We start from the raw sequence: 242,992 nt of genomic DNA on the forward strand, positions 1-242,992 counted from the left end.
ATATAGAACACTCTCGATTTTTGCGGAACGTGTAAAAATATCTATGTTATTGTTCCTGTTCTATACGAAATAAAGTAAATAAATTCGTATAATACTTACCGTTACACTTAGATAAACACAAATGATTGTTTTTTTGTCTACAGCGCTGAAATTCAAACAAATCTTGATTTCTCACTGGAATAGCGAATCGCACGTTCGTTATTGTACGTAAGTGAATATTCACGTGGCACTGAGTCCCCTCTGCATAGCGGGGAAGGAGGGGTAGCGGTAACTATAAAGGCGTACATTTTTATCCAATGTTTCTTTGGTCTACACTAATGAATGAAAAAAATGATCGCGTATTTAAAAGGCAATGAAATAATATTTTTCCTCATAATTTTTAAAAACGATTGTTGTTGCTTAATTTTCGGTATATTAATGTATAAATTGAATTGAGCCATGAACTATTTCCTACGTCCATTTCTTTATAATATTGCCTTTGGTTGAAAATCTTGGAAAAATACTATTGCCACGAATGAAAAAAATTGAGTTTTTTTTTACTTTCTCGATTTTTAAACAAAGTAAAGTTGATTTTTTTACTGTACCACATAAAAGAATAATCTAAGAATCATATCAAATGAGAAGTCCATCAGTGTCAGTAGAATTAAAGAAGTTATTTTACGACACCAGTTTTTTGGCTATCATTGAAATTGATCCTTACGTATCTTAACCTGATACAAATGTAGGAATTTGTATAGATGATCGCAGCGAAATGAATTAATCACTGAATACATATATATTTATTATGATCAATAAATAGAACTGTATTCAGTGCAATAGCATAAAATCCATAACCAACGTGACGATCCACGCCTGCAGCGTCACATAGAGTAAGATTATCAAAGATAGCTAATTCGGTAATAGGTATTGACTATTTGTAGGTACCTTTTATTATAAATAATAGTAACTTGTTCGGTTTGATTGTGGTTACCATAAACATAAGAAATATGTACAATTATCTCTTTCATTATGTTTATTTGCCTAGGATAAAGCATTGTTCTTCAATCCTAACAAAAGAAACAAGACTTAATTTAAGATTCTAGTGTTTGTAAAAGGCACATATCAATGAGTAGAATATACTTATTTACAGTTTACACACATGCTACAGCCTACAGCTGCACTGCCTGCGTCACGTAATGATTGATTGCGTGTTCAGTGATACCAGATATACTATTTGTCGCCCACGGATTCGCTCGCGTTTTAGGGATTGCTCGTTAAGTAGTACGTATCAAAATTAAAATAGCCTATTTTCTTCCTATTTTGGGGTTTCAGCTTGCTTCCCACCAAATTTCATAAAATTATGTTTAGTGGTTTGGCCGTTAAAGCGTAATAGACAGACAGATACAGAGTTACTTTTGCATTTATATTTTTAGTATAGATACCAGACCGTATTATAATATTATAGACATTATATTATGGAATCCTGGGTCGTGTTAAATGATTCGTGGTCTCCACTCTGGCTCATCTACTACAAAGTATCAGTTCTTCGACATAACTGATATTACTAATTTCGCAAGGTGAGCTGGTAACTTTATCCTTCTACAGATAATCGCATTTTTGATTGTCCTTCAAAGCCACTCGCTCCTACTCGAATTTGGAGCTCGTCCCGCAATGATTGTTTTCACGTTTTGGCACCGTATGTCATAGCAGGTTGGAGGCGTCAGGTTAAATCTTTCGTCATAAAATATCAACAATAGTCCACCCCAAACGAATGATGCCATCGCGTTCCACCTTTAAGATGTTATTATTTAAGAAATATTTGAATATACATTCATCAACGAGTTCGAGAAGTTTCCCGCTGACGTGTATCGGTCCCGTCACGTCATGTCTCTTGAACATGACTTTGGTCTTGTCCTAGTTAAAACTGAGAACGACACGCAAGTAATACTTGCTTTGCAATTATGATAATGTCGTTCATTGTAAAATAAAAGGTGTGTAATGTACTCGCTGTACACATTTATTCCACTTCCAATCCAATTTAGCGTCTTGAAGAAATCTTCCACCTCAATGTCGAAATTTTCCGGGATATAACATCTCCACGACACACCATTGGCGCAGTTGACGCCTTCGTTTTCAGCCAATCGAACATTCGTACAGTATACGAATCGTACACACATATGAATACACCCGAGTTAAGCACTTCTGGTTTACGAAAGTCTTTGTTGTAATCCAAAAACTTATGCATAGTGGTTGATTGTACAGGGATACCTGCATTATGTATCAAATTAAATATTACTTATTGAACATATTATTGAATGAATTTATTTTATATTAAATCTCGATATAAGATCTACATAGTAGTGAAAACTACATGAAAATCCTTCTTGTAGCTTCGAAGAAGTAAGCGAAAACACTAAAAGACATGAAAAGAAATTTCTTTGCAATACCTACTATTTAAAGATAATTCAAGTAAATGGTAAAACATCTCTACGATAAATTATTCTGTGTCAGTGCCACGCTCGGCTACACGTGACTGAAATTCGCCGCTGCTGCCCGCACCCCTTCGCTTACTTCAAACCGCTGAACATAACACAACGCGTGCATTTACGTAAACTCATGTCTGTGATTTTCATTTAAAATTAATTCAGCGCGTCTGGTTGCTATTGTTAGATTAAATATAGCTGGAATATGTATCATTCATATACTCTGAACTTACGCAATGAGTACATTTTACTTAAAGGCTATTAACATAAGTACTATTACAATTAGCTGTCATGGATGTACCGATATAGAGTTTAGAGATAATTTCTTTGAGGAGGCAATTTTATGGCTTATTCCACACGCTGTTCAAATGTGGGTTGTGTATACATTTTGAATACACACGCGCTCATATTGGATTCTGCATGTTGAAACTGCGCTTGCGCACATGTGTGCGCATGTACGCAGGCACTCTCTATTCCCTCACACTCATAATCCGATGGGAAGTCGAATGCGACACGACCGGAAAGATTACAGGATAATGGACTACCAAGACCAACGGCTTTAAGTGCTTTTCGAGGCACGGGCTGTTACTGAGAATTTCCCGACTGAAAAATCCAATGCATAAATATTTAATAAGCTAGACCCGAGATTTGAATCCAGTAAACCAGTCAAATATGAAATATAACGAGCTATTCGTTACTATTCATGTAAAACAAAAGACGTAACGTAGTTAGTACATTGTAAAATTACATGTTAATTATAATATTTAAATTAGAAATTCAATTTTTTTTTTAACACGCAACATCAGCTCACTGTTTCTTTATACTTGTGCAATAAATAATTTCTAGCAAGATAATATAAAATTTTAACTTATATAATAATTAATAAATCAAGTCAAAAATCAAAATTTCATAGTAAGATTTATTTTATTTCCTACTTCATGTATGAAACGATGTAATAACCGAACTTTATAATCGAGGGAATTACTAAACGCAACCGGTGACTGTCAAATTGTTAAGACCACCGATTTTTCTAAAAGGCGTATTAAATTTTACTTTTTTCAGTCATAAATATAGTAGATTGTTTAATAAAATGTTAGCTTTAATCAATCGCATCCTTGATTGGATTAAAAGCTTGTTTTGGAAAGAAGAGATGGAACTGACATTGGTCGGCCTACAATATTCAGGGAAAACAACTTTTGTTAACGTCATTGCCGTATGTATTATCACAAAATATTTGTTGTGTACTTCAATTGTTTAAAGTTACCTTATAATGAGTATTTTTAATTATTTTTGATATTTGAAATGATTTTTTTTTTTTGAATAAGTAATAAATTACGTATCGAGTTTCATCAGTCATGTGATAATTACTTGAATGTTTTTAATTTTTTTTTATAAATCACAAAGGAAATGTGTGGGATATTTTATGAATAGCAAGCCGGACGTATTTTATTTTAAATGGAACTGCATTCATTAATGTAGATTTATTTCAAAAGCTTATGAATATGTTCTTAAAATCCAACTTTGATGTAACTATATTACATTTTAGAGCAATTGTTTCTATGACTCATGTCATATCACTGTGTGATATAACATACCTTTGTTCCTATGGTTTTAACATGAACAAATAATTTTACTTATATTATAAATATGAAAGTTTTGATGTATGGATGATTGTTACTTATTTGTACCAGAACAGCTGCACATATTTGAATGAAATATGGTACAGAGATAGGATTATGTTCTGGAATATAACATAATATACTTTTTATCCCAGATAATGTATCTAACAACTGTACCTCCTCTGCCTTACACATATGTACAGTGGGCGGAAACTATATTAATTACAATAATTTTTCTCATTTGCTCACAAAGAATTAAATTAGTATTAAACTTAACTTCCATGTTTACCATAAGGCTTATATAAAGCGCACTTATAAATGTTTTATGGCAATAATTGTTTATTTCAGTCTGGTCAATTTAGTGAAGACATGATTCCGACTGTTGGTTTCAACATGCGCAAAATTACAAAAGGCAATGTCACTATTAAAGTAAGTGGTATTTCTTTTATATTGAATTGTTTAGGTTTGATTAATGCTTGCAGTTAATATAGGTGATTAGTACAACAATGTCATATTGAAATATTTTTTCATGTATTTTGTACTAAATTGTAAATGTTCTAGCATTAATTGATCATATATTGCAACTGTAAAGTGTGAAATTACAGCTTATTTCACACTGCTAGTACAATACATATTGATATATACTTTTGCTAGAATTTCCTTCCATTTATAAAATGTAGACTCTTAGAGAGAAAGATTTGAATTATAAAGCTAAATTCATTATTTAAACTCATCATATTTTTTAAATCTTTTAAACTATGATTTTCAGTTAATAACCAAATGGTGTATCCAATAAACCATCCTGATAAATATAATGTGAACAATGATTATCATAATACACATCTCTTGTAATTCTATACTATATTTTGTATGCAGGTTAAAAAGTCATTATTAAATAAAGTTTTTTTTAAATAATGTGGGCAATATTTATAGCCTTCTTATGTATTATACTTATGATTTATATTGGGGATGGTTTTTGCCATCGACATAAAATGTAAAGTGGATGTATTCTGTCTCTTACTTTTCTGTAGAGTATTCTATTCGAAGAAAAAACAAAGATAAAAAACATTTGATTTACATAGGCCACACAACTAATATATCTTTATTTATAATAACACACTATTGTACTAAACTACTTATATCCACTTTAATTTTACTTCAATAGTTCAGAAAAGCTTAATAGATGTTCGGTACGACATTTTTTTGCAAATCCATAACAAATATAGTAGATTATTTAATCTCTCGTCCAATTATATTGAGTGAATTAGATGTCAAATATTGTTTATTTGGCTTTTGTTCTCTTGTGGTATGAATAGACTAAAGATTAAAATGATAATAGGATATTACATATGTACAGGTTTAAAATGAATTTTATAAGTATTTGATCGTGTTTACTTTCTGTAAAGTCATTTAATAAGGGAAATAAATGTACCAATTAGTTTGGAATGTATAGTCTATTAAAAACAACCAGTAACAAACTCCATTTTTTCTCTACTTCAAATATTAGATGACTTCATCAATTTAACACTAACAAATCTTTCATGGATATCAACCAACACTAACACTACTAACGAAATATTCTTGATTAAATGTTTTTTATTATAACTAATTATAAATTAATTATTGGACCAATGGTTAAAAGTATTTGGATGGTTAAATTTAAGAAATGAAACTATTCATAACATGAAGTTAAGTTGAAGAATAGTAAGTTTGTCTAATACCAATATCATGAAGATAAATAGACAATTTTGAGTTGGAATCGGCATGACATCATTGTGAATACTTTGATCAAAGTTAATATAAGAATTACAGTATTTGTATTGTATTATAAATAAAGATTAAGAATTGTTTATAGCATGCTATTAACAAATATTAAATCTGAAAAATTGAAATCTGAGATTTGTTTATCCCTCCTCTTTTTTCCATTGGATAGATGATTAGCTTATTTTATCTCCAAATCTATCATCAAACATGAATGCCTCTTCTGCCATGGGATCTAAGTCATGTTTCTTGCGGCAGTTATTACATTGACTCAAATAATTTGCTTTATAGGTCTGGGATATTGGTGGACAGCCTAGATTCCGTTCCATGTGGGAAAGGTATTGTAGGGGAGTCAACGCTATAGTGTAAGTGCATTTATAATTTTTTTTTTTATTAATTTTACTAACTACACAAGACAAGTGCTATGTAATTATACATTTTATGATTGTTAATTTTTTTTATTAATAACTTTTTAAATAGGTTTCCTAATGAAGAAGTAACTCGTGAAATATTTATTTGAAATTCATACGGTTCAATTCATGATTGTATCATATTTCAGAAATTCTTGTAAGACAAATAGATTTTCATATATAAACGCAAATAAGTGTACGATAAACAGATATTCTGGTATTTATGTTAAAATAAAATAAAAAACATGCCTAAAGTCTCCTTTGTCCATTGAACCTGATTATTTAAGTTATTATAATAATAATTGTATTGACATAATAATTTGCAGCTATATGGTTGACGCCGCGGACCCGGATAAGATCGAGGCGTCTCGCAACGAGCTGCACAGCCTGCTGGAGAAGCAGCAGCTCACCGGCATACCCGTGCTGGTGCTGGGCAACAAGCGGGACCTGCCGCACGCACTCGACGAGCACGGCCTCATCGAGCGCATGTACGGCCATCCTCCACCCCACTGTTTCCGCTACTACATACTACACCGCGCAACATATACTATATGACGATCATCTACGCTAGGTCATATACCATTTGCGCATTATGTATCTGTTACTGCATACATTAATGTCGTGGGAAAACGATAGAGTGGATATTTCTATTGTTGGTTTACACATTTTTCGAGGATGTGACGAATGTGTCTGTTCAAGCCAGCTTAACAGGAAAATGCGTACTTAGATTTCTTCAAAGCAGGCATTTCTAGTATATAACCCTTTTGTCTGTCTTTCCCCAGGAACCTCTCCGCCATCCAGGATCGCGAGATCTGCTGCTACTCGATCTCGTGCAAGGAGAAGGACAACATCGACATCACGCTGCAGTGGCTCATCTCGCATAGTAAGTCGGGCAGCGCGCGCTAGTCGCCGGCCAGTCGGTCCGCAGTCGGCACCGGTCGGCACCAGTCGGCACCAGTCGGCTCCAGTCGGGCTACCGTCGGGCGACAGTCGTTCCGCTCGTCTCCCGCTGGATGCGGACTCCTCGCCCGCGATCAACGACGATTTTTCAAATACGATTTCGAAACGGATTCCGCATTCCGCGCGAGATATTTCTTTGGTAGCTAGTTTAAAGATATAGTCCGTTGAATAGATTACTCGTTTTATAAATGAAATCTTAAAGTTGCATTCGCGTTCGACATCCATCAGACCGTGATCTAACGTCGCCTTATCGAGTGTGGGTGGGCTTCGGCTCCTTCTTGTAATGCGTAAACTGCTATTGTAAATGACATTAGTTCATCAAAATACGTATCAAAGTAGAAGTGCACGCTAACAAGGACCTTTCTCGACCACAGCTTTTAATCTTTGATATGTGTCTTGGCGTACATTTCTTCTCGTTGAATTACAATAAGACTATGGTTTAATGTCTGTCAACATTTTTGTTCAATGTATGCTCAAATTAATAATATAATATTATCTCGAATAGCGTAATCATTTTGTTTATTCGCATATTAGAACCGAAATTCGCCACTATTTCAAAATGGCGTCAGGACCTAAAACGTGTCTTAGTCTGTGTAATTCGATGAGAAAGAATTAAACTCTTAGGTCATAAATTTAATTAGCTTGAGTCGACGAACTCTCTGAATTATGTGACATTATTTTGTATTCATTGAAACTGGCAGTTTTTTTTGGTGCCAAGTTTGGTAAGCGCTTCATTCGACTTATATTAACGTTATGAGAACGCAAAGTATTGCCACATTCAAATAAAATACTATCCAAAGTATATAGCGGCTGTTAGTGAATAATTTTAGAGATAAATAGTCGATAACAAAGTCCACACAACTTTGTTTACAAGATTTTTTTATTTAATTATCGTAAAATTCAATGCAACCATCGGTATAATTTTATTATGAATTAATATTGTACTTATATTTTTATGTGGACTTGCAATATCAATTATATATCAGAACGTTTTATATCTATCAGTCGCAATATTAAGGATTTGTACGTATTGTAATAGATTGTTTAGATTCTCTGATAATATTAGCATATATACATTATAAATATACTTATCTCATATTGTTAGCTAAATAATAAGTTAATATAATATATAGTGTGAGACTAATTTTGCTCCATGATAGCTGTATATAAAGTTGAAAAAAAAAACAAAATTTTGTTAATATAGTTTATTTGATAGGTCGATGTATTCTTCTAAAAAATGTTATTTTTATTATAAAGCGACATTAGATTAGGGTTGCCATCAGCCAGTTATAAACCCCGTTAATAACTTAATAGTGCAACGGCTTACCCACAGCCGAGAGATTAGACAGTTGGTTCCATCCGGTACCTTAGGAACTCTTAAGAAATAAACTAGTCTAAATTAAAAATTATCCAATTTAAACTTACCTCCAGAACCTTAATTCTCCAAATATATTAAATTTTCGAATTAATCAGGTCGCCTTGTCGACAATCCACGGCTTGGGAAAACTGCTAGCTTGGCAACCCTGTATTAAGTTTACACAAAATTCTTTAGTCACCAGAATAATTTAATATTCTTAATCTGCACATTGTGTTATCTGATGTAAAATTTATAAATGTAGTTGCGTTTGTTCTATACTAAGAACGTCATCGAAGATGATCAGAAAAAATGTAAAACACTTATTATATATTTTGGTTTTAACCGCGTCCAGACATTTTTTTTTATTATTATGTCTGAAGTTTCGACTGAGGTGAGTTTGTATCGGGATGAGTCAGCTGAGGTAAAAAAAATATATAGGATAATCGCGGTTAACACCAAAGTAGGTACATAATATGATATAAATTTAAAATACATATATACCAAATTGATTCGTTTTCTTTATTAATAATTCTTTATATAAAAGAGAGTCGTAGATTTTTCAATACTGACGAAATAAAATAAAATACAAAATTTTCAAATATAAAGTTTCTGTTGGTATTGAAATATTTACAGAGTGTAATGTTGATTGTTATAATCGGAATGAGTTGAATTGTCTCCTGCACGTTTACCCGCCGCGCGGGTGTTGCTAGTGCTTCAAATTTGTTATAATTTAGTTATAATTTCAGAAAGATATAATTTATGATATGGAAATCTCAAGTAACAGAAATTGTATCAGGAAGACTAAAATAACATATGAAGGATTTAGAGATTTTACTACTGAATCTGATAAATCGTTTGATGTTCTAAGTCAATAAATTCTTATTTGAAGAAAAAAAAACATAATTGTAAAATTATACATGCACATATTTTTCTCTAATCTATATAACAAATATCCTAATAATGAAAACATTTTTTAGGAATTTGGGACAATACAAAAATTTAAATCAAAATATCTCGCATACATATTATTTGCAGTTTTAAAATTCAAAATTTCTAGAAAAAAAGAGGCTGTGAGATTCTATTACACAAAATGAATTTAATTTTATGTTATTTGAGATATCAATATTTATATTTGTAAAAGTATGTTAGTCACTTGGCTGTAATATATTCTTTTTTCTATGACGATGACACAAATCAATATAGCGGTGAGAAGATAATATTAAATTATGTTCAAACTTGTGTTTTATTATTCTACCAACATGATCTATACTAATATTATAAATTCGAAAGAAACTGCTATTGCCTGCAATTGCCTATTCTATGGAAGTAGGAAAAAAGATAAATAAGACTTAGATTTACGTATTTCATGCGATTTGCTAATGCATCAGCTATATTGTACACTATCAAGAGTTTGATTAATATATAATTATTTATAATACAACACTATTGCTCTTAACCACTTATTTCACTGTTCAAATGTTGTTTAATTGGCTTTTTTCCTGTTGTGGTTGGAATAGAGTATATGTCCGTCGGTCTCTTACGTTTTCACCGAATTTGGGGTGAAGTAAACTTGAACACCAGAAAGTATATTAGCTTTTTATACCTATCACCTGAAGACCAACCTCTAAAATGCAAACGAAGCTGCGGGCGATAACTAGTTAAAATATATATTTCGTTATTTATTATTAAGTAAAGATGAAAAATATTTGTTAAATGGCATTACCACTGCCACTTAACTTTTACTTTCTCGTTCTGATGTTTCGTCGTTATCAAAAACTCCATTATGACATTAATTTTAATAATCACGATCATCGAGTAATTTCAAGATCAGAATTGTTTATCTTTACTCCTACCATCGGAACTATATAGAGAACATTAGTAACTTATCTATTAATAATTCTAATAGTTTTATCATAATTCTAGTCTATGATACTTAATGCTTAGGTCGATACTTCATCTTGAAGGGAATTCAACTCAATGAAGCTTATAGTTATAAGTCTCGTGTCTGCCTTTTTAAATATTTTTTAGAGTTACAAATATGCTAAAAAATAAATGAAAAACATGTTCGAACTTTCATACTTTAATATATATTTACTTACAAAAATATATAACCTTAAATTGATTTGTCATTAGATACGTGAATTAATTATGTCATTTGTCATTTTATTTTTATTTTTATTGAATAACTATAAACAAATTACACGTATACAAATATACAGTATTGTCACTTAAAAATACATAATACTTCTAAAATAACCTTATCAGTCAAAGTACACTTAGAAAGTATGTTTATAAATATGATTAAATAAAAGACGATTGAGAGTTGAAAAAACCAGAAATTGAAGAGTAAATGCAAGATAAACAAAGACATAAAATTAAAAACGACTGGAAAAAAATAGAAACTTTCACCGTTAGTTATAAAATGCATTTATCTTAAAATCCGGTCATGTTAGACAAAAAATAGTTGTAGCTACCTAAATTTGCATTGAGCTAAAAATTGGTACGAATGCTCGGGACACCATTATAAATGAAATTTGAATCGCCCCTTATCTAATTGTATTTAGCATAATATGCATAAAACCGCTGCTTACGTACATCACTAGAGCTGGAATAGAAGTAAATTGAGGAATCCAACTTTTTGAATAGTTATATGTCAGACACAGAGAGTCAGACAGAGAGAGTCACTACTCTCGAAGCAAAATGCCCACTTTGACCTGATTAGAAATGTTTGAATATAATTTGGAAAAAAAATGAAGCACCATACATTTCTGGTATGGTAGTATAAAATTGAGAAATATAATTATATCACATTTTACCTAAAACTTTATATATTAAAAAACGTTTTTAAAACAGTCAAATATTCTGTATGTTTGTCGAATTATTCAGAATATGTAGAAATATATATCATAATATTTATTAAAAATTCAATTTAAATAATAGCACCCAATTGCCTATTTAGTATTTACTATACTTCTCAGAATAATATATAATTTGTATTTATCTTAGTATTATCACATTATACGTGAAAGCCAATTTATGTTATAGTAGATTTTTGGTTATTTATAAGATCAGTAAATCAGATACAACCGCCTCTTGCGAATCCTGACTTATATCATTAACACTTTCCTGAGTCAAATCCACACTCGACGGCTTAACTTCCGTGATTTTATCTTTAGCATGAACACAATCAGTATTATTCACTAGCCTCTCATTCTCCAGCCGAATCAACCTCGTTTCTTGTTCTTCTATTTTTAATGTCAAGCGGTCGATTTTTGTCATAAGATTTCTCACGAGATTTAACAGCTCGTTATCTTTTTCTTTCTTTTCGACAAGTTTCAGAGACTGAGTGTCATCAATTGCACTGCAAATTGAAGCTTGCCGAACAATATTGTTAACAGTATCACCCATAGTTTGATTCTTATAAAACTCAGAGTTTTTGAATTCCTCTTTTTCCTCAGTGCTAAGAAGGAAATACACTGCTTTTTCGACATCATTGGAATCTATGCTAACCAGCACTTCTTTTAATTTTTTTGCATATACTTGTAGAACTGTCGGTTTTACACCTTGTATTAAATTGTTGTCTTTATTCCAGAAATACGGTATATTTTTTTCGATAATGGCGTTGTAAAGATCTTCAACCATTTCACGGTAAATCACACTAATTTTTTGCTGCCAGTACTGCTTGTCGGTCGCTTCAACCTTCCACAGGAACAGGGTTTTAATGTAGTAGCTCGCGATTGCTTTCATACCAAGCTCATCGCGTAATTTCTTTACCTGATATTAATTTGGTATATTTACATAAAATTCATATTTAATAATTTAAATAAATAATTTTCAAATATTCAGAGTAACCATTATTTTCAACTTAAGAAACAGAATTAAAAAATAGAATTACTTTGGTAGCTTTTATACAAAAAAATCATTTTATTAAATTTTAAACGATACCAATCGTATAGTCGTCTTCAATCCTTGACAGGCCTTGATCATGTCCCGTTCGTAATAGTGGAAGGAAAGCCGCCAAAGACGGTTTTTCAGGTCCACATCTTGTACAGACTTGTTTGGCTTTGGCACCACTAACCATTCCTTTATCTGAGTGTTCTCCACGGTTCTGGAATATTTTAAATGTAAAAGTTTACTGCCCTAGCTACTGTAGTGGATCCTAGCGAGATGTAAGGCAGTAAATTTTAAAGGCGTTCTAAAATAAATATAATTTTAATCGTAATTCTTGTAACATCTCTGATCGCGAATGGCAAGGCATTGGTAGTGAAAGGTTTATAAATGTCTATGGGCAGAAGCACAACCCACAGGCTCATTGGGTAGGACAACTACGCGTTCAACGAAAAAAAATTTTACACCAACCCAAAAGTCATCATCTCCAAGACACATTAGATGTGAAGTAACTTACCTATAACCTTCAGGCCATCTTGGCAGCATGAATCTGATTACAGGCACAAGGTCAACGTCAAGAAGAAACTCCTCATCGCCTTCGATATTCCTTATATTCAACGTGTAAGCTGGCCCCATGGTTTTGTATGATAATAGGTATGTGACTCCAAGAACGGTGACCTTATCATTCAAATCGTTAACAGTTCTTTGAACTATTTTATGCAACCACTGTCGGAATTTATTCTGTAGCAAATACTTATCCGTATCCCGCCAGTCTCGTGTTACTTTATGACAGGTATCCCACTCCTAGACGGATATCAGAATTAACCATAGATTTATAGGAGTCAAGTATATAACATATATGTAAATATTTGTAAAGTTTTTAAGTTCGTTTGGACACAGGTGTGATATCACGTCTCGTAGTTTTTTTTATCGTCAGTAGTTTTGGTATAAAGGTAAATTTGACGAAAAGAAAATATTTACCAGATCACTCATCCATCGTACTCTGTATGGAATAGCCAAGATACGACCAAATAACATTTAGGTGACATGATCATTGAAATTATGAATTTTTCGTGCATATTTTATATTCAATTCAAATATTAAGGAAGAAGAATGGGATACTTAACTAAAAACTCACCTTCTGTTTATCTAAATTATCAAAAGCTTTAATAATTTTTAACTTCACAAAGCCGGGTTCGTCATTCTCTATAATGATGCCGTTTTCTCCAACATCAGCATAGTTGACAGGGAGGCGGATGACGATGTCCATATCAAATTCATCAAGCTTGCTCACTTTTATACCGTCACATACGCTACCGGCATACATGACCTGTGGAGTAATACTTTATTCAATCTCAGACTATTATATTCACTTTTCATTTGTCATTTTACAAATCTATCGCCAGTACAAGTGAAGCCACCCTCTGTTCGAGCTACCTATAGTCTATTCAAAAACGTAGAAGAAGTAAATACGAACAAACCCTAGATTTACCTCCTCCTATATATAAACTCCTTTTTTGTGTGGCAGTTAACGTGCTATAAGAATACAAAGTAACTAAGTTTTATAATTTTTGTTATATATCATATTTAGTATAAAATTGTGCACGCGCCACACAAGTGACTAGCAAGCGGCGTTGGCTTGGAGGACATGAGACAGCGTCGTACGACCAACGACTTTCCATGACGTCATACGTCATTCCATGAGTTCATCTCAAGGCGCGCCTAGGGACGGATTTTTTCGGCAGCAGCTCAAGGTCCTATGGATATAAAGGAGAGTAGGGGCTTTATATCTACATTTAAGAAACGGCGGCGTTAAACTGGCACATTACACCACTAGATCCATTCTCCGCCTAATTCTGATAAAAATGTCCTTCCCGGGAAGTAGTTTTTGGTACACAGTGGGACAGTGTCACAGTTCACAGCGAGTGGCACTCGGAAGTTTGAGGGTATATGATACAAGAAAAGACGTCCTTCTATTCAACGGTCCACGTCGGGATCATCTTGAGGGCGTATATCTTATACCTTAATTATCATGAACGGACGGACGGTAATTAAAGTGGAGGCCCAGAAGATATACGGTCAAATGCCTTTGAGCAGTACTTACTTCGGCTAGTTCCGAAGCTCATCAATGCCGCTACTGCCTTGGACCGCCTTCTACCCAATATGGCAAAACCGAAATCTCCATGGCGGTGTTTATAGTACGTTTGTGGAGCGTTTCATACAGTGCAAGCATTTGTATGAACGCTCTTAGTGATCAAATCAACGCTAAGTCTGCGGAGACTGCTGGGAGCGGAGTCACAGCATTGAGAGCGATACGAGGCACGCACTACGGTCGTAGAGTGTCGTGGCTGATGGCCACAATTCTCACGAGCGATCAACCCTGGAATTTCTAGTCAGAGATTCTCGTGGAGTTGTACGAGTCCGGATGGCTATGTCTAGCCCACTCCACTAAAGAATATCGGGGATAAGGAGTCGGCGCTATGTATACGATCTTCTCCCGTTGTAAGCGTCGCTGATTCTCTCGTCAAGATTCGAATTTCGGAATTCTAAGTTCCAATTTTAATATTGGAATATTGTCCTTAAGACCTTACTGTATATCCACTCTTGACATCGTCTTCCCTACCTACTAGTACTATCGACATTAGGATGGATTGGGTATACAATATTTTTTCTGTTTTCTTTCCGATTGCTGGGCCTCTTCTCCCTTTGAAAAAATTACAATTTTTCTACTACCTACAATTTTTATGGAGTACGTTTCTCTAACAGTAATATTTATTGCCTTAAACGCGAAAAACATTAAAACTAATCGTTTTTTTTTTTCAAATTAACCTTGAAAATAAAATTTGCGGGTATATTGATCATGTTCGTTATCAGCGAGTCAATATACAAACCAAAATTCAGACCTATCAGAGGTATTTGCAAAACGGAATCCCTGTTAACTCCAGACTCTTATGTGGTCTTGTCGTTCTTAGGCCTAGTGTTTTTTATGTAACAGGCGTTTCACAAATTTTCAAAAATAAAAACAATTAAAACCTGTCTCATAATAGATTTAACCTAGATAAATCACTTAAAACGTAACTCTGTACATATGGTAGTATTATATCAAATCACTAGAAATTTTCAGTTACCGTAAAATCATATCATATCACAAGGTATTTCTTGATATCCATCAGATATACCTACAACATATCTACATAATTTGACATTCCAACGATCGCCTACTTATATTCATAATGACAAGACAGTATGATAAACAGATAAATATTATAATTATAGTGATAATTAAACGGCCCTTATTATTATCCTCGTATCATAAATAATGTCCTAATTTATCGCTTGGTCCGAAACATACATATATCTATTATCATAAAATGTATGGACTTCCATAATAAATTCATAATATAAAAGAGGTATTAAAACTAGAGTAGTTAATACAAGAACACAAGAGATAAAGGTTGTTGGTGAATTAATTGATATTTGACATGCTAGATATATTTAACCAGGATAATATATCAGACAGTACTCGGTACATTGTGACTTGTGAGTGTGAGATAGTAAAAGGAATGGATACCTTGTTGTAATTGCTTGTGTATTACATATCAAGTATAAATATAAGTATACAATCAAAAAAACATTATACTAATCTTTGAAATAAATCAATAAATACTCATATATTGCTTCTATTTGTAAATAGAACACAAGTTTTTTTTTTTATTAATAATGTAACTAAAATTTATTATATACAAATTTTTCACTTACCGCCACAAGAAAATGTCAGAAAAAGCTATACTTTCCTTAAATGGGTAAAGGCTATTGTTCAGCAGTGGGAACATATATGCATTTGCACTTATATGCATATAATTTATTTAATATATAAGTGTAATAAAAACTAATGTACATTATTTAATACTAACCTGACTAGCATATTTCTTGAAATAGTTGCATTGCTCTCCCATTTTCTGTTTAAAAAGCTTAAAGACACTATTAAACACCTCCTGTGACTTTCTCAAATCATTTTCTTTTAAAGCAATGAACTGGTTAAAAACTTCACCCAGGTAGACATCTAAATTTTTCTTTTTAGCCGACATAATAAACTAAAATAAGAAAAAAAAGATTAATAAAACAGTAGAATACTGAATACTAAAAAATAATGCACTGAACCGCTGAATATGCAATGAATGTACATGTTTAGATTGAATCTGTTTACTATGCCGGTATACCAGAAGAACCAGAAGAAACTTCATCTTTGCCACCAGTTACAATACATTGATATTAATAAAATATAACTAATAATTATTATATATTGTTAGAGACTACGCCTAGCCTCCAATACAGTGTTACGTCATAGGATGTCATAATTAATTATACCACATTATTATATATAATGATTATAATCGAAGCTATTTATTTTACATTATTATGTACTTGTAATAATAATAATAATAATAACTCTTTATTGTACATATACGAGAAAAAAAAACTTACATTCATTAACACAATATTAAAAAAAAAAGAAATGTACAACAGGCGGTCTTATCGCTTAAGAGCGATTTCTTCCAGACAACCAGCATGGAGGAGTTAATGTGAAAAAGCAGAAAGCGGGTGTACAGCACAGAAGTTAAATACTATATGAAATTATATTAATACACAAATGATTACACTAAACAAGATAAATATACTACACAAATACATATATATCAAAACATATAAAACATACATACCTACACATACATATACAGATATACACGTACATACATAAAAAAAATAAACATACATACATACATATAGATATAGACAGCATGTCATAAACTTATGTACGAGTACAATCGAATACAAATATGAATAGCTAGTGATAATGTAATTGACAGCAAACTTAAAGTCTTAAATAGTATTCCTTAACTTTATTTTTAAAAGATTCAAGTGATTTCGCATGTCTAATACAACAATTATTGTTATAATTAATTGTTTAATAATTTGTACAACTTATTATTTTATATGGAATAACATTGAATACTGGCATATTACACTATTTCTTATTTTAAAAATGATTGAGCTGTCATAAGAAAAACAATTGGATGATTGTGAGGCGTTGTAAAGAAATATATAGAGATTGGAACATCCTTGTAAAACATAATTTTATTTTGCTGTCCCTAACTACTGAAATTACAATATACTTATATAATAACCCTGAATAAATAATCTATAAATGCTTCTTTTTATTATTATTATTATTATTGTCTTTGTGGAATCTTCATCTTTTTTTATATATCATAAGCTATTAAATTTAATAATTAGCAAAGTACTGTGTTTGTGTAGATAGGTAACTGGTATTACAAATTTGGTTTTATTTAATTAGCATGTTTGTAAAATGTTTGTCAATGTTTCTATCAAAATAATCAATACAAAATTTCTAGATAAACAGAATTGAACACTTTTATTTTAACACCATTTAACCATTATACTTTAATACAAGGTGTATTAAACATCACTTTAGTGATGATACATTTTTACTGGAAAAGATTTTTTCATATGTTATTATTTGTGTTCTAAATTGTAGAAAATAGATGGAGAAATCTACATAATGCAGGTAAATTAACTGATCTCATCCAGCAGTAGCAATTATAAGTGATTTTGATGGAATGATTTGTGTTTGGTTGATCCCCGAACAAATGTTACACACCAAATAAATATAACTATGAAACCCACACTATAAATGAAAAAAAAACTAAATATATTTTCACAATAACATATATAAATATATTTGTTTTTTATATGCCTTACAAAAATAAGTTATCTAATCTTTTAGTCAGTTTTTTTTTAAATAACACTTACTATTATAACACCTACTATATAGTATTACTTACCTAATAACTTATGATAACAGCTTATATTATAAAAAATACTAAAATAGTCTGTAAAAGTTTGGTTTACTTTATGTAAATAAAAATGTTTATTTTTTCATATACACGTCATTATTCAAAAGCTAAGATAGATCAGATAATGATAAAAGTGGTTATTGAACCAAAAAAATATATAGAAAAGCTGTTATTTTAACGGGTGCAGTTGCTAAGTTTGATGAAGATTCAAGTGATTTTTATGGAATAATAAAATATGACAATTCAATCTGAACAAATACTAACATTCCAAATTTAAAGTAATTCAAACATAATACATAAACCAAACAGATCAGAGTTAACATCCAAAGAGCATGTATAATCTGAGATTACTAATCAACACTTATAACATATAACCGGGTCATTGAAATTAGTGAAAATTAAAGGTTTGGTTTACCTATAAATTTATAAACTTAATAAACTTAATACTTACTATAGTCGCCAGACAACACTTACAGACTTTTTTTGCTATTCACTGCTTTAATTTATATGGTTTATATTAGATTTTTTTTCTATCCAATTAGATAAGATAATCTATCATCATTTTATGAATAGCTTTATGAAGTATACTTTAGTCATACACAAGGTGAGTAAATTATACAAATTTTATATCCAATTATACGATCGGACAGCCCTGTTCAATTTACAATCTTATGCCAGAAGTTATCGCTTTATACTCAAACTCAAAATTCCTTTATTCAACATATACTCTATTCCAATGGCAATAGGAAAGAACCCAAACAAACCATACTTTTCAATATCACAAGTGTTTTACTGATAAGTCAACTATATGATGTACTACAAACAGTTCTTGATTAATATATCTTCACTTGTAATACACCAATATTTCACTTAACTAAGTCAAATTAAACACTACTACCGGTTCGGAAAAAGGAACACCTGACCTGAGAAGAACCGGCGTAAGTAACTAAGTGGGTTTTTCTTTTTTGTCAAATTAAGTATACTCTATTCCAATGGGAATAGGAGAAAATATAAATAAACAACTTTGACCTTGAATTGACATGACATTTTAGTTACACTAGTGAGGAGAAAATTATTGAGTGAATGGGTAAAGAATGCTAAGGAACGATATATTTTATTTGTTTTACGTAATTTTTTAAATAAATTTTATGTAAATTGCAAGAAAGGTACATATTCAAATTTTTAGATAGCAGCATTTTTAGGCTTAAATAAAAATGTTCAATCAGCGTAGTCCGTGTTGAAGGCAAATCAAAAGTCAGTAGGCAAAAGCAAAAGGTAAATACTAAATCGGTTACAATTACAGTTCGCTTAAAAAAAGCCAGGTCGTAAGAAAAAAAATTTTGATAATTCCGAATAATATCTTCATATTCATATCCATATATATCATATCCATATTATAATAAATTAAATAAATATATATTTAAAAAAATATATAAACAGTATGTTAAAACTAAAATAATATATTTTTTATCCGTATAAATTTATTCATTCTCCATTCGTTTAGCTAACATCCTTAGTGAGGCCTCCATTTTAATTGTTCGTTCATCGAAAAATGGCGTTTTGAATGTTGGTAAAACTGTTTTCGTTAATTTGAAAGTCAAATTTAAGTGGATTTACGTAGTTAAGTAAAATATTATTATATTAAAAGTAAAGATATATTAATCAAGAACTGTTTGTAGTAAATCATAAAGCGGACTTATCATCAAAACACTCGTGATATTGAAAAGTACGTTTTGTTTTGGTTCTTTCCTATTCCCATTGGAATAGAATGGAAAAGATTGGATAGAAAATGGAGAGATTGTGTTTGTTGAGAGGCGTATTGAGCACACTCGGTGATTTACTCGAACCACTTGCAAATAATTCGACCAAGATGGAAGAGTGAGTTGAATAAAAATAATATTTATATAATGAGTTAATATCAAAAAGTTTCTATCAATACTTTGTGATTAAATTTAGAAATATTTACCGTACTATATTAGAAACTTGTGTGAATCATTATTGGAATGGTAAAATACGGATTAATTATAACTTTGTGAGCTTTTCTGTAATATTGTTACGAGCTTGTAGGTAATCAAGTACAATTGGTGGAAGTAAGAAGTGATTTACGTACACACTATGAAATTCAATAAATATTTTAATTAGTTTGAACTGTTTATGCATTGCCTGAAATATATATATGTATATATATTTACAAACTATGTATATTTTATTTTTGTTCAGTGCGATTTCCCGTTCTTCGGTACCTGTTTCGCCGAATATTACGAATCTAAATGCTCTGCTCGCCGATATTTACGTCAGATACATCGCACTCAAAAAGGAAGATTTTAAACTTCACTACCGTGTTTTTACTGAAATTTTTAGTCAAATTCACAATAATATGAAGGAAGTTGACAAATACTACAATTCATAATAATCTTTTCCTGGTATATGTATAAAATATATTATATTTGCACAATGGTGCATATTAGGATTGTTTTTTTAACCCTTTTCAGCTATATTTTTTTTATAGTTACATAAAATTATGTAACTATAAAATACTACTAGCTGTGTAATATTTTTTTAGGTTCAATTCGCTGGTAGTCACTATGATAGACTCCGAATTAAAAAGCCGGATGAATTTGATGTGGATATTGTAATCGACTTGCCAGTAAACTTACGCCGTGACAGCAACCTTAATGAAAGCGATATTATCATAGAACCAAATTTTCCTGGGCTTGTCCAACTACGAGCTGGTGTTCAATACCAAAAGCTATTGGTGAGAGACGGCTTAGATTGTCTAATATTAATAGAACAGCGCATGAATGGTTGGATGAAAAGAACTATATCCTTCGATCCAAATTTACTCATTGGTTCAAAAGTGTTGGTAACCGAGCGTTAAATCTATTTCCAAGAAGACGATATTTACCTGCTTGTTGCGTTGACGGCATATCTTACACTATTCGAACCTCCGAAAGTGGTCCAGCTTGGACTTTAATAATAGAAGCCACAAACTTTAAGTTGGATGTTGATCTCGTTCCCGCGCTAAGATTTCCGGAAGATCGTTGTTTAGAGGCGAATGTAATCCGCCCAATACTACCAGAATGTCGAAGAGAATATTGGATGGTGGTGCCCAAACCAAATAAAGGCGGTAACACAACCCACGACGAAAAACGTTCATGGCGCATAGCTTTACAGGATCAAGAGAAACAGTTCCTGAATAACACGTATCAGTTGCGCCAGGCGATTCGTTTTGTAAGTTCTTTCATTAACTTTATAAGTAATAATTCTATGATTTCAACCCGATATATGTTTTGTAATATATGTTTATTTATTTATATATCATTGTAATTAGAAAATGGTACAAGGGGTGGTCAAATATCGATGGGACGGACTAAGCGCTAATTACCACTTTTTCCAGATAATCCAACAGAAAAGGAGACTTTGATATAGTAACCGATATTGTTCATAATATTTATTTAAGCATGAGACATTTAATGTTGTAATTTTAATTTTAAATACTAACATCATGACGTTTAGATATAAAATATTTACTAGTTTAGCATTTATAATATATAAATCGTCATCATTTCACCCAAGATGTCCACCGCTGGACAAAGACTTCCCGTAAGGATTTTCACGATATCTGGTCTTGCGCTTTCCGCATCTAACGTCTTTTCGCGACCATTGACATTGTAGGGGTCTGTAACGCTTCGTCTTCCTGTTCGTGGTCGCCACATAAAAAAATATCGGCTCCAGGAATTTGTAGACTATGTTACTAGAGCTCTTACCAAGGCTGCCGGGGACGAGAGGGTATGGTTTTGTTTTGACATTCACTTAGGGATATTTGCCATAATAGCCATGTTTCTCGGTTGCAGTAATATGGTCATGGTCATGTTACTCGGAGAGACGCTATGGCCCGTTATCCCGAGGGAATGTCTAACAGATATTCACGTCACGACATACCAATAAATATATATATAATAATATTATTATTGGTTCCTTTTCTATGATATTAAAAGTGTACTTCATTTTTTTTGCAGTTGAAGAAATTTCGTGATTCGCAGAATATGAATGGAATAGCAAGTTATTATATAAAAACTCTTTTCTTATTGGAATGTGCCGAATTGCAAGCAAAAAAATCAATGTCATATGTGGCAGACCAGCGACATGGCAACACTATTTAAACGTATGTTACGGAAGTTTTACATGGCTCTCGAGAGAAAAGAAATACCATATTTTTGGAATAGACGTCACAATTTGATAGGAAGTCTCGATCAAAGTTTAATTAATGAGTATAAAACGAAAGTTCAGCAACTTTTGTCCATAATGGACAATTCTTATAATTATGAACAAGTAGCTAAATATCTATTGGACGACAAATACGACAATGAATATAAGGAATACAGATTGTTACTCTGAGTATTATATACTTGAAATATATTTTATGTGAATATAAACAAAATATTTTTTACATCGACAATATTGTGACAATGATTTATAAAATTACTAGTGGGTCGCACGCGAAACTTCTCGTTTCTTCAACAGATTTTTACAAATTTCGTAACCTATGACAATGTTTTTAATGGTTTTTTTATTTGTTAATATATTATAAAAAAAAAAATTTTATATATTTAATTTCATTATAAACTGACGTCTGTTGGCTCGATTTACATATGTTTTTTTTATACAGCCATTGCGCCGCTCTTTACGTGGCCAGTAACTTGTCCGCTCTCTAAAATTATTTATTTGTTAAATCATAACAATTTAATAAAATGCAATCAATAATCCTCTTTATTTATTTATATATATGTAGATAGATAAATATTTTAAGATTTAATCAATATAAATTATTCCAATTTTTTAATTCTTACGTAATAAATTTTTAAAACCTAACTGTGTTTTTTTTTCTCAAATCATTTTATTTACATCTATATTTCTCAGCTGGTTAAATAAGATAATACATTTTCCTTTCTAATTATTGACATCAACACAACGACAATAAAACCTGAAACGAATGATCTTTTTAGTATAATTTGGACGAATGTCTAAAATGTCAAATATTTTTGTATTCGTCACTTGGTCTTCGTTACTTTCATGTTTTAAAAAGTTATACAATATGAATAATGGTGTATACATGGTTATAGTAGTATATAAAACGTAAGTAGCTATATATATTATGGGAATATGATACAAAAGTATTGTTTTACATTTTAGTAAATAGTGTTTTACGTTCACAATACGATTTTACTCAACGTAACGAATTAGTAGTCTCTTGGGGACAAACAGTTAGCGATTATCGTAGATAACTTGTGGATCTGCAACGATAGAGGATTGTTTATCGCGTGTTCTTTTAAGTAGCTATTTAAACTTAGTTTTGTCCATACAAATCGAACTATATACTTTAAAAAATTTGAATACATATTGTATATACTTATTTAGCTTATTAATATAATCAGTAGTAAATATTGTACCCCTAACCTCTTTGTTACGGTTTGAAGGGTAAGTGAGCTTAGTATATTTACAGGCGTAAGACTAAAATGCCTAAACCTAGTTGCTTACTATATTTAAAAAAACGATTTGTTTACCTTATGAATAATAGAGGTAATAAATTGTCATTTAAATTTTTTTATTCTTTTTTAATTTTAGCAATGTTTTTAGGAATTACTCATATTCCTATTTACCCCTCCAATTAAGCTTAAAGCTTGTACTAGGAGTGAGGGCTACAATAACCCAAGTGTTCAGAATCGAACCTGCTATTACGCAATGTCAATGGCGGAGATCAACTTATCATCAGATGACCTATAATAATACATGTCTTCCCAGGTTCTTAGTAAAATTTGTGTAGGTAATGATGAGTGATCGTGATGCATGGGTACCGATTGCTGCGGGCTTAGTGCTCGGGGCCGGTGTCTTGGCGGTAATATATAAACTGTTCCTGACGAATAAATCCAGCTATGCCAAGGGAAGTAATCAGAACATTGGAGCTATACGATACGTATGTAGTTGTAAGAAAGACGGAGAGAGTTTAGTAAGTCGATTGTCTATAAAATATACCTATACATTATTATTGTGTTAGTAACATTGCCCATACGCACACATTATAATAAAAGCCTTATATAAAAGATTGCTATTATATAAGGCCACCTTTTGTACCATTTTTATCAATTGTATTCTAGTCATTTATTTTTTGCTATTGTAGATTTGAATAAATTTAGGTAGAATCAACATCTGACGAAAGTTTAATGTCGAAAGAAATAAAATATTAAATTAAGCTTATTTTACTTATTTTATAAATATTTATTGTAATAAAACCTGTATATACCTATTTATTTGGTTTGATAATTTTACCATTACATAAGTAATTGGTGTTTTTAATTTATATATTTTATTGATATTTCAGCAGATGTAGAAGATATTTCTCATAATGTATTAAACGATTATTTTTTATTTATTCATTAGTAACGGTCACTTTTGATCACGTGTAGTATGTAACTAGGTACATGTATATTTATGACGCATGATTATTTTCTTCTACGGTGTTGCAATGTAAGAAGTCACAAATAAAATAAGACAGTTTACATATTTTTCAACTTAACTTTAACGCAATCAGATACAGTTACATTAAGGCAACTATCAAAAAGCGAATATATCTTGTTGGACAGGTCAAAATGTAATAATATTCTATGGAAAATAAGAGTATGGTCTATGGCGATAGCATAGGTAGATAGTAAAAGCAACTGATTGATAGTTTCACTGATGGGCAAAAGCCTCCCCTCCATTTTGACAAGGTTTGCGGCTTACTTTACCACGCAGCTCCAATGCTATCCGCATCTAACATCGTAGAAACCGTTTCTACGATATTAGATGAATTATAAATAAAGATTAGGCCCATGAATTCAGTGGTTCTTGTTCCGGGCTTAAAACTCAAAATCATCGGTTAAAATTGGAACCAATGGACCGTCACGGCTCTTTGTATTAGTGTCTAGAGATAAACAGGATTAATGGCCAATAGTGATAATACGCACTTATATGTTGTATGCGTTATATTTGATGAAGACACTGAATGAGTTCTGAACATTTCGTGTAACTGGTGAGGGAGCCATCTGCCCAGCTGTGAGATACTAAAAGGCTGTATCTGTATTGTTTTGTTACGCATGGCTTGTTTCACACAAGAAAAATGTAGTGTATATTCAGTATCTCGAAAAATATTCAAATCCGTCAATAATCCTATGGATGGAGTCATTTAATATCAAAGCGAATCTGTGTGCTATGTCAGCTTTCATTAAGTAGGTACCTAAGTGTTCTTAATTGTAGTTCTATATTCCTAAGAAAGTAATAAATCGATATCAATAAAAAAGTAATTATGTCCAACTCTGTATTACCTAATATTACGCAGTTTTGAGTTAGCTAAATTTGTTGTTTTGATCATTTAGGAATATATCAAAATACATTATAAGCAATATTACATTTATATCGAGTAAAAACCGCTATCTTTCCGAATGATATGAAAAACTGTATGTTATCGTTCAAGAACAATACACTTTTTTGTCTCGTCATCATCCAGATAGGTCAAGTGGTTACTGGGAAATCGGTGAACATAAAAAAGTATACACGTCGAACATTATTGTACGAAGTTTATTGTAACGAGATACAACGTTCCGATAAAGCATGTATTACGATATCAACATCCTGTGTTCCTTTACATAACGAACAACAAAAACATTGTTTATTTGTTCGTAGAAATAAAAATTACTTTGTTATTCTACTAGTCTATAAATGTGTCCAAGAGTCGACTGTTAGGTATAATATCATATTAGTAAAAAGTGGTAAAATTACCTAAGTCTAAATCTCACTGTTTCTGATTAGACAAGAAGCCTAAAAACTCAATAGCGATAATTATAAATCGACTTGAATGGGAGAATTGTTTTCGCATTTATAAGCCAAAATGACTTAGATAAAGATATAAGCCACGCTGTAAACTATATATTTATTTATAGCTTACACCGCCCCAGGGCCGGATTTAAGGGAGGGCAACCGAGGCAACGGCCCTAGGGCCTCCCACAATTGAGATTCAAATATCGATCAAATATCAAGTTAACAAATATCTAGATATAGTCAAATTATAAAAATGTTACTAATTATTGTTTTAAAAGTTACCGATACACGTAAATAAAATATAGCTTACTGACAGAAATTACAATATTCAAATTAATCAATAGTATAATTATTTATTAGGGCCACGCATCTCTCTGATGTTTTTTAGTATATCGTTTTTTTTATAACGTTATTTAATTATTTATTTTTGTTATTTCTTTTATCATTTAATTATTGTCAAGAGGTGTTATATTTATTTAATTGTGTCTATTATTTAATACATAATATGTTGCGTACTTCGCTCCAACCGGATGTCCCGCTTCATTTTGTTTTCTTATGGCTATTGTTTTTTTCAATAAATACAAACATATATCCGAGTCATTTCATCGAAATTTAACTAGCGATATTTGAATTATTTTGTAAATGAATAATAATTTCAAAACTGTCTTGGAGTATATTTAAAATTGGAATATTTGGAGTTCTTATAATTTCGTTGATTATTATTTAGTAATTATAATACTCTTATTTTCAGTGCCAAATCCATCGAAAAAGGTAGAAAAAGAATGAAGAAGAATGAAGTTCCCACTTGTCTCAATATCTGTCACATAAAAATGTCAATAAACGTCGAAATTCTATTATACAATTTTAAATAACAAAATTTACAAAAATGTTTATTATATCCGAATCGTCGACGTGTTCTTTAATTTTTTTTAATAAAGGAACCTAAACGATCTAACAAACATGTGCGACTGGTGAGAAACAAATATTTTTTATAAGTAACAGCTTAAAAAGAACTCTAATTTATATCTGCAAATTGACACCAGAATCGTATGTCTTCCAAAATTACAGATTACAGATACAAGAAGACAGAGAAAATATAGATTTCCTTTATTCTTGATATTATTAATAAAGAATGAATTTATAGTAATAAATAAATACAATTCAAAAGTGAATAAAAGATGTAATGTGTATTTTTTTAGTGCTGAAGAACAAGAGAGCCAAGAAAGCGACCTTCGACAACGCCAAAGAATACCAGTAGTTGACTCATCACAGTCGAGTTGGTGGGTTTTACAGTGGTGGAGTAGTTCCGGTTCAGGACACGGCGATGATTCCACGGTCAAGGTGTGGTTTCCTATTCTCGGCAGTACAGCAGCACTCATGGGCTTGATGGCTTTACTGTATAAGCATTTTAATAAATTAAAAGCTTTGGTGTGGAAAACTAAACCAATTTGCGATACTAAGGTTAAACGCGTAAGTATAATCAAAACTTATCATCGTTGAACTCTGTGTTTATTTATACCTAGTTAAATATTTTGTGTGTATAAATATTAACTGTTTTTACTGCGATGGATTTATAATAGTATATGTTTCACTTGGTGGTAGGGCTTTGTGCCCGTCTGGGTAGGTACCACCCACTCATCCGGTATTCTACCATCAAACAGTAGTACCCGGTATTGTTGTGTTCCGGTTTGAAGGTGAGCCAGTGTAATTACAGGCACAAGGGACATAACATCTTAGTTACCAAGGTTGGTGGCACATTGGCGATGTAAGGAATGATTAACATTTCTTACAGCGCTATTTTATATGGGCAGTGGTTACCACTTACCATCAGGTGGCCTATTTGCTCGTCCGCCTACCTATATCATATAACTATAAAACTACTAATTGCGCTATATACTACAAAGTTTTCCGGCACAGACCATACTCATTTAGACGTAAACAATTTTACTATTATTTTAAATATTGATATAATATTACTAACAGTATGCAATAAAACATGATATCTACTAGGGATGTTACGAACCTCCGTAATCGTATCCGAAACCGATATTTTTTTATATAATTTTGTTTTTGCAAAGTTTTATACTTCAAGAAAATATCTCATTGCTTTTTAAGCCTATTTGTTAAATAAAAGCCTACAAAAAAAAGACAAATTTCAAAATAATCTAATTTGCGTAACATAAACTATTTAAGTACGTAAGTTTCATCGTTTTAAGATATTTTTCTTCAGCAACATATTATTTATTTATAAAGCATTTACAGTTAATTAGTTGAATATTTATTAGGACTAATTGAATGAACCTTTCAGAACGCGGCAGTAAGAGTGATAATAAAACAAATATTAGTCTGTACCTTTATTAATCCCGCTGTTAACTGTGTGTTGCCCTAGAAACGAACACATATTACATTGTAATACAAGACGCAAGCCGCTTTCCAGCTAATTTATATTTAACACGAATTAAAATAAAATGCATTGCTATTGTTGCAGAAATCTTCGCCAGAAAAAATCAAAATATGTGTTTGTAAGGATTAATTTAGACTTATCTTGTTGTCAGCAATTTGTTGTCAGGAATTGCAAAAAATATCGACGACTTATATTAAAATAAATAATGCTATGAATCTAAACCCTAATAAATATTGAAATAAAGGCTAATAAAAGTGAAAAAGGCTTGATTATTCCACCATGTTGTTCAAATTATTTCTTAGTTTATAGGGGGAAATAAAACAAGCTGCTTGTCTCATTGTCCCTCGTTTATACTTATCTGAAAACCAACATGCTAAAAGAGGACTACAATAGCAAAGTGCCTAAAAGGACCGAAATAAATATACCATCAATTGAAACAAAATATATTTATTAATACCACCTTCATTTACAAATTATTTTCTTTAACCGCCTCAATCGGCTAATAAAACTATTGCAAGTCCGGGTATGTAAAAAGACACAACCGATGTAACAAAATGTCCCTATTTTAACGTTAGTGCCCTAAAACGAGGAACATTAGGATCTATCGTACAGTCCGTCAATAATATGTACTCAAGTTAGGACCTAGTCATACTAATGATTTCGAAAAATACATTCGAGTTATTATATCACTTTCAATTTACTAAATTGACAAGGTACTAAGATGTATTACATATTATTAAATCGATGTACTACAACTTAATCGATATACGTTAAAAACTCGAGTAATTTCGAAGTGATCAAGTAGCCTCTTTTTATTTTAATATAAAGTTGATTTAATTTTTATCTGTGTTAAGTTTTGTAAAGGAATTGTTCTCTATAGTTATTCAACAGATAGAAAAACATTTTCGACGATCACAAAATTAGTTTCTGAAATTACTCGGGTCTTATTAATCTAGATTAATTATAAAAATAACTAGACCTAAATGTTTTGAAACTGATATGCTTAATGTGGTGTAACTTTGTCTGCACAAACAAAGTTAATTCGTTTTATTTAATTATATAATTCAGTGAATAATTGACAAAAGTTACACCGTTTCCTTTGCGGATGTGGTTTTATGAAGGTAAGGCGAGTGTAATTATATCAACACATATTTATACAGTCGTTTATACAAAATCAAGTAACCGAGTTATTTCATTATACATATGAGATGTTTTGATAACTTATCATTTTATTGATTTTGACATAATTCATTTGAATTTTATGGCGAACTCGTAGGTTTTTAATCCTGCTGTATCGTTATTGCGTAATCTTGAAACTCGTAATTATATATATAACTTCTTATTTATTATTATATAATTCACGGACACAAAAAAAAAAAATTAAATTGGCGACATTAGTATAACGTCTCATTTGAAAATGAATTCTAACAGTAAATATAAAATACGCGTTACAATCACAAAACCACACCAATCAGTCGAAATATTCACATGTTTATTGCACGATAACTAATCTGCTTACTGTGTATCGTTTAACAGGTACAACTGACAAATATTACTTCCTACACCATCGATGGTTGATATTAGTTGACGTTTTTTACTCAATTATAGTCCATTCCAATCAATTGTTCACAAATGAAATATATATTTACATGGAACAACAATAAACGGATCTAGGAATTGACTTGTATTATGTATTTAAATGAGCGGCCTTAGACGGATGCATTCGATTCCAGTCGAAATAATTTTTATATCTTTGATTGCACAATAAATATATTTTTTTTGCCTGATTTCAATTTTATATTTATTATTATATTTTATTCTTACATTCTAATAAGTGTATACTTACGATGTAGTAAAAGTTAATGAAACCACACATTTAGGGTATGCGTTGAGAAGGAAAATGTTAAGAAAACTTATGACCGCTTCCAAATTACTTTGCTAATACAACATAAATGAATCTTTTCATCGTTTGATATCTTTTGTTTTTATCTCTAATAAATTTTTTTAACAATCTATTGAAAAAGAATATATATCAACAATTATGTAATTATTTGGAATGGACTAAACATGGCAACACTATTCAGTATTACCATATGATTGTTACATTTTTTTACACTATATTACTGACGGCCACAGATATATTATAATTAGTACACAAATAAATTTAAAAATGTTTGGATGTTTCCTTTCGAGTTTTGTAAATACTATAAGCACAATAAATATAATATTAATGTAAGTTGGCAACAATTTTAGTTCTATGTATTACTTATATGATTTTGTTTTAAAAAAAAAAAAGACTACATAATCTGGAAGGTATTTTGATTTAAAAAAAATATGATATTTCTGAAATGTAAAAAATAATATTTTGAATTTGCAAAATAAAACTCCTACAACACATTGGACGGATACAAAATTGCTTTTTATCCGAATAAAGTTAAAGTGAGAAAAAATCTTATTAGACCTGACCGTGCACTTTCGTGACAGATTATCTAACGTCTCATTAATTTCACATTGTTTATTATTTCATTAATTTTTTAAATTATACTGAACTTAAATGAATCAAACAATAAACACACGAAAATCATGTCGAATCGTTCCATAAGTGTCGTGATTTATCGACTATTTGTAGATTTTTTTGCAGCAATCTTATTTTGTCTGTAAATCGGAACATAATATTTAATCGTTATCTTTATTTGGCACTGATTTTTTTTTCACTTTGTATCTGAATATATTATTTCAGGAAATATTAATTTAGAGATAATATATACTCTATATTAAATGATTTTTTATTTACAAATTGATACAAATACCCTGATGTAAACACGATTAGATGTTAGTCACGATGAATATATAGATAATAATTTTATTTACAAAAATATATGCATTTCGAATCGCCCTTCTCGATTATCTCGATAAAAGTTTACGACAGAAAATAAAATAAAATAAATCAACTTATCAAGATGTAAAATTTCACAATCGCTTTTAAAATTTTTATCGTAAACTTATCAAAATAATCGATTTTTTAATCTATTTTAGCTTGAAATCGATTTGACACATATTTGTACACAGTTTTATTGTAACTTGAATCGAACTCGACAGTATTAATACTTCGTTTACTTAGCATGCGAAGATGTTTTAAATGAAGACGAAATATGTCAGTTTATTGATACAATCGTATTGTAAAGAAATCGTAAGATCTGCTATCATAGGACTAAAGAAATCATAAGTAAGTCATTTCTGTATTATGGTACTGATTCTGTAGTAAAAAATCTCTAATTTAAATTAAATTGACATGATTAGTTATCCTTTTCAACTTCACACATAAGGAGATAGCAATATTTTTACTCAAAATTATTTTTAGAGATTCTATACAAGAGAATCGGTTTGAATAATTACAAACGTATATACGTCACTATTTAAATTTCGTTAATTTTTTAGTCGTTAAACCATATAATATTTATTTACGACAAGATGAAGAATATATTTATTTTAGACAAAATACTTCTAAATTTAGAATCCTACGATTCTATATTTAATGATAAATTAACCAAAGTTAAATAGTCTTTGTACAAACATAATTGTATTAGTTTAGTACCAATTCATTGTAATAACCGAAATATTCAAATTGGCAAAGCATAATTTGGTCCTTCTAGCCGGATGTGACACATAGTTTATCCAAACATAATCCTTTACGTTATTTGAAAGATTTTTAATATATTAAGCTGTAATAAATATATATTATATCGTGAGTTTTTTTATACATTAGATCACAAGTAAATCGACGGATTGCGACACGTTTAAAAGACTAGTAACATGTCAATTTATTAATATATTTTATAATTTAATTTTAGGACGAATTATGCCCGAAATAGTATACATGCGGCGGATTATTACACGCATGGAATATTTTAGGATACTAAGAAATAAAGAAGTCTCTTTAGACCAATACACAAACTTTTTATACATATCAAGCTTCAAATGATAAAGTTGTTTTAATACAAAATGTTATAACATATATCAGTATCCAAAATGTTGCCACTTCCGAAACTATAATTATTATGATGTTCTTCAACTATATTTACTCTGAATAATATTTACAAACTTATAAAAAACTGGCAAGTAATAATATAATACTGTATATAAATTATAAATATGTTAACAGAATTAACCTAAAATGTAACTATTTACAGGCATGCTTTATACCATTTTTAAGTATGAAAAAGTACATTTTCCGTTACACCTAATCGATCTCGGGTAATATTTTGGCTAAAAATCTACCTATAAAGGCCTCAAAAATGATAGGCCTCGATTCTCCTATCACTCGATACGCCGAACCCCTTATCGCCATTTAATATAACGTCTACATTCTTCTCTCTAATCTCATTATTACAACGAACGAAACGCTTATTTTACTCAGTCAAACGAACGCACGAGAGCCGTCCCGGTCCCGGTCCCGGTCCCGAAGCGAAAGCGACGGTTCTCCTCGATCTCGAGCCGTCGAGAGTCGCGAGATACGGACTCCGTCGTTCAATACTATATAGCTCTCACGATCTCTATAATCTGAATAAAAACAGTACTGTCGTAAACGACGCTAGCGGAAGCCGAGAGTGCGCGAGTGCGGTCAGCGGTACATGGAGCTGCGCCGCTCGAGCTCGCGCTCGCGCCGTTACGACTTCTTGTCGAACAGCGGCAGCTTGGAGCGCACCGCGCCCTCGCAGATCATCAGCCGCTGGGCCGCCCGGGCGCCGCCCGCCACGCCGCCGCGGTGCTTCACGTCCACGAAGTACTCCTTGCCGAGGAGCGGCGGACCGAACCCGCCCGAAACCTTCAGCCGCTGCGCCTTGAATGCGTCGCATCGGAAGTCGGCACCTTTCCTCTCGAAGTACTCGACGATCTTCGAGATCTGGGCGGAGCGCACGTGTCTCGGGATGCGATCGTCGTAGAGGCTGTCCGAGCCCAGCGAGGCCACGTCCTCGGAGCTATCCGTGTACACGCTGGACGTACGTTTGTAGGCAGCCAGGAGGTGCGCGGGGAAGGCCTGGAGGGCGCGGGGCAGCACGCGGCGCAGCTCGTCGGCGTGCAGCGCGCGCGCGCCGCAGCCCGCGCGCAGCCCCGCGGCGCAGCAGCAGCGCGCCAGCACGTGCGCCTCGCGCTCCTCCGCCGAGCCCTCGCACAGGAACGGCGACCAGTCTCCCACGTCGCCGATCTCGCACGCCGCCTCCGCCTCCGCCTCGTCGTCGAGACTGCGCAGCGAGCTGACCGTGGTCGAGAGCGCCGAGTCGTCGGGCGGCGCCGGACGGCGGCGCAGCAGGCGCTCGTACACGTGCAGGCAGTCGGAGCACACGCGGAGACGGGCGCGGTCTCCGTCCGGCTCGTCGTCGAGGGAGCGGTCGCCGACGTCTCGTCGCCACCACCAGCAGCGGTGGCAGCCCATTAGCGAGCACGGACACACGGCTCCGAAGCTCGGGGGCGCGCACAGGTCCTCGTTGGCGACTGAGAAGATTCCGCTCTCGCAGGAGGCGCGTCGACGAAGCTCGACACTCGAGTCACTCTTCGGGTAGTCGAGCTTCGGCGGTGGAGCTTCGTCGAAGGGCGTGCGACGCGCGAACGTCGGCGACGGCGGCAGCGACGAGCAGCGCGGCTCGTCAGGCAGGGTGCGCGGCGGGGAGGGCGGCGGGTCCCCGCTGGAGCAGCGCGCCGGCGTGCCGGCGGTCGGCGCCGGCTCGAGAATTTTGTGCACGCCGCGGAACGTGTGCAGTGCGCGTCGAGCGGGCGTGGGTGCAGCGTGCGAGTCGCGCAAAAGCATGATATGAGCGAGACGCTGGAGGCGCTGCAGTCGCGGCGGTGCGGGCGGCGGCGCCGCTAGAGCGCCGGCGGAGCGGTGCGGCGGCGCGCCACCCGCGGGCCCGGTGCCTCGCCACGCCCACTCCAGTTCCGAAAGGGAGCGGCGGTGTGCGGCTCCGCGGTCACGCGTGTGTGTGTGCACGTGGGCGTGCGGACTGCCCTCGGAGCGCATGCGCTGCGGGCGGCGCCAGGCAGATAGGCCGGGGCACGAGCGCGGTCCGGACGAGTCTGCCTCCTCGCTTTATATCATGACAAAAAGAAACAATTAATAGATCATCCTCGAACCACATGGTTATCAAAAATTTAAAGCTCACGAATGACAACGAATCTTCGTAACCGGGTCACGTACGCACCTGTCGTAGGAGTTGTTAGGCGTATGACACTCCCACGCGGCGTCGTCGAGGCCCTCCTTCACCTCGGCGAGTTTGCTCACTATCTCCGGGAATAGCGGCCGAGCTTTGGGCTCGTACTGTAAATAACGTAACTTTTAATTTAATTGTGATTTTTATTTATTTGTAATAAAATAATTTTATTAATTGCTTAAACTTGAATTTTATAGTTATATTTTGTAATATACTTACAATGCAGCAATTGAAAGCTAGACGAAGAAAATCTGGTACAGTATCTTCGTCACAAAGCTCCACGAATGCCATGTAGTTGAGACCGAAGTTATCTGTCCGCGGCAAAACGTCTGGATCCGCATCCACCTTTAAAAAGATATTAATCTCTTTTTAAAGATTTATAGTGACCAAGAAGCGCAATTATTTAGGACGTAGAAAGAGTACTTTTAAAGGATAAAATTCCTTTATCCTTGAAATTATTTACTCTAACAGGAATTTTGAAGTTTACAGTCATTTGGGGTTGGGGTCAGAATGATTCCAATCTAATTAAAATTTAACTTATATGTTTTTATTATTCTATTTATAATTTATACTATTATTTTCTGAATTGATATTTTCACGGTTATTCACTCACCCTCGCTATAAGTTGGCACAAAATTATCCCATACGAGAATATGTCTGAGCGATTATCGTACCACCGACCCCTCAGACACTCCGGTGACATCCACCACGGGGATCCGACGCTCGGTAAACGATGACCGTTGCTGAGAAATTCAAGAAAGATTCCAATTTTAATCATGAAGTTTTATTGCAAGTTTTAAAATAAAATGAATATAAAGTACAAAGTGCTTCATGTTCAAAGCATTTCTATCAGCTAACCTAAGGAATGACAAGAAACAGCTAACTTTTACAGGTTTATTCGAATATACTTTTTAATAAATAATATTGAAAACTTTTGTATACTAAGCAAACTTTTGACCTTTTGTGATGTACAATCACGACGTCAAAATATTTAATTTATTTGAGTTTCGTTTTTTATCATTTAGTGACCACCATATAGAAACGATCTCAGAGGATAGAAAAAATCTTAACCCAAAAGACTTTATGAGCTCAAATTATGTTTATGATTTATCCGCTGCCAACGGAGCTTCTTCTATGGACTCTGCCTTGCAGTGAGTTATACAGTCTGTCCTTTTTTGACTATTTTATAGTAATGTCTCGAATGTTTAAGAATTTAGAGACCTATAAAGATTTTTTGTATTTTTTACAATATTATTTCATTATAATATAGGTAGGCGGACAGGCACATGGCTCACCTGATGGTAAGTGGTCACAAATAGGTATGAGTGAACATGACGGGTTGACGTGTCATCATAGACAAAGCATGGTACATGATACGAGTTTCTTCGTAGCAATGTTCACGCATCATAAATAAAAGTGAAGGGTGGTTCTTACGAAATACCACCTTGATAAATTGGCTAAACTTGACAAATGACCCGTTCCGTCACACGATATCGGTTTTTGCACGCGAAATAGCGTGACGCTCCGTACAGACTGATGAGTGTACGTGCGTTTAATTATTATTAGCTATGCACAGAGTAGCTTCTTTATGATTCAACTTTTACTGTTATTCAAGTCGTTTCTTATGATAATTATATTGTAACTATACTTAAATAATACAGAACCTTTATTGATGAAACGACATCATTTGCGATTAACTTTACAATTGAAATTACTTACATTGGATGAGGTATCCTGGCAGCTAAGCCGAAGTCTGCTACAACGGCGGTATACTCGCCGTCGCCAACTTTTCTTAACAATACATTCTGAAAATAATAGGAAAAAATAAAAGTCAAAAATATATACGTTAATATTACGTTGGACTAAAACATCATAAATGATTTTAATGGTGAGAAAGTAATCAAGCAGAGAGAAGTGGATATATACTATCTCAAACTCTGGTTGTCTTAACCGGTAAGCGCTCTTAAATCTATGTGTCGAGGTGCTTAACGTCAACCATTAACCATATTATGGCGGAGAACTAATCTAGCAGTGAATTATTCTTATGGAGGATTGACATCTGTTTCGTGCGAGTAAGACATTGCGCTGACGCGAAAAATTATGATGATAAGGATGATCTTACCTTAGTAGTAAGATCTCTATGGAAGACACCTAATGAATGCAAGTACATCATGCCCTCAGCGACATCGGTAGCTAGCGATATCCTCAAGGACTGCGGCAGTGGCTGAAAAGGCCTTCCGAGAATTAGCTGCTCCAGAGACCCTCCCTCCATGTACTCCGTGAGAGCGTGGAGTTGACCTTCATGTACACAAACGCCCATGAATCTGAAATTGAATTTTGTAAATTATAAATCGGCAAACGGGTTAGCCTCGTAGTCGTCTATCAGCATTCGATTTGCTTAGAATATTTAACAAGCTCCTAATATTTAATTGGAATCAACATTTCCCTTCGGATATTAATGAATCAATTTGTTGTACAGTAGAACCTAATTCTATTACAGTATGAGCATTGGAACAGATCTCCCAGGCTGTTTTAATCATTGACAAATATAGAAGTATCAATATTATGAAGTTTTGTTTGTTCCTATGTTTCGTTTCTTTTTGTCAGGTCTCGGCAGTTCCGTATCAATCGGATATGTTATGTGATTTACATTACATATCCGACTGAAATGACCTTTTAATTTTTTTTTAGCTAACATTTTCAGGACGGTAATTAAAAAACATAGTTCCCGGTGCTTTCCAAACGAACGCTGGAAAACTAAAATATTATTTTTGTACCGTGCAAAGTCAGCACGGGCAACAAGCTATGACTAATTCTGCAAGGACAGGCGAGTGCGTATTAAACTTTGGTAACGCCTCGCTGAATCTTCTCAAGTTGTCAATGTAATTATAACGTTTTAATTATTTTAATTAAAATCGTAATTATATAAACCTGACTTGCTCATTCAAAGCAGATGAGTTACAAAATACTTAAGGTTGATTTTAGAAAATACATTTGATAGTAGAACAAAATTAAATTATTGCAAAATATATATTACATTGTTACACAGGCATCATTATTCAAAGTTAAAAAAAAAACGCAAGTAGTGTCAAAGTACTTGTAATACAAGCGGTGTAACAAATACAGGGAAGTCAAAAGCCAGAAACAACGGTCCACTTGAGACGACATTCAAAACACATTTTGAGGTTCAACCCTTTTGTATCATAAAATAGTGGGCATGAAATGCCTGGGGGACAAAACACGTTTCCTATATGAGAAAAAAAAAAACACAATAGTTCATTTGAATGTGTTAATAAAATCTTAAGCTTAATAAACTATCAAAATCAAAATATACTTTATTCAAGTAGGTTTTTCCAAGAGCTTTTGAATCGTCATTTTACAGAATTGTATTAAAAGTTAAGCCATCACCGGTTTGGAATGTAGATTATATGGAGAAGAAACGGCGAGAGAACTCAGTAGTTACTCTTTTCCAACATTTGAAATATTTACAAAGTTATGTCAGTTGAATACAAATTAATATAATATATCCTTTCTGAAATACACACGTATTGTACACCTTAAAAACGTCTACAAAAAATCCGGCATGGTACCTATATGTCTATCTCTTAGGGATAATCTACGATAACAATTTTTTATCCTTTACTATTTACGAGAAATAATTGCGAAGCGATTTTATACAATATACAATAAAGATAATATTATAATCCTTGTCCAATTAAGTACCTTAAACACATTGTGCATTAAATGTAGAACAATGTAACCCTTTACAAAAATGTAATTTAAATGAATATTTTCGGTAACATAGCGGTTTGCATTGTCTAATGACAAAAAGCTGTGATCGTTGTGTATAAAGACATTCTGTAGAATATATGTTATTAGCATTGAACCCATGCGAAGTCGGGCGGTTCGCTAGTAATAAATAAACAACGAAGTAGTTGCTTAAACACAAAACTATCACTTAAGGAATCTAGTAGAATGAGTTTGGTGTCGGGGCCCATCAATCTATCAAGCAATCAATACAAATTGCCAATTAAGAATTGGCGTGCTGCGGTTAGAGAGGGCTCAATTATAATGCAAGTGCCATGAAAAATAAAATAAATGCGTCAAATGATAGATGTACACGCAGAGATGATCACGCGGTGAAAGTTCAAATCCTTCCTAGGAAGTTAACGTGAGAAGTACGAGACAATATATATTCATATATTGTCTTCATAGGTTACTCTGTATATTTTTTTAGAAATAAGTATTACTTTTTTACGTTCTCATAGTTAGATATAGTCATAGTTTGTTGCATATGAGCAAATATAGATTATTGTTAATTTATTCCATAACTTTTGCTTGAATATATTATAATGATAGTTTAAAAATAGACTCGAGAAACTTGAGGCGTCTTATACAGGCCAACCGGATTTAACCCAAAGGCACTAAAGTCTAAGATTAAACATTTCATACTATTCTAAAGAAACGTTAAAACGGGAACTCGGTTTTTATCACGGACGGTCCACATTCATGCACCAGCGAGATGATATAATGGTTTGAATGACACTTTATATTGCTTTTCGTGTTGCATTGATTTAATCTGGTCCTGGTTTTATTCGAGAATTACTTCTTTAATAAAACTCTAATATATTTTTATTAAGTCCTAGTTTATTTAAATAATCACAAGTCGTTATTAATATTATATCAATTTAAACATTTAGATTTTAGCTGTAGATGGTGTTGTGGATTTTCGTTGAAATAGAACATCCAGTGTTGGTATAAATCTCAAATAAGTATATAAAATATAAACCACTTATTCGACATACTTTCCTATACTAAATTGCGAAACATTTAGTAGTATGTAATACCTAGAAATTACGTAATTTTATTATTCGAATATAAAAAAAGTCGTTAAAAATTGAAGAAGCGTCCTAGTTGCTGAGAAAAATATTATTCAACAATCGCATCAGAGGTGCATTGTTTTTATTTCATTTAAGATAAGCAAGCAGGAAATGAACTGAAACAGTGCGCGCTATTGTTCGGGATTTTGTTGTTATTTCGTAACGTGTTACGTGCATAGCGATTCTCGTTTAGAGAAGGCTTCGCTTTGTGACCCGGGGGCCAATTCTACTAACATAACGGTTATCATACCTTCCCGATTCTATTTCGATCCAACTTCGACTATACCTCGAAACTCAGATTGATCGTAGCCGAAAGTCAATTTTACTTATTTATATAAGTTAAAATACGATACCGATAATATTTCGAGCCAACTTCGACCGAATCGCAACGTTATCGTTGTGTTAGTAGAATAGGAAGAAGGGTGAACGGCAATGATGACGTTTCGATTTGGTTCCGATGAAGTGACAATTTGTTAGTAGAATTGGCATCCTGACTAGCGTAAGCGTAGGGACGTGGGGGTGTTATACTAGTTATTCCTTGTTTGTCAATTGATCACGGCTTTATTACGTTGATTGAAAAATAACAGGCTGTAAAAGCCATTTTCGGTTAGACACACGAAACAAAGGCACACTTGTATGATCAGGAGATGTTACGATTTTAAAAGTGAAAACAGTTTAAGCAAACAATACATATAGTGTGAAGGGAATTTCTAAGGTAAACTTCGCGGAGGAATGTTGTTTCCAATACATACAAATTTGTGTATGGATGTGTTACATAAATAGAACTTTAATTTAGTAAATTATCGCACATCTTTGGTTGAAACAGAACAAATATCACGTTGTTTTTATTAAAAATATTTATCATTGATTTATGATTTGAGAGTAATAATATTCTCAAAAATTTTAAATGGTATTTATCGACTTAGATAAACTTTACCGGGTCCACACGAATCCGATTTTATGTGTCTGAGCCGGTTTTCAATTTAATTTTTCAATAAATAGTTATTACGAAGATGGCAAAATGATTATCATACCTATTGGTAATTTAAAGAAACTCTTATTCAGATATATTATTAAGAGACTATTAACCATTAATGTCATAATAAGTTCCATAAGGACGGCGGATTAAAATAACAATTTTTGATTACATATTCCCATATGTTTAATACAAAACATACAATTTAATATTTACAGTGTGTATACTTGCCGTAAGACTTTATATTAAAACAGAAATGTAAATAAATTCAGCAGTAAATTGTTCAGAAGATGTTACTTCTACCCTTGTCATAACTTACGGACATTGATGAATCGCACGCTTTTCATTATTATAAAAATAATATAAAATTTAAACAAATAAGGTAACAATTTGTTAGTATAACGTATAGTAATAGTAGTTGACTGTCTCTAGTAGTGGCTGGCTGTAAAGCTGCAGATCTCGAGGACGGGATTAAGCCCCGGGTCGATAATTTAAAAAGATGTTTGGTTTTACCGTCGATAATTTTTCATTAGCAGTGGGAGTCTAGAACTTGTCGCTCCCGTGACTCGGAATTCCGTAAAGCCGTTTGTCCCGCGCCTGAACTATTTCCGGTTCTGTCGGATTTGCCTTTCCGTCGGATTACTTGTTTGAATGTACTAGTGTTTGCACTATAACATGTTCCTCGTAGTTGATTAGTCCCTATTGAGAACTATCGCTGTGGCCGAAATCGATTAGGACAACATCAACACATAGTACTTTTAATGTCTATTTGAATTAATCTCGAGTTTTGATCTGGTTTCGCCATATAATAGACAAATAACCTAAAGACTCAACCCCATACAGCTACACATTTTTTATAATAAGTTGTAACGAGTGTACGAGCTACCTGATGATAAGTGGTCACACCCATAGACATTTATATTTTAAGAAATATTATTCCTTACACCGTTAATGCGCCGCGGCCCGCGAGCCATGGGAACTAAGATGTTACGTCCATTGTGCCTATAAATTAACTAGTTCACTTACCTTTAACTGTTAAATTACTTTTAACTATTTGGTGTCAGAATAACTAATGAATAAAGAAAATTTACCATGCACGGGTATAACGAGGTTTTATTCTGAGCTTTTTGTGCTGAATGAGATATACACTTTTGCCAATGACCTACTCGCCTGTAGTGTGCAGTGTGCTATTGCATTCTAGTTCATTTCGTGCATATTCAAAATGAATTTACAATTCCAATTATAAAATTTTGTTGTGACAGCGATCATGATCCAAATAGAAAATAAGATTTATTCGAAAAGATTACCTACTGTTTTCGTTCGGGTTTAAGCCCACAACAGGAAACGTAAGCACTAACCGCCCACGACGTCCCGGCCCTCTTGATGGGATTGACATTTCTACGAGCTTTTTCACATAAGACCGGACCGACAGATTTATCTTACCGAACGTGTCATCTGTATATCGGCATACGAATTTCAATAGCATCATTCACATTAGGGGGATCCGATAAATATATCCCCGAACACGTATATCGACAATGCTATGACTTAATTGTCGATTCGGCTATTATAAGCAGACTCACAAACAGCTGACGGTGGTGATCGATAAAAGTACGCACGATACGTAATGTAAACAGCACGAGCCGATCTAATGATAACTACTAACTATCTAACTAACTAACGCCAACGCGTTACTGCACATATTGCATACGTTTAAGAAAAAAATATATAATTTAAGGTATTTTATTCAAACGTAGCTTCTACCCATTATGTGTTCCTGGTACTTGTTTAAATAAATTTGTTTTTATTACATTTTCAATCACAATTTTTTTATGCTGATAAAACTTCAATGTATCTCAGCCAGCCAGTTAGAATTTATATGACACGAATCCCACCCACAACAACTATAGACGCCTTTAAATTCGGTACTATGGGCGGTCTCAATAATGTAATCCGGCAACCAGTTTCCAGTGTTTGTTAGGATCAATTTCTCAAAACAAAGTCGTACGATGATGTATGGAACAGAGGCGCTGGCTGAGTTCGTTAAACGATAAATAAATAAAGGCACCGATATTGGCAGCTCGTAAATGTTCATGCAAACACCGGTTCTGTTATCTTTGCTTTGTTAATTTTACCGGTTTCGGTTATGAAATTTATTTCACCATGTATTTTGTTTTTTATTTGTAGCGTACACATCAAATTTATTTTTATTTCAAAAGTTTAAGAAACAATACGTTCTACTACGTTAAGATATAATTTGTTACAAAGATATAATTGGGTAAGGTTTACTTTATGTCGATTTTTCGGATCATTTTGGGAATTTAAAATGACTAGAAAGTATTATAATGAAACTAGATTTTGCTTTCGAAGAATTATCTGTGTTTACAATCAGTTCAAAATATTTCGGAAATTTAAAAATGTTAATATATGAATTGTTATTTTATATCTAAACAAACGAAAAGATACTCACCCTAAGATGTAGGGGTGTTTTAACTTGTTCATGAGCTGTACTTCTCGGAGCATATTGGGACGGTTCGCCCTCTGCTGGTTCATCTTTAGAACCATGACCTTGCCAGAGGTCTTGTGTGTCACCTGGAAAAAGTATGAAATTAATAACGTGTATATTTTGAGTTTATGTATTATTATTTATTTATTTATATATTATTATTATTATTATTTGAGTTATATGTATGTAATGTACACCTAGAATAAGCACTGAGTCTTTTTTATAATGAAAAATTTCCTGAATAATAGCTAATTTTTTCCGATACAAATTAAATAACACCAATTATAATAATTAATCGCTGAATTTTAAACAAAAACAATTACATTCGTACTATTCTTAGTTTCGATTCTTTGTTTACATACTTTGTGTAATGATGACAAAGGGTTAAAGTGTCATTCACTGTAGAGTAACAGAAAACTTTACGAACGATATTGTTTTAGAGTGAAAATTCGCTTGCTTATTATCTTGCAATGGGAGTATAACTTTTTGTAGCAGGATTTGCTCTAATAGCAATGTTTTGCCGTCTAAAAATGCTCAGATTGCTATTATATTTAGTTGCACAAACAACGTTTCTAGTTAGATGCTAATTTATAGTTGCATATTTGTACATATTTAACCTCAAAGTATGTTATTTGTTGACGTTTTTATGAATTGAGTAAGAATATACAAATCGATGTCACTTACGCCACAGTTTTTTGAGTACGTACTTCAATCAAATCAAATCAAATCAAAAATCTTTATTCAATATAGAAGTGTTTACACTTGCTTATTGATTGTCAAAAATCTACCACCGGTTCGGAATTTAGCACCTCGGACCTGAGAAGAACCGGCGAAAGAAACTCAGCGGGATATTTTTTTTTTTTTCCATTTTGCATGTACAATAATAATTATATTTTAGTTATTTGAAACAGCCTGGAGCCAATTTGCCTAACATCGCCTAACGTCAGCAGAGTTGATAATAATAACGAAAATTTATTGCGTAAAAAATAACCTAACTATAAATATCCTGTTATCATTACACATTTCCTGAATTTATTAATACGTTTTATTGCAAAGGAATTTATAGTTTTGATAAACATACATTGCGTGTTCGTGTCCAGTTCTCGATATTGATAGTACGTGAAGGTCAATGTCGAAATATCAAGCCGAGTCAACGGCATTACGAAATAAACACACGAGACGAATGTAGGTATAGTAATATACAAACGTAAACATTCAACGCACTAGCTGAAGACTTGCTGTAACGTTTGACATGCATTTTTTAATCACGATTAGGGGTGGTCGTCGTATCGTTTGGGGTCTTTGGTAATGCGGTTTAGCCACTTAATCCAGCATATCTAGCCGTTAGTAGTTATTACAATATGCCTCGTCGTACTTAGCCTTTTCAGATACAGATCATGAGACCTCAGAAAGCAATCGAACCAGTAAAAATTTATCGAATTTTTATGTCAACAAACTCTCAGTAACAGATCTAAGTTGGTAGTGACCCCTCGACACCCATACCTGATCCTCGAAAAGCAAGTAAAGATATTCCCTGTGCTTGATCTCCGTCTGAACATATTGGACTGCCGTCTTATTGGATTATGACAAACCTGACTCTGCGTGATATATTATTTATTTAAATACACCTTATGCATTGTATTATCAGTTAAGAATGGTCAGTGGCTGAAATAAGTTCGGAAGACATAATTATTTCAATAATTTCTAAGAACTCATCAACTTAAATAATTTTAAATCCGTGATTAAAGAAATTATCCAATGTCAGATTTTCAGTGCAATCACAACTGGTGCAAAACCAATGGTGACGTCATAGACTTTCGAGTATCCTTGTTACAGTATGCATTTGACAATTACCAAACAAAATATCTTGGATTACGGCTTGTCAAAATAGCATAAATCGTGTCGCATAGACGAGACGATAAAGCCGTTATACTGACTACACTGCATTATATCGTAGCCAATATCCCATTCGCTCATCAGATATTCAATTATTTTAGTTTTTATGGTTGAACAAATGAGCCATCTGATGGTAAGTGGTCACCATCGGCTAAATATTAACAATTTCTCGCCAAAGTGCCACCAACCTTGGGAATTAAGATATTATGTCCCTTGTGTCTGTAGAGACACTAGCCCAATCATCCTCAAACCAGAACACAGCAATATCGTATTACTACTTGGCGTTAGAATTTATGACATAAAAATAATTGTGATTCACACCTTTTAATTGTAAGGCGTTTAAGTATATATCTGATCATGAAGCAAGGCCAACAAAACGTTTAAATCGTATATCAGTGTTACGATAAATTGACGCGATACTACGAAAAGGAAAATTTGTAATGTTGGGTATGCAGTTACTTCAAAAAAGTTTCTATTCATTTTGATTTCAAATCGCCGATGCCTTCGAATATGGCTATATATACACCCATATAAATAATCTTTGAAATAATTAAATAGGATAATTATAACAAAGCAGAAAATTAATTTATTGGTCGATCTAAGGAAGGAAACTTCTCGAAAAATTACCACGTATCGGTAAGTAATCTTTAGATATGTAGATATGCATACAGTTATGGCAAAAGTCAAAAGTTATTTCATGAAATGTCACAAAGTTTCCTATCAGATATATCTTCATTACAATTATTATTATAAAAATTAAGAAAATTTGACGCCTAAACCTAACAAACAAAATCATTTTCGCATTTACAATGTCATTGAGGATATTTAGATTTGTTTATTAGTTGTACGGAACATGTATTCTTGTTTGATAAGACCTCAGCGAACAAAGGAGTTCGACTTCTGATTAAACGTTTGATCATGTTATAAGCGTCGAAGTTCTTCTTGAAAGGATTCCGGTTTAGATATCAAGTTAAAGTATGTTCACAAATTCTTTGAATATGGAAAACAATATCGTTCCTCTATTTTTTTTATACAAATGAGTTTTGTATATTAATTAAAGGAGGTAAAGGTATTTAATAGACAAAGATGTAACATGAATAACTGTCATATTTATACGATATATTAGATAGGTACATCTACAATACATTCAAATTTACTAATATTAGCGATATTATTTTTACTGTTAATTTTGAACTTTCTAAATACTTAGGTAAACACTTCTAATAATTTCAAGTGAAACAAACATTCATAACAGACTTACTGATAATCCAATAAGATTTCTGTTGACGCCTTATACACATGTTGTTGGAATGATGCTAAGTCTGCTAAAAAACTGCATAGTTTCTTGATATAAAAATAATTTAATATTGCCGAGTTTCAAATATAGCAAAATTGAAGTACCCAAAACGTCTAGAATTTTCTATCCATTATACATTTATTTGATTCGACAAATTGATAATAATCCACAGTAAAGTACAGTAAGTAATTACAGTGCTTATATCAATAACTATTGTTATACAATTTACCAATTATCAAGCCCAAAAATACTTGAAAGTGATTAATAGTGAACAGTACACGATAGCCAGATCTTACGAAATGGATCATTCACGCCGTGCTCCAAGTGGGACCGTAACAGTATTCCACGCCCACGAATATCACGACGTTGCATCAATACGTATATTGTTGCGTCGGATTTTAAAATATCCCCAAAAATTTGTCATCACCAGTAAGTAATTTTACGAGTATGACGTATTAACACATTTAATTTACCTTCGGTAATATGTGTTGGGTTGCAAATCAAATAACTTAAAAATCTAGGATAAATAATAAATCAACTGTTTATTTTAATTTTCTTAAACGTACACAGCGCTTGACGGACAAAATGGCTTGCGAGTGACCTGAACTGACCTGATTATTGCGAAATGGTAGTTTTATCTTTTTATGGAATCTTTCTTTCCAAGTATTTCTTTACGTACAGTGTGATTGTGGAACATTTTCTTAATTTTTTTTTTTATTGTCTTCTCTTATGAAATGTTGAATAAGGATACTCGAATTTGCCTATTAATAGATTTAAATCTTAAATGATTAAACTCAATACTCATACAGGAATATAAATAAAAATGTTATTTTATAAAGTTAATTACGTATTTCATTTGAGAAGAAATCTTTACAAACGAAAGAGAAACAAATCTTGCCAGTTTTTCTCGGTTGAATCTGTGAACCGGTAGCGTTACATCCAATTTAATATTGTAATATGACGATCCCAAGGTGCATACGTAAGCAATATTTTAATTTTGACTTTGTTAGTGATAATAGGTCATAAAAAATTTAAGTTAAATTCAAATAACAATAAGTTAGGCCAACTATTGGTATATTATTGTTGTGCCCCGTGGTATACTTTATCTGCTAAAATCGCTAAAAAGTCAACGACACGATAAGCAGGTTGTAAAATCGTTGTTTGAACTTACCTCCGAGTTCGAGTGACCACTTGACACGTTTTGAAATGATGACACGCTATTGTCTCAGACGCTGAGATCACTTGAACTTTAAAGCCAGTTAGATGACCGATATGGGTCACTGGGTTGTTATTGTAAACATTATATCTAAACGTCTTGTATTGTAAAGGTACAACAAGGCGATAACGGGATTGTGAAATATTTTGAGGACATGCAGTCTGACGTCTGTAATTGTTAATCTAACAATAAAAGTGTGAAACATTGTTAGTTCCTTATAATTATACCGCCAATATATACCGAATTATTCGGTGTTCTTGGATTTAAACAAAAATGTTACTTAAAAGTATTAATTTATTTTTTATCTTCGAAGCAAAAATAACATTTATCTATTTGTATACGAATAGAAATGTTTTCTTTTTTGAATTTATTAAATCCCTAAAGATGAAATGTTGAGATGTAAATGTACTTGAATTGAGAACTAATTTTAGTCTATTTACTGTAGCAAAATTGTTAAAGCCATAAATACTACATACTACAGGTGCAGGTAGGCTACTCGGTTCCAGCAATTTAATCTAGATAGTAAAGTACTAGATACAAAATTATTACCTAATGTTAGATTAAACAATATTTGTATGGATTATAAATGTGCATATGCGAATATATCGAAAACGATTACGCTGATTTTTTCGGACCTCCTTGAGATGGTCTTATATATATATACATATATATAAGACCATCTCAAGTAGCTCTCGGTAGCTAATAGTATGTATATATTTTTATATATGATATATAAAATTGTAAACGCCGTTTATTTCTTTGGGGTTAAATCTACAGGTTAAATTCGTCATAAGCTAAGTCTTATACAGTAATCAACGATCATCCATGCTTTTAATTTAAATTTGCAACGTGACTTGCATCAGCTTGCGCATAAAGAATTTAAATCCTGTATATCTATTTTTATAAGTTAAGAATGCGTGGAATCTTCTAAGTATTTGCAAACAAAGATTCAACGTTAGTTATAAGCAAAGTCAGCGCTCATGAGAGCGAGTGATAAGATAAGGATCCAGCGCACCTAGTGTCGGATTTCTATCTAGAGAAAAGTTTTATCTCTGCTCGCTACATGTTTTATTATGAAACGTTGAATAATATATGCAGCTATATTATTCTTGAACCATAAATATATATTTTATAATATTAATGAAAATATTACAAAGATTTTTTAGGGATTCGATCTAGACAATTCGCAAGACAGCTTAGGACGAAAATATAAAAAAAAATAACAAAATAAACACGAAGAATGTCATTCGAGTTTATGGACGACGTGAGTGATCATTTACTTATTCTCCCTGGAAGAGTAACGGATCGTTTTTTAACCTTAGTAGCTTATTGGTCTTCCTATTGTCGACAAAGATTGTTTCTTTCATCAAAAAAATATAATATATTATTTAAATAATTAATATTTTTTATGAACAATTCACTTCTAACTGTACGTTGGTCTATTGGCTCACATATAAGGCAGCAGAACTCGAAACGCTGGGTACAAATTTCAGGTTTTTGGGCAGTCATAGAGATTGGAGTCCGTGTAATAAAATCTGCCAGCAAGACTCTATTTTACATTCTACATCAGGAACTTTTAGTTTTGATAAGAACATACTTTTAACTTTTTTATTAAGTAAACAAAAATTTCATTCAATAAATAATTGCCTCTGCTGCAAATATTAATCACATAATATATTTAGAAGAGAAAATATAACCATGATGCTTTTGATGTTATTTTAGTTATGTAAGTATACCATGGCATATGTACGTTGGTTATCATCTCACTCGACATCATGGGGTCCGATACCTATGCGAACATTCGCTTCACTGAACCGTTTATAGGAACCTAACTATTACAAATATCTTCTTGATGAACCATTATTAACGCTTGACTTTGATTGAATCGTTTTCATTATTTACTTGTAGCTTGCGGCTGCATATGTTAAAAATCAGTTTACTATTATTGAAAACACATCGTTAAAGATATGTTAGGATTTATATGAAACTGCTAATGTCACTATCAAAGAAAGCAGTACTTTTTACCGTCTCATATCAAATTGTATCCGACTGGCAGTGCATTAACTTTGTTAATATTCTTATTAGAAATATGGTAACCACTTTTTATAAATAGCTTGCTTGCGTTGCAATGAAAATATATTATTTTAACATTCGGCTATTATTACTTATTTATTTATTTCAATGTGTGTGTTTGTGAGATGTTCAATCGTTCGAGTTGAGTTGTCGGAAGTTATGTGAAGGTTTCTGGATAGTTCCAGAAACCTTCACATAACGTGCACTAGGTGTTATAACCTGAGCATTGAATCGGTAAATTCAAAGACCCTCACTCACCCTTGCGAGCCAGGACGGATAGCTAGTTAGGTATAAAAATAGTTGTTTTTTTTATAGACACACGTAAGAAAAAAAATCAATTAATATTCTTCGAAGGTTACTTTTAATTAAAAATATTCAAGCTTTTATTTTTAATTTATTATTATTAATGAACAGAACATTTCGGCGCAAATTTTCTTACCTTGACATTTAAATATTTTGGCAACAGGCATATAGAATATATTATAAATATATATATGTTAATTCAGTATTACTAGGCAATTATTAATCTTAGTTAATAAACCAATAAATAATTTCATTTACGCCTTTATCTGATAAACTTTGATAAAGCACACATTCTACCGTGACCAATATGCACCGCCTTTACTGGAATTAACACCCAAAAGCAATTCCAAACGAGGCACGTTTCCAAGTAAATTTCCATAATTGAACTCTTTCAGCACTGTCGCTGCCGTAATAAGGATTCCTTTGACCTCAACTGCTAACTACCGTAATATGCCGTCCCGATACGGGAATTCTGATACAACCCCGATAGGATTGTTGCTGATAGATGATGGCAAGTTACTGCCTTTGAGCCGAGGTTTATTTTAAAATTTATTTCTTAGATTTAATCTAGTAAATTTTGAATTTTTTTATGGAAGTTTTAGTCTTTTTAATGTTTCGGGAAAATATCTTACACGTTATTAAAGACGCGGAAAAAGCACGAGCTGTTACTCAAGATAAAGTCCGTACGTAGAGAGAACGAAATTCATTCGACCAAATATCCAATTTAATTGGCGATTAAACGAAAAATATTTTGTGTTCATTCGCCGTGTATTTACAGATATTAAATTCGACTCTAGACTTTACACGGTACGAATTAAGGTTGTAAACAGTTTTTTTTTATAGGATACACATTAATTTAGTTACACTTAATCTATGTAGGTATATACTTATCATGTCCATACAGCCTTCTATCTAATGTTGTAACAGATATTACCGAACATCCTCCGCCTGTTCACACACTATATTACCTCCACGAGTTCGAACGAGTAACGGAACTATATTATTTAAACTTCAGTTCCAATTTCGACACAACTCTTTATTATACAACTTGATAAGAAATCACGACAACGTAATAATTTGAAAAACCCAAAAAATCGTTTAAAAGAATCGAAAAACAACTCTTTATGTATTTATGTATTTAAATACAGTAACAAAACGTGGGTTGCTTTCAAATAACATTTTTATAAGTCTTCGTTTGTCCTGACTGACTATCGAAGCCGAAATTCGGAACAGCTTTATACAACGTCAGCTAAGAACTTTATTTTGTATTAATTTTACCTGTATGGGAGTCGGGACGGGCCGTTAGTTTCTTAGGTACACGTTCTTTCAAACATATTTGAATATATTGGAAAGTATTGTTCAAATTTAGAAAGTTTCAACGGTAATTTTCCTTGTTATAAACTTTTGAATCTCAAAATTAATTAGCGTATAAATTGTAAATCAACACTCACACAATATAAATTATAGTAAATAATAATAATATGGTATTTAATGACTATTAAGTGTAGACAAATAAACTTTACAGCGTAGATTAAAATAGAATACAGTTATAAATAGAGATAAATTTACGATACGTGGTAAAGGTGTTTATCGCTACGAGAGCAATCTCTTCTTGACAACCTTTGGATAGAGGACATCACTACATCATTGTTACAAACTGCGTCTGAACGTAATAAATTAACCACGTGGAAAAGTATCATGGCAATTGGGAGCGATGTTCGTCCCGAAAACTGATAGTTATATTTACAAACGCTTTATGTAGACCTCTATTTTAACCGAGACTGGAATCTAGTCCATACAAACATTATAAAGCTGAAGGGTTTGTCTGTTTGATTGGGCTTATCTCAGTATTTCTCAGACCAATTTGCTTTTTTTTGCGTTAGATTGAACATTAATTTAAATAAAGGTTATCGACTATAATAAGCAATGACATTTACAGTTTGAAGCTGTTCCGAGTAGCTACTCGGAACATTTTTTAATTTTTTTTTTTAATTAAGCATTACAGTTGATAAAATAAATGAAATAATTATGCTTAAATTATGGTAAATTCGTTAGTATTTAAGTAATAAATATTACTTATTTAATATGTTTTAAGTTTGTGCCTTAAATGTATTGCTAAATTTTATGATATCAAATTCGAAAGTACCTTTATCAGTAATATCATTATTATTGATGACATATTTTTACCTTATCGTCTGTGTGGAGACAGTCTGAATCGTGCGAAAGTCTGAAGAACGATAAAATAAATACGTATATTAAATTTAGATTTAATATATACCTACCTATATTCGACTGAAAGGCTGACATTAGCATAAAACAATAACTACCAATATGATAACAATGAAATATATCAAATAATCTTAAAGGGATAAAGTTTAATTTTGATTCTTAGTTAATAAATATAAGTAAATGTCCTAATTCTGGGGTGTCCTCCCCTTTTAAAAAGATTTGGTGCCTTTTCTACCGCAGGTTCGTGACAAAGATTATATGTGACATTTTTGTAATACATGCAGGTTTCCCATGAATCGTCACATTGCAGGATTCAATTAATCATAAAGCAATCGTCGAAATGTAAATACTAGCGAATTGACAACAAAATATATATGTATTTTTACATTGTCAAACAGCGTTACAGTGACAATAAAGACAATAAATATAACGATCTTTATAGATTCAGTGGAACACTAACATACATTGTACTGTGATACTGCACCAGATACGATTTAACACTAAAAACATAGTAATCGTGACTCATAAGCTTAATAAGTTCATTGATATAGAGACAACACGTGCCACTAGTCATGCGAATACACGAAACACGTATAATGTACACCCAGATTTTATGCTAATTCAAACCATACTACCTACCTATACAACCGGCATAAGCAATTATGTAATAAACTATTTGTTGCATGCGGTTTCCTCCGCTTTGAATTAGAGTTGTACATGCTTGCTAAACATGACGAGTACATAAAATAATAAATAAATATTGGACAACATCACATACATTACTCTGATCCCAATGTAAGTAGCTAAAGCACTCGTGTTATGGAGAATCAGAAGTAACGACGGTACCACAAACACCCAGACCTGAGACAACATAGAAAACTAATGAACTTTTTCTACATCGACTCGGCCGGGAATCGAACCCGGGACGTAGGCGTACACACTACTCGACCTCGGAGGTCGTCAAAATAAAACAACGTAAATTTCCCACTGTTGGGCAAAGACTGTTCTGGAGTCTTTCCGTAAATGTACAATGCATATAACTTACGCAATTTATAATTGTAATTACAATTTCCGACTTTACAAAGTCAATGCATCCTTCCTGGGGCAAGGTAATCGTTTCTATAAAACAATTGCTTAAATATGTTTTTCAACTTTGCCAATTAATACATTATATCTTATATTAAAAACATTAATATTACTCAATACATGATTACATATATGGTAAAAAACCGTTTAGCTTGTATTTATTGATTTCCATATATAAAGGATATAGAAATTTAATTGTATATTTATAAATAGGTATTTTCATTTAATAAAAAGTAATTACCTACTAGTCTTTATGCTTCTTAGTATAATCTACAAGCGGAACCGGCGGTAGCTAACATTTACTTAATGGTAGGGCTAGCCCGGGTAGGTATTACCTGTTCATCAGATATTCTACCGCTAAACAGCAACAGTTAGTACAGTTGTGTTCCAGCTTGAAGGGCGAGTGAATCAGTGTAACTACAGGCGCAAGGGACATAACACCTTAGCTTCAAAGGTTGGTGGTGGCGCATTGGTGATGTAATGGTTAATATATTTTAAAACGCCAATATGTATGGGCGGTGATGGCCTCTTCTATGTATTACAAAGCAACATTCAAATCGTTTACATTTGGGGCAGATAAATAACAAATTATTTATATAAAGTATGTTTTAATGTAGATTTTCGATTTGTAGTTTACTTATTTTCCGTGTCGTATTCATATATTTTACATACATACCATTGCACAAATTATCACGAAGTCATTTAAATAAAAGAGCAGCCCATCGCAAGTTTGTGATTTTCAATTTAAGCCTAAAATTGCTTTCTGTAAATTTACATGACATCGAGGTCAAGATACAAACAGTAAAATAATAATATTTTGAGTTTATTCGCATGTTATTTGCACACTGAGGTCAATGACCGACTTATACATAGATCTATAAGATTTGTTACAAGCAACTAAACTCTTTTGACCATATATATTTTTTACACTTCAAGCCATTTAGTTAATGTTTCGCTAGATAAAAAAAAAAACTTATGTAAAAAAATATTAGTCTTATATTTTTTTGTTTGTTTGATGAGTAAAATAAAGTTAATATTATTCAAATGAATAATAATCAAATAAATTGAACAAAACACTATCTATTTCGTATCAAAGTTATAAGGAAATTTATTCGTATAAATCTAAGGAGGAAAATTATTACGATTGACAATAAGTATATCGTGCAAATCACCCAAAGAATTCATAATACCAGGGCTTTCACAAAAACCTTTATATATATAAGACAACACAAATAGAATCGCGTTTTTCTTTTTCTATGTCATCTTGACCGAAGATCACTAAATGCATAATTGAATTATCCAATTAATCTAATACGTACTGTATATCGATAACATATTCAATTAAATAATATACCCGTCGCGGGCGCCCGGCAGATTTTGATCTTAATTTATATAATTTTTAATTAAAGAGAATCAATAAATAAATATGGAGTAAAAAAGTAAGTATAGAGTAGAGAGCGGCGGCGGAAAGGGGGCTCGACGGCATAAGAGAGCATCATATTATGACATACGGGTCGTTTTACCCCTAATGCGTACCAATGCATGTATGTTTCAAATCAAATGGAATCACTAATAAAACATGACTACAAAACGATACCAACAATTTCATTCTCTTTGATAGTATCTTATAAATCTATCTAATAACTGATATAAAAAAATGAACACATATTAGATATTAGATACAAGGTTAAAAAGCTGATAAAAATCGTTGAATTAGTGTTCGTTGATTTTTGTAAAATAAATTCATTCACGACGTAACTACTCGACCGATCAGCATCAAATTTTGCGTACACGTTGTCTATGGTACAGATACAGCACCAAACGGCTTTCCGTTACGGGAATGTCCATAAATCCAGCATTCAGACTTCCTGCTACTTCTGAGAATTTTTCGACAGAAAAATCCAATATTGTTTTTTCACCACAACCTGGGGATTGAACCCAGGGTACAGAATCACAAAGAAACCAGAATCTTGGGAACTATGGCGAATTGTTTCGTCTCGTTCGAAAACGTAGTCGTATATTTGGCTTAAATAAGAATCGATATATGATTTCAGCTTAATGAGTAAGCAGTCAGACAAACGATTATTATCTTCGTAAAAATTAAAAACATTTCATACACAACCATTGTGCCTTTATAGACTTATGATACGTAAATGATATATAAATATACATCATTGACTCTCGTATTAATTCATCGCTATCAGTAAGATAGCCTTATCAATGTTTCGAACAATCTTTTTATAGCTTCGAGTAGATATTCTGTTTTATGAATACATATTTTCACTGTTACGAATGATCGTTTGACCTTTGCATACAGATTCATACATCGTTTGTGTTTACTTAATTAATTTCACTGACAAGTTCATGCCAAGAGCAAGACTGAGAATAAAATTATTGTAGGATATGAGACACAGGGGAAGAACACACTTATGCCAATAAATAAAAGCCGATCGTTAACGTATCTGTCAAAATACCAAATTAATTCTTGCGATTAAAGTTAATTGATTGAAAAATCTAGCGTTAATCTTGTTAATAACGACCGAATCTTACTTGTTAGAGCCTACTTGAATGAAGCACATTTTGACACTACGAATAGTTCAAACGAATAATCGTGAGAGTGAGCGACTTAAAACTGTATCAATTGTTCTCATATTTTATATAACAGATAATAAGGCAGATAGGCGTGTATGAGAAAGATTTATATAGTCGATGTCTAAATATTCCTTTTCATGCTTATGCAAGGTTCAATGCTGAGCTGTTATGCCATCATCAAACAGTCTTCTAGTTGTTCCGGTAAATACTTTAGATTAGATTACTGCTAATCTAATTGTGATGGTGATGGTGACTGTGCAAACTTGCCTTATTTATTGTATTGTAGTGTACATACATTATCCAATTGCCTCGTTGGTCTAGTGGCTAGATATAAGGTCGCAGATCCCCATGGCATCCTCCTGGTTTTAAGCCCCAGATCGGACCAATAAAAATTATTGTGTTTTTTGTAGAAGAGTTTTAGAATTACAACCCGAAGTTAAAGTTAGTACGCAATGAAGTTGGTCCTGTGCCTGAACTCTTTCTGGTCGTGTCGGACTTGCCGTCCCATCGAATTACGAGAGTAAGTGATTAGAGAGTTCATCTGTGTTTGTGCATATATACTTGAGCACTATAATATGTCCAGGGTTAGCTAGTCTCTCTTGATTGGACGCCGTGGCGGAAATCGGTTAAGACAACAACATTATCATCATTGTCATGCACTGACATGCACAATTAAAAAGAAAAAAAGATAATAACTTAGATATTATAATTTTTTTGTATATGTATTATAATATATTTACAATATAAACACAGTCTTAGTATTTTTCAAGTAATATGTGTATAATCATAACGATAATAATTGATAAGTGTTTGTGATTTCGCACGTTCGCTTCCTCATAGTCTTTGCTTTTATCAACAATCTAATTAAAAAGAGAAAACCACGAATTTAAAATCACAATAATATTACTTTTCAAGTGGTCACCACTGCCAATAGACATCGGCGCCGTAAGAAATTTTAAATATTCCTTCAATCGCCAATACCACCAATTTTGGGAACTAAGGTGTTATGTCAACAAAAAATATATATAATAAAAAATATATAATAAAAATATATATATATAAAACAAAACACAACACACTTATTATTATTATACGTTATTGCTGCTTGGTGGTAGATTAAATGATGAACGGGTACCTACCCAGACGGGTTTGCACAAAACTCTACTCATTAACAATTTTCAATACGCATCATTTCCAGTAGGTATTCATCATGTGCGAAAATTTTTCATTGGCATTGAATCATCGAAAGGTGACACTGGATTTAATAACAGAGATAACATTATTTCATCAAAATAAAACCTTTACAAACCTTAAACAAACTTCAGCAGTTCAAACATTGTTAAATTTATATTTAAATACGGTCGTCTTACAGGTATTCGAATAGCGGTTATCTGATCGCGTCGATGATAAGATGCCATTGAAAATAAAGTCGTTTAAACGGAAATGCCGCAATAAATAATAGCAATCCATTGTTTAAAATAAAAATATAGAAAATAGGAATACTATCGGGAAAGGTAACCTTGTTGCAAAGTTGATTATGTTTAATGGGAAATGCTGGTATTGTTTTCAGGTCCTCAAGTAACGGGTATCGAATCGTGCAGACGATAACGTGGAGTCAATGACGCTCCGCTCCGCCGTCGGGAAGGTGTTACCGGAATAAATTACCACAATCCACATTATTTAGTGAAACGATGAAATCAAAAACTTCGTGCAAAGCGAAAACCCCAAAATAATTATTTTCGTAACTAAAAACATACTAACGTAGCCAATCCTTATACTTTATATTTGAGCGAAATAGTTTATTAGAATTTTAAGCTCTGTTCACGATATAAGCTAAGATGGGTCGGCTAGTACACATGAATCTTAACGAAGGTTGTGGGTTCAAACCACTGAGTCTAATTTGTTTTTCTAAATCATTTGGTGGAGCTTAGCGTTGTGAGAAGACATGCCTTTGTCGAGTGCAATTCTTCCATATGTAACAAGCTCCAAAATTTCTCAAGAGGACAAAAGACATTAGTCGCCTAGCATTGAGACAGACTGTTACTTATACAATGGGAAGATATAAGATTGCTATACATGTAGGTCGATATGAATCACTATTATCATAACTGCTTTGTCACATTGGTAATGTACCACATTGCATTCCTAACACTGAAGATACTTCGAATTCTGCGTAGTACCAACATTCAAGGAATGTGTGAGATACTAGCTTTTGATTTTATTTGAATAGTAAATGAAAGTTAGGTGTCAAGTGCCAGGAATGTATATAAATTTGCATCTTTATGAAATCTTAGCCAGCTATCTAGAGAAACGAGTAAATTAATGAATATTATGGAAAACAAATGAACATAGAAATAGTTAAACATTAAAAACTACAGTAAAAAAACATAATTTATGAATGTATTACATACTTATTGTGTTTTTTATAAGTATGATATACCGTTAAGACTGTGTTGTCGTTAGGATGTTTTAAAGAATATTTGTGCAAAGGTGTTTTAGATTCACCGGCAGCGGTTCAGATCAGCTATTCTTGTCCAACTAAAAATACAGGCATCCAACATGGCGCCGTCTGTGATGCAGTTTTTATGCATGTCGCTAAATATTTTAGATGAGACATTCACCCGACGTAAGTAACACCAGAGGCACAAGGGTGAAATTGGCTTGCAGGTAATATCGCATTCCACCACGTCTGGCGCGGATTATCTTCACTCCAAGTAATTTTCGTTGCAAATTGATTAAGCGGAACTCTGATTCCATAGATATTTTTCTTTATTGGCGGGGTATACGAGGTTCTTTTAGGGTTAAATAACTTTCGATTACGAGTGAGAGCCAAGCAAGAAATTGCATTACTTTGCCGTTAAGCTTTCCTTTTAAATCCGGGATTATAAGCAATCGCAATCTTTACTTAAATTTATTATACTGCAAATATTTTCCTGCCTATATTTATTTGGATTTGCTTATTATATTGACAGTTCAATTTACTTATTCCAATAAAATGTACAGCATCATTTGAATTTGTTTCCTTGAAATGGCTTCTAAATAGTTTTTTGAAAGCAAATCGCGTCGTAAAAACAAATTGCACACGACAAAATCCCATACGTTTAGCATTTTAAAAAAAACGTAATCGAAAATTTCTATGCTGCTAAAGTCTGACCCAGAACCGATCAGCATTCCGATCAGCACATGTATATTTAAATTTAGATAGATCCGTGATTACGGGTTTAATTAAACGAATAATGGAATTTAGATTCATAGATAAAACATTTAATTGAGCTTAACACAATACAAAACATATTAATAAAATGACTGCAGAAACAAATAAAAAATACAGAAATGTTCTTAATATGTTGTGACGTAAAAAATTGATAGCTACTCAACTAAATTCGGATGACAAACTAACACTGATAAGTATTCGTATAGTTTCCAAGAGAAATGTCAACAAAAACAAAATGAACGATTTTATAGTACGAATTGACATGCCTAAACACATGATTCAAAGAGAACATGATCTGAATTGAAATTAACCTAAAAGTAATTCGTTGAAATAATTAATTACTTTTTTCATCCATTATAAATATTCATTTTTAGTCAATCTGTCATGGCCGTATTGATATTGAATTCTATGACAGTCGCATTCTAACATACCTTTATACGTTACAAAAGACAATACATTGTTTTAAACAGAAATAATAATTTCTAGAAAAAAATGTATTATATTATTAATTAAAATAAAAGTTAACTTCGAATATTGTAAAATATTTTATATTTTTACGACCAAATGACCTCTGTATGGTATCTGTCTGTCGATTGTTGTTCTCTCATACATTTTGAAATCAATTAAAGAATATATTTAAAAAAAAACCTTCAACTAAAATTACTTATATGTATATGTATGATGATCTTATATATCTTTTGATAATCTAGTTTGAATGATTCGTCCTAATGTACATATTGAAATCAAAGACGTACAATTTTATTGCATGGAATTTTTGAGTCAACCGACACATTTAATCTTAACGCAGAAATATGTTGCTTATACTTAAGTCCAATACTTTAGTGTAATCCTGTTGTCCGTTTTCCATTCTGACGGCATCTCCGCCACCTTACCGTAATAGACACGCATTCCGCTTTAAGAGGATATTCTGCGCGTACGCACGGAATTCATTTTATCCTAACCAAGCATACTTTTGGTCATAACGCAATTACATACTGTGTACCCTCGCTTTAAAGGCGAATATTGCAGTTGCTAAATTTTCACAGATCAAGAGATTAGACGCGATGTTTCTGCCTTAAATTCTGTTTATTGTCAAAGCAATTTGTACTCGTTTATTGGTTAAATTCCGTTTTATAGACGAAAGCTGTTATCTGGATCTCAGGGCCATTTTGATTTAAGCTCGGACTAAAGTCGGTAAGTGCAGAAATTTATTTGCTCATTAAAATTAAATTGGAGGCGTTGCCTCTGTACAAGTATATAACACTTTCACAATTTTAAGAACTATTGAAATATTTTGCGTAACGAATATGTACCTACTGCGGCGGTGCTTATTTTTAATGCACACATTATATAAATTGCAGTATCATAAACATTTTCTCGGTCTATTTAAGGCTAATTGATTTTGACGGTATTTAAAACGATTTCCAAAATTTATTTTACTACACTTTATCTATATAAGATTTCTATCCACGATAACCATATACATATACTATTGTATAACCTTCATTAAAAATAATTATTCCAAAAATTCAATTTGAAATATATAATTTTATATAGGTAACATTTTGCAGGTTGTTGTAATAGAAATAGCACAAAACGGTTCCGTTAAGCATAAAACGCCGACATATCTTAGGTTAATTTCAGCGGAAAGGCAAGGTAAGTCGTGCATTTCACTCAACGTAACGAGAACGAGACGACATCGAATTAGAAAAAAAAAATCGATTATATTGAATAATGAGATACATATTATTTTGATTTAAGAAATAGTTTAGCACGAGCCAGTAAAAGCTTAAAATAAAGATGCAAATATGGCAGCGCCCGGAACAGTATTTCCAATAGGTCGAATATAGATATCTTCTAGATAAAATAATAAAAGTACGTAGCAATTTCTATAAATAAAACTACATATTTCTAGTTGAATTAACTTCTTTGAATAATAAATATATTTAATTAAAAAACTTTTTAATCGGTCAGATTTTAAATAGATTAAGATACTAGTCTATTTATCTAGTCGCGTCGCGTCACTACCACGTCGGGTCAGTGGGAGCGCCACGACAGCTTAATAGAGATGGACCGGTAACAGTAAATGTCCCGGAATTCGTACCAAGGCCGACCGTTTCAATATCGATTGCTGTATTCCTTGCGGGTTGCGGTTAAATCGATAGGTATCGACGAGTATCGACTTGGTCATATCGATTAACATTGAATGGGTGCGGATCAGACGAAGCATTTCTAGATGAAGTCGAATCAGTTATCGTATTCGTTTTGCTTGATTTTATAACGGATTTAATCCATACGAAGAATCTGTATGAGAGTACATCCTTTACAAGTACTTTTTTATTAGTAAGTCCAAATATTTTACTAAATCTGAAAAATTCGGTATCAGTCATGAACATTATTTGTAATATCTGTTTTCGTAAAAAATGTTGTTCAAAACAAATGAACACACGAAATAATTGAATTGGAAAAAATAAAAAAAATCTATTCCGGTCTAATTGCAAATGCTTATATGGCATACAAATAACCCAGCAAATAAAAAAAACGTCACACGTGAACAGGAAGTTTCATTTGGATTAGATAAAGATTTACTTATTAAAATACACTCCTTTCTAATGTTATTTTCTCACGTATCGCTTTGAGTTAATAAAGTGATGGAAGTTGTTATTCATTGTAAAGGATATTATCTAAAGAAAATACTTATTAGCACGTTGTTTTAAAAATTACATAAACTGTGCTGTAATATTATGAGTTCCGCAGGCGTCATCTGTTAATGTCGACATAATTATTTAATCTAGTTCCAGTTATAGCGTTCACACAGTTTGAAAAAAAAGTTTGACGAGTGCATTGAACTTAACTTGGGTTCCGTAATAATTAGCCTTCTTACTAATAAACGTTATTTCCTGGGTATTACTTTAACAACTAATTTATCTCTTTCTGTCATATCTGATTTGAAAGAAGAAGACAGCATTATTAAACATTTATAAGTAATATATTTAGTTGATTTAAAGCTTGCTACTACTAAGGTAACTGGTGGTAGGGCTTTGTGCAGGCCGGCTGGGTAGGTGTCAGCTCATCAGATTTCCCAGGACCAAACAGGAATACTTAGTATTTTTGTGTTCCGGTTTGAAAAATGAGTAAGTCAGTATAACTACATTCACGAGAGATTTAACATCTTAGTTAATGCACGGCGACGCGATGTTTAACGAGGAATGGTTAACACTTCTTATAGCGCCAATGTCTATGGGCAGTCACCATATGCCCATCAGCTAACCTATTACACCTTATATTTTTCATTGTGAATTTAACATATGTATTTAAAACTTGAACAGCGGCTATGGCGACGTTTATAAACAAATATTATTATCAATTATTAGATAAATCTGCTCTCTTATCGTTGTTATCTTCCGAGTCATTGTTTTTAATCAAACAACCTTAACTGTGACTTTTAATCTACTCTATATAAAACGCAACTGCGAGTTACATTTCGACGAAATAAACTTATTTATTTGACAATAAGTTCTAAAAATAACGCCGGCGTTATATACATACCGAATATTAAAATTTCGAAATTGTTATTAATAATATTAACCGATCTCTGTTTGCATATTATGGAAACTGAAAAGTTTGAACTGTCAGTGCCTTCTTCTAATAAAAAATTCTCTAATTTTACAGTTCAATGAGTTCGGAAGAACGTAATCAAATCTTTAGTTACTTTAAATTATTTAAAAAAAATATTTTGATAGCGTTTTCTAAAGATCATATTTAGCAGGAATTTGTTACGATGTGTGGGCTGCGTATCGCACAGCAAGTAAGCTGCATTATCAACGCTCTAGAAATTTCGAAACTGAAAATATTTGGGCTCCGACTGCCGACCTACTTGTTGGTTTAATGCGAATTAAAACTACATTAACGTTCTCAATATTTGTTAAAAGTTAAATCCATTTTTATGATCCACTCATAAAAGTTAATAACAATAATGTTTTATTATAAAAAAACAGTTATAAAATATCTCAAAATATATCGTCGCGTAACGTATATTGCCGCGTCGGTAAATTAAACGAATTACGGGAAGAGAAAAGATTCGTTTTCTCTTCCTTTAATGTTCATTTGTTTTGTTTGAAACAAACCTCGCGATGGCAAAGTTCCATATTCTAATCATAAGAAAAATTGATAATACGAAATGAATAGAAAGGGAATGGATGTAAACTTTTGGTTACAGAAAGTTTGATCGACATTTAAAATCATTAAGTCCGCTTGTTGGTTAAACGAACAATTTCGAAAGTAGGTTAACAATGACAAATAGATTCTTTAAGCGGAGCATAATAGATTAAAGATTCTAAATAAAGAATGTTTTCATACATATAGCTTTGATGTTTCTAATGACATCGTTAATTTAACGCGACAATATTTTTATGAAACTTTGATTATACACATTAATATATTTATAATAATCGTACCTAAAATATAGACAAGTTGAATGATCTAAAATTATGCTGGTTCATTATAAGCGTTTACTTTATTAATTGTACATTTGTTAATTTCATACAATGAGGAAATATCCCTTACCAGTAATGACTGAGGGTCCTCTAAATAATGCCAACAATATATACCAAATCATACCAAGAACAAAAATTTCCAAGTAAATATAATATAGTAAATATCTTCGGTAAGCGTTTCGATGAGCTCAAGTAGACGACGTGATATGATATGTATTAAAGCTTGCGGCTGCTCAAGATATCTACACCTAGACCCAAGACAACATAGAAAACTAATGAACTTTTCTACATCGGCTGGGAATCGAATCCAGGATCTCGAAGTGGCGTACCTATGAAACCGAACACTTAAATCACTTCTAACAAACAACTACCGAGCACGAAATGAACCGATAACACAAATTAAGCACCGACTTAAAAAAATCATAGCGGCGTGTTCTGTGATCATTGGAATCCACACGTGCACTAGTGATAGGCTCGTGCTAAAGGAAAACACAAAAGTAAAAAGGAACAGCACTCTTTTCAGTGTGTGTATGTATCCTTTGATACAAAAGAAACAAAGTCTCTTCAGTCGATATTACGGCAAAAACAGCAGTTGAAGGAACTCTGCACATTACTGTCGAACATGATCACCTACAACAAGAAGCAAGCTATCACCAATATTAATGAAAATTATACATTTTGGGTACTCTAGAACAAATTCAAGGCGTCGTTATGTGTCAAATAAATATAAATGAAGTCGATCGTATGAAGTCACCGTCTTAACGATCAGTGTATTGTATCTCGAGTGATACCTTCGCATTGTAAATACGTTTTGTTTATTTTTGTATGATCGACGAATTGTAAGCAACGAAAATAAACAATACCTGCATTGATTGATTTAACGTTTTCAATTTCGTGTAGTTGATTGTTAAGATGAGTTGTGTAATCAATTGTTTAAATGTACTTTTTCAATTAAGGATTCGTATTTGAAACGCTTTAGTGTGAAAAATTTAAAGGATACAAATCCTTCGCGTCCATATCAATAATTAGTGATTTAAAAACGATGAAGATTTTTTTTATAATAATTTTTTTTATCTCACAATAGATTATATTTTGTCACTTTTGTGTTGCCATTTTTATATTATTTAAAGGAAGACAGAAATTTTTCATTAAAAAAAATTGGCAGATATAATGCACGGGTAGTATTATTGAACAATGAACTTCGTTAGACTAATAGCTCTTGGGTCTATTTGATTAGCAGACTTTTTGAGCCCGTCTGGAGCGCAGGAACTAAAACGCCAACTGTGTGGGAAAACAGAAGTAAAACTCATTGAATGCGACGACAAAGTTGATTAAGCTCAGCGCCGCCGTCTCATTTTGAATACTCTCTAACTTTTGCACTGCATTCTGCATATTTATAATCGAATTAAAAAACACATTTTTCTTTGAACTGATGTCAAATAAGTTTTTAAAATTGATTTAATTATGTTATAAGACATAATTATATAAATTTAAAATATTTGAGACTAATAAAGCGAACATCAGCCGAACTCAAAAAATATCACACCGTAAATTTAGTGATTAAACTAACTTAAAAATTTCATTAAATCAACTTTGCTAATGAAAATTAGAATTCAACTAGAAGCCCAAAAATATTTTTTTGTAGACGTAAAACCATGGCTGAAGCAATCCTGTCGAGAAGAGAAATAAAAAAGTTGGCGGCAGTTAAAACTCGAATATAACATATAAAGTGTACAAGTGTAGGGTACTAAAATGCTCAGTCCGAAAAGTCCGTTACGAAATACGTTAAGAACTTGAAGAATGGACATCCGACGTGCCGAAGGGCTTATGAGTGCTATAAATAACATTCCCGCTGATCCGTGGATGCCCGTTTAAGTCCCTCCACATCTTGAAGACTTACGCATAAATATTCAAACGACTGCTATTAATTTAACAGTGTTATGTGTACATTTAATTTAGCAGCCTTATATATATCCTTTATACTATTTACCTAAGAAGAAGAAAAGCTATTCGATAATTATTGATATATATGTATTTATATATAGATAGCGAAATAGCATCGTTCTCTAAACAATCTGAATTTGTAACACATGCAATTGTAGCATCGTATAGATAATACTTTTGATTTTATCTATGATTGTACTTAGAGTATTTGTAATAAAGGTCGTTGTTGTATTAACAGCCTTAGCTATCGTGTGAAGTGTAACGGTACTGAATCGTGTGCGTCAGTGCGGTGCATCCTGCGTCTTCGCTGTCCTTCGATGCTAAGGAGCACTTATAATTAGATCTTGTTATGCATTTCAGCGTTATGGTTAGACCCATTTGTTTCATTGCTTTACGAGCTCTCATGATGTATGATTTGTTTATTACAGATAAATACGAGACAACAGATAAATTTATTACCATATTTGTGTCTGAAGAAGTTTCCGAGACCAGCATGTAATTAACTTACCTGAAAAGAAAAACAAAATATAATTATACATTTTACAAGATTTAATATTAGCATATAAAATATGATTTCATAAGGATATCAATTCCTAAGCTTCATATTTCAAGGATAATAGCTCAAAAGATTTCTGTTATAGTATCCAGAGAACAAACAATGGCCTAATTTGAATACCATGCAAAAAGTAAGCGAATTTAATTGACAGACCACTTGATCCCATTTTAACGAACCGAACACAAAGGAGCAATTTGAAGCCCTTTGTTGACAAGTGGAGTGTATATAGGCACGCCTTAGACCAATTGAGAGGTAAGATTTAATCTCATAACACTGCTAAATAACCGTTTCTATATAATATGACGATTTCAAAATGAATAAAGTTTAAATATCAGTCTATTACCATTAGGAAACAATTGTTTTAAATAAGAGTTTAATTTGTACTTACAAACAAAATTTGTTTTATGGCAAGGAAAACTGTATTCTTTAACATATTTGTGTCTACCGAAACACTAATTTGATGAATATTCTCCTATATTATCCTATGTTACTAACATAAATTTAACATACAACATATAACAATTTTATTTCAATAAGCAAATCGTTGACATATTTTCTTCTTTCAAAAAAAAAAATGTCTAAAATATTCCCGATGACATGAGTTATATTGAAAGCACGTATCAACGAAAACTAGAAACTGAGGTATTTGGCCAGTCGCCCAGTAGGCTATGCTTGAAATCATCCATAGCGCATCCACCGCAAATAGTTAGTGTACTAACGGTAACTAGCGACTAGAGAATGTTCGGTTATAAATAATGGAAAATTAACTACTTGTTTAATCGTTAGTTATAAATTCTGCAGTTTACAGCTGTGTTTGATTTTCCTGTCAAAGCCTTATTGGCCTCGAGCGTGCAACGTAGGCGTAAATTATGAGACTCAACGGACAGTAAGAGAGTACCACCTGATGCAACTTCTCTCGCGCCCACGGTGCTGGCAAAAGAATAAACGAAGAAAACAAAATAATAGTCGCTGTTGCAATCTACCGCTGAATATGCATGACGAGCAAAAGTTTGCGATGCGTATATTTAGCAATTAAATTGTAATTATGTGCCGTCGTAAAATATCTGGTGTTAAAGGAAGCGAATTTACCTTCTTCCTCTTGTGTTTCCGTAAATGTACAATTTGTATTTAAACAGCGGATATGACATTAAATAATATACGAGTGATATTACAAGTGATGTTCGTAATTATTTTAGCTTACATATTTTCCATCTGAATTTTGGTATATTATAGTCAAAGCGATCATGTAAAGATTACCATACGTTATGCGTTCAATTGAAATGTTATAATGACATATTATGGAAATAATCGAATATTGGATTAAATTTTCCAATAAGCCTATGTAAACGAAGCCGCGGGCTCTTCTGGTGATAAATATAAATTGTTAGTGAGGCATTAAATTATTTAAATTAACATTGCTAATAAAAGGGCTTTAACCTTTATACGAGTTTGTTGTAATTGGTTTGTAATGTTACTGAGGGACAGATAAGGAACTGGTTCATATCCTGCCGACTTATCGTAAATATCTATAATAACTCTATCAAATTGCTCATCGTTCACAATAAATTATTATACAGAATACTTGTTCATCGATGACTGAAAATTTTATTTCAGGATTTTCCTATAAGCTTTTATCGATGACAGATTTTATTTTAATATTAATTCATTCGTATTCAGTGTAAACTTCACGTCTATTGCAGTATTAAAATAATAGTTAGAAACAGAAACAGAGTACACGAAATTAATATTTGTCAATGATTTAAGAAAATAGCTTGAAATTAGCATTAATTAATGTGAAAAATTGAGCATTCAAAATCAAAATATACTTTATTCAAGTAGGCTTACAAACAGTTTTGCATCGTCATTTAACAAACGATATTAAGTGACGCTACCACCGGTTCGGAATGTAGATTCTACCGAGAAGAACCAGCAAGAAACTCAGTAGTTTCAAATATAATGAATATTTCTCAAAAATTTGACGTACTACGTAGATGTGATCGATTACTGAATAGTTTTTGCGAAATCCTGCTTGCTCGATTGGTTGGTGTTCGTCTAGGATTTTTTCAATCCGTTTTAAGATGATCTTAGCAAAAATTTTATATATGTTGGACATAAAGCTGATAGGACGGTAGTTTCCGATATCATATTTATCCCCTTTCTTATAAAGTAGAATGATCTCAGACTCTGTCCATTGTTGGGGTATGATTTCGTTTTTTGTGATATAATTGAACATATCAGTGAGGATAGGTGTCAAGATCTCTTTACTATGTCTTAGAATTTCGTTGCTTATGCCGTCGGGTCCGGGTGCCTTATCATTCTTTTCAATAACTTTTTTGACTTCAGCATTAAGAATATTAGGAATGTTCGAGGTTTCTAACAATTCGATACCGCCTTGCCTAATATTGCTTCCGTTAAGGTTCTTGTAGTATGATGTAGCTGTTTCTAATATGTCTGTTCTGCGATGATTCCATTTTCCTCGATCATCCTTCATTTTTACAATCCAGTTTTAGTATTTGTCAGTTCCTTGAGCGCTTTCTTAGTTCCACCCGTTCTGAGTATGCAATTTTCTATTTTTTCCATCCTCAACTGTTTTCTATCCTTTCTCATGCTTTCTTTGATTTCTTTGCTAATCTTTGCTAGTTTCGTGCTTCTATTTTGCGTATTTCTTGTGCTGAGAAGGTGGTTTCTTTCATCTAGTAGTTTTCTAGTGGTTGTTGATAAATCTTTTTTTGTGTTATATTTGGTGTTTGCTAAGATTTTTATCTGGGTTTTGATTGTATTCTCTAATTGATTGTATTTTTCTTGGATTTCTAGTTTCTTAGTGTTGTTTTTGAAGTCTACAAGTTCGTCTCTTAGGCCGATTGTTATTTGTTCTATTTGTTGTTTATTAAGTTTTGTGTTTCCAGAGTCTTGTCTTGGTCTAGGCTTCTTTGGTTGCTTTGTTTCTAGTTCGGTTCTGATAAGCCTATGATTGGTATTAAAATTGAATCTTTTGATGACGCTAAAGTTGGTAAAGTAACGGGTTGTTGTTTGTTTGTTTGTTTTACACTAATTGAAGGAAATCACTCTGCATTTACAATTGATAACATAACGCAAATATTTCGAAAACTTTTAAACTTGTTGTCTAAAGTGAGTCCGACAATTAGTCTGCTGCCTTATTAATTTAAAGGTAGAACATTGAAAATGTGTCATGAGCAATAATTCTCATAAAGCAACCATACCCTAGACGTTTCAAGTTTCATAGGCCCGTTGACCAAGTTAGTTGACGCAATAGACGTGATCTGCGAGGGCGTAGATGGCGCCTCAGTCCTACGCAGCTCCGGACACAGGTAATATCCATTACGGAATCCCTAACACGTTTTACGAGTCAATACATAAACACCTGACTCGTTAGATCGTTGTTATCAGGTCTTTGACACAGACAATATTAAATATTAAAAAGTATATCTACAGTAACATATGAAGGTGAAGATTATGTTTTTTCAATGCGCTAATCTAAGGATCTACTTTACAATACTAGTCGGATTTGTAGAATAATGTCGCAATACCTTAAGGTAGGTTATGGAAACATAAACTCACGCTCGGTTCCATGACGTTAGAGCAGTGACGTTTAACGCTAGTAAAATTGCACATTAATAACAATAGGAGAATCAAATGAAAGCTTGAAATATTCCCTTTTTTTTTGGAAAATAACATCTGTAGTCTTCCAGCTGTATAAACAATGATAGATGCTTTTCCAGGTAGAAGCCCTCAATGTGCTAGACTATACACCCTTGACCGGATTTATTTCCTTTACCTACAAAACAGACCTACTTCATAGTCTTGATTAAGTTGCTTTTTCTAGTACCATCTTAGGGTGTCGGATATAAGTCGGAGAGCCAGTATCAATGTGATATACAAACAATATTATCATACTGATTATAATTTGTATTTTCTAATAATTAATACCGGCACTTAATGAAAACCATAATTAAGCATACACAGCTTTACAAAAACCGTATATGGCTTTATTTATTAAATAAATTCACTAAAGATTATCATCTTTTCTTCGTGTCTCAAGAATATTATGAACAGTTTCCTACGTTCATATGAATAGCAAGAATGTCGTATACGTGTAGCCATCGTACTAAATATCAATGCATAATGATATGACGCGATGTTTGAACAGCGGTTATTATAGAAAATCGTGCAGGAGCGAGAAGTGTATGAAGAAACAACGCAATCGTTAACGGAGAGTAAATTGAGATACGTAAAACTCGATAATGTAAAATGAGAACAAAGCGAGTGACTTGCACATAATAAACGATATATGGCTGATACGATTTATAACGATAAAAAAATAGTTAAAGTATTAATCAAACATTTAAAAAAATACAAATGTCTATGGACTAGATTAACTACAAACACGTGGATAGTAAAATCAGACAAATTGTATGAGTTTAGATAATATATATATGGGAAATAGACAATTTAGCTTAAGCATTAAACTAATTTCAAAATACTGAATCAAGGTCGGCATTCGACTTATTTAGAGCATCGACGTTTTCGCATTAAATTCTAGCCGAGATAACGCGGAACGGGCGTAAGCAGGTGCGCGTGTGTTTATTTACGTAGAACCTGCCTTATATCGACTCCGACCGGAATTTTCAACAACCCCTTTCGTTGTGTATTACCATATTGTAACGCTTTAGACATCAGTGATGTATTCATATTAAATTATTAAAAATTAAATTTTCCTAGTTGTCATAGTTGGCATACGCACACTTGTATTAAATTTCTGAAAAACCTAACCTTCAAGCCAGTTCCGACGGATCGAACAACCTAATGATTTATAGTCATGTTAATAAAAACTAGTAGAAAGCGCCAGGGAAGTCATCGCCACCTGGTATTGGGCCAAACGGTGGCAAGGTCACTAGCTATTCAATAATAGGCGAGACATCATGAAGTAACTATTTGTTTATTTATATTTTTTATGCAGGAGTCGTTGACACCGACTCTGTACAGCGCGAGATCGATCTGTATTAAGAAAAACAAGAACACATGGAGCGTGAGGCATGCGATTTCGAACAATTTATATATATCGTTCGTCAAATCAAATTGATATAAAATGTTTTTAATATTACAAGAGTTATTTCGTGGATTAACGAAGCGAATCGATTTGTTGATTGCCCGATGCAATGGAGCGTTGAAGGCCGCGATCACATAGGTAATGTTTATTTTGAGGAAATAAAAACAACAAGTTTAGTACTAATAACACATTATTTGTACCAGGATATGAAAGTCTGATTAGAATATCAGTTTCTTGTATAAGATTTAACAGAAATGTGGTTATTATGTTTTAATTATAAGTTACCTTGATAGAAAAGTTAGTATTTACGTAAATGTTTGAATTTTCCACGTTTAATATGCAATAGTCATTATTCTGTCTCTTTATTTCCGCCTTACATGTTTTGCTTACGAATCGACATAAGCAGAAACATTACAAACATAATTTATTTCTTGTTTACAGTAAAATTGTTATTAATTGCTTAACATGCTTTCAATAGTCGATAAACGATTGTCTAAAATATTCAGTAATGTTGAATACAATAAATTCGTAGGGTTTTAGTTTAGCCAAGAAATATATATAGTTACTAAGATATCATTCAAAGTATATTCTTTCTAATAGTAAGTGAAACTTTAATACTTACTGAATCACATTGTTTCGTAAAACAATTTTAATATTTGTCGTTACAATCGACCAAACACCTTTATTAAGTTTTATTGATTTCTGCAATAGAATGTAATGGCAACACCTCGATATTCAATAATGCAATTTCGACGTAAACTAAAATACTGGTGATGTCGTTTTGTTTTATGAATAGGAAAGTTAGACTTCTATGCATTTAACGTAATCATATTATAGTTAATTATTAACCTAATAACCTTCTTACTATTATGTTGTATAACAATTGTGTCGTGACAGAAGTTTTCGTTTTCTTCTTTTGATGATAGAAAGATGAAAGAAATCGATATATAATACAAGTTTAAATAATATTATTGTTAATTTTTTTAAATGTTTAAATAGTATTTAATAAAAAAACAATGTTTAATACCAATGAAACCATTGAGAACTCAACGCTAACAATCATCATAATTAGTTTATAAACAAAAAATTAAACGCGAACACACATTAAACAGTTTGGAAACGTTAAGTTAACTCAGATATTTAGATTTTACTTAAAAAAGTCTGATTAAAATTCGATACAATTAAATTATCCAATTAAGTACCTTAAATACATTTTGCATTAATATAGATCAATATGGCCCTTTACAGCATATAATTTAAATGAATATTTTCGAAGATATTACAGATTTAAAACGCAGGGACATAGCGGTTCGCATTGTCTAATGACTAAAAAACTGTGAACGTTGTAAGACATTCTGTAGTATATTTAGTATGAGCATTGCACCCGTACGAAACCCGGGCGGGTCGCTAGTATTAAATATAATTGAATTACCGACAGTACTGACGGTAATTCAATTTTCATATATGAATAGAATTATAGATTTTGAGATCGTTTTATGCATATGGTAGTTCTATTGTAAGAGTTTATTATATAGCAGCAAGGTTGTGTTCGTTACAGATTCCATTGAAGCAACGATTAGTTACAGACGGGCAGCTCGAGGCCACTCCATCCATGTGACTTTACATCGCCAGTTTTATTTATACTCTAGTCGCCACGCGCTGCTCCGTCTGCGCTCTAGATATTTGCGTATCTCACTAACTTGTTCATTATATGCGTTTCATATTTTTGACAGAGAACTAGAATTGTCAATTAAAAACAAAAACTTAGATAAATACAAATTAAGACATAATCATAAAATAATGTTCAACGTAACACCGTGTATTAAAATTGTAATGCTATAAGCTCATGCAAATGTATATTATACATTATTCTTGTTTTGGTTAGAGAGAGTAAAGGCACTGATTTCAGCCAGTAGATATCTCAAGAATCGACTAATTTGCCGACGAATCGGATATTTTTAGAGCTGGATAACCTGTCCAATCAATGAAAAACATTCGTAAGGAGGGTCAGCATGAAGCTGAGAAGCCGTGAAGCAACTTAAACTAAAGAATTAGGCAATGCTCTGTAACCACTTCAAAGAAATAGAATAAGAGTAAGTGATTGAAGACGATTAGCGACGGTGAAATGTTTTTAAGCAAGTATCGAAATATAACACAGTTTCGATATTCATAATCAATTCAATGATCAGAGATTTCCCGCGAAATACTCAATCGAAGATCGCGTGCGCTTTATAATTTGACCGGAGAATGTACGGTAAAGTGGACGGTTAGCACTTTTCACTGCGATCCATTTAGCGTTTTAACTACAAATTGCCAACTATTATACTTTGATATAATCTGCTCGACATGCAAACGTCGATTGTTCGACGTCAGAATGTTTTCGGGTAATATGAAATTTGTCATTGACCTAAAATTTTAAAATACTCGAGTATATATTATTTGTTTGGTTTGATTTTACCATATAAACAATATACGCGCTTAAAAAACGAGAATGTTTGGTGAGAGGATAAAAGGCATAAACTCGTAACATTTTGCCGTGATTCAAAAAAGTCAAGAGTGACATCGAAATAAAAGGTTCAACGTTGTTCGTTAAATTCACGTTGCATTTCAAACGTTCAAGATTTGCTCTTAGCGTCTGCTTGTTTTGCAAATTAAGGGCATTCTTGGAAGTGTTTTGCTTTTAAATATCTTCTCTCCTTACATAATAATTTCTATGTTATTTTTTGTTTATTTCCCAGATGGCATAATAAAAAAATAAGATCATATAATATTATTTATTTGAAAATAAGTAAATTGAAATCATGTATTACGCTTTAAAAATTATATAATGCACATTTATAACTTTTAATTATTAAATAAAACAAAGGCTAAAGATCTTATAATTTAAATTTTAAGTAATTACTGTAATAATTCTTCATTCAATTTTAACAAAGCGTTAAATATAAAATAAAAATTTAGCATCTTAAAATCTTAGCATAAAAAACAAATACATATAAATTGTTTAAACCTACTTTGAGATGAGTTAAATATCGAGTTAATCCTTATATAAGGAAAAGGTGATAACATCTTTGTAAGTTCATCACACGTTCATCTCGGCAATAAAAATGGCTTCCTTGATTTAAATTATTTTGCAAACAAACAACGACCGTGACCAAACAGAGTTCGCCATGTAGACCTCGACAATGGTGAACATTATAATAAACCTAAGGACATATATACGAGTAGGTACACTAAAATGCGGAACAATATTATTGAAATTATATTTAAGGAAACGTATTATTGAAAAGTGAGTAGATATTAAAGCCAATATAGAAGTTGTATACAATAGAAATTATTTTTTAGAATTGACTGTGGGTCTCGGGATTGAAAGGTTTTCTGATGTAATGTTTCCAAGTTTCGCCCATATGAGGCAAAGATTGTAATTGTTTTGTCTTAAATCTAAACGGTATTCTGATAGATTGGAGAAAATTCGTATCATAAGTTTATTGAGAAATCATTACATAATTATACAGCATTACCACGCAATATAAGATAAAACATATAAAATTTTACATAAATTATGCAAATTCGTATATAAATTTAAAGGCCGAAATATATTATAATAATCAATAAGCGAGCTGTGAAACAATTTCTGAGAACAACAAGCGAAATCTCTTTAAATCGGATCAAGAGGTACTTAATAGGTATTGTGAAGCCTTAAATATACACAAAGTAGAGTATTATGAACGAAAAAAACATCGAATTAAACTAGACGTAATCATTATTTATCGTAGTAGATAATATTATGATGCAATCTAAAAATTATATTAAATAAAAATTGTTTCGTAAAAGCAAAAGGAATTAAATCCAGCGAATAAAAAGACCAAAAACAACCGTAAAAATATCGAACAACTGATTATATTGAATTGGACAATGATGTATTAGATTGTGCCATCCGAGTCCTCATTTAAGTCGAGAGGGTTAAAGTATACGCTTACGCATTTAAATGGACACGTGAGAAGCGAACAATACGAGACAGTATAAATAGAAACATTAATCAATCAAGATTACTGTGAGGCCATGAAATATGTGTTTTCTAAGAGGTCACTACAGATCATTACTGCCAACTATGGGAACAGTCATGACAATGTTCAAGCTATTGGAAAAAAACTAATATGCATTGATAAAAATTTAGATGACAAATATATATTAGAAAGTTTTGCAATAATTAATGTACCGAACTTCAATAAATCTTTACAACGTCAATCCTTCATTTTCGGTTAATATTTCGATATTGTCTATTCTATATTTGAATTGGAACGTAAGATGATTTTAAAAGTAAAAGTAAAACGCGTTTACTTTTACTCCATTAAATCTGCAATTAATGTCACATTTGTGTAACTTCCATCAGTGCGATGTTAACCTTATGGCATAGTTGATCGAGAATACATTTATACAACAGTTAAGTATTCCAGCTTATCACTAAACTAAGAGGCTAGCTGGATAAATACATAATTTATAGTAATTTTATGCATCAAATTTTAAATGAAAACTAATTTACGTTAATCAAATGAAACTTCTTGACTCTCGAGTCAGGAGAGGTTTAAAGCTCTTATACAAAAGTGCAGCGTCGACGTCAGCGTAGTTAGTGTCTTCTTTAAACTGTAATTACTTTTAACAATCATACATTTGAAATTAAATTGCTGTCTGAAAGCCCATGATTAAAGCCAGACATAATAATAAAACATAAAACTTGAAAACGAAACAACTCTTACGTTCTGATGTTAGAAAAATACAATAGCATTGTCAAACTCGATTTATTTTCGGGAGTGGAGATGATCTCATTTTCTGAGAATGATATTTGCTTTGATTAGACATAAAATTTTGATTGACTGTAAAACCAGTCTAGCGAAAATCGTATTAAACGGAACAACAAATCTAAGTATTTGTATGCTAATAGATCTTCTATCAATTATAGTGATGTATAGTAATGTATTGCTACATTTCTTCAAAACTACGTTTAATTTTTCTACATCACAAAAAAATTTCAACAAAATGTCAAGTAAAGTGAGCATATATTCCATGTATGCTCACTTTAATTGACATTTTGTTATATTATAGAATGTAAGTAAAGTTGTCATGTTAACCAGTTTTTGTTATATTCCATTAAAAGCGATTTTATGTAAGAAAGAAAGTTGCCAGTGTTTTTATGTCATATAGCTCATGTTTTACCACATCTAGACTTCTAACTTAACTCATTATTTGTTACGTGAAATCAAGAAAATGTTTGATACGTAACTCTGCGTTTATATTTTGATGTTCAACCAGTTTTTGTTAGAGCCAAAACTGGTATTGAAAGACAAAGCTACCGCATATATTTTATTCAGAGAGGCCAATACCGACGAAGGATTCGACATTCTTAGCTGAAAAACTTGCACGACGGGTACGGCTGCGGAAGCCTGCTATGAAAAAAATAAAGCAAGCTAACCATAACACAAACTTTCGCTAGAGAATATCTGTAGGTAGAAACTTTGTCTGTCTCAGAAAAAACATCTAGGAGAACATATTATATAAAGATTATCGAGGTATCAAGCCGACAAATTTTAAAAGTTTAAAATTAAAAAAATTACTAGTTTCAATATACTAAATAAAAAATAACAAGAGAAGCAAAAATAAGTATATTATTCGTTATCTTAATTGATAGAAACTATGAGCAGGTATCGTACATTAATATCAAGTTTACGTGCAAAAGTTGGCTTGTCCGTTCAAAGAAACGATGTCGCGACAGATGGTTTTATCAATTGCAAATCTAGGTAAGCTACTGCGTCAATAGCGTGCCTTGCTATTTATTCTGCAGAAAACTCGAACATTCTAGAAAATGCACCGTACAACATGTTATCTGACATTGATAAAGATTCTTCGTCGCATCCCATTGCAAAACGATCTCGGGCTTATATCAACTGGTTTATTTTTATTCTTATCGTGAAACATGTCATAATTTATTACTTTTATATTGTCTATACGAAATATGACGTCATTGCTGCAAGCTGGGAAAGTTAATAACATGATGTTATCTAACATTATTTGATAACTTTTCTTTTTACTGAACTGTTTATCAAATTGATATATATTTTAAATAATACATATATAGAAGATAAAACGTACGCATATGTTAACGTAACAAACAATCAAGCGATTTTCGTAAGAAAATATTAGTTGTTTAATATTCTGTAGCAAATCTATAGTATATTTGATAATATAGACCGTTGATATTGAACAATAGCAGTCGCATAACACTGGATGATCAAGTATTCGACCTCCACGACGGTGCGTAAACGACCTACACGCGTGAAACCGACCCGTGTAAAAACTTGGCCTCGTTGTGGCGCCAGTGCAGGCGGATCAGATTATAAAACATGTATTGATAATCTTCGATTTGCAATTACTTAGTTAATTAAAAAAATACGATGAGAAGTTTAAAAATAGTTTCAATTGGAAGAAGAAGTTAAACTAATATGTAGATCTGAATGTTACACAAGTATAAGTTCATTAAGATGATGTAAAAGGTTAATTAAATCTACCACGAGTTTTATCGACTATATATATCTTCTACTAACTTGGCCTAATAGCGGCCACAGGAATATTTTTTACTAACTCACTCGCGTAATCAGAGGAGGATATTCAACCCACCAACTACCTAAAACTACCTAACGGAAAAACGCAATAATTTTGATTTGGACTCGGAAAAGCGAAACCTGCAACCGTATAACCAAGACACTACAACGCAGTCTCTCTGTTTTGTACCATTAGTACAACGAATGTACCAATTATCCGAAACATAGTGTAGGCGAACGAACCATCTGTCGCGTCGGTTAAGACTTATCGAATCTCCTATTAAACAACATTCCAATATATAATTATACATAATTCGATCACGTCTGTTTCTTTTACTACAACATTATCTACTTAAGTCTTACCTTTAGTATTTTTGGTAAGATTTACTTTTGATACAATCGTATTACATTGTTATGTAACGATATTGTAATTTTTACGTAAATTGTAATAACACTACAAATATTTAGTATCATTAACACTATAACGCACCGCTTAGTAACGGGTCGATTCATAAACGAAGTAGGCAATGGTGCTAGGTCAGGCATATGTTGCCTACTGTTATTTAATATTACGAGTTTGTTAATTTCACAATAAACTCAAGTCTTAGAAATCTTAAACTAAAAAACAGATTATTGCGAGACATTTTAAAGTTACGTGAATGTTTTAAATATGTTTATTACGATAATGATAGTATCGTTGCCGACTACTATTTAGATCGAATCGTTATTAATATTTACTTACCTGTTCGGACGGTCATTAGTTAAAGCGGTTACACATTTATCAAATTGAAACGTAAACGATTGTTTAAAAGGTAATATTACATCTGGCAATTCCTATTTTAATTGTGATTGCATGAAAAATGTCAGTATATAACTCATTCTATTTTATTATTAACGGTTAGAGAAACATCTTAGAATCCGTGGTTGGTGGCATTGAGGAAGTCGTTTATACTTCTCATAGTTTTTATGGTGTGGTGTAAATAGTCCACCAAGTGGATTTTTTAAATAAAACACTGATATGATTAATAAAGCGTGACGATTATTTATTACGTATTGATTACAAAGTCTTAATTTTGATGCGTAAATTATTTCCAAAACTGCAATTGGAAAAATGTTAAATATAGATGTAAATTGTCGCGACAAACGATCATTCGAATCCTCTGCAGATGGTTTAGTAAGTAGGTATTATTTATGTTTTCTTTTAAATGACTAGTGCTTTTCTCTTTAACAAACAACTTTTCACTTTAAATATGTATTATAATCATAGTTTAATACATAACAATTTTCTTGAGACAAGTCTTTTAAGTTTAGTAATTTGTCCACCGTGACATTGGCAAAATGCGGTCAAAACCGCAACTATTACTGGTTAAAACGTGTATTTTCCATAATCCATTGAAAGTGAAACTCGGTTTATTTGCCCGTTAAGTATTATTTTACATTTTAATATCGCCACGAGTAAGATACGAGATCGTCTTTAAGTATATTCTTAGCTAAACATGACCATCGGCGAGACAAAATCCAGTATAAATCTGAAATGTATTGTTAGTATAAAATTAGATTTAAAATTTGTCGTAATTAATATTTTTCACGATCACAAAACACGTGTAGATGGTATTGTAAACACAGCGACACGAGTAGATTCTAACATCAATCACTCTCTAAATAAAATGCAAGAATATTTAAGGCAGAACAAATAGTACTTTCGAGCGTAACTATCATGCAATACGTTGCACACTTAAAGTAAAACGTTGAACAACAATTATTACCGAAGTCACGACGGTGATGGTAAAAGACAGAACATTACCTTGACGTATGTTTTGTATAATGAGTATTTTCTCTTAGAATCTATACAATTGTCTTGGAACTCCGTTATTTATATCGGCTATGGCATTGAATCGATCGCTATTGATTATATGTTTTATGGAAAATAAGAGAAATTTCATATAATCATTGAGTTTCATTTCGTCTACGATGTAAACTTTATCATTAAGATTCGATTTTAATCCAATGCAGCAACAATGAATGAGTACATAGCATCTACTGCTTCTAACGTATTCTTATGTATATTTACAAATAACAACGGAAACAAATTGATAAGTTCCACTCATATATTATAAAACATCGTCTGCATATGCAAGTTCCCCTCTCTATAAACACCTGCTGCAACATAAGGCGATACGCTTGGCTGACTGAGGGTCGAAGGAGCTTAAACGTTTGACCTCCAAACGTCTTTTAAAACGCACTTTAATTATAATTCACCTTTTCTTTACGTGTAACGACTTTTATAACTTACAAAAATAGAACAACAGCATTGGCATACATACATCGCATATAATAGTAAAAAAAATTTCACAATAAACATTTTAAAGGAAAGTGATTTTTGACAAGTAATTGTAAATAATTTGAATTAAGTATTCAAAGTGAGATTTGGCATTGATTTTTATCTCTAATAATATTATAAATGCGAAAGCAATTCCGTCTATTACCTCATCACGCTAAAACCGCTGAACCACTTTTTACAAAATTTTGAGTGGATATGGTTTGAGTTCTGGGGTGGGGGTCCTCGAGGGAGTAAAAGAGGGGGGGGGGCGGTGAGTATGTGTGTTATAATTAAAGTTGTATAAATATCGCGCAGGTTCATCTAGTTATTATTTAAAACTATAATTGGTTTAATATTGTATACATAAAAGGCATTTTAATCGTCTATATAGAATTGTGAAAGACGCTTTACGAAGACATAACAAAGAGTCACGATTAAAATTCAATGAAAGCCTTACATTTTTGGAAGCATTGCAAAATACAGAGTTAACGCTTGATGAATACGGATCGTTTGATCTGCATAAGTTACTTTAATTGCTTAATGGGTTTAGAAAAAAATTATACTATTACTTTAATTGCAATTTGTGCTCAGATTATAAAACAAAAGAAGCAGAAGGAGTGCGCGGAACATGCGGAAAAATGAATACAAATTCCTAGTGCGAAATGACGCGTCTTCTTATTAATACGTCAATACAATTAATAATAATTAAAGTGACAGCACTTCTGTCTTTTGTTTTATAATCTAAGGGCTAATGTTTTCCATTATATACATCACATACATTGCCTCAACATTACTTATTATTATTATTGAATGAAATTTTGTAAATTATTTAATTTAATTGAAAAAAAAAACCAAGGGTTGTAATGTTTTATATACTTAAATTGTTAACAAATATGAAACATGTACATATGTTCACATTGGTTGAGATTGAGGTTATTTTGTTAAAGAAAATCAAATTCTCGTAGTAAAGTTTTTGTAAGAAGTATTCAGTTGTGTTCAGATTTTATATTAGGTTAGATTAGATAATTAATATATTAAATTAAATTCATATCATTGTATTCAAATTGCTCTAATTCTGTATTATTTGTAAGTGGAAACTTAATTGGTATCTGTATTACCTTTTTTAATCATATATTTGTGTATTATGTTACTGTTTGTTTCCCAAATAAAATAAATAAAGTATGTATAATTGCTTATACTAAATTGATAATCTGGTTATTATTGGTCTGTTTACTACACAATTCGGTTGTTAATGCTTATCTTTATATGGACTACGTATGAAAATGTAGTAGGTCTGAAACCATAAAACCCTAAAAGCAATGCGTGATGCAATGACATAAGTGGAATGTTTTAATTCATAGAAAATGCTTAAAGGCATGTCTCGCTGACACGCAAGGCATTAATCAGGATGACCCTTTCCGCTCTATTAGTGATTACAATGAGTACCGCACACACAGTCTCTAATAAAATTATATTGCTACTTGGGATTTTGCATAATTTATATAAAAAATTTACTCTTACTAGAAAAAATTATAGAAAATATAAGTTAAGCCGTTCATTAAAATTATCAGCCACAATCGGTAGAAGTCATTGCAGGCGACCAAAGACCGATTATATTCTATTACACGTTTTGTTGTGTTCCCGTATAATGAGTGCGTGAGCCAGTGTATTTTTATAGGATCAACTTCGAACCCATGGTATGTAGCGAAGCAAGCTATGAATATATGGGAAAGTTAATCTTTTCTCCGCCATGAAGGCTGCATTTTTAATTATGGAAAGAATGTTAATAAATTTTTAGATGAAACGAATTTCAGTTACAAAAAATAAAGCAATTTAAAAAATTATACTTACTACGACAAATAGACAAGTTTCAAACTTCGTTATAGACTTGCTAACATCATCTTATTTTATAGTATTATGAAGGCAGATAAATTTGGATGAAAGTCACCGAAGTCAACATTGAGTACTGTGAGAAATGGTAAATATTCTTTACATTTTCAACGGCGCACCACAACTTTGAGATCGAAGATGTCACGTCTGTTGTGTCTGTAATAACACCCATTCTTCAATTCTGAACATATCAATACAGAGTATTAATGTTTGACAGTGAAGTAAAGTGATGTTTAAGAACTAACTTTAAAGGTTTCACAAAGATCTACCACTATTATATAATAATAAACAAAATTGTTTTAGTTTGGTATTTAAAGCAATGCAAATCTTCTGTGATTTGAGCGGGAAAACGAAATAAAATCGCAATACTTCAAACATTCTAATATTCTCGAATAAAGTAGAGGACTATACTAAAGAAAATTTGGTGGCACTGAAGAAATTGTATTGAAACCGTACAAAATAGTTTTTATTGCTTTGTAAACTCTTTAAACTATACTACGTTAGTTAATTTATAAAAGAAACCTACTTTCTTTAAACATATAACACAATTGGACAAGAAATTGGTCCAATTTACTGAGCACAAACGTTTAAAAAAACAGCTAAGTTTTATAAATCTTATTTCCTCAATTTAATTGTAAATTTTCAGCTTAATAAACGTATATATAATGATAACATCGACCCACTTGCTGCAAATTTATTTCATAATAAAAAATAAGTTACATAAAAACAAGGAACCGCATAAAGGACGAAATTACGTGCAGAACTGGACAGTCATGTGCAATTGCATATTCGAAAACGAAAGTATTATGAAATGACTGTCGATATTTTTGGTCAGATCGATCGAACTGACCCGCGATACTAACGAGCTTTTAAACGACATGCCGTGCTGAAATAAACCATATTAATCATAAAGCTAAGATTAATATTCCAATTTTCAACGAAATTTTTGTAATTCAAAAGTTTACACATGTAAAATTATTCTTTGTACGCCGTTATACCTGATAGTTATTTTCATCAGCTGCATTTTATGTAACTCTCGTATAAACTTGACTCTACATTTCTTAATATTGTTAAGTAAAGTAAAAAAAAAAATGGATGCGACTTCCTGCTGATAAAACAATCGCGAGCTTAGTTACAAACTTCATTGCGCAAGAGTTTCCGCGCACGCCACTTCGACGACACCGGAAACATTTAATACACGGCCGTAAAACTCTGTGACCATTTTCTTTTTCTATTCGTGACTTGGAATTTTAAAGGGTATTCATTCACTATTCACTGAAATGATTTATTCATCTTGTATTTATCTTTTTAAGATGTTAGACCAACTTGTTATGAAACGCGATTATAAATCTTACTGGTTCTAAGATCAAAGATCAAATGACTCAAATGTTGCTTGAGCATTGTCTAAAAAATATCACAATTGTTTAATTTTATTTTCACTGTTGAAAAGTCAAGTTAATCTCAATATAAGCAAGACATAGCAAGCCTATTTAGATATCAATAATATATTATAATCTTTATTAATTGTTCATTAAGTTCATAGTCTAAGTGTAGGTACATGTAGGATATTTTTTAAGCTAGTTATTTATTTTTTATAAAATATAAACTATTATGTCGCCAGGCAACTTGGTAAGATACTTTATAAGTACTTTTCATAACAAAAAAAATATTAAAGCAAAATTTAAGACACATTTATAATTTTTATTGCAAAAAAATTGCAAAATTCTATCCATCACTATTACGTATGAAAAATATTATAATTTCCGTGTTTATGTACTTGCAGACCTTTAAAAATATTCTTAGCAAGTGGGACATCGCGAGCAGCCAAGTCGAACATTACGTTTTTACACTTGCAGCCCACTTATCGTGTACACCACACGCGCTTACGACATTCAACAAAGTGCAAACAGTGAAATGCACGATCGACATTTGGAGCGCACATTTTATTTTGCTTTTATTATTTTTCATTTCGGTTTATAGTTTTTTCCGGCCGGTTTGAAAGCGTTGCGCTTTCGCAATGTTATTGGCACGTATCTGGGCGACTTTTTTGATGAAAGGCCATTGAGAAAATATGTACGAAATTTAATATTTCAAAATGCTTATAAAACTTTTATTTAGTTTAAACATAACCCACCCACAACGACATAAAAACATTAATATATAGCTTATGTAGTTAAAGTAAATATCGAATTTAAGTGAAAATATTTTGAGTATATTCTTGTACATACATTTTACCGTTATTTTTTTTAAAGATGGCGCTGATATTCGCGTGACATGCATAAATAAAAATATAACTCATTATTGTTAAACGTTATCTCAATTTTAACTATGTGAAGGTACATTAACCGTAACCATATCGGAAGTATCGTTTTATTTGGAATTGTTATTTCTAGGTAACGTATAAACAAAACTGGTTTAGAGCACGAATTCTTATTAAGAACCTACGGTTTGGAGCCGCGAGCACGCACTTGCGTTTTTAAAAAGCATATCTACGTAATTAATACTTATTTTTTTATTAGACTGACAGGAGTCAATTACAAATGAAAAGCAATAGCGTCAAAGTGCGCCCACAATTACAGACTCCAATTAGAAATGAAAAAAAAACCAGATCCAACGCCATCATTTATTTAAAGAGGGCGAAATTGTATCCTTATTAAAAGGTAAAACTCTTTAAAACCGTTTATATCTGTGCACACAAAGAACACTGAGAATTTAAATGACGATGGCTTTTCTCACTAATTATACGATCAGACATTTCAACCAACTCACAATATCTATAGAATTACGGCAGTCGAAGTACTTTTGAAGAAATTTTAAAATTTGACTTATTTTAAATTGACCTTGAATATTGTAGCTTGGTCCTTTTAGCTTGGCCCGAATTGTAAAAACATGATTCATACGATTATACCAATTGATACATGGTGAGTCACTTTCAAAATAATCAAATACATTCGCGTGATACGTCGCTATTGTATAATCGTGTACAGAATTCGGATAAACAATTGTTAAGGGTTGGTATAATTTAAAACGCGAAATAAATTATTGAATAAATACTCCTTAAATATGTTTTGACAATGTAATCTAAAAGACGAATTCTATTTTCAAATAGAATGTTTTCAGATAAATAATTCTATCCGTTAGATTCACGCTAATACACGATAATTATCACAAATAAAGTTAAACTCGGCTAATTGATATGTAAGCGTCGCAGTAGCTGAAAGATATGATATGATATAATAACATACGAATGACTGATCGACACTACGGTAGCTCGCGAACACGAACAGCGCTAACAGTCCGAAACGTTGTGATAAACTCCAATTAAAATTAAAAATAACCACTGTAAAATATTCCGCAAACATTCTGTTATTGCGGATACGTTCTCAATAAATTGAAAAGTACATTTCGATGATGATATGTTTCATTACAATTCAACATTTTAATTGACAGTCGTAACATCGATTATTAACAAATTTTAAAGCGTTTCCAACACCTAATTGGATATAGAAGTCTCAATCAGCAGATGTCAATTATTAATTACGTACATAACGATCTCGAAACTCGTTGAAGTGAAAAATAATACGGGAGTAATTTCTTGTTAGTCTGCATATTCGCAGCGTCATCGTTCCGTATATAAAAAAAAAAAAACATCAAACGGATTTTAAACTCGATTTCACTACAAATGTGCGAGAAAGAAGCTTATGTATAAAACATACATTCGATTTAAGTGCAACAGGTGGGTGGTCTTTTAATTAAAGGTGTCGAGATACGCTGCAGGGGAAATTTCATTTGCTTTGAATATGAAAATATATGAGCAAGTAAAACTGTTGATCCTCGGCCAGGTTTCTCTACGGTCGTCTGAGAACATTGGACTATGTGATTAAACTTTGCTTTTACTTTGCCTTCGTTTTACTCAGATCATCATGCTTTGGTGCGCCATTGACATGTTCCAATTATGATAGTCGCCGTGAAGAGGACTTCACCATTAACAATACTGTAATTTCATAAAATTTTACATAATTACATTAAAAAGTAAAAAAACCTTTTGTACTACGTCAAATTCAATTGTGTCATTTGTGTATTTTTAATTATTAGCAGAGTATTTTACTACACTTAACATATATATCAAGTATTTATATTACGAATGACCACAATAACGAGATTCCGATTGAATGAAACCGATAAAACACTGCAAATATTACTTATTATTATTTAAACAATAAAGTATATTTTATATTATGAACATCAAACGTATGTAACATTAATTAACAAAATGTATTTTATTTCATAACATTATTTTTAAAACATAAATCTTATTTTTTACGTTATTCTTATACAATAAAACGCAATTGGTGCCTGCAATTTGTAAGGTGAGCGTAAACATTTTTTCGTTCACTCAATAAGTCTCTTTTAGGCAAGCGCACCTCATTTTAAGCTACCTTAAATTAACTCCTATGATTGTGGTAAAAAATAAGGCTGTAGTCAATTAAAAAAAACAAAATGCGTCCATAATAAGAGTAAAAGAGGTATCTGGCATCCTTACTCGAGCTGCGATTCCGCCCTTTCGAAGTCTCCCCTTTTCACGGCTAAATCTCAATCTCGACATCGTCCCCTCGGTATTGCTGTCAAATCCACAAGAACCAAGTGTAATAAGCGATTCGAAAAAGAAAAAATACCCGAGTAAAGAAAAGTTTTATATGTTGGCACATGATACGCAACTCTGCGTTATTACTTACCTGACACAGCATGATTTAGTTGTATTGCACCCCTCCACACTTTATTACATAGTCACGATAGTCTTCAAATTATATAATTATTGATAGCTGTTACAGTTGTTTAACCCACTAAAAATAGTACTAAGAAATATCTAGACGCTGAAACATATGAATATTGTACTGATCTGCAGATAATTTTGGATCGTAATCGACCAAGAATCTTAAGACGAACAATCATCAATTAGAGGGCGGAATTTTCCATTTCACTATGAAACGACGTTATATAAAGACGTAGCAACACCCATAAATTGACCGTAAATAATTGCAATGGCCGGTCCGAGTAGATTTTATCACGGAATTAAAGCAGTGTACGCATTTCCGGAACTCCGAAGCGAAACAACGAAAGTTGCACGATTGTTCGCTCTCTTTACCAAACAGATGCACATTCTCGAAGCGGATGATATAATTTACATACATGCAATAATGACTGTTAAAAAAGCTGTTACATTACGTTATCTGATGTCGAAACAATCATTTATTTTATTTACGACATTATAAGTATGATTATCGCAACAGTTGAGATATAATTATTTATAAAGAACTCGCTGAATCCGCGGCATCGCACTTGAGGTATACTGTTTGATGTGAAAATCCTTCAAGAACTTGCATACAACTCTTAATCTACAACTTTACTCCCTTGAAGGGTAAAATAAAGTAGCCATAGTCATCCTTGGGATTCAAGCTTCGTACCAAATTTTATCTATATTGGTTCAGTAGTTTATCCATATAAGCAACAATATAATAATATAGGTAAGTATTCCGGTTTGAAGGGCGAGTGAGCCAATGTAAAGCAAAAGGGACAAAACATCTGTTTCCATGGTTGGTGGTGGCGTATTGGCGTATTTAACGCCAATGTCTATAAACGCTGGTAACCACTTATCATCAAGTGGCAATTTTTTCATTTTGCCTACCTATTCAAAATAAAAACCAATACAGTCAATTTATATATTTAGTATGAATGTATTACATACATATGTCGTTTTGGACTAATTGTTTCAGAGGCTTAAGAATTTCGTATTGTTAAAATAGACTCTGACCAATATACCTAACGATAACTCACTATTTTAAGTTTAATAAATAGCCGTTTTATTTACTGAGAAAATAGATACGTTTATAAAGTCATTCTAAAAATGATCACTGGTTGTACCGGGCAAAGATAAAATTCACACAAATATATTTAAAATGTTTATTTATATGGGATAAGATAAATATATCAATAACAATATATGCATAAGAAATTGTAGCTGCAACGAAACGATTAACTAGTTTTACAAATTTTACTTTATCTCTTGTATAAACAAAGATGATACTTTAGCTTATGTAATTAAATAGTTTGTTCGTGTTAGTAATATAACTCTATCTTTATAGATGGCGTGAACACGACGAAAGTCAGCCCGGAGTACGAACACACTATTTTGCGGAAATGTTATTCGTTAACATTTGTTGGTCGCATGCGAAGCCTTACCTACAATTATATGTTGTGAGTTTCAAAATTAAACACTATTCATAAACTGACTGCCGTTTTTACGTAAGTTTTGTGTATCATCCATTGTGTTAATTGTATGTGAGAAATATTTTGATTTTTGGAACAAGTTATACAATTAAAATATTATATTGTTTTGCTTCCGTGATACAAGTTGAATGAAAAAATTGAACATTTTTTATTATTTTACTATTCGATAATATTCTTAAAAAAATACAATATATTAGAAATTCTATTTATTTCATCATTGAGAAAGACAGGTCGTGCGTGTCTTACAACCAACCATATTATATTAACCATATGCGACTATTTACACTGCCAAAGCGAAATCAACATTTAGATCTGAGTTGTTATGTGCCTGTATTTGCACGGGATCATTACGTCACACCATGCTACTAGCAGGCAGATTTTTATCACAACAAATCAACGAAGCCTTTTTTATCAATGTCAATGAACAGTGTTTGTTTTAAATGTCATTGGTTTAAAATGTAATAAAAACGACACCTAATATTTGCGTTTAGCGGTCGTTTTAGTGATGAATATATGTATAAACTATTTGTACTAAATATGTGCCTATATTGACCCACTGCGGATTACACTAGCTATGACAAATAGTCTGATGTGTCATCGAAAACCGCGCCTTGATAAGTCGGTACCTGTGTTCGTTGAATGACGATTTTTTTACTTTTACAACGATTACAAAATCTAAGTATATTGTTCAGTTTGAAACATATAATTAAGAAAATTAATTGTAGCTTTCGATTCTTAGAGACTATAATTTGAAACATGTGCATTTAGATAAGAATCACTAACGTGAACGTAATTCTAATCTCGATATTTCAGGGTGTGAATTTAATCATTAAATTATATAGTACCTACATGGAACGAAAGTGCAGTTTTGCTTTTTCTGTTGACAGTTTTGACATTTTTACTTGCCTTATTTAGAAGGCAGTAGATCCTGATGGTTTAAACACCTGGTTGAGCCAATAAACAGTTTAAGATCAGTAGTAGTCCAGAATTAAGAAGTTGGCATTGTTTGGACGCAAGTGCTTCGAAGAGTAATTATAGCCGTATAAACAATACATGCATATATGACCTGAGCAGGACGTCTTCCTTGATAATGTTTGGGTAGAATTACTATCTCACTTATCAAATCAATGATATGGCTCGATGTAAAAATTTAACAAGTGTATAATAAGACGAAAAGTATAATATGCCAATAGTTTATAGATCGCAAATCATTATTATTTTGGTAATATTGGGGATTGACAGTATGCGTTGTCTTGTCCTGAAAGTCGATTTTCCTTTTTCCATATATTTAATATTTTAATAAATAAATAATGATTGTACACATCTAGGTCATATGTCTCTACGTCAATGTAATCATATGTTGGACATTCAATGCCTAAGGGTTAAAAAAAATTATAAGCCCTAATTGGTTCGAACATGTTACCAGATACAGAACTCGTAATATTAAAATAATTGTACTCTCGAGGCTGTTTACGATGTTACGTTAATTACAGTCCACTAATAAAATTTATGAATCGATAATTTTATTATGTATTTCATTTGCAACATCTAAAACGTACCTAAATTAAGGTGGGACTAAGGGGTACTTACCAACCGGTAGTTAATGGATGTAATAACAATTTAAAATGACTAGACACGAAGGCTGACTTGACGTTAATTAACACATTTAGCACTTCAGTAATAATTTCGATCTGAAAGATAAAATTTTGCAATTTGTTTTGTGATTATCGTATTTCTCAGTATGTTGTCAGGTGACGTACAAATAGACCAGCAATCAATCAATATTTTTACTAATCATCTTTAAATTTGACCTTAATACTAATGACCGCTTAATTGACACATTTGAGATACTGCGAATATTTTAATGTGATTACGTTATTGGAATGTGGTTTAAGAATATTCTAGAAATAATTTTTAAAAAAATGTTAAGCATTTTATTCATTTTTATATACATAAATGAACCAATTTACCTAACATACATGTGATCGGTAGCGAGTTTACAGATCGATGTATATTGCAATAATATTATATATTAATAAAAAAAACAACTTACGTATATTTTAGATACTTCCAGTTTGATCAACCCAAATCAAAAAAGAATTATCAAACTCGATTCATAAACGACGGAGTTATTGAGGTAACCTAATATAATAAAAATATAACTGAATTGATAACCTCCTTATTTACAATTTAAAGAATTAAAGAAAAATAATATACATGTTTAGGTTTGTTGTTAGTTTAATTGGATATTTCTATTATTGAAATTGTTATAATTTCCTTTATCGAAAAATACGACATATACTTACAATAATAACTAACATCACGAAGTACAATTTTTAAAACATTTTACGCCTATTTATTGTGACACAAACTATCTCCTTTATAAAAAGGATTATAAATAAATTTAAATACAAGTTAGGTTAATAATAATCCATTGAGTAGTACATTATATAACATTTGTTGTACTTAGTGTTGATTCTTAACTTGATATTATTTTCAAGAACACGTGATTGTATATTATTTGCAGGTCGTTGAACTCTTCATCTGCGTTTAAGGGGCAGAGGTGACATTTTGAATAGGAGATAGAATAGCGCTGAGCATAGCATTGATTTAAGGGCGTCGACGCCTTATTCTATGCAGTTGTAATAAAATTTGATTTCCGGTTAAGAATCTAATTTTAAAATTTCGATCGTTGTTTCGGTTGATTCTTTTGAAATACTCTTTTAATTACACTTCTTTATAATAATATACCTGTTTTAAGTTATTACTCTAAGTATCAAATAGAAATAAAATATCGTTGTTTCTAACAATATAATTTAACAATCATTTCAAAGTAAGAAAAGTTCGCAAGGCATCGTTACAAAACAATGTGAACAGAGAAACTCTTCTATCAACGCGCCGCTAATGAAGATCCCATCATATCAAGTGAATTTGTAAAGTAAACATTTTAACATTCCTAAAATAGAATACGGTTACAAAACTCGCTCACTACTCAGCACACGATATAGAATACCTAATAAGCGGATCGGTTTAAGAAATCTCATGCGCTAACCCGCGAGGGGTCATCGACCCCTTGGTGCCGGCTAAGCAAGACGCTGCGCTGGCGCAGGCTTATTGTTGTCTATACTATGCTCTGACCAAACAGCTTTGCTAATAGTTCATTCCAAGGTCAAAGGCTTTAAATAAACCGACTGATTAGCGTCATACATCATATCAATTTTGGGCGATAGATAATCAAATTGTCATACGCCTTCTAAGTCACGTAGATACGTGACGTCACAGTCTAATTGTGATGTAAAAAATAAATTTTTGCTGTTACGAACCGTTAATTATTGTATATTTTAGAGCGTATATAAAAATAATGATTATTTTGAATAAACAATAGGCATTTAAAAAATAGTAAGTTGGTTAAGATACAAAAAGCCCGATTACTATTTAAATACAAAAATCCGCGGTAATTAGTCAGTTTTTGTCAGTGTTTTTGTAACTGAATTGACGTCAATCCAAGCAATTAAAAGACAAACGACGGATGAGATGTATGCAAAAAAATTAAATATATTTTATTTTTTCATTTTTACGTACATTCTTCAACATTTTTTTAAATTAAATACTATAATTGTCTTCATATTAATATTAACAGGTGAAAGTATAGATTTTCTATTCATTCTGTTCCTGAATTTAAAAATAGACTACAATTATAACCACGCTTACCAGGAAGACCAAAAGCTGACTGTTTAGTTATAAAGCACTTTCGAAAATATAAATTACAGAAATCGCATTTGTTTTGATGATCGAGAAAGTATCGATGATGTTATTCGTTTACGTTTTGTCTAATCTAAAATTGATTTATGAAAAATGTAATATCGTTCAATAGTCTTTTAATTCGCAATATAAAGTTTTTACACTAATGGTATATATATACTTTTATCTACACAAAATGTTCGATATCTTAATTTATAGTTTATAATTTCTTAATTTTATCAAAAAAATATTTCTGACTGTTAAATACTTTTTAATAATTTAAATTTAGAATATTTCGTAGCGTTCCATTTCTATAGTAGTTTGAATATGTTTTTAAATGGTCCAGATACAAACACAAACTACTTATTTCAGTAGCCTCATTTCTTAGATCTGATAAAAGCAACCTCTTTTTTATGCAGACATGGTCTGCTTATTTAAAGGTTGTGGGAAAGCGTACATAGTAATTACACTCGGTAGTTACATAGTCAGGTTGTAGGCTTTAACGACATATAACTTAAAAATATGTTTCAAAATTATAATATATGTAAAATCAAAATAATATTAATATTTTGTCCATATTATATTGAAGACACGAAACTACGTATTAAACAATGTCATGAAGATACTTTCTTAGTTTGGAATTTACATATGCAAAATAAAATAGATAATTATATAAAACCGTGTATCTGAACGAGACGAATATAACGAATATCTAACTATTCAAATAAGCGTAAAAAACCATCTCGATCGTAAACACTTTCTATTCGTTTATCTAAGAAATCTCATCAAATTCTTCGTACCATTGTAACCAACCCGTCTTTTTTTTTCGTTTAACCGTCACCTATGGCTTATTAAATAATTTGAAGTTCATTCGATATGTTATCATTGTAAATGATATAATATTCAGATATGTCATTATACGCATGTCAGCGGAAGTGAGTATCGAGTTAGTTCGCCGTGGTATCGTGGTAGAAAGCGTGGGTGATCGGCAATTAATGGCAACATCAGCTAGAGATCTGCTTCTTGCTATTGTTCTGTTGCCATGTTTAATTAGTGGCGAAAGTCGTGCGTGAAAGTCTCCACACATGTTCCCACATAAGACTTTTGTATTGTTATTTTTTTATTACGTTTATAGTGTTACGTCTCAAGGTCGGTACGATTATTTAACTTTAGGACTCTCGCATCATAAATAAGAAGAGAAACTTCTAATTGCTACTTACACTTTGAAATTAACTTGTTACAAGATATATAGAACTGGTAGAGTAGACGTTAGTGGTTCATGTTTTGTTTAGTCTACGAAATGAAGGCATTTAGAAATTACGTGTAATTTTATAACTGCCCGTAATTTCATATACTGGTTGGCAGTAGGTTATCAAGTATTTTACGAATGTTGTTATAAAAATCGCAAGACGTAACGCGCGATGGGAGACCGTAATCAGAGGTTATTGAAACTGAACTATTTATTGTGGTTATGTTGCGGTTTAACGCCTACTTGTAAATTAGATTACGAGCATACATTTAATCTTAATATATTTGAAAATGCATTTGTTTCTTTTTTAAATTTGATTTATTTTTTAATATTCCACTTGAGCTTGAATGCCGAAGCGGACGCAATTTGGCAACCTATTTACACAAACGAGGCGTCGTTAGATACTTACTTTATTTGCGAGAACTTTGGCTTTACGACGAGCCAGTATATTACGAAACGGACTCCGAACAATATATAGAAAATATTTTTAGTTCAACTTATTTCATATTTATTGAAGTTTCTTATCGCGATCTACTTACCCTATTAAATTAAATATTTTTTTTATTAATTTAGGAAGTAAAGCTGTGTGTAATACGTAATATTTTTAGGATTGAAAGTCAGTTTGGTGTGAACACTAAAGCGTAACAATATCAGATAATTAATATTTTAGTAACCACGAACCAAAACCACAGTATTCTTATTTCACTTCGGCTGATGGGAAATGAATGGGCTTCTTTCGTAACATTTCTCAGAGTATATTATCATGAAATTGATGCCTCTGCAGTTATTAATAATAAAACAGGGCTGACACAAAAAATATCAACTCGGAAGACCGTAATGTTGATTTTGATACATTACAAGATGTAAAAACTTGAAACTGGTTAATTTTAAATATTATGGGAATTTACACATAAGACGGCTTAAGAGACGACGTTTTATATGTATAATGTATATAATATCTAAATGTTTGCTATATTCCGCGACATTATAAAAATAATATGAAAAAGTTTATTTAGAACAAAACACTATTATAGACACAATGATATAATAGATATATACATACTAAACATAAAATTGTAAAGTTAAAAAAATATCTACTAGTTTCTTTACTTTTTATAAGATATTAAAATCAGTCAAATATTAAGTGTGCGTATTTAAAATGCGGTCATTACGTAACAAACATTTTAACACGAACTGTCGCATTCATAACAATAGTATCATCATCATCATCGAAGGTTATTTTTCTTAAGGAAACTCGGCAGAACAAACAACATGTTTGGGTACATAATAAAGTTATTTAAAAAAAAAAAAAATTATATCGTTAACAATGAACGGAGTTAGTCTAATTGCAGAATGATTTCTATTGTAAAACATTTCTCACGGATACAAGTGAGCCGAGGCTTTATAAGTTAAACGTACACGCACTTAGATTGCATCTTTATTTATATACCTAGCGACTATTACTTGTGGCTTCGTATCCGCAACCTATCTCTGCTCTGCTTTGATCTGAATAACTGTTACTGTATTGTTTATTAGGGTGTTACATTTTTTTTGTTAAATGTGAACGTTTTGATGCTTAGTACAAAAATCTACTTAACCAAAATACCTAAAACATACCAAAAGATGAAGCGCTTAATATTTAAAGCAGCGCTGCGCAGTTTCAACCGTTTTAAATTTTGATTTTAGGCTATTGTGTATGTAATAATTTTTTCTATTATAAATTTAACAAAATCGTACAATAATTTTCGACGTTGACATCGATATCATATTACGAGATTCTTATATATACATATTATATTACGGTATTTTTTAAATCGTTATATTTCGATTATCAAAGCTATATATGATTCAAGTGAAAGTGAATTTGTTTGTCCGGCTTTCAACCTCAGTCACTCCATTGGTCATCGTGAAATTTGGCACAACATTTATGTCAATACAAAAAACAAACATTCGTAATAGAATACCAATATTGTTTACGAGCCTACTTTAGAACATTTTTTTTTTTTATTTACGTAGGCACACATGCAGACTGTCCATGATAATGCCACTGCCGTAGACTTTAGAAATATAAATCATAATGTACACTGAAATCGTTGCTTACTTCGGTATACTCACCCTTCAAATTCACTTACCCTTCAAACGGGAACGCACTACCACAAGGTATATCAATATGGCGGTTAAAATAATAATTGACGAGTACCACTTCATGCTAGCCCGCCTGGAAAGGTCCCAGGGCTTTAAAGGCCTAAAGGATGTTCATTGGTTCCGTTTTAGAAATCTGCATATTTTATTAGTATTTCAAGCTATTTCAATTTACGGTAACGTAAACAGAATACACAATCGTTGCCTTAACTAAAAACAATAAAGATTTTTATTCCTCTCAGTTCATTTTCAAATTCCTAACATTCTTATTAAACATTCAAAAGCTAATATATATATATATATATATATATATATATGTGTGAATAATAAATAAGTGCTGAAGTAGTTAGTTACTTTCAGAATGATTTTGGCTTTTGAATATATATATATTCAGACATAGAAACATTATTTTACCGATCATAACGGTGCAGCCCAATATTTAATTAAGGAATTTCGAAACTTAATTAAGAGAAAAGAAGGGGGAACATTGGTTGAAGAGTTAATTGAGTTTCAACTTGAACAAATTTATTGTATACGAGATGTACCCGTTCACATGGCTTATGGATAGTGAGTTGTTGATTCTTAAATAGCCTCTGAGAACTATTTTATTAGAATTGGATATAGAGAATATATATTTTGAAAATTTATTCATCTATTTACATATATAAAATTGGATGTTATTATATAAGTAAATGGAATTCGACAGTTTGACCGATCATTAATTTTCTTGTTAGATTATATTAGATAGTACAGCAGTATTTCTATTTCTTAACAGTTCAACCAATAACCATAAAAGCACACATAAAAATTTGAGTATGAGAAATTATAAGTTATGTTTAACGCCCATAAAAGCCGTAGTAACGTTGGGTTTGCTTGCAGTAATATAAATATAAAATTACGAAAGATATGCAACAGTTGCAAATAGTAGAGGTGTTAAAGTTAAAACAGCTGTGAAAACGTAATACGATATGAATGGTTAGGGAGATGCGGGGCCAGGCATGAGCTGGCTGATTGAATTAAACCGGCAAAGGTCCCCTCTCTTGAATGACTGGATCTATGTGCAGCGCACACATCAATTTAGGTAATTGAACGCACCGCTACCGACGCGAACCAAATTGATGAATGAAGATTTTGATCAACGCGAGAGACGATACAACACGCATACGTAAAAACATTCATTCATATCTGATATTTATCGATTTATATAAATACTATCATACATTTTGGAGTGCTTATTGAAACATTATCTGAAGTAAATATATACAAGTACATTACCTACATAAATACAGTTGAATAAAAAACATTTTGAAATTGTTTGTACAAAAATAAAATAACGTTTTGAAACAAAATACGCTCGTTACGTTCAGTTCAAGTTATTAAAAGCTCTCGAGTGAACCTAGAGCGGGTTGATACTCGTTGTGTTTATAATTTTCTTTCATAAATATATAATTAAGCAATTAGCATTTCATATTATATAGTTAGTAGCGGAAGACCGTACATTACGCAGCCTAATAAATTGGCGATAATGTGGTTATAAAATTATCAATATGGAGCTATCAAGAGTTTCGCCAGCTCCCTGCCAAGCCGAGCGTTACATATCGCAATAAAACACAATGAGGGACGCGTTTAGTCGTAATACTACACATGTAACAGAGCAGGTGCGTAAGTGTATAGTTAAATAATTCCTCACTACCTGAATGTACAAGAAACGAAGATAAAATCGTCATGATAGACTCATTACGAATTTCCTTGATCAGATCTTACGCGGAAAACAGAAAATATCTACGAAATAGTTAATTATTTATAAATACGTTACGTTAGAGTATAGCTTTCACTGATTTTGATGTCTCCATCATTGCACCGACAACTTTCCAATATGTATTTGCAAATTCGAGTGATGACCACGTTACGAGATGAACTGATTCCGCGCCGTCATGCACAATCATGTTTTACACCGGGAAAGTTTCGGTTGTACCAGTACCGAAAGTTACGTCTTTATTTAAATGAGGAAATGATAAACAGTTAACTTTTATGACAAGTGAAACTGGATTCTTCGCATTGTAATTACGACAGAGCCAGTGAACGAGTGATTTAAGTTTATGTGTTCCATAATAATTTTTCCATTTCACTTTTAGTAGTAATTAATGCTTTGATGGATGTGATTACTAGTAATCGTGTTCGTCTTTACATAATGGTTTAAATAATATCACATTGAAATTACGATGATACGTAATTAGTGTACGGTTTATATGCACTTATGAATGAAATCAAAAAAATTTATATAGTTTCTTTTATCTGTGAAAATTTAAATATTTTATAAAAAACATATATTTATGTGAAACCAGTAATTCTAATTTTACATAAATTATGTATATAATAACATTGACGTAGATACATTACATTTTACATGGGCTGTAAATTTCCCACTGCTGGGCTAAGGCCTCCTCTACCTTTGAGGAGAAGATTTTGAAGCATATTCCACCATGCTGCTCCAATGCGGATTGGTGGAATACACACATGGCAGAATTTCGTTGAAATTAGACACATGCAGGTTTTCTCACGAAGTTTTTCTTCACCGCCGAGCACGAGATGAATTATAAATACAAATGAAGCACATGAAAATTCAGTGGTGCCTGCCTGGGTTTGAACTCGAAAACTACTAAGGGTTCTAACCACTGGACCATCTCGGCTCAGTGACGTAAATATTTCTAGAAAAAAATGATGAGTTAGGTATAGTTTTCTTAACATCGGTTAATTGCATTGTATTGTAATGTCTTTTTCTGCATGAAATAAAATGAAAGTTCGTATGCCACACCATCACAGTAAATCACTTGGATTTCTAATTAGACGAGATAAGACCGATTCTAAAATAGCGTACTCTCGTTCTATTAATTTAATTAAAAACCTTTTATTATGAAGGTTTAACCTACGTACAGCGAATCTGGCCGAAACTGGAAATAAATAGATAAAATGACTTCAGTTTTTAGTGTCACGTACTTATTGAGAATGGCCTACGTCAATATAATAAATTTCTTTGTGTGTCAATCACGTGAAAACTAAGGCCAATCAACGCAGAATCGTCAGTATATGATGATACGCTATATATTTTTCGAATTCTATTCTTCCCCATTTTTCTTAATTAATGCGAAGAAGCCGGATAACATCTAGTATTATTATAAAGCTGGTGAGTTTATGATGTCGAACGAGCTAATCTCAGGAGCCACTAATGGCTACGATTTGAAGAATTCTTGCTTTATATTGCGCGTTTATCGAGGAAGGTTATAGGCTATATAACTTCACATTACGACCCTTAGGCGCGCAGGAACCATAAACGTCAAGCAATCAGACAAACTACTGGTGCTTAGATGCACATACGGTTATATATTCATCGCGTGTATGAAACGGCTAAGTGTAATCAAAATTTAACGCGTCTCAAACCGCAGGGTACAGCCAGTTAAATATGAAATAAGAAGCGCAGCTGTCGTTAAATATGATGACGTCCAAATAGAAAGAAGCAAATATTACAATATTAATGGAGTAATATTAAGATTTTTCTTTGATAATAACAGGAAATTGAAAAATCTCGCTTGTCACGTTAATAATCTAAATTTAAAAAGCGTGAAACTACGAAACATAGGTAATCTGATAATATTAGTATATAAATAAATATTGGACAACATCACAAACATTACTCTGATCCAAATGTAAGTAGCTAAAGCACTTGTGTTATGGAAAATCAGAAGTAACGATGTTACCACAAACACCCAGACCCAAGACATTATAGAAAACCAATGAACTTTTACTACATCGACTCGACCGGGAATCGAACCCGGGACCTCGGAGTGGCGTACCCATGAGAACCGATGTACACACTACTCGACCACGGAGGTCGTATATAACTAAACGCTTCACTCAAACGCATCATGCATCTTCTGGTTTAGGTTTTATATTTATTAGTTAAATGAAAATAATGAAAAAAAAATATTCATTTATGTATTAGCATAGATCGATATTTACGGTTAAATAATTAAAATAACACGAGACATCTCGTTACTTCGAAGCAGGTGGGCAAGCTAGCTATGAATACAAAACATTTTTAGTCATTCTTATACAACAAATAAGGGTTTTAACGGAAATTTATTTACGTGAAATGATTTATAAGATACTTACCGTACGACGATACGCAATAATGAACTTACATAGATGACTTACCACGTATTATCGGAAAGATCAAAGCTCAATTTAAATTGTGTTTTTCCGTAGAAAAATCTACGAGCAGAAAGGAATAATTCAGTGTATATTTTTTTCTGTATTTTTCTTGTTATTGCAAAACATAAAAATAACTAATACAATACACACGATTGCCAAGTAGAGATACAAAAAGTTGAGAGAAACATATCGTTACGGTTTTATTCCACCAAACTTTGAGTCCAAATTAAATACTTGATGTTCACTATTATTTCGAATGTTTTTGTCATTTCCATTCATGAAGCTAAATTACATTATACCAATTTAAAAAACAATACTGTCTAAAAGTAAGTGTCTTATACGTCAGTTATTGTTAAACTTTATGCACTGGAAGAGAATGGTACCTATATAGAATTTCACAAGATGAGTGTGATTACAATCAAAAGGGACAAAGCATGTAGGATCCCATAATTTATACCAGGAATAACCATATACTAGTAACGAATGTTAACCAAAGATCTCAGAAAACGTTTCAAAAATGTTCTTACAAAGGCAATCAGCAAAAGAAATATCTGTCGAAGTAGCTCCCATAATCTATTACATTGTATATAAAAAATAATGCCGATATAATATATATTCGGGCAACACATCGCATCATCTATCAAGTGCGAAGATCATACAATTGTCAACATACAAATAAAAATACTTCATAACATATTAAAACAATTTGTTTCATGTAACATCAATCTGTAACACATTTTGATGCATACTTGTAATTTTATGATATTCTGCCAAATGGGATTGACGCCAGAGCTATAAATGAGGAATTTGTATTGCATCTCAGAATCAATGTAAACACAATAACCATGACTATTGTAATCAATAGGAAAGCCATTAAACGAGAGCCAGCGACGAATAAAAATAAGGGATAATAGTTTTTTTTTCGGAAAGACCTTTTTCCTTTCGTGGTCGCTCGAGGCAAATCCCAGGGATTTGGATTCACGACTTACACTTTTAAAATATTTTATTACGAGAATAAATCGAACAATGCTAAAATCAAAGTATATACCTACTTGTATATGTTCACAAGCTGTTATGATATATAACTAGTGATATTGTTTTGTGTTCGTCTGGATATGAAGCTTCCTTACGTTTTTTCATTCTACCGCCAAACAGAAGTAGGTACTTTCAACTGCCGTATTTCGGTATAAAACTTAAGCTATCCACTGTTTTATTGCTCGACGGACATTCTCAAGTGTCACTAACCAAGTGGGCAGGGAATAAGATGATAGTAGATACAAAAGTGTGCGCGAAAACACAAGTACATTCTCCGTTCCGTAACTTGTATAAACCGATAGGACGGCATCCGACACGACCCGATAAGACTTTCGATGCAGAAACTTCGATCTGCGACTGAATTTTTTTTGCCAGAAAGATCCAATATTTTTTACTAGCCAAACCCGAGGATTGTTTTGCCTTAAAAGTAAACTACTACATTAACAAGTCAGTTATAACACAATTACTTAACCCTTTTATCGCAAACCGCCTACCTTATTTTTATCGCTTAAATACAAAATTTATCGCATCTTAAAAAGCAATCCATACGAGCATATTGTTCAATCGATTGTTAAGTGCTGTCTCCGATTGATAAACTGCAACCTTCTGAACAAGGTTGCGAGTGATATGCAACCATTAACCTAAAAAACTAGCAACCAATTAAGGGTTAACACATTGTACTCGTAAAAGAGATATGTAACTTTGGCATTGACTGGGCGAAATGTTGTTTAATATTAATTTTTGACGTAAATGTAATTTATTAACATATTATTTTACATGAAAAAAATATAGCGGGGTCGAATTGATTGATCGTGGAGTATTTATTATAATATTATTGATAAATATAGAGACATAATGAATTGTAAGGGCATTAATATCTATCTATAGGCTATAAATATAGTTTTGAACTTGAAATTATTAATTGCATGATTGCATTTGGCGTTACATGAATTAATGGTAAAAAAGGGTCGCCTTGGATTTGCTAACATGTGGATTTATATATTTCGTTGTATACATAGTATATAAACTTTCCATCACCAAGTTTAGTGTATACTTCAGCGGAGCGTCCTAGGGTTATGGTGTCATGCTGTGGATTGAGATTCTAGCATTTATTTAGTTTCTAATGAAGTTATTCCTTCAAATTTATTTTCATCTGGCGATGGAAGTGATCTTCTGGATTCTCCTGTCCTGTGCCTTATGAATCCAGCGGTTTGACGCTGTCGCCACTAGTACCTGGCCTGCAGCAGTACATTCTGTACTAGACAAAGGCTCTTTCTTCCGAATCATGGTTGCCTTATCTTTGCCAGTTTTTATATCGTTATGATATTCTTCCATAAACGTGAATTTAACATGAATAGTAATTGGTAGGACATCATTGCTTCTCCTATATTTCATCATATAACGTTATACGTACTACATTACAATAAGGTCAAATTATCCGTTGACTACCAACGTAGCTCACCTAAAATATTAGATAAAATTAAAAAACGATTTATAATAATCGTTCGTCTAGTATCTAATAGCTTTTATTGTAATTTTCCACGAGGCCAGGAAATAATAATAATCACGAGTTTTTCGAATAATGGATTTTAAAAACTTGGATCTCCTAAAAATTAAACTCTCATTCTTTTAAACGTTGGCGCAGTTTCCTACTTGCGTCGCCAATTTTATAATTGGTAATTAGGAATCAAGATTGTCAATTTTATTTCTTAACAAATTCCATACCTAATGGAACAATTTCATACCTGCTGACGTCATTTATGATGATAGACACTTTAGAGTAACAGTATGTTCTACTGCTGCTGTGAAAAAACCTACTCTCTTGTTAAAAGAATTGGTGTGCAGTTTGTTTTTCGTTCTTAATTTAAAATTTCGAAATTTCATCAGACTCATGTAGATTATATATTTTTTGCAATATTTTATAAACAGCCTCGATAAGAAGCTTTATTAATTGGTCAAGAACTGTTTACCAATATTTACTTTTTAAAATATGAACAATTTAATAAGTGTTTTTTTTTACTACAATAGTTTTCATACTTTATGCGTTGTTAAGAAAATTGGTAAAAGGCATTATTATAACTCAACTTCATAACGGTTGTAATTTCTTATGATACATTGAGAACACGTTTGTCGGCCTTTTTAAAGGTCTTCTCGGCTAGACATTTGGATTACATCGGAAATGGACGAGTTTTTTTTAAATTAAAATTAAACGATAATGTGACGAAAAAAGTATTCATTAACAAAATATGGATCGTAATACATAATTAACAGTGATGAGTCAGTGGTAACGATATGTTGACCTTTATGCTAAGGTCGTTGGTTTTAAGCTGCGTTTTTAAAATTCATCTTGTGTTCGGCGGTGAAGGAAATCTGCACGTGTCCGAAAAAAATCCAATCCGGACACATGCATATGGTATATCCGCAAATCGGTTATGACTAATAAGAGATAAGACCTTCGTCCATAATTAACTTGTTAATACTTACTTAATAAAATACCACCTAAGAATGGTTTAGCTAGCTAGTTTTACCCGCGTTAAACGTTCCTCCTTAACTCCCTTAAGCCGTAACAAGAGATTATCTAGCTTGTGACCTTCCTCAAGAATTGGGTCTATCGAATGCAGAAGATATATTAAAATCAGACTATTAGTTACAGAGATAAGACCGTTAAGAAATATAACTAAGTTCCAATTATACATAAAATATTATTAAATTATATATATATATATATGTGTACATACATTTATAATAAAAATTTGCATAAATATATAGCATAAAGAAAGTATATCGATTTAATTATGATTTCGACGTCATGATATCAAGAGCTTGCAGTTATCCTACCTGACCTCTGTTAAGATTGCTCTACGTAACCGCTAATAATAGTATCGTAATTACAAACTATAAACAATCGCTGTGACGGCTTATCAAAAAGCGGCGCCTTTATCAATAAGGTTACGACAAAGGCCGTTTACAATAAAATAATAATAATGATATAATTATTGAACAGTAAAATACGAATAAAAAAAAAATACTTTTTTAAAACCAGTTTTGTTTTGGGTCAATGTGATTACGGTGACGATTTGCACGACGTAAGAACGTAAAAATCAACAAAATTATACACCTATAATAATTAATTTTAAGAAAACATTATGTATTATTTTGACAAAAGGAAATATTTATTACTAATCGTAACGTATTTGAAAGTATAAATGTGTAAATTAATAAATAATCGATGACACGAATGGGAATTCATTCAAATATCAGGCAGCCTCATCACAGACGGCAACTTCTTTCAGAAAAAACTTGTATGAACAATTTTTTTTTTTAAATAAAATGTATTTTTTTCATAGAGGACTAAATTATATTGTATATAAGAGTGATTTTTGCCCAAACATGCTTCTATATTTATGTCAAATATACTGATTTAATATATCGTTTTCTTTCTCCCTATGTTTACATATTATGTATGTTAGGTGTTAGTACCTAAACACAACCATATAAGTATGTAACGATTATAATATTAATACACACACCATAAACAAGCTTTTTTTTTAAATTATTAAATAGTATTGAATACATTATTAGGCAAAGGCTTGATAAGAAGGTTTGGAGCTGATGTTAATATACTATATAAGATGTTAGTAGCTAGATATAGGCATATATATACATGTAGCAAAAGTCTCACATATTATACAGATTCCCTCCCGATTAAAAATGAATGAACACAAATTCAGCAAGAAAAACTGTTTTGATCATGGATGTTAAACCGCGAAATTAAATGAAGGAAAAATATTAGACGTGAGTCGTGAGTGTATATTATTATTATTATTAAATATTCAAATGTTTAATAATAATCACACGCCGTTGACTCATTCGCAGTCTCAATTATGTTTCTATCTTGTTATTTGTTATTTGTTAGCGACAAATAAAGGTGTATTGCAGAATCCAAGCGGCTATTAACATCGTTATCTAAGCCAAATGTCGAAAACATCTGCTCGAACGACGCGACGGGTGGATTTCGTTCGAAAAGCGGTCGAGGTAAGACGCTTGGAATTCATATACTTGTATTCGTTTTTTGTTAGCAAGTCTGAGAGGCAGATATTCTATTTAAATACGTTGGCTAACTTATTTTACTATGAATAAATTAATATACGAGTGATTTAATATTACATAGTTCGTATTTAAACAACGTTAATTAATACTATAGTCTATTCCAAACACAAGAGGACATAAGCCAAATAAACAACATTTCACATCAAATTGACTCGATATCGAGAGCTTGAATAATCTATGATATTAATAATGGATTTGCAAAAAAATGGCTCTTGAACGTCAATGAAACTGTTATCGGAACTTTGGAAGTAAAATGAAAATGGATATAATTAGTTTATGTGGAAGTAGTTTTGTGTTATAAATAGAGATATTTTAATCAAGAACTGTTAGTAGTACACAATATAGCAGAGCTATTAGAAAATTGCGTGGTCGGGCTTTCTGCAGGCCAGCCTGGGTGATTACCTGAGAAAATTATTCCGCCGCCAAACAGTAATATTCTGTATTGCTGCATTTCAGTTTAAAGCAGTAGCTAATACATTTTTAAAATAGTATAGAAATAGTTTTTACCAATTACATTTACATCTGAAACCATTTCAGAAACTCTTTTACTGTAATTCTAATGGTAATAAGCAATCCGTTTTCGTTTTATGAATGAGCCAGTGTAAATTAAATTCTATAGTTAATCCTATCAATCTTGATATTTCATAATTCTAAATTTCAATACTTAAGTTTTAATTCTATATATTTTTAATTACCACTATTTACTATGATGTGGCCTATTTCTACCCAGATCGAAGAAATATATTTTTATATTACGACTCAATTTTGCCGGCGCTGAAACGATCTATAAATAGATTTTAATAAGCTCAACGCACATCACAAACAAAACGCACGTGGTCTTCTATAATTAAGCATTTCATATTGTGAACATTGGGAGTGATGGCAACATCCTGTATTACAAACCAACAGGATTCTTTATAAATAAAATTCGGTTGCGTCATTACTTCATTCTGTAACTGGTAGGTTTCTTATAATCAAATTAAGTATTTTCATGTTTTGGTTTTAATTTTTGAAACACTGATCAAATCCAGATTAACAATTTTTTTCATTAAAATGAATGGTCATTGGTCAAGCAGCGGATGACGTAATTGTCGACCAATGAGCTTTCAGTATTTTTCATATTCAAAAATGGAATGTAAAAAACGTTTTTATGAAGTATACAAGTACTAGTACTACTTAAAGTGCTCTTTTAGATTTTTTGCTCAAATTGTTTCCATTAAAACCTTCGTTGAAGGTAACATCCTGCATCAACAAATAAACTTCCTTAGACACATTTTCCTGCATTCAATCTCGGTAGGTCGTTTACAATGCCGAACAAAAACTTCTATTAATTTCTTCCGTGGAAGTCGAACTGTTACGATAAACAATTGTTTTATTAATATCATTAAAAGAGAAAATCTTGAGGAAAATTTATTTCAAAGGCTTTGTGTATTTTTATTTCATCATCAATTTTATTAATGTCGTGTTTAGAAAATACTCGTCAAATTGTTTGTGACAACATTGTATTTAAATTTGTAAGTTTTCAGTTCGTTCAAATCTTTTTTTGCGTTTCATTTTAAAAAAATATATCATTGTGTACACGATAACTAAATCACTTCGCCTGTTTCATAGTAAAGTGCAGTGAAGTTGACGGAAGTAAAGGGAGAATAAATATTTAATAAGCGACTTTGTAGTTCTATTTTCCGCAGTAAGTACAGTCAAAGACAATAGAAACTGAGCGAATGTAAAATAAACCATAAAAATATAATTGCCGATAAATTTCCCACATCTGATCAAAAGCTTTAACGAAAAGATCCTAAATCTTTTTATCGATTTTAATATATTAAGATGATTAATCACACGTATAATACATATTTGTTTTTGTTCCTATTCAAGGCGTACAATAGTACAATAGGTGGCGTACGAGTCGTACAAGGAGGTTTCAATTTTATTTATTTAAATTAGTTCTTATAAAAATTTTACAATACATAGGTATTACCCGATACCTTTACAAATAGATATTTTTTTTATTCACATTTTTTAGATTAATTCGACATAATCAGTACTTAATCGTAAAAAAAATTAATGAACTAAATTCTAATTTTATATTTTAAAATAATCCGATTCTTTTTTAATCGACTCATAATTATCGATGCGATGTTTTTTTTATGCAGTGCATGACGATCTCCTAAGTTCACTGATGTAGTGTCAACGGTAGCTTTTATTTTATTAAACAAATATAAACCTAGTATCGTGTGTGGTCAAACTTCGGACATTTGTTCAGACTCCGTTCACCTTAGTTGTACCATTTTTTATTTACACTTAAGTCACCATACCTTATAACACTACATGAAATTAAGTTAACTTTTATATAATAAATATAAAAAAAAACCGCTCGACAGTTTTCGGTGTTCACTTATATAGATAATAATAAAATTTACTCCATTCAATTTATAATTATTATTTGTTCAACACGCCACGCATTGCCGCGGTATAATAAAAAAAAAACTATATATGGTATAATAACTGATTGGTACTAACGCAGTACTTCATAAGTATTTGAAAAAAAAAAAAAGTACTGGAAACCCTAACATATCTGATATTTATAAATGTAGTTTCGGTAAGTGAAACGATGCTTTTCTTTCTTCTTTCTTATGGCGAATCAATGGTGACAAAAAGAGAGACATTTATGTTTAAATAAACGCCTGCTAATCAATGTTTAATTAATACTTTCAAACGTATTTATTAATTATGCTCCATGTACCTACTAGTTATTTCGTACCTACTAGTACCTACCACCTACCTACCTACTAGTATAGGTATCACATTGTGTTATGCACTGAACATATTTCCTTAATGTTTCTATTAAATTTCTCACCGTCAAAAGTACTTTTTTTATTTTCCGATCATGTATTTGAAACGCTGTATACGTAATTCGTATATTTCAGTATATGCACAATCACGCATCCGTACAGTTTTAATCGTCCATTAATAACACTTTGAGACCGGATCACCGGACCAGCTGAGTTTCAATACCGATTCCGTTCAGAATTCATTATAGAAAACACGTAATTGTTTGGATAAAGTTTAGGTAATTTAATTACCGCTCCGCATTCGCAGACATACGAGTTTGTACATTTGTGCAATATCATTTTTATTCATAAAAACTTATTTCTGATAGACCTTTTCCCGCCCTTTGTTAAAAGAAACAGAGGAAGTAATGATTCAGCTTTTTCGTATGATATGAAAAGGTTGTTTTTGTTGGAACGTTCGTGTTTAGATTTGTATAAATCGACTGTTTGTATTCAACTCCTATAATAACACAAAGTAACAATAATAAATGTCACACAAGTGGGCAATGACCTCTTGAGGATCTTTAGAGTTTATTCCAATATGCCGTTTCTATGTGCGATGATGGCTAGACACATCAGACAGATTTTTATGCGACAAATGAAAATTTGAGAGAAATGAAAGGCATGATCTTCGTTTAATACGTGTCCCGACTACTGGGTCACCTGGGCTCACCTGCATATCTATTTAAACATTTATCATTTTATATCTAACGTGTTGATAATTCGAAACCGATAAATTACCAACTAAATATTAGCTCATCACTTGGCAAATATTTAAAATGAGAATTCGTTTATTAATATAATATAATTAAGTGTATAAAAAACAATTAACGAATGATCTCAGTGTCGAGGCATGCCTTTCTTCGGCGTCACTTGAGTTAACAACGGCGTACTGAGGCAAACATCGTCACGGACACTGACGACACCTTAAATAATAACATTAATTTCAAACCATACTATGTTGACTCATATATATTATCCCCATTACTAATAGACGTTGTTGTTACACGATACTTTGTCTCCTACTTTTTATATCAAATTGTTAATGAGGGAAAGACATAACAAGAGTCCTATATTATTTTCGTTAAATTAATCCTGTAGCACTACTTTACGTGATTAATAAAATAAAATAAAATCGCGCTGAGTTTCTTTCGGCAGGTTCTTTTCAAATCATTGCCGAACCGGTGGTAGATTTTTGACTATCAATCAGCAAGTGTAACACTTCTGTATTGAATAAAGATTTTTGACTTTTAACTTAATTTCAAGGCACATTTTATTTAATCAAGTAGATTTTTTTAACTATCATGTGATAGTTTATAGACAGACATGATCTTTTTTCCTGTTACGGTTGGAATAGAGTTTAGAAAATCCCGTGCATTACGTCAGTCTAAAGCTTGTTCATCTTGATTTATCATCTATCCTATAATATATTCCAAGAGATAACTCTTGGAGTATATTATAGGATAGCAATACTCATCAATACAATGGGCTTAGTGACATTTGTCCAGGATTCAATGTCAGATTATTCATTCAAGGTAGTTAACAAACAATTCAAATTGTACTAAACGCTGAACTAAACAACCAAGGTCATTGGCAAGGTTAGGAAAACCATAACGAAGACCTTTCAGAATTTAAATCGGCAAATGAATATATTAAATTTGCATTCTGACATCAAGCGTGACCTTATTTTTACATCATGCAATACTAACCGGTAGGAAGTTTATGAAGAAAATATGAAATTTAAATACGTTTTATTAAAATGCAATTTCGTTTCTGTTAATAATATATTTGTATCTACATAATTCTATAAAAATGAATGCGTTTTTTCTTCGTGTTGTATGCGTTCATCATGCATGCATGTATCGGTTATCCGATTAGGATGAAAATTTGTACAGTTGTTTTTGGGAGTAGTGTGAAGGTTCAATGCTATCGATGTGCAATAGGTTTTTTGTTAGTCGCATCTGATAATTATAAAGAAAATAAAATTGAAAAGTCATTCCAGCCATTCGTTAGTAATCATATAAATCCATTTAGTCGATTAAAGAAAGGTATTCAAAAATGTTTTTCAGTAAAACAGCTAAGGGCCACCTGATTTGTTGAGTTACCACTGCCTTACATCGCCAACGCGCTCCTAACCTTGGGAACTAATGTTATGTCCCTTTTATTACGCCGACTCACTCACTGTTCGAACCAAAACACAACAGTACTGGGTATTGCAGATTGGCGGTAGAATATAAGGCGACTGGCGGTACCTACTCATATAGGTTTGCATAAAGCCCTACACCATCAAGAAATGCTTTTTTCTTCTTTTGTAGAAAGAAATAATTAAAAATAATCACTAGGTCACTATTACTTAGGTTTAGATAAACTTAAGTGTTAAAAAATTAAATGAGAAAAAAATGCTTCAATTTTATTTAAAAATACCTGTATAGGTTTCTTGTTTTATTTTGATAGTTTCTAATGAAATTAAAATTTGTAAATCTTTGGCAGTATCAACATTTTAGGTTCAACTAACAATTAATTAAAAATTAATTATTATATCTTTGTAGGTACCCTTTAAATTCGTTAAAGAAATTCCAAATTAAAATCACATTTGAATATAAATTTTATATAACATTAAATTTAAAAAAATTACCTTGTATTTGTGTATTTTTTCAATTATCCAATAAGTCTATATAATACAAATATTTCTTCCTGCACATAAAAAAACATGACATATGTATGACACGTACAAATTATATGATTGTCATGATATTGTTTATGCAATAACATAAGGATGTATTCCTATAATTCTTTAGTTTTATTTCTTATTTCTCCTGTACTGGTAACACTCGGTAAACTTGGATTACCCATACACACACATAATTGATAACAACAAGACACTATATGATTAAATTAGAGCCATTGCTCATCATCATTAACTATGAGAACTAAGATCTTATTTGCTTGAAATAAGACCAAATCATTGAGGTGATTGCCAAATCCTAACCAAATGTATTAATATTAACTAATCGGCTTTGGCGGTAAAATAATTGTCAAGGCGATTGGTTTTAAACTCAGCCAAGCCAAGACAAATCCCAACCATTTACCCATTTTTATACCTTACCTTGACCATTATGTAGACAGTTCAAATTATATTTAATTGCAATAAAAAATGATGATAAGATAAACTAGTATAATTAACATTTACATAATGAATAATAAGAAATGAATGGGAACAAGGATAATTCATAAATTAATATCACATCAATGGTATTAATTTTATTAATAATGAAAATATAAAATTTAAATAACGGGAAAGAAAATATGAATATTTAATCTAATTATTATGCATTTTTTTGCAAATTAACAGTTTTCTTTGAATTATACTTATTTAATAAGTAAGTCTTAATCTATTGGATTCGGCTCTTTTTTGAACCATTGTATTTATTCTTAGATGAGCTAGTTATAATATTTTAACTTGATGTAAAATTTAAACATTAATTTATGCCCTATTATAAGTGTAATTATATGTTATCTATATAAAAGTTGTAAAAAAGAAACAACAATGCATGTTAAGGTAAATACTTTAAATAATGTCTCTAAAAGCAATAAATTATTAATACTAAAAATTATTTAAGTATATTTTTGGTCATATTTGTTTCATTAAGTAACAAATCTCTAATGATTTATTGTGTCTGTATGTAAGGTACCTTTCTTTTATGTTTGATAGAGTGTATTTTTGATGTATCTGCATTCTTATGCAATCTATATGCAACATTATATAAATATACTAATCAATTTTAAAAAGATAATATATTATAATTTGATACATTTATGATGTATAACTCAGGTTTAAATAGAAATGTGAAAGCATAGTGAATAAAATCTAGTTCTTCAGAATAAGGTCGATATTAAAAAAAAAAACTAACACCAATTCTTCACAACTTATCTAGAACAGTAAATGTTGATATTAATTAACCAGTGATTAAACATTAAATAGTAATTATTTAAATAGATAATTGTATGTTTATTGGTATCTCTCGAGTATATTAATTAATGATTTGATTTAATTGAAAATAAATTAAACATTTTAGCTTTAAAGCTATATTAATAGAAATGCTTTAAAAAATAATTAAAAATTTTCAGAAAATATGTAACATTATGAAACAAAAAAAAAGTTGCCAATCATAGAAAATTAGTAACCTAGATTAATTGAGAAAATTGATTTAATACGAAATAAATTAACAACATTCTAGTACAAATATTCTAGTGTGGACATAGCTGAGGCAAGTTGCCAGCATCGGTGAGATTATGAACATAGCCAAAGATCTTGATATATCTTGCCAAAAGTTGATAACATAATTTATCACAATATTTATCAACAAATAAAAAGAGGGCATATTTTTTTCATCAGTAAAATACATTTACAGTCAATATTTCCATTATCATCGCAATACAAAATAAGAAGCTTATATATGATAAATTTCAAAACATAATTTATGTAATGAATTGTGAATCACATGTAATAGCTTATGCAATTTGAACAATAAACTCATTAGAAACTGTTTGTAAACTACCTCCACATACAAAAATAACAATATTTACATACATTTTTTATTTTAGAGTTAAAATTAATTTGTTAGGAAATTTTAATTAGAAATAGATTTTTAAATTTTACTTAAAATAATAACACAAAAATATGCTGTAGAAAAATAATTATTATGACTCAATTAATAATATTATGTAAAATATTTTGTTATTATTCTAGTATTCTTATAAGATTTTCATACTACTAATAAATCAAATTAGGTTTCAACAAGGTATTCATATAAATATTTCTAACAGGTTTCTAGGATATTTCGAATTACTATTATTAACAGTAATGTGTAAATTACGCACATAACCTATCATCATTATAAACAAAACATTCCAAGGTTGAAATAAAAGCAGAGGTACTCACTTTGAATACTTCAGAGAAGAAGCCAGTTCCGATTTTTTCTAAAATGAAATCGTCGAAAGGATAGAGGGCTGCCACTGCTGTCCTGAGCGCCGTGCACGAGGACCCGGTCACTCTTCGATCACCAAGTTTCTCACCATCACTTACACTCGACTCCGTACAACCATCATCACAACACTCGCGTCTACTTCGTCCCCCATTTTCCAGGAACCTCTTCCCAACCTTCGAGTTGGGACCACGCACAAATCGACCAGCCTTAGCAGTCTCGTCCAAGTTTGTGAAACTCTCCGCTATCTTCAGCACTTTCGTAGGCCTCCGCTGCTCGAAGTTCCTCTTCGTATTCGAACACTCGTCTTGCATTCTAACTGATAATCACGAACTTGTATTTATCATCCCACTTCGAACATAGTGCTTTCGAGTCGTACGGGTACACAGAGTTCCCATTATAATATTTATGTGGCGGTACTTGAAACTATGCGAAACAACATTGTAATTCTCACAAAAAAAAAGAATTCGATATTATAAGACTGTCACTTTCACATAATATCTTCGAAGCATCCCAGTTTTATTGGTGTTCACGGTTTGCACGTAACACAAATCGTACACTCTAGTTTATTTATCTTATTTGTATGTTATGTTTTGTATTCTTGTAACCGAAAAGTCCATTGACTAACGACGCGCGTACGAGTTAAGCAACGAAAGCAGAAAGTAAGCAAGCAAGCATTGCCACTTACAAACTACAGTTGACATAAAACTCTTAAAAGCTGGCAAGACTGTTGCGTTTTAAATTTATAATATTGGTAGCATTGTTATGGAAGCGTTCGAAATAGTTACCTTTAAGGCGCAGTGTATATGTAATATTATAAACAAATTAAAATAAAACGATAGTAATTATAATTTTGTATGTGATGTTGTCCAATATTTGTATTTAATATTTATTATATTTTTTGCATCTTATTTTTTATTAATAACTCACTTGAAGTGAGTTGGAAGTGAGAATTTATTCAATGATATACATTTGAAACTATATTTTAAAAAAAATCTCAAATTTAAATTTACTTCTCATTAAAATGTGCATAATAATTATATATTTTTTTTGACAATGTAGCAAAAATATTAATTAATTATTTAACTATCAGTTACCAAAACAGATGGCGTTGTATAGAGGATACATAGCATTTTCTATAAACCTTCCTAGTAATCATAAATTAACCTACCATTATTAAAATTTTTATTTGTTCTATACGGAAGGGATAATAAAAGCTTGAAAATTAATAACGAATACCGTTTGAAATCAGATTACATTAAAGTAATACAAATGAATATTTTGGGTTTACTAATTATGTAACATTAAATTTATAGTTTTTAAGTTATAAGGCCAAGCAGGATTGATACTGACAATTAGTTTGAAATTAATTATTTTTAATTTAAAATTTATTAAAAAGGGTTAAAATCAAAACAGTCTTTAGTGTCTTTGGGTAAGACGGAAGTTGAGTTGAGTATGCAAGCGCCATCTATCGAGCGCCATTCTATAATATATTATTGTCTGCTTCTTTGGTAGTAACTTGTAACTAGGCTGTAGAATCCAAAGTTCTGAGTTCAAAACTGGGTTATTAAAAATATATTAATATGATCGCAGATTTTAATTCGGTAGCGATAGACTTGTCTTCCCGTGCCTTTGATCCTGTGTTTCATATGACATAACTCCATTCGTTACAGATTGCCCTCCTAACGGATAATATTCATTGCAAAACAATTACGTTAACTGCATTCTTGGATACAGCACACGGCGGATAAGGAAGCTTCATTCTTCGAATTCGCCTCTCCCAGCTCCAGCAAGGATTTTCATCACGGTCCGGTGTAACGTATTGCCAGTTTGATGGTGTGATTCTAAGGATTTGTCATTAAACGGAATTGTCTCTCATCAATGGAAATCTTATTCGCGTTGGTTCACTATTATTCGCTTCATGTCTAAAAAATTAAAACTTTCGCTAGTTTCTGTTTAGAATCGATCGTTATGACCGATGTCATAACGATCGATTCGGTAAGGACTGCAAATTTTAATTTTAGTAGATTTTTGCAGTGTTCACGACCAGTTGATATATCATTTTCCTGTGGACTCGTAGAGAATGGAAATCTATATAATTAGACTGTGTAGTCATAGAACTGATATAAAAAAATATATTATTAATTTTATATGAAAAAAAAACTAAATCCAGTGAGCTTAGATGTGTTGTTAATCAATTCAGAGTCTGATTTAAAGGTCTGGAGGCTAGAGAAACAGCTAGAGAAACAGAAGCGTTGAGACTCTGATAAATATATTATGAATTAATTTTAATATTTTAATTTCAATCAGGGCAGATGCCCCGGTCCCTAAATCAATCTTGCCTGGAGACCTTACAGGGTTGTAATTAAATATAGAATAGTAACAGTCACGTCGTAGAATCAAACATAATTAGGGGAGAAGTGGCATGAAAGAGCCACTTGTAATATTTTGGTAGTTTATCAACGCATTCGGTTGTTGTTTTTCCGTCACCCACATACATTTGATAGTCCGCGGAAACCAATTGACGCCTGCACACCGAGTCAAAGTTTTTGGTACTAAAAATAAAGTATTTTACTTCATTTAATTTGTTTTTTGGCATTTTAATGTAAGCAACTATAGTTAAATGGATTGTAGATTGAGGTTCTGCATATATTTGACCTTGCAGATGCGAAGACTAAGCCGCAATAGTTTTTATATTGTTGTTATGTTAAGGGTTATATTTTTTTAAAGCATAAGTTATGAAAGAGCCGGGTGATTGTGCCTTGAAAGAGCTCGGCTCTTTAATAACCCTGCATTTTAATTATGTAAATAAAATAAAATAATAATAATTATGCTCTTTTCATACATATATTAAAGTATTTCCTTCAGATATTGCATTTTGGAAATGATAAGACCTTCTATTCATTGGACCGAATCTTGGATATCAACATTTAGTACAATGGAGAAGGATGTCTTTTCCTTGTTATATTTAAGTGTGCTATTTAATATATATATTTATGGTACAGGCTGGTGATCAGGTAAATGGGCCACCTGATGAGTAAGTGGTCACCACTGCTCTTAGACATTGGCACCATAAATAAACTTAATTATTCCTTACATCGCGAATGTGCCAAAAACCACGGAAATTAAGATTTTATCTCCTTTGTGCTTCACTATTCGAACCGAAACACAACAATACTAATTATTATAGTTGTTATGTGGGTACATACCCAGGCGGTCTTGCACAAAGCACATCCACCAAGTAAATATATATATTTATTTAAGGATTAATAAATAAAACTCCATAATACAATTTTGCAGTTTATTATAATCCATGCTGACGACTATATACTTAATTAAATGTATCTATATCACACGGTGTAAACCACGATGTCATTGTGTTTTGGAAATACCATCTCATATTTCAACGATGACTCCACGTCTTACTTCCAAAGAAATAATCTCTGTCACAATAAAAAATAACAACACCAGCTCAATTATTCACAACTGTCTACCTACTAACTATTAAAAATTTAACGCTCAATAGCTATAAATACAAATATATTATTGCTGTTGCGATTTTATATCTAACCTTAACTATCTAGATAACTATACATTTATCTCAAAATGAGTATTCGTTCTTTCACTTATCTTAATGTATATTCTATAAACTAATTTATCTTAGTATTGCTTGATGAAGGAAAACAATGCTCTCCTTAGATAAATTGTAACAAATACATTTTTATTAACTATAGCAACCATCAAATGGCGCGCTTGTAACAAATGTGTATGCTATACTAAAGGAGTTGGTGCCGTATTACAGTTGACCTAAGAGCTTTATTCATTTGTATGTAAAGAATTTAAAAAAATCAAACACAACTATACAATATAGATAAGTACTTCTCAAACAAGCAAAGTAATATATAAAAGTAATAATTGGGTATTTTTATCAAGTTATTCTATTAAAGTGTTAATACTTATATAATGGCAGATATAAAGGGGTTTTGTTGACCTACCAGTCAAGCTGCTTTAGACTCACACTGTAATACGACAGTAGGTACAGTGCAATAACGGTAATCATCTACATACAGAAAGAAGACTTAAAATTAACTTAAATATTTACGAGAATGTACGAGATATGGGTGATTAAGGACATTAAAAACAGAGACATGTTTTTATTTCTAACAAATTGAAATAATATTCGGTAATTATTTTAAACGTGGTGGTAGAAATAATTAAAATTTTAATTAAGATATACTTGACATAATAATAGTAAATCATAGTATTAGAATTCATGTATATCATTCTGGGTAAAATATAAAGCTAAATTATTCTAGCTACGGCAATAACACGTTAAAAATTACAATAACTTTGTACATATCATCTAAGCTTCGTGTTTGATCTCTATTAAATACTGTACCATGAAAACCTTTGCTGATGTAAAACATACTTTGTGTAATATAAGATTAATTTTAAGCGAAAAAGATTTTAAATGTTATAATATTTTTGAAAGATATAGTCTTCGATGCTGTGTATTTAAAGCTAACTCATGTTTGTATTATTATTTATAGATTTTTTAGAAATGCTAAAGTATTAACATTATATAAGAAATAAGGATGCATCCTTATTGTTATTTAAAAATTATATATTCAATCAAACATAGACAATACGGGTATCAGCAGCTATATGTCTTTAATTTTATTAGCTGTTTAAGGATTGTAGTCAGAAATTCATGAAAGAGATTTATCTTTAATACGTATATATAATGAATAATAAAAAAAAACATCCTATGAAATTATTTCCACTTTTCAGATTATTAAAAAGTCAATAGTTAAAAATCAATTACTTTTTAATAGTTATTATATTGGCAGCCCTGTTAAAAGTCGTTCGATGTCAAATGTATGCTCTTTTTAACGAGACAGGCATTTACGTCTGACGGTCAATTATGTAGAAGGCTCAAGTTCTGTTAAAAAACTATTCTTTGCTCATATTACTTATCAAAGCATTATAGTTTATGACCATATACAGTAAAACAACGACACAATTAAAGAAGTAATTAATTCTAAAGTTGACAAAAACAATTACGATAAAGTAAATTTTAAGTTAAAATTATAATTCGATTTCTTACTACTGCGTGAAGTTTCCATTATATTATTTTTAACTGATTTGGATTCTGTAACGTTATTATCGTATTTATCGAATCGTGCTCGACATATTTCGCAGTCTACGGTTCCCATCATCGAGAATGTCTGTAATCCTTGAATCCGTATCAGTTAATAATAATTATAAAACAATGCGTTTTTTCTATGTAAATGTAAAATTAAGTTATATAGGTACCTATATAAAATAAATGCAACTAAAATACTTACGTACCTAGCAGTCAATAGTCCAATGATTTAATTTTTACATTTAACTATTCATAAAATAAATATATATACGATACTTGAAACTTTTATAAAATGTTAAGCGTTACGTGATAAGTTTTTTTATAATTAATTTTGCTAGTCAAAGATAATTAAAAATTAAGACTATTTTTATAACGGACCTAGAGTTTTGTTGATAGTCAGAACTACAGAATTAAATGATTATGCTAAAAATAACTAATGTATACAAAGCTTAAAACACCAATATGAATTCCGCGGCTTAATATTTCATTTCAACTGCTCGACAGGTTACACCTTTTTGTAAAAAATCAAATCTCAGACAATACTTGCTGGTTGACATTTTCATTTAAACTTAATGTCTGACAATTATTGGCCTGCGGGTATCATTTATTGTAGAACAAACTATATGTAAAGAGAACGACAAACAAAAATGTTTGACAGAACTTATCGAAGTTTTAATTATCAGTGTCAGGCGTTACAATCGATGTAAAGCCATTTTCACACAACCGTACTAAAACACATTAACATTGTTTACAATTGATATATTAGTCCTAGCAATAAGTGATTGGTCAGCAACAGGATAATAAATTATAATAGTTCTTCGTCCGAGATTGTATAATAACGTACGACATCGTGTTACTAAAATTACAGATAGTTTAGTAGCATTGTGTGCGGATTTAATTCTGTAGTTATAACGTGTGAGTACTGCCCGGTATAAAGAAGAAAACGGATACATATTGTAATTGTGAATTAGACAGACTTCAATCTTTACAATGTATAACCCCTAATAATCCAGCTGTTGCTAACACTTAAATGAACGCAAAGTTTTGACTCATTCACTGTTAATTTAAACATTTAATTCACAACCATTTGCACCATATCTATCATTGAAAATAATGTGACAAACATCTGAATTATATTTCAACAATATTACTTAATTATATGTACTTTTATAATAAAATATTAAAGGTGCGTCTCAACTCTTTATTTAATGTCAAAATATGTTTCTAATACCACGCTTGTCATATAAATTTTATTATCTATGAGATTATTTGAAATCCTTAAAAATGTGGTAAAGCAGATACTAAAGTAGTATGAGTTTAGATTAAAAGTTATATTAAAATATTGTTATCATGATAAATGGGAGTATATAGGATAGAATGATTGTAGTTATTAAATTTTTCGGACGCATATTGTTCTGTAGCGTCCAGATTAAACATAACATTCTATGAAAAGCGCACGTGGTTTCCATACAATGTTACCATACACAATAAACGAAAATACATTGTTCGTTGTTGCTAGTTAATATTAATACGAATTAATATTACTCTGAATAACAGAATGATCTTGTTATTGAAGTGTAAAATTACATCTTATACATTGCATAATTTATACAATTTAAAACTAAATTTTAAATAAAAATAAATCTTATAATATAAATGTGATGAGCAAGTTCAAAGACTAATAATAAATAATTTTATAACAATGTAAGTGAAATGAAAGTTTTTATCTAAACATCGTATCAATATAATTACAACGGTAGGGGGTTCAAATTCCTATATTTTAACACTCGGTTGTGAATCACCTCGGTATGATGTAATGGATGATGATTGGCGCCACGCTGATTATGTATGGTGATGAAATTCTCTGGAGCGGTTGGCTGTTGGGTTCGTCTTGACACTTACCTAAAACAAGTGAGATTTAAAGAGTCGTATGCATAGAACTTGATAAAACTAGAACTTCGGTTACAAAAGCCATGAACCCATAAGTCAATAATTTCATGCAAAACAATATTATATTTGTGTGTACTTATGGGATTTACGATAACATTTACTCCATAGCTTGTAAGTATAATTACAAATCGGTCAAGATCAAGTTATTCATATCGAATAAGACAGGATCAAAGTAAAATATATAGAGTAGACTCATAAAAGTAGGGTATTAAACTTTTCAACATTAAAACATACATTTATGCAAGTATGCAGTGCACTGAAAAACGATCCATTGTTACTTTAGCAATAGTGCCACTTAAAATGCTTCTATACCGATAACAATATAGCTAACAGCAAAATCAAACCTGTGAAAGCTGCATCAAAGAGTAAGGCTTCAGGTTCCGAGACGGTCCGCTCGCAGTTGGCGGCCGAGCGCGCCACGGCCAGCGCGCCGTCCCGCGCGTCCCGCGCGTCGCGCGCGTCCCGCGACACGAAGCAGTAGCGCCGCGCCGCCGTGCTGTCCCGCGTCACCGGCGTCGTCACCACGAACGACGCGCCGTTCTCGTACCACCCGCCGTGACACGTATAAGCTACAAAATTTAATCCTAACTTTGCATCATTGGAATAATATGACTTATAACAAAAAGAGGGATGTCGGAGGGCGCTCGGTTGGAACGAGGCTTTTGAGTGTATTAAAGAACAGATACAATTAAAAAAAAATGTTTGACAATAATTAAATGTCAAGAAAAATAATCACGTCACTACTGTAAGCCGTATTTTTACTCATAATATTCTTCGATTTGGAAATACAAAGAAAAGTACCTGTTATTGCTTCCTTATTATTACACGTGGAATAAAACTCCATATTCTTTATCGAGTTGCATCCAACTTCTAGTCTATTATAAACGGCGCCTGCGCAACTTATTTCCCCTTCCGAATGTCTTCTACTTCGTAGAATCGGAGTATCCGACATATTCCTAACACTAAAATTGAACAGTCTAGTGTGATTAACTCTACGATTATGTTGAAGCATCGCTTTGTCTCGCTTAGTCCTATTTCTCTCTCGCTCATCCGGTCGGTAACTCCGCTTGTGTCTATGGTTTGAAATCACATATTTACCAGAATACGGACATTCTTTTGATTCGGGATTACTTGCTGAAATGTAAACAAAAAAAATATTAAAAACCATACACTTAAATATTTTTTATAATAAGTAAATATAAGAATATAGGTAATTTATGAGAACCCCAAATGGAAAAATACTATTATTACTCTAAAATTCAAATTTAATTTAAATAAAATGTAAGTCACTGAATTTAGTTTTGTAAATAATACAAATATCCACATATTGCATTCAAAGAAGGTAAGCTTACCAACTAATGTTACGTAAGGGGCAGTGACAGCATTGAAGTGATGTGGGGAGCAGGCTTCATCGGGTCTCGATGTTGGCGACCCGCGCTGCAACTCCGCTATAAAGGTGTCCCGTCTGTACAGGACCACGCAGACGTAGCGGGAAGCACTAGAAATATTGACCAATTCCATCTTAAATTCATTGAACTATTATTAAGGTTATGGTTTGTTAAGTAACTTATATTCAAAACTTTATGAGAGTGACGTCTAACCCGTTTATATTATGTAATCAAGTTCTCTTCTCTTTTGGCCAGTACTAGGGCGGGAAAAGTTCCAATTAATACAAAATAGATTGTAAAAATGACAATCCCATGGATCTTCTCTAAGAAGATGAAAACTTCTCTGCGATATGCAAGGAGTTCGATATAAATTATAGCTGTACTGTTAAGCAACAAATATATACATACAGTTGCGATAACAAGTGAAAAAATAATGCATAATAGAAAAAAAATCAAATAAAAATTAAAAACTTAAATCGTAGAAAAACACAAATTTAACATATTTTTCTTGGTTTAAAAGGTAAGTGAAATACACTGAATTTGGACAAGCTGTAACGATGAATATCAAGATCATTTTTATTCCTAGAAACTGTGTTGCCACTAAAAATATAAGAAAAAAAAACATTGTTCATACCAGTGATGTTGCCAATGCGCCACCAGCGCGACAGAGTTACCACTCGGCGAGCTGGCTTTCACATTAACACAGTACACCTTAATTTCTGCACCCGTCTGGTTCGTGATGCGTAATGTTGCGTTGCGCTGATAGAAGGTGTAGTTACTGCTAAAGTCAAGGGTGTGCCACGTGTGGGAGAACGTCATCCAGGAGGGGAACTGGCAATTAAATCGTACCGATACTGGAAAGTGAAAAGAATCTTCGTTAAAGCATTGTATGCTGTTAAATTTTATTTAGAATATCCATTATTTATATTTTTAATGGCATACTGTTTTGCACAGATTAAAAATATAATAATTCAAATATAAATAGAAACAAAAAATTAAATACTAAAGGCTGTATTGTCGATTATATTCTATTTAAACTTACACTGAAATATTGGATTAAGAGATGCTGGTTAAAAAACTACAATTTTAGAAACTAATTTGTATTGCAAAAGAACATATATACACAATCAGCTTGCCCGTATCAAAGATTTTGATAAAAAAAAAATTTAAATCATTAATAGCATATACCAATAATTGATATACATATATGTTAGTTGGAGGTTGGAAGTAGACATTGTTCTCTGTGCAGAACTATAATACCGGTACCAGAATCGCACAATGTTCTTTCAAAACCTTCTTTTGAGTTTTTCCGTTTTAAGTCTTAACACAGTAGTTTTGATATTTGAAAAAATCATGTACCTCTCTTTAAAGCCATAGTCCTAGATCCTTCAGTTGCACTAAATAAGCCGTTACACGTCGCGTCACCAGACTGCGCTACTCTGTACTCGACTCCACTGGCAGGACTAGGTCCCTCCTTCATGGCAGCTGATGCTGTAAGTAAATAATTTCCATATACAGAAATGTTCAACTAAATTACAAACTGTCAAAGTGTATTAACTCTTTAATTGATCGAATTACAAATAGCGTTAGAAATTGCGTACGCTTCGTTTTTATGATATTATTTGCATACAGACAATTTTTTTTTTTAAATTTAGGTGGAGTTTAAGATAGATATCTGATATACATGTTATCAGAAAATTGTAAGCAACATTAGAACAAATCTAGCGAAAGCTTAAACTGAGAAAAATTACTACTCAATTACAATTATAACTAAACTAACCTAACCTACGATATTATAAAACACCAAAGTTGAAAAAATGCATAAGGTTTAATTTTTTGTTCGTAAAAATAATTCCAACAGAAGAATATATAAAAGCGAGAAAAAAAAAATACAAACCAAAACGCAACTAAGTCTTACCAATACCATTTGCCTTCTCGTAGACGAAACATCTGTATCTGTCTTCGTTGCTGGTGGCGTGGTTGTGGTGTAACTTCCCCACTAGGAACCTGAGGCTTCCTTCCTTCCACGTGGCCAAGCATTCTAGTTCCTCCACTGAAATAAACATTTATTGCATTAATATCTTTAAATCGCAGAATACGTGTGTCACCAAAATCCAAGATTTTATTTAAACCGGTAAGAAATTTTGATGAGATTTAAACAATTGTCTAAAATTGGTTTGTTTCAAATCAATATGTACATGTTGTATATTTAGAACACTAGGTATAATAAATATTTAGTAAGAAGTATTAGCTACATACATATGCATATTAGTTTACTTTTATATGTATTTAATGCAGTAACGAACTAAATTGAATTAGAGATTTAAAAAAGTGATGCCAAAAAAATGTGAGGCAGCTATTATGAATTATTGAAGTATTGCTTAGTTTTAATTTGAATCGGCTTCGATTGTTTGTTTTGCTAACTAAATATATTAAGTGGATATTTGTGATGAATAAAAAGTAAATTTACATGAAATATAATCAAAATATACGTTATTCAAGTACGCTTTTACAAGCACTTTTGAATCGTCATTTAATAAACTATATTGAATAAAGCTACCACCGGTTCAGAGTTACTCAGTAGTTCTCTTTTTCAACATTTAAAAATACAGTAATGTTAAATACAATTATATATTTATGTAATATATCCTGCTTGGAAGTCAACAATCAACAAAACTGTGGTATTGTTGATCTAAGGGTTTAGCTACAATTGTCGCCAAAATAATTAATCGTTATTTATTAATTTTATAAGTTGCAAAAATGTTGCTTTTTAAGTTATTAGCCGCCTGGAAAATGATAAGCCCTTTTGTATCACTATCGACAAAAGACTGAGAAGTTGATAAATCGAAATTAAATCTTGTTAACTGTTTAATTTCCGAGACACCTTGATCATTCCTAAGGATGCGTTGTCGCGTAGATCAAATATGAACAATGTCAACTTAGCGCCGCGCCGGTTAGATTCTATTTCGGTCCAGACAACGAACAATAGGCGACTGGAAGATTGCCCGCTCCATTTGCGCCATGAGCAACTCGTAAAATTATATCGAGATGCAGTGGAATAATCTGTCTGGTATGCAAGAATTGTGTTTGGTCAGGTTTATTTTCTTATATTATGTTTATAATAAACAAATTATAATAATTTGAAAAGAGAAATTACACTAAAATAATTTAGTTCATTTGATATTTGTTATTTGCACTAATTCTGTATCAAATACACAATACATACTATCAAAGGGTATTGAACCCAGTCAACTTTGCAAATAATAAGAAAAAAACAATATTTATAATTTACACTAATTGCACAAACTTATATCACTGAAGTGAACACATATTTGTCTTATGAGAAAAACTTGCCAGAATAAATATTATATTCATATGGGATTTTTAAATTTCTTAAACGTTCTATTAATTATCTTAATAATCCACCAAATATGTCTTTATATTTTCATACAACTTTATATAAACGTTGCCGTTGATATTATAAAAATAGGACGCCCGACCAAATTTAATTAGACGGTCTACTTATTTGCTAACCAAGTTAGGATTTGTCTAATATGGTATGCGGCTTACTTACAGTCGAAAAACCAACGCTCATAATCGTAAAAACTTTTCTAAGTGTGTTAATACCGAATATATATGTATATATCCAATATTGGGAACTTATACTTTTTTCATGTTTAAAATGACTGGCTTAACTAGAAAAAGGTACAAGCTAGTATAATTACAGGTACAAGAGCATTTTAATTGTCCTAGATGGAGTAATAAACGATTAAAAAATATTATAATCAATATTTATAGTGGTCACTCATCAGTTGGTCTTTTGCCTTCCTATATTATGTATGAAAAAAAAATTACATTGTACCTGTGCTTTCAGAACCATACACATCAGGGCAAGCTTGGTAGTTGAGCAGTAACCTCGAGTCTTCCGTACAGCTCTCGATAGACGAGGCTGGAATTTTGCAGTTACCATGTCCCCTGCAAATTAACATTACAATTTAAAATCTATTCAATAATATTAATTGTTGCAAAAACGTCCACACTGAGCCGGCTCTAACGGATGGATCGCAACCATCGCTACTCATAAAAATATCTGTGTAGATGTTCCATTGGTGATAATTATTTTCGCTGTGTGCGTATATTGGTGAGCCTTATCTTTTGCATAGTCGTACAAGAAGCACTAGACAGATGAAAATAATTCAATTAAGGAGTAAAACCACAGATAATCACGATTTGAGGATCTTTCTTCAGGGCAATAAATATTAAGAGAAGGAGATAGATAATATTCACCAAAGAAAACCGTTTACAGCGACGCGCTTATTTAGGTATATGTGTTGAATTAATTTAAGTTTATAAAAATCCTGATTAGTAAGTTTATATTAAATCTTGTCACGCACTGTTTTCTTTAAAAATATTTCATTTTTATAATTTATAACGGCTTAAAAATGCAGTTACGAGGTACGTTATGTTATTAACTATGTATATTTATGACTGCAGAAACATACGCACGTATATTACAAAAGTTGATTTTTTAAACTTTGTTGATGTTATAATATTAATAAATATCTATTCGCATCTGATAGAATGACATGAAAATAAAGTTTTGAAGCGTTAGAAGAGTTTATATTTAGAATAGAGTGAGTATCGGAAAATTTGGAAGTGGGTGATGCTCTAACCTAAATTGGCTGTCCAGTTTTTTATTGTGATATTTTGAAATGCACTCCTATTCTATTTATTACTTTGTTACTAGATACATTCTATTTTAAACTTCTTCAAATTGGCAGCAATTCCAAAAAATCTAGCATCAGTCGGATTTAGTTCTAACTTCTAACAATTGGTATTGTATTGGATTTTGGACTATTTTAGAGGTTTTTATTAAAAAGTCTGATTGCTATCGCATTCGACACAAAGCGTCATAGTGTGAAAGTAATAAAGAAATGTGTTTCACATATTGGAATGTAATTATTGGCGATATACATCAAACATCACACATGACGTCCGCAGTAATGGCTTTTTAATTTGACCGACGTTAATCAGTCCATATGATCAGACCACAGATAATTAATAAAAGTTTTATCGCACTGCAATAATCGACATGCTCGATTATTGCATCCATTGATTGTTATGTTTTTTTTTTAATAAATAATAATTAATATTGGACTACATCACATACATTACTCTGATCCCAATGTAAGTAGCTAAAGCACTTGTGTTATGGAAAATCAGAAGCAACGACGGTACCACAAACACCCAGGCCCAAGACAACATAGAAAATTAATGAACTTTTTCTACATCGACTCGGAGTGGCGTACCCATGAAAACCGGTGTACACACTACTCGACCATGGAGGTCGTCATTTTTAATTTAAATAAAATTCAACTACACTTTCATGAAGACAAACTATGAATTATAATTTTACAAGATTCATAAAACGTAAACTAACTGCTGATCCTGAATGTATACCACGTAGCTCAAATCTCCTTAAATTAAATATGTGCTCCTTATATAGAAGAACACATCTTTCTTAACTAGTATAACGATGTCTAAAGTTTGCTTAAAATGATTTTAATAAGTTTAACTTAAGATCATCATGTCATTTACATGTAAGGACATTGATAAGATTAAAATGAAGAGTTATCCCAGAAATAAAATTATTATTACACAAGATATGCTCGTGATAAACTTAGAAAATAATAGTTTGTTAATTTCAACGTTAAGATTAAAGTTGTCACTGCGTGCACAGATACAAAAATCATAATATATAATTATACGCTATATTGTCAGCAGAAGTCATAATTCACTGCATCTGTTCATCTGCCTTCTTTTTCTAATTACTTTAGTAATTACAAAACCAATGATATTCAAAACATCAAGGAATATATTAACAGCGACGTAAATGAGGTCTCAAGTGTTGCTAAGATTAAATTTCAAGTAGATCATTATGAGAAATAGCGTGACATTGAATGAAACATTAATATTTCTTGAGTTTCTTAGCCAAAAGCCGTAGCTTCTGTAAGCATATAAAATTCATGGAGTGCACTTGACAGCCTCTTATCATGTCTTAGCAACTGTCGAGACTAAAAATGGACTAGACACCTACCTACTCATAGGTCTGTTTGGATGAACACTGGGCATCCGTGTTTTCTTGCATGACGCAATATTATTTAAAATATAAAGAAGTAAATGATATGATTTTTATGAAACAAGTTATTTTAGTTTAATTTACGCAAGTAATAAAATCTAATTTTAACAATATTTAAGTGATGTTACCAATGAAATTAAGCTGAAGTTATTATGTCTTCTATTTTCATATGTCAAGTTGTAGAGTTTATTTGTTTTTAATGGGCTAATTTAAAAATCTACCTACCAGTTTAAAATAAAAACTAGCCCATTGATTGATTAAGGTTACAAACTATATAACATCACGCTATGAGGCAACAGGCATAATCATTTAGTGAAGGAAAATGTCGTAAGGAAACACGCACGTAGCTGATGAGAATCTGCCACGTGTATCCAAAACCACATTGGAGCAGCGTATTAGAAACAAATTCAAAACCTTCTCTCGTGACTCAAGTATCAAAAGTTTAATCTGGTATTATGTTTGATTCCTTTTATCAAATAAAGTACTTACCTATTGTAAGTGAAAGAGAAAGGTCCTTTGAGTGGGCAATCGACGGGTTCCGCGTTCTCTCTGAACATGGAATATAACAGGGCATCTCCGTTGATAAGGGAACACAAGTGTGGTAGTGCATCTCGACGGTGACAGAAAGCTGGAACACAAAAGATATACATACATAAAAAAAAAACAGTGCCTCGTCTTCTATATATATGTCGTATAATCATCAATTCTAACTTACTCTCTTTATATTGCAGAACATTTATATGTTTCTCATGCATCACAACGCAGCGGTAGCACCCTTTTCTAAAACGAGAAATTAAATCCAATTAGTTTGATGAATACGATAAGAAATTTATTTTTAACGTACGTATTGTTTTCAGTTATGCAACAGATTCGAATGAATCCATTTAAGACAATTGCCAAACGGTAACCGAACGCGCAATACGAGTCTAATGTAAAATGACAAAAGTGATAAATGTCCCCGGCCCAGATTTTATCGAAAGACACTCGTAGAAATGTTCAGCAGCTCGACAATGACAATCTCGGATCGCATAATTCTAAGATTAAAATTATTGCCTCATTCTCCTCCGAATTTCATAGAATATCTTGAAACGAGACTGAAATGAGGTGAGCGAATGAAAACGTCTTTGATGCCAGTTGGGGTGATATTCGACGTAATATAGAAATTGCCATATTATCAAGTTGTGTCATTAAAACTTAGGGTTTCGTGGATTCAAATGATCTCGTGGCGGGAAGTTGTAAAATCATTTACTTATCTACGATAAAACTATTACGCGGTTTGGTTTGTTATTATGATATTTATCAGAGTGGCTCCCATTTTTAATGAGAATACATTTTTGGCAATTATTCCTACTACAATATGGATTATAATAAAATGGTCGGTAAAACTCATTTATAATTCAGACGAACAAATAGAATTTTATTCCGGGAAATAAAATATATTTAAAAAAAATACGTAATAAAAATTCGCAGTCACTAACCGTATAAATCGAAGTGTAATTTAGAATGAAAACGCAGATCTATATCTAGATCTATATCTAGAAACGCTAGGTTAGTTTTAGATCAAAATTAAAATAAATGTAATGCAAGAGTTTCGTTCAAAGCAGTTTTCTTGCAATAATTTGACATTATGTAAGTCTTTATGCTGTCTGTCAATGCTGAAATACCGAAAATAAATTATGAACAGTGATTTTGTTTCGAAAAATAAATGAGCCAGTGTACCTATGAGTACACTGGCACTAGGGTCAAAGGTCATACCTTGGTAGTGCATGGAATGATTAATATTTTACACCTTATCAGTACTGAAAATCACTCTTAAGGCCGCACAAGGAGTTAATTGCCCAAAAAACCATGCTACCTTATAACTTTAATTTTGAAAGATACTTACTCATCAACTATAAGAAATTTGTCGCCCTCAGATGAGAGGCACCGGCCCTTGTTAGAAAGCATGGCCCCGTCGATCATGATCGGCTGGATGACGCCTGATTGGAACCACTTGCCCTGCCATCGTGTCGGGAACGCGCAGCCTGCGAATAAAGTAACATTTTGTAGACAAACTGACTTATTCTGGTATATTAGTAAACTTAACTACATAGGAAAATTACATAATTAATTACATATTTAAACAGCGAACTTAATTTTAATATTTTATACCTTCTCTTCTCCTCAACGGGAGAGGAGGTCTTAGCCTAGCAGTGGGATATTACAGGCTGTTAATGCATTCCTTTCAAGCGAACCTTTAAGATAATGAGAGAAAAATTTACCAAAAGACAATAGCGCAGTGCAATCGTATCTTAGGTTATTAAAGAACTTCATATCATCACCTGACTCCGAGTTGAACAGTAACCTGAAGACTGAATGACTTGTTCAAGCCAAAATAGAGGCAATAAAAATACATATTTAATTCGTTAAGGTACTCCAGTTACTAATCAATATAAAATGAAGTAGATCCATAAAGTTTTATTTACAAATACATTAGTGAAATTAATTAAAATTAACGCGAACAAGCATTGGCTACGATAAGTTTAGAAATACACGACCTATATACGGGCAGAATTTCTAGGCTTTAAAATGGTTTTAATGTAATGAAATTATGAAAAAAACCTACTTTGGCTTCAGTTCTTAAGCACTGATTAGCAAGTTGCAACGTGAAATTTTATTCTATCAATCTTTTATTTCTCGGCTGATCCGAAATTAATGGGATATGTGGAAACAAGCGATAATATTATAAGAAGCTGCTATGCATTACATGCATATTGTACGGTTACATAAAGGAATCTAATAACCTTAACTAATTTAAGACACCTATATGGGTCGTCCCATATATTGGTTGACCAGAAGCATGACGGTGTAACATGGACCGAATCTGGTTATGCCTACTTTGATATACATACAATAACTATTTAAAATAAGTAACAGCTTCTAATTATTCTGCTGAGAAATAATCTTATTTTACATCGATGTGAAATGTCGTCTTGATAAAATTTGAAAACGGAAATTTATTTGATATATATTTGAACTCGTGATGAGTTTCGAAGTGTTTGAACAACTTTAATTGATTAGAATAAATAATCAAAAATTAATAAATAAACTCGCATACCACGACAATGAATAAATAGGTTAATTTGAATGTTAATAGGAATATTGTAAACCTATTGCCGTCAGACCGACGGTCCGTTTACCGCACAATGCGCGCCCGATTGCCCCTTACAGCCGGATGAATGGAAATGACTCCGACGATGCTAACTATCTAACTAGGACAATTGGGTATCAATTGCATGTTCCCGTTTCTTAAAAACTTATACAATTTTTTAATTAAAGACTTATGAATAATTGTGAAGCTGTTTATGTAAAAGGAAATCATAACACCCGTATTTGGAAACGTTCTATCGCGGTTTGATAGTTATAAAATGTTTTGTCTTCTTCTTTTGACTATTAAATTAAACATAGTAGAAAGAGACATTTTAGTATGGAACTATTTACAACTTTTATTAAGTTAGTCTTTATGATGTTGCGAAAAACATCCTTATTTTACTGGAAAATATCCTTAAAAGAAAATAATATGGTTTGATAATGAGTTGCATTTGGGGTATTAGATTAAAAAAACGTGGTCAGACTTTATTCAAGTAGATTACCACAATAGAATCCTTAATTACTGCATAATGCACTGGATTACTGAATGCAGATGCAGGTTTTATGGTCAAATTGTTAATTTTTATGGGCATACCATGCTTGACAAAAATATCTAGTACCTATATAAGTTTATAGTAGGTATGTGTGATTTTTTTGTTCACGAATTAAGTATTTATTGTATCTATTTTTAAACCAGGTCTATTTATTGGCTATTCAAGGATCGATAGTAACTATACGAAGATCAGAGCCGTCTCCAGCATAGCTTGAACACATTAATAGCATGTACACATAATTTGCCATAGTCAGACCTTAAGTATAATTTTAAAATAAACGGTGGGAAAATTCTTATGAATCTGATTTGTTGTACAATCTTTTGGCTATAGTATATATATTTCTATCATGAAGTGCACGTCTATAGCTTTCTACTTTTAATATCGGCTATCCTCACTAGCCTTTTGATAAATATATTAGTTATTTCTTACAAATATGGCAATTTCGAAGATATACATAACAGTCAACGTGAGCACAAACGTGTGAAAGAAATTGTTGGTTCATCGGGGCCCTTACAGGATGGGGGCCCTGGGCATGTGCCCCGTGTAATGGTACAGACAGACACGGTAAAGACGGTAATGATGAAGATACATTAGAACATTAAAAATGCTTTAAAGTTGTTTATTTAAAAACAAATACAGATGCCTACGATAGATATCTAATTAAAAAATATATAAATAAAATCGAAACAACTGAGTAAATAAAATGTGTATTTTAAAGAAGTTCAGACATTCCGACACAGGACGGTGGCGAGTGTTATTTGCGTTTGATATGTCAAAAATTCGTTATAATATGTGTAGCTTGATTGTGGTGATGTAAAACATTGTGAGGAAACCTTGCATGTTTTGGAAGAGTTATCTCTATAAAAAATGATTTTCAATAACGTGTGGTCGACATTGAGTAGAACCTTTTATATAATGTGGATGAATTGCGCCTGAAGTAATGTTTTTTTCATTAAGGAAGTAATTCGTGTAGTCTAATTTGAGAACTTTCTGGTGACAAAAAAATTGAATTTCCTCTAAAGTGGAGATATTAAGACTTGATGTTACAAAAATAATCAAATCTGTTGGATTTTATGTTTTAACGTGAAATATTTAAAAACCAAAAAGGGAAAATAGGTAACAAAAAATGTCCCATTAGTTTAGTCATAGTAGTGTGTTTTACTGTGGGGTACACCTAAACCCATCACAGTTCCTTATCATTTTTACACTGCATGTAAAGGATTTGGCAGACTTTTACGGAAGGCCTGGCTCACTATGATCCTTGCTGTTGTATATATTGGTGAGTTCCCACTAAAGGGGCTGTGTAATCGATTTATGATGCTTATCTATAAGCTAAACCAAGTTACTTGACTTGCGATAGATGGTGTGGTATTCTAATATGGCGCGGATCATCACTATTTTGATAGCTATGGGAACCATTGTTTAAATGTGCCATATTGTGATTTGTTAACATAGTACTATTATAGCAAGAAACATTTTTTTAAAAGCGGTAGTTCTTTTCGCAGTCACTGATTTTCATTTAGTTTCATACGTATACTGCAGAAGTTTTGCTGCATTTTATGTGAAACTATTTAAAGTTTAAATGGCTGTTGTATTCCTTATTTAATTAAATTAATTTTGTACGAACTAGAACAAGGAGTGCTATAATGATTTGGTTTCTATAATTAGGCTGAAAATTTCTAAAATTGTATTTTCAGCGTAAGATCTATTTTATTTTATCGTCTGAGATATATATGTATTTTTAATATACATTAAATATTGAAATGCGTCCTATTTTGTCTGAGACTTTGTCAAATATTATAGATTAGCGATTAGCCCTGGCTTCACACGGGTTCAATTTATTAATAAACATTATGATATGAAACACCCTATATATCCCCATAGTACTACGAATAATGTAGTTTTCTGTTGAGTTTTGTTTTTAGAATTGGGTCGTTAGTTCCGGAGATTATCACACAAACATACATTTGAACAAATTTTAAGTTTTTTTAATTTTATAAATGCGAAAGTAACTTCGAACCGAAATGATTATGTTTGGTTTGAAGCAAGCTTGAACTCCAAGGAAGCAGTATAGGGACATAGGACATTTTTTATGCCTAACACCTGACGAATAACTTTTAAAACGCGAGCGAAGCTGCGGGCGATAACTAGTAATCTATAATTATAGAATCGTCCGAATTCACTAAGAAGTTTTAAAAATTACAATTTTTTTATTTTTATTTTTATGGTATCGGTAGGCGGACGTGCAAATGGGCCACCCGATGGCGATGGCTCACTCACCCTTCAAACCGGAACACAACAATACTGAGTGCTGCTGTTTGGCGGTAGAATATCTGATGAGTGGGTGGTACCTACCCAGACGGGCTTGCACAAAGCCCTATCACCAAGTAAAATAAAATATAACAGTATAACAATAAAAGGGAACATTTAAGGGGCATCTTTGTGGGAATTAAGGACGAAGTCGGGACTCCATAGTGATATAGTTAACCAAGATCTATACCTTTAATAGCAACATTGTACAGTGATTACCGTCAGACCGACATGACGATTACCGCACAATGCATGTTCAATTCTCCCTGGCGACTGAATGGAATGCTGACGTGGCTATTGAATGGTTTAATATCAATTACTCGATACGGTATCTGTTTAGACATGTTAGAACTTTACACATTAGGTTAATACATATACATATGTATGCTATATTGATATTTTTCAAGTTTTTGATTAAATATTTTTTAATTTATATTGTTTTTGATTAGAGCCGAGATCGTCCAGTGGTTAGAACGCGAACCTTAACCGATGATTGTGGGTAATATTGTATATATTTAAATATCATAGGTGAAATAGAAATAACAAAAATATTTTATATACATATATGTAGTCTACTACATGTGTTGTTGGTTAATGTGTGCCCTACACGTACATACAGACGCAGTGCATTGTCTATGGAGGGGTTGTTTAAAGCCTTTTACTATTCCTATATTTTCTGTAAATCGTCTCTCCTACAATCGACAAGACCCGACCATAAACTCAGTATCTATTTTTTCAGACTGTTAAGTTATATACGTATGTTACTTAAACTTTCTTAAATAAAGAACCGAAGTACGACGCACCAATATTAATAGACTTCTGCGAATATTATTAAAATCGTCTACATTTAAACAAAAAGTAAGCTAAAAATCTGTATTAGATATGTATAACGCACAAAACGTCACTCCCCAAGTTACTCTCGAGGTGTAAATGGCCTTCTCCGGTTACGAAACTATCTCCATACTAAATTTCATCTAAATCGGTTCAGCTGTGTAAGCCTGATGAGTTAACCGACAGTTACTTTCGCATCCATATGTTTTTCGATGATAAAACAAAGCTCGTGAAAACGGCTGTGATCTATGATGGTTTAGTTAACTATGAAACTAAATTTAATGAGCTCAGACTATCGTAAACGTATTATACATAAGACTGGAAATAAAAATAGCATTTAAACTATAAATTTATCCTACTTAATTATAATTATTGACATTCAGAAATGTTGTTAATTGGTACAAAATAAATAATGACGTTGCATAAATAATTTATATGTAATTGTAGCAAGAATTATATACTATAACATAAAGTTGAATAAAGTATGATGATATAGGATTTCATAACAATATATTACAATAGTAATATATTATTTTCGATGCAATTGTAATTATTTTTCTATAATTATAAATAGTGCAAAAGTTAACTGTGTTTAAAAAATACGTTAAACGAAACATCCGTGACGTTATGTGCAAATAGATGCTGAAGGTATGTTTACATATACATTCAGACACATTTTTTTTTGGCGCGCCTTTGTTTTGTTTCGACTAGTATGCCGTGACGGCAAACGGCGTGACTCGTTTTTTATGATTCTGTATTACTATTAATATGCATATTTATTATTATAATGATATTCTATGTTATTTATCAAAATAAACATTTTATCATTTACGCCGAAGACAACATATTTCTCTATTAATAACATAATTATAGTTGTTTATTGCTAAGAAAAACATAGTATATTATTTGAGGTTGGAAATGATTTCGTGCAGTTTTCTGGCTACATATACTTCTCAAGAAAAACATTTTTAGATTAATATAAAAAGTGTATTTGTTTTACTTTTAAATAAGCCGCGACTATAAGTGACGGTGGTCAGTGTTCAGAACATTTGGAACACAATTTAGTAGGTTGCTTATCAAAAAAAAACAGCCAATAATTTTCAATATGTACGATGTATTCTACACAAAATGGTACCTATACGTATTGTACTTATAAACGAATTGTTAACTTTAAAGTTCAAACAGAAGCGGTTTTAAATTTAATAAAGTCAGACACGCCTCAAACCAAAAGCTCGTGAGTTAAAACTTACATTAGATTACTGATAACGACGTTATTGTGTTTACAAACGCGAACAGTAAAAACCGACTAAATTAAAAATGTAATGGTTACATACAGACATATATTATGTAGAAAATATTTAATTTGGTGGCGTAATGTTAATTACTTAATTTTTGTAGTCAGGTAAACTTGTTGATTTATTCGTACTAGTGTTGGCCCAGTCGTTGATATTCAACCATAATTATTATGGACAATTTGTGGAAACCATACGTGAATTTGCATGTTCATGTTTATTATTATATTATTTTTGAATTATTATATAATTTTTATCTTCAAAAGCTAGAGACAAAAAATTCTATTGATTACTATAGGAGAATAAGGTACTGAACTGTTTTGACTTCACTTGTACAGCCTGTAAATTTCCCACTGCTGGGCTAAGGCCTCCTCTACCTTTGAGGAGAAGGTTAGGAGCATATTCCATTACGCTGCTCCAATGCGGGTCGGGGGATTCACATGTGGCACTATTTCGTTGAAATTAGACACTTGCAGGTTTCCTCACGATGTTTTTCCTTAACCGCCGAGAACGAGATGAATTATAAAGACAAATTAAGTACGTGAAAAATTCAACGGTCCTTGCCTGGGTTTGAACCCGCAATCATCGGTACTCGGCTCTCGGTTTTGACAATGCTTACTTATATATACATTTGTTTTCGTCCGCGTGTTGGACATTCATAGGTTTTAGGTGTAAAGCCTGTGTCTTTCCTTGGGGTCAAGCTTGCTTCATATCAAATTTCAAGGTAATGATCTAATTCTTATATATTTATTTGATATATTTCTTACGGCTTAGTAAACGCAAGCGCTGTTAGCGCACTAAAGCTGCTTTTTACGGCTCGATATAGATTAACTACTTTACTAAAACAAAAATGTATTATAATCATAAATATTTCAAAGGAATAATAAACATTCTGTCTTTGAATATTTTTCGCTTTTTTTAGTAGGTAGTTAAGGTTGAAATGTCCATGCAGGCTTTATACTAAGTTTTTTTTTGTAAAACTATGTATGTTTATTGTTTGCCTTATTTTACAATCAGTACTGTATTATAGCAAATAAAAAACACTTGGAGCTTTCGAGATTGTGGTTTGACAGTGGTGTGATTGTAATTGTAGCGGTGTATGGTGGTTTCGAGAAATGTGAAAATAGTTAAATAGGTAGATATAAAAAATAAGCTACAGAGTGTAAACATTTTCTGCTAACCTATACACTTCCTATTTCACGACATTATTGACTTTATACTTTATTTTTATGAAATAGGTAGACAGACGAACAATGCCTGATGGTAAGGGGTCACTACCGCCCACAGACATTGGCGCTGTAAGAAATATTAACCATTCCTTACATCGCCAACAATGGGAATTAAAATGTTATGGCCAACAATACTAAGTATTACTGTTTAGCAGCAGAATATATGATCAGTTGGTGGCCAGCAAGTAGAGTACTCTTTCACTAGAATATGATCAGTTGTTCCAGAAAAACAGATATCTTTACTAAAACAAATAAATTCTACCGAACTTTAGACTTGTGCATACTTTTTCGCAGTAAAAGGTAACATGAAAGAATCGTACACAAGTTCTTATAAGAAAAGAATACGGAAATATTTTTCGTAGAAAACTCTAAGGGCTTTGTTACGTCAAAGAAATCCAATATGGAAGACGGTAGACGTAAATTTGTAAATCCAGTAATTTGTTTTATCTTTTTAATTTATTTTAAAAAATATTTGACTTAAATTCGGGCTAGGTGTGCTTTTCAAAATTACTCATTAAATATAAATTATTTTAAAATGCATGAAATATGTGTGAGGTATAGGGCGCGGGGGGGGGGGGGGTGTTGTTTTTCTTGTACAGGAGTTTAAATTTTTTCGGGATAAAAAGTAACTTGTGTGTATAAGAGATTATAATCTATCTCTGTGACAAATTTCATTCAAATCCGTTCAGCCGTTCTAGCGTGATTGAATTCCAAACATAAATCCCAAACATACGCTATAATTTATAATATTTGAAAGATTTGATTTTTTATGTGATAGCTGGCAAACGAGCAGGAGGCTCACCTAATGAAAAGTAACTACCACCACCCATGGACATCTGCAATACCGGGGGGTTTGCAGGTGCGTTGCCGACCTTTAAGAAAGGAGTACGCTCTTTTTTGAAGGTTCCCAAGTATCGGTTCGGAAAAAGCGCCGGCGAATGCTGGTTCCACAGAGTGGTTGTGCGAGGCAGAAAATGTCTTAAAAATCGCGATGTTGTGGATTTTCGGACACCTACTATTCACGAATTTTAAGTCAGAGCATGCACCGTCGACAACGACCTTGATGCTCCGATCAGCCAAAAAGCTGTTAATCCAATTACATAATTTCGCGGGAAGCCCATAGGGAGGAAAAAATTATAACAACGAAGATGATGATAACGATTACAAAACTATATTTCATCTCATTTTTAAATCGCTCTGCTTGTTGGACTTTTAAAAGAAATAATAAATTATTTACTTATCTATCTATTGTACGTATTGTATTGTAAGGATTTATAATGTTAAGTAATAAACAATACTGTGTTCGCTCAGTGTGTAAAAATGTGTGATGAGTTATACGTCATCGGCGTTGAATAAAAATATCATTGGAAATCCTGCACGAGTTGCCGGATATTATAACGCAAATGTTTTCCCACCAACCTGCATTGTAGTAGATACATGGATTGAGCTCCAAATCTTAAGAGAAAAGGAGGCCTTTGTCCATTATGAGAAAATTTATAAGCAACATAAATAACATCATAACTTTATTAATCACGGAAAAACACCCCCATAATATATCTTAAAGAGGTGAGTTAGCGTTTATTTTTTTTAAGCTTTAATTTATTACTAAAATTTAATTAAATAAAATATTACATTTAAGAAAACACATTCGAGTTTAAACAGAAAGCGGTTATAAAATATATCCCCGACATGATTATGTTTACTTCCATAAAAACTTTTCATTTTATATAATCCGGGTTTATTGTTTGGGTCTGTATTACTTCGGAAAGGCCGTTGGCGCTTGCAGTATATTTTATCTAGTTAACTTGGAACATCGCCAAGGCAAGTTGAATTTCGCTAACTAGAAAAGAATTAGATTTTTTAATAAAACATAAGTTTTTAATATAAATACTGATAAGGCGCTGCAAATTATATAATATAGCGAGGACTTGAATCTAATTATTATTCATGTATTTTTGAAACAAAAAAATGTTTATGGAAGTCCTACAGCCATTTTCATTAAATCATAAGAAATAAATTCTTTTAATTACTCATTATTTTACAATTAACTATTAGCTAGTTCTTCAATACATAATTATGCAAAAATTAAAATGATTTAATTTTTTTACTATTATTTAACGAATTATTTATATAAAGAAGTAAATAAAAGAAGCAGTCTGTTAATGTTCTCCCATTGTTGGACAACTTCTATACCTTTTGAGGATATGTTTGAAGCTTACCACCACGCTGCTCCAATGCGGATTTGTGGATACACGTCCATCCGCCACCTGCAGGTTACCTCACGATGTGTTCCTTCACCGCCGAGCACGAGATGAATTATAATACACCTTATTACATACCGAACGAAGCAAATGAATTAACTATATTAATGTTATTAACTGTAATTATATGTATGTATAATATAATCATAATTGAAAAAACTTATTTTACAACATTAATCAAACATTAAGCAACTGATTTTACTGAGGAGAACGTCACGTAACACGTATTATTATTATCTATTAGTTCTCTATTTATAAATTATCATTATGTAAAAATACAACTATGAGTAGCAGGACCTTTGTATCTTGGAGGTAACTAATGAACTGCAACCCAATTCAAATTATACCTTTATATATAATTTTTAATTTTAATGATCGATAAAAACTGTTAACGTTGCTCCGTGATTAGCATAGAATAGCAGCTGCTCGTATCAGCGTACTTTATTGATTTTTTGCATTTACTTTTAAACACCATTTCTTAGTGATCGACGGAGTTATGTAACAAACTTCGGAGCTAAGTCGAGGATAAGCCAACGAAAGGTTTATTAACCTACCTACAAATTTGTAGGTAGAGAATTGAGTCAAGTTGTATTCCATAATCATTGTGTCTTTTCATGTCTTTGTTTGCGTCGTGTTTGAATATTGATGTAGTGAAATGTCGAGACGGTATGAATGACGAAACAACTTGCTAAAGGCTTACTGTAATCAGCAGACAACAAAAAGTCATCTCGTTTTAAAAGTGTCCCAATTCAGCATTTTTTTTTTTATAATATCGGTACGTGAAATTTTAACCATTCGTTACATTGCAAATGTGATGCCTTGGAAACTAAGATGTTAATTCCCTTGTGCCTGTACAACCCTGCTAAGTATTATTTCTAGCCGGTAGAATGTATAGTAGTGGTTGGTACCCAAGCGGGTTTGCGCAAAGCGCTAACAGTAAGTAACAATTTATAACTACTCTTAATCAATTTATATCCTAATATAAAAAGTATTCAATTGTAGTTCTAATAAATCTGATAGAATAAATGATATCATTCGTCAAAATCACTAAGTTTATAAAGCATTTGAAGCATAGGTAAAGGTAGCTTTAACACAATTTTGACTATCTCCTGTGAACTTAATTTTCCTGAGGAAGTCTTGGTTCACCTTTTCAAGATGCGGTATTAATTCTCATAACGGTTGCGTTTTAATTCCTTATAATATAATTCTCCTAGGTATGTACGATGTACGTCAGAGACCGTTTCTATATATTTAATCTTTAGATATAAACGTATTAAAGTGATTTCGGGTGTGACAATAGTTTTTAATAATTTCCCAAGAAGTAAAGCGTATGTTAAGCCAGGATTTAAGTTCACCCATGCTGAGTTTTGTTTTACTTAAGTTTAAGTCCAATAAGCCAGTTCTGAAAGATACTTAAAGAGATGTCTTAATAGAAAATATATTCAAAATAGACTTTTTCAATCTTTATTTAATTTATTATTCGAGATAAAGATTGTCATAAAATTTCTTTCTCAGTATGACATATAAACGTTAATTCTATTTAGATAATTAAAAAAAAAATCATTCACTATGTTTTTGAATGCAAGCCAGCACTTGATAGGCTTTTAGAGATGTTACCGCATTGCCAACTGCATAGGTAAATTAGGTTAGAATACATACGTACCGTGTATCATAAAAGGTGGCCCATTTTTGAATTTATGTCGAGAACTCGCGCTGCAACTTATACGTCCTCCGAGAGATTAATTCATCTTGAATCCTTTCGGTTATGAAATATTTTAAGCGTGTACCGTAAACATTTTTTTTGTATATAATTAAGAATGCAGCCGAGCAATTGGGCCTGTTGGTCACCTCAAACATACCCTGGCACTGTAGGAAATATAAATCATTTTTTAAACCTCCAAAGTAACACCACAGGCTCTATAAAGTTATGTCCCTTGTGCCAGTAATTACACTGGCTCACTCACAATTCAATTCAGAACAAAGATACGATACGATGTCAAAGATGATAATGTGGTACCATCTATAAATACCTAATAATTATTTGTATATATAACTTATTTAAAAATATTTAATTTAAACAAGGGACTTATATATAAAGCAAAATTAAAAATAAATACTGTACAAATCTAGACCGCTCGGAATGGTGGCAATAATGCCAGCAGCATTTTCTCGTTGAATCGCAATTTCAATTTCTAGGCGAAAAATGAAGTTTTCCTGTCACCAGTTGAGACAATAAGACGGTCTGTTAAATCATTTAGATTTTCTTCCCTTCTTGAAGATAGTATTTCTATACATTATGAGTACATTGCTGTATCATTTGGAAAGATAATTTAAATTTTGGTCTTTATCTACTATTTAAATATATTGTGTAATATGGTTGACTTATATTCAACTCCTAGCAACATTTGGTTGGCATTCGATTTTTAAATTTTGAATTTAAAAATATACAAAAAAAATAATCGGATTAAAAAAAAAGAATAGCAAGGTGGTACGTCATGCCTCGATTTAGAGACATTTTATTTTTTAATGTTATTAAATCGAGAGATAAATTGAAAAAAATAATTAACAGATTGTATTTTTATTTTACAAAATTAAGTTTTGGTGACATCATACAAATATCTATACATCATACAAATTCTATAATAGAATCAGCTATTGTACTAAGGTGATAACAAAAACAAGTAATAAGACATACGCTTCGTCGTCATATTCAAAGGCTGCCTAAAAGGTCTATTAGAGTAATATAGTATGTTAAACTACAACGAGAAATAACCACTTAATAATTTTCACGATTAAGATCATTTGAATTTTTCAATGAGCTGGGTGTGGACCGTTTTACGCAAAAATGTTCTAAACCTTGGTAACACTAATAAAAATTAAAAGAGTAAATAATATAGACAGTGAAAATATCTGTCATGTGAACTTATGCAATATCTTTAAGCTAAAATTCACGACATTACCGAACTGGTTACTATCACAACAGCAAAAAAAAATAGTTTAGTGTCAGTTTATTTGTCACTGGTGTTTCTATGGTTCGCTTATGTAAGATCGCACAAAAGTTTAGCTGAGTTATAGATTCATTTCTTAAAACAGCACAAATCAGGCATCTATAAACGGACACATGAGTAATATTTAAATGATGATTAGTCACAATAATTTAGTATGATTCATTTAAAAATTGTATATGCAAATAACGCACATCTATTGAAGTGAATCAAAGACAATACAAAGATGAAAAAATCAACGGAAACAGGACGTAATATTATGTATATAGAATATATTCATCTATAAATTTATACACGTCAAGAGACGGTCAGTTTAGCGTGGAATTGTAAATAATACTGCTATAAAGGATACGTACGTGAAATCATTTTTAAACGTTCACAGAATAGGGGACACTATTAGCGACATAGGGGCCAATGTTTTTTATTTTTTTGTAATTCATTGTTCATTCGTCTATTTGTATGTGTACAAAACACGAAACCATTAAATCAAAATAAAGATATTCTTAATTATAGTAGGTTTATAAAAGCACTTTCGTCATATTATAGTGTTCAATTAAATTTGAAGCAACCAGCAGCGTTTCGAAAAGTAGATTCTACCGAGAAGAACCGACAAGAAACTCAGTAGTTACTCTTATCCACCATTTTAATTACATAGTATTATATGGGTTGCATTTAATTAAATTCTTTTTTCGCAATTACATGCCATTGTTGTGCTACGCGTGTTGATGGCCAACATAACATCCTCGTGATGATTTACTTCAGTCTTAAACACGAGATGAATTATTAAGATAAATTAAACACATGAGAATTTAGTTGTTTGATCTTCGGTTAAGAGTGTTTTAAGTACTGGGCCATCTCGTCTCTTAACCGTGTATTGGTTTCCCTATGGCGGGGTACGGACATTGGCAGCTATACTATTAAGACGCCTTATTCAATGTTTGTAACATTCAATTACAAAAAGTTAATAAATACCTTTTGTTCGTTTTAGAGAAATGATAAAAAGGAGGGTTTAAAATATGATTTTTGTAGAGAAAAAAAAAAACTATGTTGGAATTAAACAAAGTTGGAAACTGTACGGCCTACATAAACTTTGTATTTTTTTTGGAACGATGTTATTTTACGCGGTTTACAGTAGAGTTAATTGGCAGGAATCGTCATATTAAAAAAAGAATCGTAACGCTCCAGGGGCACTGTCCCTCTCTTTCTCTTTCTTTTATATACAATTTCACTTAAACTTATTTTTGGGTATTGTTTTCATTCAGACGGGATTTTTGATACAAACAATATTTCTTGTCATGTAAGTATTCTCAAACGTTGTAAATTTTTCATTGTGTCTTATTTATTACATAATAGAGCGAAAGCAGAGTCGGTCAACCAGGTGTCCCAGGATTCAGGGCGTCACGGTAGCATACGAAAGCGATCCCGTGGCGCCCGCCGAAAGACGGAGAGTGTACCGCTGGTTTTTTAGTGTACCGGGGCGCACTCGGCGTCCAGGGCACCGGCGGGTCCCACAAACCCCGCACTTCCACGTGGGAGAAACGCGTAACGCATTTTTCCACTGAGAAAAAAAAGTTGTCCCACGATACCTATCATTTTTATTATATTTCCAGACGATGTCGCGAGGGATCCTGGTAGCACAAACAATCCATTAATGAAAAATAAATCCATCGATGGCAAGGCACCATTATTTTGATTTATGACGGCTAATGACCTTCAGTAACGGCAATAGTATATTTTATTCATAATCATTTATTGTTCCGAACTTTTTAATAATCAAAAGAAATCTTTATATTTATTATATAACGTTCGTTACTATATTTTGTCGCCGAAAATTTTAATATTATCATCTTAATTTATTATTTGTCCTATTACACTTTTTTTTTTAATAAAATATTTTATTACTTGTAAAATAATCAATAAAGGTAATTTCTTTAAGTATTCTTGTAATTAATATTTTTTCTCATTTATTTGTAAGCTGTTAACTTGCAATTTTATCTAATTTAAAAACAGGTTTTCAATTAATATCATTAATTTCAAAGGATATGTGAATATACATAATGCTAAATGATATTGTCCCCCAGGCAAGCATAAGGGTGTTTACATACATAACTGCGTAATACAACAAACATGTGATAACTTGTAGGAGAGGCTTGTATGAAACAAAAAATAAATAAATAAGAATACATATATTGAGAGTTCTTCTAATAACAATAGAATTGTAGAAGTAGTAGAATATGAATTAAGAAATAAAGTCAAGTTGTTCGCGATTTTTTGATAATCTGATCCATAATGTTCCTCTTCGTTTCGTGACTAGTTCTTTTATACGTATTTATTTTATGGGACAAAATATAAATTGAACGGTGAGTCGTTTAATAGTTTGTATATAAAAAAAAAAGTATATTGATAGACATAGTTCGCTTCAGATTTCTTGATTCGTCATATCAAAATCGTGCTACAAGATTCTTTGTGGTGATTATTTTTTAGATGTATTTAAAAAAACAACCGTCGAGTGGTTAAATTACCGGAATCTTAACCAAATATTGCGAGTTCAAGTTTGAACAAGCATCGAATTTACCAGCATGTGTGAGACGCAGCAGTCGGAAATTTACAGTATTTTAAATTACTTTTTCGTCGAATTAAACATAACAATATTACTATATAAGGTATCTGATGTAAATACGAAATTAGACATAGCAAAGTTAATCCACGTTCAAATCCAAAGCGGGTTAAGTTATCAAAATTAATTACTAAATAAAGTATGATTTAACTCGTGTCGATACAATACAGGTACATAGACAAAATGAACGCAGAGCGCAGTAACTTCGCTAATTACTCGTCAAATTATACATGGGGAGCTGTATTTATTGCGAACGACATGTCCTACTCTGTAATTTAAGTAATTTTGTGGAAGTTATTTGTGACAATTGGACCACTATTATAATGAAATTACCATCGAAATTTACTTCTATATGTAAAATATGTGTATTTTTGAAGTTGTAACTTCTCGGATGATCTTGATGGGAGGGTAAATCGGTTCGTTACGTAACGCGTTACGGCGCTCGTCTGTCTGGCTTCCCTTTACGCATACGGCGGCATCCGTAGACAGACTCCTCCCACACTCTAACCCACAGCGCTAGCCGTATTTTGGACAGACATTTTTTTTAAGTTATAACTTCTGTCGGGCGTCCCGAGACGCACACATATTTATATTTTGTCCTACAGATTGGCAGACTGGCAAATGGGATGGGATTATCTGTTACAAGGACTGCAGAAAGCTGAAGAGTGTGGCACAAATACATTATATATATGTATATAATACTGTTTACGATCACACAGTCAAAGTAAAATACAATTTATTGACAGGTTTCACTGAGATAAATCTATTTGTCAAGTACAGGCACTGGCTCATTCAACCTTTCGTCTCGTGTAACTTGATAGTCTCCTGACTTATATTGGCCACGCTGACTATTTTTGAAGGATACCACATACGCGAGATATAGCACATAATTGTGAGCACATATGCGTTATCTGTACCTTACCATCGATATCGACTATACCTCGATTTCCTGTGGAATATTTCTTGGAAGAAAATCCGATAACTCTTGACTAGATTCAATCCGCCATTCAAGTTTGGAACCTCAGGAGTGATAAAATACTCGGTGGAAATAGCTTTTATTTTTTAATGTATTTGTTTCGAAATAAGATTTATATTGAACGATGAAAATATTTTATTTTTATCGTTTTCTGTTAATTAAAATTTACTTTTGAACTTATTAACTCTAGCAGATATTGTTACACGATATTTATCGGCATTACACAAGAGTGCACTCGAAGAACGACGCGATATTTCTGATAACAATTGTATATAAATAATAATGGAAGTCGGAATAAGCGTTAGGTATATTATAAATTATTTTCTATGAATTACTTCGCATCGGGAGATGTGGCGGATGTCATTTGGCAAGAGGGTAATTTGTTCAAATGAACATGTACACGAGTTACAAAGTCGCTTATTTGAAACCTTGCGCATTTCTACCTCGAAGGTTATCTTTTAAATTATACATAAATAAATAAATAAATATTGGACAACATCACATACATTACTCTGACCCCAATGTAAGTAGCTAAAGCACTTGTGTTATGGAAAATCAGAAGTAACGACGGTACCACAAACACCCAGACCCAAGACTTTTTCTACATCGACTCGGCCGGGAATCGAACCCGAGACCTCGGAGTGGCGTACCCATGAAAACCGGTGTACACACTACTCGACCACGGAGGTCGTCGACATATGTCTATACTGATATTACAAAGGTAATATATTTATTAATACCGTTATTTAAACTTGGTGGTAGAGCTTTGTGCTCGCCTGGGCAGGTACCACCTCATCAAGTATTCAACCGCCAAGCAGCAATAACCAATATTGCTGTGTTCCGATTTAAAGTGTGAGTGAGCAAGTGTAACTTCAGGCACAAAGGACATAATATGTATATTAATTCCCAAGGTTTGTGGAACATTTGCGATGTAAGGGAATGGTTAATAATATAGAGTAAATGTTTATGGAGAATGGGAACCACTTACCACCAAGTGGTTAGTGTAGACCGTTCTTGCTTAACTCTACATAGTATAAAATAAAGTCACTTCCCTGTTTTTTGGAATTACGCAACTGATTACAATGTTTTCATCAATAAACAGAGTGATTCAAGAGGAAGGTTTATATGTATAACACTTGCATATGATATGCAGTTGAGAAAAACCGAGAGCCTCAAATTTACTAGTCGGAAAAATAAAGAATTTTTATTTTTGTTCGACAATCTAAAAGTTACATAGAGACTCTTATTGTACCAGTGCGAAGCCGGGACGGGTTAGGTAAACTAGTTTTAAATATAAAAAATAAACGTAATATTTAGTTGAATGAAAACGAAAATCAGTGATTTCTTGAAATATAGTCCAATAAAGCATCCTAACGGTAAGCCCCGAAGTAAGTTTCAATATTTCCTTCTTGAATCGATCCAAACGATATATTCGAGAGATTGAGCCATGAATTGAAATTGATGGTGGCAGTTGTTACGAACACCTGACACGGTCGCCAGTCGCTTTAATTTTTATAGAAGGCATTCGTAACGTTTTGCGCGTTTAGATGTAACGAGTTTTGTAATTTCTCCAGTTTTTGCCAGTACTTAAGTTCAGTCTTAAAAAAAATTTAATCTAATTATTTAATAATAAAACTCTATTTCCTATGCGTGTTATTGTTATAGAAATTTATAATCGCCATTACAAACATACAGCGTCATTAGGGACAGCAGTTGAAGTGAACCTCGTTACATAATTACTAAAATAATTGATTACTTATATTACAAATAGAAAAGTAATAAATATATTTGCCACACCGTTGCGACATATTACGTCGTAATACGCGATAAAAGTATTTTGGACCCTTTTTAAGCATATTGCGCCCATGAAGGAGTATATGATTTGACATTTTTGAAATTGATCTGTTATAAGGAAGCTGGGGTGCAGGAAATGCTGTGTGCAGGAAGCTGGGGAGTGTGTCACAGTGTGGAGAGTAAAACACGTTTTTTGACAGTTCCTTGGATTATTTTTGACATACCGACATTGACATTAGGTTTCGATAAGATAAATCTGTTTGTTAAATTTAACGGCTAAACCACTGAATCGATTTTGATGAAATTTGGTTTGAAGCAAGCTTGAAACCCAAAGAACATAGGTCACTTTTGTCTAAGACCTACGGCCGCCTTAACCTAACATGCGGACGAGGCCGGGGTAAAAACCAGCTCAACTGTATATTAGCGACATTTCGCTAATTAAACACTTAGTAATACTAGCAAAAGAACCTTTATAGCGAAATTAAAAAAAAGGAACGGCAAAACCGATTTACAAAATAAAGGGGCATTTTACCACCGCGACCCTCGTCTTGATGTATTCGTCTCCTTCGCATAAAAAATCGTAAGCGTTACCCCTAAGTGACGCGATTTTCTGTTTACATTCGCTTTCAAGATTTCTGTTCAATTGTTTATATGTTAATACGTTCACTCCGTGAATGTGTCAGTATGAGGTACAGTTTTAAAAATGGAAAAAGTATATCATTCATACAAATAGCCACTTTACTGTGTGACTAAAATAGAGCTGAAAGTAGTTCTCAGGGTCGGCGTAAACTTGACGTAGCGCAGATTTGTGGCTCGCAAAACTTGCGCAAGTTTGCACGTGCGGGATTTCGGGAAATCTTACATGTGTATATACCTATTTATCCATAACTAGCTGCGTCGGGAATATTATTCAGAAATCCACCAATTTTTTTAACTTTGAGTTTTTTTGTTAACTTGCATTTCATCGAACATGGCACAGAATCTGTGTAATTACGAATATTCATAAAAACATTAATCCCCAATTTTGGTGGTCCATATCCAAACAAACCCTCTTTGTTCGTCAATTACCTAAAAAACTGTGAGGACTATCGTACCTCATAAACAGAAGCCGAAACAGTAATTTCCATAGAGGAATTATCAAAAGCTCTCGTTTAGTCACAAATGCAAGCTTTAATACCGATTTCCATATTTTAACTTAAAAAATGAAGAATCTCAAATTTCAGCCTCGTAAGGGATGATTTTTTATAATAGACAGGCTGTTTTTTATAAATAGACGCTGAAACTCAAATTTTCATAGTTCAAACGTTTTATAATGGGGAACTGTCATACAAAATTTCATTCCCAAATTCATCTTCTTAGGTGATGAATTTTCAAAAACGCTGTAACAGCTCAGTCTTTTCTCCCCCACTTGAACTCCTTAGGAGTTCAATATTTAAAAAAAATCCTTACTTAGCGCTAACTTTCGTTCCACGAATTCCTGTGTAAAATTTCCCATAAAACCCAGTGGTTGAGGTTGTGCGTTGTGTGTGCATTCAGTATCCTGTGTGCTACTTCGTGCGTCTGTCTGGTTTGAAACGCAAGCACCAGTCATTCATTCCGTCTAATTATTTCATTCCAATGTTTGTTAATTATTTACAGTTCGCCATATGTGTGCCTGTCCTTAGCCGTTTTATGTATTTAAGAAATAAGAAAGTCATCTACGAGTATGTTCATTAATTATGCAGTACAATATTGTATTTTATTTTAATTTCTTTATAATTATTTCCTTTTTTCCTCTCTTGTCATTGTCAACTGTCACTAAATAGAGGATACGATTGAAAATTAGTGTATATTTGAGTCCTTTTTTTAAAAACATTAAAATTAAATATTAATTAAATTTAAATTTTTAATTTAACCACTCGTTTTCGTTATTTATTTATTTATGTTTTCCTCAGTATGGTGGTTTCATTTGTATAATTTTAAAATATTTTATTCCGTGGTTTGTATCCAAATTTAACTATGTTACTGAAATGATTCTCTTCTCAGTACGGTGGGTCGTTTAGAACGTCTTGCGTGTTTATTTGCCTTCGTTTCTTTTCGCTTTAGGTTGACCGTCACCTTACGTACAATGAACGATGCGTCTTTAAAAACCTGTAACAGTAATATGGTTTAACGTACCTTAAAGCCTACAAGGAATATAGGCATTGTCGACAATTTCCTATTTTACAACTACATACAATTCATTAATATTAAAAATTGTAGATTTATAAACCAAACAAATGTAATTTCACGCGACAAGCAGATATTAAGTTAGGATGATCTCATTAGCTGATTAACGTTGATAAGCAAGATCTCTCAGACCTAAAGCGGAAAAAAAGTTTGGCAGATATATATTATTTTAAGTAAAGTTGTTGAAATAAAAAATTAAACTTATATTTAGGTATTTTTGATATTTACAATTCTAACAAAGTTGACTAAATTAAATATTCAATTATTAGCATACTACATGTATCGCAGTTCTAAGACTACGTGCATCAATGGGTTTTCCAGTTAAGAAGAATAATTTAGAGCTGCAACGGAGTAATGGCGTATTGAAACGACTACGAGAGGTGAAGAATTCCGATTCCGACATTAGGTAGCTATTCTGTAAGAATAAACTCGAAATTTATAGTAGAACTTTATCGTGAAATGTCAGAAAGTGATGTTATACATTGGTTCTAATATAATTTTACCAAATCATAATTATATAAATAGAGTATTAACACTTCTCAAATTCGTCATTAAATGATGATGTAAAAGCCTACTCGAATAAAGTATATTTTGATTTTGATCATTCATGGCATTTTATAAAATATATAGATTCTAAATTGTATTGATTCTTACGTGAAGAGTCGGCAATAAACTAAGTCTTTTCCGACGTTATACAGGTATGTTAATTGAAAATCGAACAGATACTCGCAAAATGACGTATAACTCGTGAAATGTTCAAAACTGCGTTTCACGAGTGAGACGCGAAATGTCCAACACAGTTCTGAGCACTTTCTTCACATTTTCTTAACGATAATGAGTTCATTAGCTGAACATTATGCTTGTCCAGACCGAACCTACAACTTTCGGCTAAAACCTTCTTTCATGTCATACTATTCACTCATGTTTCATGAAAATAGGTTTTAAATTTCATTAGCAATTTTACAACGAACATTCTTTAATAACGGTGAAAATAAATTAATATTATATTAAAAAGAATTTTATAAATAGTTTAATTTCCATTATTGAAACATGATTTAAAAGTAACGTAAGGCAAATATGAAATGAGAGATAAATTTTAATATAATAATTGTATTTCAATGTAGAATTAAATTTAATTGGCACAAGCTTATGAGGATTGTCAGCGGACTGGCATGAAAGCCTTTATTGCAAACGTCGGTATTCCCTAATTGACCAATTGCCATAAAGTACTTTATCTTATCTGACATAAAAATCTCAATAAATTCGATATACTATGTAAATTATCCTCCAATATCTCAACCACAAGACAAGTTAATAGTTTCAAAGTGGAATCTCTGTAGATAGATGATTGTAGTAATAAATAAATTGTATACCACCTACACAAGTAGGAGGTATAAATTTCAAGTAACCTATACTTAACCCTGTAATGGGCGCGTAAATAAATAGCATCCAGAGCATTGGTTAGGGCTGGTACAGACCCAATAATTCGTTAGCTAGCATCTTATTAATATTTTTTTATAGTTCTCTTTCTGTCGTATCACTGATTCGATTCGAAAGAAGAAGACACAGCTTCGTTTAACTAATTCATCATTTTTATAATTAACCCTATTCGTATTTTTTTGCATTGATTGAGTTTCTTCCGATATTTGTTTTCCTAAACTCTAAAAAGTCTTACCTAACATAAGTTTCTACATGGTTCGATCTTTAATTTTTCTTGCAATTGTGATTTATTTGCAAGTGGAAGATAGATTTGCCTTTTAATTTTAGATGGATGGCCTTTAGATACGTATGTTGAGTATGTCATCCTAATAGTAATTAACATTTAAATATTTTAATGTAATTTACATTTTACAAAACTTTAACTTTTTGTTTTTATTGCATAATAATAGCAATAAATGAAATGTTTTATATTTAATTAATATTAAGCAAATTTTAAAAGCATATATAATATTATAATACAATTTGTAATATAATCTGGTAGAATATTGCATAGATACTTACAATTATTTAAACTGGCAACCCTGGGGTTATAGATTATTAATATTTTCTGTTGGTAGCAATACGTGATTCAGAGGTCGAGGCTACGTAAGACGTGTCTGACTAATACTTTTAGCCGGTCCAACAGACCCGAATTGAAATTGATAGTGTTACATAATTTTGATTATAATGTAAATTTTATAAGTCGAGGAACTTGTCGGCTTTAAAAGCTAAGGGTCTACAAATAACAATTGTATGGCAACCCTTAATCGTAGGTTATTAGAATATACAACCCACATAGATAATAAGTTACATTATACACAGGAGTATATTCAATAAAGTATACGTGCGTGACAAATTATTATGATAACAGATACATTTATAATCGTATTTATAAATATAGGATTGCACTCAGTGTGCGTGTGGGTGTGAATCCGCATTTGTGCGTGTGACAACTTAACTTAATAAAACAATTGAAAGCACTAACAATGTATTAAAATTCATAATCGTTTATTTTATTTTTAATATTCTGACAGAAAACTGTATTTAGACTGTTTTCTGTTTGTTTTCTGTGTGTTTTCTCATTATTTTTATTAATTTTATATTGTTTTATTTTATCAATTAACTTTTTATAATTATAGTTCTTACAATGTTGACTTATACTTCAACTCACAAGTAATTTTAGAACACCCGTAAAAAAGTAGGCAATTACCCAATTACTTATGATGAATTTTTGGTCTATAGTGTATTTTTGTTGTACTGCTTGTTGGTGTTGTAAAATAATAAACTTAATATTTACAATGGTAGCAGAGTTTTGCGCAAGTCTGATTTGGTATCTCACTTATTATACTACCAAATTCAAGTACTTTGTTATTGGTATGCTCGGGTTTGAATCAGAGTACTTACAGACGTAAGACTTACTTAATAAGATTGACAGTTTATTGAAAGTGCATTCGATATTTGTTGAAGAGATTTCGAACCGCGCTTTCATCCAAATAATTATACACAATACGTTAATTATAAATCGAATAGATATGTCAAATGTGACTTTTGGTATTTTCAACAAACGAAAACGACAATCGCTATGTTAATTATCAAAGCTCAGTAGTTGTTTCTTCATAGCAAAAGTTTAGAATAAATGAAAAAAATAACGAAATATAAATTGAAAACATTTGATGTTTTTAATTGAAGTCTGCAAGTTTGTTAAACACAAAACTGATATAACTTAAACAAACAGAGTGAATTATTGTAAACTTTCTCGCCAGACTTGTATTATTAATATTTTCGGTCAATCGTTGTACGTGACGGTTGTGAAGTCAGGACGTGCTTGACCATTGCTTTTTGCCTAGTAATCGAATCGAAGGGAATATTTATAACGCTTTTTATCTAATGCTTTACGTGAACACATCAAAAATAGAAATAGATTTATGAATGATATAGATCGGTTACTGGAAAAAATTAAATACAGATTAAAAAAACATTTTTTTTTATAATATAGTAGGCGGGCGGGCACAGGGCCCGTCTAACGGAGTGGTCACCACTGTTCATAGACTAAATTGTAATATCACTGTTTAATTATTCTTTTCATCGCCAATGGACCGATAACTAAGGATACTATGATGTTATCTTGCTTGTGATTACACTGGCTCACTCACCTTTCAAACAGGAACACATATCACTGTTTGCCCTAGCACTAAGTTAATATATAGTTCGTAAAACAAAATCAAATGAATTCAAATTAATGGGTTGTAAATTCTCTATCATCGTAATTAAAGGCAATTTTAGTCTTTATTCTAAAAAATTATCATATTTTCAAAGTATCAAGTGTAAAATATATTAAGAAGAAGATTCTTACAAGTTATGAAAAGACACATTATATGGATTGATTATACAATCATTATCAGTTTACTTGGTGGTAGGGCTTTGTGCAAGCCCGCCTGGGTAGGTACCACCCACTCATCAGATATTCTACCGCCAAACAGCAGTACTCAGTATTGTTGTGTTCCGGTTTGAAGGATGAGTGAGCCAGTGTAACTACAGGCACAAGGGACGTAACATATTAGTTCCCAAGGTTGGTGGCGCATTGGTGATGTAAGGAATGGTTAATATTTCTTACAACGCCATTGTCTATGGGCGGTGGTGACCACTTACCATCAGGTGGCCCATTTGCTCGTCCGTCTACCGATATCATAAAAAAGTACGTCTTATTTCGCTTACTAGCATTTAATTAAAACTCAAATAAATTTAATTATCAATTTTACGTATTTCCAGATTTTTTTTTCAATACTGTTTTGCAATAATTTTATTCGAGGCGGTCATTGCCTGCATAAATATAAGCTGATATCATTAAAATCCGTATATTTTAATTTCCAAATAGTAACGTCACGAGAAAATTCTCGCAATGGAGCACCGTCGTCGAAAATGTATATTAGAAAAGGCGTTTGGCCAACTGAGAGACGTTTACTGATATTTAGTTCGTCTTCGTTAAGCAATCGTCATCCACTGCGGACCTATGTCCGCTTAGGCATAGGCCTCTCCCAATGTCCGCCTTCTGCATCCAGTCAAGTCTCGCCACCTTCATCAGGCCACCGGCTGAAGGACGCCCTACGCTGCTTTTGACGAACCGAATTAATGACTCTCTTATTATTAATAAATTTTTATTTATTATTGTGAAACGAAAAGTGAAACGTATTCATTGCGATGAGAAAAATTTGAAGGAAAAATGTCAATTATAATATGAATATAATAAAATTTTTTGGTAATTTATTCTAATATTGCAATAGTCACTGATTTCGTTTTAAATTGCTGTGTTCCTGATTTAATTTGCTTGACCGTTTGATGTGGAAATAGAGTTCGTTGTCCCTCCCATGGGATAGGTATACATTTCCCGGGATAACGAATATTCTATATGTTGACATATCGTATAATCTATTACAAAGCGGATTTATATTAAAATTAAATAATAGTTCTCTCGTGAGTCTAGTTATTTAAAAAAATGAGGCGAGTGTTACTTGACTAATCACCCCAAACATTCGATAGAATTTATGAAGCAATAACACAGAAATCATCATATATACATATTATTTCTTCGTGTGTGTGACTATTAGTATCGTACTTATGTGTGAGTGAATAAGAAATGCACAAATATGTATTTTTTATTATATACATTATAATTATTCTAGTATTACTACTATAACTAATATAATTTATAATATTATTATAATAAGGTAATTTCTCAGAATACACAATTCCAATTGGAGAATTTTTTCGAAATTTAAAATTGAGGCGGGGTGAGGTTCTTTGTATCAGCCAGGGTGAGAAATCATTAATATCCAAAATCTATGTAAATAAATACGATGGTTTTTTTTTATATTTCTTAACTGTAAAAAGTACTAAACGAATAGAAATAAAACTATTACACTAGACGACGGGCATTACGGAGCAGATTTAAGATTTCGCTTGTATTCGAATAAATATTTAAATAAATTATTAAATAATCTGTGCTAATTTTGTAAGGTTTCTAAAGTAATATTCGTCATCAATTAAAATACCAAGTTTTTATACTTATTTTAAAATGAAACAAATGTTTTAATAATTCAGTCTAATACTTTAAATCTAATATTATAATAGTTCCGATAAAGATATTTTCGCCTCGCCATCAACCCCTGACAGCCAATAAATAAAGCCATTATAAAACGGGCAATATCGAGGCATCGATGACTGTACACGAAAATCGTTTTAACCCAATGCTATCGTTGTGGTCGCCGAAGCGTCCACCTCGCTGACAACGTTTGCTCGTTGATGGCTAATTGTACGTACTTTCGACGATTCTACGTACTATGATTTAGTCTGAAAGGAATTTTGTGTCTATAATATAGAATAGAATAATATGGTTTTAATACTTATCATCGTTTGTTTGCAGTTACCTCATTTAATTGACGTCGGCGTTGTGTTTAAACTACGTAGAATTTTACGATAAACTGCCTGCCTGATGACAACACTCTTTGGTAAAACTTTTTCCGGTCTGTGCCTCCCCATCGCATGAGGTTGTGGCACTTGCTTGATTAAATTGATAAGCTACTCTAAGTCGGATTATTAATATTTGAGTGAACGCGTGCATCTTAAACGATGATTTCGGGCTCAAACCCAGGCAGGCACCACTGAATTTTCATGTGCTTAATTTGTGTTTATAATTCATTTCGTGCTCGGCGGTGAAGGAAAACACCGTGAGGAAACCTGAATGTGTCAAATTTCAACGTAATTCTGCCACACGTGTATCCACCAACCCGCATTGGAGCAGCGTGGTGGAATATGCTCCAAACCTTCTCCTCAAAGGGAGAGGAGGCCTTAGCCCAGCAGCGGGAAGTTTACAGGCTGTTAATGAGTTCTTTTTCTAATAGTCCACTAATTCTAGATGTTTGGTATGTTTTCTAGTAAACTTTAATTATATCTGATAGTTAAAATCCAGCTACCATAATTTTAGTAAGTTAGTAACGCAACGTTGATGCAAATACCCTCTATAACGAAAAAGTTATTTTAGTAATAATTACTTAAAACATATTGATCAAGTTTCAATTTAAATATCTGAGTCATAAGATTGAAAATACTTGGAGCTATGTCCAATACATGACAATAGCAGCTGTTTGTCAGCACTAATATCCAAAAGCCGAACAAATCGTTTGCCGCCTTCAAATAAACCGAAGTGACGAGGAAACGTTTATTTAGTTGTACTGATTTATGTTACCCTAGTAATCTCGCATTTGTTTATGATAAAACTTGAGATAATTATTTATATAATTCATCATGGACCAGGAAGTTCAAAAACTTCGTTGAGTGGATGAATAGTTACAAAGCGATTTATCTCATTCTATCATCAGTAATTTGACATATACAAGAAAGAGACAGCGTTATGTAACAATATAATATAGTAAGTAGTAAGATTTACGATTAAATTTTAGGTGTGACGTCACTTCTAAATTTTTTAAAAAGCAACAAAATTATTTTATAGTAATATTCTGCAAGTTATTTCCTCAGTACTACAATCAAACCGTTTCACTATAACTGATAAATATTTTAAATTATTTATTAAGTACTGGTTTTTCGTAAGTTTTGAGCATAAAAAAATATTAAAAACTAATTATTAGTAAGTCCTTCCTCGTGGTTTATACGAAATTTCATAAAATTAGGTTCAGTGGCTTCGTTTAGCTGTGAAAGCACAGACAGACAGACTAACTTTCTTATTTATGTATAGAATTAGTATAGATTAATTATAAACATTATTTATATCAATACTGTAGATAAGCACGCGTATGCAGATACATTGTATGAAAATAGTAAAATTTCTTGCAAAAAAAGGCGAAGGACACGCGATACTGTTATTATAAAAACTCAGGTTAGTTTTTAATCTCTAAAAATACTTAATAAGAACATTGATATAAGGCTACTAGTCTAAACGTACAATAGAGAATTGTAAAGATTTTATTGTGCATATGTGTGTGCGTAGACTACAAATACATGTTTACTATTTAATCGATCACTCTCATAATCAGATGTATCAGCGAGAGTTTTCAGGGGCAGAATACTATCAGCTCTCCGAGACACGTGGATTAATAACACTGGCAACTACCGAGCTCAACTAACCCAACTTGTTGGAACCAACGTTTGGAACTCGAGATCTGCAGCCACTAAACCAATGACACCCAAGTATAAATATAAACTAAATATACCCACGAGCATATGTTAGAGATATTTAAACGGTCTACCAGAGCTATTAACGGTAATCCTTTGTAAAAATCGTGAAACATTGTCACGGTCGTAACGACCTTATGCTGTTCGTTTACGGTTGAATTTAGTAATTAAAAACATCGCGACAAAGATTTCACAGCGGAATAATAATATAAACCCGCTATTAATCAGGGATGTTATAATAGTTAATGTACTACATAATGTTATTCTTTAAACTTGCATTTGGTTGTTTGAGTTTAAATGCAGCCATCGTTTGGCAAGTTAATCGATTGTGATGTATTAAGTCCCTTGTTACGTCCGCTTGCTTGTCCCTTTTGATTTACCGAGTGGTTTTAAGCCTAGCTTAGTGTACTCTGAGAACAACCAGTCTATCAGTAAACCTAAAGATTTAGCTTTAACAAGTACTTTTGAATATTCGTTTCACAGGATTCAATTAAATGTCAAACTACCACAGTATGGGATACAGATTATACCGAGAACAGTCAGATTTCAAATCAATAGTTACAATTTTTGTCATAAATTACATTTTATTATTAATTATGTAAAATTTAATTTTATACATTTCGTTTTGAAATCATTTACTTCACTTTTTTTTGAATTTTATCTATATATTATAAATTACTGATATTTATAAGTAATATATAATTCTAAGTCTTTTTTTATTTATCAATTATATTATATGCATTGAAATTAAATTTTAGACGACAACCACATAATAAATTGTTACCTAAACCGCCTAAAAGCTAATGAAATACCACCAAATACTGAGATCGAAAAGTTAAACTTTTTTATATTTTTTGAAAAGGTTTGAGTTGAATTTATTATTGTTTTAAACATCAATATTTAGTATTGTTGTGAGTGAGCCAGTGTAACTAGACACGACACATAACATCTTAGCTCCGAAGGTTGGTTGCGCATAGTTGTTATGTAAGGAACGATTAGTATTTCTTACAGCGCCAATGTCTATGGGAGGTGGTGAGCACTTACCATAAGGTGGCCGATATGCCCGTCATTTATATCAAAAATGCAATGAACAGCTGTTTGTTTATTTGACATGAAACTTACATATAATAATAGCTACAGTATGGATGTGTCTATTATAGGAAACAAAGAGCTAATTCATTTAAAGAATATTTTCAATCCGTAGGGCGAGCGCAGTTAAACAATGACAGATGGTGATTATTTGAATTTGTTTATCTATTTAAACTAACTAATTTATGTTTATAAGTCGTTTTGTGTTCGACGGTTAAGGTAAACATCGTGAGAAATTTTGTGGTCGTCCTATGTAAATCCAACAACCTGCACCAGGGTAGCGTGGTAGAATAAGCTCTTAGCTTTCTACTCGCTAGAACGAATACAGGCTATTTAATGGGTTTTTTTTATCCTGGTAGAACCGTGATGGTTTAGTAGTTAGTCGCGAATCTTAACCGATGATACCATGTTCGAGCCCGAGCTAGAACCACTCAACTATCACATAAATTATGTTTATGATTCATCTCGTGCTCGGCGGTGAAGGAAAACATCGTGATGAAACCTGCATGTGTCTAATTTCAACGAAATTCTGCCACTTGTGTATCCACCAACGCAGCGTGGTGGAATATGCCCCAAAACCGTCTCCTCAAAGGGTGAGGAGGCCTTAGCCTAGCAGTGGGAAATTTACAGGCTATTCATGTTGTTTATATATACCTAACATAATTTATGAATCGTATACAAGTTTGAATTCTCTATAAGTCTGTCTCTCGGATAGTATTTTCATATAAATTATAAAACAAATGTAATAGAAAACGACATTGTGTAATATTAAACATAATCCTAACAATACTTTCGCCGTTATGTTGATTTACACGCGTGCATTAAAACTAGGTACAATAAACATGCCAAGTGTCTTTGAAAGGTAGTCATTGAGGGTCCTGTGTTGTTGTAATTAATTTTATTTATAACATCTGATTCGGATCGAATTTTAGTTACAAATTGAAGTTATACTTAAGGATTTGTGCAAGACTATCTGATTGGGTACCATCGAGTATTCTATCGTCAAACGGCAATACTTTTTTGTGATAGTGTAGGTAGGAGGGGGAAGTGGGCTTATTGCTAGTGAGCGATCGTGAGACATTAGCGCTGTAATAATTATTAAACATAAGATGTTATTGTGCCTGTAGTTGCACTGCCTCTCATCCTTCAAATCGGAACACAGAAGTTAAGTTTGGCGTTAGAATATCTGACGAGTAGGTAGTGTGTACTTAAGTTTACAGTAACTTTCGAATTTAAAATTAAATACGATTCTTTCAGTCAAATATTATAAATAAAATGAATTATAAATATAGATGTTTACGGTATTGTTGTGCAGTGTGCTACCGTTTTAAGGGTAAATGAGGGACATAACGTCTTAGTTTCCAAGGTCGGTGGCCCTTTGTCCAACTGTTTGCTAATTATATATATAAAGCAAGCATTTCTCGATAAAATTAATGCACGTGAAATCGAAATATTGTAAACATTTTCCCGCAAGCCAAACATCGTTCAAGCTTTTATTCAAATAGCTTGTACTATCACTAAAATGACTAATTACAATGCGTTAAAAACATTTATTTTTAGAATTCAAACGTTTTTTATTTTGATGAGGATTAATAATCATTGTTAGCTTTATATTAATTCAATACGGATGTAACCTGATGACATAAAAAGGCTTTTATGAGTCTATTTGAATAAGAAATATTTTTATTTTGATTCAATAAATTGAACTAAAGTTATCATTTATTTTGCACCATTTTTAAAAATATAAACGCTTTTCCGGACTCACTTGTGAAAGGATTAATTGTAACTAGATGTCATTCCCGGTTTTCCTTGCGTTTTAAAAATAGCAAACCAAATTTCATCAAAGTCGATTCAGTGGTTTGGCCTTGAATGAGCAACAGACAGACTAACAGACATAATTACTTTCGCATTTGAGTATTAGTATAGATAAAAAAAGAAATAAATTTCTTCATAATATTAGCATGAGAGAATGATTCTACTACTTTTTACTGAACTATTATTATTTGTTATTTTAATGTGATTTTATTTAAATATGTTAACCCTTTTCCTGTTCTGTGTATCACATATTATTCACGATCATTATAACTGTCGTGTCGGCTATTCGGACAGGAAACCTGTTAAATAATTTTAGCTTAAAAGTACATGTGCTTTGCGTTTTCTTCTAAGATGTTATCGCGTTTCCATCACAATATGTTTAGGCATTTAATCTAGACGGAGTCGTAACATGCAGCTTTAGCATCGTTAAAGTTTACTAATCCGTAAGAAATACGTCAAATAAATATACTAGAACTATATAATATTATCTTTTATGTACGTGCATATGTAGGAAGAACATATTTAGAACGTAGGAACTCCAAGAAAGAACATAGGCCACTTCTTTGAGACCATCCCATGAAACGCGAGCAAAGCCGCGGACGAAAACCAGTCCCTTATAAGCTAAATATGATTGAAACGTGTATCAAAAAGGCAAATGAATTGGTTTAAACCTACTCGTAAAGGTATTGATCAACCTGTATAATGAAAGTTTAGAGATTAGACTTTAGCCCAGCAGTTAGACATTTATAAACTGTTAACGTAAAATATATATTCTGTATTATTATTAGGTCCAATTAAATTTTACATGATATTAAATAATTTTTATAAATTTTTGTAAAATGAAATCCTTTAAAAAACGTCGCGTGAGAAGGTCGAGCGCATGACGTTTTGCTTGACGTCGCGTGACAAAATTTGATTTTGTACAGCGCTAAGGGCGTCAATTTTCTTAACCTGCGCTTTTTAATAACATACTAATCTTAAAAAAATACTCATGAAAATATAAATACAATGTAAAAGATTATCACAGATTATCCTAGCTTCATTACATAGTATAAAACAAAGTCGCTTACCACTGTCTATCCCTATGTATGCTTAGATCTTTAAAATTACACAACGGATTTTGATGCGGTTTTTTTTAATACATAGGTTAGCTCAAGAGGAAGGTTTATATGTATAATACATGCACAATATAGTAGAGAAACACAGCTTATTTTAGAGGTTTCTAAAGTGATGTCGTAAATAAACACATTTTTTTGGCACATTAACCATTTTTTATCCTTTACTTTTTACGAGAAATAATGGCTTATTTTCGAAGCGATTTTAAGCAATACAGCATTAATCCAATTAAGTACCTTAAATACATTATGTATTTAATATTGATCAATATGGCCCTTAACAGATATTAAAGATTTAAAATGCAGGGTCATCGCGGTTTTTATTGTCTAACGGCAGAAAAACTGTGAACGTTGTAAGACATTCTGTAGTATATTTAGTATTAGCATTGCACCCGTGCGAAGCCGGGGCGGGTCGCTAGTAATATTATAAACGTGGAAGTAAGTTTGTTTGTCATGTGTTAACTATTCAACCAAACATCATTAAATTTTGCATACAGCCAAGTCATTGTTGTCAGGGGGTACAGAAGACAGGGGACACAGGGGCATCAAGCAAACGTGAGAAAATCGCGGGCGAAACTTACTGATGTATAAAATTACGCTTCGTTTTATAGCAGGACAATTACACACATTATCATAATAATATAGACATTTTTATAACGGTGACAATCATTGTATATGCACGATATGCACGTATTGCAACCACTCTGTGGAACCAGCTTTCGCCGACGGTTTTTCCGAACCGATACGACTTGGGAACCTTCAAGAAAAGAGCGTACTCTTTCCTGAAAGGCCGGCAAAGCACCTGCAAGCCCCCCGGTGTTGCAGATGTCCATGGGCGATGGAAGTCACTTTCCATCAGGTGAGCCTCCTGCTCGTTTGCCACCTATGACTAAAAAAAAAAAAAAGAGGAGGAAAGATAAACTAATAACACCTAATTTCCGACTTCGTAAAGTTAACACATCCTTCCTGGGGTCCGGTATTCGTTTCCATAATAAGATTCCACAGTTATTTTTAACTTGGCACAGATTAAAGCTCATATCAAAAGAACAGAATAAATAAGGCATATTACTGAATAAAAGATTATATTCATAGCGTTGACTTAGTACTTGTTGATTTCTAGGCAGGTAATAAATTGAATTGTACTTTATTGCCATATAGTGTAATTAAAATGGTGGACAAGAGTCACTACAGAGTTTGTTGTCGGCTATTCGCAGTAGAATCTACTTTCCGACCCGGTGGTAACGTTATATTTAATTCTAAGAATATTTTGATTTTCATCAGCACATTCCAGTTTAATACATATTGTACCTACTTTATTTTATCTGACTTCGAAGAGACAGCATATTTTATTCGGTTTAATTATTTTTCGCTGATTGTAAACACACTTTGATGATCCTTTTTTTACTGACTAAGGATATACCTCGCGGGTGGTATGTTTAATATAAGGGTCGAGAACTCCAGAATTCTTTACTTATTGTGTGTATATTGCTCAATATTTTTTGTCAATAATGAACTGATTTTAACAATCATTTCTTATTGAATAGGGATTGAGAAATTCACTCTAAGGGTAGATTCACTTTCAATTTAAAGGCACAAGTACCATCCTTATTCAAGTGGAACAAAAGCTTGGAGATTCGTTCCTTGTTGCGTATATGTTAATCAGTATATTTATTGTCGATTCTACCATTAAATAAATTGAAACAGTCAGACAATAGCAAGACAATCTTTAATATGAACCGACTCCAAAAGCAACTAATTCCTATGTACAAATTTAATTAATAATGTATATTTCCTTTATAAAATTTAATTTAAATTGATTAAAAATATCGAAAAACATCAACATATCGTAGCAACAAAACGAACATGAGAGTATTTATAATATTATAAGAGAATACTATGATTTATTAAATTTAATAAAATAAAATAATTTATGCTCTTTAACTGTGAACAAAACGAAAACTTAAGACGGTACTACACTTAAACATAAGAGTAATTAAGCGAGGATATTAGTATTACAAATTAAATAGTTTAATTATAGTAACAGTGTTAGTTTGAAAACATGTATCACGCAAGCGTAAAAACTTAGTGCGACTGAAAACCATTAAACGAAGACTTGGATTGAATTAAAATTCAATGTTAATTTGCATTTGAAAGTATGTGGCTTAAACAGGAATTAATTAACTTAGATTAAGACCTACGCCTGACCCGATAAGACTGCATATATTATGTATTTATAACAGGCTGTGACTTGAATAATATAATGTTGAACTGAACTTTTTTTTTAATTTACATTTTGAAGGGGTTTGGAATGTCAATCTTCGATTTAATTCAAACACCTGTAATTTATTTTTTGCTTATAAATAAAATGTGTAAGACTGGAAACGGACTAATATATGTATTTTTTATAGTATAGGTAGTAACCACCATCTTTAGAAATACTAATAATAAACTAATACCCCTAGTACACTGGGTCGCTTACCCTTCAAACCGACAATACTAAGTATTTATTTTATTTATTTAAATGCTTTATTGACCACCATAAAGTTAATGGGACAAAAGGCGAACTTAATGCCTGAAGGCATTCTCTGCCAGTCAACCTTTATGTCAAACAGAAAAACCATGAAGGCGGTAATTAAAAATAAATTAAAAATTAATTAACGATATATAACAATATATGCACATACTTATATAAAACTACATAAAAAAAACATATACATACATATCCATATAGTATCTACAAAATAAATATTTAACGGTAGAATATCTGATGAGTGGATACATACCAAGTCGGGTTTGAACAGAGTTCGACCACCAAGTAAATTTATGTATTAAGTTTTCACTTGCAACGCTGTGTTAAAAACATTGTACAAAAATAGTTAATATGTTCGAATTAAATATAATAGTAAATATGATAATGATTTCTTAACCTATATATGTAATAGGTTGTGATCAAGAGATTATTGCAATTTTAATTTTTATAAGAGCACGTCTCAAACTTCAAATTCGTCTGAGGGTCTTGTTTGATACGTCATTCTTCCCCTGGGCGAAGCTGGAACGAGTGATGTTAGTTAAGGATAGGTTTAGTTGCCTGTTTTACTTAAATTTATTTCACTAGTTTGACATGAATTTTCACATACAATGATAATATGTAAGTGGATTTCAATATTTATCGTACGTTGTTTTATGTTGTATGTTTTCATGTATACTCATGTAGTTTATAATGTCAAAATAGTAGGTATACATGTATTTTAATTGATTAATAAAATGTTTATGGAATAATTTATTATTTTAATACTTTATAAATAATATCACTTGAAACCATATTTGTTAAAGTTTTAAGAATTAGGAGAATTTTACTTATTAGCATCAAGAAGTATATTAAAAACAATAAATAAACTGTAAACTTCGAATATTTTTAGTTAAAAGAGCGTATAAAAGAAGCGTAAAGTAGAATGTAGTTATTAGGAATCCGAGCTGGGTAGGTACTTGCGAACGAGATTTAATTTATCAAATTATCTCTAAATAATATATTACAAAGGCACTTCCCGCCGTCTGTACGTTTAGATCTTTTAAATTACGCAACGGATTTTAATGCGGTTTCCATCGATACACAGGATGGTTCAAGAGAAAGGCTTATATGAATATTATAGAGGAGAAATGCCGAGACTTTCAACTTTCCCAGCTGAAGAAAAACAAGAATTTTTTTTTGTTCTTCTAAAAGTTGTATATAGATTGTAGCCGTGTGAAGACGGGGCGGGAGTCTAATATCTTTATAAATGACTAGCTGTTACCCGCGGCTTTGCTCGCGTAGAATATGAATAATTGAATATATTTACAAATTAACTTAAAATATTATGTTAATGTAAGACCTATAAAAATAATAAAATAAAAAGTAACCATGTCCATTCTCAGGCTCTAGACTGTATGTGTACCAAATTTCATTTAAATCGATCCAGTAGTTTTCGCGTGAAAGCAAGACAGACAGACAGACAGACAGAGTTATTTTCGCATTTATAATATTAAGTATTAGTATGGAAGTATGGATTTGCAAACATATTTTCTGAGGTGTGTTTTCTGAATAATTTTAACGAAATGCAGAGACACGATTTTATTCAACTTTAACCTGCAAACCTAATTACGAACTAAAAAGAAACCAACTAAAAATAAATGAAACCTAAAAGTAACTATTCAATTGAAACTAACCTACCTAATAAAGTGCGAGTCGGACTCGTGGACCGAGGGTTCCATATATATATTTATAGGTATGTAAATAGCTCATAGATCTACCAAAAGGGAACGATGCTTGAAGATATTTCCCTTTTTTCAAGCTTTTTAAATTTTCCAATGTAAGCAGAGCCCTGCTCCTAAGCAAAATGTACGCCGTGTGGGATCAATTTATATTGGTTAAACATATAAAAAAAAAAAACATGATTTTCCGTTTTTTTTAGTTTATTGTGCTATAATAACTATATTCATGCCAAATTTCAAGTTTCTAGGACTACGGACTTTCAAGAAAAAAATACAATTCCCGTTTATTCCCTATCCCTTGGGAATTCCGAAATATCCTAAAAATAGTTTTTAGTTGTTTTTATAACCTACTTGCATGGTAAATTTGAAACCCCTAATAATTATAGTTACGGAGATAGAGCTACTTTGGTTCGAAAATATAAATCCCATTTATTCCTTATCCCGTGGGTTTACGTGTGCCAAATTTCAAGTCTCTAGGTCCAGTGGTTTAGGCTGTGCGTTGTCTGTCAGTCACTCAGTCACTCAATCACTCAGTAACGGAAGAGTTTTATATATATTTATAACTATATAAAGTGGCTGTGATATATATTTTAGATAAGCATAAAATAACATCTTGCAATTACTCTATGAGGAATGTCTAAAAAAGGCGTTACAATATTTTTTTAAATATTTTATCATCTCATATTTCTAAGTGCCAAGGGTGCATATATCAATTACATGTTTCGAGTGTTAATAAAAATAATATCCATACTATTATGACGTAGAGGAATACGAAGCCACTAATTTTATTTATGGAGGAACGCCCCTAGCACATTTATTACCGCGAAACAGTCGAACCAATAAAACCACTGAATCAAAGAGAAAAAGTGCTCTTAGTTCTATAAATATTTTATTTCGGATAGTGAAAGGTAGGGTGAGTACGCGATAGGAATTATATGGGATATATTTTAAGTTATTGAAACAGTTTAGAATGATTTTCATGGTTTCGGCTGCTGATTTTTTTAAATATTTTAGGTTACATAATTTTATTATGTCCAAATTAATTGCATTTGGTGGTTCGGTCAAGTTTCGGACAATATTTTACAATGCCGTTGGTAGTTTGTTTGTAGCATATTATTCAAATTGCAAGCAACTATTACAAATAAAGAGTTTATCTTTCAAATGAATACTGAAAATAGATAGAAATATTTTTGAAGACCAATCCGATAAATATCGTATACATGGTAGCAATACATTTAGCCCGAGAACTTTACTAATGTGCGCTAGTCAAATGGACTCTTGAGAATAACCCATTCAATACAGAACTTTATTTCAATGGTGTAGAGTATAAATCGTAATATTATAACACTTACTATATGAGAGTATACTGGTTCGTAGCTCATGCATATGGAAATTTTGACTTAGAGGCATAGAAATGCCTATCGTGGGTGGTCGATGTTCAGAATGTTTGGTTCTAGCGTTCTAGATTGATAAATCTGATCTTATAGGAATAAATAATTAAACAGAATAAATAAAATGTATATAACCCCCAAATGAGAAAGGTATAGCAATATTTCCACCTGTTTGCACACACCGAGCACAATACCTTCTGCATAGTGGGCTGTACCCCTATGAATTTGGCGCCATCACCGAAATCCGCCAGGAGACATTAATGTCTGACCAAAACACGATTTTGAACCCAAATCGTAACCTTATATAGGTACACCCCCAATTCTAGTTTCGACCGCAACCATAAGTAGGTTAAGCAGTTAAGTTCAAATTTTGTTATAATTTCAGTCTACTCGGAAATCTAAAATATTTCTGGCTTGGTAACTTATAGATAATTCGACTAAATTAAGTGAACACTTCACCAGTCAATTTATTAAGAAATCACCAAATTTTTGGAACGATCCAATAGCAGCCGGTTAACTTTAAGTTCAGCAAACGACAACAAACATGCCCGACGGTATCAGTCAGGTCGACACGATACGAACGCCAGTTTCTACTGAACCGAAGTTTTGGCCAATTTTTATCCAAAGCCGAAACTGTTGCCAAAATCAGCTATTTTGGTCAAAACTGCCGAAAATTACAACTTTGGTCCGTTTTTAAATGTAACTTTTTGTCACGTTAAATTATTGCAGACACTACAACCGAATCGAGCCAAATTATCTGGTTTTAGGATACATTAGCCATACGATATATCACTAATGCGTTGCCGTGAGACTAGATTATTATTATTAGCTAGATATCTCTACTGCCTGTAATAATACTCGCTTATCATTTAATACAAAATATTGTTGTTGGGGTTTGAATAATCTAGATGACGAACTCGTATTTGAACTATATGCTTCGGTTGGAACTTTATTCGTTGTAGGTGGAATATGAATACATTTTTGTAATAAATCGTTTTAGTAAACATATGTATGTATTTTTTTTTTTTTTTTTTTTTTTTTTTTTTTTTTTTTTTTTTTTTTTGCGGGTAGGATTCAAGCAAGTTGCAACGTTTTTAGTGTGCTCTTGAATTTTATTTAATTAAAAATACATTATATATAATATATGCATGTCTAAATAACATTACCTACCAGCTTACAATCTCCTTTAGAATAAAACAATAAGTGAAATAACAATTAATCACTGCTAAAACCATGGAGTCAATCAAAGATTCATTGTCTGCCATGTCCGAACTATTTAATACAAAAATGAGTGAATTTCAACATGAGTTACAAAAGACATCTTCATCAGTTGCTGCACACACACCATCGCTTTCAACGGAGTTCACGCAGTTTAGAAGCTTCATTATAACTGCTCTCAACACTCTTCAGCGTCAGGTAGAATTTCTTGGTAGGGAGTTGGACCGCCAGGAAATGCAAAGTAGGCGCAAAATACTACTTCTTCATGGAGTCCCAGAAGAAAAAGCTGAGAACACCAGTGCTCGTGTGACTAGTCTCGTTGCAGACCATTTGGACTTGACAAACTTCTCAAGCTCCAGCATCAAAACTTCCTATCGGCTTGGTAAGTCTACAGCCAACCGGAACAGGCCAATTGTAGTTAAGTTCTGTGATGTTAGCGTGCGGGATAAGGTGTGGTTTGCCAAATCAAAATTTAAAGGTACTGGCATAACCCAATCGGAGTTCCTCACGAAGACACGGCACGATGTGTTCCTCTTAGCACGGCAGCGTTTCGGCATTGGTAAGTGTTGGACCCGGGATGGACGGATATTCTTCGTAGCCCCAGATGGATCGCGTCACCAAGTTGAATCACACGCTGAACTCGACGCTGTATCCTCTTCACTTTTAAAATCTCCAGAAGTAAAGGGCTCAAACGTGTCGAAGAATCCAGACAGCAAAGTTACAGTTTCTCGACCGAAACGAATTATTAAAAAGTAGTGATTATAGTTCTCGGTTTTACATAATATCTGCTTACTACAACAATTGGTGTGTACTTTAATTTACCTTCCTAATTACTTACTTACTTTTATGATTCGTGTAGTTATAACTTTATAAGTGAGTGTAGTTTAAAATTTGTTATTATTTGTCAGATGTCTAATACAGATTGTGATGACAACTTCTATTAATGACAGCTGTCACGATCTGGACTCTAGTGTTTTGCCTATTTTAATTACGTATACATGTGTTTCATTATTTTTTTAATTTAATTTTTTTTTTTTATTGTCTTTTTTTTTTTTTTTTGTAAAACTTAAATTTACTATTATAATTTTTCAGATAATGTAATTTTTGAAATAATGTCTGTTTTGATAACATTTTTTTGTTCCAGTTTTGTAACTGGAACACCATTTCCATCGTGAAATTAATTTTGTTACTTTTTACTATTAGTTTGTTTTGTGACTTATTCTTTTGATCGTTTATTTTTTTTTTTTTTGTGTTATTTTTGTTATGCTATTTTTATATATATATTTTTTTTTTCTGATTACCTTAGTACTTTAATGTAAACACATGGTTTCCATTTTTTTTTTTTTTTTTTTGTTTTGTCGGTAGTAAGCAGATTATGTATATAATTATTATTTAAAATTACTAGTTTTTAGTTTTATTAGTTATTAGTTTTATCAAATTCATAATCTCTCAACAGCTGGCGGGTAAGACGGAACTATTATATATTTGATATTTGTATATTTATATATTATTTTTATTAAATATATTTATATACTTATTTTATTTTAATTCACTATATTCTTATTTATTTATTATTATTTAATATATATGTATAATGATTGATAACAGCCATGTTCAAGACGACAATGATATTTATCTTTCTCTCTCTTCTGATTCAGCCAGTAGCGACGACAGCTTTCAAAGTGTTCCTTCTCTCAATGAATCCCTATTAACTCTTTTTACTGACGTAACTAAAAACTTTAACATTGTTCATATTAACGCTCAGAGTATTCCTGCTCACTATCCTGACCTTCTCACATCGTTTGATAACAAAAACCTCCATGCTATTCTTGTTTCTGAATCATGGCTTAAGCCATGTTTGTCTTCTGAGTCATATTCTTTACCGGGTTTTCATTTAATTCGAAATGACCGTGTCAATAGAACCGGTGGAGGTGTTGCCATGTATCTGCGATCCTACATTCCTTTTAAAATTATCAGCATGTCAGTACCTCAGACTGGTCCTTCCGCGGAACATCTTTTTATTGAATTAACTTTTTCCCATTGTAAACTTCTACTGTGTGTTTTTTATAATCCTTGCCTATCAATTGACTACTTTCCCTCACTAGAATACCTTCTTGAAAAATTTACTCCTCAATATAACCACACTATATTGATGGGTGACTTTAATACTTGTCTGATCAAGAATGATTATAGATCCTTGAGACTCAACTCCTTAATATCTGCATCTAACTTACACATTCTTCCTCTCTCTGCCACACACTTCTTTCCGAATTCCAATCCTTCACTTCTCGACTTAATTATCGTGTCCTCCACTGACCATGTTGAGAAATATGGTCAGTGCAATGCTACAGCATTATCTTATCATGATTTACTTTACCTATCCTATAAAGTTAAACCACCTAAAGCAAAGTCAAGAATCCTTCTGCTACGTAACTTTGGTGGTGTGGATATCAGTCGCCTGCATGAAGATGCGTCTAAAATCGACTGGTCAGTAGTACTGGCTGCGGATACAGTTGATGAACGGGTTGCAATTTTTAATTCCTTATTAACACAATTATTTGACACTCATGCTCCCATTCGTCCTGTACGTTTAAAACATCGACCTGCTCCCTGGCTTACCGATGAAATCAAAAGATTACAACATCGTAAGAACGTAGCCAAAGCAAAATATAAGTTGAACCCTACAGATCAAAATCGCGAGAAGTATAGAAATATTCGGAATCGCTGCAACATGCAATGTAGAGATCAACAACGACGCCATATCCATCGGTCTTTAACCGACAATGATCCTTCTAAAGTGTGGAAATTTCTTGAAACACTTGGAATTGGGAAAGCACGTCAAGAACTAAATTTAAATAATCTGGATGTAAATCATCTTAACAAGCATTTCTCGTCTTCGGATACCATAGATGGTACAACAAAAACAAGCACTATTAGAAATATTTCAGCGTCTTCTACTCCCAATATTCCTTCTTTCTCTTTTAGTCAGTTTACTGTATGTGATGTTAAGAAGAACATACTAGACATCAACTCTGATGCCGTGGGTTCAGATTGCATTAGCCGTAAAATGATTATTCCCATTATTGACCTTGTAGCTCCTATCATTACATCTATCTACAACTTGTCGATAGAATCCTGTACATTTCCTACGATCTGGAAAGATGCTCAAATAATCCCTGTACCTAAAAAGTCCAATCCGAATAGTTACTCCGAATTCCGTCCAATATCGATTCTTCCTTTCTTATCAAAAGTATTTGAGCGTCTTATATATCAACAAATGACTCCCTTTCTATCCAAAAATAACCTTATGAATCCTTTCCAATCCGGTTTTCGCTGTGGTCATAGTACGGCTACTGCCCTCGTTCAAATAACGGACGACATCAGACTTGGTTTGGACAACCAGCTGATTACAGTGTTATCACTGCTGGATTTCAGTAATGCATTTAACACTGTAGATTTTGACATTTTACTAGCTATACTACGTTCTCTTAACATATCTCCTAAGGTAACTGACTGGTTTCAGTGTTACTTGCGAGGGCGTCGACAGCGCGTATACACTAATGGTCGTAACTCAGACTGGTGTATGCTAAGCGCTGGCGTTCCGCAAGGTGGCGTGTTGTCTCCTTTATTATTTTCTATATTCATTTCCCCTATCACTAATCACATTTCTTCTCTCTACCACTTGTACGCAGATGATCTCCAAATATATTCGCAGACTCAATTTAGCGGGCTCTCGGACACCATTGATTTAATAAATAAAGATTTGATGCACATAAGTCAATGGAGTAAATCTTATGGTCTGAGAGTCAATCCCACAAAAACAAAGGTGATTATCATTGGTAGCCCGAGACTTATTTCACGGATTGACTGGAAACAATTACCACCTGTCCTTTTTGATGGCGTCTGCATACCAATCTGTGAAACAGCAAAAAATCTCGGTGTTATCTTTGATAGGCACCTTTCTTGGGCACCTCAAATAAATGAGGTTAGTAAAAAAATATTCTCTTCCATTGGCTCACTGAGAAGATTGAAAAACTTTCTACCCATTCCAACTAAAGTTACGCTAGCACAATCTCTCCTTCTACCGATTCTTGACTATGCTGACACTTGTTATACTAACTTAAGTGAGGAGCAATTAAATAAACTTGAGCGATTACAAAATCTATGTATACGGTTCATATTTGGTTTACGCAAATATGATCATGTTTCCGAATTTCGCCAAAAACTCAAGTGGCTCCCCATTCGCCTTCGCAGGAATACTCACATTTTATCTCTTCTCTATTCTATTCTTTTTAATCCAGCGACACCCTTCTATCTTAAAGAGCGTTTCACTCTCCTCAGGGAGACTCATAAGCGCGCTCTTCGCTCGAATGAAAATTTAATTCTCTCCATTCCTTCCCACTCTTCTTCTTATTATTCTAAGTCCTTCACTGTTGTAGCTTCTCGAATTTGGAATTCATTACCCTTAGCTATAAGACGCGCACAGTCGTTAGCCGTTTTTAAAAGTATGGTTAAGGACTTTTACTTGTCGCATTAAGCAGTCGTTGTCGTTGTTAATTTTTTGTTCTGTTATATCTCCTTTTTATTTATTTATTTATTTTTTTTTTTTTTTTTTTTTTTTTTCATATATATATTTTATGTATTTATTTATGTAAATATTTATTATAGTATATATTTATATTATATATATTTATTGTTATCTGTGTATTGTGTTAACATTTTTATATTATGTATGTATTTTATTTTGACTTAAATTAGTGTACCCTTCCCATATATGTAAATACTATGATCCTCTGCCCAAAGGTTGCCTGGAAGAGATCGCTGCTGAGCGATAAGGCCGCCTGTTGCACCTCATGCAACTTTTTGTTTCAATATTGTAATTTTTAGTTTTAAGTTTGGGTGCAATAAAGTATAAATAAATAAATAAATAAATATGTGCCGCAAGTACACGCTGTATTGTTATAATTTCCTTTGTGACGATAAAGTCAATAGTAAAACACAAATTTGAAATTGTAATGATTTCACGGAACTGAGTTCATCATATCAATATGATTTATTTCAATTAAATTTTGATTTTACTAGGGGCGGACATGTGGCAAAAAAATTCAATTTAATTTTGACGTGCTTAGTTTCAACCCGGAACACAACAATACACAGTATTGCTGCTTAGAGGTAGAATATATGATGATGGTACCTACCCAGACAAGCTTGACTAAAGTACAACCAAGTAGGTAGCACTATAATATCATTGCCGATATTTAAGCAAACCTAAAGTACTTTGCGCAGTCTATGTGAATAGACAGTGGATACATTTGGTAAAAAAAATGGATAAGCCACTGTTGGGTTTTTCTAGTTTAAAGGGGTTCATTAAAGTTTTTCTAAAACGGTTCTCGTATTCACATAATAAAAAGGATAACACCATCAACGTTTCTTCTCTTACTGAATCCTTTTGCGTTGACTCATTAGCCCAGAGCTGAGCAGACAGAGAAACAGTTTCAAGGGGGAGTATACACAAGAAAGACTGAACTTCCTACCAAAAATCTCAAACTAGGTTACCTAAAATTAAGTACAAAATCTTCGAAATTAATAATGTCAGAAGCTAATAATATTTGATTTTATGTACCAATTAATAACGCTAATTATGTTTATAAGAACAAGAGTCGCAATCATTCGTTGTTAATATTTTAAAAGAATTCTCAAGTTATACATTCTAGTTTTTCTTCCTCATCACTCGTTATAAAAAACGAAACGAGAACTGAAGTAATAAAACATTTATTTGAACAATGACTGTGCACTGTCAAGTCACGCCGACCTTTTATAATATAAAACAAAACAATGAAATGTTTCATATAAACAATCGTTATTGTATCATTCCAGTTTTTGCCTACAGCTACGCTAAAACTGTCTTGTACTGAATACAAATATCTCTTTTTTTAATTGAAGCTATCAATGAATATCTCTGACTTAGTGAATTACAATAAAAATGAGCGTACGATAGTGCGAGAAGACCAAGTTCAAACCAGAAATTCAGCCACTCGCACTTTAGGTACTTGAAATGTTTCGAGCTAATTTCAACCGATTCATATATAATAGTCACATATTATTCTGCGGTTCTACTCGAAAGTCAGTTTTTGTGTTTACAACTTATACAATTCTTCAGAAACTTTTGTCACCAACGCGACGCAAAAACACAACATTTTCTAATATGTATTTAGCAGATATTACAGCTTTGAATACGAAATAAAATAAAAAAATGCTCTTGTCTCAGCACAGAGTAAAAAATATCAAGACGGGATTGAGTCACAATGAATTGCTAATCAGAGCAAGTTGCTTACGAAACGTAAACATATCTTCTTAAATAGCGACCCATTTATTTACATGTATTGATATAACAATAAGCTCGCTTTACAATATAATTCGCTTCGGTAACAATCCGTAAATGTCCCGATTTTAAGCAAAGGGTTTCTCTCCAGTTAAGGCGAATGTTTTGAGATTATTCCGCTACACTGCTTCACTGCTTTGCAAGTGAAAGAATTTTGGTCAACACTTTCTTCTTCTTTCTTTTCTTTATAGTTCTTCACGATATGTATTAAAATATCAATAAATATAAATTATAGTTATAAAAGTTTCTTGAATGTGATTTTTTTATCGTTTATATTGTTTGTGGGTTAAGTGTTACAGTAATATTCTAAATGCGTAAGACTGTTCGTTCGTCTGTCTGTTGCTCATTCACGGCTGAACCAGTGTACCGAATTTGATGAAAATGAACTGATATTAAGCAAGTTTGAACTATAAGTAAGAGCAAAGGCTACTTTATGGCTAACAGCTGACGATCAACCCCTAAAACGCGACAAAAGACGCAGCCGACGACTATTTTTATAAATATTATTCTACTCAAGAACTTTAAATTCTTATTATTATCTAATCATTGTTAAAAATGCCAAAAGCCGAGATGACCCAGTGGTTAGAACGCGTGCATCTTAACCGATGATTTCAGGTTCAAACCCAGGCAGGCACCACTGAATTTTCATGTGTTTAATTTGTGTTTATAATTCATCTCGTGCTCGGCGGTGAAGGAAAACGTCGCGAGGAAACCTGCATGTATCTAATTTCAACGAAATTCTGCCACATGTGTATTCCACCAACCCGCATTGGAGCAGCTTGGTGGAATATGCTCCAAACCTTCTCCTCAAAGGGAGAGGAGGCCTTAGCCAAGCAGTGGGAAATTTACAGGCTGCTAAAGTAAATGTAAAATGTAATGTTAAAAATTGGTGGTTATATTACATAGAGTATGGATCAGTACCCTCATAATAAACCGTTTTATCCAAAACGTAGTTCAATTTAATAACGTATTAATTATGACGATATTTTAATTTGTATATTCTTTTACAATATAAAATTTCAAGCGTTTACGATTATTACCACACGCGTTTTAATTAATATAGTTAATGTATATACCGTTGATTATATGTATATACATTTCGTACCATTGTATTTACGTTGAGGCACGCATCCGTTTTCTGATAAATAGATTGGGAACTGAGTCCGCCCGATAATTAGTGGCGTGTGTGCAAATTTAATAACTCTTGTTCGGTTGGCTTAGCTTTTAAACAATACGACACGACACAACGTATAGTATTATTTAAATAATTAAATAATTATATGACTTTCTTTTATAATTGAATGTTTTATTTGTATAATCAAAAAGAACAATCAAGGTGCGTATAAAATATTAATAACATGGTTAAAGTTTCAATAAGATCGTGTGCTTAATTTGATTTAAGAACAGTAGTTTTTATTGTTTAATATTTAAAGAAACAGATTCATATATGTAACTGACAGTGATATAAAATATATCAAACAATTCTACTTAATGCGAAATCACAAAGTCAAACAAAAAATATACTTATCTTTATAAATATATACTTAGGTACATAAAAAGGATGATACACAATACGTAAGTGTTAGTTTTTTTTTAAATATAATTCGCAAGATCTACAGTTGCAGATATAATTCTTAAAAAAAAAGTCTTAATTTTTGACTTTTTGCGTAAGTTTCTTGTTTTTCATGTTCCACGCTTGATTGATGGGAAAAAGTTAATTCTATTTAGATGATTTAATTGCACTAATTACTTTTTAATATTAAGTCATGAAATTAATTAGACTAACACGAGTTTAATAATATTAAAAAGTTACCATAATCAGTGTTTTTTTTTTCGTAAAGCACTCTCTAATTCTTCGCATCATTAGTCGTGGAATATACTCGTAAACATGAATCATATTTCGAAAACGTAATAAAATAACAATTTTTTAACTTCTCATTCAATTACAATCGTATCGAACGTTGTAAACGTATGTACCCCGCAGTATTTGCTTACCACGGTCGCTCGTCAATCACGCTGGAAGGCTGACTGTGCATTTCAATATAAGGCCTTCGTTTCACATTTACAGTCCTTTTAAAGCTTACGTAAATAGTTTTGATACATGGTCCATATAAAATCGTTGCTTTTGAGCGAAAAATGCTTCGATTAATTCATTTAATTTGAAATTTCAGTTGTGTTATGTAAATAAATACTAATAATTTAGGCTGATTCGAAATGCTATTAATGTAAAATTAATTTACAGTACATTTGGGATATTTTATGCGTTCTAATAAGCTGTAGAGGAGTTTTTTTAATATATTAGTCAGTGGTCATTATGGCGGAATCAATTATGATTGTCAGTTACGAAATTAGATTTAATCTGACACGGCTTTTATACTTTATATAATTTGTATTAATCATTGATATAACTTAATGCAAATAAATAATCAAATTAATAAAATAAGTTCATTGAACTTTTGACAATTCAAAAAAATGGTTGGTTTACTCACAACTAGTCCTACAAGAATTTATTTAAATTATGAATTTAAATCATATACTTTAAGATACATAAATATAAACAAAGAGTTGATTTGACTATTCGGTTCATAGTTCCATTTTCATGATAAGCAATGAATATGTTTCATTAAGTTTCGTTAATTATTCGTTTTATTACGTAAAGTAGCTGTCATTTTTTTTTCGCTTCGCTCTGCTCTCCGACTGGCAACACCCTGAATCATCGGGCAACACAAATTAAGACTAACGATTCGTCGGGCCTTAATGCGGATGGTTTTAATTTTAATTTGAAAACAGATTTGAATTAACGACTGCTGTGTTACGATATTGCCGCGCCGATATTGAATATCAAGCTTATTCCACGGGGCTCTTTTCGTCGAAATATTCCTATAATTATTTACCGGAATCGAAATTCTACTAATTTCCGTCGTTCATTGCCGTTCGTAGCTGCTTTCTTACGTGAAACAGAACAAAAGAAATTTAATAGCTAGTACATAAAGCAATAATTGTCTAGTCATTTTGTGTATGATGAAAATTTATAGGTATTTATATACATATTTATTAGTGATTCATTATAATAGCAGAACACGATATTCGGTTTTCATATATCGGATGAGTCACTTGACGCTAGGCCCTAGGTCCCTCGTATGTATCGGAAACGTCAAAGGTATACCGTTTCTGGGTGGATATTCGGGTACTGTTATTTTATTTCATGCGACTGTTATTACACTGGCTCCAGTATCCTTCACATCCGAACTCACTGACACAAAGCATTGTTGCTTTATTGACATTATTAGGCAAAAGGTGAGGCAAGATATAGACCTGTCTAACGCATAGCTTCCTGTTCATAAGGACTCAAAAAAAGTATAAAACTATATGTTTGAAATTCTTATATTAAAGTAAATATTTAAAAAATGGCATATGAATAACCGACGTCCATTTTTTTTCTTAAATTTGGTCCCATTTACCAAAGGGTAAGTAGTACACTAACACTTCCAAACAAAAAATACTTTTCTAAATCGTTTCATAAACGAGTTCTGAGGCAACAAGCATATAAAAAAAGATTAAAACACAACCGAATTAATAACATTTTTCTTTTTTGAAATCCGACAAAAATGGTTTAAGGAAGAGACTAAACACGTATTCCTTAAAGGACGTTAAAATTATGTTATTTATTATAATTGTAAGCTTATTGAACAAATTTAGAATCATTATATAGATACGAGGAGAAAAGGTAAACTAATAACACTTTATTTCCGACTTTGCAAAGTTAATACATCCTTCCTGGGGCACGTTATTCGTTTCTATATTATATATTAATATTCCACAGTTATTTTTCATGTCAAAAAAACATTGATAAACAAGGCAATAATATCAGATTATATTTATGATGAAAACTAAACGGGACTTAGTATTTATTGATTTCTCGGGTAGGATATATAGGATTGTAATTTAACTTTACTGACATGCTCTGTAGTTAAAATGGTGGAAAAGAGTAACTACTGAATTTCTTGTCGATTCTTATCTACGTTCCACACCAGTAGGTTTACATTTAATTCGATATTGTATCATGACGATTCAAATGTTTTTTTTTATTTAATTATGACTAATTAGATTTCCCACATATATTAAAAACGTTAATTGCTGCTAGTGTAATGGTCGTATGTAAAATTTCCTAGTTTAAAATTAAAATAAGTCGTAAATATATATGTCACCTTAGGCTAAAGATGATTTAAAACTGTATCAAGTTACTAGTTAGTTACTATTTTGAAATTTCTATTATAGCTAAAAGGCGAAAACGTTAAAATTCTATTGGATGAAATTGTTTGATACTATAGTATAAAACACAGACCCGGATTCGTGTATAACATGTAAAATCAGGTTTACAAAAAGTACATTTTTTTTTTTCAGAAATGTAACGACATTCTACATAAATACTACAACGTACTTGGGTTTACTTTGTGCTTCGACATCTCCCCACGTTGGCAGCCTTGTCAATGCTAACATATCTTAACGTACATATGACTACCACTTTTTCTTTGTTTCATACATATATATATATATATATATATATACATACATATATAATATCGATTAAAGTATAGTATTGGTTAATATACCACATTTGTACCTAATTAAGAATATTCAGGGGCAGTTAAGTGAAAAAAAATATTATCTCACGTAAAATTTAATTGAAGGCGATATGGTCTAATGCTTCAGTAACGGTGCTTTACATTGGTTACATCAAGAGTTATAATTTTCCATCTTGGGATTAAAAACATACCTTTTATCTTCTAACACGTGGGAGAGAAAAGAGAGTGCACCTGTGTTTGTGCACACAGTTGAACATTGTAATGTAGTTGACTCGGACGTAGTGGCGAAATCGGTAAGGCCGCTAACATCATCATAATGTTAAATGTAATTTACGCGGGAATACCTAAAAGCAAACAAGCAATCTGTGTTTTGCCTTGTAAGTTTAGTTTAGTCGTGAAATGTTAACAGACAGAGTTACTTTCGCATTTATAATATTAGTATGGATTATGTATTTTCATATCATATTGTTGATGTTTAGGAATAATCCACCCCCTTAACTCTTCGATTTCATACAAAGACGATGCTCGCAAAAATGTAAAATGACAGACGAAAGCGGCCTGTCGGCATGTCAATCGAGTTTTACTTATAAAAACTCTTGAGGATTCGGTGATGGACGTACAGCGATAAATTAAAATAATAAAATAAGATATTAAGATACTCAAACAAAGCGGTATCTTTATTCATTGCAGAAACAGTCAAATGTGTCGTTTGATGGTAAGTGGTGACCGCTAGTAAATTTTTAGTCAATCCGCCACCAACCATGAGATATAAGATTTTATAACCCCGGTGCCTTTAATTAATATAGTATTCCGCTTTAGCGGTACCTATTTTTGTTTATAAAAATACAATATTGGATACAGTATTTATTTTATTCTTTTAAGTATATAGTTCAAATGTAAGCTTGTCAATGTTTTCAAATGACAATTGTCACTAAACTAATCTCTAATATCTATGTAGTATTGCGGTTAGTGTAAAATGTGGATTTGTATATATATTTAATGAATTCTTCAAAATAATATTTTTATATTATAACAGTTATTATTTATTTTCATTTAAATAATATATGTATAGATATCGTTTACAATATACAAGGTATTTGTTTTTTTTTTATTTATACAAAAAACGCTATCGCTCATGCTCTATGACATCGTTCAACTGGCTTTGATATGACGGCTTTTATCAGGTATTGTTTGGCTTTTACGATTGATGGAGAGGTTTTGGTGGGGTTGAAACGGCGGAAATCTTAGGGTGGAAATGTTTAACGAGTTTAACATTGATAGTACATACCGGTAGAAAATAATTTTTTACTCCGTTGGTAGGTCGTATTCATTAATGATAGAAATATTCATCGGGACATTTCGCAATTATAAGTTTGCTTTTTAATACAGTAATATGTTCCACCACCAAACAACAGTACCCAGTATTGTTATATTCCGGTTTGAAGGTCGATTGAGCCAGTGGAACTACAGGCACAAGGGACATAACATTTTAGTTACCAAGGTTTGTGGAACATTGGCGATGTAAGGAATGTTTAATATATCTTACAGCGCCATTGTCTATGGGCGGGGGTGACCTACTACTAGTGTAAGGATTGATAATATTTATTGACGAACTTCTTTGTGTATCGTCAGCTTCAAGTTCAAATAACACATTCTACTTTTAACATCGCTTGTACTTAGAAGAGTTAAATTTAGGGCAGCCCTAACAATAAAAAAATCGCCGTACAAAATCACTGAATAAATCTTTACGAAATTGATAAACAGCTCGTGTGAATATCAAAGAGACGGCGTTTTCCTATTTGTCAGATACGACGTGTGGTGTTACCTTTTAAATTGATTTTCACGTCGGAGCATCAAGATTTTGTATCGACATTGTTTTCCTTTAACAATATGAGCTTTGCATAGCATAATCTCCCATTTTTTCTGGCGTATATTAAACATTAGGTTCAATTGAAATATGTTGATTTGACTTGTTTATTGTTGTGTGGGTAAATTTATTTTAGCACTTGTAACACTTGTGATGGCATAGAAAACCACCTCGGTGTGCGTTTGTGTTTACTTATCTCGTGCTGAGCTGTAAAGGCTAACATCGTAGGGAAGCGTTTGTCAAATTCAACTCAAATTTACATTTGTTACAAGAGAAAAAGCCTCTAGTCCAGCAATGGGTAATATAGTCAGTTACATAAATTTTTACTATTGGCTTAAAATAATACTCGCTAACACAATTTTCAAACCGAAACCAAGTTTAACTATAAAACAACTTGATTCGAATTAGCGATCTTCAGTTAAGATCCAGTTCACTGGGAAATGTTGGCACTAAGTATTAGGTATATGTCTATACATATAATAAAATTGGAGTGTCTGTTTGTAACATTAAAATAACCGCTTTTTACTAAATGCATATGTATGTATACACGGTACATATACAAAAATTAACAAAATATACAATTTTTGTCGGTCGGTCTGTTTGTTTCGGCTTATATCTGGAACGGCTGGACCTATATTGACGGGACTTTCACTGGTAGATAGTTGATGTTATAAGAAATAACTCAGACTACAACAATAACTTTTTTGTTAAATTTAAACGCGCACTAAGTCGCGGGCATAGCTAGTTCTTAAATATAAATCTAAGAAATGTGTTTAATAGATACCCGGCATACAATTTATTTCTTGTTTAGATTTTCTGTAAGAATTCGCTCTAATATTAAAAATGCCTCTGTTAATGTTTGTCCGGTAGGTCCGCTTGCCGCCCGAACGCCCACCTTCACAACAAACATCTTTTTCGTAATCTTTCATACACAAAAAAGCATCTTTCCACATGAAGTATAAACAGAGGGGAAACTTTAGCGAGTATGATAAAGGCCGGTCCTTGGAAATAACTCTTGCTAATTTTCATATTACTCAAAATCAGAATTTACTTCATTGGAGTAGACTTCAGAATCGACATTTTACAAGATCATATAGAATTTCCCATCAATTCGGAAATTAAATTATATCAAAGAGAACCAGTAATATACTCAATAGTAACTCTTTCCTGGCGATTAAATTACATTCGTTTGTTAATTAAATCAAATTGAATTATTATGTATCCTGCGTGCATCATCCTACATACGGCAATGAATGTACCTACGCCTTTTTTGTCATATATATTCTTTATCGAGCAAATATTTATAGCTTTAATTTGGTGGTAGGGTTTTGTATAAGCCCGTCTAAACAGGTACCAATGCTTAGTATTATTGGTTCCAGTTTGAAGGATGAGTAAGCCAGTGTAACTACAGACACAAGGGACGGAACATCTTAGTTCCCAAGGTTGGTGGCGGATTAGCGATGTAAGGAATGGTTGACGTCTCTGTCAGCAACAATGTCTATGGGCGACTGTGATTACTTACCATCAGATTCCTCATTTGCCTTTCAAACTATGTACTTATATCATAAAAAAGCCTTATTTATATAAGATTGAATTGTATTCATGTAATCATTTAACGCTAAAACTAATTAAGAAAATAATTTTAAATATTTAATAGTGACGCCCGTAGGTTTTGGCTGATCTGTACCAACATGTTCAACTTAGTAGTTTATATTCTGGGTTTATAAAATAAGATCGGAATAAGAAGGATTCCCACGAGATAGCGTGAAACAGAATCTCCATAACTAACGTACACGCGCGAAGAGGCTGGCAAAAAAGTCGTTAAAAAAATGAAAATCTTCCATAGTTATTTAGGTCTTAAATATATATATATATATATATATATATATAATATAAAGAAATGCATCGCATTATGAACGCCGTTTGTTTGGGTTTTAATTAAAAACATTCCAGGCTTTACGAAATTTTTATGAATGCTCTTTAAATGAATTTAAACGAGTCTCAAGACGTCTTTATGTGAGTCTGGGATGAAATAAGTATTCGCTTACAAGCGGCCCTTTCACGGGCTTGTATTACTTTTGCGTTTAATCGCAGTACTTGTTAAAGATGGTCAGATAAGCCACATTGAATGTGTACGGTTTTGCATTTCATATTGTTTCGTATGGAACAATACCCATGTTGGTAATTGTTTTGTTGACGCTTAAACGTTTAGGGGTTCGTTATAGAATGTATTTTACAAGTACTGCAAATATAAAAATCGTAGCGACAGAAGAAAAAGTAGAAATCTTTGTTTGCGATTAAGTTTGTTATCAACTATCTTCGCGACTCGGTAAACCCGATTAGGTAACAGACAGATATATATTATAATTAGTATTCATATTAACCATGCTAAATTAATTAATTTCAAATCGAGAAGGATTGACGTTAGAGGTATATTCTATGTTTAATTTAAGCCATACGACTACTAATAAATTTTAGTATCTTTTTTGTGTGTTTGATCAGCACGAATGAGGTTTGCCGGCTCTGATTAGTTACATTTCGTAAATGCAGTTACTTGAACGTTTAAAAGGCGTATGTTCTAATGCCAATATATTGGATATTCACCTTCTACATATACTTATAATTATATACAGAACTTTTTTAATAAAAAAAAAAACGTAATATTGTTATTATTTATTAGTTACATTTACTAATTCTCATTTCAACGAAATTATCGTTGACATCGTAAATAACAGGCACGGTTTAACGGAAATTTTAATTAAGTTACGAACTGCGGTATCGGAATAATTGCTCAGTAGTAAATAATACATACATTTATAATCAACGAACTCCTTAAGTTTTGCAATGGGGTCACGTGACGTGATCAGCTTTAATTATTCATCTTAATACAAGAGTAACCCAGTAGTGGGATAGATTAGTAAAGTAACAGCTCCACTAGTACTAGTAAAACACTTTTAAAGACTTAAGTAAATTTATGTGAGCTTAGATAAACAGTATAAGTATTTTCATTGCTAAAACAAACTTTTTTACTATCTTTATTATCCGTTTTAAGTATATTTTTAGATTTAAAAAACTCAATAAACTTTACTGCGGTGTCCGTAAAAGATTTACGATAAGTTCCGATTTGTAAATTATTACTATAGTCAGCTTGGTGTAATGGTTGACGCGTGGTAGAAAGACGCATTCTACCGTCACTGCCGCGAGACTCGGCTGACGGTGACACTTGGGCACGGGACCAAAATAAAATGTCACTAAAAATGATCATGTGTTAAGAGACGTTTTAAATTTTCTTTCGTTTTTTAACGATAAGGACTCCAATACACGAGAAAATCAAGCCACCTGGTGTGAACGTGTTAACTTTTTCTTAGAATGGTGAGGCATATAGCCTTAAACACGCAATTTGTTGTCGAACAGAGGATTTAAAGGTTGGTTTTAACGTTAGAATAATCAGTAAGTTGGTGCAATACCTAGACGATACAACACTCTCATAAGCCGTAGTTCTGTTTAATTTCAGGTGCAGGACCAATGTATTTACGTGCTCACCGAGGCGAGAGAGTGGACACCAAATTCCAGACTCCGGACTGTTCCTGAGAATTTTTCGATAGAAAAACCCAATAACTTTTTATCGACCCGACTTGAGGTTCGAATTCAGGTCCTCGGGATCTGCAGGCAATGAAAATGCCCGGGCAAATGTCGACTAAAGTTAAAACTTAATAAAAGACATTTAAATTTAGAAGGCTTGAAATAATTTAGGTAGTCATAGTAAGATGACGACGATATGATTTTTTCTTATGCCGTTATGTGTTACATCTTTCTGTTGTGTGACGGTGATTTCTTAGTGGATATTATCTACCTAGACCAACTCTACAATCAAATAACAATTATTCGTATTCAGTGTGAAAGATATTTGATCTGGTGATATTACACAAAGGACGTAATCTGAAAATAGAAACTAAGGTCGTTATCTGTTTGTAATGTAAGGTGATTCAAGCCGCAACAGCTTAGCAATAGGGGTCGCCTGTCGACTGGATTGTTGCAGGTACGATCGCAAAATTGACGCCGGTCGCACTCTTGAATGCTTAGTCAGAAGATGTACGCGAATAATAGTGAAATGTTTGGTAAAATTGGTTCGTTGTCGAACGCGGCTTCGCTCGCGATTTAATTGGTTGTCAGTTGTTAGGCAATTAAAAGCGTATGTTCTTCCTTAGGTTAACCCTTGCTTGCTTGAGACCAAATTTCATCAAATTTGGTTTAGTGGCTGGCCGTAGAATATTAACAGGCAGTAAGAGTTACTTTTGCCTTTATAATATTAGTATAAATATTGACTTCCAAAAAAGTGGTTCCAATTATCAATGATAGTATCGAAATAGTTTTTTGAATATGATTTGTTAGAATCGCTGTCTGGTTAATTTCAGAAAATGTATGTATTTTCATGTCATTGATCTTTGTGGAAAGTTAAACGCGAAGGTCGAGGGCAACAACGGGGCAGACAACCTTCACTGTCCACGCAGTGAGTTAGGTAATTACGAGCGACACACCAAACACGGTTCAAAAAATGTAATCAGAATGATATTGTATATGTTAATGTAACTCAGTCTATCTGTTTGTTAACTCATGATGGCTTAGCTACTGAAACGATAGTAATGAAATTTGGCATAGCCTGGGACCTAGACTTAACCTGGCGGGATTAACGGGGAAAAATATAAGGTTCGTTGGGGCAAGATCGTACCGATCGAATTTCCATCTAATACGAGCATATTTTTATTAATTTTGTTCTCTAGGTACTAAAATATTTATTAATTTTGTTCTCTAGGTACTAAATTCCTTCGATTGACTGGAGAAGACGATACAAAAAGTTGTCGCTCATTGACGACCTTAGCCCAAGGCAGGCTATGCTGAAGTCGTACAGAACGGGTATAAAAATTAAACTTTAATCAAAGAGGCGCTTTTGAATTATCATTTTATAAGTTTAAATTTAATGTTAAATGTAAAGCTGTTTGGAATGGGGATTCTATCAAGAATAATTGATAAGGAGTAGTTACTATTTGTAATTATACATTTTAATCAAATCAAATATGATTTATTCAAGTACCTAATATGTACAATAAAGTTTCAATTTTACAATAAAAATTCACTTAGTGGCAGGGCTTTGTGCAAGCCCGTGCCGGTTTGAAGGGTGTGTGAGCCAGTGTAACTACAGGCACAAGGGACATAAGATCTTAGTTCCCAAGGTTGGTGGCGCATTGGTGTAATGTAAGGAATATTTGTTATTTCTTATGGGCGGTAGTGACCACTTATCAATACTTCTCATTACATTATTTTTGAATATCGAATAATCGTCAATATATTTTCGTAAGACGGAAGAAACAGTAAGAAACTCGCTCGCATACTCGCATAGTTGCTCATTTCAAAAAACCTGATTAGTGTTAGTATTAGTTTTGTTAATGTTCACCGTGAATCACTCATCAAATCCATTAATGTCTTTAAAACACGAAACTACAAGTAAGGTTATGTTATAATTTAATAGATCAGAGCATATGTTATCTTTATGGATCAAATAAAATACCGTTAGTTACTAATGGACGTATAAATTTCACATGAATACAAAAAAAGTATCCACTAAACATGCTAATTTAGGTCTTATGCGAAGGCTATAAGATATAAAATCGTTTTGTATTATCGAAAAAAGGCGAGTATAAAATTATTATCATATCAATTTGTTTTTGAATGTTTAAAGTTCAATTTATGTCTTATTAGTTTCTGAATAAGGTTCTAAAATACTTGTAGGTTGTTATTTTAATTAATAGTATATTTAAAGGGCTCGTTAGTGTGTGTTCTGTTTTATTGTTGGTTTTATATTTTTTATTAACTAATGATTGGATGTGTTTCGAACGTGTTCACGATTTTGACTTACAATTAGTTACATCAATGAAGACAGTTTTGATGGACATAAGCGGAAGTTTTTTTTTTTAAATTATATCTGACATATATTTTTTTATTATTAATATAAATGATCAAGTACATTTTAAATGTGTATATAATTTTTTCTTATTGTGTTGTGTGTGCAAATAAATGTTTAATCTATTCTTATCTATACTAATATTGTAAAGAAGTTTATTTTGTTTTTTGGGGTTGGGGTGAACCTTCAGTACTAATGATTTTTTTTTTTTTTCATTGGTAGAATGCTATATTATTACATGTATGTATGTATGTATGTATGTATGTATGTATGTATGTATGTATGTATGTATGTGTATTAGCAGTGCTATAGGGTACACTCGTAACGCATAAATTGTACTCACGCGGAGTCAGAAAATACAAAGCACTTCCGTACATTTTTCTTTTGAGTATGTTATTCTATTTTTTTTCTGTTTGTCGTTGATGAGCTTTATCAATTGAAAGTAAACATAGACAAAATATATGTTCGAAACTTGCGAATTGATATAAATTTTCCTCAAATATCCACTGAGCGAATTATTTATCTAAACGTATCATATAAAAGTAAGTGATTACCACTCATATACATTAACAGTGTAAGAAATATTAACATGACGCCGCTAGCCATAGGAACTTAACTGTTCACTCGCATTTTAAACCCAAACAAAACAAAACAAATTAGTAACTTTTAATGTTTGGTGGTACAATCTCTACATAGTATAAAACAAAGTCGCTTTCCGTATGTACGCTTTGATCTTTTAACCTGCACAACGGATTTAAATACGGTTTTCATCAATAAACAGAGTGATTCAAGATAAATGTCTAGATGTATAATATATGCATTTTAGTACATTATAGTAGATTAAAGCCAATAATTTCAATATTACTGGCCAAAAAGAATCCTTTTATGTATGTATGTTATGTAAGTATGTTCTTCAATCCCAAAGTTGTACATAGACCCTTATTGCACTCGCGTGAAGCCGGGACGGGTTGCTAGTAACATATATATAACTAACATAAGTAGGTGGCAACTATCCAGACATGTCTGCACAAAGCCCTCCCAGCGTTACTTTTTCTGTTTCAGCATAAATTAAACAAGCGATCCTTTCCAGCTTTGATATTCCTTTATTATGACAGACACACAGTAATAGAATCCGCTTTAATAATATAAAATATCGCAGCAGCATAAAGACAAATACAGATTATATGAAATTAATTCTATGAAATTCTGCTACGCGTGATATCTACCAACTATCATTGGAGAAGCTTGATCGAATCAGCTCCTGTAGAGAGAATTTTGTACAGTAGTGGGACATTTATGTTGCTGTACTTAATATGTGGTTACAATTAGTCTTTTGTAAAGGAAAACGTGTTTAGGAGATAACTATGTGTTGGTTGAAGAGCTGTAACATATGTACCCACCAATGCACATTGGAGCAGCGTAGTGAAGTAAGGTCTTAACCTTTTGCTCAAATGGAGAGGTCTTATCTTAGCCCAGTTGTGGGTAATTTCCAATTTGCTAGTTTATATGTCACAGTATAATGATATTAAATATATACATACAGCATGGATAAACTATGTCGTAATATCCATATATCAAAGTCTGATTTAACTTCAATTCGACTGTTAATTGCCACAAATTACGGAGTATGCAAAAGTTAAACTTCATATAGTAAAGTAGCAGGTAGAGCTTGTAGAGTCGTTGGAGTAGAGTCTATCAATTAGCGTTTGATAGTTGCACAATTAAAACAATTCGCCAAGTCATTTGGGAGAGTTGAAATGCATCTAGTTATATAGGAATACGTCTAGTTAACAAAATAACTAAATTTGCAGAGAAATCATTTATTTTGGCAGTACTCATTTGTTTTTTTTTTTGTGTAGGTACATAACACTTATTATTGTGTTCATGTTTGTAAAAATATACAGATGTATGTATTGCAAAATAAGACTTTCACAAATATTTAAACATATTTTATAACGTACAAAATTGTACCCATTTTTTGAAAAAAAAAAATTCATGACGAAATAATTTATAATTTTGAATTAAATTAATAATTTTATTTTTGACTCTATTTTCACAATATAATAATTTAACATTGTTGCCAAAAAAAAAAAATCAGAATTAAAATGACTGGCTGAATAAACTACAATACTTTTAAACTTAAAGAATAGCGGCCATTGTGAAAATGAGCCGCCGTGAGCAGACTTCTATAATGACGCAACGCGAGAAAGTCCTTATTTATATGAATAGCAATGTTTACAAACGTCATTATAGTTAAATTTGGAGTCTAGGTAGTCTAGACTTTCAATTGTTATATTTTATTTCAAGCAAGTTCCATTTTTATGAGCACTGTAACTATGAATATATTTATCGATGCGCTATAATAATGCAGTTAGTAAGCTCGCTTTAATAAATAAAAAATGTGAGGTCGATAACCTTAGAATTAGTTAGACAGTAATTACAAACATAATATCATGTAATGAATCTCTTTTGACAAACAATTTTTTTTTTTTTATTATATATAGGTAAGTGAATGTCCACATATTCACTAAACATAAAAAGCAATTCCATGACGTCACATTAACTTAAGTGTCTATGATTTCTTTGGGAGAGATCTCTGTATCGTATTATATAGTGTGATCATAAATTTTATTTCCAATTCTAGGCGTTTAGAACACGAAGGTAAATAAAATAGTCATAATTATATATTTGTTAGAGAAACGTATAGCATTTAATATTGAGATTTTTTATACCGCTATTTATATATCACTCGTTTGTGAAGGAAATATGTAGATCGTCATCATTACAATTAAATGGAAACGAAAAAAAAAAAACACTATGTAGTTACATATGACAGAATAACAATTATATATTTTTTATAATGTCTACTTTTTATACTGATATGCCGCGTGAGTATTTACAAAGCAAATAGTTTTAAAATGCAACATTTAAAATAAATAACAAACATAATGTCGCGTTTTACTCCACATATTGTCATGTTAGCGTTTTATAATAACGTAGAAATCTTTTTACATTATATTCCTAGTTAGAAATCTAGTTTTATACATATATAATTTATGGTATAGGTAGGCAGACGAGCAAATGGGTCACCTGATTTTAAGTGATCACCACCGCCCACAGATATTGGCGCTGTAAGAAATATTAGCCATTACGTCACCGATGCGCCACCAATCTTTGAAGCTGAGGTGTTATGTACCTTGTGCCTGTAGTAATACTGGCTCACACACCCTTCAATTACAACAATACTAAGTACTGTTTGGCGGTAGAATGTCTGCCCGTCTGAGTGCTACACAGGCGGGCTTGCATAGAGCTCTACTACCAATTACTAATATAAATGATTACTCATATTTTATTAGCTAAATCTGTACTAATACTATACAGAGAATAATTTCTCTGTCTCTCTGTCTATCTGTTGCTCTTTCGCGGCAAAAATATCCATAAAGAAAGCTCGAACTCCAAGGAAGACCATAGGCATAAGATTTTTATGCCTGACACGAGCGAAGCCGCAGGCGACCACTAGTTTTATATAAACATATGACTCATGTTTGTTTGGTTGTTTTACGAAAAAAAATTATTAATTTACTATCGAGTTATTACGTTAATAGGAGCAGAGTTGGTTGTTAGTACTTGTTAATACAATTACTAAAAGTGACTTCGCAGCTGAATCTGTTATATCTAGACTTGAGTAATAGCTACAGCAATAAGCAATTTTTATTTTGTTCTCATAAGTGACGTTAAACGAACAGCTGTTTATAATCCTAGGTTTATAATAGCAGTTAAGTGGACCTAGTTTTATAATAGATATATCGTTCATAGATGCATGTTTACGTCCACTTAAAGGTATATTTTGTTTTGTGTTAATAAGACAACGAATACCGAACACCTACTTATCATCATCCATAATCCTAGGTTTGTATATAAACAGGTCCAGGTTTATCAAGCACCTGTAAAAATTAAATCATTAACAGCTGCATGTTTAAAAAATTCCCAGATAGTATAGATATAATTTCTTGAATCAATAAAAAAGTCTGTTAATGATTCTATTTTAATATTCAGTAAGTAGGTGAAATACAGAGAATACAATAATTCTATAATTTCCTGTTATCTGTTACCCGAAGCCCGTGGGTATTCACACTAACTTCTAACTTCCATTTTGTGGTCCAAGGATATTCGAGAAGGCGACTAATAATGTGTAATTGAATTCTGGGCAACAGACTAAGTTTAATACATTTTACGAAGATTCATTGTAATGGTTCTTTTAAAAGCAAAAAAATTAATATTCCATAAATAAAGTTTGAACAAAACGTTGGCTCTTGATGGGAATTGAAGAAGAAAAACGCTAAGTGTAATATTTGATTATATTCTAAGGAAATCTTTTCTTGATATATTTATTGTAAGTTTATGAAATTAACATATATGTGATTTTTTCAATTTTTTTTTGTAAGCCTGACTGGAGAATCATCCTCCTCCTCATCACCTATTCTACCAAACAGGAATAAGTGCAACTACAGACACAAGGGACATAACATCTTAGCTCCCAAGATTGGTGGCGCATTGGCGATGTAAGAAATAAATAAGAGTCAATTGCCAGTCCACCCACCGTTTTTTCTATAAAAAATAGCATAGCTGATGCCGGTTAAATAGACCGCTTCCTGGACTGGTAGGGGATTTACCCAACTTTTGGGCATATATAGGCTGTTTTAAGGTAATTTGTATCTGTAAAATGTACCACGTAATATGAGTCGTTGGTTTGTAAATTAAATCATAATTGTGCGGATACTAGTCATCCACAGCACTTTTTCAAACGATAAGACATTTTATTAATTATGACGTCTGGTGCGCAAGGAATAAATTTGCTCGCTTTTTAGCAAGCGTAGATTTTACCTCGGGACAAACATTTCATAAAATAGTAACTCTTCTCTTTGGGTAAGGAAATATTCTCAGCTTTAATATCTCGCCAGTCCAAGGGTAATGAACCGTTCTGTCAGATATTAATAGGATTCATGGAGGAAATTAATTAATTATTATGAGGATAGTTTACTTCACTAGACGATGAAGTCATTTGTGGTTTGACTCATGGTTAGATGTCATTTTCACTTGGTGGTGGGACTTTGTGCAAGCCCGTCTGGATAGCTACCACCCCCACTCATCAGATATTCTACCGCCAAACAGCAGTACTCAGTATTGTTGTGTTCCCGTTTGAAGGGCGAGTGAGCCAGTGTTACTACAGGCATAAGGAACATAACATCTAATTTCTCAAGGTTGATGGCGCATTGGTGATATAAGGAATGGTTAATATTTCTTACAACGCCATTGTCTATGGGCGTTGGTGACCACTTACCATCAGGAGGCCCATTTGCTCGTCCGCCTACCGATATAAAAAAAAATACTCGAAGACATTTCTAATGCGATATTCAAGGAGATAACGAGTTAGCAGCAGTGGTGTTGATCCTGAATTTATTCACAATCTGTCGCGCTGACCGATTCCGGCTGCGGCGGCTAATCTCAGCCAACTACGCAGGATATGTCCTGCGGAGTTGCGTAGTTGTGCACTATAATATGTCATAGTGCACAAGTATGTGCGCTAACACAAGTACGGTCTTTATTCTCTCACTCTCATTATCCGATGGGACGGAATGGAAAGAACAAACGGCGTTACGTACTTTCCGAGGTACGGGAATGTACACATTTCCAATTTCCAGGCTCAGGGCTGTTATTGCAGGCTATATATGTTATTGAGAACTTATCTTCAGAAACACACAATGACTGTTTATCGGCCCAAAAGGTTTGAACCCATGACCTCGCGATCTGTAGCCTTATATCTAGTCACTAGACCAACGAGTCAGTCAACTTATACTTGACTACTAAGTATTGTTCTTTGGTGGTAAAATAATTAACAATGCCTATGGCAGGCGCGTTACATCCTGATATAAATGATAAAATTTTACCTTACGCAATTAGATTCTTACGAGTTGTTATGAATCGTCATTAACGAAGAAATATATTCAACTGATAAGAATCAGTAATAAGTAACTTATTTTGACCATTTGAATAAGACGAGGTGTGTTAATAAAAGCATAAAATAACTAAATACTTCTGAATGAAAGCATAATCCCAAATGTTACAGCAAACTTGTCACAGTTTGCCGTTCTGACTTTATTCGTCGGATCGATTACTCGCCAGCTTTTATATCTTCTCTACTTTTTCATCTCGGGAGGATTAACTGACTTCGTTCGGCCTTTGCTGCCCTCCTTATTGGCCATTCTTTTAGAAATACAAAAAAAAAAGTCGTTGAAAATGTCTTGCTTACTATTTCGGTACAATCGTAGAATACTTTATTGATCCAAATAAAGATAATTTAAAGGAATTGCTTTGTTTATATTGTTTTCATTTTATAGTATCATAATTTCATAGTCAAGATGGTTCAGTGGTTGGGACACGTACATTTTTATCCATGGTGGTAGGTTATTTTGCTAGGTTTATTTTAAATTCACCTGATCGGCGGTTAAGGAAAATGCGAATGCAAAAATATGACATTTGTTAATATGGGTCGGAGAGTTACTAACAACTGTTTATCCTGGAATTACATGGCTGAGAAGACGCGGTTAAAACTAGATATATATTATTAATGCTTCGCATTTAATTCGTGTCGAATATAATAAAAATATTACAGCAAACATTTGCAACAAAAACGATGTATGCTTTATAAAATGGTCTGTCAAGAATCACGAGTGGGAGTCATAATTGCCGAGGACGGCATAGACTGCAACACACGATTGCCAATTTGTCTGGTATATTTGCATTTCTGTTATCGTCTAACGTCTAGACTAGAATAACAAATTATTCGTGTTAATATATTTATAAATACTAGTGTTCGCCCATTGGTAGAAATTCAACCATAAAATCATTATTGAAAATTTAAGGAAAACGTAGGTTACTTTTGCTTTTTACTTTTATTTTACTGGTAACAATAAAGCTTGTCAATATCTAGCTGAATCGTTTGTTGTTTTTTTCCTACTTAAATTTAACTCTCTTCGATTTATTTGATAACCAATAGAATTGCATATTTTAAATTAAAATTTCGAATGCTATACTAAAAGAACCGATGGCAAATCGTTTTTATCAGATTAACGGAAAATAATATAACAAAAGTATATTCGCTATAGTAAGGTAAACTAAGGTAAATGTTCAGTATTGTACGTCAGACATCGTTAGTTAAGATTTCCGTGACACGTCGCTCCGTTGGAACAGGCAGCCGGGATACTGATTTCGTTATGGTGATTTGAATCTCTGTTATCGGCATGATCGCCGGACGACGCCAATTTCTGTCCATTCAGTTTGGGAAACAGTAAGCTAGGCCGCTCAGAAACGATCAGGATGCTGTATACGGTCTCGTTTTGCCACGATTTCGTGGTTTGTGAATTACATTATTGCGATATATAAATTGTTGTTTAGAGCTGAGTTCGAGATATCGTTTTAAAGCTGGGGCGTAGAGTGTATTCCACCATACTCCAATGACTGATTGGTGAAAACATGTGTGTCATAATTTGGATACTTGCAGGTTTCCTCGCGATGTTATCCTTCACCGCCGAGCACGAAATGCAATATAACCACATATTAAGGACATAAAAACTCAGTATTGCTTGTACGGATTTGAAACTACAATCCGGCCAATATTTACGTGTTCTAACAACTAGACCATTGGTTTATCGTTATTAGTGTATCTTTCATTATTCTATTAACGGATAATATTACTTACGGAAATAATTCTAAGCCGACCAAACCTGCTTTATCCGTCTGATGTTCAAATTTGTAAGCAGCGTTGTAACATGACGTTTAACTTCAAACAATATCATTGTATAGACGTCAGATGCTGCCGTTCAGATTTTCATGTAAATTTCTCTAACGTTCGTAAATAAAGCTTGGAATTTCAATATTGCATGAATAATATACATAAAAAATATACAGGGAACTTGAGAAGGAAGTGTTGTCATTATTACCAGTTTCTCAAATAGTATATTTCTTTGTAGAAAAAAAAAATCAAATGTCGTACGTCATTAGGATCAATACCCTTGGAAGTCATCTCAGAGCTGATATGGATTTATTTTAACTAACATAGCAATAAATACTGCGCTTTGGCGGTAAATTCTTAAGATTGAGATAATGCTTTTCGAAATTCAAAATGAATATCAACAACATATTATTACAATATTAATCGACAACTTGCAATAGGTACTCAATATCGTTGTCTGTCCCAATTCAAGTAAGCTAGTGTTACTCAGACGCAAATGACATAACTTAGCTCCCAAAGTTGGTAGTGGATTGACGATGTAAGGGACTATGTAATTGTTAATAGTTAAAATTTGTCAGTGGCAATCTTTATAGGCTGCGACTTACCATCAGATAAACCATTTGTCAGAAATATTTAAAAATATTCACTTCTCAAGCTCGTTGACAATTTTATTGTTAAATTCATCCCAAACAAACCTTCATTTCCATATTCTGTGTCATCAAATTAATATTATGTACTCACATGTACTTCAACCTCTCATTACCAACTCGCTTTGAAGTCACGTGAAATAGCATTTTTGCATTATATTCGCGCTACTTGTGTATTATGGAACTGGGTCGTCGTATGGAGAGGCTTATTGTGAAAATAATATTATAGAAAATTATTTAGTTGCTGTTAACATGTTTAGATTTATGATGGTGTTCCTCTCCGTGATTTCGGCAATAGCATGGGACATATTATAGTGCACAAATATTCACCGTCCATTCCCTTAATAATCCGATGACGAATGACATCCAAAACCACCCAGAAGAGTTCAGCTGCAGGACCAAGAGGAGTCTTCGTCTAACTTCCGAGCTGTTACTGAGAATTTCTTAATAAAAACTCATTAATTTAATATTGAACTGATTCGGGATTTGAACGTAGAACCAGAATCTGCGGCCTCTTACCGACCAGTTGATGTTGCCGACTAGAGTAAGTAGTCAATGTTTAGGTTACCTTGTTAAAATCAATCTATATTTCTATCCATATAAGTTCTGTGGGGCTATTACGGTTAGAGCATAGCAACTGTTGCTATCAAATATTTATTGCGGATTGATATATGTTGCAGTCATTAACTCAGTATTATGGAGTATTATGCTGCTGCATACGTCCATAATACTGGTTTTTATTTTTTTGCTTCGATTTGATTTCAATCCGCAACAAACCTTTGATAGCAACATTTGCTATGCTCTGACCGTAATAGCCCCGCCCCACTGGGCTACCTTTACTAGAAGATTCTATAACTGGTTTGTTTAATTTTTTTTGCGAAATTTTCAAATCTATTCGACATCAAATATTTTAAATTATTTAGATCAGAATGAATCTTTTTTTAGGAACGAAGTTAGTTTACACGGCTTTCAGTTGAATTAACTGGCCGAAATCTTCACGTAAGGAATGCCCCATCCAAGCGACCTTTCCGTTCTATTTACTATTTTCTTTCTATGTATATACGTTCTTTGTTATTGTTTTTAATCATACGGGATTATTAATAAAAAAAAAAAATTTACATGTTCACTTAATAATTCTCAAACATTGTTAATTTATTTCATAGTGTTGTAATGTTTCATACATAATATAAAGCGAAAGCGACTTCGTCCCAACCAGGTGTTCCCCGACGCCTCTCGTTTTTTTTCTTTCTTATCAAGGCATACTTGTAAATGATAATTAGATGGTAAATGATCATCTTTGCGCTTAGACACTTAGGCCAATAAGAAATATCTTTTACCTAAAAACTGCACTACAAAACATACTGAGAAAACAGTTGTGCTACCAAACTTGTACGGCCTTTATGTAAATTATAAAAGAAATATTAAACCTATTTCAAAGTTATATAGCGACCTATTAACGGATTAATTCGAACCGAGATATTAAGGGTCTCATAAAATAACTTACAAACTCATCACGGGATGCATTTCAACTGATATCAATTGAAACCGGTCTGAATCCAAGCCACGTATATTAGATACACGTTTCCATTGCACGTGTGAGTTAAATTAACCGTGTCGTGCCGGGTGAACTTTCGAAGACTATTACTGAAATGATACTTCTTTCGGCAGGATTTGAGTGAATTTTCGTCAACTTCGAGTGCAAAGAGGGTAAAATTGTTTAAAAAATCTTTGTGTTATATAGTTTCTTATTTGCGATTTTAAACGTCACATTCTGTTTTGACTCATTCATGTGTTGCAAACATCGATATTTTCGTTACTCATATAAATATATAATACGCAAAATAGTTTTAGTTTCGTGATGTATTGTATTGTTCGGTGGATTTAATTTGCTTTATCTTTTTGAGTGTTTTAAGAGTCAGTATTAAAATAAAACAAATATTTAGCATTGTAGATATTGAAAACCAAAGAACAATGTTAATAATAATAATTTCGTTAAAATCTTTTTATACCGTCTCTACTTTATTTGAAATATATTTTATTATTTTTATCGTTAATGTAAAGGTTTTAAAGGATCACACTCAATTCTGTATTTCAGTTTTAGTTAAATTAAAAATCTAAGTATACATTCAAGTAGACAAGCAATTCAAATAATTTAAATACGTAAAGTCAATCTCCTTCTGGGTCAGAATGTGAATTTTTCCGAAAACAACCGACAAGAAACGGAGAATTAAATTCTTCTATCAATGAAAATACACGTGTACACTTATTCGTAATAAATAAAGATATGGATTTTAATAAAACAAATCACACTTATTAAATAATAATTTATGATATAAAAGAAAAATATCCTTGGACTACATACTAATACACTAACATAGTTATAATTTTAGTTCATACAATAAACTTATTATTTTACGTAAATATTTACCTGTTAGTGTATTTTTATAATTATAAATCATGTCGATAACGAAAAAATTTAATAACAAATCTCTCAATCTGAGCTGACTGATAACTTCAGTCTTATAGAACGCGTAAAGTTAGATTAGTGGTCCTAAGACGCCGCAGTTTGCGGTACACATAGTCGTTAGATTGAAATCTTGAGATGCATTCGAGCCGGCGATATCAATAGGACCGCTCCCGGTCTCATCCCGAGTAAGGTATACATACCTACTTGAAGAATATTGGACGCACGTTCACTTTATACCGAGATGCGATTTAACTTTGACGGTAGTATTTTCAAATATATTATATAGAAATATTTTAGTTTTATAATTGAATGTTTAAAGAAACTATATCGTATTAATTACATATTGTTAAGGATATTAAGATAGTACTATTCAGACATGTATCAAATAAAATAAAATATTGATGGATTTATTTTTTCTTTTCTCTACAAGATTTATTTAATAAAATATTAAGCAAACCTTTGCTGTATTGTAAAGTCGATAAAATAGATTTACAATAAAATAAATATTTTTTTCTTTGTTTAATAATCTTTTACGCAAAAGTTTTATTGCAGATAAAGGTGTGCCCATCTAGACGCACAAAGTCATAGTATTGTTACGGTATATTTTGATAATATTAAAAATAGTCTATTGGCTGACTGAATTTTTCATGATTGGTTAATTTTAAAATGGCAACAGATTGAACGAATTTAATTTCTATGATATTATTTTATATATTTAATCTTTTTACATGTATCGATTTTTTTAAATTTCGAACGGTAGAATGAAAACGCGTCCGCCTTTACATGTGCTGGGGTATCGTCTCGTCAAATATTTCCCAGCTCGAGGTGTGGATTGTTATTCTAGAGAATTATAACGTGTTATTTCAGAACTTTGGCGTAAACATGTGCGAACGTAGATTTTAATTGATTTGCACGAAACAGGGATCTTATGTGAAAGTACCTTTATAATGTAGTATACGTTATTGCAACATCGCTAAAGATTTAACTTCAAAGAGATTTTGAATATTTTATACGATATTGATACTCTGTGTTAGGAATCGTTCGCCTTTGACAAAACTTTCTGACGATGTTGCAGGCTGGTTTCTGTCTAGAAAACTTTAGTTGTAATCAGAACAAGTAGAAAGAAACATATTAAAATGAATGTTATATTAAATAGATAGACAGACAGATGATGAGAAGGCAACTTTGCCTTTATACATTGTCAGAGCCAATAGACTATTTTTAACATTATCAAAATAGACCTTTGTGCGTCTAGATGGGTACACCTTCGTCAGTTATTCAACCTCCAAACAGGAATACTTTGTACCGCCGTGTTCCGGTTTCAAAGGCAAACGTACGAGTGTAATTTGTTCCCAGGATTGGCGCTGCATTAAAGTGAGGTATGATTGTGTCGAATTGTTTAGATTTCTTCTAGACCGGCGACATTAAGCATTAGGTAGAATAAATAGCAAAGTATATCCAACCATCAGGGTCTTAGTTGTTTCAATTGTTGCATATGGAATTGTAACGATTACATTATACCGAAGCTTATAAATTGGTAGTTGTAAGTAGTATGCAGGCGGTACCTAACCAGGTAAATTACTATACCTCAGTCTACCATCGTAGTTGCTAAATCTGTCAAAGTTTTTAAGCGACTATAATGAATAGTCTTCAAGTATTAATTAATAAAAATCAGAACGGACTCAGCGTCGTGAGTGTCCAGGAGCGATAGCTTAATCCCGGCTTTTTATCTCAGTCCCAGGGACGGGTCGGCTATCGTAATATACATAAAGGAAATATAGAAGCTGAATTTTGATACCGAAAACCGTTAATTATTATCTATAACTAACGTTATTACGAGCTTTTGTAATTAAACTTCTCCAGTCAGTATTTGTGAATTTTGAACAAGTTTCGGATGATCGATTGAACTGAAATTTCGAACATCATTTAGTTGGTAACAAATAAGGTAGGTACTAAATTTTATTAGTTGCACTTCGAAAACAAAAGTTTTTAGATAAACAACGCACACATAAACAACATCGTATATATTTATTATATATATACATACTTTTTTCAAGTATTTTTACAAACACATTTGAATCGTGATTCAATAAACTATATTGAGTTAAGCTACCACCGGTTCGGAATTCAGATTCTACCGAAAAGAACCGTCAAGAAACTCAATAGTTAATCTTTTACAACATTTAAAAATCCATTCACAGCTCCGCGACATTTAGTAATCGATTAAAATAACACAATTGATATACCATAATATCTCTATTTATATAGGGAACCACCTGAGATATTTATAACCATGCATACAGCTGTGTGTAAATATTTTAATGCTGGGTAATAAATAGGAAGGTACATTAGAAGAGGTTCAGATGCAGAGGTGCAGATGTGTTTACATTTTAAATTCTTCATTTTATTATGATTAAATTAATTCATTGGTAAATGTAATATTACAAATCGTTATGGTAAATCATTGGTTCGGTAATATTTTATAAGAATTTAATTTAGACTAGAACTTTTTATTCATGCTTCAGTGACTACTAAACGTATTCATTACACGTGGGCGCTACAGATGGAGAAGGTTGACATTACTGCTTAGACAAAAATGTTATTTTTAGGGTTCTGTACCTCTAAAAAGGAACCCTAACGAGATCACTTCACTGTTCATCTGTCTTTCCGTAAAGATTAATTTTCTCAGGAACTCTTTGAGATATAAAGTTGAAATTAATATAAAATACTGAGTCTGTGCTCCTTGGAGCTGTTGAAAATTCAAAATTCTAGGCCTGCATGATCAAAATATATGGTCCTTTTCGTCACTTTTCCCATACATTCGCACAGAAGCGATATCTTGTAGCACAAGTATGGAAAAAAATCCAAAAACTGTAAATTTGTTGTTACATCAGTGTGTCTTTTTATCTGAGTGATGGTACGGAACCCTCAGTACGTTAGTCCGAATCGCGCTTTCCCGGTTTTTTTATCGTCATCTTGATAGTCGAAAAGTTCTGTACAATCGTGTATCAATTGATAGCTGTCATTTATTATGCTCCGTTAACTATTTTTTTTCAAGGTTTTGTTTACTGATAACATCACCTATACAGTACATACTTTGTAGTCTTGGAATAAAATTTTAAATCAGTTTCACCAAATATATTGGGCACAATTGTGGTACACAACACGTGGAGCACAAGTTATCGAAGCTTGCATCATTAGCAGACTGAAATAGCAGAAGACGTAAACCGAATGACCGGCGGGCGAGACATAGAGTGGACACCGCGTATGAGTTGCGGGATCCGAATGGACGCGAAGTGCGGAGCACCTGGAATTTTATCCAGCAATGGATAACGATTGGTTGAAATATATTTTTGTTAATTTACATGTTATAATTTATTATATTTTTAATGTAAATTTATAACATGTTACGTCTTACAGAACATAACGTCGTACGCATACCGTGCGAGTTCATTTCGAGAAATTTACTGACTCATATCTACATATAAATTGTTTTCATTAGTTTAAGATGGTCATTAAAATAAAACAGTTAACATAATTAAGCAGAAAAATGTGATAAAACTAAAAAACAGCGTTGGTTATTTTTTTATGGCATAGTTTGGCGGACGAGCATATGGGCGACTTGATGGTAAGTGGTCACCACCGTCCATAGACACAGGCGCTGTAAGAAATATTAACCATTCCTTACATCGCCAATGCGCCACCAACCTTGGGAACTGAGACGTTATGTTCCTTGTGCCTGTATTTACACTGGTTCACTCACCTCTCAAACCGGAGCACAACAATACTAAGTACTGTTGTTTAGCGGTCATATCTGATGTTTCATGGTTTAACAAATATCTAAACACAACTAGTGATCGCCGGAAAAAAGAACAGAAAAAAAAACATGATGATGATCGAATTTTTGCCAGTAGGAGAACACTGGTAGATATAAAAACCATTTATAACTTAAAATTTAATACGACTCCCCTGAAAGAATGAATTAATTCATTTATCGCTTGTGACACTCTGGATTATGCTTCTAGCGACATCAATGTTCAGGCATTTAAAAGTTATGGTGTAATACAAAAACTCATAAATGTGAACTAAAATTATAAATGCGAAAGTTATCTGTCAGTCTGCCTGTCTGTCACGCTTTCATAGTCTAACTACTGGACGAATTAATGAAATTTGGAATAAGACGAGCTTGAACCTCAAACAACGACATTACTTTAACTTTTTTAAACCTCTAAAACACGAGCGAAGTCACGCGCGACAGCTAGTGGTACGTACATGAAAGCCGATGTTCCATTAAGAAAAGCGAAATATTCAATTCAATACTGACGCCATTAGAATCGCTTTAGATTTGAATGTGATTGTGATTAAGGGTGTATTCTTTCGGGTGTACATTTTTAAACCAGTTCATTAATGGATTTTATTCCCATGCGGGCGAAGAATTATTTCAATGACATAATTAGACGATTTTTTAATTAAGGAATTAATATTTTAAGTGATTCCGGCTTTTATGTTGTACGTAATCTTTTCATGTATTAATTAGAATATTTCTTAAGAGAAATAAGAGGAAAAAATTGTTATCAATTATTTATGTAAATTTATGTCCAATGAAATCTTTGCAGACTAAATGTCCGTGTCCTGGTTTAACACGATGGCTAAATTTTATTTTTCTAAAGCGCGTTGATCGTGTTAATAACGGTTAATCATCATTTTGACATCAAATGGCCCGTTTGACAGTCTGTCTGTTTTATATTAAAGAGGAAAGCTAAAAAGTAAATCTACTGGGAACTCGATCAAACAAGGCTGACGATTACGAGGCGATGACGTCGAAAGAGGAAGTTTGTATGTGTATATGTTTGTTAGTTAAACCTTAATATTTAAATTTCTTTCGCTAAGCGTATGGATAATAAAATTTTTACTTGGTTATAGGGCTTTTCGCAAGCCTGTCTAGGTAAGTAACACCCACTCTCCGTATAAATTGGTGTGATCCGGTTTCAAGGGTGAGTGAGCCAGTGACAAGGGACATAACATCTCAGTTCCCAAGGTGGCATTGGTCATTTACCATCAAATCGGGTGTGTACAATTTGAAGGTTCCTGTTTTCCATATAGGTTCGATAAGAATCTGATAAAACGTGTTGATTTTTAATCAAAATTAACACATAGCCTATTCCAATGGAAATAGGAATAAAGATAAACAAACATTAGATTTAGGTATTTCATGCGATTTGCTAATAACTCAGTTATATTGTGCACTATAAAGAGCTTATGATTAATATATCTGTATTCAAATTACAATACTATTACAATTAAGTACTTATATCCACTTTAATTTTACTTCCAAAATTCCGATAACAGTTTTGTCGACATTCAAAACGTCATTTTATCGCAAATCCATAATTAATATCATAGATTAATCAAGCTGTCGACCAATGATATCGCGTCAATTTGCTGTCGAATATTGTTTATTTGGCATTTTTCCTCTTATGGTTGGAATAGAGTATAGACCTTTCTAGTTCAGGTAATGTTTGATGTGAATACTCTAACATGTACATATATGTTGTAGTCAAAATTCTATTCCGGTCAAAATAAATTTCGACCCACAAAAAATTGTTCCAAGTTAATTTGATTAAAGATGTAGATGAGGTTGGTTTTTTGCTGCGAGCGTTTTATATACACATTCACGTGATACCTATTTCCCAGATGACGCAGCTAACAGAACCTATTCTACCCTAGGTCGTTAGTTAAAAGTACTTTTGACAGTGTTGTCAGTCGAAAACAATTTTGACTGGGTCGGGTTCTAACCATAATGAGACTTCAGTGGTGGATCAAGATCTAAAACCTTGGTAATTTGTTGTATTCGGACATTTACAGGTTTTCGATCGATTACTTTTGCATCAAACGTTACACGTAGACGTTGCAGTCAAATTTGAAAATAACTTTTTACTTTCACCTAGACTGTTAAGTTTTAATTCAACAATTTAAAAGATAACACTTGTTTTATCTGACATATTATCTTCTTTACTGTAGTATATTTGTCAGCTTTAAGTAATCTATAAAATGACTACATTTTAATATATACTTTTTTTTAAACTGAAAAGTTTCTTTGATTGTATGCGCTAATCTTAGAATGTACAAATCATAATTTAAAAAAAAAGCTAAATTTTTAAATGATCATAAAAGATAAAGTTGGTATATGGTTTACATTACGACTTCAGAGGCAGTGACGTTTAACGTGGGTAAAAACGCGCGAATTGACTAGTTTATTATACACTGTACATCACAATTTAAGTTTCAAAATAAAAGATAAGTGGGGTTACAAATAAGCCACAGTATTATAGACTTTATGTTCACGTAATAACAACCACATCAGTATAAACTTTAAAACTCGTCGCGAAGGAACAGAGGTAAATGGAAATGACATCAAACAAAATGATCGATACGATATTTCATTCAAAACACGATTAATTGGGTTGTGTTGAGCAGAAATATACCAACCAACAGAAGCACGAATAACATTTGTTACAATTCAAAAGAGAATTCTATTTTATAGTGAGCCTGTTAAATTATAACTATAGTCTATTCCAATCAAAACAAGACAAAAGCCAAATAAACAACATTTGACATTAAATTCACGCGATATCATTGGTCGAGAGCTTGATTAACCAATGACATTAATTGGCGTTAAAATGACGTTTTAAACATTTACAAACTGGAAGTTTAATTAAAGTGGATATGAGTAGTCAGGTGGAATAAAATTATTTATTTATTTATTTATTTATTGGAAAAGTTACACCATCAACTTAACACTAAGCACTTAAAATTAATATCTGACTCGGGTAACATACAAAGTGATACGTCTTTAAACGTGTAAACAACATTAATATGAATAAGGATATAGGTATTCTTTGTTTTCATTATTTATCAAGAATAGTTATTAGTGTACAATAAGGCTGAGCTAAGATTACCTAATTGCATGGAATGCGTAAATCTAAGTTTGTTTTTTTTTATGATATCGGTAGGCGGACGAGCAAATGTGCCTGATGGTAAGTAGTCATCACCACCCAGACAATGGCACTGTAAGAAATAATAACCATTCCTTACATCACCAATGCGCCACCAATCTTGGTAACTAAGATGTTATGTCCCTTGTGCCCGTTACACTGGCTCACTCACCCTTCAAACCGTAACACAACAATACTAAATACAGTTGTTTGGCGATAGAAGTTTGTTTATTTTTATTAACATTATGCATATTATTTTAAAGACAGTTCATAACATTATTTTTATTTTATAACTTTGTTTAACCATTAGCGCCTCTATGGTATCTACATTTCCGCAAAACACTAACACATTCTGTTCCATACAATATCAAAATTGTTACTGTCCTTCGTTCGAGTTTCTAGCCATTTGTTCTCGGTAGAATCTACATTCCGAACCGGTATATTATATATATTTAGATACATTTTTTGAGAAATGTTTACAGTAAGTCTTTTAAATCTCAGTATTTTATTTTTGTAGAAAATAACATTCACTTTTTCAGAAATTATAATGCTGACATTAGATAATTGATAAAATTTAAAAGTAAATCATTCATGAAATATGAAACATTATGGAAATTACAAAAATTCTAACAGTTTAACTTGAGTTTTTTCCAATTACTGAATCAGACTATGATAGAGTATGTATTTCTATTTGGTCATGGGCATCGGTCAGAGGGCTTGAAAATGAAAGATTTCTCAGGGTATCAACGTATTCATCCAGTCTATGTAATCGAGCGCGAGGATAACTCGTACTGAATATTAATGACACTCTTGTCACTTCCACGAAATTCTGTTCCGAGTTAAGAGTATGTGCGAACACACGAAATCCCAGAAGGATCCAAAGGTCCAATGTAAGTCACGATCAGATAGCCCTACGGCTTTATTTTTGTAATAAATTACCAACCGCAGTCTTTTCACCTGCCCTTCCTTTTATTTGGGACCATTCCCGAGGATTACAGGTGCGCATATTGATTTAGGGCCGGACAAGTTTAGTGGTTCCATTTATGGTGGTTCTGATCACTGTATGGATATACGAAGATTCGAATCAGATGATTTTTGATACTATGAGCTTAGGTTATCATAGGGAGATCATCATAGGTAAATAATATGTTAATCTCGTGAATATTTAACCAGTGTATCTAAGTAAATTTGAGTTATTTCTCGCAGAATATTTGTATCGTTCTGATTCAAAGATTAGTGATTCATTATTTGTATTACAATTACACAGAAAGTTATTAATCGTCTAAGTTTCATACAAAATCAATAATAAATTGTAATTTTATTCAACGTATTTAACGCATTTATCTATAGACGCCATTTTTTCACAAATTCATAGATTAATCAAGCTCTCGACCAATGATATCGCGTCAATTTGCTGTCAAATGTTGTTTATTTGGCTTTTTTTTCCTCTTATCGTTGGAATAGAGTATATGTAAAACTGTAGAACCGAGTTTTTTGTCGGTTCTACTTGTAAGATTCTGTATTCCATACCAGTGATAGCTATACTTTAAATTTAATACTGTAACACGATGAAAATGCTTATAAAAATGTTCTTAAGTAAGTGATTAGTTTGATACGATATATCCCCAATATGGTTACCGAAGTCACAAAACTTTTATTGATTTTTTTTTTTTTTTTAAATGTAGATAGTGTTGTACCACTACGTCATGAGTTACACTACCGCCACACAATAAAGGCTCGTGTTATTATGAAGGTTAAATGAGGTAGTATAATTACAGGCACAAGGGACATAAGTTTATATCAAGGCTGACAGAGTATTATCGTATGAAACGTTTGAAAATATAATGATCATGTTTGTGGTCAAATATGCGACCATTATTTATATGTTTAGTTACAAAGGAAACAGTAAATTAAATAGAAGAAAACTATCGAAAATATAGAAAACAGAAAGCCTTCAGCCCAAACGATATACGGGCTAATCAGAGGAGTGAATATGCAGGCTTTTCCATTTAGGACTATTATCGTTCCTATTAAATTATAATTGTTGACCGGCTATTGTACGGCGTGTACCGTTTGTGTTTGAACATAACCAGGCCTTGAAAATTGTTGTAATGTTATATTGTTAAAAATACTAAACGATACCTTGTTAACATAAATAATACATTTTTTATTAACTTATGTTTATTATTAGCATGAATAAAGTAACTTGGAAATATATCAGAATTGTTCATAAATTAAAACGCTTTATAAGGGTGATAAAAATTATTAAAGTTAAGTTAATCGAGCTACAATTTCCACACTTGCAATGATATAATGAACAGTATAAAATATATTAAAAACTATAATATTTCAAAAATACTTATATACTATTTCTAAGTTGAGCTAAATAACACGTTATTCGGAAAAGTGAGTACTTATATAGGTAAGAGAATAATAAAAAAAATACTAAGATGAGAAAAAATACTTATGTAGTAAAATGTACAACTTTAACGGTTTTAGATTCTAGATAATAATGATGAATTGCTCTTGAAGTTCGAGAATTCATTACTATTGGTTGAGAAGACCTGCCATTGAAATCATAAGTGGTTTCGATACGAGAACGCGAAAAGAAGTTGTATTTATTTCAAAGATTTTTCAGGGGACACGTCTCAGACACTCATCTGAAGAGTTACGAGAGTGTACATGAACGAAAATTGTTATGTACATGGCTACGGCTCTTAAGTGCTGGATTTTATTCTTTATGTCCATTGATGTTAGAGTCAAAGTTATTTGTCAATCGTGAAATCTCAAATCTGTCCAAACATTTTCGAAATAACAATGCCGTAGGAGATTTAAAATTCTTAACATTTTGACCCTTAACGTGTTGAATATAAAAATCATATTGTTTTTATGCGTAAGTTTGTTTTGAAAACCCTTGAATCGCTGGAGACGCCCTACGGCAGACGTCAAAAAAGTACTGTCGAGTTTACTAACGAGGGAGGGGAAAAAGGTTTGTTCTGTTTGCGACAAATGATTGTTAAATAAGTTTATTTATAACTACAGCATTAGGTTTGATATTAAAATATTTAATTACAAAGTACATTTTATAATTAATATATATAAACATAATATCGTGTAAAATGTTATATAAGTTTTTATTTTTTATAAGTAATAACGACAAATCACGATTATTTATTAGACAATAATATTATAGATACGTTACTTATGGATGCAATTTCTCTGATTAATTTATTTAAAATGGAAGGCAATTGAAAGATCATATAGTAAGTCATCTACGAGTTGAAGTAAGGACTAAGTATTAAACTGTTACCTTAGCGATGTCAACGTCCAACATCTTCAACGGAGCATATGTAACTGTACAGTTGTTATTATGTAAACGCACAGAGGCGCTCTTCATTCTCGTACTTGAATAATCGGATTCTGATCCGATCTTGCCCGCAATCCAGTGCGACCGAATATGTTTAGGTGTTCTTTGAGGCTCGGGAATATCACTGCTAAATTAGAAGACAGTAGTAATTTATTTAGCTGTGGAACTTCTTAGTAGTAACTAAGAATATATTTTCAGAAAGACTCAAATTTTTTTATAAAAGTCCATCTCGTGATTTGAATGCATGACCTGCATCTGGATCGGGCTGGAGCCAGCAACTGGACCGAAGAAGTATTGTCATTGTTTTCATGCATAAATCTATTTTAATATTATTAATGTGAAAGTAACTTTGTCTGTTACGCTTTCACGGCTAAAACGCGGAACCGAATTTCATAAAATTATAGCTTCAACACCAAGAAAGGACATAGGCTAATTTTTAATCCTAAAACCTACGACTACAAAGTTGTATTTATTAAAAAAAACGGTAACATCTTAAGTGGAAGAAAACAGGCGATAATAATCACTACGAATGCTAATGTATCGATGCCAGGACAGACCCTACCTTGTTAACATCGTCGTTTATGTACAATCTTTTTTTTTTTCATAAAAATTCAATTCTCTAAGGACCAACTCTTTTTTTTATAATGATTTAAATTCAAGACGCGTTAAACGGAGAAAAGAAACATCTCACGTTAACTCACTTCACGAGATAAACATTTTTCTTGACAAATTTTGTATCACGTATGTATTTGCCTCATAAAAATAATCTATACTAATATTATAAATGCGAGGACAACTTTGTCTGTCTGTCTCTTGCTCTTTCACAACCAACCACTAAACCGAATTAGATGATATTTGGTATGAAGCTTGAATTTATATAAATCCTAATAGCATACGGTGTTTACGTATAATTAATTTATCGTTTTGTTTCAGTATTTTATAAGTTTGGAACTGTCATACAAATATTACAAATTGTTGGTGAATCAAATAAAGGAAAAGAAATACTCAAAGGACGGACATATGCTTTTTTGCCTAACTCTTTACGATTAACCCCTAAGACGCAAGACAAGCCAGGAGCTATAACTAGTTACACTATAAATTAATGCATTCTAATATTTAACATAATTGTCACTCATTTGTCTTTATAACGTTTGTTTAGAGTCGGCACAGTGTTTATCTCTTCGTCTCTTTCTGTAGTGATAATCTCATAACTCCACCCGTGCATGTGTTATCTCCCTCGCGCTAAGACTTTTTGAAGTTGTGTGGTGAGAATCCTACACCGATTTTAGAGCGTATTGTAACTGGGGATGAGAAATGGGTTCATTATTTTGAGCCTGAGTTAAAATATGTTAATTAAGAGAGATTTTATGTGTTGTTTTAGCAAGACAATCAATTATCTCACGTCTCGATCTGCTAAAGTTTGTTTACTAAATTGATAAAACTATTCGTTTTGCTTACGAATAGTAGAAATGTTTAATTGGCGGTAGGGCTTTGTACTAGCTCGTCTAACTTGGTCTCACTCATCAGATATTCTACCACTAAACAGCAGAATCCAGTATTGTTGTGTTCCGGTTTGAAGGGTGAGTAAGCCAGTGTAACTACAGGGGATATAACATATCTGTATAGTTGCCAAGGTTAGTGGTGCATTGGTGATGTAAGGAATGGTTAATATTTCTCATAGCGGCATTGTCTATGGGCGTCACCACTTACCATCGGGTGGCCCATTTGCTCGTCCGCCTACCTTTATCATAAAAAAATATTTTATTAAAAATCTATTATTTGTTATTTTCATAGATTAATCCTTATACTGTTCGTTGTTCATAGCCATCTAATTGTAACTTCTGAACTTCTCGGAGCACATTCAACCATACTTGAGAAAACCTAATTACCTATTGTCATATAAAAACCGCGAATTATTGCATTTAGGTAATCACATTGAAAATAAAAAAAAATATTGTTATTTCATTAATCTACACCCTTTTCCTTCCTCTAACATTTTCAAGTTCGTTTTATTTTTTTTGCTTTAAATAGTCTGTTTATTAACAACAATATAACGTCACGCTACGACCCTAATTAACCAATCAGTAACCATAAACGTCAGAAATTATGGAACGATCTGTGACTCAGGCACAATTATGTAATTAAAATTTTGTTACTTACTATATATTATAAAACTAACTTCATTAATATTATGATAGCGAAAATCAATTTGTTTATTTGATACGCTTTCACGTGATAACTACTCGAGTGGGGGGTAGAGAATACGATGTAGAGTACCTAACAACCCCTCCAACGTAAGCGAAGTCGAGGGTGTCAACTAGTTAAAAGATATATATTTCACTATAAGTAATATAGTATAATAATTCAGGTATATAAGCTGAGAGTAATTACGAGTATCTTGATGAAAACCATTCAATCTCAGACTTACTTCAATATCTCTTACACTTAAAATACTATAAAACGCCATCAATATTTTTAAATAGCTGGTCGCTTTTAGCTTTCAAGATTGCTTGCATATTAGACTTTATAGTCTAAGAGACTGCTTTAAATTCGCTCATGAAAATTATCTATAACAATAATTTTGAATCGTAATTTTAAGTTTCATTTAAAATTTTATTCTAGAGTAATGTGTATTTTAACACGATATTTGTTAAATATGATAAAAAATGTGACCTTCCGTTGTTGCACTACGTCCAGCGTACCCCGCAACACTATCCACGTTTAACTATATTTACGACTTGGTGTTTAATAAGAATCGATTCAGTAGTTTAATTGGGCAAGCAAACAATTTTTTCTTATATTTGTAAGCTGTTTTTAATGTTATGAAGAAAATCCTTATACTATATACTTACAGCATTAAAAAAATAATGTTAATAAGAAGTACGACACGAATGAACTTAAGCTGTACTTACGCTTTTTTTTTATTTTTAATACAAAATTCAATTTAAATTTTATCTATGAAAATTCACCGTTCGCTCTTAAACTAATTTACTATTGAAAAAACTTCCCCTTGCGAAACTGTCAAGCAGATAACGGCTGAGAGGGACTTAACGTGCAAGAGAGAGAACAAATGCTATCCGTCTTAATATTAATGTAGTTGGAAGATGATGAATGGTGACACAGCAAAGCACTTTGTGGTACAGCTCTATTATTATTCTTAGGGTCGTTTAGTTAGCTCGCTTAATTTAGAATTATTTGCATACGTCACGGCGAGTTTGTCTATTTTAAATAGGTTTTATACAGGGTGGTTTTGTTTCGGCTAAGTCATTGCTAAGTAGGAAAATTTGAATGTACACATATATTTTTAATGGGCTTGAAGACGTTGCCATATTTCTAAAGATATTTGGATTATTTTTTATAGTGTAATATTATAAATGATTACGTTTCTTCAAACAGACATCTAACATCTAACGTATTGATCATTAAATACTTTATAATCAAACCCCTGTTTATATATTTTTAAATATTGTATCTCTGCTTTTGTACGTATTACACGAACAATACTGAATGTAATGAAACTCGGCTCGGTCGCAGCATGCACTTAATAAAATATATGTAAATGAAAGGGGGATAGTCAAAAGGACATTTCCATATCAAATGATGGTTAAGAAAGTTACGAGCAGTCATAAATCTTTATATATATAAATTTGATGCCGGCAAATTTAATAGAGACATTCGCAGCTGAATTCTGTGCAAGGTACACATTGCACAGGTGCTTGTTTTCCCTAACTCTCGTTATCTCCCGGAATTGTAGCAAGGATCAATCACAGTACGATTTCGACGCCGGGACATGCTTACCTAGTTAATTAAACAAACAAATAAAATTAAATGCCGACATATTCTTTTAAACTCTGGGCTGCTAATAAGTTCTCTTGAAAAATCCAATAACTTTTATGAGGCCAGAAGAAGGGTTTCAACCCAGAATCTCAGGAACTGTAGTACACAAGTTAGGCATTAAATCAATAAGGTTATTTGTTAACACATGGTCTTCTCACGTGTGAGATATTTCTCTTTAAAACGGTGGTATATTTTTGACAGTTAAAAGCAATAAAGCAAACCAATATACCTACTACATATTATGTAACAATTTATAATAAATATTTAAAAATATATATATTTAAAGTCAGTGTGGGCGACGTCTTCAAAGAAGACGACTAGCTCGAAGTCCAGCGAAGATCTGCTGATGCTCAGTAATAAAATAAAGCTTTAAAACGCCAAAATGTATTAACGTAAAATATACAAAAGGCGCGGGCAACTGTGAGCCCGTGGATGTTGTAAACTTAAATAATAAAAATAAAAACAATTACATATTATAAGGAAATGAAGATGGTCTTATAACGAACGTTATAACTTGATGAACGTCATTGCTGTGTTTCGGTTCAAAGGATGAGTGAACCACTTAACAAGAGGCATAAGTGATGTTACATCTCAGTTCCAAGGTTGGTAACGCAATAGTGTTGTACTTACAGCGTTGGTGACCAATTAAAATAAATTGCACGTTTGCCAATTTTTAACATAAAAAAAAAAACGACTTTTGGCGCAGGACTCGACGCAATAGCGATCTGGAGATGTACAAGCAGATTTGTAATTTATACATATAATAAAATTGGAGTGTCTGTTTGTAATATTAAAATAACCGCGTTTTACTAAATGCATATGTATGTATACACGGTACATATACCTATATATTTTTTTTACAATTTTTGTCTGTCTGTTTGTTCCGGCTAATCTCTGGAACGGCTGGACTGATTTTGACGGGACTTTCACTGGCAGATAGCTGAGAGTAATAAGAAGTAACTTATTTTAGAATTATATGTAAAATAATAATAAAGTCGCGCTTTTTTATTAAATTCAAACGCGCACGAAGTCGCGGGCACAGCTAGTTGAAAATAAGTATAAGAAAGCGCTTCTAGCTGAATACAGGTGACATTGAGACTCGTTCAAAATATTTTATAGGTACACTTGTATTGTTTGTTTGAAAGTTTATGGATATATTGCGAGAGAATAGTAAAGTAAGTAATAAATATTTGTCAAAATGTAGCGAAATGTCGAATAAAACATGCCAACCAAGTAGCAAAATATCTTATCAAGCTAATCGCTATTGTCCTGAGTCACGTCGTTGTAGTTCCTTAGACACTTGGCTCCGCGAACGGCTTGACTGTAATTTCTTTTATGTGATATTACAAGTTGTATGATTAATAGAGAATTCGAAGGCGAAGACCATAAATAATGTACGAGTCTTTTAATAAAAAATATTACAATATATCGTGAATGAAGACTTACCGAAATAAGTTCTATAAAGAATTATATACAGTTGCAAATATTTAAATGTTCAGTATATGTTATATTATAATATATTGTCACCAGCGTGTATGTATGTTTTTTTTAAAGCATTGCAACTTGCAAATGGGCTTCTGGAGGTAAGTGGTGGTATATTTTCCTTCACCGACGAGCATGAGATGAATTATAAGCACAAATTAAGCTTTATTAAAATTAATTGTGCTTGCCTGGGTTTGAACGTGCGTTCATCGATTCGATCGATCGAGATGTACGCGTTCTAACCACTGGGCCATCTCGGCTCATCACCAATCTAAATGGACTTCAAATTTCACTTCTCTCAGTTCATTACACCTTTAGTAAATTTATGAATCGTATCATCGATTCATGAATAAAGAAATATTTTACATTTATAAAAAAAATACATCAATTTTATTTAACGTTCTCTTCAAACAATAAATATTTCTACTTAGTCGAGTCCTTGAATACACTATAGAAGCCAGAATAAGCACTTTTTATAATACATTCTTTCCTACGTCTATTTGTGTTGGCACCGCGCCAAAGTTTACGTTTCAGATTTTAATCGCATTCTTAAACACTTGTATTTTATTTTCTAAGGAGGTTGCGACATATCTTACCTTGTCTTGACATTGGGAACTTCGATCGATGCTTGTCACGAGTATATAACACGTACCTACATAATATTCGAAGGTTATTATAACGCGTTATAGTTAAAAGCATTGTTACATTTGCCACTTCGCAAATTATGATGATACTTAAAAAACGTTATGCAAAAAATAACATGCTGTATCATAATAATTTAATTAAAAAAAAAAACTATTTGTTCCATAGTTACGTACTTGGTGGTAGGGCTTTGTGTAAACCCGTCTACGTAGCTACCATCCACTCATCTCATATCTACCGTTAAACATCAATACTTAGTATGGTTATGTTCCAGTTTGAAGGGTGAGTGCGCCACTGTGTAAAGGATAGTTAATATTACTTACGATGCTAATATTGTAGACGGTGACCACTTACCATCAGATGGCACAATTGCCAGTATAGCTTCTATTGTAAATAAAACAAAATTTAGTATTTTCATAATTCAACTATCAAATTTTATTTTAAGAATTTATAGTTTCAGAATGGACATAGACGATAAGGTGCATATCTGTGGGTATATGTCAAGGTAGATGTAGCTTATTATATAAAGGTAGTCGAGGAGAAAATTAATATCGGTCCGGGTGCTTTCCAAGCGAACGCTGCCAAAATTATATAACTAAGAGTCACGGCTGTGTATATAAGATCTAAACATCCAAAATGTTTGAAAAAAAAAAAACAAAAGCACATGTATCGATTACAAGCAGCAACAATTTAATAGTGTTTTAATAACAAAAAAGCGGCGAAGTGCGAGTCGGACTCGCCCATTCAGTGTTCCGTAGCAGCAAGTAACAAGGTTTATGTTTATGAAATTAAATGTTTTTTTTTTATAGTTGAGTTGATTCAATGAAAGGTAAATTGCGGTTTACAATTTATGAAATTAAAAAAAAAAACTTCTTACTAGACCGCGTTCAAACCAATTTTGGGTGGAAGTTAATGTAATGTAATAATGTAAGTTTAAGTTACGTGGTGATGTACATCATATATTTTTTTGGATGTACATCATATGGGGAACCCCCAAAATTATTGTTTTTTTTTATTATTTTTGTGTGAAAATCTTAATGCGGTTCACATAGTACATCTTACTTAGCGAGTTTCAACAGTATAGTTCTTATAATTTCGCTGCTTCTTATAGTTAGGCTGTGACATACGGACGGACAGAAAGACAGACATGACGAATCTATAAGGGTTTAGCTTTTTGCCATTTGGCTACGAAACCCTAAAAAATGACATTGAAACCATCAAATCAAATTATTCTTAATTCAAGTAAAATTAACCGCGAAGTTACCGATACGGAATGTAGATTTCCTTAAATGATTCAAAAGAAAATCATCGTTGTTTTTCGTCAATTAAATTACAGAGATATTTATTAATAGTCTAAGAGCCAGTGATCGGCAGACTAAAGGTATAGTAGCACACTCCATATTACTGCCAGGTATACTGCTTCACCTGCTGTTGGGGAAATGGAGGTTCACTATTCCCATCGAGGGTTCCTTTGAGCACGCCAAGGAGTCGAAAAGCTTAAAAATTGACTTTCAAAACGTGATTGCAGCATGTCTGCCATTTTGAAATCTTAAAATACAGGGTTATTGATAAATCGACGTATTCCCGTTTGGAGGTGATAGGGGTGACTATTTGCGATAATTTTATCCCCCATATGCATAATGCAAAAGTGAACCATATTTGAGTTATCACGGTTTTTAGATTTTTCAAAAATTTATTAAAAAAAAAGTTTCGATTAAAATCTACTTTTTTCTTCTGATTTATAAAAACGATTAAACAATAATTATCGGTCCAAATTTAAAAATGCGAGACGGAAAACGATTTTATTTCAATATTTTTTTTATTTTTTTCACTCAAATAAGCCTGAAAAACAAATAAAATCATTATGAAACTTGTTCGGCAGATTATTTTAAAAACATAATCGTTTAATTAGCTTTCCGAAAATGTATAAAAACTAGGAATTTATTTCAAAGCAACCGAAATAAAATGATCAGAAAGGACGCTGGTGGAAATTCGTATTCGAACATGACCGAATTCGTACTAAAGGTCGCTCTTTAAAATTCCCACAAAATTGATTTAAAATAATAACCAATGTAAAAAAACTTACTTATTTACTTACCTTACTTACTTAATACAAATTTAAAAATTAAATTTAGATACATGATCGGTTACAAATTTACGTCGTTTCAACAAAGTCTATATTTATATATAATATTTATACTATTGTTATATACATATATTTACAAAGGCAGACACATAAAAGTTTCTTAGCTGTCCTTATGAAGGTGCATTTTGATTCTCGCACTATTAATTTCGTGAAAAACTAGTGTTTCAGCATCGCTGCAATTTAATATAATATATTTAATATAATGCAAATTTATAAATGCATTTTGTACTAAAACGTTCCTGGAAATTTAGATAACAATGGCAAATGCGATTGAAAGATACATTAATATGTATGTAGATACATTGAATTTCGGAGTAAGCGGATATTATATGTAAGATGAATTTCAAATACTATCTGTAACTCTCTTTAGATTAATTCGAAGAACTTACTAACAGTTCGATTGATGACTTCAACTTCGATCAATTGTACTAACTTAGATAAGCTGTAAAGAGAACTATTAAGAGCTTGGTTCATTGATTTCAAATAAATTGTACAAAAGTAAAATCTTCACAGCTGGGCTAAGGCTCTTACGTCGAGGGGAAGGTTTGGAGCTAATTCCACCACGCTGCTTTTATGTGGGTGGTTAAATTAGACTCATGATAGCTTCCACACGATGTTTTCCTTCACCGCTTAGCACGAGTTGGATTATAAGCAAAAATTAAGCACATTTAAATTAAGTTGTGCTTGTCTAGGGTTGATCCCTCCCCGGGTACATGTCAGTCACCTCCTCGTGGTGCACCCTGGGCAACGGGGCCGGCTTGAGCTTGCTCGTCGGCCACGGCTAAGACTGGCGGGAGGGATGCCGCGGGGCTGCTTCTGGTACGTCCCTGATCGGCATCAGGGCGGACCATGTGAGTGGCCTCGTTGGCTAGGAGGGAGTGGGAGGACTCGCTACTCGAGCCTCCCAGGTGTTTTACACCGGCGGTCAGCGGCGGAGCGTTGTTGACGCCCAGCCTCCAGTGGCGGACTCGGGGGAGTTCGCCATATTCCCACGTGGCGGATGAGGGGGAAGGCGCGCACTAGGCGCGCTTTCCATGAATTTCCGCTGGTGGGGTCGCGGTTGCATGCCCTTGGCGATCCCGTGGCCTCACCACTCGGCGGCATGGTGGAAACCCGAGGATGGTTTTAGTGGGTAGGACAGGGCATTAGCATTAGCGTGCCCTGACACGGGGCATTAGTTCCCGGTTGAGTCCCACATACCCGTCCCGGTCCCCAGACCTGGCGGCACGCGTAAATGCATTTCCTCCTCGTTAAACAAAAAAAAAAGGGTTGATCCTTCCCTAGGGTTAAGATGCACTGTTAATATATATATATATATTTATATTATTAATTTCATATTTATATTTACGTTTGAATAAATCAGGCGTTCGGTATAAAAAAACCCTATGCCCTTCCTTAGACTTCCCACTTATTTTAAAGGAAATTTTATCGAATTCAATTCAGACATACACAGACAGGGTTACTTTCGCTTTTATAATATTATTATAGATAGATAACATATAAATAAGATGAAAGAATAGATATATTGATATACTAAACTATGGGCCTTATGACCTACTGGATGTCAAATGAAGAGTTCGAAATAATTACTGAACGTCATGCATTGAGTTTGAGTTTTTTATTAACGTAATTTTATTGATGGGGGAGAATTGCATTCTTTGGGAAAAACAAACACGTTACAAATATAGTATTTAACTTTTCGCCGCGGATTCGTTTTAAGGCTTCGATTTCGTTTTAGGGCTTGCTTCTCAGGTATTATTAACAGAATATATCTTTATAAAGTATAGCCTCTGTATTATTCTGATGTACAAGCTATATTATTGTAAAGTTTAATTAAAATCAATTCAGTAATTTTTGTGTGAAAGAATAACATCATCCAGACATACAAACTTTCGTCTTTACAAGAGGAAGTAGGGATATTTAAGTGAAAATTTAATAAATTAAATTAAATATATTATTGCATTCATAAGAAATCAATGGGTACTAGATTTTAATTGTTACAGGAGGTTTACTTAATCCTTACGGTAAGTGACTAAGGAACGTGTTAACTTAATTGAATGTTAGTTGCGATTGAAACGACGTGACTCGATCAGTTTCAAACTATCTTTAACTCACGTTTGATTTTCCGTTGCTTCGCCTTTTGCTTTTCTTATGAACTTTTGTTTAAAAAATATAAAGATACCAGTTGGGCCCGAGGCTTTGCCCGTATGCAATTCACTTTTTCTAGTTTAAGAGTACATGATATTTGCATACGGAGAAAGCAGCTCGGAAGCGTTTTTTCTTCTGGATTACTTTTCAAATAAGTACCATTCATTTAAGTTGTAGTCTTATTGTTATGTTAGCCTATTTCAGAGTATTTTCAGAGTTTATCCATTAAAAATAGATCTTTTCTCTTTATAAATTTATAGTATTGTATTATATCTCAATCAAAATTTGTACGCGGCTTCATTTTCTTTTTAGGTGCAGGCATATAAAAGTAACTTATGTCCTAACTTGGAGTTCAAGCTCGCTTCACATCAAATTTCATCAAATTCGGTTTAGTGAGTTGGCCTTGAAAAAGCAACAGACCGACACACAGATTGACAAACGGAGTTACTTTCACATTTACATTAGTAAGTATAGATTAAGAAAGATTTTTTTAATCGCGACTAGAACAGCGTTTTAAGATTTATGCGAAGCGATTTATTTATGTAAATGAACATTTCTAATAGAAAAAAATATATCACTTCCGTCAAGTGTATGAAGTACAAGCGTTTTTATTTGTTTCATCCGTGTACGATATAGCTTTCTTTAAAGAATAATGTTTGGATCGTTTGAGCTTCTGGAACTATTCATAGTAATATATCGCCAGTCAGGCACCAGCTGGCGCCTCGTGCTAAGTTGCTTTCCAAAAACATTGTATTTCGTAAAATAATTTTAAAGTATAAAAAAACATAAAATGTTTTACCGTGTTCGAAACAGGGATATTTTAGAATCCATTATTCTGCAAATGTCAAAGGCCAGTCTCTTGACGCGCTCCTTCAAAGAGCTTGAAAGTTCATGAAATATCTCAAATATTTGAATTATTTTACACCTTTAGCTGAAATGGCTCAGTTCTATCCAATAACGTGGATCATAAACGGCGATTATGAATTCAAATTATGCAAGTAACACTGTTTTCTTTTACTTCATTTATTAAACTTTAACATTCGTGCGTTTAAATTGACCAAAAAGTTATTTTTACATTACATCAGCATTCTGCCAGTGAAAGTCCCGTCAAAATCGGTCCAGCCATTCCAGAGATTGGCCGGAATAAACAGACAGACAGACAAATATTGAAATAAACATGTTATTTTGGTATATGTATTGTTTATACATACATATGCATTTCGTAAAAAGCGGTTATTCTAATATTACAAACAGACACTCAAGGCAAAATTATTCCCGAAAGGTTCTTCCAAGAGATTCATTATAGCAAAATTATACAATCGACATTTGACCGCCCTCCTACCTTAATACTAAGTAATTATATTAAATCAGAACTTGACTCAGTTTGCAAGAGGAAAAGTCGTAAACACTTCACTGCACTATAATCTTTACGTGTAACGTTTTAAGAGCTACATTCGTTAGAGGCTTATATGTCATTACACACCGTAAAGACACTGAGCCGCGAAGTTTCTGTTGTTAATATCGATGTATGAGTCTTTTGGGAGATTCGACGTTATATGTTTCTCGTGGCGTTCAGTGTTTAGGCGTTACATAAATACGTGAGCTACGATACTCGTGTTGGGAGTAACTATTTTCTTTATTTCGTAATTATTTATAACAGTACACATTGTAAAATCGCACTGCGTTATTTCTCTAGTGGGAAGCATGGATGTGAAAAATCAATATTTGACGACCTCCGTGGTCGAGTAGTGTGTACACCGGTTTTCATGGGTACGCCACTCCGAGGTCTCGGGTTCGATTCCCGGCCGAGTCGATGTAGAAAAAGTCTTGGGTCTGGCTGTTTGTGGTACCGTCGTTACTTCTGATTTTCCATAACACAAGTGCTTTAGCTACTTACAGTAGTCAGAGTAATGTATGTGATGTTGTCCAATATTTATATTTATTTATATTTATTATAAGGTCGTTACTAAAATTTGGAGCTGTTTTTTTTTTTTTATTCTATTGGTCGTTTGTCAATAGCCCCTAATTATTTGCGTTTTTACTCTGTGTGTGTGCGCCTGATTTTCCTTCGTTCCTATAGGCTTTCCATTTTTATAACACTTCTGCATTTAACAGTGTCTGTTAAGAATCTTGACATGACATTTGATCATATTCGAGTATTTTGCTATATTTTTTGTTAATAGAAAAGTAAAAGTCAAAATTGTCCATTTTGACTTTTAAATAAAAAAATATTTTTTTAGTAGCAAACATAATACTACGAATGATGTCTTGAATTAAAAAAGTTATCATTTAGTTCATAACATCGTCTTCAGGTACGTGTACATAAAATAGATATTTAAAATGAAAAAAAAAAAAAATTGCCCGGTTTCGCTGCATTTATTACTGCAGAAAATGTTATGATGTTATACCCCGTACAAGATAGCTTGATCTTTTTGACAGATGTAAATTTTTCTGATCGAAATAACTTTTCAATGACGAATATAATATTTTCTTAATTTAATGATTTTAAAATTTTTAAAAATATTTAAAAAACATATATAATTCCATCGACTGCTATATATATTATATTTTCTGTTTCTCATCACTAGCCCGTCTGTCAAAAAGATCAAGCTAACTTGAACAGGGTATAATTAATGCCCTGTAAGTACTTAGGAATATAGCGTAATACCAGCGTATTTTTTTTAGAATTGTTTCCTTAGTTCCTGACATTACCGCCTACATACAAATAAACAGTTTTGAATTCTTTATAATATTAGTATAGAAGTATAAATTATGTAATACGCTTATAAAAACAAAAACAGTTAAAGCAAAGCAGAAAGAACCAAAACTCTACGACCAGACTCGTGTTGTGTCTGCAAAGTTTTTAACCGACTTCAAAATAAGAGATTGTCTGTTTTAAAACATGCTCGTTGTTGTGCTTAGGGCCGACTTCAGACAATATTGTAAAACAATTTAATAATAACTCCAGTTGAGTTATTTATCACATCTAATATATTTCTGTTATTTAGAACAGAAAATACATGTAAATGAATATACAATAAGATTTTTTGTTTACAGACATATATTTTTTATTGTATAACATAACATAATTTCTAACTATTTTTTTTTATTTGTATCGCTTTTGTTATATCTTGGTCGCAAAGATGTGTACGTAGCTTTAAAGCTGATGCCGCGCTGTGGTCACTTCCGTTCCCTCAGGGCAAGCAGGTGTGTTCTTTTCATTAAAAGCTATAGAAATAAATCTGTATGTAAATCCTTTTGTTGTATTCAAAATGCTCCGCAATGAGAGTCTAAATATAATTCGACGTATTATTAATGATAATTAATTCGTTAAATAATTCTAAATTATTAATAGTTAAGAAGTGGTAGATTATTAGTCATATTAAGTTTACTTATTAATAATATTAAAAAAAAATAGTAGACAACGTCATCAGTAAATATAAATGAAGTTGATTTTTAAAATTCAAACAAAGTTACCCCTCCAACAACCACCCCCCCTTGAAGTTGAAATTTACGGAGTTACTATGTTAAATTTCAAGACAAACGGACTCATAGTTTTGGAGATTTCATGTTTAGTCAGTCAGTAGTATTTCGCTTATATACATATGTATATAATATAGATTATTTTATATAACTGACTAGGTATATAATTTATAGTATATATTAATAATCATGGTAATTAGTTGTAGCTGTTACAGCGCCATCTAGCGATATATAACAAATATACAACAAAATTGAATAAAACTTTCAGCATTAAAAATTACATATACGTACCAACGTCCGTGGTGATCCGTCAAGCGTCGTCGAATTTCACGTCGAGTAACTAATTATATGAAATTCTTTGTCAATATAGTATAAGGATTATACTATATTGACAAAGAATGCCACTATATGTTCAACTGTACTGTGTTTTGTTAGATATACATATGTCAACATTCCTTCCAACTCAGGCAGGCTCCCTCACGATATTTACATTGGAACAGCAGATGAATTATACGCCTCAATAGTGCTTGCTCGAGTTTACCTATCCTTAAGAGTAAAGACGTGTGCTAACTAGGCCATCTCAGTTCTAGTCTACATTTATTACCTACTAGGTTCCGCCTGTGTTTAAGGGTGCAGGTTCAGGTGCAGGTTAGGTAACCTATGCTCTTTTTGCACCGATCGATTTAAAAACAAAAATATATATTCTATTTTAATACTGGTTATATTAGATTGCAATAAGTTATATAGACATTAAATAAATGTTTCGCAAGTTTATTTAACTCTACTAATATAAAATCTTAATGCTAATTTTGATTATAAATCGAAGCCAACCTATCCACTGAACGCACTCAAGAACCGCATTTAAACAAGAAAATCTCGTAATATAGTTAATATCTTAAATGGTCTAGAACGTGATTTTTCTTTCCAGTTAATTTTAATTGAGCGACCCCGGTAACCTATTTATAACTCAGCTTTCACTAGACTTCTATGTAATATGGATTCCCGTGTACTTTTTTAAATGAAAACTGTGTTAAGTGCCAGCTATTCATCCACGTAGTACAGTATATTTAAATTAATGTGGAGAAATTCTCGCAATAGACCATTGAAAAGTGATACTAATGAATGTAATTTTTTTCTTTAGAGTTTAAATTTAAATTGGGATGACGTGTCAGATTAAGGATGAATGTGCTAAGATCTTTGTCAAGTAATACAGTTTTTATAAAATTAAAATGAATAGAATATTCACTCACAAGTGTACACGAGCAATAAGTTATGAGGGTAACAAGATAATTAGTCATCGTTAAATTCCTAAGCCCTATAATTTGTCAGCCTAACTTTGTACTATATAATGACATATTATATGAGTAAGTGTATTTGTTCCATACATGATTCATAGTCAAAATCAACGATATATATATACATGTAAAAAAAATGTATTTAAATATAACAATGAGCGGACAATAGATACAATTAAAAAATATTTTTTTAAACGTCATTTTAATCTCAGTAAATTAACAATAGTCATTTACTTGACAATACAATTTTTTTTTTTATAAAATCCATCTTTTTGCTATTGTTTTACCCGATACGGCCAATGACATAGTGGTATCCTAATTATGGTGTGGGGTAGTTTTGTAACAGACATTACTTATATTGCTATTGCGTCATAAGCGTCTGTATATCAACGGTTTACGGGTGTACAATTAGGTTCGATCCTATACTTTGGACTATTGTCGTAGCCAATTTTAAACGTTGATACTTTGCTGTACAATACCCGTAGTTATTAATACCATTGGACAATGGTCCAGCGCCCGATCTCTATAGCCGAGGAGAGAAGTCCAATTGATGCCCCCCACCGGAGAAACTGATTAGTATGAATATTAATGTTTCTTATAATAAAAATTGATTAAGTTATGTAGTTCTTAAAGACATTGCACGTCCATAAGTCTTAATAAAATCAACATATAATTTATATTGTTGTTTACATATAGAATAGTTGCGAGAACGCTGTTATTTCCCCGTTGAATCGCAATTTATTAACTTATTACATAGTATACGTTTAATGATAAAAAAAATATCGTGTGATTCCAGAATATTTTATTTCCAAAATATATTATCTCCGATCTCATAATATCCAAATCCCTTGGTATCGTAAATATAGAGTGAGATATTTTCTAAGCATCGATATTTTCGAAATTTGAAGCACTTCAACCACCTTATCCTATATAATAATATGATGTGAAATCGCAGCATTCCCGTCGCCCGCTGAATTTTTTATATTAGATTATTTTTCGTGAAATTTGTATATAGCGGTAAAAAACGTATAATTTATTATTATAAAAAAATTACAACATTTAACTATGTCGTAATTTTTTTATGACTGGCTATGTTTCTTGGACGTTTCTCTCGGACAGGTTGAATTTAATTGTATAGTGTATAGTATGAATAATAAAATTATTTTTCTTAGTGTTATGAATAGAATTATTAAAATATCAATCATGTAAATTTGTGTCTAAGTGAACGAGAAACTTATAATCATGTAATAGCAGTAAACGTAACTACACGTTACCGTTCACATTTACTATTCAAAGCGGTACCTTAAGGTACTTGGGAAGGTACTCAAACACGGTTTACGAGTTAGCTAAGACCTAGACGTCTGTGAAGTTGAGAAGTGCCGAGTTTACACTTGAAAGTGTTTGAAAAAATATGGCATTTGAAATGCTTTCTCCGATAACACTTTATTGTTTCACTTATAGACAGAGTTTTATATCTTAATTGCTTACGGACATTTTTAACTTTGCCGTTTCATAGATTCAAATCAATTGTAAAAAATATATTGGTAAAGAAGGCATATTATTCGATACAAGATTATATTGATGATAAAAAAGCGTGGGGTTAATGCTTGTTGACTTCCAGGCAGGAGACATAACATACATATATAATTGTATTTAACTAACATGACTGTATTTTTATATGTTGAAAAAGAGTAACTACTGAGTTTCTTGCTGGTTCTTCTCGGTAGAATCTACATTCCGAACCGGTGGTAGTTTTACTTTAAATAGTTTGTTAAATGACGATTCAAAAGTGCTTGTAAAAGCCTACTTGAATAAAGTATATTTTGGTTTGATTTGATTTGATTTGCTATTAAAACATTTATAGCTCATGCGAATGGTAGAAGGAACAAGTAACTGGTTATATTAAGACTTTAATTTTGTTGAAAACATATCCGACATTCAAAACGCATTTTTTTATGAATCCTTAATGAATATCATAGCCAATATTGACATGTCAAACAAAGGTATAAGTTTATTTATCTTTAGTCCTCGTGCCACTGAAATAGACTGCAGATATATTCAATATATATTTGTAATAAAGTCGTTAGAATTTTTCAAAAAAGTTTTGGAGATTTATACACTCTTTTCCACGTCCTGAAAGAGATATTTACAATTGGTTTACTTTTGAATACTGTCTAAAAACGGAACCAATTAATTTCGACGCATACATATCGCAACAATATTAGACAATGTACGAAAATTTAATGAGGTGGATGATGAGTCATATTTTATATCCTGTTTGTTTTTGAATAGTTGTTATAGAAATCTTCGTCCACAAATAGGTACTAGAATCACAAATAAGAAATTTAAAACACTTCATGCAACGTCAAGGCGTCGCCAAACATGCGATCTATATGTCTGTAATTAAACCGCCCCAACTACCATTTATATTGGAACATTGGATAATACTATAAAGTATTACTATTACTGTCATAAACTTCGATCGAATATTTAATAAATGGCAGCTGCCAAATGGCAAGGTAGTAGTTAAACTAAAAAGTAACATTCTTAACACAATCTCGACTTTTCTCATTGAACTAGTCCCTGTAATGTCAAACTTTATAAATTAACAACCTGTAAAGATCTCACGGCCGGGCTAAGGCCTTCTCTGCCTTTGAGGAGAAGGTTTGGAGCATATTCCACCACGCTGCTCCAATGCGGGTTGGTGGAATACACATGTGGCAGAATTTCTTTGAAATTAGACACGAAGTTTTCCTTCACCGCCGAGCATGAGATGAATTATAAACACAAATTAAGCACATGAAACTTCAGTGGTGTTTGCCTTGTTTGTGCGTTCTAGCCAATGGGCCATCTCGGCTCTCAAATTTTATACAATCGAAAATATAACTTAATTATTATGTTAATAAAAGTTCTTAACACAATTTTACTATCGAATATATCATATCATTCTGTGATAAAAATTCGAACTAATTATGATAATGAAAAAAAAAATACAAATTGTAATTATATCATAAATGATGATTAGTAATTAGTTGCTTTTTTATAATAATTTAAAACAATATTCACCCGGCCTAACCCCGGCAGGTGGCTACGTTACAACTCTATTAGGAATAAGGTCGTCTCCACACAAAAATATTATATCACAATTATTTAATATATGTTGTCTACAAATTATATTGTAAGTATACGTATATTGTATGTATAAGACACTACAATACTCTTTCGAATGCTCTCCAATCAAATATTCTTGGAGACTTTTAGTCACCAATAGTTTATTATTTTAAGGCTCCTGCCTTAATATAATAACAGTTAATACATTTAAATACATACATATCTCTTATTTATTAACATATTATATGTTTACGCTTTTAAGAAATCACCTTCATAAATGCTCTATTTTTTACACACTTCCACGCGCACGTACCTGCACACAGATGACAGTAAAAACAAAAGAACCAGCGATAAAACATCGTTTGCTCTAACTTCTGTTTCCAAAACACTATCCGTAATGAAAGAGGCGCCTCGTGTGAAGGCGTCATAAAGTAAAAATACAACATTAATTGCTGTCAGAGGGCCGGCGAAAACAAAAGGGACGGTTTTTTTGGAACTATTGTCTGTGGAGAGCCCCCCGTCACGGTGGGCGCACTGGCTTTGATGGAAAAATGTTGCTGGAATTGATAGCTATATCTAAACTGTTGGGTTATGTAACGGATGAATTGTAGTGGAAAAATTACACTGCAAACAATATTGGCATTTAATGACTAACTGCTTTTATCCTAACTTAGCCCAAATCTATCTATAAACAAGCTATTACTGATAATATGTATGTAAACATGTTCGTGGCAGAAAGGGTATTATTGTAAATTTCAGTGGTTTCTGTACGACGTTCATTGAACCATATCTTAACACTTTCAAGGACAGCACACTAGACACTAGCTAATAGACAATAGCTAAATAAGTATTTTTAAATAAGTATATTTTTGACATACGGGCTAGTAATGGGAAACAGAAAATATAACATTTATTACAGTCGATGGAACGATGGAATGCGTAATTCAAATTAGAATTGCAATTTTTTTTACCTTATTTTTCTAAAAAGAGTTATACCAGCTAAAGAGACTCCAACCACTAGCCAAAAAAACCCCCAACCAAAAGGAACCCCGTTCGTAACAATAACTTAACAATGATCTTTAATAATGATTTTTTGTTATCGATATTTGTAACTGTTATATACAGGGTATAGTTTGGTAGTGTTTTTGTTAAAGTATAATTATATTTAAGATTTATTCATATTAAGTTTTTTGTATAATTTGTTTTGAATGAATTATTATATTGGTTGTATAGATGATAAGCTATTTTACAGAAATACATCTGATTATATAAAAACTGTACGAAACTAGTAAATGATTCGTTAAACTTACCATCTTGTTTCACGGTGTTCCCCAGAGTTCCGCAATTTGCCAGCCACACGAAGAATATCCACCTCAAAACGAGGCCGTAGCTACCTCCTCTCTGCAGCTCTGGTTGATTGTGAAAATGCCGCGCGGTCGGCCGGTCCCGGGCCATGGTCCAAACATTGACACTTCACTTTACTCGTCACTTGGTTTCACTTTAGTTTGATTAAATATACCGTTTCACTTTATTTTAATTACTTCAGTACCATTAATTATTGTGATGTTTTTTAAGGTAAAACTGTAAAATATATCAATTATTAAATGGTTAAATAAACAGTTAAACGATCAATTGATTTGTGAGTGATATTTTTATAATGTACGTATATAAACCAAAACTACACGAATTTAATCCAGTACTATGCTATTTATGATAAGCAATGCAAGCTCAAGATTAGTTAATTTTATTATTTTCAACAGAATAGTTAATTGGAAATATCTATGATTTTATGATGTAAATATTATGTGTACTAACTGTCTTAGCTGTTGTTTAGCGAGCTAAGACCTAAAGTCTAGGCTTGGTTTTGTTTTTTGTCATATCATATCGTTTACACCGCAAAAAGAGTTCTAATAAAATAATTTACATCAAAATAAGATTGATATATTGCCGTAACACTCACATTTCAAGATAATATCTCAAACATTAGAGTTGTTATACAGATTGATTACCGATTGGCACTATTGTTCACATAATACTAGCTGCTAAGATAATAAAATAATCAAGAATGAATGATTAATAAAAAGACATTAACAACTGTCTATCATTGACTTTATTTGGAAAATTTAGAACTAGCGGAACCTGGAATACGTCCTGTCTACGTATGTATACCGATTGAATGCTATAGTTGATATATCGCGCCATCTAGAGGCGAGTTACAACAAAGTGGATGGCATAAAATTCGTTTCCATAAAAGTATTCACATAACTGTCAAATCTCATGGAATCATCATAACTATTAACCAAAACAAATAAATACACTAAAATCCAGTTATATATATAAGATTTCTATACATAAACGCATGTGAAAGATCAATGCAACTTCAGAATAAATTGAAGTCAGAATTTAAAAGGTTACTTCTGCTAAATGTAATAGGGTGGCCATATCATATAAAGAACACGGAAAGAATGAATGCTTTACAGACGAAATAATGAATTACTAGCCGACTTCGCACGGGTGGATTGAGGGCCTACATAAAACTTTTATATCATGCAATACATGTTTATTGATCGGCATATTTTATGTGATAACGTCAACAATCATTATTATATTTCAGCCAATTGACACAAAATTGTAATGAATTATACACCTATAAACCTATCTCATGAACCATTCCCTCCATAAAAGAAACCCGTAAAAAAAGATCCGTTTGATAGTTTTTGAGTTTATCGTGTACAGTACCAGTTGGAGAACTTTATTTTAAAGTATGCAGTGATTTAAATATTTTAATAAGTGAATTATTTATTAGAATGAGAAATTCATGAACTAAGTCAAAAATATTTTATAATTACATTGGATTAATAAATTTGGATCAGTAATACAATTGATGTATCAGAAGTATATAGTATAACCATATACTATATTGCTAAGAATCTTTCCAATTTTACAGCACGACAGCTCTCAATGTCAGGACGCAAAACACTAGGGTGTTACGTGTCATGTCTGAATCTGTCTTAAGATGCACGCCACAGCTCAATCAACACTCAAATAGTGTTTATAGAATAAGTAATTGTTTTATAGTTGGAGTTTTTCTCATTGAGTGTGGTATTGATTTGTGTCGTTGTTAATTCGTCAAAAGGCATTTTTATACTATAGGTTCGCGTTTTATTCCTACAAATCGAACGTCTTATATAATTTCTTAATCTATATTTTGTATTAAGAAGTTAGATATTTTGTACGATTAAACACGAATTCAAAAAAACATCACTCGATTGGAAAAATAATATTTTGTGTTACCGCGTCTGTTTATTGGAGAATCCCTGAACGCTACAATCATAAAGTAAACGTCAACCATCTATTAAACTTAACTGCTATTTGGGAATTAACTCTCATATTAATAAAGCATGTCTTCTGTGCGAATCCCAGTACATAATATTTACATACAACACATAAGAAAAAGACATATAGAGAATTGCTTTCAAATTATATGTACTGTTGTTAAGACAGACATATTTTCTTGGATAAGACTAATAGTTCAAATAATACTTAATTAAAAAAACACGTCAGTCAGTCATTGTCAAAAGGTGAAATGGTTTTTCCTTTGACCAGATTATCGTAAATAGTGAATATGTGTTCATTACGTTATTCAGGTGTTTTATAGCTTCAAATTACATGGCCACTCTAGTAGAGGTAACCTTAATAAATCAAAACGGTGAAACAGATCGTCGATAAGGCATCTTTTAGTAGTAATGGAACGGATCGACCGTTCCGAAGGCTCTCGAGTTGTGATTAATTCTTCCAATCTTCGTTAATACTTTAATCAGCCTTTTAATGTTACGGATAAATATCTACATGTAATTTAGGTTATTTGAAAACGTTCCTTTAGGCGTAGCCTACTTTTTTCGTTTATAACAAGGCGTATCCTTGTAATGGTATCGTAATTACAGTTATCGTACAATTTTATCGACAGTAGGAGGATAGGCGAGTGTTTAGGCTACCTGATGGTAAGTGGTTTACACACATACCATTAGGTAGTTTATTCTCATACTTGTATATATATTGTCAGAAGCAAAGCATTGTTGTTTGGAATATTTAGTGACATACCCCGGACTATTCTGCATTGATTAGACTGGACTAGAAATTTACTTTGACAATATTACAGAAAATACAGACTAATATTGGGGCTGCAATTTTGTTTGGAATTAGAGACTGTCGTTGATTTTCAATCGACCTACACTTTTCACAGTTTTACTGTACTACTAGTGAATATCGATTATGTAATCAAATTGAATCCTTGAACTCTCGGCAGCTTTTGTTGGTTAATGATAGGTTTTTGCTACAAAACTTCGAGTAACTTCTTACAGCTGACATTAGTCCATTTTATTTGATGAATTTTTGCGAAAGCCTCCAACATTTCTTTTCAATTAATTTAAGGCATCATTTAATTTATTGATTAATACTAAAAAAAAAACGACCGATGCTATCCGTTTTGTTTCTTTGTATTTTTTTTAGTATTTAACCATAAATTGCAGGAACAAATGCGGTTTATAATTTATCTTGGTCTTGACGGTATTAGAAACCTTGTTACTGAACCCTTTGTGTCGAGAGCGATTCCGAAAAATACCCAAAAACGGAGAGTGCAACTTGGTTTATGTAGTTAACATTTACAAATATTTTTTTCAATCTTACGCAATTTTCATATAGATTTAATTGAATTAGAAATATTGTTTGAAATATTCAGTTTAAACTACAATATATTCCCTGCCGCACCACCAACATCAGATGTGTAAAATATTACAGACTTGAAACCTTACAACACGATCGTAAAATATCCTAAAATTATATGAAAATTGTGATATTGAAACTAATGATTATAAAGTTTAAAAAAACACGTTTCGAAATATATAGCGTATTACTTTAAGTCGGTTTTCACATTTCACGAGTGAGATACGAATTGAGTTCTTACATCGGGAGTAAAATCTACGACCTTTGCCGTAGTTTCTAATATCGTCAATTTATTTCGAATCGATAGATTGGATTCGATTCACAAAAATGTGGATAGCGTAAAACCTGACTTAAAATTGTTAAATGGGACCATTTGAAATATTAAAATGGTACAATTTTCGTTCCTCTTTAAGTAACATTAAGTTTCAAGGCCATGCTATAATTATGACGTACTTTACTCAATTTTACGAACGTAACCTTGTATTCCTACTTATATAGCAACGTCACTAAAAAAGCTCTCAAAATATGGTCAATATATCAGTCAAATGAACCACTCGATCAGACGCTATAGCGAAGATAACACCCTAGTTCATGGTTATTTTATAAAAACAAATTAAAAAAATAGATTATTAAAAGAAAACAAACCTTATTCTATTGTTATAAAATTCAAATCCCTCGAATGTAATTTTAACGTGAATTATCCCAGTCACGCGATCAACTTGTAGGAACTTTGGTAGTTGTTCTGAACGAAGTTTTATATTGAAATATATTCTTTATACGGTTGTGAAAAATGCTATTACGGTATATTTGCTTGTCACTATTCACGTGCTAAAATAAAAACCACATTAGAGGTGGTGAACTGCATATTATGATCACGAATATTTTTAATGTCTCTGATTGGAATCCAAGTGTTCAATCTGCTGGGGTTGACTTGACTTCTTTAGAAGATGATTAGGGATTTTTCAGGATATAATTCCAACAATTTACTTAATCGAATTTTACAACTACGGGTTGAACTTATTTATCAGCGGCTTAGAGATTGTATAAAACATAAACACATATAAGTATAACTTCACCTTATTCTCAAAGGGCATACAGGACATGTAATAATAAAAACTTAAAAAATATCAAAAATTTTCATTGAAATAACTTCACATCACTTGCTTTTAAACCAATTTTTTTCCCAAACTACTTTCAAGAGATAAATGGGAAAAGATCAAAACATTGTGATTCTCATACACAAAACCCACTCACCTCAGACAACCTTACAATTTAATTGGTTTTTAAATCACAGCTCAATAGAGAATCAAATAAAAAATTAAAACCTTCAAACGGTCAGGTATATTTCAGATCTTGTCATTACAAAAGGGATCGTGGGCGCTTTTAATACCATTTCGACGTCTATTCATGTCGACGATTTGAGATATTTGGTAGGTAACCTTTTTAATCCAAAAAAAATTGTTTTCATACTTATTTTAATGTGTCAATAGTTTTAAGCGTTTCTTTAGTAATTTTCATTAGTTGAGTTAATTTGCTTTAATCCTTGGAAAAAATACTGAAGTAATCAAATTAATTTGTTAATTTGTAAAGAATACTTATTTTTGGATCATCATGCTTTTGATAGTGACGACAATGAGATGCATACTTAACGATTAAACTAATTGTATCATAAAGAGTAAGATTGCTTTATAGATGACATTACTACACTATTTTTTACCAAGCCATTATAACCTTTCGTCAAATTGGTGAAGATTAAATCCAATCGATTAATAATCAATTTTCAAAAATAAAAGAAACAAATTATTTTATCTCCGTTGCAAATTATAATCATAATACATTTTTTATGAAATGGGCTATATATTTTCCACTAGCCAAAGGCTTAAATTCAGGTGCCAATTTAATATTTGAATAGATTGGAAATGAATCAAAACATTAATTTGCCTTGATTTGTAATTTTTTAATTTTAGGCAATTGAATCAAGTTGAGGCTTCTTAATAAAGTAAGAATTATGTCCTATTAAGACTTATTTTGATCTAAGGCAACGTTTGAATTAAAAGCCGAAGCGTATAAACGGATAAAGGGTGATAAATTGAAACGCCACGTTTTTTAATGTTTAATTTTATTTACAGTTTATCTTGAACTTGGCATTGAATAGAGATATCGTGAGAAAACCTTTATGTGTGGGAAGATATTCAGAATAGGAGAAGGGGTTTATCTACACTTGGACACTTTACAATTGATCTTAATACCTAATGTAATAAGATAAATGTGAGGACTGTTTATAATAAACCTGGACAGATTGTAAACTGTCGCAAAATTGTGAACATAATTAAAATTTATAAATTTTCGATAGCTTATAATATTTTGGCTAGGTTAGGTTAGTGTTTTGTTATTTCCATTCGAATATATTTATAATCCATCTAGATTTATTATTATGAACAAATCACAACGTAGTTCTAATAGTTTCCGGTAACTTATGAATGGACTAGGTCAATAAATATTTCCACTAAATGGCATAAACTCAACGTTTACGTAAGGTTTAAAACGGAATTAAAGCCTCAACCTGTACCAATATCGAATGGCGTAACGTAATATTAATCCAGAATGCCTTAATTTTTTTTATGATCGAGAGGAATAGCGGTTGGAGTTCAAGCTGTCCTTGCTTTCCGAGGCAATGCAGTTTAAGAAGTGCTAACCTTAAAACTCTGGGCTGCTACAGAGGATGATGTGACAGAAAACTCAATAAATGTTTTTTTTATTTCGACCCCGAAATTGAAACTAGGATCTCAGGATTAGCAGTACCACTAGACCAATGAGGTAGTTGAAGACAATAACCTCGTTTCGTTTAAATAAGAAATGTTCCAATGATTTAAAAATAATTTAATGGCAGCTGATTGTCAGACAGATGTTTTGCGGTTAGTTTTTATGTCGGTAAACGTTGTGTATTGAGTCATTATTGGGATTCCATTGTGAAGAAGTTATTCGATATTTAGTATTAATACATGTTTGCATAAATTGGTTATGTAAAGTATTTTGTAAGTACCCAATTTGTTTTTCCTTGTTAGATTTAAGATGGATTCAATGTTAGGTGTCAAACAGTGACAGATTTCTTCTACTTGGAGTATAATGTGTTTGGTGCTTTTTGTTTCAATGGATTTTACAATTTTCATATTCCATGGAAGTTTCGGGTATATTTCTAGCAATAAGACTTACCATGGAACATTATAATGTTAAAACGTAAACAACTTAGTCTGGCATTTTATTACCTCATCACGATTAAACGAGTCGTAATTAAATGTCATATTGGTATAGCCACAGACATGGATAACGACATATGCATACAAGTGACATACGGGATTTCCAAACAATGTACGAGGTATCTACTTTCCCTCTTTAGTGATTTGACATTTGAAGGAGGAAGACAGGCATTGTGTCCTTGCAACTACACAAGTGCTACACAACTGCTACAGAACATGTATTATCAAGTATATTAATATTACATATATAAAAAAAAAATTAAATATGTGTGATTTTATAGGTACTTATTTTGCATTATTTTTTAAGTTAATAAACTATAAAGAAGTACTTTCGTTTCTTTGCCATTTTTCCTCGTAAATTGGTCAATGCTACTTTAGCAAAATGTTTGATAAAAAAGACAAAACTATCCAGATGTCATCGCGGTTAATCATTTCAGTCAACTTATTTTTTATTTCCTCTCATACCGAGGGTCTGAAGTCACTCGGAAATAAGTCGGTCAAACATTGTGAGTGACGCTGGGAAATGTGGGGTGTGCACACACCCCTTATGTAACATGTTAAACCGAGCACGGGCAGTCAAATAAGACCAGTTAAGATGAACTGTGGTAGTACAGACATTGAATGTAAAGAAGGTTCAAATTTGCCAAGACGTGTAAAAGCGCAAAGCAAAAAAGAGGGTATATGTGGAACATTGATGTTCAAATACAAGCATCGCAATTCATGTTGTTCATCGATTTGAGTATGTGATTTTTCTATAACTTATTTAATTAATATTTAAAATTTTGCTTGAGTAGTGTTTTGGTTATTTAAGGTATAATGGGTTAATCTAACATAAGGCCCGCTATCCCCAGAAGTGGACATTTGCGAAGAGGACATTCAAAAGCAGTCCCGAATGTCGCTAAGCGGACAGATATGTGAATAATTTATATTATATGATATATTTATATATTTACAGAATCAGTTGCTAACTTCAGGAAATTTGTGCTAGAACAATAAAGCCTATATCTTTTATTTGTTTTTTTTTCAAATTTCCCCTTTTTTCATAGGTTTGTTTTTTCTTATTATTATTATATTAGATATTATAATTAATTTTGTTCTGCTCTTATTATGTTTTTAGTTATAAGTGGAAACTTTACTGGTATATTTGCTAATTTTTATGCTTTAGCTTTAAGAATGACTTGTAATGTTTGTTTCCCTAATAAGGTAAAAATAAAATAAAATGAAAATAATTATATCCTATGGTCGATTTATCAATCTCATGTCCTCTCTCTCAATCTTTGCTACGAATTACCGTTTACAGTACATATAAATTGAGATCAAATGATTATAATTGGTCTAGATGTGATTGGTGATGTGTTGGTATGCCAACACTATCAACCTAACATTCGCTGTGCATATACTAGACACCATTCAACGCAACAGTAAAGTCGTGCGTTTATATCTTGCTTCAATTTTTAGAAGGATCAAATTTGAAATTCCTTGTAGCTCATATTGATACAATGATTACTAAAAACCACAATATTTTTTTAAATGTCTTGTAATTTTTTTTTATATATAATTTACCCTCTCACACTACTGATAAGATGCAACTGATCACTAAGTTGATATTTAAAAAAGAAGGCAAATCATAGTGTAAACATTCTATTAAAAAACACTACACTACTTCAACAATTTTAAATAATGTTGATAATAACTATATTCTCTTTTCAAGCTCTGATATTGTAAGCTGAATTAGTACAAATTATTCTTACTTTATAGATCAATTTAACATGTTGGTTCATTTCCGATAACAATACATTTTTTATGACAAGCACGACCTGGTCCATTCACGATCGACTATAGACGAAAGATATTTTTTTTTTATCCACTTATTATAAAATAAAATGTTATAGACTAAAATATTTTATAAAAAGAAAAAATATATTTGACGGAAAATGTTTTATTGAATCGTGTATTATTTTTGTTTCTTGCCAATTAATAGTTCATCTTTATTCAGTATTCGAATTCGTAACAATGTCACAATATTTTAATTGGTAAATCAATTTGTCGATTGTCGAATAGTTTGCATTTACTCTTGGTTACCCGGATTTACAACTTTACATAACAAAATGTTATTTAAAATAACTTCAAACATTACACAGTTCTATTTACATATTTGATATTATTTTAATACTGCTGCCTATCTACTGGTAACATTGGTAACTTGAATATGTCACACACAGAAAGTTAAAAAAAGAATAATTATAAAACAAAAGTTAATAATTGTATTTATTTATTTATTTATTTTGACGGGAAAATATTATGATGAAATACATTGTGAAACAAAGAGCTCATATAAATTTCATGTGTCTGTCTGTCCTTCTTCCATACTCCGGGCAATAAAATTTTAATCGGCACGACCTTGAGTTGGATCCCTGAACCTCGGGTTCTATGGATTTATAAGCCACTAGCCACTAAATCAACAAACATATATATATATATATATATATATATATATATATATATATATATATATATATATATATATATATATATATGTGCGTGTGTGTATATTTATACAAAACGTATAATATACACATTATTAGCTTAAAAATGTTGAAAAACTTAAGATGCTTTTTTGCACAAAGGCAAGCTGGGAATTCGTATTTTAATTATTATCATGTTTGAATATTTACAGATAAAAATATAACTGTTATTTTTCGTTAAATTAAGAAAAACATTTTATATGAATGACAAATTTTTGCACGCCTGTCTCCCGCAGCGATGTATATATACAATGTGATATATTAATCGTCCTGTATAATATTACTGCCCGAGGCATTTACACAGTAACATTTGCATTTACGGTGACCTTTATTACGTGAACATTATAGCTTATTTTTGTATGAAAAACAAAGAAATGTCAAATGTCAAGCAATTCTGTCAGCTGTCAGTCACAAGTGTCACGGCATCCCGGCGTAGACCCACTTTTTCGCTTGAACGATCGTTTCGGATTCGAGGGGGTGGCAAAAATAGAAAATGGATTGTATAACTATCACGATTGGTTTGAGATAGACTTTTTAATTGATTTTAAATATGGTCCTAGCTCATCTTTATATATAAATTATTGCATATTGAATATTGCATATAGAATATTGAATATTGCAGTTTCAAATGCTGCCAATATATAAAATTAGAAATATACTTATCTTTATTTTTTCAATACAACTTCCTGATAGCATAAAGTTTTTAAGACACACATCAAAACTTTTGCCTTTTCTCTGAATCAGTATATTTTCTTTGGGCGAAAAACTAAAAATCGTTACTTTATAAAGAACTAAGAACCCACAAGCTACTGAAACAAAAATATATTCCAGAAGACAAATTGATTCCAACAGTAGTTCTTAGTACAAAGAAAATATAAGAAAAGCAATTCAAAAGGCGAATTAGTTTCGAGCTGAGAAATTAATCTAACATGTTGGCGTTTAGTACAAAATTAAAATGGCTTTTACATTCGAACATTAATTTTAAGTAAAAATCAAATGCGATTTCCGTAGAGGATGAATAGGATAATCCTAAACTATATATGATTTTTTTCAATTTTTCTTCGTACACGGTACAGAAGAAAAGGCACAAAAAAAAAAAAAGAACAAAGATTGAAAAGTGGTTCTAGATGAATATCTGAGAGTTAATAATTTTAACCATGGAATATTTCCAAATCAAGCAAATTTTCATATTGTCTTCACACGTGTAGTCTTCCAACCACAAGAGGAATAAATTACATTTGACGTCAAATTAACGCGATATCATTAGCACAGAGATCGAATAATCTATAATATTCATCATGGCTTCGCGTAAAAAAGGGTTTTAAATGTTGACGAAGTATTGTAATAAGTAAATCGCAAGGAAACCGTAAATCTAAGGTTTATCTTTACTCCTTCTTAGATTAGAATGATAATATAATATTACAAAAAGATTGCCATGTAATCATATGATTTTGTACCCATAATTCAAATTTGATCTTCGTTCAGAACCGGTATAATTTTTATAACTTCCGGACCGAAAGTAATAAGTTTAAGTCGACTGTGGTATGACCTTTTTTCATTTGACTATCATGTTTTTATTTTCTTAGGTCCATTTTAACACGTTTTTAAGGAATAGTTTGTAACGGTATGCACTTTTTGTTATATAGACATTAGCCCTAGTATACATTTAATACTATTATTCTAATATAATCAACCTTTTAAGCATTTATACCAGTTAAACAAATTCAAATCTTATTTCTTTCGAAGTGACAATCGGTCACAATTTTAACTTCGGTGAATTAGCTTCTTAACGAAACAATAGGGTCCTTTCTTCTGCAGTAGGAATATCATAGTCGAGTATTTATAGATATGATTACCCCACAAGGGATTAATATTGTGAATGTCATTAATATATACCATGCGAGCCATATCTACATTAGTTAAGTGTTATTTTTATTCGCATATGTTGCTAGTTTGGTTCAAGTTATTTTAATAATACTAATGATCAAGGATTGGAAAAATTAGGCTCAGCAGGACGATACCTCGTCATTATTACAATAAAAAACGTAAATGTCAAAAAAAGTCGAATTGATTATTGACTTTGACATGACGTGAGTTGTCATTATGTTTGTGTCAAGTGCCATGGTTTATGTAATGTTTTTTTATTATATTTCTAACGCATATTATATAAAAATTTTAGCTTCATGCATTCCTTCTCCTTACAAACTAACTGTGCCAAATTTGTAACTCCGTCCGCGTAATTTTCTTAAAATGGGGTACAAAGTTCTTACTTCACGTATTATTTAAACAAAGGTTTCAATTATTCTCCATTAAAATTCTCCGAAACCTCTTCGTTTTAATATTGATAAAAAATATTAATTCTTTTTTGTTTTTTATTTATAATTCCTACCTACTTTATCAGTGGACACTATTGTAAGCTATAATAATTTGTTATGTCACGCATTTGTTGTTTCAAAGTTGTTTAAGAGCTATAAATTTTATTATCCAATAAGTATACACTAAATGATATAAACTATAAATTACTCGAGTTCCGATGGAATCGATGTTCTTCGGCGTTCATTCTCGGATATCTTATGATTTATACCTCCCACAGTGGCTGGTTTCTCATAGGGAGACTTGCTACACCTTGTTGTGATTTGTACAGTTCGTAACAAGCTGTGGCAAATCGGTTAGCTATTACAAAATAGTAGTTTTTTGCTTAGGTTCAAGAACCTCATATAAAACCTTATTTAAAATATATTTTTCTGTTTTCACTCGATGATATTTCGTATCATAATATTATACGTCGCGTATTTTATTACCTCTTTGAACGATTGATACCTGATAGTTTTAAAATATGTATTTTGAATTTAGAACTTTCGTTTTATTTATTTATCCTAAGCCTTCGAAATTTGAATTAAAGTAAGGAATCTCTTATTGTTTTGCCATCAATGAAAATAAACGGAGCGTGGCTGAATTTCACTCCATCTGCGTTCGAAAATCCGTATTTTCATTCCACGATTACTGAACCTAAATACAAAATTGCTTATTGAGTTTATTAAGACAGAGAGGGTTGAAATGGGGACGGAATGAAAAAGCGGGAGAATGCTTTTGACCACTAGCGGAATTGCAGTGGCTGTTATAGAAGTTTGCAAAGCCAACTACTTTTAGATGAATCACTAGTTTCTAAAGCTTGAATTCTACGAATGCAACACAGAAGTTTTAGCTTTATTTCCAAGAGAGAACTCGAATATATGACGTATTCCTGGTAGAAGTTCAAAGGGCTATCTAAATTAATGATAATTTGCATTGTATTTCGAATATATTATCTTTCGTATTTGGTTTATTTTAGTAATATAATGTAAATGTCTTTGTTCGTTACATGATTTCTTTTGCGGATATTTTTTATCTGTAATTATGTATTATAGAGTAGTATCATAAAGACCAAAAAAATAATAAGTTTATAAAATATTTATTGAAAAACGAAGATAAAAAACGATGGATAAACTTTGTTAAATCGGTTCAGTTTTTATACAATAATTTACCTTAAAATAATTTATATACTACATTATATACCATACGGTACTAATCCCTGTATATACAGTAATTAAAAACAGTTTTGCGGTAATTAATTACAATCCAATGAAGAGCTAACAATTAAACTGCAGTCTGTTACTATTATTGCTTTTGTTTCGCCAAACAAAAAGTAACTCAGTGAGCAGACGTTGCGGCAAGTTAAACCAGTCCGGATAATATAGCTAGCTAGAAAGAACCATGCTCTCATTTCCATGAATGCGGCCTTTTTACCCTTAAGTCATTTATATGGTGTATTGACGTTAGAAATTAATCACTATTTCTCATTTCATTTTTTGTTTATTTATTTCATTGAATTTACTTTTATGACGTCGAATAGAACGAGTTTGAATTTATATTGAATGTTTATACAACAATGAACATTTATATATTCAATACGATATCAATACATTTTGGGCAGTGTGACAAAAACAAGGAAATTTGCAACACAAATCGCACTGCAGTGTCTAGTGCAGAGGTTTTTGTGCGGGTTTAAAGAAACCCCTCTGATTAGCATATTACACGGCCACTCTTTATGTGGTATAACCGTTATTATTCCATTAAAATATTTTATCTCAACCCTCAACTTCGACGACACATTACCGATTAAAGCACACAGTTACGAGCGATTTATTGCCGTACGAAATGTTGTTTTATATCATTATTCAAGATACTAGGACGCTGGGTGCTAAGCTTCTTGACATTACCACTCGATACAACAGGTTCGTTCACATTTTTGTAATATATAACACTTAAAAGAGCACGAGAACACTATTTAAATGAATATTTTAGCGGTTAGAAGAGCGATTCTTTGGTTATTTTGTTTTATATTTTATAGATGAGCGGTGAGAAATAACGCGGCGCGCGAGCGTCCTCAGCGCGCGCATTCGGACGACTGATTACATTACCCCGGCCGACCGAAGGTTTCGGCCCGGCCGGCGCACGGCGTACACTTCAGTTGCGTTCCATTTTAACCAAAAATATTGATTCTGGATGTGTTTCTTTGATTTTTTAGACTTTAATTATGTATCAATTTATACCATACAAAGTATATCAAATTATGTTAAGGTTATTCCTTAAATTTGTTAACAAGTGTTACAAAAAAAGCCATCATTTAATATTTATATTAAGCTTAAACTGTTAAGGATATTGTTGTTTTTTCTGACTTTTAATGTGAATTATATCTGATAATACACATCGTGTTGATATTTTAAAGTTAAAATATTTATAACGAGCTATGCATGAATTGAAACGATTCTACATTAGCAACAGTAACGCCATCTCCCTCACACTTTTGTGAACAAAAGGCGCCCGAGTGGTGCGTGTTTCAACCCTGTGTACCCTTCTCACTGCAGGGTTGCTCTATCCAGTATAGATTGACCTATGCTTTTGTTCGATGTATCCGTTTTCTGAAACATCATGCCTAGACCGCGCGTTTCTTCATATTTGGTTTGTCAACAAAATGTAGGGCTACAATTTTAGGGCCAACAAATTAGAAAGGGGAGAAAAAAAACGTCGGGACGTCAGGTTTATTGACATTTCGCCGGGCGATAATTAAGGCTTACGAGGGTTTTGGGGAAGTTATCGGCACGCCGTTAAATTTTAAAGCTTGGATTTTCGTTTCAATTAGTTTATTCGAATTGGCTCGAGAATGAGGTGAAACAAGACTGTTATTTTTATTGGATTTCGTTTAACAGGTATTTGACAGGATCTGTCGCATAAGACGTCGATATAAAAAGAAATAGCGTACTTAATTAGTTGCGATTAAAGAGTCTTTGATTAGGTTCGCTGTGTAGGTACTTTAGAAATGTTGATTGCCATCATTTCTTTCAATTAACTTTTATCTTCATTTGTATTTTGTGTTTATTTTTACATTATAAAGGAACTAAATTGAAATATATTTTATTACATTTAGAATTAACAATTATTTAATTTCGACTTTTTTATTTAAACAATATTGAAGTTGATGTCTGCGATTAATTATTATTGTCTACGTTCTAACCTACCAGCCAAATATTAAGTTTGTAGGTGTTGTAGTTTCTGAGAATTCGTGATTAATCAGTGAGTTATAATCGCTTTCATAAATATAGATTTTGTAGTTAGGTGAACGATGATTAGGTGTGCGTTAATAACGCGTACTATGTGTATCATTTTAGTTAATAGCTTTGCTTGTTACATGAAATAGGCCTGCATTATTTTAGATTAAACATTCATTTTTAAAAAGGAATATTTTGGTATGAATCGGGTACAAGATGACATAGCTATAATCTATTCCAACCACGAGAAGATAAAAGCCAAATAAACAAAATTTTACAGTAGATTGACCCAATATCATTGGTTGAGATCCTAATTAATCTATGATATTTACAATGGATTGGCGAGAAAATTTCGCTTTGAAAGTCGCCGAAACTGTTTTGAATTTTGAAGTATTTTTAAGTAAGGAATTTTGGAAGTAAAATTTAAAGTGGAATTAAGTGGTTAAATGTAAATATGTTGAATTATAAACAAAGATATATTAATCATAAACTTTTAGTAGTACACAATATAGCTGAGTTATTAGCAAATCACACGAAATACGTAAATCTAAGGTTTGTTTATCTTTTTTCCTACTTCCATTGGAATAGGCTGTACATTAAGTATCTAAGGCAATATTGGCAATCGGATTGTGTAATTGTGTATTGCTGATGGCCGCACTGACTATACGTCATTGTGTGAAAGGGCAGTGAGCTGTGAGACTCAAGTCAGGTGTTGGGAGTGCATTTAAGGGCTCAAAATACCCTCGTCCTATGGGGACTCCTATGAGACCAACCCTCGGCTTAGAGTGTCACCATCGAGAGG

At 32.2% G+C, this 242,992-nt stretch overlaps 4 protein-coding genes, 1 long non-coding RNA gene and 1 pseudogene across 7 annotated transcripts; 3 read left to right on the forward strand and 3 right to left on the reverse strand.

The window, feature by feature from the left end:
• The first annotated feature begins 3,426 nt into the window (after positions 1 to 3,426).
• Positions 3,427 to 9,804, forward strand: LOC113393512 (ADP-ribosylation factor-like protein 8). The gene is made up of 5 exons (XM_026630436.2): positions 3,427 to 3,675; positions 4,430 to 4,510; positions 6,134 to 6,207; positions 6,579 to 6,740; positions 7,035 to 9,804. Exons 1-5 carry the CDS (start codon positions 3,553 to 3,555, stop codon positions 7,156 to 7,158), a joined length of 564 nt encoding a protein of 187 aa, XP_026486221.1. The 5' UTR covers positions 3,427 to 3,552; the 3' UTR covers positions 7,159 to 9,804.
• A 1,810-nt stretch (positions 9,805 to 11,614) lies between these two features.
• Positions 11,615 to 198,066, reverse strand: LOC113393362 (cyclic GMP-AMP synthase-like receptor). The gene is made up of 6 exons (XM_026630208.2): positions 198,061 to 198,066; positions 16,372 to 16,551; positions 13,596 to 13,787; positions 12,975 to 13,261; positions 12,515 to 12,677; positions 11,615 to 12,343 (listed from the first exon to the last, which is right to left on the reverse strand). Exons 2-6 carry the CDS (start codon positions 16,543 to 16,545, stop codon positions 11,630 to 11,632), a joined length of 1,530 nt encoding a protein of 509 aa, XP_026485993.2. The 5' UTR covers positions 16,546 to 16,551; positions 198,061 to 198,066; the 3' UTR covers positions 11,615 to 11,629.
• LOC113393361 (cyclic GMP-AMP synthase-like receptor) lies at positions 20,108 to 22,807 on the forward strand (annotated as a pseudogene).
• On the forward strand, positions 26,942 to 28,824 carry LOC113393534 (uncharacterized). The gene is made up of 3 exons (XR_010309161.1): positions 26,942 to 27,158; positions 27,387 to 27,657; positions 28,676 to 28,824. It is a non-coding gene; the product is annotated as an uncharacterized LOC113393534 (long non-coding RNA).
• On the reverse strand, positions 33,120 to 113,228 carry LOC113393531 (dual specificity testis-specific protein kinase 1). The gene is made up of 8 exons (XM_026630471.2): positions 112,480 to 113,228; positions 43,124 to 43,245; positions 36,920 to 37,121; positions 36,517 to 36,602; positions 35,411 to 35,540; positions 35,017 to 35,142; positions 34,789 to 34,904; positions 33,120 to 34,674 (listed from the first exon to the last, which is right to left on the reverse strand). Exons 1-8 carry the CDS (start codon positions 112,834 to 112,836, stop codon positions 33,258 to 33,260), a joined length of 2,556 nt encoding a protein of 851 aa, XP_026486256.2. The 5' UTR covers positions 112,837 to 113,228; the 3' UTR covers positions 33,120 to 33,257.
• LOC113393532 (uncharacterized) lies at positions 115,810 to 241,058 on the reverse strand. Of its 3 annotated transcripts, XM_026630475.2 has the most exons (13): positions 240,758 to 241,058; positions 227,409 to 227,679; positions 129,031 to 129,169; positions 127,861 to 127,925; positions 127,635 to 127,773; positions 124,869 to 124,981; positions 122,925 to 123,059; positions 122,366 to 122,497; positions 121,641 to 121,860; positions 120,971 to 121,116; positions 120,420 to 120,752; positions 119,963 to 120,187; positions 115,810 to 119,570 (listed from the first exon to the last, which is right to left on the reverse strand). In XM_026630475.2, exons 2-13 carry the CDS (start codon positions 227,551 to 227,553, stop codon positions 119,467 to 119,469), a joined length of 1,896 nt encoding a protein of 631 aa, XP_026486260.1. In that variant the 5' UTR covers positions 227,554 to 227,679; positions 240,758 to 241,058; the 3' UTR covers positions 115,810 to 119,466. The 3 variants fall into 3 exon arrangements, with proteins under 3 accessions (XP_026486260.1, XP_026486259.2, XP_026486257.2); XM_026630474.2 differs by having other exon boundaries at positions 122,931 to 123,059; positions 127,635 to 127,925; XM_026630472.2 differs by having other exon boundaries at positions 127,635 to 127,925.
• Positions 241,059 to 242,992: the final 1,934 nt, after the last annotated feature.

The sequence above is a fragment of the Vanessa tameamea genome, chromosome 6 (assembly GCF_037043105.1).
Source record: "Vanessa tameamea isolate UH-Manoa-2023 chromosome 6, ilVanTame1 primary haplotype, whole genome shotgun sequence".
NCBI lineage: Eukaryota > Metazoa > Arthropoda > Insecta > Lepidoptera > Nymphalidae > Vanessa > Vanessa tameamea.

Coding starts and splice junctions, on each gene's coding strand:
- LOC113393512 (XM_026630436.2), top strand. CDS start 3,553: ATGTTAGCTTTAATCAATCGCATCCTTGATTGGATTAAAAGCTTGTTT. Junction 3,676..4,429: donor CTTTTGTTAACGTCATTGCC/GTATGTATTATC, acceptor TGTTTATTTCAG/TCTGGTCAATTTAGTGAAGA. Junction 6,741..7,034: donor CACGGCCTCATCGAGCGCAT/GTACGGCCATCC, acceptor GTCTTTCCCCAG/GAACCTCTCCGCCATCCAGG.
- LOC113393362 (XM_026630208.2), bottom strand. CDS start 16,545: ATGTCGGCTAAAAAGAAAAATTTAGATGTCTACCTGGGTGAAGTTTTT. Junction 13,788..16,371: donor TCAAGAAATATGCTAGTCAG/GTTAGTATTAAA, acceptor ATTACTCCACAG/GTCATGTATGCCGGTAGCGT. Junction 12,678..12,974: donor AGATGGCCTGAAGGTTATAG/GTAAGTTACTTC, acceptor AAAATATTCCAG/AACCGTGGAGAACACTCAGA.
- LOC113393531 (XM_026630471.2), bottom strand. CDS start 112,836: ATGCAAGACGAGTGTTCGAATACGAAGAGGAACTTCGAGCAGCGGAGG. Junction 35,143..35,410: donor TGTGCCAACTTATAGCGAGG/GTGAGTGAATAA, acceptor ATCTTTTTAAAG/GTGGATGCGGATCCAGACGT. Junction 34,905..35,016: donor TAGCTTTCAATTGCTGCATT/GTAAGTATATTA, acceptor CGTTATTTACAG/TACGAGCCCAAAGCTCGGCC.
- LOC113393532 (XM_026630472.2), bottom strand. CDS start 227,553: ATGGCCCGGGACCGGCCGACCGCGCGGCATTTTCACAATCAACCAGAG. Junction 129,170..227,408: donor GAACACCGTGAAACAAGATG/GTAAGTTTAACG, acceptor CTTTATTCGCAG/GCTGCGCGTTCCCGACACGA. Junction 127,926..129,030: donor AAATTTCTTATAGTTGATGA/GTAAGTATCTTT, acceptor TTCTCGTTTTAG/AAAAGGGTGCTACCGCTGCG.